This window comes from Cyprinodon tularosa, unplaced genomic scaffold, assembly GCF_016077235.1.
Source record: "Cyprinodon tularosa strain WSP-4 unplaced genomic scaffold, ASM1607723v1 ctg80, whole genome shotgun sequence".
Lineage (NCBI taxonomy): Eukaryota > Metazoa > Chordata > Actinopteri > Cyprinodontiformes > Cyprinodontidae > Cyprinodon > Cyprinodon tularosa.
Genome location: NW_024039563.1, coordinates 1,040,642 through 1,293,615, shown reverse-complemented (window position 1 = coordinate 1,293,615; position 252,974 = coordinate 1,040,642). Strand labels below are relative to the sequence as shown.

General features: G+C 39.1%; 6 protein-coding genes across 13 annotated transcripts; 2 read left to right on the top strand and 4 right to left on the bottom strand.

The window, feature by feature from the left end:
- Positions 1–8,594: 8,594 nt before the first annotated feature.
- On the top strand, positions 8,595–11,344 carry gjb3 (gap junction protein beta 3). Its single transcript, XM_038271589.1, has 2 exons — positions 8,595–8,763; positions 9,417–11,344. Exon 2 carries the CDS (start codon positions 9,487–9,489, stop codon positions 10,345–10,347), a length of 861 nt encoding a protein of 286 aa, XP_038127517.1. The 5' UTR covers positions 8,595–8,763; positions 9,417–9,486; the 3' UTR covers positions 10,348–11,344.
- Positions 11,345–13,115: 1,771 nt separating this feature from the next.
- On the bottom strand, positions 13,116–21,267 carry hmgcl (3-hydroxy-3-methylglutaryl-CoA lyase). Its single transcript, XM_038271587.1, has 9 exons — positions 21,111–21,267; positions 20,814–20,897; positions 19,058–19,165; positions 18,849–18,944; positions 18,578–18,726; positions 18,416–18,479; positions 18,116–18,304; positions 17,896–18,021; positions 13,116–13,841 (listed from the first exon to the last, which is right to left on the bottom strand). The coding sequence occupies exons 1-9, from the start codon at positions 21,207–21,209 to the stop codon at positions 13,740–13,742; spliced, it is 1,017 nt and encodes a 338-aa protein (XP_038127515.1). The 5' UTR covers positions 21,210–21,267; the 3' UTR covers positions 13,116–13,739.
- A 1,067-nt stretch (positions 21,268–22,334) lies between these two features.
- Positions 22,335–34,003, bottom strand: zbtb8a (zinc finger and BTB domain containing 8A). The gene is made up of 4 exons (XM_038271603.1): positions 33,835–34,003; positions 27,859–28,727; positions 27,590–27,759; positions 22,335–23,155 (listed from the first exon to the last, which is right to left on the bottom strand). The coding sequence occupies exons 1-4, from the start codon at positions 33,897–33,899 to the stop codon at positions 22,838–22,840; spliced, it is 1,422 nt and encodes a 473-aa protein (XP_038127531.1). The 5' UTR covers positions 33,900–34,003; the 3' UTR covers positions 22,335–22,837.
- Positions 34,004–34,194: 191 nt separating this feature from the next.
- On the bottom strand, positions 34,195–40,203 carry gale (UDP-galactose-4-epimerase). 3 transcript variants are annotated; one of them, XM_038271605.1, is made up of 11 exons: positions 40,044–40,203; positions 38,959–39,095; positions 38,766–38,887; positions 37,897–38,010; positions 36,095–36,271; positions 35,900–36,013; positions 35,737–35,803; positions 35,578–35,663; positions 35,401–35,478; positions 35,088–35,202; positions 34,195–34,509 (listed from the first exon to the last, which is right to left on the bottom strand). In XM_038271605.1, exons 2-11 carry the CDS (start codon positions 39,077–39,079, stop codon positions 34,445–34,447), a joined length of 1,059 nt encoding a protein of 352 aa, XP_038127533.1. In that variant the 5' UTR covers positions 39,080–39,095; positions 40,044–40,203; the 3' UTR covers positions 34,195–34,444. The 3 variants fall into 3 exon arrangements, with proteins under 3 accessions (XP_038127533.1, XP_038127535.1, XP_038127534.1); XM_038271607.1 differs by having other exon boundaries at positions 38,766–38,878; XM_038271606.1 differs by having other exon boundaries at positions 38,766–38,881; positions 40,044–40,202.
- A 29,588-nt stretch (positions 40,204–69,791) lies between these two features.
- Positions 69,792–71,450, top strand: insm1b (insulinoma-associated 1b). Its single transcript, XM_038271591.1, has one exon. The coding sequence runs from the start codon at positions 69,974–69,976 to the stop codon at positions 71,438–71,440; it is 1,467 nt and encodes a 488-aa protein (XP_038127519.1). The 5' UTR covers positions 69,792–69,973; the 3' UTR covers positions 71,441–71,450.
- A 4,281-nt stretch (positions 71,451–75,731) lies between these two features.
- ralgapa2 (Ral GTPase activating protein catalytic subunit alpha 2) lies at positions 75,732–230,283 on the bottom strand. Of its 6 annotated transcripts, XM_038271577.1 has the most exons (43): positions 229,906–230,283; positions 203,180–203,290; positions 203,018–203,067; positions 192,284–192,341; positions 184,878–184,921; positions 184,562–184,742; positions 184,357–184,472; positions 183,455–183,593; positions 181,240–181,448; positions 180,746–180,991; positions 180,435–180,611; positions 180,143–180,277; positions 178,541–178,689; positions 178,344–178,455; positions 177,995–178,232; positions 175,815–175,994; positions 169,781–169,927; positions 168,274–168,396; positions 167,161–167,246; positions 166,985–167,075; positions 166,697–166,870; positions 166,192–166,359; positions 164,521–164,714; positions 164,252–164,350; positions 162,920–163,075; positions 157,253–157,381; positions 152,384–152,512; positions 151,020–151,078; positions 148,728–148,836; positions 141,181–141,291; positions 140,815–140,883; positions 138,201–138,338; positions 135,877–136,054; positions 129,382–130,213; positions 126,485–126,556; positions 125,735–125,858; positions 124,393–124,548; positions 118,596–118,754; positions 114,303–114,430; positions 88,517–88,638; positions 85,533–85,592; positions 82,169–82,212; positions 79,050–79,186 (listed from the first exon to the last, which is right to left on the bottom strand). In XM_038271577.1, exons 1-42 carry the CDS (start codon positions 230,009–230,011, stop codon positions 82,208–82,210), a joined length of 6,069 nt encoding a protein of 2,022 aa, XP_038127505.1. In that variant the 5' UTR covers positions 230,012–230,283; the 3' UTR covers positions 79,050–79,186; positions 82,169–82,207. The 6 variants fall into 6 exon arrangements, with proteins under 6 accessions (XP_038127504.1, XP_038127509.1, XP_038127508.1 ...); XM_038271578.1 differs by lacking the exon at positions 82,169–82,212; XM_038271579.1 differs by lacking the exon at positions 85,533–85,592.
- Between the last annotated feature and the right edge of the window lie 22,691 nt (positions 230,284–252,974).

The window sequence follows — 252,974 nt, the reverse complement described above, 5'->3', positions numbered from 1 at the left end:
GCCATCATCTGTATTAGAGGGAAGAAAATGGTAGGGTTGGCCACCCCTGGCTCTGCCATCTAGCTCTGCCCCTGCACAGAGGCACTCATCATGGCTGCACAGGAGCAGGCAATAGGCACCAGAGCAATAGAGGCCCAGATCTACCACACCAGACAAGACTGTAAAGAGGCCCCTGAGACAATCCAGCACATAACTGTAGGATGCAAGATGCTGGCAGAGAAAGCTTACATGTTGCGCCATAACCAAGTGTCTGGAATAGTACACAGGAGCATCTGTGCGGAGTATGGGCTGGAAACCTTAAGGTCAAAGTGGTAAATACTTCCAAAGACAGTAGAGAATGACCAAGCCAAGATCCTGTGGAACTTCCAGATACAGATGGACCGAATGGTAATGACAAACACACCAGACATTATGGTGGTGGACAAAAAGCAGAGGAAAGCAGTTGTGGTTAACATAGCAATACCAAGTGACTGCAAGGATCAGGATAAAGGAACATGAGAAACTAAAAAAATACCAGGGGCTCAGAGAAGAGCTGGAGAAAACCTGGAAGGTCAAGGCATCAGTGGTAGCCGAGGTGCTGGGTCCATCTGGGGGCATTGACCCCTAAACTGGAGGAGTGGTTTAGGGGTCAGACATCTTGGTCCAGAAGAGTGCAGCAAAGATACTGTGCAGAACCCTCAAGCTCTCAGGCCTCTAGAGGACCTGAGCTGGGAGGAAAAAAGGGGGGAAGACTGTCATTTGACCAGAGGTTTGGGATCTTGAGGGTTCTTCTAAGTATTTTAGCTCTCTCTAGAACTGTCCATTGCTGAACTGAGATCTCTGTTGTTTCTCCAGGGATATGTTGGAGCCACTTTTCCAGCGTAGGAGTTACAGCCCTTTGTGCTCCCATGACCGCAAGACTTATGACTGCTTTCCCCTTCCAGAATCTCTGTAGTTCTTTCCTGAGGGCTTGGTATCTTTTTCAATTTCTCATGCTCTTTTTTCCTGATGTTTCCATCACTAAATAAATCACTACAGCTGTCATCATCCTCTGCTGTTTATAAATCATAATAATGTTCATCTGGTTGGCCATTACCATTTTGTCTGTTTGTATCTGGAAGTCCCACAGGATCTGAGCTCTGTTATTCTCCGCCACCTTGGGAGGTGGCTCCCATTTTGACCTGCAGATCTCCAGTTTGTATTCTGCATGGTTGTTTTTATTCTCTAAACCAGCCACTTGGTCATTAAGTTCTATGTATCCCCTTCCTGCCAGAAGCTTACGCCCTGCTATAAGTTGGATTGTTTCTGGGGCCTCTTCCCACTGCCTTCACCTGGAATCTTGTCTGATTTGGTAAATCAGGGTCTCTATTACTTTGGTCCTCAAGGCCTGCTCCTGTTCTGCCATGATCAGTACTTCTGTGGTGTCCTTCAGCCCCGCTCTCTAGCTATTGGTAGGATTTAGTCATATCAGCCAATGTTTGTCAGTGGTGCATCCAATGCAGGGGTATTTCCTCCCATGATGGTTCCTTTTCTTCCATCTTCCCATTACATTCAGTGACGCTTAATCCCTTGGGGCCATCATCCTGATGTATTCTCAGAGCTTTGATGTTTCATCTTCAATGGTGGCTCTGATATTCACTAGGCTTCTGACTCCTTCTTTTGGCTTAGTGTATAGTTTGTGGATACTGGATTTGGGCTGGAATTTATGCATGGTGAGTAGCTTTCGTGTTTTAACATCAGCGGCCTGAATTTCCTCCTTAGGAAAACTTGTTATTCATCTGATTACTGGCAAGACAAAGCTGTTGATTGGACCTTGTACTCAGCATTGAACTGGCTTCTCAGAACTTGTCTTACTTGTTGAAGGTAATTGGCTGTTGCTGATTTCCTTGTAGCCCCTAATTTTAGTTCAGGAGCTGCATTAGGCTTGTTCTCTTTGCTTATTTTTATATACTTTTGTTTAAATGTACATTTTTTCAAAATCAGTATCCTGATTTCCATTTTTTATAAGTAGATTTTATTATTTATTTTTATACATTTTTATGTATTTTATGGGCAGCTGATTTTTTTTTTTAATCTCTAAATGACATAAATATACATATTTATAAAATGGTGTGAAACTGTCTGATTGGCATATATAATTTGATGTGTGTGTACAAGGTTGTTAGTTCCTAAATATAGAAATAAACAAAAAGTTAAAAGCCTAAAATTTCCTGCTCTTCAACAAAGGACATCTTCTAACCTAAGCGGTTGTAGCTCATTCAGCTGATTCATCTTTACTCACACCTTAGTTTCTCCGTGGGAGTTTACCTGATCCACCTGTCTGTCAAGACGGCCAGTTGGTCCTTTTTTTATCCAGGAGATGTTTCTATGTTCAAATAATGTGTTTCAGATCTGAATCAGAATGACTAATGGAGGCCATCGTTGCAAACTGATTAGGCTGGTGATTTTTTCCCCTCTCTGTCACTCCGTCTCGCTCCTTAGTCCTAGTAGACCCCCTCTCTCATGTTTGGCCATAGAGATACTTACTGGTTGAACAGTCTTAATCCTACTGCCTTAATTTCAACATTTACATCTCTTTTTTGCTTTTAGGATACATTCTAGATATATTTGGAGATATTTATAGAGAAATGAGAACAACCTTAAAGCTTCTAAATAATTTTAATTTAAATCTACTTTAATAATAAGACCTTATTAGTACTTGGTTGGAGCCTCTTTTGTCTTTTGGACTGCATGATATGTCATGCTGCAAATGAAAAAAAAAGTTATTGAAAACCTTCCTTACAAATATGGTCCGTAATGAAATGGTACTTCACAAAGTTGCTTTATATTTGTTGGTTCCATCCATTATAAAACAACATAAACCACAACCTAAAGCTGCTTTGTTGGACTGGGGTCTGGATGCTATAGAGGCCAATAAACACTTTAATGTGCCAGAAAGGATTTAAAGATTTTATGCTTTGTGACATGATAGATGGCCTGGATGCATTTATTTAGAGTTTGAATACTTATTGGGGACATTATATATATATATATAAACTATTTATATAAAAAACTATTTCATTCCCTGTTTAAAAAGAGACTACCTTTATGTTCTTCTAGTAGCCCATTTGACTACAAGGTGCTCTGGTTCCCCAACACCTGACGCAGACCTTGTTTGGCCGGACGACGTCATAGCATTCATTTTATTGTCTGTCATCATTGTATGAGGGTCTTGAAGGGTGAAGGGTCATGCCTAAAAAACCACAAGGACATTTCTCCTCAAACGCCGGCCTACCAGGTGACTTGCCACTTGAGCTATCCATCCCCAATAGGCAGTAGCACCTCTTGCCTAAGGACCCACACTGGCAACTTATTTTTCTCCTCCCCAGTGGGGATTCATACCCGGGCCTCCCGCCTCTTGTCTGTTGAGCTAACCAGCTGCTTTGAGAAGCCCCCCAAAGTTGAAGAGTGGTTACAGCAGATCCCTGGAAATTCATTAGACATCTTGGTCCAGAAAAGAGAAGTCTTAGGAACAGCAAAAATACTGCGCAGAACCCTCAAGGGGGGAAGTATTAATATATATACCGGTATGTGGACGTACTGTTTAAACCCCATGCACCTTTTACTCTTTTTGGCACCCTCTTTTTGACTTTTAAGATGATGTGACAAGGGAATTTCTCCACTGTGAGATCAGTAAAGTCTATCTTCTCTTATCTTTTGCAACTTGGTACTCTGGTTTCCTCCTGATGTCATTGCATATTAAATGCATTGACCAGGGTAGAAAATATCCTATTATAGGTTTGTATGTGAATGGCTTCAGGTCTTGTTTACATTTATGATGCTTTCCAAGCAGCCTATTTAAGGTGTACCCTGCTGCAGACAGACACCTGACCTTTGCTTTGGAGGTCATTATTTGAGCTACAGTTTCCATTTTATTATTTCAAATATGCAACCCATATGATTTTTCTCTCTTTTTTTGCACATTTTCTGTACAACCAACACATAAAGTATCTTTAATCTAATCCCCTAACATATAACCCATATTTATGCACCAATAAGCTGAATTTAAAATGACTTTAATCCCATATCTATATATTTTTTTTCTTATTTAGGACTTTAGCAAGTTCTGAAGTACTCTGTAGGACTGGCTTATGTTCTTACTGTGATTCAGTTTTCAGGTTCTTCAGTCAGAGTTTGCGTCTCTAAACAATCCTGCCCTCTTAGTCAGTGCGAACTTCCCTAATGGAAAGTTCTTCTCACATCATTTTTTTAAGCTTCCTTCCTCTTACTGAGCCATTGGTTGAAAGTTGTTCGTTTTTGCTTGTTTTGCAGGTCTATTTTGTTTACTTCTCCCTGGCAGTGGATGAGTCACACTTTGCATTCCTTTGGGCGTGTCGTATCCAGACTGTCAGAACCAGTTCTTTGTATGTGGCCTAGAAGAATCGTTTTCACCCATCCCCCTCTGTGTCTGGATGGAAGTCTTGCCCACTGTAATGTTGGAAAAGCAGATGTTGAACTTGCCCAGTAAAAATCTGTGGAAAACCTGAGTTTCCTGAAAAGCACAACAGCAGCTGAAATGAACAACATTTGCAGGATTTGGAAGAACATAATAGCGATTTGTTCATCATTTCTAATACATGAGTTAATTGTTTCAGAAAAACAAAACAAAAAACATGTTGATTACACAGTCTTGTGCCACACCTCGGTTTGTTCCTTTTGATTACTGAGAACTTTTTCTAAAACACCAAGAACTAAATCTGCAGCCTTTATTCTTATGAGTGTCAAACTTTTTAGTTGATTTACTCAAACTTTAATAGACTTAGGAGTCAAACTAAATACTCTGGGGGATTTTTTTTTATCTTTAAAATGTAAACACAGGATTTCATTGTTTCTGAATAGAAAAAGTTTGCAAGTCGGGGCATGCGCCAGCCCAAGCCTTTTAGCAAGCACACTGAAGAAAAGATACAAAAGCTCCACCTTACATAATTTTAGAAGAACAATACTGAGACCCCATGGGAGAAGGTGAACTGTGAGACTGTTATCTGAGCAGATTAAGGCTTCAACACGCACAATATGCTTTTCTAAAAGAGTATCCTTAAATAAAGAGCTCCCTTTCTGTAAAAGAGGATGTAAAAAGTTTTTTTTAAAATTACATTAGTAATCCCAGAGCACATCCTGTGCCTCAAATAACAGCGTCTTCCCGTTTAAAACATGTCTCATGTCAACAAAAAGTCACAACAAAAGAAGCAAAATATGTCTGCACGGTAAAGCATGTCCTCCCTTTGCGTGCATAGTCGATCAAGAATGTTGGGACACATAGGCTAAGGCTATCCTGTTCCTGGAAATCTAAACCGTCAAACCATTATTCTGAGTGACGGCTTTTAGATAACAGAAACAGAAACAGCTTGAAATCTTGCTTACATCCAAATGTGAAAGTCAGATAAAACGTTAAGTGTCAATTTATATTTTATTTTCCCTTCTTACAAATAGAACCTGTTTCGTAAGTTCAAACAGTAATGAATAAAACATACAGATCATGTCAATAACCATCAAACCAAATGTTTGTTTTGATTATGCCCATTTTTTTAATTAACAGAATATAAAAAAACTGCTTTAAAACATACTTATTATTTCACATACATTTCTGTATCAGTTTTTATTTATATATTCTTATAACTCATGTTTTTCTTAATATTAAGAAAATAATTCTATTTAACGGCTATGAAGGGGCACAAAACATCAGTGTGTGTGTGTAATTAATCTATGAAATGTTGCACTTGATGATTGGTGATTCGAGTTAGTGAAATGAATTAACTTCTCAGCAATGTTCTAGTTTATATAACTTCATAAAACAAAGAAGACATAGGAAACTTTCTCTCTCATTGGGAATTGTGACTCTGCTTCATCTTGTCTTCCATTTTTACTAAGATGTTTGTATCTCCTACGTTTAATGGTGAAAAGGGAGAAATAACCTGAGGACTTCTCAGGTCTTTTGGTTTAAATCGACCCTACATCCCTTGAGCCAAACAATGAGAGGCAGCTTTAATTTCTTATGCTTCATTATTTGGAACAAACTCCAAGAAAAGTGCAAACATGCTGAAGACCTAAAGGTTGATAAATCAAGATTAAACCCTATTTGATGTGTCATTTGAACTGTTCTGGAATGATCTCCCTAGACCTGCACCTTTACTTTCACTTTTATAACTTCTTTAAAAACGAGTTTTTTTATTCTTGGGTTTATCTTAGTTAGTTAAAGCTACAGTGTGTAATAATTACAGGGATATACAGTCAGAAATGTTATATATTATACATAACTATGTTATTTATCATCATCTACGAGCTCAGCCTCTTAACCTTAATATTTGCGCTGCCTTAGAATTCGTTATTTATAATTACATAGGAGCGGGTCTCGCAGCCATGGAGGCAGACATCTTTGCACTACGGCAGCGCAGAGCCAACAAACTAGCGATTGCGAGATCGCGAAAGTAACTACGGCAAGTTGAGACAGATGAACTGAGACGGTACTGAACAATAGATGGCAGTATTATGCCTGAGAATACTATCTGTAAATTTATCTATGTAAACAAACCTCATCACTTGAGAAGGTAGGTGATGCGGACGTCGTGGAAGACATTTTGTCCCGTAACGCCCGCCGTACTGTTGGGGGGGAGAAGCGGTGGGGGGGAGATGTTCATGTTGCTGCGGTCTGCAGTCTGGACGTTAGATGTCGCTAAAAATTACACACTGTAGCTTTAAATAACATGATGCTGTAATTTTGCAAATCTCTAATGTTGCTGCTATTTTCAAATATCCATTACTGTAGAAATGTCCATAGCTGTATATTGGTTATTTATTCTCCACAGTTGCACAGGAGCACGGTTATATATTGTTAAAATATATTATTGTTTATCTTTTAACTCTTCACTATTATGTTATTCTTATACATTTTTCTAAGGTCCATATTTGTGTGACCATTTTTCTATAATCTTTTTGCTGCTGTAAAAAACAGAATTTCCCCATTGTGGGACAATAAAGGGATTTCCTATTCTATTCTATTCTATTATCTTATTGTTTTTCTAATGTGCAGTTTTTATAGTTTATTTTCTTTGCCTTTTTATGTTGCATGAGGTTTTTTTCCTACTGCCAATTACGCGCATTGATTATGCAGTTGAATGCTTTCTTTTGCATGTAAAGCTCTGAATGTCCTGTTACTGAAATGCCCTTTGATCAAACCTTCTAGTAATTGAATAAAAAGGAATACTAACTTTATGGGATTTGTCATCTGAGTTAAAAATCCAAAATGCATTAATATATTTAAAAAAAGTTTATTTGGACTTCTGGTCATTTCTATCTCCGCAACATCATGTCACTTAATCATGCCACAAACTCTGCATCACACTGAGAACCAAAAATACTGCATATTTGCACCATATATATTTGATGCTCTGAACTTCCATATCAATGTGTTTTTTTTGTACCGTGTTTTTTTTCTCCCACACTGTTTACATTTGATCACTGCTGCACTTTATGGAATGGAAATGTTAATTTAATTCAATTCAATTCAGTTTATTGATTCAGCACCAACTCACAACACATGTCATCTCAAGGCACGTTACAGTTCACCGGATCATACAAATTGATTAAAAGTTTTCTATCTAAGAAAAACCAGTTGATTGCATCGACTCATTGACTCGACTAGTGACTAGTGACAGTGGAGAGGAAAAACTCAGTTTTAACAGGAAGAAACCTCTAGCAGAACCAGGAACCAGTGAGTGGCCATCTGCTGAGGCCGACTGGGGTTCAAGGAGACAGAAGCAGAGATATAAAAAGCAACTGCAGAAGGCGGCCCCATCCAGGAAACACACAGCCAGGCAGAAGAGAGCACATCCAGCCAGTCAAAGTCAGAGAAGCAGGACTACACTGAAAAACTGGCCGATCTCGAACATCTATAAACAAAGGTTATGAAAGCAGCAGCAAAGCTGATATTTCTCTCCAGGATGGAGTCACAGCCAAACAGGAAAATACGAGGCAAAGATACTATGAGAAAAAGAAAAGAGCATAAAGTTAGAGATTGAACTAACAGATTTTGCAGAGTGGGAGAATAGAGATAGAATGAAACAGAATGATGAAAAAGGGGTCCCTATGTCCTCCAGAAGTCTAAGCATAGCAGCATAACTATAGAGATAGCTCAGGATAACCTGACCCTCTCTAACTATAAGCTTTATCAAAAAGGAAAGTTTTAAAACTAGCCTTAAAATAGAGTGTCTGCCTCATGGACTAAAACTGGTTGTTGATTCCACAGGAGAGGAGCCTGATAACTAAAATATCTGCCTCTTATTCTACTTTTAGAAATTCTAGGAAACAATTTTACCAGTTTACTGTCCGAAAAGCTGTACTAAACGAAATATCGTTTTGTATACCCTACAGCATACAAAAGTTGTCTAAGAAAACCACACATGCTCCTCAGGTAAACCTGATGCTAAAAGTAAATAATGATGCAGATTGTATTTTTTATAATAAAACAATATTATAAAAAGGAACATATGAAGTTGCGTTTTTCTTTGAGGGTGGTGAGGAGGAGGCTCTTTCAGAGAGGGAGGGAGGAGAGGAACATCTGGGGTAGCACAAGTCTTTCTCCTTAACCACACCCACGGGAACATTTCTGCGCTCTGCGCTCCTTTACCTGTCCACGGGAGCCAAATCTGTGCGCCAAGAGATCGAAACGAATTGGAAGTAAGAGGGAATAAAAGCGGAATAAATAAACTGCTGACCCTGTTGATAAAATATGGATTAAAATATCTGAAAGTAAGTAAGACATGTCTTTGCTGCTTTAAAATGGGGGTTTGGTAATGTTCCAGTTTGCGTTTCAGCTTGAGAGATGAAATCTTGGGGTTCTTAGGTCGAAATTAACCAGCTGTAAGGAGATGAGAGGGATTATTTATGATAAAGAAAATAAAACTAATGTTTCAGAACGATCCGTCCTTATAAAGTATGTCACCATAACGCGGAACATTTGTGCGTAAAAGCGACTTCTTCAAATGTCCATTTTTTCTTTTTCACATTGTTTCATGATTCGATAATAGTGTTTTTCAACTTTAAAATGATTAAGAAAAGAAGAGTTGCATGTTTTGGTCTTATTGTGAAAGCTTTGTGTAAAATGTCTAAAAGAATGAGGACTAAGCAGTGAACAAACAGTTTGTGGGTGTGTTAAAAAAGTTGGTTTAACTCGTTTCCCTTTGTTAGCTGTTAGGTCACAGGCCTTCACATGACTGTGATTTTAGAAACAGTCTGTTTTAATCCGATTAACACAACAGTAGTTAGAGATGTTTATGTTTTCTGTAAATGTTTTAATTATGACTTATTGATATATTTTCACCCCATTTGAAAGATTTAAATGTGAAATCTCCACTGACTCCAGACACATGGTCACTTTTTTTGTTGTAATTTTTCCTTTCCAGGTCTGAGGAAAAACTGTAACCATCAAGAGAAGATTCAACATCAAAAGATATTTGATTTCTAATCAGCAGCATGGACTGGAAGACCTTCCAAGCCCTCCTCAGCGGAGTGAACAAGTACTCCACTGCGTTTGGACGGATATGGCTGTCTGTGGTGTTCGTGTTCAGGGTGATGGTGTACGTGGTGGCAGCTGAGCGTGTTTGGGGCGACGACCAAAAGGACTTTGACTGCAACACCAAGCAGCCTGGCTGTGCCAACGTCTGCTACGATCACTTCTTCCCCATTTCCCACATCCGCCTCTGGGCCCTGCAGCTCATCTTCATCTCCTGCCCTTCCTTCATGGTGGTCATGCATGTGGCGTACCGTGATGACCGAGAGCGAAAACACAGGGCCAAATTTGGAGAAGACTGCAAGCTGTATGGAAACACTGGCAAGAAACATGGCGGGCTGTGGTGGACCTATCTGATCAGCCTTTTTGCCAAAACAACCATCGAGATCGCCTTCCTCTACATCCTGCACCACATCTATGACAGCTTCTACCTGCCAAGGCTGGTCAAGTGCAAAGTGGTGCCCTGTCCCAACGTGGTGGACTGCTACATCGGTCACCCCACAGAGAAGAAGGTCTTCACCTACTTCATGGTAGGGGCCTCCGCCCTCTGCATCATCCTGAACATATGTGAGATCATCTATCTCATCGCCAAGAGAATCGCACGGATCGCAAACAAGATGAAAAGGCGCAATCGCCACCTGGCGGTACTTCATGAAGACTACACGGACGACAACTTTAACAATTACAACAGGGCCGTACCTAAAAACAATCTGGAGGACAAACCTCCGTCCTTCAGGAATGTCTGCCAGCAGCCGTACCGCGTACAGGCACTCAGGACAGATCCAAAAATACGGGCCTCTGCTCCAAACTTGTCCCTTACATGATCACGACTAAAGTCAAGATGAAAGCACAGGAGCTGGGAATGACTCGGGAAAGTGTCTTGATTGCAGGTCCACAAACTTCAAAAAGACTCAGACCTGTGAGTCAAACTGCAGAATGTCTCACAGCCTGGAAGCTGAGTCATCGGTACTGGATTCATTGTGATATTGTGTGCACATCTAAATCTCTCATGGAAACTTTTGAACTTTGGTTTCCAAGTCAACCTCCACAATATTTACAAGTCAGCTGTAAAATTTAAGTTTGATTTTTGGTATGTGGTCGTCCTTTTCGGATACAGTAAATATCTGAGTATCATTTCTACTGACATACTTAAAAAAAAAAACATAAAATAAGCAGTGAAGCTGTTCTTCTGATCTGAATTCTAATATAGGGCGCAGGAATGCGTCACAAAAAGAGCAGACACACCTGGTAGAGATACTCCCCAGACCTGCTGGTATCTCCAATGGTGTGTTGGAGCAGGATAATAAAGGGTTTATTTATCCATTAAGAATATATATTTTTGTAAATTCAGTTTACAGTCAAGTTATAGATTTAGTTTCCAAACTTCATTTAAAAAGTGGAAAACTAAACCTCATAAGTGTTGCTGCCTCAGAGCTCCTATATAAAGTATCTGAAAGTGTCCAGAGATTAGTTCTTCTTTTTCTCTACAGTAAAAAATCAAACACTCAAACAAGGTGCATCATTTTTTTGTTTGTAATTTATCTTCTTGCTGTCTCTCAGGTTGTGTCGCTTAGACTCCTTGTGTTTTGACATGCTTGTACACAATGTTCTCTGATCCAAGACTTCTGTTGGTTGAAATCAATCCAAAGGAATGTTGCTGTTTAATTCTGTGGGTTGTACTGAATCACTTTGGGACTAAAACTGGACAGACCTGGATGCAACTCGTGGAACCGTAACGGTCCAACCGGGACGACATGTGGAAATCTATCACTGCAGCTGTTGATATTTCTCATTTTCTATAAAATTGGAAATACATGAAAAGAATGTGTCTTTGCTGTGTTTGATTTAAGATTCATTGTTAAATACAAGAAGAGAAAATATAAGAAAACATTTTGGTTCTCCCAGAGCTGCATAATATTAATTTAAGGAGCTGCTCATGTTTTATGATGAATCCTGACATCCCCAACAGTATCAGAGCCAAACATTCAGTTCGCTGTGATCTATTATGAGCCATTCTACATTGTTTTTTAACAGCTGTTATGCACTTCGACAGGTGTTGCAAGAACCTATTGGACTCGACAATCAGGTTTTGAAGCAGTTGAAACATCAACTGAACTTTTTAAGATGTCTTCTTGAAATGGAAAACTTTCCATAGAGATAATAAAGCTGCTCACAATAGTCCCTCAACATATTTTTCCCACTATGATTTCCTTACAAGCATGAGCACATAATACCATCTGCTGTTATTGGTGCCCCTATAAAGCGGGAGATAGTTTTTTTGTTTTTAAACAGATGCATAAGCTCACCCTGGCAAATTATGAAACACCTTAACCCTTTAAAGCCCGATCCAAGAATAAAACAAAACAGAAAATTACTTTTTTTTTTTTTTTTTAAGTCCTTATTTGGCCTTTTAACAAAATATGTAAAAAGAAAAAACAGAAATACATTTTTGATGTTAATAATTTCTTACTATGGGATAAGTCAAGATTATTTTTTGTGTAGTCTTCTGCCCTCTGTTATCAGGTATATCTGATTGTGTACAATAGGATTTTGAGCAAAGTTTTTACCATTAAATTATGCAAAAGGTGTCAGACGCAAAACATTTCAGAAACCGTATGTATCAAATATGATACATTTGGCATTACAGGGTTAAGTTAATTTGCTTTCACAAGCTGGGGGAAAAAAAATCCAACGTTTAGGAAGAATGTTTTATAATCCCTCCTGCCATAATTTCAATTTTTATGAAGAGATAAAATAAAAACCCAAGATCACCTTCGTTATCTTAAAAAAAAAAAAATCTCTATTTTACTTTTTAACTGAAGTAAAATTTACTTTTTACAAAGTCTTATTTTTTTAAGCTTCCTTTAAGTTAATCAAACTTTTACCAAAGTGGATTTAATGTATTCCTAAAGCCGAACTATGTAACATTTTTAATTTTGATAAAGGTGAGTTTTGTTAGGATCTAAAACGTTTTTTTTTATTACTTATTCTGAATCGAAGTTTGAGATCAGAAACACCTTCATTTTGTGACATTGAAGTCATTGCGGCATCATGCATGTAAGAAACATTTAGAGAATTAAAAGGATTTACGTGACAAAAAAAAAAGTAAAAGTTGTGCAATGACTCCTCAGGCGACAGAAACCCTTCATTGTTTTAACTGTAGAGTTGCATTCATTCCAATGCATGCCCATAGTTGGCGCTTGAGGGCCGCTGTCCTGCAGGTATTCCTATTCCTATTAACAGGCTTTTGCTGAACTGCAATCATCAGAATCAGCTGTGCTAAAGCAGAGAAACCTCTAAAACCTGAAGGACAGCAGCGGTCAAGGACTGACTTTGGGCATGCCTGAACTTTGCAGCAGCAGGGGAGGAACCTGAAGTTAAACTTACAGCTTTCACCAGCCACAATTTTTGTTAAATATGCTTTTATATGTAAGGAAGGGAAGAACTAAACCTGTGGAGTGAAAATTCAAATCTAAAGGTATTCATTTAAATTGGCGTAAAATTCTAATTATCTTGTTTAGATTAATGGAATTTTTTTTCTTTTGGAGAATCTACAAAGTGTAAAAGACAACATTTATTTAAAAGCAGGAAATGTGTGTTGCTCTTTATAATTAACAATTACCGGTAGATACAACAGAAAAAGAATTAGATGAATGTGAGGAAAACCTTCAAATGCCAACAGGCCCTTGGGGACCTTGGTTAGTGCATGTCATCTTCATCTTCCATTCATAAAACTTACAACATTTATATCAATATAAATTTACTTTTAATTAAGATAATTCAAATAAATAAGCTAAAACACAAAAAAAAAAAAAAAAAAAGAACGATTACATGCCCCAAACTTCAGACATGACTGTTTCCACTCAGACTTCTTCATCAAATACTATCTGTTCTGACAGTTATTCTAGACTGTTTCTTTCATCATGTATTAAGAAAAAGTCAAATCCTCAATCTTCATATACTGACCATGAAGTAACAGAAGCATAACATGAAAACACATCTGATCATAGGTGAAAGCTTAAAACACAGATTTTGTACAAAGGCACTAATATCTTAGCTTTATCACAGCGCAGAACAACCAAGCTCAGTGAAGTTTAGTGTTAAACAAAAACCTACAGGAGACGTTAAATCAAACTGTGTATTAATAATGTTTAATTTAACAAACGGAGGATCATATGAACTTTAGCTTGTGGAAAAAGGTCCATTTTTTTATTCTCTATAGTTTGCATGTGGCCTGCGCCACCTTAGAGCTGGTCTTCCTGTTGAGGGTTCGGCAGATAAATGCACCGGCATCCATCAGCTTTGAGAGATCCACTCCCTGAGGGGGGAACACAGTCACATGATAAATGAATTGATTAAAAAGTGTGGAAAAGTTCCTTTTTTTTTAAAAAGCCTACATGCAGATTAACAGTTTAAGCAGACTGGGTCAAGACAGCACCAAACGAGAGCAGAGTTCATTCATTGGCAGAAAGTGAAAATGATTTAACTGCAAAACAATAAACAATAATAAGGATAATTTTTGTTTCCCAAAACATATATATCAGGGTTGTTTTTCTAATGTCCATCGATACCAATAAGAAAACTACCAGGAAAATAATACAGGTCACATGAAGAGTTAATGAAATGTTTATCTTAATTTACTCTGATCTGTGATTGGCCGATCAAATATTGAAAACTCTATTGAAAATATTTTCTCCTGTTCATACAGGATAAAAGAATAAATAAGATCAAGTTTTTGGGATTGTGAATGCAAAAATCAAACAAAAATCAAACTAAAAGAAAATCTGTTAAAAACAGTCTAAGCCTATACCTCTATTTAAGGAACCTGAAGAATAAGCAAGGTTTGCAATTTTGCATTTAATCATTATAGAAAAGTCAATTTCACCCTGGAAGATGCAGGGACATCAGTATGTTCAGAGTAAAGTGAATGTTACAACAATCTGAACTGCCAACTAAAAAAGAAGAGTTTTTTCCAAAACTGAAACCTTTAAGATTATTTTAATCTTTAGTTTAAGATGCTGAGAATCCAAACGTCTTCAGGAAAAAAGCTTTAAGGTTGGATGAGACAAAGACTAAACCCTTTAACCACAATTACAAAAACTACGCTTTGAGAAAGCAAGGTAAGAATGTGACTTACAGGTGCTGGTCATAAAATTAGAATATCATGAAAAAATAGATTGATTTCAGTAATTCCATTTAAAAAGTGAAACTTGTATATTATATTCATACATTACATACAAACTCATATATTTCAGATGTTTATTTTGTTTAATTTTGATGATTACAAATGACAACAAATGAAAATCTCAAATTCATCATATCAGAAAATTAGAATATTACTGAAGACCAATAAAAACAAAGGATTTATAGAAATGTTGGCCAACTGAAAAGTATGAACATGAAAAGTATGAGCATGTACAGCACTCAGTATTTAGTTGGGCCTCCTTTGGCCTGTATTACTGCAGCAATGCGGCGTGGCATGGAGTCGATCAGTCTGTGGCACTGCTCAGGTGTTATGATAGCCCAGGTTGCTCTAATAGTGGCTTTTAGCTCTTCTGAATTGTTGGGTCTGGGGTATTGCATCTTCTTCTTCACAATACCCCATAGATTTTCTATGGGGTTTAGGTCAGGAGAGTTTGCTGGCCAATTAAGAACAGGGATACCATGGTCCTTCAACCAGGTACTGGTAGCTTTGGCACTGTGTGCAGGTGCCAAGTCCTGTTGGAAAATGAAATCTGCATCTCCAAAAAGTTGGTCAGCTGCAGGAAGCATGAAGTGCTCTAAAACTTCCTGGTATGTGGCTGCGTTGACCCTGGACCTCAGAAAACACAATGGACCAACACCAGCAGATGACATGGCACCCCAAACCATCACTGACTGTGGAAACTTTACACTGGACTTCAAGCAACTTGGATGAAGTGCCTCTCTTCTTTTCCTCCAGACTCTGGGACCTTGATTTCCAAAGGAAATGCAAAATTTACTTTCATCAGAGAACATGACTTTGGACCACTCACCAGCAGTCCAGTCCTGTTTCTCTTTAGCCCAGGCAAGACGCTTCTGACGCTGTCTGTGGTTCAAGAGTGGCTTGACACAAGGAATGCGACAGCAGAAACCCATGTCTTTCATACGTCTGTGTGTGGTGGTTCTTGAAGCACTCACTCCAGCTGCAGTCCACTCTTTGTGAATCTCCCCCACATTTTTGAAGGGGTTTTGTTTCACAATCCTCTCCAGGGTGCGGTTATCTCTCTTGCTTGTACACTTTTTTCGACCACATCTTTTCCTCCCCTTCGCCTCTCTATTAATGTGCTTGGACACTGAGCTCTGTGAACAGCCAGCCTCTTTAGCGATGACCTTTTGTGTCTTTCCCTCCTTGTGCAAGGTGTCGATGGTCGTCTTTTGGACAACTGTCAAGTCAGCAGTCTTCCCCATGATTGTGTAGCCTATAGAACTAGACTGAAAGACCATTTAAAGGCTTTTGCAGGTGGTTTGAGTTAATTAGCTGATTAGAGTGTGGCACCAGGGGCCATCAATTTTGAACCTTTTCACAATATTCTAATTTTCTGATATGATGAATTTGAGATTTTCATTTGTTGTCATTTGTAATCATCAAAATTAAACAAAATAAACATCTGAAATATATGAGTTTGTATGTAATGTATGAATATAATATACAAGTTTCACTTTTTAAATGGAATTACTGAAATCAATCTACTTTTTCATGATATTCTAATTTTATGACCAGCACCTGTATGTTAATCCAAGCTGTATCAGGGATTACGACCTGTTGATTGCTCAGATTACATACCATCTCCACGTAAAGTGTGAAACTGTAATTCAACAAATTAGGCCAGATTATAATGACTGTAATGAAATATCGCAATTAAGCTGGTCTGACGACCTGAACAGAAAGCTGACACTTGGTCTGAGCAGAATTGTAATCAACCTCTGTGGTATTAGGATCACATCGACAAAACAGGCTTAAATCAGAGGCGACTGCAGTTTTACTCCGTTTTTTTGAAAATGTTTCAAAACTTCATCATATTTGTCAGTTCTTTCATTCGTTTAATTAGTTGTTGTTTGGTTTCCTTCAATGTAGGAATCCGAGCACTCCGAGCTATATTAGGCCAGATAAAATTAACCATGTCGGCATCTAACTTGGAATGTGCTTAGGAGGATGTGCCTCCAGGTGATTGAAAACATCATACTTCAACTGCAGGTTGCTCTACTGACAGCTGACAGAGCTAATGAAGACTTCTGGATAAGTGTCAAAATGTGTGAAAGTCTGTCTGCCGCTTTGTGGTCGACATGACCTGGATGACAGAGAATTTACACAAGCACAAAGGAATGTTTCAATGTGCGATTAAAGCTAATGGAGAGTGGTTGGGAGACTGGAAATATCCTTTCCTCAATCTAGCTTGATATTTATGGACTACAATTTAAAAAATCTGCATCAAAAATCCAACCAATCAAATAGACTATACATTTTTTATATAGAAAGAGTGATCAAACACATGTTTATTAATGGCAACAGAAATGTGTAGGGAGGTGAAACTTCCTATAGAACATTTATCCAAATATATTAACACTTTCAAACCTGTGAAACAAAATCTAGTAAAAAATAAATAAATAAATAAATAAAATCGGTTAAAAGCTATCCTGAGCTATCTCTATAGTTATGCTGCTATAGGCTTAGACTGCTGGAGGACATAGGGACCCCTATTTCATCCTTTTGCTGCATTCTATCTCATTTCTCCAACTCTGCAGAATCTGTTAGTTCAATCTCTAGCATTCTGCTCTCTCTGTTTTTTCTCATAGTATCTTCGCCTCGTCTGTTCCGGTTTGGCTGTGACTCCATCCTGGAGAGAAATATCAGCTGTGCTGCTGCCATCAACACCTTTGTTTGTAGATGTTGGAGATCAGCCTGTTTTTCAGTGTAGTCCTGTTTCTCTTACTGTGACTAACTGGATGTGCTCTCTTCATCTTCTGACATGGGAGCTGGCAACAGTTACTTTTTGTATCTCTGCTTCTGTCTCCTTGAAACCCTGTTAAAAGGGATTTTTCCTCTCCACTGTTGCTACAAGCATGCTTAGTGTGAGCGATTGCATTCGAATCAATGAGTCGATGCAATCAACTGGTTTTCCTTAGATAGAAAACTTTGAATCAATTCTTATGGTTTGGTGAACAGTAAAGTGCCTTGAGATGACGTGTTGTGAATTGGTGCTATATAAATAAACTGAATTGAATTAAAAGATGTGAATATACTTGATATAAGCCTTAGAAAATAACAAAACAACAACAAAAGTGGTTTTAGTTGTGCCCTATTAATCAACTCCAAAGAAAATACACAGTATATTTAGAAATTGGTTTCTCACGGTTTGAATCCCAAGTCCATGCAGCATATAAACAACATCCTCAGTAGCTACATTTCCAGAGGCCCCCTGAGCGTATGGACAGCCACCAAGTCCAGCTACTGAAGAGTCCACCACGCTGATCCCCATCTGAAAAAAAACACAGAATTACCCCACAGTTAACTCTGCAGTCACTTTTATAAAAACTCTCTTTGCAGGTTCAGACACATGAACTTAACCTGACCTGTAAGGCAATGAGGATGTTAGCCAGCGCCTGGCCATAAGTGTCGTGGCAGTGCACAGCCAAAGCACTGACTGGCACCTCTTTGGTTACAGCTTCTAACATTTTAGTCATACTTCCAGGAGTCCCCACTCCAATAGTGTCACCCAAAGAGATCTCGTAACAACCCATTGAGTACAAGCGCTTGGCTACCTGCAGGACAGGAAAAACAAACATCCTAAATGCTCTGCATCTGATTGTTTTGCAAACAATGATGAATTACTTATTGACTAAAATAATTTCATGTTATAATCCAGGACTTACATGTGCAACTTTTTCAGGTGCCACATGTCCTTCATACGGACATCCAACAACACACGAGACATAACTGTAATGACAAAAAAAAATGGATGAAAGAGTTTAAGAACAGGCCCAAATTATTTAAAGGTTACTGGAGGAGAGTGAAGAGGAGGCTGTGAGTCATACCCTCGAACTGGCACAGCAGCTTCCTTCGCTGCCTTCATGACCTCCTTGAAGCGTTGTAAACTCTCTTCCACAGAGCAGTTTATGTTCTTCTTACTAAACAGTTCAGACGCAGCACCAAATATGGCTACCTCTGAAGCTCCTGCCTTTAGCTACAACGGAAGAGCACAAAAAAAACAACAACATTTTGAACCCCCACTTGCAGCATTTAAGCTTCAACAATAGTAACATATTTTAAGGTAGAGGAGGAACTACAAGAATGTGGAGCACTCACAGCAGCTTGGAAACCTTTCAGGTTGGGGGTGAGGACTGGATAGGACACTCCTGGTTTCTTACTGATACAATTCATCACTTCCACCTGATCTGCCATCTTATGAACAAAAAAAAGAAAAAAAAGAAACGCCAGTTAACATTTAAGAAACGAAGCCCAAATCATTCCTACGATCTACAGTTTCAGAGCACAGCGTATCACAAAACACGTACCTGAGGAACCCATTTAGGAGACACAAAGCTGGTTGCCTCAATGACTGGGAGTCCAGATTCAGTCAACATGTTAATTAAATGAATTTTTGCCTCTGTTGGAACGATGGTCTGAAAGACAAAACAACAAAACAAGTAAATGACAAATAGTTGATAAATAATGCTGACTACACCGCAAAAAACGATGTAGAAATAAGTCAAAATGTCTTAAATAAGTGTATTTACCCTTAATTTGAGGAGGTATAAAAGATGATTTGACAACGGAATTAGGATTTTTACTTTTAAAAAATACGGTAATTAGATAATATACACTTGCAATAAGACAATTAAATCGTTTTTTTTTTTTATTTTAAATGTAAATTGTCTTGTTCCACTGGCAAAGTATCTCACTTTCCTCCTCAATTCCAGAAAAAAATGCCCTTATTTTAAGAAAAAATTACTTTTCTAGATTTCAAATGTTTTCTCAAATGGATAGAATGTTGTTAGAAATAAAATCCTATGTGGTTTCATGGAAACAAAGTTTGTTTTTAAGTCAAAAGGTCAGATTAAAATAAAGAATAAAAACATAAAGACAGAAACAATAAAAATAACCTGCATGTATTTGTAAAACAAAATCTGAGACATAACTCATAACCGTGGTAGGATTGCACTACTTTTTTATAAAACTAAATGGAGCCTGAAGAAACTGATTGCTCTCCTACATCCACCTACGACACAGCCAATCAGGTTTGAACCAAACTTCCATGAAAGCCCATCAGCATCCAAAGTTCATCTTAAAAGGCTTCCAATCCTTAACTGGTCTGCTCCTGTGCGCAGGCGGAGGATGCTCTGTGTGACTTAATTCAGATGACCCCGTTTCATCCCACCTCCAGACCCTCCTCCAAAATTGTTGCTAAAACTTTATCAGAATTTCATTCCTCCCAGACTCTTAATGCATTCCTCGTCTCATTTCAACCGTTCCGGCAGAAGAACGCCATGTTGAGCCTGGATCTGCCAAAGGTGTCTTCCCAACGGGGAGTTTTTCCTCTTCCATGTCGCTTTATGATTGCTCATCATGGAAAGGTTCTCTCAACCTGTGTTATCCAAACTGGACTTCCATCTTCCAGGTCCCTGAGTGAAGCTCTAGTGTATCAGCTCACACAATCCACTGGATCTCCCCATAAAGCTCAGCAGACCGTCTCACTAACCAGCAGTCTACAGACTGACCAACTTAATCCATCACCACTCTACCACCAGTTTCAGGCCTGGGGGGGGAAACGTCCCTATTCTTTACTCCTGTTAATGCATATCTATCAAAATTCAGCACTGTGTTTCCTGCCGAGGTCTGAGCACCAAAGACTAAAGTAATTGTATCAATATATTTCTTCTAATTGTCTTTTCTCTTCGTGTGAGTTTTTCAGATTGTAATACATATGAAACATCAAATATGAAAAAAAAAACTAACAGAGGTGCCCACTAAAGCTCAGAATAGACAGACTATGTATGTATGTAATTACACAAAGGTTTTAAGGAAATCATAATGATCCAGCTTGTGTAAAGTCATAGTTGTTGTTTTGTTGTCATTTCTATTTAAAGCCAAAAATACATAAATGTGTCTGTATTCGTTTCTTTATATTAAGCTCCTGAAAGAAGTAAACCAATCAGAAAGCACCTGCTTCACCTAAACTTTGATGGTTAAAAATATATTTCAAATTGTAATTATTATTACATAACATAGTTTTATTTATACTGGATGTTGAATAAATCATGTTATATTCACCTTTTCATTTTGAAGACCATCTCTCGGGCCCACCTCCACGATTTTCACCTTTCCTGGTAGAGAGTGAGCAGCTCTAACGGAAGCCTAAAAACAAGGAAACACACATAAAACCACCAAGCAACAGCTGGTAAAAAGAAAAACTACCGAATGGTGGAGTTTCTTTTAGGTTTACTGGACAAAATTAGCTTAAAGTTGAAAGCTAACAGAAACATTTAGCTCATTTTTTTTTTTTTTTTGTGGCGCTAAATACAAACGTTCATTTCAACCTACGACAAGATAAAACACAAAATAACTCACCGTTTTCTCCTTTGCCACGGAGCTGAACCCTAAATACTGTTGGCCCATTCCTAATCTTAAAGTGCATCTGTTTACAAATCTCACAACAACAGCAGCCATTATTAGCTGGCTAGCAACAGCAGCACTTCTTACTTCCTGGTCGCTTCTCTAACGGAGAATGCGCGGGCGACACCTACTGGTAAAACCTGGAAGTGGAAAAAAATAGCAGCTTGGAGATACAGTTTTAAGAAGTCAAGTTTTCTGTGTATAAGGAAGAAGATTAGGGCCACTGAAAAAAAAATGAAAAAAGATAACAGATTTTTTTTTTTATTTCAGTAAAATATGAGAAAAAGACAGAATTCTGACTTTTTTCTCAGAATTCTTATTTTAATCTCAGAATTATCTTCCTTTATGGTACCCATCTACATTAAGATCCAAAATTCTGGGATTAAAGTCAGAATTCTGAGATTAAATTCAGAGATCTGACTCTTTTCCCATATTAAATTGAAATAATATTTAAAAATCAGTTAACTTTTTTTCAGTGGCCCTAATCCTCTTCCGTATGTGTAAATATATACAAAACAGTCTATTCTTTTTTTTGCTGTTGTTAAAGTATAGATGTTTAAGTAAAAAAAAAAAATTCATATCTTCCCCAAATCCTTAACCCTTTACAGGGCACTCAGTGAAATATTTTGAAAAACTAAATTTCAAGCCAACAGCCAATTTCCTTTGTAACATTAAAAAAATATGGATATTTTGATGGCAAAAATGAATGTCAGTGTAATAACCAGAAACGGCAACTTGCCCAAATATATTAAGAAAAAAAGCAAATGTGCTTCTGTAAGAAATTCATGAAAAACACTCTGAGAGTGAAAGAAACACTTTTTTTTGGGTACAACATAACCTTAGACGCATTAATGCTGACACTGGCACTTAAATTTTTTAGTTTATAAACCTAGATACAATTGTTAACAAGGCTTATTAACTTTTTAACTTTTCAATTAGCTTTTGACCTTTTTTTCTTGACTTTTTTTTAACTTAATTTACAGTAGGTAATTTATCACTCAATGGCTCATCTAATTAGTCGAATGCCAAAATAAGATGTACAGCCATGTAGCAGGATCTTTGCTGAATGGCTGGATATAGATCTTGTGCTTCTAGATCTCACTGAGGGATGGGGGACAGGAGGATGGGGAATCCCTTTGTAAGGGGTATGCAAGTGACTTATGAACAACCAGACACGGGTGTATAAAAATATCTTTAATGTGTGAGATAGTAGAAATAGAAAGTAATAAATAAATAAATCTTAAAGGATTATGCCATAGTGCATATCATAAAAATGAAATTAAAACATGGCAGACAAAGAATCCAAATGAAATATGTCTTAAACTCATAATTCTTTAGTAAGACCCCTAAAAGCTGCCATTTTGTCTGCATCACCATTTCAGCTTTATGGCCAGGAAACTTCCCAAAGGGCTGCAAAGACAAAGTGTGTTTTCATGCATTCCAATGAAGAATACTCACAGGAACTATTATAATTACAACACCAAAAACCAAAAACAATAGAGATTAACATGCATGCTTTGGAGAGTGCATAACTTTAGCAACATTTACAAAAAAAAATGTTCTGCAGAGTTGAATAAAACCTGCACAGTCTAGTATTTACATATCCAGGCCCCAGTTATTTTTCATGGCTTTAGGAACAGATAAAACATTGTCAATATATCTGCACAGAGTTTGGTCCTCCTTCACTGCAGTTCCTCGTCGCTGTCATCCACTTGCTGGATGATAAGGTCGGCACCTGAGTCTTCAGCGAGATCATCTTCATCATTCACCATCCAGTTCCTCTTGGCATCCCCCTCCTCCTCACCATCCACGCCTAGTAACAAGGCCGGCTCTTCGTTGGGTGTCTGCAGACCATCCATAGGTATGTCGTCGCAGCCCACCTCCTGAATACAGTTGGTGCACATGCGGTAGCGCCGTGTACCCTCACACACCACATGTCCAGTCTCCTCTGTCACCTGACACTTACACTTCCTGCACACCAGCTTCCTGGCTTGATGGATCTGTAGAAAGCCCCACAAAATATTTAAAGCAGATTTCAATTACTTTACATTTTCATAATCCTGGTTGATATATGTTGCTTAATCTGAAGTTTAGACTCCATACTCAAAATAACTGAATGTATGCCTCTGTGAGCCCCTATAGGCTTTAGCACTAGAGATTGCCCACATAGGCGGTGTGAAGGAACAGACTTGTCCAAATCATCTCATACATGCCTGATACCCTGTGCATAATTACATCTTTCCTCTTCAGGCAGGTGCAAAGGATGTTTAAAGGACCTACCCCACAAACCACTCACATAGGCCCCAGTTCAAGCTGAGTGGCAAATACAACAGTCATCCCTCGAAGGATGCCTGTTTTGACCAAACATTAGGACCAATACTCCTGCTGAATAACCAACTCTATAGGTGGTTCACTTGAATAGGTAAAAAAGCATTTTCTATTGTCCAATGACTTATATGCTTAGGTCACAAAGGCAAGACCTTCTACAGGTCGCATGTTGAAGGCAATCAGACCATGATCGTCACACCTCTTTTAGGCAATAGTGCCATGCAGGAATTCAAAGCTCTGCGGCGAGTTATCAGGGCATTTCAGGGCTGTATCAGATCTGATTTGTACTCTTGGGAAATATCTACACTGACTGAGTAGAGCTATTAAAATCATAAAGGCCTTCTCTCACCCAGTAACTGTAATTATTAGGCCCCTGTCACACTTTGACGATTTAGCCAGTGTATGCCTGACATCCCAGAATCTTATAAAACTCTGGCATACGCTGAACTTTCTATGAATTTTTTAAATTTTGGGCGTATACATAGCATATTCATAACGAGTCCAGAACTAATGTCCAACGACAGCCTAACTTATGCATAAAGCACGGCAGTGTAATGCCAATGAAATGTCCCAAGACAGTGTCCTGAGGGGGGCAGTGATGTGCCTGGAGGAGCCCTGCCTGAATAAAGAGATTTATTTGATTGCGGTATTAACGTAACTGCTATTTACCGCCCACCAAAAAGAAAGGTTTGCAGTTGCAGCAAATTTAGCATCATGTCTGCTAGGAAGATTGTTGGCCATGGGCGTGAAAGCAGGGAGGATCCATCACACTCACCTTCTGGCTCACCCTATGATGGGAATCAAGTCTGGAGGAGTACTGACGCTTTCCTCCTGTGAACCCCTCTTATACTAAAATGCTGCCAATACGCCATTAAACAGAACAAGAAGTTAGAAACATGTTCAGCAGTCATCTAGAACACGTCAAATGCGTTGCTACACATTGGAGATACGTTCTGGATAAGTTATGAACAGGTTAATCATAGGTTTTGGATAAGCTAGACACCACGACTTATGGGAAACTTACACTTAAAGTGTGTCAATGATCACATAACTTACCTGTAACATATGGCCCACACATGAGCATATACTGGCATACGTCAAGAAATTTCTTGTCGTGTTTCAGCAGGCTTCAGCTTTCTGAAATGCGACCCATAGCTTCTCCAACGTATGCCAGCACTTTTGCCAGATTTATCGTACGTCAGGCATACGCTGTCTAAATCGTTAAGGTGTGACAGGGGCTTTAAAGGAATAGTACACCCAAAACATGATTAGCCATCATTTTCTACTCACCCCCATGCTGAACAACACTCTGGAGTACTTTTTTGATATCTCAAATGCATCTGGAGATCTGGGAGGCTTCTTGCTGTCTGCTGACATTCAAATAATGGAGGTCTATGGTGCCCGAGATAGAAAGGTCCATAAAAGTCCACAAAAAACGTGTCAATATTCCTCCATACTGCTCGTCCAATGTATTCCAAGTGTCCTGAGTGGGTAGCATCCAGAATTTACTCGAAACGAAGTCATTTAGAATGTTTTTAGAGCATAAACAGTAGTGTATAGGATTTCCTGAAAGCGCGAGCCTGCGCGGTCACGAGTCTACGGAAGCCGGCAGACCAAACCAGATGAAAGTGCGCATTCAGCGTCTGTTCTGCCGATAATGCAAGCGTAGAAGAAGAAATGTGCTGTTTACCTGTGCAAAGAAAGAAACAACGAAAGAAAAATGTCCGAGGACTTCAGTGTTGAGGAAGAGCATGAGTTCTTTGCCGAGCTGAATGCGCACTTTCATCTGGTTTGGTCTGCCGCGGTTTCCGTAGACTCCTGAACGCGCAGGCTCGCGCTTTCAGGAAATCCTATACACTACTGTTTATGCTCTAAAAACATTCTAAATGACTTCGTTTTGGGTAAATTCTGGATGCTACCCACTCAGGACACTTGGAATACATTGGACGAGCAGTATGGAGGAATATTGACACGTTTTTGTGGACTTTTATGGACCTTTCTGTCTCGGGCGCCATAGACCTCCATTATTTGAATGTCAGAAGACAGCAAGAAGCCTCCCAGATCTCCAGATGCATTTGAGATATCAAAAAAGTACTCCAGAGTGTTGTTCAGCATGGGGGTGAGTAGAAAATGAAGGCTAATCATGTTTTGGGTGTACTATTCCTTTAACAAATGCTGCTCCTCACAGTTTACTACTTTTTATTCGTTTTGCATAAAACTAGAATAATTATATATTACTTTTTAAGATCCTCAATATGTAGTAAAAATACTTTTGGTAGATCAAAAACTTTAACAGCCAATAAAGAGTTACACTAGAAATCATGACATCCTGAAATAAATCTCAGGAAAACATTTGGACATGGTTGTCAGGGTGGGAACTTTCATGTCGTGTGTGGTGGACACAGTGGGGTCTGGAGATGCTCCCACAGAGAGTGGGTTGCCCACTCTTAGCAGTGGGTCACATTTCCCCCGCTTTTTTGTTAAATAGGGCCCATCGGAGTAAAAAATGTTGAGATATGTCTGTTCTTACCCTCACAGGCTCCAAATGAAGGTTATGAGAGATAAGAATGAGTTACACAGCTTTCTTCAATGTTGTTGGAGGAGATCCGTCTGGCCAGTGAAAGATATATTAACCTAACAGAGAATGGCCCTGATGAACTGAAGTTGTTTTTCCTCCAAATGTTCAAGTGTGAGAAAGTTCTTTATGCAGGGGGTGGGCTGGTTCCCCTGGTTGGAGTGTGTGTGTGTGTGTTGGGATTTTTGTAAGTTTGAACCATTTTTCTTGCTAGAAATGCCTCTGTCTCAGCTTCCTAACTCCACAGCACCCTTTAGTATATTACCTTAACCCAGTGCTTCTCAAATAGTGGGGCGGGCCCCCTCTTCGGGGCGCGGTGCGATACCTGGGGGGGCGTGTGTGACCCTGGGGAACAGGCTTCTTTTTTTTTTGGCCGTACTAGTATAAAGTGTAATTGCGCATCCACTACAGTAGGCGGAAGTGGTGCTCTTATTGTTACTTCTATCACGTTTGGGACAGTGCAACATTTTACGACTTACAAGACAACAGCTTTGCCTTGGTTGCCAGTGTTGAGTCAACAGAAAGCTCCGACTGCGTTCTGTCTATAGCCTCCATTATTCAACATAACAATCCCCAAAATGAAAAAGTTTTTAACAGGGATGAAAAGACAAGCGGAGAGAGACAAAGATAATGAGACAAAAGAGTCACCCGACAGCTAAGACGAGGAAATACGACGAAGCGTATTTAGCGCTTGGCTTCACGGTGAACACAGTTGGAGAAGAGGAAAGACCGGTGTGTTTGGTGTGTCTAAAAATGCTCGCAGCGGACAGCATGAAGCCAAATAAATTAGCGCGTCACTTAAATATGTTACACCCTAATCACGGCGATAAGCCGCTAGAGTTTTTTCAGCAAAGCGTGCTGAATATATGCACCATATGTCTTTCTTTTTTTTGTTAATGCTAATAAGGATAAAATGTTATGCAGAGATGGATAGTCACGGTGGGGAGTGGGGGGCCCAAAAAGTTTTCTTCTTGCTAGGGGTGGGGCGTAACAGAATAATTGAGAAGCACTGCCGTAACCAAAAAATGTTAGTCTTCACACAGCCAATAGTTTTATACCAGTAGTTGAAGGTTCCACTGGTGTTCCACACTGAGGACACACTGCTTGCTTCAAAATGGCTTAGCTCTAGGTCTGGTACTGAACCTTAATGTCCCATAATCTGCAGAAATAGAGCATTGTATCCCAAGGTTGCTAGCTAAAAAAAAGGTCACGGTTTTTTAGCTTTAGTTGAGCAGAGATGTAATGTACATTACATGGTCGTTTTAAGGAAGACTCCTCATGCAGACGATGTGCAATAAAGGAGTGTAAAATTATGCTCAATCTGCTGACTGAAGTCTTCTTAAAATGGATTTTAATGTGTGAACCGGCAATACTGAAATAAGCTGAGCGACGGCATCATGGGTTAAAAAAAACAATCTACACTGAACGGTATGTAGCTTGATTTAAAAATTTTCCCCCTAACTTTTTCTGTGTAGATCTCTGACGCTGCTACATGAAAAAGCTCAATGTTTCCAACTGTGAGAGGACCTACCGTCTCGAAGTGGCTACGTAGATGTTCCAGGCGGGTAAAGCGCTTGTTGCAGGCCTGACACGGATACGGTCTCTCCCCAGTATGACAGCGCAGGTGGCGTTTCAGGTCCGCCTTCCTCTTTACAGTGTGTGTACAAAAAGGGCATTTAAAGCGCATAACAGGGTTAGAATCTGCAAAGATGATCAGATAAGACAGAGACGTTTGTCTTTTCAAACTTATTCAAGTCTGCTCATCAATAGCTTTATGAGGGTGTGTCCAGTGAAACACACCTTTATTGAAGTGGCCAATAACACCAACAATTGGAGGTAGCGTGGCATAAAGCTCCTCTGCTTTTTCAGCCTTCATGGTTCTTGCCTCTTGAATATCCAGGTCTTCATGCTGGCTTGAACGAGTGCTGTTGGATGCTCTCCTTTTGGTCCCGCCTTTCCCGCGCCGGCGCTCTAATCCAGGTAGTGTGTAAAGCGGGTCTTGTGGATCATTCAGATCATCTGTCTCTGCAGTGAGCTCATTAGCAGGACTACTTGGGTCAGTCTTTATGGCTGAACCTTCCTGCTCTGAATCCTTCCCCATAAAACTGGACTGGGATCTGGAGTTGTCACGCGTCCAGAGCGCTGGCGGTGGGCTGACGGAGCGGGGATCCTGCTGCTGATGCTCTGCTGACTCTTCTCCTGCTCCACTCGTGAAAGAACAGGTCTCAGACATGCTGTGGCACCGATCACTGTCTTCGTCCTTTACACTAATGTCCAGAGAGGACTTGATGAAGTTTTTGCAGTAGGTGATGACGCTGTTCATCTGCAAGTAACTAGCTGCAGACATGACCTCAATCACATTGTGACTGGAGAGGTCCAGTTGCCCAGAGTAGATGAAATCCAGGATGACGGTGAAAATCTCTGGGCTGAAGACGTCGAAGGTGGCGTTGACAGTTTCTGGCACCCCGTCCGGCCCCTGGGACAGCAGCATGCGAAAGTAGCCACTGCTGGCGAACAAGACATTGCGGTGGGCCCTAAAGAGCTGGCCCTCCACTAGCACACTGCAGTCACAGAAAAGCTCCCGGCGGCGCTGCTCGTTTAGCTGCTTCAGTAGGTTGTTCTGGTGAGATGCTGTGATGTCGGCCGTGTTGAACCACCTCTGAGGTTGCCTGCAGGAGACAAAACAACAGCAGCATCCCTGTTTGTCAACACAAAATACAAACTGGATGCTTACATCACAACAGGGAGCTTGTGCACAAAATTTACTGAGAAATCAGATGTTTTTAATCTTGTTTACATGTCGTCATGATGAAAAAACGCATCATTTATTTAAATAGGAATGAAATTAGGGCGGAAACAACTAATCTGATAGTTTAATGATTATTCGATTATTAAAATAATCATCAGCTAATTTAGTAATTGATTAATCGTTAACTTGAATATAGAGACTGCAAAACATGCCTTAAGCTGACAGAGTCACCCACTTAGAGCAGTAATTATATCAAAATTGTAAAAAAATATATATAAACATTTTGCATTTAAGATATAAAAATTTTTTCATCTCTCAATATGCTCTATCCAGAACTACTTAAGAAGAAAAGTTTTAGTTTCGCCTGGTTTAATTTCATTAAAAAATCTTCTTTAAGGATCCTTTTGCTACCTTGTTATTAATCTGTTAATCGGGAAAAATAATAAATAGATTTGATAAATATTGATTAGTTGCATCCCTAAATTAAATTAAACTAAGTAGGACAATTCATTTTTAACACCATTCACAAACACAAATATGTTTGTGTGGTATATGTTGGCAGCACTACAAACTATTTAAATCACTGTCATAAATTTCAGCATCAAAGATTAAACTTTTTCCCATTTTATTTGCAAAAAAGATTATGCTGAACAGTGAGTTTTCACATTTTTCCTTCTCTTTGCACTTTTCCTGGAATCTTCAATATGATTTGATCTAAACTATTCCTTTAGTTCTGGAAGTTTAAACTCTATTTCTCAACTCTTTGTGGCTTCTGACAGATTTTGCATAAAACTGTACTGTATTTAGCTACTTTATTTTCATCAACTCTGAATAGTTTCACCGACTTTACTGAAGAAATACAGTATCATACAGCCACCACCGTGAACTACTATGTGTAGGTTAAGCTGGTCTCTATAGAAAGGTGTTTTGCATGTTGGCCAGCAATGTTCATTTAGGTGTCTGACTGAGCACCTTCTTTCAGAGGGTTGATAAGTCTCAAGGCTTGTAGGAAAATGCAAACATGACTAAATCCTTCTTTTATTAAAGAGTGACTGTTATCTTTCCAATCTTCCATCAACACCAGAAAAAATTTGTAGGGCAAATAATAATTGTTCTATTCACAGATTCTCCTGTGGATCTTTGCAGCCACTAAAAAGTCACTTTTGGCTTCCCTGATTACTGCTCACTTTATCTGAGCTGTCAGGTTAGGGATCTGGACATGTATTTGTAGCTTTGCACATGTGCTATTTTCTTTTTATTCTCCTACAATGAGCAACAACCAGTGTTCAGTGTTCTTAAGCCCTGAATAAAACTATTCAAACTATCCCTAATATTTCTACCATCTGTTTTGATCTTCATGATTTTTTTCTTAATAATGTTTTCCTAAAAGTCTCTTCAAAGAAGATATGAATTTATACTGAAATTTAATTACACTCAACACACAATTACACAACTATTTATTACAGTAATTATTTGATCGTAATGGAGATTAATCACATTGTATATCCTGATTAGGGTTATTAGGCTAAAATGGGCTGATTAAATATGCAATGCATACTTTTAGCAAATAGACTTTTAAAAACAACATTTATTATTTTACTTCTGCTATACGCCCATGTAATGGCACCCTGGGTGAGTCTGTCCCTCTACTTCCCCAAACCCCTGCTGCCGGGTGCAACGCAATTTTTTTGAAACCTCCTTGTTTTACGTGAAGCTAAATGTACAGGTGCTGGTCATAAAATTAGAATATCATGAAAAAGTAGATTGATTTCAGTAATTCCATTTAAAAAGTGAAACTTGTATATTATATTCATACATTACATACAAACTCATATATTTCAGATGTTTATTTTGTTTAATTTTGATGATTACAAATGACAACAAATGAAAATCTCAAATTCATCATATCAGAAAATTAGAATATTACTGAAGACCAATAAAAACAAAGGATTTATAGAAATGTTGGCCAACTGAAAAGTATGAACATGAAAAGTATGAGCATGTACAGCACTCAGTATTTAGTTGGGCCTCCTTTGGCCTGTATTACTGCAGCAATGCGGCGTGGCATGGAGTCGATCAGTCTGTGGCACTGCTCAGGTGTTATGATAGCCCAGGTTGCTCTAATAGTGGCTTTTAGCTCTTCTGAATTGTTGGGTCTGGTGTATTGCATCTTCTTCTTCACAATACCCCATAGATTTTCTATTGGGTTAAGGTCAGGAGAGTTTGCTGGCCAATTAAGAACAGGGATACCATGGTCCTTCAACCAGGTACTGGTAGCTTTGGCACTGTGTGCAGGTGCCAAGTCCTGTTGGAAAATGAAATCTGCATCTCCAAAAAGTTGGTCAGCTGCAGGAAGCATGAAGTGCTCTAAAACTTCCTGGTATGTGGCTGCGTTGACCCTGGACCTCAGAAAACACAATGGACCAACACCAGCAGATGACATGGCACCCCAAACCATCACTGACTGTGGAAACTTTACACTGGACTTCAAGCAACGTGGATGAAGTGCCTCTCTTCTTTTCCTCCAGACTCTGGGACCTTGATTTCCAAAGGAAATGCAAAATTTACTTTCATCAGAGAACATGACTTTGGACCACTCACCAGCAGTCCAGTCCTGTTTCTCTTTAGCCCAGGCAAGACGCTTCTGACGCTGTCTGTGGTTCAAGAGTGGCTTGACACAAGGAATGCGACAGCAGAAACCCATGTCTTTCATACGTCTGTGTGTGGTGGTTCTTGAAGCACTCACTCCAGCTGCAGTCCACTCTTTGTGAATCTCCCCCACATTTTTGAATGGGTTTTGTTTCACAATCCTCTCCAGGGTGCGGTTATCTCTCTTGCTTGTACACTTTTTTCGACCACATCTTTTCCTTCCCTTCGCCTCTCTATTAATGTGCTTGGACACTGAGCTCTGTGAACAGCCAGCCTCTTTAGCGATGACCTTTTGTGTCTTGCCCTCCTTGTGCAAGGTGTCGATGGTCGTCTTTTGGACAACTGTCAAGTCAGCAGTCTTCCCCATGATTGTGTAGCCTATAGAACTAGACTGAAAGACCATTTAAAGGCTTTTGCAGGTGGTTTGAGTTAATTAGCTGATTAGAGTGTGGCACCAGGGGCCATCAATTTTGAACCTTTTCACAATATTCTAATTTTCTGATATGATGAATTTGAGATTTTCATTTGTTGTCATTTGTAATCATCAAAATTAAACAAAATAAACATCTGAAATATATGAGTTTGTATGTAATGTATGAATATAATATACAAGTTTCACTTTTTAAATGGAATTACTGAAATCAATCTACTTTTTCATGATATTCTAATTTTATGACCAGCACCTGTAGTGATCAGGTAACCTGAAACTTGAGCCTCCCTCAACATAAGGTCAGCTTATTTGACAGCAAACACAGCCTGATTTCTCCTCTCATAGCAGCATTTTCTTCTACACACAGGGTGGTTCTACATGGATGAATAAAATATATAGAATTTTGTTTAGAGAGCACACTGCAAAGAAATTGAAATTTAAATAAGTCATTTTTTTTTCTTAAAATAAGTGGCGGTTTTTTCTTGAATTGAGGAGCGAAGTGGTTCAATTTGTCAATGAAACAAGACAATTTACCTTTAAAATAAGAAAAATCAATTGTATTGTTCTATTTAAATTGCATATTATCTAATTATCTTATTTTAAGAGTAAAAATACGCAAATAATCTTATTTGCCTAGTCAAATTAAGGATAAATATACTATTTAAGATTTTTTTTCTTGTTATTTCTAGATCCTTTTTGCAATGCAGATAAAAAACACATCCAAGGTCCATTTCATCACACACAACTTTGCACACTTTTCTCCATGTGCAATTTTGAGAGACCGATTTTTACATTTTTTTCTATAGGAGGAAAGGGAATTTTGTAAGGTATTTTGCCTAAATAGATAGCTTTTGTTGTTGCAAAAAAAATATATAAAAATAAATAAATAAAGAACATCCCAAGTCAAGTACAATGAACCATCTAAAGATGACCTCTTTTAGTTTTCCCAAATAACCGAAACTTCATCTTCATATTAATTATAACATTAGAGTTTAGGCTATGTAAAAAATAAAAATAAACATAGGCAGGACAGGCCAGTCTGTGTCTGTACTGGAACACCCCGCCCACTTTACTATTTGCTGCACTGTGATTGGCCGAGAGAGACTTCAATCAAAGAACGCCTTTTTTTAATGGGTTACGCCCGGCTCTAGTAAGGTGAGCTTCGGGTGACAAACCCTATAATCATTCCTGTGTGCTTGATTCACAGAGGTTGGGAATTTTATAAGCGAGATTCTCACTGATGAATGAAACGCATCATGCGTCTGTTAAATTATACAATGACTATCTGAACCTGCAGCTTAAACAAAAAGACATTTCTCTCAACCTCATTTGAATTACAGGATCTAGAGTCCAGGATGAATCTGATTGGAAAGCTTCCTGCGTAAATGAGCAGGCCGTGAAATGCTCCGCAGCGCCCGATAAAGTCACGCTGAAACACCCGCCTGCCATACTATGCAGCCCCCCTTCCTCCTCTGGAAACAGATCAAAGCTAAACTAAGCTGGTATTTTTTTAAAAGAGGCATCATTCGACCTACAAAACGACACGATCCCCGCTGCAGTCCTGCAAGAGAAAAGCGGGCAGCGCCGCACCGGAGCAGCCCTGGCTGTCCTGGAGCGACGCCCACTTCAGGCTCCGGCAGCACAATGGAGAAAACAGCCGCTCAGATAAATAAACACACTGATGAGACATGACGCGTTTAAACACCCGTTTTTTGTTTTTTTATTGTTTTTTTTTATATCTCCTTAAAGCCACCCCTCCTCATCCCACCCTCCTCCCCTCGCTGGAGGTCCGGAGCGCGTCGAGCAGCGGGGGGAGGATTTGCCTGCTGCCCAGATCGAGCGGCTCTTTCTCAGGCGAGACGCGCCGCAGAGACCCGCTTACGCCCCATTTCCTCATCTCCCCCCCTCCTCACCCACCCCGCTTTACAAAAACGCCGTTAATACTCACTGGTGGCTGGGTTCACCCGGCGCCCGGTAGAGCCTGCTCACCCCTAAATCTCCCACCATATCCATTTTATCGCAGATTCACCCCCCCTCTGCTCCAGGGTCCACAGCCACTCACTTCCTGCTCAGCCCTAAAGACCGAAACCCGGTCGGAGCGACTGGAGCTCTCTGCTGACGTGGGTGTTTATTAACTGGGTGCCCGAAGGTTCAAGGAGCCATTTAAAGCCCCAGCGCCCCTTTTAAAATGAGCAAGTGAATAGCCCAGTGATTAGGACTCTGCCATCAACTGAGCTCCTTTTAACCTTAAAATAAATGCAATGTGTTCATTTATGAAGAAAAGAATTAAGTGAAACGGTGCAACTGATTTAGTCTGTAGGAAAATGTGTTTATTCTCCCATTAGTATGTACACTTATAAAGAATATTTCCCTTATTATACCTGAAATATAAGCAGAGCAATTATATATAATTATGCTTCCTCTGGTACAAAATCTCTTGAAACAGTTTATAAAGAAGAACACATGTTGCAGCTTTATTCAAAGGCAAAATCTGTAAAGAGAGAGAGAAAAAAAAATCTGTTTTTGAGGTGATTTCTAAAGAAGTAGCTGCAGTTGCATCAAGACGATGTGCCATTGGTAAATCCGGTGGGATTCATGGATTGCCAGCGCCACAGATCCTCACCTGAAAAATTCAAAAATATGTATAGAAAGTATAGGAATATCAGAAATGCTTTGTTGCAGTAAAAAGCATATCTATAAATATATACGCATTTTTTAACATTTAATGATATGAAAACCAAAGGCTTTAATGTTTTTATTTTGGGGTTCTTTGCAATTGACAAACATATCAGTTACAAAAGAAAATACATTTCAATAAAATAACTATTTTTACTATTTAAAACCGGAAAGGCTTGCCCTCTATACTCTGATGACTCTAAATCAAATTCAGTGTAACCCACCTTTTCTGAAGTATAAGTACATATATATACATATACACACACATATACATGTGTATATATATATATATATATATATATATATATACACACACACATATATATATATATATACACACACACACATATATACACATACACATTTTATTCTCATCAAATCCCAAATAAAATATATTGAAAGTTGAGGCTTTAGCGTGATGAACTAACACAGCTTCAATGACTCTTTTGCAAAACAACAAATAAATCAATATTGCATAACGCTATGAAGAGATGTCATAATGAGACTGATGGGCGCTCCACTTACACATCCTTTCCAAGTCAAATGCAGCCTTCCAGCCAAGCTCTTTCTCAGCTAGGCTGGGGTCAGCATAGCAGGACGCTATATCACCTTCACGACGAGGTGCAATCTTGTAATTTATCTACAACAGAAAAAGCAATAACATCAATAAATGAAGGAAGAAATTATGCCATTTATTCTAAAAGAATTAAAAGAGACACAGAGGACATATTTCTCTATTACTTATTGGATAACATACTGTATGTTAAATCATTCAAAACATGATAGAAAAAAACATTATTCTGTTTTTAGAGAGAGAAGAAGCAGTTTTATAACTAACCTCTTTTCCTGAAGCTTTCTCCATCGCTTTGACCATCTGGAGAACAGAGTAGCCTCTTCCTGTTCCAAGATTGTATGCCTAAACAATAAAGAAGAAAACATGTTAAACACAGATACTGGAAAAATAAACTATATAAGATGAGCAAATAAATGGAAAATAAATAATTCTGAAAATCACCTTGCATCCAAAGTTGTCCTTTAGCTTTTTCAAAGCTGCTATATGTCCCTTTGCCAGATCTACAACATGGATATAATCCCGAACACCTACAAAAGAGGAAGGAAAAGTTGCATGATTCTGAATACTTAATTATAAATGCCTAATAAATATATACTTTACCGGTCCCATCGACTGTATCGTAGTCATTTCCAAATACACTGAGAAATGGTCTCCTCCCAACTGCTACCTACATGGATAAAAAACCAAAAACAAATATGTATATATATATCAGTAAGATGCGATGATTGAATTCAACCCAAAGAGCTAGTTGTTTTGCATTTACCTGAGCAACATAAGGCATCAAGTTGTTGGGGATGCCCTGGGGGTCCTCTCCAATCACACCTGAGGAATGAGCTCCGATGGGGTTGAAATAACGCAGAAGCACAGCATTCCATCCCTGCACACATAGCAGCAACATTCAAACATCCTGTGAGGAGCAACCTGCTCTTTTTCTGAAAGGCTTTCAACCCACGACTACCTTTTCAGCTTTACAGTGATCTTTGATCATCTCTTCGATGAAGTACTTGGTCTTGCCATAGGGATTGGTGCACGTTCCAACAGGGTGCAGCTCATCTATGGGGAGGTGCTGGGGGTCACCATAGACTGTGGCAGAGCTGCTGAAGACCAGATTGTTCACGTTGTGAGCCTGCATCACCTGAGACAGATGATGATGCACAGAAAAAGAAAAATGGCACATGCTTACAGTTAGCAGGCTGGTACAAAAGCACATAAACAGCGAATGAGCAGAAAGGCTGACTTAGCAGATATGCGAAAACGCTTTTATTTTATATTCCAAACCAAAATGTCAATAATCTCTTGTTGTGATAATTGCATAAATGTGAATTTTATTCACATTGAGTCCAACCTAAACTTGTCCTTTGCAGAAACTGCTTAATTTTTAATTACTGCTGAAATTTTTTTTGGAAAGAAAAGCATTCAGCTTTGTAAATCTACAATAATAAACACTTTACTATGATCCCTACCTTCCTGCTTTCTAATCTTTTGTAGTCCTTCTTTTAACGTTTTTTTGGGGGGTGTGCGGCTCTAGTGGCTTGTATTTTCGACTGTAGGCTTACAGGAGACGGGATATGAGAGACATTGAGAGACATGCGGCAAAGGACCTAGTCCGGCCAGGTCAAGATACGGTTTGTCAAATAAAAATATAATAACGATGGATTGACAACTATAAATTAGAGCATAATCCTTATAAATTCCCCAAAACTAAGGCCGTTTAATTAAATGATTGGATGCAAACTATTGGTACTTCAACATACCAGGAAGCAAATTTCTCATCTAAATCAAAATATTTATTTTATACCCAGAGGCTTAAACGTATAATCAAATCCAGTTAAAAGAAATCCCTTATTGCAGGCATGGATGAAGACATGCTGAGTTTGGAAATAGAGAACAGACATAGTTCATAAAAAAAAAAAAACAGTTTTGTATGATCCTAGTTATCCCTGTTACAAAAATCCACCACAAAAAGAAAATATTTGGGCAGAAATTGAACATATGCTGGATGCTGATGGGGATTTCTTTAATATGTCATATTAAATTCATTGTTCGTTTCCACATGTTTTGCTCCTATGAATTTAACAGTAATATCGCGCATGCTTTCCTCGAGCTCCGAGGAAGTCTGAGCTGAGCAAGACAGGAGGAAAAGCGGAGGCTATAGGCTTGGCTTTGCTTTGCACAGGCGGTCTGGAGCGCAGGGAGGTGGAGCGGAGGCGGAGGATGTGGAATTTCGGGGTCAGGCTGCTGCTGTTGCTGGGCGGCTCCCGCTGCATCTCTTTGGCATTACATCGGGTGGATCCTGCCTTACTCTAAGAGGATGGACTGAAGTGCTCAAACCAGGTAAGTGACTCACATTAATAATCATCTTCTGTCAAATTATCGTGGTCACTTACCTGCGTTTTTCCCAAACCAGAATGCCAGTGATGGATGGTGCCTGCCTCCCCCCGCAGCTGCTAACAGTTCACTTCTGTTCTGTTTTTTTTTATTAAACTTTTTGAACTATACCACTATCTCTCACGCCTCGAAGTCTGGGCCCTACATTCTGAGTCTATTACAATGCACGGCTTTGTGTTGACAACGTTTGGATAAGTTCAGGGGTAAGAATAGCTTTGCAAGGAGCTGAGCATAGAATAGCGGATGTCGTGCACTCGGCAAACAAAGGTGAGGATTAGTGCAAATGATGTTGCGAGTAGAGCAGGATGAAGAAGGTTGCAGGGTGAAAGGAGGCTGGCTGTGTGACATGAAATGACAAAAGATGAAACCAACCTCGAGCAGGTTCATGGAAGCCGTGAGGTTGACTCTGTAGTAACGCAGAGGCTGTTCCACCGACTCCCCGACTGCTTTCAGTCCAGCAAAGTGCATCACAGCACTGAAGGAGTGCTGCACACAGGATTCACACTTACAGTTAAGAATCAAACATCCAAATAAGAATATCATCTAAATATTTCAAGCAGATACTGGGAATTTATAGCACTTTTACTGATGGAATCTTCATTTTAGATTTTAATTTTAAGCAAATGCAGCTGAGTGATTGTAACAACTATTATAAAATAAATGTGTATATATGTAAAATATATCATTTGTATGGAAGTTATTACAATAATCATGCTTATTAAAGTTTAGCTTGACTCCCAAATCTCCGACAAGAGAAAGCTTAGATGTAGAGCCTGGGAAAATTATAATATTCAGGTTTGAAGACGTTTTGCTTCCCATCCAGAAAGCTTTGTCAGTTCAAAATATTCAATTCAATAAAAATAAAAAAAATTGATGGGAGAGAGACGTCTTCAATCTTGGAAAACAAGTCCATTGGGCGTTTTATTTTTGCTTTTTTGGAATGACTATGACCTCGATGACTGAGAATCTTCCCCGGCATATAATATTCATTTGTTGGGCTTTAATGATCTGCTTATATTAATGGAAACACTTTAGAATGTCAGAGTTTTAATAAACTATACTGACCAAAAATTGTAGTTTAGTCGTAATCATGATCTTTTATGCAATTTGTAGCAATAGTAATGCAATCAAATATCCCTCAGCTTTAAAAAACAAATAAAAAAATCCCTGCCAATTATACAGATCCTGACATGTCTTCTGTAAACTAATCCTCTGAGTTTCATCACTGACAAACTTCCGACCTTTTTGAAGAGCTCTTCAAGTGCAGGTCGATCCAGAAGGTCTAGCTCATGAAATTCAATGCTGGTTTTAAGGATCTTCTCTATCCTTCGGATGCTCTCTGCCACATTCCCCTCTCCTCCATCAACACACAAAGACAACAGACCTTAGATCACTGAAATGTTTTCAATATTCCCTAAAAGAAGTGGAGCTCACCTCGGACAGCATTGCTGTAGTTATCCACCACCACTGGCTGGTATCCCGCTTCGATCAGCTCCACCACACAGTGACTCCCTATGTAACCAGCTCCACCTGTGACCAGCACCTTCTCCGGCATCCTGAGGGTCTGCAACCTACCAAAAGGTAATCAAGGTCACTCAGTAGATGGATGTCAAAGATTACAATCTGTCTTTTCTTCTAAACACACCCCTTTAATAGGAGTTAAATAGCAGTGGGACACACCTGTATTGTTCCACGTCAAGAACCTGTCCAACTGCAGGACACAGCAGTAAACTATACAAAGCAATACGTCAGCAGTAGGTATTGTATTATAAAAAAGGGAGCCTGTTTATCTTATTCCCTGATCAAAAAATACATTTCATTAGTAAATCTCTTATTTTGTAATTATCCATTTATTCATTTGCTCACAAATAATGCATCCAACAGTTTCCTTTTTTCTTTTTTGTATCATTTTCTTCAGGAAACTGAAAAAATAAAACTAAAATCATTTAAAAAAGATGTTTATTTATTTGCATTAGCAGTTACTCTTACAGTTCATACCGAAGATCGACTTCCAAATTGAACAAAGATAAACAAAAGGCTGACAGATCAAACCCTATACTGCTTTAGTATTCAAATGATAACTTAATCTGCCAAATATTGAACTATATTCCAAAACATTGTTAAATCTGCTTGTAAAATAGGCTGGTTACCTGTTTATCTTATTCCCCCAACAAAAACTGCATATTGTTAGTACATCTCTTATTTTGTAATTATCCATTTATTCATTTGCTCACAAATAATGCATCCAACAGTTTCCCTTTTTCTTTTTTGTATAATTTTCATCAGGAAACTGAAAAAATAAAACTAAAATTGATGAAAAAAATATGTTTATTAATTTGCATTAGCAGTTACTCTTACAGTTAATACCGAAGATCTACTTCGAAATTGAACAAAGATAAACAAAAGGCTGAAAGATCAAACCCTAAACAGCTTAAGCATTCAAATGTTAACTTAATCTGCCAAATATTGAACTATATTTCAAAACATTGTTAAATCTGCTTGTAAAATAGGCTACTTACTGAGTGTTTCAGTATAAATGCGGCGAAATGTTGCTGCAGGTAAAGTATTTTCGTGAATCTGGTCAACAGAGACTTAAAACGAGGCGTTTATCAGTCTGCTCATTTGAAAAAAGGATTTATTTGAGACATAAAGTCTTTACTTCCTGGTAAACGTGGAGGAGAATAAAGTAACCCATTAGTAGACAATTTACTGGATGCATATCTTCAGAATAAAAGAATGAAACTGCAAAAATTAGATAATTAAGACAGCATATTACCATAAAAATACTTAAATACTAACTAGTTTAATAGTAAAATAAATTGCTTCAATTATGACTGAAACAAAAATGGTTTATTATTTGTTTGAGTCCACTTTAAGCTTTAATTTTGAAGTGCAATACGGATTTTGATCATCCAAAAGTGAAAGCCTTATTTCCCAGGGTACGTGAACGTACCCTCGTACGCACTGGTACGTCAAAGAGTAGCGTGATTGATACCCCGCCTCATGACTGTGACACAGGGACGCGTTTGTGTTTAACTTCAAGTTAAAGAGTGCCACGTTAGTGGAAGGCCTGGCAGATAAACTGGCTCAGCAGCAAATAAAAATCTTCAGTCACAGGAAGTTTCCACACATCCAACCATTTTATTTGATCCAATGCTATTGTTAACTTCGACCCACAACATATATAAGAAATATTCATTAGATTTTAAATTTCTATGTATTATATTTTGTTGTTAGTTCTTTAGGGTGGGTGTTTTAGAAAAAAACATAATTTATTCCCATCCCCTGAGCTGCAAGTCAAAAACTGGACTTGATGTCTGCATTAATTAGATTATGATCAATTTAACGTTGTTTTCTCTTTGGAAAATATTTTTTTAATAATTCACTCTGCCTGGGTGCCTTTCACCCAAAAAGGGTATGTTTTTTTGTTTTTTCTTCAAGAGTAATGATCATCATTAGCTTTAGTCTCTCTTATAAGTAGATTATTTTAGTGTAATCTAAAACTGTGTCCTTAACATGAGCAAATAACCCGGAAGAGTCGAGGGGACTTCTACATTGTTCTGTTAGGTCTAAAACACATACGTGTTGAAGAAAGAGAAAATAATATGCACATATTTTCTTACAAACTACATCAGAAAAAAATTGTTACACATTTATAGTCAGACTATTTGAAATGACTTAAAAATGTGAAAGGACCCAGCCTTTGATTCAAGACACTAGACAGAAAATGTGTCTAAAATGTACTCAAATTTAAGAAAAGCTTACTTACTAAAATGACATTTAGCCCCTGTCTGGAAACTGAAAAAATGTACTCTTTTAATAAGCCTTTTTTTTTTTTTTTTTTTTTTTTAAAGAGTCAAATTTCTTCAATTCAGATCAGTGAGAGGTCACCAAATAATGCCTTTTCAGGAGTCCAGTTTGTTATTTTTGGCACTGTTGGCCTTTATATGAAAGTAGGAAGTCCAGCCAGTCCAGCTCATTTAAAACAAACGTAACTTTAAATTATGCTGCATCCTCTATATGGCTCTGAAATCCTACTCTCACCCAAGTTGGACTTTTCCTACTCCAATTTGAGCAAAGAAAGCAGCTTTTTTAGGAAAATGCTTTGAACGAGCAACAAAATGTTGCATTAATATATTCTCCTAGGAGGGTCATTAGGGTTGCAGATAATCTCCTTCAATTTACAAATCTTCCTTTGCAAGTTTTCTGCAGTTCAATAGCAGTTACCAGAACAGATTTTATCTGCTTGTTGAGCTTTCTTAACATCCTGCTTCTGATGCTGCTACCACGGCAGACGATGACTTAGGAGATCTGCAGCATCTCTCTGCAAACTGAAGCTTTTTAAGAAATGCAGCATGCTGACTCTGTTCTTGTGGCTTCACCTTTACCATTCACACCTCATGGTAAAGACTGAGGTATTTATACTGCTGCAACACCCCATCCTGTTCTACCATGATGGGAATGATGGTTGATCTTTTTCTGTTTCACCCTGAAATAAACATACTCAGCATCTTGTGCATCCTTAATACATCTGAGTCATAAGAGTAGGTCTGCAGATTACAGAACTCTGAATATAACTAAAACTCTGAAATATAAAGATTAAAAATGTAGTCCCATCTAGTGCTCCTTAAGTACCTGTTTAAACATGGTTGGTCTGTTTCTCTGGTTATCGTCCATCCAGGTAATATTTAAGGCCTCCCCTTGTATCTTTTGGAGTTTTCAACGTAATAAAATTGAGCTGAATTGTGTTAAATGTCATTGAGGCATCAGTGAACAGGAGTTTTGCTGAAATGTCTGCTTTGTTTGTGACAGTGGGTTTGACTTATCAGATGTATAATGGCCTTCAATTTCAGCTCCACTGAAATAAGCTTAGGTGAGGCAGCAGAAACCTTTCCATGACGTTTATGTTTTCGGATGTCAGGGCAACAAATCTATAGTCATTGAGGACTGACTGATTAGTTTTTGTTTGTACTGAGACAAGGCAGGATGTCTTCCGTGGTAATGGAACCTTCTCTTAGCTCAATTGACAAAGTGCTGCATAATCCTACATAGCTGATCTGCACAGGCCTTAAGGGCTGTAGCAGGATGATGAGATAATGTCATGTACTTCCATGCATGTGTTTTTGATAAGGACGTGAAAACATCCATCCCACCGCTTCTAAACATCAGCTTCACAGAAACTAATACATAATATTCAAACTTGGTTTAATACACTGAATGATATAATGGAAGTGTATTACTTGCTATGAACCAACTGAAAACCATAATTTATGATCTTATTATTTTAATGAGATAAAATCTGTTTCTTATTGTTACTTAACAAACATTTGCTGTTGAAATATTTGGCCCGATAAAGATATTTTGATTCCTAGACTTAATAAAAATTACTTTGATTTTTTGTTTTCCTCAGGCCCAAAAAGGGGGAAACAACTGAAATAAAAAATGTTCAGTGCTTTTCAACATCCCCTTTTCGCATGCATGACAAAATACTATTTTTTCAAGCTGTGTCTTTCAGTCCTTACTTGGCTGATGGTTGGAATATATTAGAGTCACTTGACTATGAGAATCTTCAAACTTGTGATTCGTGAAGTCACACTGATTTCTCTCTAGATTTTTTATTACATTACTACTGATCAATATAATTTGCTTCTGGGTCATACGAGGCTTTGATTGTGCAACATGCAAACTTGAAGAATTTCACATCGATCATTCAGCGACTGTTAAACTGTATATATCCATTATTATTATCAAAAAAATAATTAATTATTCAAAAAAAAAAATTTTCTGAGGGAAAACATGCATTGTTTGATATGTTCCTATTGTCTAAAAACACATAATAAAAGAGCAAAAACTAATGTAGACACCAGTAAAAGTTCTCTGAATTCTCTTAAACCACCTTGTTCCTGAGTTGAAACAGTGTTCCCACAGCATGATGCTGCCATCATCACAGTTTTTCATATGAAAGGTAGATTTAGGGTGGAGTTTTAGTTTTCCTCTCAATACAGCATTTTGTATGTTGACCATTAATACGCCGTCCTCTGACCAGAACCCCATTTCCTTGCGTGTCAATTTCTCATGTTGCTACAAAGTAAAAACGAACAGACCTCTAAACCAGGGATGTCAAAGTCAAATACACAAAGGGCCAAAAAAAAAACAAATGTGCTACAAGCTAAGAGACGTACTCGTTAAATGTTTATTAAAACATATTGAAATTAACATAGCCTATTGAACCTAACACTTAAAAAAATATATTTATATGAATAATATTAATAAACATTTATTATATTAATAAACTTACTAAGATAAAAACATAAATGAAAGTGCATGCATTATAAATTATGTTTGGATTGGTTTGGTTTTTTATTTTCACCCTTTAACAATCCAAACACTCTGCGCTGCGCTGAAGTTTGTTGTCTAAGAAGGTGGAGTGCCCTAACTGCGCTAAGCAAATTCTGCGCGCAGGTGTCAGCAGAGGCTGATTGAAGCCAAAATAAAAGAAGCTTGATGGAAGGAGAGGGGAGCTGATCCTGCAGGTGATAAAGAGCAGGGGCAGAGCTAGATGGAGGGCCAGGGGTGCCCATGGCCACCCTTAGCCAATCATTGGCCACCCCTACCTCTAATACAGACGGTGGCAGCAGTAATACTCTGAAGGGGAATGTTCAAACTTATTAAACATTGAAATTTTTCATATATTAACAACTACTTGAAAACAGAATTATAATGATAAAATTAATTATGCACATGAATATACAAACATCAAAGATGATGGTTGCTAAAACATTGTATGCAAAGGTTATGGTTTTAACCTACGCTCTGGATTACGCATAATTCCAAGTCCTAGTGTAAAAAATAAAATACTGAAATACATTGTTCTTTTAAAATCTTTACTGCGGTTTGAAACATATTATATGAGTGTATTTTTTACCAGGCGTCTAATGAACTATACACAGTTATTAACATAGTTATTGAAAGTTCCACTGTCTGCTTTGCTATTGGCGTCGTGTTTAAACAGCTCACCATCATGTTGAAATCTGGCATGTGTTGTGGTATAAATAAGGTCCGGTCAGTTATATTAGTGTCAGGTGGGTTTAAGAAGAATTTTTCGCACATTACATCTGCAAAGATATGTCGTAATCCACAATTGTGTAGGGGGCTTCCACTGTTGTGCTCGTTCCTGTTGGAACAGTGTAGATTGACCCCGAGGTTCTGATGCCTTTCAGCCACTCCTCAATGTAAATTGGTAATCGACTGGCCCCCCCATTAGGGGCTCCGCCACTGATAAAGACGGACACATTGCCAAGCGAGGGGCATCCGCACGCCAGGCACAGAATACCAGGAGGTTAACAGACGGCAGGGGCAGAGGTCCACGCCTGTAAGTAGCGTTCTGTCTCGGTCAGAGTATCGTGCTGATCCCACCTGCCCCTCGCTCAGCAGCGTGTCCTTCTCTATCACCTGCAGGATCAGCTCCGCCCCTCCCTCCATCCAGGCTCCTTTTATTTTGGCTTCAATCAGCCTCTGCTGACACATGCATGCAGCAGTTGCCTAGCGCAGTTAGTGCACTCTGCCGCCTTAGACAACCAACTTCAGCCCAGCTTGGATTTTTAAAGGGAGAAAAGCAAACACCCCAAAAAAATCCAAACATGCAAAGCACAACAAAAAAATTCAAATAAAAGTAAAGCACAATCATGGGAATGTAGTGGTGGTGCGTGCAACACAACCGCACCAACACTACATTCCCCACAATGCAATGGTAGCCCGCAAAGTCACAGCAACACGCACAAATGGCAGTGGCGTGTGGGCTGGTTCTAATGGTAATCTAATATCATCCAGGGGGCCATGGATAAACAATTCATGCTTATTTCAAGTTGTGGTCAAGGCCTTGACTCTGACATATGTGCTCTAAACTATTATTTCTTTTTGGAAAAAAAAACTCTTAAGCAGAAATTCAGAAGACTGTGCATATTTTCCACACTGTGTGTCATTTATGAAACCATGGTGATGCCAAATATACTGGAAACTTCTTATAGGCAGAGAGAGTTGGAAGAAAGAAAAACGAAGAGCAAACAAATGACTAAAAGGGAAAGTAAGTTCCTAACAAATGGCTTTTCTTTGTTGGGAGGAATGTGGGGTAGATGGGAAAAGCTAAAAGGGGTAAACAACATATTATGATTGAGTACAGTGTTACCGAGGAGAAAGGACATAAACACAATATTGCAGGCCATGAGCAGAAACTCTGCTTTATTGTAAATTCTATTATATGTACAAGACGTATAGAGGGTTGACATATGAGTCTTTTTACACCCTTTGTGCAGACAGTAAACATACACATTGTAGATTAACAGATTTTTCTTCAAGCATCACACGACAACTATCACCAAGACATCTATAATGCGGTTTTACTGGCTTTAGTTATTAACACGGATGCGACAGTGACTGCTGCTGCATAACGTCCACACTCACCACATCAGCAGGGTTGCCAGATGTCACTGACTCACGTTTTCCAGCCCAAACATTTTTCATAAATCCCCTGGATATACAAAATCTCGCCCAGTTTGAACCAAAGTCTATTGATCTCTTATATGAAGAAGAAAATGTTTACCCATAGACGGCCATCCAAAACTGACATTGGGAAACATCCCAACCTGGCAAATATGCATGTAAGACAGGACACATTAGCCTTTAGATGCAAAACCCCATCATGCACCGCTACATGCACCGCCATGGGTGCTGGAGCCTATCTCCAGCTCTTTACTGGTGAGAGACGGGGTCACCCTGGACAGGTCGCCAGTCCATTGCAGGCACCGCAACATATTTTTGTAAAATATTCGAACATAAATTTGCCACATACAAGAGAAACATCATAGTTTGGTTTAAAGAAAGCATTTTAGTTTTATTCTAAATTAGTTTGTTGCAAGGATTTTACAGTTAGAAGAAATAAAAAAATTACACCATATGCCAACCGTCACAAGGATGTGCATGACAAGGAAGGGCTTTATATACTGCATGCATCATCCAGGTAGTTAACATTGTATTACTTCTTGAACTCCTTGAGTTATATACTGTCACAGGTAGGTGCTTCAGCCGGAGAGTAAATGCTGGGGCAGGTATGATTTAAGGAGGGCCTGCCCTCGCACGCTGAAATTAGGCCCGGCCCACCAGTCTCAGATTACCAGTCCGATCCTGGAGTCTGACTACCCTGGTCTGCATGATCAGGAGCAGAGCTGCTCAGCTTGCAAAGGAAATACAGGCATTGATGGGCTTCTTCATCGTTGATGCAGTGTTGTTTGTCCAGGACAAGTTCTCTGTAATGTACAAACTCAGAGGCTTGGTGCTGATCAAGCTTTCGTGTTCAGTGCCAGATGTAAACTCAAACAGGACTGAGAAGTTTTATAGTCATTTGGTAAAGTAGAGAATAAGAGGCGTTTTGGTATAAAATGGAGAATACTTTCTTTTTCTCTATCTCTATCTCATTATTATGTGTTAAAAGATCCTATCCTAAGTCTACATGTAGCTTTTATAATATTAAGTCGTGTTGGTACATATTGCATATACATATGGGGTAAGATTGTAACATTAAAACGTAAAAATCTGGTTAAATTTAACCTTTATAGGCCGCTCAAAAAAGTGCTTTCTTATTAAATGAAGGCATTTGATTTAATTTAAAATCATTTCCATCATCGCTGTGTTCATTGAACACCCTTTTTTTTTAAGACTTTCTGAAAAGTTACCATAATCCATGCTTACATGATAATGAACAATTGTTTACAGCAGCTTTAAACTGTCTATACATTTAGGTAACTTTCTAACCATTGTTCACGAGGGCTGGCACTAGTATTGGACAAGAAAACCTGAATTCCAAACATTTTCTATGGGGTCAAGCTGCAGGGGCCTCATCTATATCTTTATCCATGTTTGTCAAAAAGGCTCCCATGCTCTTTAGTTTCTGTTGAAGGGATGACATCTAGAAAGGTAGACTTCCAAAGAACTGCCATACCTTAATCCCCTTTATACAAAATTTATCATTTAATGCAGTCAGGGAAGTGCTATGATAAAGGTAACATCCAAACCATCCATTGCTTTTTCAGACAATGACTGATTTGTAGTTCCACACCTAAAGCATGACACGGTTCAACTAATTTATCCAATGCTGCATTGTGCTTGAGGATGTAAGACTTTGATGCTGTGCTCGCCATGGAAACCAGCTTCTGCTGACAACTATATATGTTTGTTTTTTTACTTTGTGGGTGAGTCTTTGTCATTACCTGCTTCTAATAGTGTATGAAATATTTATTATCACGGAAATTTTCTTGATGTAGCTTTTGTACATTTGGCATCCTGATAATGGAACAACCTGCAGTTCCCTGACCTCCTGAGAGCCGCACATTCTATCACTAATGTAGAAAAAGTCTGTGTGCTAGGTGCTGGGTTTGACACCAGTGGACATGGAAGTGACTGGAGAAACCAAACTGGTTTAAGGGGGGGAGAAATAGTTTTACAGTTAATCTGTGAAATTAGTAGTGATGAAGACGTGCTGGGTTATGATGTTTCCTGAAAACAATGTGATCTATGTTCGACCTTTGATTAAAGTTGTAAGCCCTAACTACTGTTACCTTTTTTTAACAGGATAATGCACAATGCTAAACAAATATGACAAAGAGAAGCAGAACAATTAATTCAAGGCGTTGATTTGGTCTCTATAATCTCCAGAAGTTATACACACAGGGCTTAAAGAATGTCCCACTATCATTTAATCAAAGATGTCAAGTAACAAAGTACAAATACTTTGTTACATTAAGTAAAACATTTGACTATCCATACTTTACTGGGGTAATTATTTTTTAGATAACTGTTTACTTCTCTTACATTCTTACATTTTTTGCAGTTATCTCCATTTTCTACTTCTTACATTTCAAAAATAACCATCATCCATCAAAATAATTTGTTCCATCCTGATAATTAATTTATCTGTGATTAGACTCGGTGTTGCACCATTTTGTTGTTGGTCATGTACCAAATCAAATTGTTGCTTGTCATAACTTAGAAAACTGAGAAAATTAAGTACCGGTATAAGAAAGTTATCATCCAGAATTGTAGAAAATGTTTCTTAAATAGAGTAGGGCAGTGACCAGAGTAAAGTTTAAAGTAAGTTTTTATTCATTAGTTTTACTTTTATACTTAAAGTAGTTGTAGAAATTTTGCTTTTACACTTTTATTTGGGGAAAAAGCTTAAGTTGATATTCTAACTTCTACAAAAGTGTTTTACACTGTAGGATTTATCCTTCTACTTGAGTAATAAACATAAATACTTTTGACTCTTCTGCATTTAATATCAGTGATGTTTAGATAAAAGCAATAATATTGTGCTCCATTGGTGTTTTTATTTTTCCTCATTTTAAATATTTTGACCTTTACAGTGTTATTTATCCTCTGGTATTCTATAATGGACATTACTCCATACAAAATGTTATGATGGTTATTATCTTTAGCACAGGCTGGTTGCCACCATGTACGTAACTCTGATTGAGGCAGAAATTCATGCAAAATGAGGCAAACTTAGTATTTAGTGAATTTACTGTTCAGTGCATGGACATACTGTTTATTAGTCCGTCATTTCTGTAGTAAAAGTGAGGTTTATGTGCTAAAAAGACTATAAACCGTTTAAAAAATAATAATAATCAGGCTATATCAAGAGGCTGCTACTGAATTGGATTTGTTTCATTTAGATCAGAGATCTTCTTTTTTTTAAATCTTTGGTGCAAAAGGTTATTTACCGAGGATAAAGACCCATTTTTGGCTTATTTTGAGGTGTGGTGGGGCAGAGGGAGCTCAGCTGGCATTTGGAGATTAGCTTCCTTTAATTAAACAGTTTCATAAGAGCCCTTAGTAAGACTGGATCAAAACATAATGCTTCACAACCAAGAGAAATAACTCAGAGGTTTTAATTAAAGGGTATAAATCACAAAATTACTGTTTATGTAAAGAAAACAAATAGCTGTTCAACTGCATCATGATTGTTAGAATTAGAGTTTTGTCTTCTTGTCACTGAGTTGTTGCTTTGTTATCTACAATCAGACAAATACTTGAAACTTTGTTTTCTTAAATCTTTTCAGTGATATTATTGTTTTATTGATTTTCAATATAGATGTCTACTGTTTTCGTCTCTCTTTGAAAAAGCGTCAGTTTGTTCAGAATTGGATTTTATTTTCCAGGTTGCTCAGAAAGGATTCTTGACCATTTATGTTGTGGAATAGTTTTAAAATAATTATAATACACACAAACTGCCATAAATCATAAAAACAATATCAGGTTGCACAAGCTTAAAATCACTCATTTTCTTCTAATTCATTCAGATAAGGAGGGCGTATACATAAAGACTTTAATATGAAGCACATCCATTAATTGAATGCTTGAATAAATGGTACTACAGCTTTAAGTTATTATGTCTTAACTTTTAAACAGTTTACACAGGCCTGAATATAAATATGTAATTACGAAAATGCATTTATTTTAAGAAATCTGTAGCACATCTTAAAAATAGTTTTTATTTAAAAAAGGAAGAAAAGGTTGAATTGGTGTAAATGACATATAGTTAAGTATTTTGATTGATGTTTTATTAGATTGACAAGTTTGACCAGAAGAGCCAAACCAAACAGTGATGAGTGCACGCAGGATAGACCGACTAATAGTGGCGTAGAAGCCAACCAGCAGCTCCTGTGTGAGTATTCTTGTATTCTTGAGTTGCTGAAGCTGTTACAGTATCTACCAGGCCTTCTTTTCAACAGTGTCCTATGAGGATGGATCATCTCAGGCCCCAAGAAAGGCTGGTTGCTAGGAAATTGGAGTGATCCACAGCAGACCGTGTTGCCAAGAATACGAACTCATCGTCTGCAATTTATTGCAGTAAACAACAACAATAGTAGAGCAAACCGCCGCAGATGACAACAAATCACTTCTGTCAGCATAAAAATATTTAGTTTGACTCAAAAGAAATCAAAGTCCACAGCTCTTGGTTGTTGAAAAAATGGAGATTTGCACTTCATGGGGAGTCAATATGAGGTCGATCTAGATAACAGCTGATTTCAAGATAATTTGTTCAATTTGTGGGAAACTGAACGTTTTTGTGAGAGTCTGTAAGAATAGGCAACAATCCCCCTAAAATGAAAGGTAATTATTGTTCAAGAACGAACTATGAACTTCTGAGGCTCAGGTTTGCCATAAAGCAAAGCCTGTGGGATGCTAGTGGTAATGTAAAAGTGAAGCACAAATAGTAAGAAGTGTCCTGTCTGGCAATGTGGCAATATGAATAATTGTCTCGATGCCAAAAGGAGCCCAACAGATTTTACTTTCACAAGTGGAGCAGTACACCATAGTGTTCCGCTTGATTTTTGCATATAAAAAGCTTTATTATAATTCATGCAAGGATTATTACAGATTATATGGACCCTGCAGTGGAAAAGTAGAACAGGAAAGGAAAAACAAGAAAAAGGAGAAAAGATGAAAGAAAGAGAAGATAAAAAGAAGACAGTTTCCTCTGTCTTCCCCCCCCCCCCCCCCCCCAGGGCACCGAGGCAAGCGCTGGATGATCCAAGATGCCCACAAGGATCCCCAGAGCAAAGGCGCCCAAGAGGGGCCAACCCAGGAAATCCACACCCACCACCAAGAGAAGAAAAAAATAAAAGAAAGGAAGAAAACACATTCGGGGGTCAAAGGATGAAGAAGGGATGATGAAAGGATATCAGTTCAAGATCCAATATTATTGCAACATCAGCTATATTGGATAGAACATTTAATGCAAACTATTTTCAAATCCCTTATACCAGGGGTATGATGGTGAGATGGAGTGGGGACCCCCTAATTATATATATTGTATGAAATTGTGTTATATTAAACTGGTCCTATATTCACTCTGTTACAGATGGAGAAATGTAACGAAAGTAATGTCTCCCTGGGATTATTAAAGTATTTCTGATTCTGATTCCTCATTGATGGGACAGGTGTTGTGAACGAAACGGTGCCGAGCTTGAAAGAGCTCCTGTGTGTCGCTGAATGTGTGCATTGATGATTGAAAGACATCTTCTGCCTCCACTTATCTGTTTACTACAGTGTGTTGAATTCATGTTAATGTGGATTTAAAGACAAATCAAAAATTGCAGAGGGGAATATAAAAAAAAGGCCGATCAACCAAAACTTTCGCGACGCCCATGCAGTACCTCTGCGGACCCCCTAGGGGTCGCGGACCCCCTGTTGAAGACCTCCGCTTTATACTGTATCAGTCTCACTTTAGGGCAGGCTTTGGATAGATTGCTGACACATTGTGAATCAGAAAATTAAAAGACAGAATTTGATAATTAGGTTATCTATGTCTTATATTCAAACTTAGCTGAAAACAGGACAAAAAATGCAAAGACAAGAAATCTGTTAGAAGAAAATCAGCATATTTGGACCACTGATATGCTTCAGCCAAGAGAATCAAATTTCCATGAGTGACACAACCAGAAATAAAAAAACTGATGAGTTGTAGGAAGTAAAATATGAGATGTTTTACAACAGCTGAGTTCAACACCTGATTCAGTGAAAAAGTAAAAACAAATGCAGCTAAGGCAAATGAATAAATAAAAAAAATCACTGCAATGAAATGGGGCTATATTTTTATCTTCACACCTTAAAAATATTTTTTTGTGCAAGAAAAATGTAATTCCTCAAATTATAGTAAATTTCTAGATCTGCTGGCCTGTTAATCTGATGGAAAAATAAAAACAAAAAGTAGCTTAGTCAGAACTACACTCAATGGTTTTCTTTTTATTTGAGTAAAATTATGTTTTTCTCTTTATAACATGTGTCATAAAATAATTCAAAAGAAAACAGAAACTCTTGGTTTATATCCAAGACTGATAAAAGCCACAATCAGATTTTAGACAACCCCCCCTCCGAATTAACCCTCCATCATTTCCTCCTGCTGTCACTACTCCACCCAGAAAATACAGCGAAGTAAATTTGTTCTTTGAGAGGGAAAAAAAACCCCGTGATGGATGGAGTGAAAGAGGGTGTGACCATCCACAGGGTCTCCATCTGATTCTCTTTATCTCTCTCCACCTGAGTGCCAGTTAATCCCCCTTCCCCATCCCTCGGACTCCCAGCTGGATACATCAGCTTTTTCCGAGTGGCAGCCTGCATTAACACTGAGGAACTTTCCCCCGCTGTCTGTTAGTAAAAGCTGATCGGAGATTATGGCCTGCTGCAAAAACACAGCCCTCAATCTCATCTCAAATCTCTTTTCTCAGGTCTACCTCTCCCACCTCTACTCCTTTCTTTATCTTTTTAATCCTAGCCCTCCTTCTTTTCAGTGTCATCAACTTTAGCTCACATTTTTAGCTCTTTCTCGGCAGCTGAATGGAAAGGAGGATGAAGATTAGTAAATGGGGAAAAAAGAAGGAGAGAAAAATCTTCCCCTCCTGACTGGAGCCAGAATGATGTCATGGGGGCATTTGTCCTCCTGGTGTGGAGGCTTCCCTTCCTCTGCTAATTACCTTGTACAAACTCGAATCTGATATGGCGGATATGAGGCCCAAATACAATTACTGTGGGCTAACAAAGAGATATTGAGATTCAGGGAATGAGGAGAGACCACAAGTGAGATAGAAGGCGAGCCATGTGCACGGTCCAATCGCGCACACCCACCCACACACACGCAAACATAACCACTTGTCCTTCCCCTCCATTCCCTCAGATAGGCTAATGTTATTACACGGGTAATTATCCTCATTAGTGCCAGCAGCTGTAGAGAGACCATTGCTCGCTGTTCAAACTCCACCCCAAACCTTTCTGTCTTCAAAACCAGTCTTTGTACTCTCCAGATCTCATTTAGAGACTTTCTCTTTATCTTTCCTATTCTAGTTATATAAATAGAATGTATTGACTATCTACAGGTGCATCTAAATAAGTTAAAACATCATGAATAGGCTCATTTATTTTAGTAATTCAAACAGAGACTTATATATATAAGAAACAGGTTTATTGCACTTAGAGTGATTAATGTTGGAACATTTAAATCGTTATGGGTCAAAGTTGAGAATCTTCCATCTAGTTTCTCAGAAAATAAAATAAAAAAGTACATCAGATCTAGAATGAATCAATTTTAATAAAATATATATATATAAGTATTGTGCTTGCTATTTAGAGAGCTGTCACAAACCAGGCTAAAGAAAAGTTTATTGTAAGGAAAAAAATAGCTATAAAAGGACAAACAAGTCAAAAGGATATATGGCTTGCAGGCTCCACAAGTGTGCACAGCCACAGTGTAATTTCCACCTAAATTGCTCCTAAATGACAAATTTAAAAGCATCTAACCTGAGCAAAGCAGTAAAAGGTTGAGATAGAAGTAGAACCCACATTACCTGGAGTCTAGCCTGAAGCTTCCATAGTTAGTAGTAGTTTAGGATGCCATGTCAGCTGTTGGTGTTAGTCTAAAGGCAACTCAACCAGGACATTTTAGACCACTTCTTGATTTCTCTGCTGATAACCCCTATGGAGAGGCTAAAGAAAATTCAACTAAGACAGGGTGTCTGAGTGGCTGCCTGTCCAGTGTGTACCACACCGTTTGCTCTCCATGGTCCTGACAGAAGATGGATAAGTAGAAGGATGGTCTTAATGTCTGCTAACAATGCCAAAAGTATTAATTATATGCTTTAATAACACAGTGCCAATGTGCCTAATGATTCAACAGACCTGTCTGACCCAGAGCCCATGGAGAATCCATGAAGAATTGTCCAAAGGAAGGTGACAGGCACCAAATCCAACCGAACAGATGAGCTGGAAACAGCTATCAAAGCAACCTTGTTTACCTTATTACCTCACATTTAGCACAGACCGATCGCTTCCATGTCACTCTGCATTGATGCAGTACCTCATGCAAAAGGAGGCAAACTTAGTTCTTAGTGAATTTACTGTACAGTGCTTCGACATACTGTTTATGAGTCTGTCATTTCTGCAGTAAAAATGAGTTTTTTTATACATCAGATATGATTGAAATTTGGCTATTCATTTGCAATGAGTGATACTCAAACTTCACAAGATTAAATATTTTAAATAATTAAGAAGACTATAATTAATCTATATTATTGAAACTTTATGAAATGAATGGTTAAAAGGATTTAGTTACTTTAAGTTACTAAGAAGCAACTGCATAACAATCCTAATCCAGGTCATTCATAAAGGAGTGACTAAATGATTCCAATGGTTCTTAAAAACTGGTTAAAATAAATCAAGTTAGGAGGAAAACTCCTTCAATCCGAGGAGTCTTCAACACAAGGTGGCACTGTTTAGTTTCCTCTGGCTCTTCCTCATCTCATCTATCTCATGTTTTCCTGCTTTTACAGGCCATTCTTCTCCAGAGTAAATTAGCTGTCAGAGTCCTTCCTCCTCCTGCATAATGACACTCTCTAAATTTGATGTCCGGCAAAATGGAAAACAACTGTATGTGGATGGCTTGGAGACTCTGGCTGTCTCCTTCTTGCATTTTAACTTTATAGAGAAATTATGGAATCATCAACTGAGGCAGGCAGCTTTATGCACAGCATCCCTCTCACTCTGTGAGATTGCCTTTTTGTTTTTATTGCCTAGGGCTGCTGCAGCAAAGACAGACAGTGAGTAACCTGTGTGCCTCTAAGCCCGGCGTCAGGCGCTAAATGTCACGCATAGTCTGTTTTTATTGGCTAATGTGCCCTGTTGTGCCCTTCTCCTTTTTTTTTTATCTGCCTTTGTTAAAGAGATGGTTGTTAATGCTGCTGACCAGATGGGCTCCTTCCCCCCACAGGTCTCACTCAGGGTGTTTACCATGCACTGTGCTGTGGATAACAGGTGAGACCGCTGCTAGGCCTCTCAGCCAATCAGAGAGCAGCAGCTGCCTGGCCTCTGTAAACCTTTATTTGGCATTTGAGTCCATCCTCACAGGGAGTGGGGTTGATAATAACACTGAATCAAAGTGATTTCTGGTTTATGTGTTTTTCTTTTTTCCGTATATAAGGTTTTTATGTGGCACTGTCATGCAGGCTGCCTCACTCTATCCTCCCTTGGGTGTCATTATTTTCCCAGAGAGCAGCTTGGGCTGAGTGAAGCTTGAGTATCATCACGGGTATCTAACACTGAAAACCCACTCAGTCATTTAATTTTCATTTCATGAAGTTTAGAGATAAATTGCCCACCCCCAGCAAATGTTCCCTCATGTCTTGTGTGACAAAATGTTTCCATCGCTATCGCTGCACAAACAGCGGACATTCCTTTCCCTTTTTTCCCTCCAATCCAGGCCAACCTGAATTACTGCAATTTGGTATCATGGCAACAGCAAGGGTAAGGCCAGGCCGGGGATTGTTGAGGAACGGCCTCTTAAAGCTTTGAATCAATCTGCCTTAATGGATGACCTGTGTCGAGCATGCATATGTGGATTAGTTTAGCCAGGAGCACCTGTCCCTGTTCTGTCAACAGCAGATCAGGTTACAGCCCCTTCTCCACCTGGCCGACACCACTTCCTGTGACTGCCGACACCAAGACCCACACTCTTCACCTTTGTCACACGTCAAATTAGAACATAAACAGGAGATTTGAAGATAGGTTTGGGTACAAAATGTTCTCCAGGTGAAAAACCTTTGGATACATTATGATAAGAAAAATGCAGCTAACAGCAAGGAGGTCAGCAGAGGGCTTTGTGTATGTGGATCTCAGCTCCCTCCCCATCCTACGACCCTCTAAAAGGATAAGCGAGCACAGCTAATGGATAGCTGGTTGGGAATATAGAGTAAACAGACGATAACCAACTGATTATAGAAAAATGCCTTGGAACAAGGTACATTTTCTAACAGCTCTGTTCTTATGTTGATGGAGTTAGACTGACAGAGCCACCCTGTTAGGCGAGACCTTCTGAACTTATGCCAACTGGAAACTGAAGAACAAAATGAAGATCTTCCAAACTTTGTAATTTTGAATTTTCTAGGAACTAAAAAATGAACTCAATTCAGTTTATTTCTATAGCGCCAATTCACAACAAGTGTCATCTCAAGGCACTTTACAGTTCAACCAGATTATACAGTCAAATTGATTCAAAGTTTTCTATCTAAGGAAAACCAGTTGATGCAACGACTCATTGACTCTAATGCAATTCCTCAGATGAAGCATGCTTGTAGCGACAGTGGAGAGGAAAAACTCCCTTTGAAAAGGAAGAAACCTCCAGCAAAACCAGGCTCAGTGTGAGCGGCCATCTGATGAGACCGACTGGGGTACCATGTGAACATATTCAGCTTGATAATTTTCACAATTTGTACATCACAACTCCCAACCCAAATGCAAAATGCAGAGTCAGTTCTCCATGTGGTTACTGGTGGCTTCAGTTCAAAAAGGGCAGTTATATCCTGCCAATTCTTCCATGCAAGCTTTCGATCTTTGTAGTTTTCTAAAGATTTACCATGAACCTCCGAGGTGCTTCTTTAATTGCTGTTCTTCTTTAATGAATCTGTTTCCCTGGACCATCATGGTCCGGTTAGATTTGTAGTTGGTCCATTCTATGTATCTGTTTGAGGAAGATTTTCTAAAAAGGCTCTCTTTTATTATCAAAGCTTCTAAAGTTGTGTTTTAACTAAAATCTGTTTAAACCTTCTCAACAACTTGGTCTGTCTAATGTGTTAATGGGTCTTCAGAATGTTGTGATTTCTAGAGTTCACTTACTGATTCTAAAGGTAACTGGCTGCACTGGATTTTATTCAGCAATATCATGATAAGGAGTGGTACAAAAATTCAAGTCCCTTATATTGTAAAGAGGTTTTCAGCCATCCCTCATTTTTATACATCTGATCCTGGCTCCTTTGTAACATAAAGTGGTTTTAAATGGCCTTTTATAGTTGTTTATACATACTTGCAGAGCTTCTTCATGCTTTTTTCAGCCCAGTCAATATCTGTTTAGTTTGTGCTTTAAAAGGTCTGAGTTGCACTGACTTTCAATGCCCATTAGTCATTTGCATGTATACAGCAAATTGGAGCCACTTTTTTTTATTCTTTACAAATAAAGTTAGTATAGTATTTTATAGTAGCAAACTAAACATGGGATCAAAAGGTTGTCAAAGTTTCCAAAAAAAACCCCGGAAATGCTGAGAATAATAGTGACCAAACAAAAGAATAAAAAATAAAAACATGGATGCTTGGTACCCTAATACAAAAAAAATTAAAGGTTGACTTAAACTTTTAAAGTGGTAAAGTGTTTCTCTTTCCTTCTTTTCATCTTGGAAGTCGATACCCTTATGGCTGCCCTATGGGCTGCAATGCTTCGGTATTAAATGTTTGATTTAATGCGACATGTTGAATGCAAATGTTCTTAATCATCTTTTTGGAAATCTACCAGGACAAAGGCAGCCTTATTTACTCCAGCTGGAGTAAACTCCCCCATAGAAGCCCTTTTACTGGTGGCACACTGTCATCTTTCCTGATGATGGATCCCCTGATGATGAAACAATTAGCTAGCAACCGTTGTGCTAACCACAAAGTTGGGTGGATGATAGATGGGATACCTGATAGACTCTGCTGCATGGTTTGGGGGCTTTGTTCCACATCTCTGACACTTTCTATCTTGTGATCAATGCAACCCCCACATTGTTTCCTTCTAGTCCCCAGATCCCCCCCCACCAGCTGCTTCTGACCCCTCATCATAGCCCTGCCTCTGCTTGCCATGTGCTGGGAGTCAAAGGGTTCCCACCTATCGTTCATCAGAATGGAACCCCGCCATCTCCTGCTCCTGTGCGCTAAATCACAATCAATCGCTTGGCAGACAGAGATGGATCGGGATGTCCGCGACCCCGTACCTTCTAGGGAACCCACCCACCCTTCAAAGAGCTGCTGTCACTGACGAATAATAGAGGTGAGAACCAGGAGGAGTGTACGGGTCAAGTCTGCTAGCCCTACAAGGAAGTTACCACAAAGGAATAGGGGGACATTTTTTTCTCTTTAGTAACAATGTCTAACAGCATGTCTGATTAAAAAGAGAGAAATAGTAGCTTTGCTACAACAAAAAAATCACATTTCTTTCAATCTGTCTAAATGACTCAGCTGAAAACACAGGTTGAAAGTCAGGTTTGGTAAAAGCCTTCATGGATCAATGAAGAAAATGTTTAGTTTCCCCAAAGCAGGAAGCATTTTCCTATTGTTTTTGGTTCTTATTTTGGGCAATTTAATGAACAAGGATCCAGTAATAAATTATCAAGTTACAGTGTTTTTTAATCACTCTATTGTTGAAGCAAAATTGTACAGAATGCACAGAAATGCTCTTAACATTTTGGCAAAAATAGATTTTCTTTTCCTTTAACAATTTAAATATTTTCTTTCAGATTTCAACAGCAATATATAGTTTTAAAAAACGTTTTATAAAAGCTGGATTGATGTTTAAACACATCACAGAAAAGGTGATTAAAGTTCTTGGTCTAATTAAAACCAAATTATTAAAAGTATTTTGGGCAATTCTGATAGTGATTTATTTTTATGTTTATCCTTTTTATATAAAGATATTACGTGTTTAGCCCTCATTTACAATTATATTACAGTATAGTTGGAGGCTATCCCTTGTATTGTTGGAAGAGGTAAGATTATTCTCTAATCAACCTCTAATTTTTCAACCAGCAGGCTTTTAATGAGTCCAACTCTGCAGCAAGTCGTTTAAATGTGTTATTGAAGAAGATGTCCTCTGTGATGATCAATTACTAAACAACTGCTAAGGCTGTTACTGTTTGTTAAAAATCAAACCCTCCGTTTTTCTCTGTATAATTAACAATGCTGCTAATTGTGATATATATCTACCTTAGTTAGACTATTGAACATAAGCTGTAAACAAAATATCGTTCAAGTTCAGATTTTGTATGCAAAGGTGTGATTGACTTTACACAAGTAGGACTGTTACTTTACAGCAAGAAGATCCAGGGTTTGAGTCCCAACATGTCTCTTTCTGCAGAGACTTTCAGCATTCTCTTGGTGGGTGTGTGGCTTTCCTGTGCAACATCCTACCACAGCACAAAACCGTAAAAGTACAAAAACACATCAATTATTTGTTCTCTCAAAACTTGCATGGATGGATTTTTATGTATTATGTGTTTATCTTTGATTTATTATTCATTTTTTATGTAATTTCTGTCTCCTTGAACCCCAGTCGGCCTCGGCAGTTGGCCGCATAAACTGAGCCTGGTTCTGCTGGAGGTTTCTTCCTGTTAAAAGGGAGCTTTTCCTCTCCACTGTCGCTACAAGCATGCTTAGTGTGAGGGATTGCCTTCGAGTAAATGAGTCGATGCAATCAACTGGTTTTCCTTAGATAGAAAACTTTGAATTAATTTCTGTTTAAGTTGTCTCTGTAAATTGCTTTGAGATGACATGTGTTTTGCATTGGCGCTATAGAAATGAACTGAATTGAACTGAATTTATTATTTGAATATGATAAATATCAGTTCATCAGAAAATTACAATATTTCTTAGGACTGAAAAAGAAAAGGATTGTTTTCTAGAGGCAGGTTACAGCTCTTTTAAGGCCTGCACAGTTATGGATCACTCTTTGACACCATTTGCAAACAAGTCATAAAGTCATGTCTAAACAACCTGGCTGTTAAAAAAAGTAGGCCATCTAAGCATTTAAAAGTGGAAATAAGCTGTGGAAAAGGGTGTACAGACAATAGGAATAACTACAGCCCTTAGAGAATTGTAAAGCAAACTCCATTCAAGAGTTTTAGAGAGATTAACGGCTTAGATTGGTACGACAGTCAGTGCTGTGAGAGCCTCTCTACACCCATATGCCTCCTGGGTAACGGTTGCATCTGTACTCCTGAGCTAAAGACAACATCAGACATCTAATAAAATGTGCAAAGGAGAACAGGACTGGGCTGTTATACAGTGGTACAATATAACCTCTAAAGATTAAGGCATTTTTTTAATTATTAGAAATCAGCGTCCTGATATGGAGGAAGAGAGAAAAAACACAGAACCTTTTGGTCTTATGTGACTTCCAGTTTTCTAAGGAACAAAACGATTATGACTGTTCATTAAACATTTAAATTAACACGAGGAACCCAAGAAGTATATATCGCTATGTTTTTCATTTTTCTTTTCACAGCCTTCCATTGAGTGGTGTTACTAAAATGAAATAATGTCTAATTTATTGAGATGCCCCCTCAGGTGAGTGATGATAAATATGCTAATACTAAAAATAAAATACAAATAAAATGCAAATTTAACGAGCAAAGTGCCCCCTTTCATTTGAACAGCTTTTAATGGTGTTATAATCTATTCTAACTTGAACCCACAAAAAAAGCAGAAAATCACATTTGAACTAAGATACAAACACTGCCTCTATTTCTTTTTTTAAAATCTTTTTTGCATATTGTATCTGTCTGCTGTGATCCATCATGGAGCTCTTTTCTGCTCTTTCAGAATAATACAATCTTGACATTGTTCTGCAGACCATTGTGCCCATTTGAAGAGTTGCAGCCTGGTGCCTCCTGATTTACTCCACAACAGGCCGAGTGATTGCATCATTCACATAAGCACTGACAACAAATATCATTCAGACATGCAAAAGTCTCCACAATGCCATAACACCATGATTGGAAGCGAAAGATCCCATTTGGTATTCACCGCCAGCCTCAAGGAGGATCATTCACATGTAGATGTGTCCTTCTGGAAGTACCTCGGATATACAATTTCCATTTAGATAAGGTTTATACACAAATAAAGAAAGGACATTGGGTTCTTCATTTGATTAACTAATCATAGTCTTTGTAATTCCACTCTGGGACCTTTAAGGGCAGTGCAGGGCCGCGTATCCTGATTAACCAATGAATGATTGCTGCAGTTACTATGGCACAAATCAGTTCAAGTAACTCAGCTCCAAAGATGATACAGTGGCAATGATTAAATAGGTGATAAGGCAGAGAAAGTTTCTGTCTGCTTAATCCCTTTTCCCTGCTGTTTAACCTGAGAGCCAGAGAGTAGTCCCAGTTCTACAATAACTGGACACCATAAGAACTGGAGTGGGAGGTGATTAGGGCCTTTTCAAAGCTCCCTGGAGTGTGGAGTCAGGTTGTTGGTGATTAGCCTCAACTTAAAGGTGCATTGTGTCCTTATTGGCTCTTGCTGGACAGGGGAATTCATTATCTGATTCTTAAACTGAGAGGAAAAATATATCCTTGGGTCTCTAGGTTGATGAGGAATGGACTAATTCACGTTTGAGGAACCAGCAAGGGGGGGGGGGGGGGGGGGGGGGCTGCATGTTCACAAACCAACAAAAACACTCCTCAAAGTGCTTTAACCCTCTTCCCACTTCTCTGCCAGCCCTCTTGCAGTGGTGCCCGTGCGTCGTCTGAAGGCTGTATAGAAACTCTACAGCTCCTCTCTATGACTGATCTCTTTTGATAGGCCTCATTATGCAAACTGCTCCCAACTCCCGCCGCATAATTAGTGCTTAATTAATTTGAGTGAAATCTTTCATCTGTCTGTGTCCGGCCAGCTCCTTCCTTCCATTTACAACATGATATTAATTTCAGAGCGGGGGGAGGAGTGGGAGCTCAGCGTATGAAAAGGCTGATATAATTAATCAAGTACTGTATCTCTTCCCTTCATTTTTTTCAGGAATAATAATAAGTGTGATGAGCTGAGTCTGATTAACCCTATTATGCTCCCTAATTAGGGTGATCATTTAATAATCAAGGAAGCAGCACAATTATAAGAGAATGCAAATCATGCCATCTAATGAAGGAGTCTGCCAATTTTGGGGAATTCTTTGTTTGGGAAATGTAGCATTCCCAAACCAAATGTCAAGAGAAGGTCTCCCCTTTGTGTGCATATGTTATGGTTGTACTTAAAAAGCCTAAATCCTTGTGCATTTGGCAAATGAAATTAATGACTAGAAAAGACACAGTGACACAAATCGAAGCGTAGCTGAAAGCCAAAAGTAGAAAATATTAAACAACCAGAAATCCAGATCACCAGATCATGGCATTAGAGTAAGATCCAGATTAAGATCTTTGCCAAGTGTGTGAGCAAGTTGTAATGACATGTTTTTGTAGCTCCTTCATATGGGAGCAGCTGAAAGGACACAAACCCACTGAGACTGTATAAATTAAGTGATCAACTGGCTGGGATTTTATTTATTGAGGAAGCAGCCAGGAGGCCAACTATAACTCTGAATGAGCTGTGGTGGAGGTTTACCTTCCCGCAAGGCAAATTTATGCTGAACTTCAGATATTTTCAGAGAATTTAAAATAACCCTGTAAAATAATCTAAATATATCAAAAGGGTAAAAGCACTACTTAAGACTGGGTTTTCAGTCTTTCTATTCTTTCCACAGTGCTTCATGCAAAGTATAACAAACCATTTAAAGTCAAAGTTTGGTGCTGAACCTGTTTTGTAACAAGCTCCAAACATTTTTTTTTTTATAAATATTTTAGTCTAGAAAATAGGAGCATTCACTCTTCTGTCTTATTGAAGAATTTACAATCAGCTCCTTAAAAAGGATTCATTTCAGAAAACAATTAGGCATGCAGTCTGCAAACCAAAACAGAAACATTTATATTCCTGTAAAGTTAAATTCATCTGTTTAATTTGGACACATTTCTTAAAACGATTAAGACTTATATAAATAAAACATGATGATATATGCATGTAAAAAAAAAAAAAAAACCTCTGGAAAAACTACCAGGATAAGCTGAGAAGAACTTCAGCACCATGGACAGCAGCCAGGCTACACAAACACATTTCGCGGCTTTGTTTAACATATAACTTCATGAATAATTCAAGAGGTGATAGTCATGAATTCAACAGAGGTTTTCACATGAGCCTAATGCATCTTTAGATGAACGGATACTAGTCAACAGATAAAGGATAAGGCCCATTAGGTCTGCCAGAGTCCATCTTTCATGCTCCTCAATGATCCAGCTGCTGTCCACACTTTCATCACGATAATGGCAACCTCATATATGGAGCCAATGAGCAATGGGCTTGATTTCATTTCTCTTACCAGCCACAGAGAAACAGAAGATGGACCTTCTTTTTTGTTGTTTACTTGTGTGAGAAGTGTATTGACTACTAGGCAAATGCCTGTCAGTGAGATCCTTTATATGCAGGCTGCTCTTGATCCAGTGTGCATGCCTCCTCCATGTCTTTGTATCTGGGAGGTGTGTAGTGTGTGTGTCTACATGAATGTACCTCAATTTGCTCCTCTTTACCCCCATAGTGCAGCTGTGCCTCGGAGAACTCTTGTGAAGTAATTGAATGAGCCGAGGCCGGGTGGGGAGAGGAGGAGGAGGAGGGGAGGGGGACCTGTGGCAGTGAATGCGGTGCCCGCTGGCCTTATTATCTGTAATACGGCGGCCGCTCTGCCTGTGCTTTCTCATCCACTTATGAATACAGAAATGAATGTGATGGACGTCAGAGGTGAACGTGGCGGGGGGAGATGGGCCAGAGCCTGTTTTAATCAGCTCCCAGATAGAACAATCACTTTATCCACCTCCACAGCTCAGAGGTGAATTAGCGTTTAACATTCCAGGGCATGCCTTCTGACAGGGGACTCCACCCCAAACAACCAATGGACTGCAGCGATTACTGAGAGACACTCTGCTGTTTCTGATGAGGAAATTAGGGCTAAACATGCCCCTGGGACTCAAGAGACTGATATGTCCGTTCTGCAGGAAGTTCTGTTTTTTTCCCCTTCTTTTCATTCAAAGAAGATGTTCTTTAGAATGAAGGGTAATCTGATGCCTGTTTAAAGCTTTTGCTCAGAATGATGTGCTTACACATTTTCCACTTTCTGTTTGTCTAGAAAACCACTTCAGTTTATAGTTATGATGTTGCTCATTTTTTTAAAAGGCCACCTTACAAAAACTACTGCCGAACTACCCTAAAAAAAACAAAAAAACATACGTCCTTGTCTAAAGTGAGTGATCTGCATAATTTTCAAAAGTACGAACGACATCAGGGACATTCCCAGTCAAGTGAAGTCCATGTGGTCCATTAGCCTTAAGCTCTGAGGTGTAGCACTTTGTAGAGCTTTTCACAGCAACCGGGTCTCATGGGCAACCTTCTAAAGTACACTTTAAAGTCTAGACAGTGACCTCTGAGTTTCTCTGATGGCCAAACAGGCAATTTTCCTATTGATCTTCTTTGGTGCTGCAGCTCTTCTCTAACTACCTACAGCCAACCTTTCACCGCAGCTGACTTTTCTTTTATTTACAGTTGGAGTTAGACAGTGTTTTATTACTTTGGAATCCCTCTGTTTGCCCTCAGATGGCTTCGAAGGCTTCAGACGATGAGAAATATAGCTGAGAAAAATTTTGATCTAAATTTCTGGTTGAATAATGTGCTACAAAGATTAACAGTGGGTGAAATGGGAGGTCATCCTCTGTAGAGGTTCAAGTAAGAGAAAAGCAGGAATCTGTTTTATGCCACTAAGTAAAATCCATAATCATTATTATTCAATAAATCATTCATAGAAAACGCCAATGAATTTTCATGTTTTGTTCTACAGTTCTTCAGTTCAAAGGAAAAAAAACATATGTGGCTGTTATAAATTTCAGTTTGTTTAGATATTTTTAAAAGAAAAGCCACAAGAATAAATACAAATAAGAAAAGAGTTTGAAATTTACCGAAACTATTAGAAGTACATAAAGTATTAAGATAATTTATAGTGTCCTGCTGGAGTATAGATTTCTTAATTATTCAGTATTTCGTTCCAACCAAACTTTATTTAGTTTGAAATGTTTCATCGCGACTAAACAAAGTGGCACATACCTGTGTAGTGAAATGTAATGTATGGATTTATTTCAAAGATCTTACTCAGGATACTGCCATGATCTGGTGATCTGGATTTTTGGTTGTGTTCAGTTTGCTACTTTTGGTTTTCAGTTAAACTTTGATTTATGTCACTGTGTGTTTTCTAATCACTAGTTTAATTTGCTAAATGTGCAAGGATTTAGACTTTTTAAGTACAACCATAACACATGCACACAAGGGGGAAACCTTGTCTTGACATTTAGTTTGTGAATGCTGCATTTTCCAAACAAAGAATTCCCCAAATATAAATCTAAAAAGTGGGAGTTTTTAAATTCCTTTAGTCATTACGACCTCAATTTGCTCAAACTTCATGCACAAAATTTTAGACTGACACTTTTGTCAATTCATCCAGGCAACTTTGACCAGCTTCTCCATGCTGCCACATCAATGTTTCGCGAGGTATAACTGTGGGGCTTTCTACCTGTGAAGCTGAGGATGTCTGCAGCTTGTCCCGTGTTACCAAAGATGATTCAATTTCTCATTCTTCAGTTCATCAGTTTTTTTGGCAAAATCTTGGTAGGTTTTCAATTGAGCCATATTGTTTATATTTTAATGTGATAAATTGAATGAATGGGATTTTTAAAGCTTGGGATACACTAATATGCTGCAAAAGGGATCTATAAAAGGGATCTAATAAAGAAAAAACTAAACAAAACAAACAGCAGGAATGTTTGAAAACCCTGCATAATTTTTATTCCGCTGAACAGTACCACTGCAGTTTATGTTAATTATTCCTATTAAATTCCAATAAAATTTTAAAAGGTTTGCTGTTGTAACGTGACAGCATGTCAAAATCTTCAGAGGGTGTGAATACTTTTGCATAGCTTTGTAAATGAACATGTCATTTAGGAAAAAGAGTTAAGACAAATATCTATTGATCACAGCTACAGAACGTAAATTGATTTTGTCTTCATAATCATATTAGAGCAGTTGGAGGTGTTGTTCATAGATACAACCCACTAATTTTGTTTTTAAACTATACTCAAAAACCAATCAGTTCATTAAACTGTCGCTTTTGTTCTACGCGTCTATTGTTTCTCCTTAGATTAGTTTTTAAGGGGACAAAAGCTAAAGCTGAGTCTGTGCTGTGTCCAATGCCAGCGTGATTAAATCTGGATCCCTCACTGGCTCTCTCCATGGTGCTGAAAAAGCCCTATATCAGATTACGAGCAGCAAGAATAGGACCTTAGATAATCCATTACAATAATTGATTGACGGAGCATTGAAAGTGGTCCTGTAGTGAGCACCAATTACAGTCATGTCCTGTTGCACTTTTTAAATTGTCCCAGTTTGGCACAACACATGGAGGCAATCATTCATGTGGGAAGTCGAGGGTGCTTTAGTAAGAACACACATCCCTGCTGCACTCAAAGTTAATGTTTAACAGAAAAACAGCACAGAACTCGTGTAAATGCTCCTGGTGAAAACCTCAGTAACTAGAGGTGAGGATTACTATTGTCTCCAGGATTAATTCTTCCTCCTGTAGGTGGTGCAATGAAATAACTTCTGAGCTTTACCATTTCTGTATGTCCAAGTATCACCCCAATACAGTTTAAGCACCTAGGGAGGTAAAAAGTCGGTTTGGTGTTTAGAAATACACGTTTTTTTAATCATTACTTATTTCAAGAATGCAGTTAAAAATGTGAAATCCATTTAAGAGTTTCTCACTGTTCAATTTAAAGTGTATGACTTTCAGATGAAAAAAAAAAGAGTTTTTCAGAAAGTGGGAATACGACAGAATACTTATTGTACAAATAAAGAGATTTTTAGTAGAGATATGTTTTTAAAAGTTGATTGTTGTGTATGTACTCAATATTTGGGTGGGGCTCCTTTTACAATAATGAATCCATGGAATCAGGATGACATGGAGGCCTTTGGTAATGCTGAGGGAAACAAAGTGAACTAGGTGCTGGGTGTACCGAGCAACTAAAGTAGCTCTGTGTTCCTCCTGGCTCTGGAACCTTAATTATCCTGCTGAAATGCAAAAAAAATTACTTTTATTTCAAAAAAGCAGCGGATCTTACTATACTTTCTAAACCAGAGACACTGGGTGTCTTTTTGTTTGTTTGTTTTATCTACTTAGAAATGATTTGACACAATAAATCCAGCACTTAGGAGTATAATCTGGATATTTCTTTGGTCTTACAGTACTATGCTTTAGATTGGTTTCAAAGTTCTCTGTGGGCTCTGATAATCTATTTTACTTCCATACTTCCATTACTTCTTTCACTTAACTTTCAATGAATATGCTAGCACTATGAACAAGGAAGCTTCCTCTGACCTTTTCTAGCTTACCCTCCATGTGGGGGCTGTCTTTAACTATTTGGTAGACAACTGTAACTCAGCTGTTTTTCTCATGTAGACATTTCTGGATTAAAACTTAACTAGCATTTTAATTCACTGAGAGCATAAATGTTTGTCTTCCATTAACAAGAAGTCCTAATCTAATAAAAATTGAAATAAACACTTAAAATACGTCACTCCTTTTCACTTTATAGGTAAGTTTTACTTTTTGAATTGAATTACTGAGAAAAAAATTAATTAAAATGTACCAGAACGCGTTCAAATAACATAAACATAAAGTTAGAATAAAACGAGATTTAAATAATAGTTTCAAAAAACAATAGTAAAGCAAGTGAAGAGGTTTTGGAGGATATGGCCCAGTCTGCAGAGAGAACAAACGGCTGCAGCTGTATGCTAATGAGGCGCCTATGCTTCCAGTCCGCGCGGGGCAGCACGCGCCACTGAGCAAACACGCTCATGCGAGGCCGGCAACGCAGGCCCACGCGCCCCACAGAAATGATCGAGGGAAAGAGGAACTCGTTAAAATGCCATCAAAGCTTGTAGTCCCAACAAACCAAGACTAATAGAGGCGCAAAGGAGAAGAATCAGAGAAGTCAAAGAAAGTATAACTTAATATTTAAGTTGTATTTTAAATGTATATATAACGGCTAAACAGCAACATTTAACTATTTAAAAGCCTTTTATAAAATGGTTATTATCTTTAAACTTTAAAGAATAAATTATCTTTCATCAGATCAATAGCCTACATGATAAACTTTAATAAGCGTATTCTCCATATAAGATGTTTAAGTTTTTATTTTTGAAAACAATTCTTTAACCTGTCTGAGGTTAAATGGAGAATTTCACTCTAACATAACGGTGTGTTTTCAAGCAGGTGAGAGACGGATCCAGGACACAGAGGCCTATTGAAAGGAGGCTGCAGGCCTGCGGCTCAGCTTCGATTGTGTAATTATTTGACTTGGTCATACTGCAGCTTTATGCAAATGAGGGAAACAATGAACGACGATGGAGATTAATTCCTCCCTGGTCTCAGCACTGAAAGAGGGGGAAAGAATGCGCTCTGTGCCAAGAGGCGCACTGTCGCTTATAGCCTACGCCTGCTTTATCAGGAAACTCGGGCAAATGTATGAAATATTAGAAAAACAAATAAGGGATATGAAGAAAGTTTCATTAAAAGAAGGATTGGATTCGATCACGTTTGAAAACTTTTTTTTTAAAAGCTATTTAGTGAAAACTTAACATACTGAAAACAAAACATATATCTTCTCCAAGCAGAAGGAACAGCCGCTCTAAATATCTGCTGAAAATGTCCCATCAGAAGCTCTGCTCTTTGTGTGCAGCTCCCAGCACGCGTCTTGCTGTGGTCCAGATTGGCTGCGAGTCCTTTTTCCCAGTTAAGGGGTCAATTTCCCTTTGAAACGGTGAAAAAAAATAATAATATATCCACGCACACGCAGACGTGGCTATTGTGCGCAAAGACCAGAGGGCTTATTACTTATGTATGCAGCGAGATGTCTGATTTATATGTCGAGTTAAACTACCGAGGCAGACGCGTGTCCTCAAAAATAAAGAAATACTAGCCTAAACCCCTTTTTCAGGCTATAAAATAAAATAAAACCAAATGAAAGTTTCTACATGATGCTCTGGGCAGGTTTCCTGCGTAAAGGTGCGTAAAGATGGAGGAAAACTCTACAGATGTCGTTTCAAACATGCTTATTTCACCAACATGTTTTGAGTAATTGAAAAGGAAAAACAGCTTTTTAACTATTTTTCTCTTAATTCTAAATCGTGATGATTTTTAGCAGTGATGGACATTTCCATTTGGCGTCTCAGAGGCCCCCCAGAGGAGAGCCACAAAGCAACGGCACGTGTGCATTTGTGTAGGGGCCCATCAGACCGTAAAAAGAGGAGGGTCCCGGCGTGTGCCTCGGCCGGTGAGGGGTGGGGAGGTGGGGAGCATTAATGTAATAAACCGCCAGTACATCTGCTGAGCTATCTGCACATCCTCCAACGAAATCCACCGAACCCAGGCTTAGAGCCCTCCCACAATAAAATCCACTGGGATCTTGGTTTCATCCCATTGGTCGGGGATGCTGCAACAGGGGGGGGCGAGAACAATAGCATCATTCCGGCATAAAAAGAGTGGAGCTATGCCTTGGAGACGAAAACATTTCAGCAACAGAAGGATCGATAAAGAGGGGAGAAAAAGGTCCCTTAAAATTCTGGTGTTGCCATATTTTTTAACCAATCTGGATCCTCCAGACTTCAGCCACAGATCCGAAGTGCCTTTCCGCCGTTACTCGCCAAGATGCCCAAAGGATTCCTGGTGAAAAGGAACAAGAAATCCGCACATGTTTCCTACAGGACTCGAACTGATGAGGATGATCTCCAGGAGCTACACACCCCAGCTGCCTTGCCAAGTCACAGGGACCCATCCCCGCCGATGTCCGTGGCGTCCAGCCCCGACCGCGCCTCGGTGTCACCAGATTTCGTTGCTTCCGACGCGCTGGTGCCAAGACTGGAAAAGCCGGAGCAGTTCGGCAATCCAGAAACGGTGTGCCAAGCCATCTACAGCCCCACCCGACCCATCAGCAAGGAGCACGACAGGGGATATTTTGAGCGAAGTTTCAACCTGGGCTCGCCCGTTTCTGCAGAGTCATTCCCCGCAGCAGCCTCTCTCTCTGGCCTGGATCACCTCCTGTACGCTCCGGTAGATCTGAAAATCGGCACCAGCAACAGCAGCCGCGGCGGCGCAGCAATCGCCACTACAAGCAGCACCAGCAGCAACAGCCTATCAGCACCAAACAACCGGGGCGCAACCAAGCGACCCGCCACAGATGGAGCAGAGCGCAAACCGAAAGCCGCCTCAAAAAAACCCAAAGCCATCAGGAAGCTCAACTTTGAAGACGAGGTGACCACGTCTCCGGTGCTCGGGCTGAAAATCAAAGAGGGGCCGGTGGAGATAAAACCCAGAGCGCAGTCCTCCGGGGGAACCAAACCTTTAGGAGAGTTTGTGTGCCAGTTGTGCAAAGAGGCGTACGCGGATCCATTCTCCCTGGCACAGCACAAATGCTCCCGCATAGTCAGGGTCGAGTACCGGTGTCCCGAATGTGACAAGATGTTCAGCTGCCCCGCTAACCTCGCCTCTCACCGCCGCTGGCACAAACCGCGGACCAGCGGTGGCGCGCCGGCGGCGGCGCCCGCGCAGGGCGTCAAGCCAGAAGTGGCCAAAATGCAGCCGCTGGGCGTCAAGTCGGTCTCCGATGAAGCCAAAGACACGAGTGACAGAGACACCCCGAGTCCCGGGTGTTCCGAATCGGGATCAGAAGACGGCTCATACGACTGCCAGTTCTGCGGGAAAAGGTTCAAGCGGCAGGCGTACCTGAGGAAACACATCCTGGCTCACCAGGCCCTGCAGAAGAAGGTGCTGGAGGAGCACGGGTTTCAAACCAGCGAGCGATCAGCGCCCGAGCAGCCTCCGGTGTCCGCCCCCTCCTCTTCCTCAGCATCATCAGAGGAAGCCTCAAACCAAAGCCCCCTGAATCTGAGCCCGGTGGACTGCCTGCTGTGCCCGGTGTGCGGGGAGAGTTTCACCAGCAGGGCCGGCCAGGAGAGACACCTGCGCCTCATGCACTCCTCCCAGATCTACCCGTGCAAGTACTGCCCCGCCACCCTCTACAGCTCACCGGGGCTCACCAGGCACATAAACAAGTGCCACCCCTCGGAGAACAGGCAGGTGATCCTGCTGCAAATGCCGGTGCGCCCCGCCTGCTGAAGAAAAAAAACAGAACTTGTGCCTTTGATGGGGGAAAATGAAAATCAAAAAAATCAAAAAAGTGGCTTTAGGTTGAAAAAATAAAAGCCCACTGCCATAACTTTAGACCAATGAAAGGCAGGGCTGTTTGATGTTTAAGTGGTGTCTTTTCCATGCCAATCAGTGACTTTTGAATGCTTGTCTCTATATTTGAACTACATATAGGCCTATTTTAAAATTTTATTTCTCAAATTAGTTTATCAAGAGGGGGAGAAGGAATACAAAGCGTTAGTTTGACTGTTAAAGGGTATTTTTCTAGCACAGAACATGCTCAATGATAGCTTCTAGACCTAAGAAATGTCTTAAATCTCAGCAATCTTTCTTCTCCCCATCAAAGTGTCTTGAATTCACCGACCGTGATTGCTCTATCACTGTAGCTTTACGCCTGTTTGTGAAGGACAGAACTTTATCAACTTTGTCTTGGTGGAAAAAACAAAAAAGTGTGACTGAGAATTTTTCCCTGTTTAGTAGAACCACAAATGCCTTTAGTAAACAGAAAAGCCTAGTCTTAAATAGCCTGCATACACATCCAAATCCTGCTGTAAAACTGCCTTAAAAAGTCAACATAGATTGTTTTAATTTTGATTGCTGGCACATATTTTATTCCTATTATTATTGAAGATTGTTGCAATATTTTTTCCATCATATTTATTTATTTATTCTAATTATTTTATGTAACTTATTGTGATTTCTTTTCTCTTGTGAATTGTTCTGGCAGTTTACATGTCGTATAGCCAAATGTCTTTTAATTTTTTCTTTTTTAATTTATTAGTTGTGATAATTGTCGTGGGTCGGGTTTTAATCAACAAATCTTCACAGCTCTTGTGTTTTAAAAAAAAATAAAGAAAAACGTAAAGCTCTTACCTTAGATGCAATCTTTTTTAAGGACAAGTTATTTTTCTTAAATGTTGGCTTTTATAGCGCTTTGATTGTATGTGTATATCGTTTGGTGTCTATTGAAATAAAAATATTTTCAAAAAGACGCGCGGGCTGGGAGTGCTTCAACTTTTTCCACTTTAATTACTTCATTTATGAAGAGTTTAATGCACATATTTATGCATAAATTGCATTTTAATGTTTTTTCTCTCATTAAAACATAAAATCTTCAAAAAAATCCTATAAAAAACAATCCAAATGTCGCATAAACTTTTTTTTTTAAAGTTGCAAATGGATTAATTTATAATGCATTTTAAGATCAAGAAAAATGAGCCCATATTTTAAACTTGTGCGCTGATTTCTTTAAAATAACCCGACTATACAATCCCATTTATTTAACCAGTTAAAACAAATTACAAGTTAAGATTCTAAATGTTTGAAAGTTTGGAAAACCTTTTAATTCGCAGCACCATCTGCCATCAGGAGTCTCTCTTTGTGAATTACTGTCGGATCCAGTTTATCAGAGCCATTTTCCAGTAAATCATCAGCAAAGGCTCAAGAGAGGAGAGAAGCACTTAGAGCCTTATCATAAATCCCCTGCTGCCTTTAATACCATGTCAGGACATGACAGCGGGACAAAGGAGGTGGTGGATCAGAGCTCACCTCTGGAGCAGTAAAACATCTGTCTGCTTCATGGAAAGAAAGAGAAACTCTTTTTTTTTTTTTTTCTGGGTTGCAAGATTATTAAGGAAACATCAGCTCCACTGACTTTAGATCTAACCAGCAGGAGCTTTAAAGCTTAAAGTAAGGTGAGAAAACTCAAACAAGTCAGAGATGCAGTGAGGAGAGTGTTTGACAACAACTTTAAAGATTTTAAAACTACTCAGAGTTGCCAACCCAGACTTTCATGACTGTAAATGATCCCTGTCCAATACAGTAGCTGTCACTCACATCTCTGGGTGTTTTCAGATTGGGTGATGTTGCAACCAGATACTTTCAGTGGAAGCTTGGATGAAAAAGTAGCTTCTAGATGTAAGGGGGAAGAAAAAAAAAGAGTAGGATCTGAAAAGTGTGCATGCATTTGTTTCCATGCTCCTGTTGTGTCCGTACTTTACACAAGCACCTGCAGTGGCAGCTGCAAATATTGCATGTCTTTGTTTTTGGATGAATAGAGACAGATTTAAAGTAAATTCTTTATGTATAACAAATCAAGCTTATTCAGATTGATGGAGACAATCTGCTATTTATTTGCTTAATCTTACATCAGGATCTTAAAGCCCATTCAATACCTGAGTTGGGGCAGTGAGACCTAAACAGGAGGAGTGGTTGCAGAAGATCCCTGGAAATACATCAAACATCTCGGTCCAGAAGAGTGCAGCTCTAGGAACATAAAAGATGCTGCGCAGAACCCTCAAGCTCCCAGGTCTCTGGTAGAGGACCCGAGCTTGGAGGAAAAAAGGGGGGAGACCGCCCTCGGTGGGTGAGGAAGAGTTTTCATATAGTTCAGTTTTGATTTCAGCTGAGCAGAACTTTCTTCCATGTTTGTGGTGTTCCCTAAATGATCTAAAACAAACTGTAAATGGGACTCACTGTGGCTTTCTGGGTGCTACTCTTCCACAAAAGCCACTAGGAGTCGGTGAATGTAGATCTCTGCAGAGTTACTAGATGCCTAATGACTCCTACTCTGAATACTGCTCTCCTCAACTGGCCTGGGAAGTTTGCAGACTCCTGCATTCTTGATGATATATTGAAAGGAGCTCTGTGGGATACAAATATCTGGATTTCATAAAGCAAACTCACCTTTAACCCTTTATAGGGCAAGTTACCATTTTTGATCATTTGCATACCCCTTACAAATGGAGTGGCATTTCTTTTACTCTGTTTTTCAGGAATTTCTCATAGAAGCACTTTTGTTATTTTTCTTAATATATACGGGCAAGTTGACGTTTGGTGTAATTACTTTCACATTCATTTATGCCATCAAAATATACATATTTTTTGAAGGTTACAAAGGTAATAAGGTCTTGTCCTGGATTCCAATACCACACTACAAAAACAATCTTTAAATTTGTGAAAATGTCTTAAAATAAGTGTATTTACCCTTAATTTGAGCAGGTAAATAAGAAAATCTCCGCCCTGAAGGAGCATTTTTATCCTTAAAATCAGATTATTTGATATTATGCTCTTGAAATAGGAGACTGCATTCCCCCCCCCCCTTATTTTAAATGTAAAATTTCTTATTCCATTTGCAAAGTATCTCACTTACCTGCTTAGTTCAAGAAAAAAATGCACATACTTTAAGAAAAACTGACTTGCTTAGATTTCAGTTTTTTGCATTTTACTCTTTGGTTGAAATTTAGATGATTAAAGTCTTTCACTGAATGCCCTATAAAGGGTTAAACTTACCATGACTGTCAGCTGTGTTCCTTGGTCTTTCACCAATGTTCTCCAACATGCCTACATAACACTGAGGTTAAATCACACACTGTTGGGCATTTATCAATCACTAGTTGTCCAATTCTAATGACAACCAGTTGCAATAGATTTTTTTAGGGGTTTTAAAAGAGAATTTTTTTTTTTTTTTTAATTAGCCCACTTTGCAGAACTTGTCATTAGTAAAAAAGGGTTTTAGCGGTTTACAGAAAAGCACATAAATGCAAACTTAAAATAAATATACTAATCAATCAAAATATTAAGGTGAATATTATACAATATAAAGACTTTTGCCACACAGTCTATCAACTGAAAATAAAATACTGTTACTCCAACTCAACCTTTCACCCTCATTTATGTTGTTTAGCCCAGTTTTATTAATATTCTGGACCTTTTTAAAGGAAAAAAAATAATAAAATAGCTTTTTAAAAATCACCCATCTGCCTCAGCAACACTAAGATGTTCGAAATGTGAAAATGGGCCCTAAAGACATGAAATAATACAATATGGAATCACAGTGTCAGCCTGTTCTGTTGTAACATATCTAGTCAATGACTGAAGAAGACAGCGCTGAGCTGGGTGAAAATGAGGTAACATTAGGATTATTTCTCACACACACAGTTTCAGGGCTCCAATTATGGTCAAGTGCTTTTTCTTGTGCCTTTATGTGGCCCAGGAGAGGTAGGGGGACCTGTAGGTGCTGCAGCGGCTGCACCTGTACCTCCTGGTGAGGTTCCATTACGCAGGCCTCCTCTAAGTAGGTCTGAGCAGCAGGGGAGACAGATGGGAGGAGGGTCAGGTTACCCCCGATGCTGCTGGCACAGCCGGGCCGGGGTCAGAGAGCCCACAGAGACAGCAGCATCACAGATTCAAACCCACACTAACAAACTTTAAATCAGCACGTTGCATAAAATAAATTCAATATAAAATGATAAACAAAATGCAGAATTTCAAAATGATTTAATGAAATGCTTCAATTTTCACGTTTCCAGTGAAGATAGCAGGACTTCGGTCATTAAAAACAGTTTGATATGTTGACAAATGATGAAAATTTCAAGCTTTTTTTGCTCTCTCATACAAAGATTATATTACAGGCATTATTATATATTTATATTAAGAGGGCAATGGTGGCCCTGGAAATTGAAACAATGTACAAGGATTTCTAAAACGAGAAGAGAAAAATAACAAGTCTAAGACTCAACTCATTTTCTTCACAAATATAAGATGCAGAATCTTGGTCCAGACACTTTCAGCTACTAAGCCACTAAAAGAGGAGTAAAATATCTCTTCAAAAGACGTTATTCTACAAGCTACAATCTTTAGATCAACATAGTGGGTATATCCTTTGAGAAACTTTTGGGAAAAACAAAAGCCACAGCTTGGATGCAGGCTTATATATTCATACATTCTTAAAAACAAAACCAAAGAGGGGAAAAAAAAAGCACAAAAACATTTCTGTGGACCTCTTGCTGTTTCGACTCCACATATTCTGCTGTAGGAATGAGCAAAACAAAAGGTGGTGAGATGCTGGAGAAAGACAGTAAGGCATAGAGGTGCAACAGATGGGGATAGTGTTGCAGCTTGGGTGGAGCTCTCAGAGTGAGTGCATTGGGGTGGAGGGAAATCAAGGGAGGGGAGGACACCTGGCTACCATGGCAACCTGAGCATGCAGGTTAAGAGCGGTGCTGGGCTAGCTGTTGCCAAGAGGTGTGGTGAGAGTTTAGCTCTGGCACTACACCTAAAGCTGAAGTCAGCTCCTCCCAAGGAGCCTGGGCCTCAGGAGGACACCAGGAAAAAGAGAGAGAGGATCATGGGAAAGAGAAGGAGTTGGTTACACTCAACTACTTCCTGAGATGAGGACGGAGTAGCTTTCTATAAATGATCCTTGATCCACCTGTTTTTATGGGAGGCACAAGATACTGATCGTTAGAGATGCAGAGGGAAAAGAGCACTTGGCCAAAGAGGTGAAATATTTAATAAATGCTCAATATGGTGAAAAAGGAGCCTTTTATTAAAAGATGCACCAAGAAATCAGCTGGTGACCAGCCATTCAAATACCAGCTTTATCCCCCCCAAAAAAATTACTGAGCAACCATACTTCAGTCTGTCACCATAGGAACGCCAACCTTTGGTGTGGACGCTGTAACTGATGAAGACTCGAAGTTTGCTAATGTTTAGTATCAGTATTCTCTATTACGTAGCTGCAGTTAATATGGGCAGTGGAGAGAGCAAATCTCTTAGCAGAAACCAGGAAGGCTAAATGTTCTATTTTATCCTGCTGAGCTTTAAACCACCATCTGTTACGGATGTGAAGGCTCTGCAAGTATTGGCAGCAGGGTTACGATTTTCTACTTTTACTAAATAGGAATAGAGCAGCTCTGTTTAGATGAGTGCAAAACTTACTATAAAAATAAAAAGGAGGTTATTTAGTTGTTAAAAAAATTCTGCCGGCAACAATAGCAGCGAGGAAGCCTCCTCATTTACATCATTGTTTATGAGCCAGAGAGGAAAGACCTGATTGCTAAAATAAAGAGCTATTTGAATCTCCACTCTACCATATCTGGTTTCAAATGTGAAATGAAGTGTGACACTTTAAAAAAACTAAAACTAATTAAATGAGGAGGGGGTGGGAGGGCATTTCCCACCCGAAAATAGCTTAAATATTGTCACTGAGTCATGTATCGTCTTGCCTCATGCTGCATTCCCAGAGTTTAGGCATTTAAAGTCCTTAATATAAATGAAAGCTGCTGTTTTAGTAATTCTAGGTTCAACAACTGCGCTAATTGCCAATTTAAAAGTCAGTTTTAAATGTCATCTCAATCTCTTGGCCTTTTTAAGAAGATTATAGTTAACCTTGTTCAACAGCAAACCACCATGGCTGCATAAAAAAAAAAAAAAATTTTAATTTATGATTCTTAAAGAAGAATCAGATTGGTGTAAGATCGGCGTTGGCCACAAAGCTCAGATTGGTGCATCTCTAGTTCAATTAGTCCTTGTTTTTAAACAGGCACTGTGAGAAGCTCCATCACAGAATAATGTACATGAGGACACTCTAAAGGGTTGCATACATCACATATATACATACATACATAAACCAGTGCATGAAATAAAGTTTCACCTGAGGGTCTGACGGTTTTTTCCTCTAAACAGCAAACGATTCATATAACTACACAATAAAACAACTCATCAAATCATTGAACTTAGCAAACATGGAGGCAAAACATTAAAGCAAATTGAATCCCAAACAAACTTCAAAAGAGGAGCATTCAATGCGAATGATGAGCGAGTGCAAAAAGGTCGGTAGGTTGGGAACGTCGGAATGTCTGTGTCATCATAGGACAGGAGAAAGTGATGGCAGAGGAAAGAGACAGGAGGAAACTTATCCAATTACCGGACATGAGCCCAAGTTAATGTCATCATAGAACAATTACAAATGCAGTCTTTTCTCATTCCAGCAGAGATGCATAAATCAAATAGTGACAGAATCTATTGGAATTCATTTAAAGTGGAAAATGAGAGCAGTAAAAAAATACAAAAGCAAATTTCATTTTAGTTGGAAGGAAGCCATCGATTGTCCGATGGAGAAAAACAAACAAGAAAGAAAAAACTGGACGCTGCAGCGACAGGTGTGGTAGTGCTTGGCGTACATATACACCTAGAAAGTTTTAAAAAAAATGCATGTCTGCCTTAAATGTTGAGCAAACTGCTGCTACAGAGCAGGAAAAAGCGCTTCAGTCACAACCTAATGTGGCACCATGGACACAGGAAGGCAGAGGCGGATGCAAAAAGAGGTAAAAAGACATATTTAAAAGGACACCAATCTCCTGTGCAAGTTTAGCACCAACTGTATCATTCAGTGCTTTACATAAAGTGTTGAATTAACTGCTCCCCGTTTCCTTACTATAGTAAGAACATCAGTTTTTCTAGCGCTTTCAGCGAGCTCTAGAATCTTAGAAAGAAATCCCACTTGGATCAGTTTGCATTAAGACAGAAGTCTTCCTATGATTCCACCGCAATAAACAGAGTTTAGTTTCAATTAAGCTAGTTAAACTGAAATGCAGAGACAAAGATCATCGATAGCCACTTTAAATAAAAAATTACAACACGCTCAAGTTAATGTTTATATCATACACACACACAAAAAAAAAGAAAAAAAGACAACGATAAACAATCTTGCAGTCCCGGCAGGGTGTGTGAGGTTCTTCCACAGCAGATTAAAGGCTTCGCTCTTGGGAATGGGTTGAAGAGCTCAGTTTGAAGATTTGCTTATAGCGCTCGCTGATCTGCGGAGTTTTCCCGAAACTCTTTGTTTGGTGGAGCGGGGCAGGGTGGGAGACACCTGCTCCACCGAGTCCATCGTATTTCCTGCTTCGGGGCTCAGGCTGCCAGTGAGGGATCCTAACAGAGAGATGGAGGGAGAGTTTGCAGAAAGAGAAGTTTAACAGTTAAACCCAGAGCGTCTGCTTCATGTTCATCCCAGCATGCTGTGACTCCTCATTAGGCCAAGGTCAGAGGATTTTCACCAACATTCACAAAGCTATAACAGAAGCTGCAAATAAATCAGAACCCGGTTAGGATCTGAATGATTTCAGCTCAAATTAATTAGACGGCCCATTATAAAAGGTACATGCTCCCCCCCCACATACTGTAGAAAAGCAAAGCTTGTAAAAAGAGAAGCCCATGTTTTCCCATTTTCTTATATGATGCAAAAAGAAAGAGCCATCTTTCCAGCTGAAATGAAAACATCCAGGTCACAGCGTGATAGCAGAATGCTCTGAATGAAAACAAGATTACAAAATACACTCCCGTTGTAAATATTAGAGGTTTCCCGTTGGAACACCTTGTTCTTTTTTACAGAAAGAAAGTTCCCATCAGTGATTATGGGACGACTAACAGTAATAATGCCGCTGTGGACAATCAAGCATTGTGAACGCTGACATCCTCGCTGTGCCCACCGACCAAATCCGAAATACAGGGGCCCCCCCCCGCCCGTTTAAACAACTTTTCTGCTTTGTTGAGATAGCATCTGCTTGCCTATTTTCTTTCCTATCCTTTTATTTCCTGCCATTTTTCCGAGGCATCTCAAGTTGCAGCGGCTAAAAGGAATGGCAGATGGCAGGAATAACAGACGCAGGCAGCACAGTGGACACCAGCAGCTTCCAGTGCTGAGCCTCGCTGGGAGAGGAGGCCGGGCTGAGGATGAAACGCTGGGTGGGTGTGGGCATTGTGCAGGGCTACAGGAGGGCATGTGAAAATGCATTTAAATATTTCTGCATTCAAATGTAAAAGAGGGACAAGCTTGGCTAAAAAAGCAGGGGGGAATTTTGCATTCCCATATTCTTCACCGGTGAACGTTCATTCCAGCAGTAACAGTAAAAAATGCTGACTGACCAAATAAAGGAGTGCATATATCTATTAAAGGTAGAAAATACACAACAGGCTTCTCTTCATGAAATGAAACAGCAATCTCTCTAGATGGGGCTCTTGGTTAATAAAGCATTAATTACCTATCAAGCTTCTAGAAAGTTCTCAAAGCTGTTGCATTTTTTTTTTTCCATAAGTCGTTCCTTCGACTTGAAGTCATGTTACTTAGATGGTAGAGAAAGTGCTTGGAGTGGGGAGTTTTCTCTGGTTCTATGAAGCAAAGAGTAAGGCTGCTCCTCCCCCACCTGTTGCTTTGAACTGCCAGTCAGCTGACAGAAAAAACCCAAAAGAAATTAAAGTTTTCCCTCTGTTCATCGGAACAATAAGGGAAAAAATAAGCACTGATTTTATTATAAATAATAACTTTGCTTTAAAAAAGCAAAGTTTTACCAAATTTTACCAAAAATGTGTCACATAATATGATTAAGTTTATGTTAAATAAACCAATGCTAAACTAACTTAACATAATGTTATGTTTAGCATTTATTCTATTATTTTTGGTTTAATACACATATTTCAGTAATTTCAGTAAACTTTTTAATCACATTTTTCTTCTTCGAAAGGAAAAATTCACAAGAAGCTTTAGAACAAGAATGAACAATTATCTGTTGGTTTTAACATACAGGCCTGGAGGAATTTCTTTTATCTGGCAAAAAATAAATCACTAAAATCAATGTAAAGACGTGGATTAGAATTGCTCACTTTAACACCCCACCAATATAGAATAAAAATGACAAAATATCTGTGTTTCATCCAGTCTGAAATATGGATTATAAATATATTTGTATACATATGTTCTTTTACTTGTGTTTAAAACAACAAACTGCTTTTTTTAGTAGAAGACAGACAAAACAAAAAACAGACAAAAATTGGCAATTATTTAAAAAGTTCACAGTTAAAAAAAAAGTTTTTTTTTTTTTTTTTCTGTAAGAAAGGCATAACCTTTCAGGCAGCTGACTGGCAGTCCCCAGCAAGAAATGCCTCATATAGTAAACTTTCTGCAGTGTTAAAAGCACTTTAACCCTTTGAAACAAACAGAAAATTATGTTATCGTCTAAAAAAAAAAATAAATAAATCATCTTATTTTAATGTTATAACATGATATATATTATTATTTTTTATTTTTATTTATCTCCTGTGCGGCTCCAACGAATTGTGCATGGTGGGATTAATTAATTTGCTAAGTTTACTTTAGCATCCACCTTTAGGAACTCCAACCAGCCATGCCAAGGACTGCATTTGTTTTATTACTGCTTTACAGTATATGGCCTATTATTGTTAAATATACTACACAAAGAAGTACCAACATATTCATCTAAATGTGTATATTTATGTTATAAATCTGCACATTCAAAACTTCCTTACAGTCCCTTTAGCTATAGATGGAAAGAAGAAGAAAAAATTGAAAGAGGTAAATAAAGGGACCCTTTAAATGACCCTGCACTCTCATTGGTCCCCAATGCAGCAGTTCAAACACGGCTTTAGATGACAAAGACGTCTTCCAGTGCGGCAGGTGTTAGTCTCAGAGTCTGCCCCAGGCAAACAGGCACACTCCAACAGGAGGAAATGAGAAGGAGGGGGGAGTTTAAAAAAGGGGGAAAGAAAGAAAAGAGAGAAGTGTTTGCGGGGGAAAGAGATAAAGGTGCACCACATGCAGAAGCGAGAGCCAGAAGTGTAGCTTTATTGTTCATGCTGCTACTTAGTCAGGTGCTAATTGTCGCCACCGTACATCGCTCTCAATTACCAGTCTGGCCTAAACACCACGACACCCCCCAATAAACAGCCCGGTTTCTCTTTCCTTTCCATTTGTAAGAGCATTCAGTAAATAAAGCTTGGTTAGTAGTTAATAAAAAAAAAAAAAAGGAGTGACGTGGGAGAAAACAGGGTGAGTGGAACGAGTAAAGGGTAGGTTAGGCGGTCGGACCAAAACAAGCTTCCAGTCTGACTTGGGCTTACCTTCACCACATCTAGTATTTGGACCTTTAACATTTGTTTTTAATCTAAAAGGGAAAAACAGAGTAGATTTTCATTTGTGAGGAAAAAAAAAAAAGGTGGAAGCACCAGAAAAGCAGAACACAACACATCTTTGCTGAAAAAGAACAAAAACTTGGATCGTTTCAGAGAGCTGGATGGATGGAGCTTCAGCAAGCATGTGTGGTGTTGTGGTTAATTGGATCTCAAAGCTTTAAAGAAAAATTGGGTTAACTGGTTTTGGGTGATGACTTCATGAACAAGTGGTATTTCTCTGAAGGTACCGTCATGTTTAATGGTGCCCAATAACAGTTTAGAAAAGAAGAAGACAATTTAGAAAGCCAGAGCACAAACATTACACAGTTCAAATGGAAACAACAGGCTTAGAAACATTTAGAGCCAATATTACGAGTAAAAAAGCAGCTGGGAGTGAAGGAGCGAAAGATGGTGGGGCGCCTCAAAGGGTCACAGAGCTTTCATGTAGTTTTATCCTGAGTGAACCTTTATTTCTCCTGTGCTAATAGTCATTTTAAGAAGTACAGCAGATGACTAGAAAAACAACAACAAAAGCACTGAAGAGGGGTGAAAAGCAGTGTGGTGTAACACAGCAACTGAAGAGCACTGATGGTGAAGGGTTTAATGGAAAGATGGTACAGTTCATGCACAAAGTCATGATGTTGCACAAAAGCTGCACAATGACAATGAAAGATAACAGCTGCTGCAATAAAACAAAAAAAGAATGACATGAGTGGCCTAGAATCTAAAAAAGATATTCATCCCCCTTTGTCTTTTTTACATTTTGTCACATTTCTAAACCCTCATACAGTATTATACTGAGCCCCTAAAGGGACACTGAAGAGAAAAAAGAAACATTCTTGTGCGAGCTAGATACTTTCTCGCATGATCATATGAGTATTTTGGACAACCGTCTTCATTAAGATTGATGTACATTAACTAATTAGGCTTTTTTTCCAGTTCGGGCTACCATACAAAGAAATTGCTATTATGTTCTGTCTGAACGTCACTTAAACCGTATCCTTATGTCCTGTGGTCTATTTCGACGAAAATGATGCACAAACCATGATATTGTTGTGACATTCATTTAAACACAACTGCAAACGACTGGTCAACTGAACGGATATAGATGGGTGTTTACAAAATTTCTGGAAAAATTTAAAGTAAAAAAAGAGGTCCCTCTGATGTTAGAAAGTATGTGGTTTGCACTGGAAAGTTTTTTTTTTTATTCTTTCTTTCTCTTCAGTGTCCCTTTAGGGCAGTGGTTCTCAAACTTTTTCTGTCATTCCCCACTTTGGACAAGGGGGAATTTTCAAGCCCCGCCTGTCCCCATCGCCCCAACACAATGCTAATGAAATATGCAACAATCTTAAAATTTTCCAATTTTATTGAAGTAACAAGTAGTATCTAAATACAAACTATCTACATCAAATAACAGCAAGCTCAAAAATAAAGAAAATAAAAATGCAGCTGTGTCAAAATTTGTATCAAGCTCAAAGATAGAAAAAATTAAAGTGCCACTCTGCAATCTGTTAATAAAAGAAAAGAAGTGAAATCCATCTGGCAATACAGGTCTATTTATCCCTGCATTAGTGGCTGCAATGAGCCTGTTTTGCATTGCACAGTTTCTCAAAACGGGGTTGCAGGCTTGATACTGCCACTCTCAAGTCATGCTCAATGTTCAGCTGAGATCTGTATTTTGTTTTCAGTGAAGCAACAGTTGAAAAGCCCATCTCACAGAGATATGATGTGGCAAAGGGAAGAAGAATGCACACAGCTCTCTGCCCGATGAGTGGATACTCCCTCTCCACTCCAAACCAGAATTCACTATTAGTCTGAGCATTAAACCTGAGCCTCAGGGTGGAGTCAGACGTCATTTCAATAAACTGGTCCTATTTATTTAAGATAAAATATTTCAAATTCAGTTATTTATGATCAACCTGCGCCGTCAATCCCGGCGCATGTGCGCTTTATTTGCAGTCTGGACGCTGAGGGTAAACATGCTGTGTCTCTGCAGCGCTGAGAGGGACTCCTGCGATAGCGGGGGAGAACGGGGTTGGGACGGGAGAGGCGCCCCACGGCAGCACCTGCCGCTGGAGGACAAGAAAAGGAACGATACGTGCTTTCACGTAAGAGTCTCCAAAAGTCGCTAATTTGTCGCTAGTCCCTTTTTAAAAAAAGAGTCGCTGGAGGGGTCTAAAATATAGCGACAAAGTCGCTGAGTTGGCAACACTGGGGCGCGAAAGTTTATTCCGTTACAAATAATATGCCGACGTCACGTCAATCATTATTTTGGCACTTCAGTTCCAGGTGAAATTTTTCTCATATCTAATGTTCTTTTAATTAGACTGCATGTAGGCTATTAATGATTACTTTGTGGGTTTGATTGGTCTAAAAAGCGGCAACATACAGCTATAAGGACAGTTTGCTCTCACACATTCTACATTTATAGTCACACACACACACACACACACACACACACACACACACACACACACACACACACACACACACACACACACACACACACACACACACCGGAACTTGGCACGCCCCACCTGTCACGTCTCAATTCCCCACCAGTGGGTCGCGCCACACACTTTGAGAAACGCGGCTTTAGGGGCTCAGTACTATTAAGAGCTTAAGCAAAAAACCCTGTAACTAGCTCCCTCCTTATAAAATCTAATGCAACTGACAGCAGAATCTGCCACTCACACATCATTGCTGCACAACCTATGAAACCGAGACAGAAGTTCACCTTAGAGCAGGTAAATTATACTAAATGTACAATTATCAAATCATTTTCACATATGGCCGGAAGTCCAGTCCTGATTCTAATTGAGAACTTGCAAGACTTTAAACACTGATGAAAAAAAAAGAAAATCTATGTGCAACCAGAGCGATACGTCTGCAGAGCTGACAGAGACGTATCCTACATGAACCTGCAGCTGAAGTTGCAGCAAACAGGGATTTTACGAAGTAGAACTTACGGTTGAAATGTAACACTTTTCTTCCATAGTCACACAAACCCTCAATAAAATGCATTAAGCTTTGTAGCTGAAATGTGAAAAAACATAAAAAAGTTTCAAGGGGTATGAATAGTTCTGCATGTCACCATGTATATGCCATATTCTCCTGTTAAGGGTATTATTCACGGTGCCCAATTCAGCATGCAGGACCTGTGGCTGGATTCAAAACCTGGATGCATTAACATGAATTAAGCGCAGGCTGTAGTGATCTGATGATATCAGGATCGGAGTAAAACTAAGTGCTGAGTGGTGGATGTTAATGGGCTGATCGCCATGCCAAATATGAAGGAAACAGGCAGTCTTACAGTCCAGCTTGGCCCAGGGGTACTCCATGTCCCAAGCCATCCCCGGCCAACGCCTGCACGCTGTCATGGAGGATGGATGACATGTTAGTGGCAGCAATGGCAGCCAAAGCAGAATGGACAGAAAGCAGATGGGGAGGACAAAGTTGCGTATAAACACAGCCCTGCCTGATTAAAAGTAACTGAGAGCTGTAGCACTGGTGGGTAGTGGGAAACGAAGCAGTCAGCCAGCAAACACAGTTCAATTAAATTATATACAATCTTATAAGGCTGGAATAGTGTAGAGAGTTCTGTAGATTAAGAAGTCAACATCTCAAGCTGGTCAACTTTTGTTCCCATGTGTATTTTGTACTTGGATATACATCGACAGCAAGGAATTACACTGTTCTTCTAAAGATGTTTTTCTTATCCTTGTCCTTTTATTGTCAAAATATTCTGATCATTAAAAAAAAATTAATAACCCAAAAAAAGAGACATTGAGTAAATAAAAATGCTATTTTAAAATGATGATTTAATTATTAAAGGAAAAAACTTTGCCAAAATATGTCCCTACACGAACAATCACAGATCAACGGTGAATAACTCCTTTTTCCTAGTTAATCAAGAGCTTCAGAGAACCCAGCGATCAGTTAATTAGAGCCTGTCTGATATCATGAGAAAGGCTAACAGATCTAAATAATCAACAGATTATGTCTGGATCAAAAGAAATTCATCAAGAAAGGCCCAGGAAAGGTCGGCATTCCACAGAATGAACCAAGAAGCTGTCCGCTAATAAAGCCGGGAGGTCACAAAACACAAAACAGCACATTAAGCACGGAAGACCTCAGTTTAGCTCAGGTTTATAATTGAAAATTAAGAAAGAGGCTGGGCAGAAATGGAATCTATGGAAGATTTCAAAGGTTAAAACCACTGCAGACAAAAAAAAGACCCAATTCTAAAGATTTTGGAAAAATATTCCATTAACTGAGAAAATGGTTAAACTTTAAGGATGAAGTGCATCTAATGCAAAACTACCAGCATTAAACAAAGTAAAAAAAACAAAAAACACAAAAATAACCTCATATCCACAGTTAAAGGTGGTAGAGGTAGAGTAAAAGTCTTAGGCTGAACTGGAAAACCCAGAAAATCTGGCCTCAACCAGAAAACCATGAAGGAGAATTTCCTCTCATCAGTATGTGAGATGAGCAACACATCCTAAAAAAAGGAGAAAAAAAAGGAGATTTTGAAGCGGCCTAGTCAAAGTTGAAAACTAGAATCCCACTGAGATGTAAAAAACGATGTTAATCTGACTGTAAAATAAAATATTTCAAAGGGAAGAGAAACAAAATCCTTCAACAACTACAAAAACCCCACAGTTTCTCTAAACGCCTGGTGGCAGCTGCTTTTCTACAAAGAGTGAGTCATGCCAGCACTTTTACATTAATAAAGGAAATCATCATTTATCATCTATATTTAGAAACTCACTTGTTTGCTTCATATAACAAAGACTCTTCAGGTATTACCAAGAGCTAATCATTGACAGCATTTATAGCCTGAGGACATACAAACACAGACTCACAGAGTTTTTCTTCAAATTGCATCTTTGGATGTCTAGCTTGGGAGACCCAGTGATCCACCCATGTGGTCAAGATATTTTGGTTCTTGCCAAAGTGGCTCTGCTCTTAGCCCTTTCTTCTTTTTTCTTCTTTACTTTAAGAGAATATCTCCTTAGTGTTAACAAGATTACTGTTGTTTCCTTACAGTGATCAAAACGGTAGGGCATAGATTTGCATTGCTTATTAAATTAAACACGAGGAAAAAGAAATGGGATAATTCAACATTCTTATTTTATAAGAATAAAGTAATTTAGGAAAAAAAAGGATTTTAAAAATGCATGATAACCCCTCATTTTTTGAAGTATAAAAAGAAGAGACTTAAGAAGAATATTTCTAACACTGACATAAGCAGCATTTTAACTATTATTAAAATGTTTTTACGTAAAAGAACATCATTTGTGTCTAAGTATTGGAACGTAAACATAAAAGCAATTTAAAATACAGCAATAAATAAATCTAACAGTGTAGAGAAATGTGTTTTAGCTTTAATGTGTGGGTATTTTTTTCTCTCTTGTTGCCGAAGGAGATTTGACACCTCTGCAGGAAGGAGCGGGCAGCGGTATGGAAATGTGAATGACAACTTCTTGCCTGCCTGAATGTCACACCTGCTCCTATCTAAAGTCCGACACACAGATGGAAACGCTGGAAAATAGGCCGCAGTTAATTTTCACTTGTCCACACTCACAGTAAACACACCGCATGCACGCTAAAGCACCGTTAATAAGTATAAGCCCTGACATATCTGGAAACGACAAGGCATCTGTGGTGTGGTATTGTGAAGTGCTTTCCTTGTCAAAACAGAATGTGTGTTGGGATCCAATAGAGTAGAAAAGTGCAATCTAGTATTGATTTCAGTGCTGCTGCAGATCGATCAGAGCTGCTACAAGGAGGAAGAACAAGATAAGACACGTTTTCCATTCTATTCATCATGGACTGATAAGAGGGCTGTGCTGACATCCGCGGGCTGCTGTTTGTCGGTCAGATCTTTTAAGTGTTAGTGACTGAGCTCATGAGGAAACACACACACAGACAAACACAAACAGGCACTCTGCAACTGGCATTTAAGAGGCTGCTTATATTCATGGGGCAAGTAATTGCATGGAAAGATGCAGATTGGAAAAAAAAAGGATGAACAAAGTAGTGTGAGTGGGGCTTGAGGAAGTGGAGAAAGCAGTGTGTTTGAAGTCAGTCGGAGCGCATGAAGAGCCAGGGCTTGTTGTTTGATATTCATCAGTGGCGTAGGCGTTGAAGAAGAGAGGAGGGGAGGGAGAAAGGGGGCAAACAGGTGTGTTGTGAAGGAGGGGAGACTAATGTGGAGAGGGAGGTAAGAAAACAAATGAAGAAAGAAAAGAGGACAAATGATGCAGCAGCAATGAGATGTTTATTTCTCACCTGTCCCGCTCGCTGAATAGGCAGGGGAGGGGGAGAAGACCTGCGAAGCGAAGTCTTCAAAGGTCATGACCTCTCTGTGGTTCTGGACAATGGCTTCCAAGTAGAGTGCTCTCTCCTCGTAGCTGGCGATGCCTCGTTAAAGGAGCAAACGTGACGAGTAGGAGAAGAAAACAAAAGCACCTGGTGCACACTTTGAGCTTTTTACAAAACAGTTCTTAGAGACTAAAAATATATATATATTTTTTGTAAAAGGACAATAAAAAAGGTTTATTTCAGTTTTTGACAAAGCAAAATGAATATAACCTACACCAGCACCATAACTTAAAAACATTTTCTATCCAAACTATATTTGAAGGCTGTTTGGATGCAATATCGGTGCCTCCTGTTCCCCCCTCTATAAAATAACCGCAGCCCTAGTTATTAGTTAAAAAATCGTAAAAAAAGTGATGTATGACTTAAAATATGTTTTTGTTTGCCCGAAGTCTTTGCCTTAATGTTAATCACATGTAAAACAAGTAATTAATGACCAGAATGTATATTTTCTGCAATATATGACCCAAAGATTATGAAGATATATATATTGTTTTACCTTTATTCTTACCAGAAATTAAATCCACTGTGATTTGGAATCTCTTTTACAAGGATTTAAAAGAAATATTACTGTAATTGCACCATTTTATAAAATTGTATCAACCAAATTTTTACGACCTTTAAGTTGTTCAAACAAACCTTTAAACATTACACAACCGTTTTTAAAGAATTTAATTTTAAAAGCCCGAACTATCTCCCCGATTTCTTCCATGTTGCCTGAGGTCTCCCACTGGCACAAATGACTTTCACAGACCATCCATGTTCTCTGTGTTACACCTCATAGGTTTTGGTTTGTGCAATGGAGAACTTTAGCCTGTTGTTACATTTGTGTCATCCATGTTTGTTTTCTGCCATATAAAAACCTCCAGAAAGCAGCTCAGAATCAGCACAGCCCTCCAGAGGTTCTTTGGAACAAACATACTTCTTGCTCTTGACCTCATGAAGGAACAAAAGCTAGGGGCTACAATGTGATGAATCCTGAGATTCTCTTAAAAAAGATAGAAAATTTCACTTCCACTTTTCTTCCATCATACTCTCTCCCTTCTCATACAATACCAAGAGTCTAATATGTTTCATTTAGATGGTGAAAAAGATAAGTGTCATGTTTTTAATTACCTCAATTGTTACTGGAAAAACAGTCAAGTTACATTTTAACTCAGTCAAACACAGTGTATTGTTTACATTTGTGTCATATTTCTTATTTGCTCTTGCTTATTAATAAACTAGGCTTGGTCTGCAATGGCTTAATTTGGCCCATTAACAGAAGGCAAACACTCGTCCATTAATATCAGAAGTGATCAGTCCCTATGACAACAGTTAAACCTTTAGTGTCCATTAAGATATACAGTTCCTTTTTAGTTTCAGGAAAGGTTAGAAATTCCTCCTCAGAAATAATAAACTTTACTGACATGTTTTCTTATTTTAAACATTAGTTGGACTATCTGACTTATGGTTATTTAAGTCATTTAAGCTGTCCAATAGTTGCTAAATAAAACCACTGAGAGTGTGAGGTAGCTTTGCTGGACCGGACAGCTCCACTATCATCATCCCAGCCAGGAGCAAAAATGGAACAATCAGCCATGCCACACAGCCACAGATGAGAATGCAGTCTCCAAAATAATCATAAAAAAAGAATACATCAATGCTGGCGGGATGCTGAAAAGCTCTCCTCTCCCTACTCGCATCCCTTGCCTCTCCCTAATAGAACCCCTGCTGCAGGCAGCATGTCTAGGACCACCCTCCCCGATGTGCTGCCTGCCACTTCTCCGTGCCATCAGGGGGAAAATTGGAGCCATTTGAAATTCAGAGTGACAAGCAGTGACTGAGGCCTGGGCAGCCAGCATGCAGAATGGATGGCTGGATTTGGAATTGGGAAACTCCAATAAATAAATAGATAAATAAGCCTGCAAAATGGCCTCTGGGTGAGGGTGGAAAAACATTCTGATAGCCATTATCATATGATTATCATGGATACATCCTACTAGGTCTGTTGTGGAATGGAGGAAAGTGTGGGATAAAATATGGTGTGGGAAATCATTGGGGTAAAAAGGACTATTTGATGCCATGATGACTGTAAGTACCCTGAGATTTAACAATGTGTGGGTGAGCAAAATCCGAGAATGAGTCGGACTATTCTCTGTGACCGTGTTTTCTACTCAAACAATGCCTGACAAATTGCTTGACGAACGCATGAACTCTCAAACACACAAAGCTATTTATCGAACGCTGATGCCCTCCTCCCCCGTCTCATTATGATTGCCTGGGTTGAGTGAAACTCGGCTGGAGCGAACGCCAAGGATGAAGCAGGGTAAGCTGAGATAGGCTGGACTGGGCCGAGAGGCGCTGGTCTGGGTTAGATAGATAGGACAAGACAGTCACTGGGCAAGAAGCCTGCGGTGGGCACATGCCGCCACAGCAGGGGCCAATAAAGCCATGACCAATGGCTTTGAGGGGAACCGTGGCGGAGCAGGGATGACAGACACCTGTGCAGAGACACACCAGCGGGTACGATAGCCAAGCTGTTCAGGGTAACCGACAGAATCTGGACGCAGGGTCGAATGTGACAAAGGAGTCTCCACTCTGCTTTTAACTGACACTATTAAAAAAAACATACACAGCCAGGAATATTCATCCATCTACATGAATATTATGAAACAACAACTCTGCATCATGAAGAAGCAAGAAGGTGCAGTCATTCAGCATTTTACTAATTTAAATCCATAAAATTGAGCCAAAAACATTTTTATGCAGCTCAATTAACAATCAAATGTCACCAGTGGAATCAGACTAATAACCAAAGGTTTTACCAGGAGGCTAAGTAAAAAAGTTACTTATTAGTTTAAAGCTGGGTAAAGATTTCAAAGAAACAGCAAACCTACTAACACTTATCTGTCCATTATTTTTCAGGGAATCTGCTGAGAAGTAAATCTGAACCTTGGAGTAACGACCCACGTCTTAGATTTAGGATTTGGATAACAGGGCAGCTGCTAGCCATTAGCTCTACTTATCTGACCTTCGCAAAATGTTGATAAAAAAATATTAATGTGAAGGAAATCAAAAGAAAAATCAATGGGTTAAATCAGGTGGTGCCATGGTAATCACCTAAAAAAATAAATTACCTTATTATGCTGCAGCATGTGGTTGTAGTATGAATGCTTTAAAAGTACAAAGCATGGTAAGAATGTCAAAAGTGAAAGTCAAATATCTACATAGAGAAAGCCTTTAAAGGCTTTTTAGATCATAAAAAGATGTTTGAGAAAAATATACAATTTGAAGATCAAGACAACAAAGATAAGCTCATATTTTACCCTTCAAAGAACAAAGCAGAAGAATGACAATACTAAAAAGTATATATCCTTTATATGAAAGGTCTAAAAGCTGCCAAACAATATGGTGTGACTAATTGATTGTTCCTCACAGGAGAGCAGCATGACTTTAAGCATGTAAAAGCACTTCCTAATGTGCTCTTTATCCTTCTTGCAGACATGCAACGTCACTGTTTTCTGTCACTTGCTGGAAACTGTGCTGGACAAAGAGTGGGCATCCCAGGCCCTGCTGCTATGGTAACACGGGTCACAGCTCAGTGTGGTGGGTCATGTCCAGGGTTTAGTGGATGATGGGCGGACAGAAAAGGAGTTAGTAGGAAAAATAACAAAATGTACCTAGAGAGGTGATAAGTAAAGGCAAAAAAATAAAAAATACAGAAGAAATGGTTTTGATGAAACAACTTGCAAGAAAGCCAATAAATGAAAAACAAGAAGGGATGGGGACAGAGAGAGAGAGCCCCAGCACAGCGTGGGTCAACAGAGCCATATGGCGGTCCATTATCAGAGATGCAGATGACTGTGGGCCTGTTATTGAGATTCCTAAAGCAAATATTGACTCCAGCTGGAGCAGACGCTCTCTGACTCTGACACACGCCTCTCCTCCACTACTTCCTTCCGCTGCCCTCTTTGTAAGTTAGACAAATGGATTACAGACAGCAAGGGAGAGAGAGAGAGAGAAACTAAAATAATAAGAACAAAATGAAGATAATAGAGTAATCAAGAAATGGGAGAAAATAGATGCCCACTGGAGGAGAAAGCTTGGTAAGAAATGAAAAATAATACAAGGTATTTTTCAGATGGGTGAAAGCACAGGGAATAATCATGTTCACTCAAGTTAATGTTCAATGATATGTGCTGGTAAAAAAAAATAGCTGCAAAGAAATTTGACCTGATGCTCATCAAGTAGTAATCATGCCGTCTCTCTCCCACTCCTTTTATTTTGTCCTAATTACTAATCCATGGGCACAGCTTGTTCTACTGCAAATGCACAGCTGCTGCCGTCTCCTCGCAGTAACCGAATCAAGGGGCACATCCAGAGCAATGACGCAGAGGCTATGTCCAAGCTACAGTATGGACACCAGGTCTGCTCATTCTGACCTCCTTTTCCATTAAAATATGAATGTGTACATGAGCGGTGGGACCAAACAGGTAAATCTCAAATAACCAGAGTTCAGTGTAAATATCTCCATTTCATTTTTGGAAAAATTGCTTTTTCCCGATGAAATCCTCAACAAGGACTCATTTGTCTACATTCCCACAGATGGACTGCAACTCAAGTCACCTGTGACATAACTGCCATTAACAGCTGGACTGGATGGAAGATTGTTGCACCACTTTGGGAATTTCCAAGGAACCCTGATGTTCCAAGTGGCTGCATTCCTATTAGGGGGAGGAGAGAGAAACCAACTTGATGTCTATGTAGTGTGGGAACCACCAGCACAGTAACAAGGAAAAAAATACTCCCAGGTTTGAGTTGTAGAGAAAGTTGGTTTATGACACCTGCATTTAAAAATGGGGTGAAAACGGCTCCCTATAAGGTTACGTACTGGGATGAAAGATGTAGCAATAAAAAGATGGGTGGGGCTAAACAAGGCCTGGGTTCAGCTGGGATTTGAATAATGACCAGGGGAATAGTGGAGGGACCAGGCTAATCTGGAAGATCGTGCTATGGGTGCTGCTGGATTTGGGCTTGCCTCATTTATATTCCCAGGTTCTCCAGGAATGGGTTCATCTGTGGGGACTCCATTCTGGTGTCCCAGGCATCTATACACTACCAACACTGACACATTGTTGGTGGCGTGCATACTTAAAAACATCTGTTTTGTACATAATCACCTTCTGGGTGTAGCTTTTGTGTTCTTGGTAGGTTTGGCAGAAAGTGTCAGTTTCACTAAGCCTACCTGTGAAGCCATATGTGTGTGTGAGGGTGAATCTGGAACAATGTACGTGTACATAAATATGCATCTAGGGGAGTGTGCACGTTCTGTATACATATGCATTTGTGCTGTCCAGATGGCAGGGAGGTAGCTCTGGGGGAATGGTGGGGGTCAAGCGTCTTTGTGGATCAAAGCCAAGGTCAGGGCAGCTGCAGTGGCCCATGTTCAAGGTGAATAGAAGCCTCACATGGCTCTTCATTAGAAGGCTGCTCCATCCCTGCTGGATCCCATCAGCCAATCACTACCATTCTACATGATCTCAGTTTTCTCACCTTGTTCTCTTACCTTCCACAGATCCCTGTTCTGAAAGCACTCTATATTTTCGAGTCTTTTTGCGCTGTAAATAACTGAGCAAAGGCAGAAACCAAGAAATGCTCACACACAAGCGTAAGTATGTAAACAGACACGACCGAGAGACACACAAACATCCCATTTACACAAACAGTTTGGGGGGGAAAAAAGGGGCCTGGGTTGACCTCTGAACTACTGTCTCTCTGGAGAGAAGCATCCTGACAATCAGACCAGCCTGAGTCTTTGTGCTCCTCTGTCTCCCTGCTGACAAAAGTCCTCACACCATCATTGGCCTCTGACACACACTCAACACATTTAAAACAAATTGAACCTTCATGCACACATGCACAGCCAGCAGGGATGATTATGCACCATGGCTTTAAAACAAAGACCAGTGTGAGGGCTCAAAACCAAAACATGTTTGTTTAAACACTAAATTTCATTCACACCAAACAGATGAGGGTGTTAGTAAGAAGATGGCCAGAGAACCCACGGATCACTGTAACTTATGCTAATTTTACAATTCTAAGGGTATGAGGAGCTGCAGAAACCTTGCTTTTTTCAGAACTATTGGTGGAAGGATCCTTGTTTTTGTTCTCACATTCCGATCACTTTGGGCACCATAGCAGTAGAAAAATTGTAGAAAATAGTAGTAAAAAAACTAAAATATTATGTGTATTATGACTTGTAAATATAAATAATTGTTTACTAGTTGCAAATCTGTTGTAGCAATTATCTAACTTAACTGTACCCATTAGTTGCAAGACAGTTCAGATTAAAGCACAAATTTGTCGACCAGTAATGAAAATAAAGTAGTGTTGCCTTAAGCAAGTGTCAGATCCTAAACTAAATTATCCAAGACAGAAGCAAAGAGGAGAGGTGGAAATCCAGATTAGATTAAGCAGTACTGGGTCTCTATATCCTCCACATTGATATCTAAACACTTTCTCTCTGCTTCCCTTCAACAGAAATCGGATGATGGGTACAAGGAGAGTGACTGCTTCCTCTTCTTAAATCTCAAATGTCTTGTGCTAAGTTCAGACTGCAAGTGCTGGAAGCAGCAAAAAAGCTTTTGCTATTTCATTTTTGATGCTTGTAAACATTAGGGACAGACGCACCTCAAGAGCAGCTTTGACACTCCTAAAGCGCGTCCAGTAGTTTTAATATGTTTTTAGGTGAGAAAGTCAACCTGAAATCTCTGAAGTCAGTTCATCAAGGTAACGATCCTGCCTTCAAATATTATTTCGATGTCCGAGCTGCTCGGAGCGCTGTCACGGGGAATCCCCTACAACGGCAGCCTCTGGCCCGGTCACCTCTTCTAGGTTTTCTGCTAATGTTCGCAGTGGCTGGAAGGGGTTTTACATGTACGTAATTAAAATTGCAGGCACTAGAATAATAAAAGCGTACATCTTTTTCTGGCAGGTTTCAACATTTAAAGTTATTTTGAGCATTAATAAACTGTTTCAGTTGAGTGATCAAAGCGATTTGCATCAGCTGTGCTGTGTCTGTCTCCTGCCACCTCCCAGATCAGCTTATCTGATTGGTTAATGTGGCACGTTAAGCAGCAAAAGTTACATTTTTCCAACTCCAGCAGCTGCTTGTGCAACGCGTCCCGCACCTCAGATGCTCATGAGGCGCTGCTTCGGCTGCTTCAATGCGTCAAGATGCGTTGCTCCTGCTGCTTGAAATGTGGTGCAGGACCGCTGATGAGGGTGAACCATAGACTTTGCATGTAAACTAGCTGCTTCTGCTACCTCTATCGCTTGCGGCCTGATTGTATTATCAATCATGCTAAATTTTAAAAGAGCACTCCGTAATGCTAAGAATATTTGGCTTGATTAGAAAAAATGTTGTTGAAAAGAAAGTGAGGAAATTGAAGGGTGGCCAAGACTGCAGATTAATTCTTGATTGCTGACACTGCTTTAGGCAACAGAACTCAAAAAATAGACTGGTCTATTTAATCAGTGAACTTAACATGAAAATGACCTAGCCAAGAAAACCAAACTAGGACTTATACACATGGACAAAGCCTGTGGATGGCCCTCCTGCCTCCGCAGCACAGCCAAGGTTAATGCTGTTTGTTGATGCGCTTCTAGGAGAAGGGGCTCTTGTTGTGGAGAGGGACAGATGAGAGATGATGGGGAGGATTCCTCTGTGCGGCTGACCCCCCCACTGTCAGTCTCCACATCTGCCCATTAACCTGGGCCAATCAGCTTGACCTTGGTAAGGAGAGGGCCTCAGGAGTAGCTCATAGTGCCATCGACTCCAAGTGGTCATGTAATTGGCCTGTTAAGAGGAAGAGATGTGGAGGTGGTGGTGGGCTGCTTGGTTACTTTGGGGTGCCAGTGCAAACTGACTGAAACACAGAAGTGTTTCTCTCTTAATAAGCGTATTATCTACAGTCTCTGTGTGAAACAAAAACTTAGAACTTACCCGCCAACCTAGATATCAGACAAAAACTATTTAGCTTTAAAATTATAATTGCAAAGGACTTCATGCAGTAATGCATGAGATACGCGCAGTGGCCTGCAGAAAGTACTCTGAGCCACTTGAACCTTTTCATATTTTGTAAGGCTATAACACAAACACAAAGTAGTAAATAATCATAAAATAGAAGGAAAATAATACACAGAGCTGCAAAATGCTTTCCAGAAAAGAACCTGAACTGCAGCATGCATTCTGTGAACCCATATTTGAATTCCCCTTTTGCCAGCTGGGAGTTTTTTTAGGAATTAGCTAATCTGGTTATTATGAATTTTCAAATCTTACCACATTCTCAACAGAATTCAGGTCTAGACTCTGACTGGGTCGTCCTAACAAACAACTATGCTTAGATTTAAATAATCCGACTGTAACTCTTGGTGTAGGGGTTATGTTTTTCCCTGCTGGACGGTGGACCTCAAAACATGAAAATCTAAAGTCTTCTGCAGCCTTTGAAAGTTTTCCTTTCTTTTGCACTTTATTTCTCTGCTGAAGAAAGAAAAATATCCCAAGAGCATGATACTGCAACCACAAAGCTTAACTTAAAGACTATGTAAAGTAGAAACGTAACAAAAAAAAATAGGTGGAAGCTTCTCGCATGTGTGAATCATGTTCAATGGGCAAAAAGAGAAGAGTCACTCTGCTCTCTGACTGCAGACGCAGGCTGCAGCTGCTGCATCGGAGTCCCTATGCTTTGATGGAGGGATGGGCTCCTTTACTAACTGTTCACTGAAGACAAAAAATTCAGAGCAATTGGTGCTCTACCTGTTGTCACCGATGTCTCCAACAAAACAGGAAAAAGTCACGGGATATGTCACTATTGTTCTTTTTTATTGGGAAAAAAGTAGATAAAGAGTCCTGAAAAGGTGCTAAATACAGTAACAAAGTCTCTAAACTAGCAAAAATACCGATCGTAAAACAGGAATATTGAAACCCAAATTTGATTCTAGTCTCACATCAAATTCATAAAAGGTTGGGAGAATTTTTCCATGTATAGAACAATACATTTATGACATTTATAATATGTTAGAAGAAAATTGGGCAATTCTATTTCTCCATGTCTTTCAACATGGTCTTTTCAGAGTGATGGCCAATGCCACATTAATTGTTTTGTAAATAAGAAAAAAATTATTTTGGTTTCACCCAAACATGGGATGAATAGTTACACATGTTTTTACATCCTCTACATGGTTTGCAAAACTACAGATACAACTGGGTTGGGATTTTATTTCAACAATTGTTTTTTTTTTTTTTTGCTACTCTTCCATAAAACCCCAGACTTGTGCACTCTTTGAACAATAGTTGTTCCGTCAAAAGATTTTACCACCTGACTTGTAGATCTCTGCAGTAGTAGGTGGATGGCAGTGCCTCAGTAGATTTGCAGTTAAGCTTTCGGTTTAAGTCATGATGGACCGCAGAGAACTTTGTGAGATGTTTAGAGCTTGGGACACTTTTATCACCTAACGTTCCTTTAAATTTTATGATACAGCTGAATTAATAGAGCTTAAATTAGACACTGATGAAGTATCTTTACCAATAGGCTCTATGCACAGCTCCACTACTTCCTGAATTTAAGGCAGCTCCTTTGTTTCCTGTCTTTCATGATTGGATGCACTGATTAATCCAGGTGTGTATGACCTAAGTAACTGGCCAGACACACCTGGATTAATCAGTTCGTCCAGTAATGAAAGACAGGAAACAAAGGAGCAGCCCTAAATTCAGGAAGTAGTGGAGCTGTGCATAGAGCCCATTAGCTGAACTAACTGGTTTAACAAAATTTCATTTAGGGTTCTCACCATAAAGGGGCAACAAATAATTTGCAAATCATGCATGGGCTTTCTTTGTTGTAGGATACTACTTAGTGTTTGTCTGATCAATAAATTCTCAGTTAACCATTTAAAGTATGTGTAATAAATACAAAAAATAGAAAAAGTTTTAGAGGTAGCAACATTGCAAGGGACCGTATGCACCGATAGTGTAGTGGGAATGTACAGCAAATAATAGGAAACTGGAGTTACAGAAGAGGTGGGGGGCACTGGTCAAGCCATAAAAACAAGGGATTTAACTGAAGGGGAAATAGGGAGGAGACATAAAATGAGGGAGGGGGAAAGATGGAAAAGAGGAAGGAAAGAAAAAGAGATAAAGCCAAGCAGGTGTTGATTGGAGAGAGGCCGAGCAGTGAGTGCCACCGGTACCTGTTGTCACAGCGAGGGCTGAGGTGTGAAGCTCGTCTCAGCAGAGGCCCTCGGAGGTGTGAGGTGATTATGGGCAAGAACAGAGAGAAATTTAGATGGAGAGACACAGGGAGAAAGATAGACACGGCCAGAGAGTGAATGTGGCAATAAAGCTGGCTGGAGGAATAATGGCAGAGTGGTAAGGAACAGCAGATTGAGATGGATAAAGTGAGAGCATGTATGACAGAAACCAGCAACTAGGGTGATTGTGCAGTGCGTGTGTGTGTGTGTCCCATTTTATATAGCAGCTACTCAGCCCTTGGTGTCTCATTAAACAGCTTTTTTGGGGGGGGCACAGACAGCTTTAGCAGTAGCACAGAAAATGTATGAATGTGTCACAAATGCATTATGATGAATGGAGGTGTCTGCGTGTCCATTTTCAGGGTAAGTGTAGACTTGGATGACAGCGGAGGTTTCAAAGAAATAGCTGCTTTCAGAAAGTTTGAACAAGTAGGCTAATTAGTGGAGCTGGGATAACTGGAGCTGCAGGAGACCCAAAGGAGTCAGGTCAAACAGTAATCCCAGGTTAATGACACCTCCTGAGGGCTCAGTTTCCCGCTACAAGAGCTTTCTACGCTCGAACCTCCACACCTTACCGCCGTCCATCTGGCATTCAGACAGAAAGACGGGGAGTTATGGTCGTGACATCACTCTCAACCAGTGACATCATCACTGCCCATCAGTGATTTCACATGGGCTGGCCTCAGCTGAAGATCAAACCTGATGTCTGCGAGCTAGCCTGCTGGATAAATTATGGGCTCCACCGAAAAAGTAGTTACCCATTTTCTGAAGTCTCTGGCAGTTTACCGTTTCTCAGGGGGACAGTAAAAATTGATTTTTTGCCAAACAACAAATCACCTACACAGAGGTCAGTGGTATTACCTGATAGTTGAGGATAAGGCTTGAAGCAACAAACCACTGTTTTTTACCAGACACTATGGACAGCCATAAGATTCACGGTGACCTCATATGGTCTGTCCAACACGGCAACTATCAAAGCCTACTGGTCTTATGTATTTAGATGAACCAAGTCTGTAACCAATCTCATTTTCAAAGGACCTGGTGTCCATTGATGAGTCCTAATACAGCAGGCTCAGATGTGAAACACAAAGGGTCGACGTGATTAATCAAACACAGACCCATTATGGCCAGACAGTCACACCAGCCTCTGCGGTGCGCTAACAGAAAGTCATAATAAGATGAGCTACAAAAAGGCTGATAGGGATGAAGATTAACAGATACAGCACAGTGAGTGGCTGGGTGAGAGTTGTCTCTGACGGTCTCTTTTGTTAGTGATGATCACCAGAGTGACATGGACGTCGGTGCCCGATGGAAACATTATTAGGTCGTGACAAAGGTGGGAATGATATGAGCTATCTTGGGTGAATGCGAGTAATTTCTTCTCTTCGGCTCCTGACATTTGACTTGTTTGGAGTCGAGTCAGGACAACAGCATCTATCTGATCTCAATTTGAACTTTTAATAAAAATTCACAGATGAAACACAGGGGGGCATGATGAACCCAGATAGTGACTGAAATCATACTGAATGCTCACGAACCAATTCAATTTCTTTAATCTCATTTGTGGAATAGCACTCCTTATCAGGTAACAAACTAACTCTCAGCCTTTTGAGTCTCCTGCATAGCACAGCAACAATCAAAGTCCCCTGGTGTTCTTCAATCTATTTGACACATCCAGAAAACAGGTCAGACACTGCCAACTTCGGGTCATGGCAAATGATTCTGATTTGAACCATACAATAACACTGCTCAGACAAGCACTAATGAAATATTAAAAACTAAATGAACAAGCTTCTGAAATTTTAATGATGCTTGTGGCATGTGCAGCAGCACAACTGCCAAGCATTAATGCCTCACATCTCTGCTGACATAAAACCTCCTGTTCTCCCACTGCCCTGTCTACCAAAGGTTTATCGTGCCAATTAGGCTGCCTGGCCTTATGCAAAATGACAAGCATTTAGCAGGAATGATAATGATCAGTACCATGTTGCACATGATCAGATTTGGGGTAAATATAAATGCTTAGAGGATCAGATCCCTGAGGGGTTGAGTAATCTTAAAAGGTTTTAAAACTTCTAGATTTATGGGGAAATTATTGTTAAAAACTAAAAATATATACGTTTACATTTTATGTGCATCTGTGAGCATTTTATGTCCATCTTAATATGTTGCAATTGGACAGTAAAGCTATTTAAATTGTTTAATCAAGGGGGCAAAACTCACGAAAAGTGTAGATCAGGGGTAACCAATTAAAAATCAGCGGGGTCTGGATAACAAAAAAAAAAATCATCAACCAGTAAAGGTCCAGAGACATTTTTTCTTATATTCCATTGCTTTAAACAGCATTCAACACTGAGATAAAAAGCAGGTGTTTATGCATCCATGTTATTATCGAAATTTTAAGTTAAAAAATATATGTTTTTTTAAATTAAAATCTAAATTGTTTTTGAAGTAGAGAACAAATATTTTAGTTTGGTATGTAGAGAATTTCCTGACTCATTTTTTCTACAAAACACCTAAACTGACAGTTTATTTTTTCCTTTCTTTTTTCTTGCTTAATGAGAGCAGTGGGATTTAGGCTGCCCTGCAAGGCTTTAAACTTGGGTTTGAATGGCGACAAAGCCATTCTCAAGCACACATCAAGGTGCTCATTTTGAGTCTGGATCGATATTTATTTTTTTATTGTGTTCATGGTGGAGAATCCTGCTTCACAACAGTAGGTTGAGCCAAACATACTCAAAATATGCAGGGTCATCTTTGAGGACACCATTTCTTTCACTAGTTCACCACACTTCCTCCAGCAATCCACACTTTCTCTGCTCTCTTTTTCTCATTGTAATCTCGTCTCTTTTAATCATTGTAATCTTCTTTCCCACCGCCCGGCTTGCCACAGGTTTGCCTGCTGTGTCTAAAAGTAGCTAGTAAAAAAAAAAATAAAATAAAAATATATATAAATAAAATAACTGTAGCTAGTAGCAGCAACCCAGACTGACACAGCTCATTGGCTAATTTGTATCACGTTTAGCCGGGTCCCGGAAGCTCCAGATGGCTTTACCATGTTAACAGCAGAAGCAGCGCAAGTAAAGTTAGACAACTTTTATAAATGTTTTAAATCAGGTTGGGTCCGGATTAGCCACCAGGTGTGTCCGGATCCAGACCGCGGTCCACAAATCCTTGAACTCTGGTGTAGATTGTTTAAAAAAGTGATGCAATTAAGATATAAATGTCTTGTTAGCTGTTATTATTGCTGCTTTCACAGAAAATTCAAAAAAATATCCTAAATTAATAGATTAAAACAATTCTAATATATTTCAGCCTTGTGAAAGTATATCCATGTACTGTACAGTAGATGCATTCAATAGTTGGGTGGGGCCCTATTGCATGATTTACTGCACCCCTGCTTTTCTTTTAAATACTGTCACTGTTGTGCTTTGTTCTGTTAAAAAGCTTTACTTAACTATAGTTTTTCCTTTAGATATTGGCCTTTAATATTAACGAATACAGTATAAACAGACAGTGTCTTTACCAATAAACTAGAATGTCTTAGCTCCTTTATGGATACTTTTTGTGACTTGATGCTGGACAAAATTTCTATAATCTGTCTTTCTTATGATTTTTATTTCATATATATATATATATATATATATATATATATATATATATATATATATATATATATATATATATATATATATACTTTCATTTATATGAAATTACTCCAGAATTATGAGAAATTAAAACTTATTTTGAGAAAAACGGTAATAGAAACACCTTTTATTAGCTGTATGAAGAATCGCTCAATGTCCAAATAATTAGGATATATTAACTTCTGTAAGATATTCTATCCGAGATGCACCTGTCTTCTGTACAGAGACACATTTTGTAGACTATGTCTTGATGATAAAGGGCTGGAACTGAGGCAGGAGAAGGACCAAGCCTTCTCATTGTCTGCATTTCAACGGATAAGAAGGACAGTCATGGAAGATGCATATTTGTATGCACACAGAAAGAAACTCACACAAAAAACCTTGGGCAAAGAAGAAAATAGACTTCTGTGTTGGCAACAGCTTTTCCCTAATCCTCGCCCTTGGGCTATATTGTGCAGTCAAGCAGGCTATTACATGGCAACAATTAGGGGGGCTGCAGCCCAACACCTGGTCGTCCCCTATTCTGGCCCTTCAGTGGCAGCTGACTGTACAGTCTCACAGCCAGGTGGCCCTCCTTCAATGACATTAGCTAGTCACTCCAGGGTTAATCAGGAGCCAGCCATCATCCAGTGGGCAAGCATTGAGGCCCATTCAGACTGGAGGCTTTTATAGTCAAAATGGATGGAGACAATGTCCGTTATAAAAACTTCTTCAACTGAAGATCTTGGATAGAAATCCAACATAATCGAAATGGATTTGGGGGAGGGGGACAGAGCCGGCGGCCCCCATAGATTCTCAGCATAAGTTCGTTGCACTGTCTTGATTGGGTGAAGCATAGCTTAGAGCATGTCAACTGTGCATCCTGCAGCTTATAAAGGACCTTTTCATGGGTCGACAAAAACAGATGGAGGAGCGGGAAGTACTATACATACAAGCAGACGGGCGATGATATGGGGGGAGGGACACTGGATTTTCGTCAGGCTCCTGATACAAAAACAAGTGGGTGTAGCTAGAGCAGCTCCAGATATTTCAGCCTTTACAGGGAAAATAAATTCCAAAGCCCCCTGGCTTGGAGATCTGAGGGTAAATAACAATCATTAGAATAACAAAAAGCCATAGATTTGTACCCAAATGAACTAGAATCTCATCAATAATAATTAGAAGCTATACATAACTAATGAAGATGCGCATGTTACATTAAACAACATTATGGAGTCTTTCCATTGTACAAGATCAAGTCATTAAATAAAGTAAAACCTTTATTACATTTAAACCATTAGTTTAGTTAGGCAGTGTTAATGGAAATGCTAAATAACTCAATACTAAAAGTCCTGAGTTATAAAAATCTGATCCCCACCTTCTCATTATTTGACAGCAAATAGCAACGTTGGGACGGCCTATATGCTGCATTGGATTCACCTCTGAAATTGAAACTTGGAGCTGGTAGTCACATTACAACAGAGATGGGACCATGTCTTTTGTTGCTAACTTCCATTTTGAGTTTAAAACACAACAACTATGTTCACTAGTAAATATTTTTTAGCTTTGGGTGCAAACATAGGACAATATATATATATATATATATATATATATATATATATATATATATATATATATATATATATATATATATATATATTAGGGGTGGAACAGTTCACAAAATCCACGGTTCGGTTCGATTCACGGTTTCGTGGTCACGGTTTTCAGTTCGGTTCGGTATATGTTGATTGTTACACCGAAATCCCATAAAAATTTATGAAATTAATGAAAAAATCCCCCCAAAAATAAGGGATTGTAATTATTTTAAGTGATCCGCGGAAACCCTGGATCATTTCCGTATGTTTTGCTGCTTTGAATTTAATCATCTCGCGCTGCTCTCTACCATCTCCAAGGGACTCAGAGGGGAGCGGACGGGAGCCACAGTGGGGGCTGTAGGCTTTGCTTTGAGCAGCCGGTCTGGAGCGCAGCGGGGCGGAGCGGGGGTTGCTGATGGAATATGAGGGATTTCGGGGTTAGCATGACATGTTGCTGTTAGCATAAACAAAACGTGTTGCACAATGCTTGCACACTGTTGCGCTTTTATCCACAACTTTCTTTCCGCCGTCATCGTAGGTCACTCTAAATGCAAAGTGGTCCCATACAGCAGACCTATAAAGTGCTGCTGGCGCGTCTTCCAACTCCTGTTCTTTCCCTCGCCATTCCGACACAATTCTCCACAACAACTGATTTTTTCCCCTGCTACACCCGGCTAAGCTGCTTCGCTTCTTCTTCTTCTTGTTTACTACTGGTTGTTGGCTTTGGTCGCACTACCGCCACCTTCTGCTCTGGAGTGTAAACGCTTCGCCTATGAGAAAAAGGAGCAGTGCATGAACCGAACGAAACACACGCGAATCGAACCGAGACAGTCGAACCGAACGGTTCTGACGGTTTTCATAAATCGTCCCATCCCTAATATATATATATATATATATATATATATATATTATTATATTTTTTTTTTTTTAGTTTTTACGGCACTAGTGGCTAATTTTTTCGACAGTAGTCTGACAGGAAAGGGGGTAGGAAAGGGAGATGACATGCGGCGAAGGATCACAGGCCGGATTCGAGGACTAAGGCCTCCGTACATGGGTTATGCGCACTAACCGCTGTGCCACCTGGAGGCCCAAAGAAAGGACAATATTAAAGATGCAGATAAATGATTAATCTGGATATGTTTTCTTTAAATACAACATGCATGCAAAAAAAATCTGATTCCTGGGTGCGTTCCAACTTTCTCTGTTCAAGTAATGACTTCTGGGTACATATGTGTAGTTAATGCAAGTGGGTGCTAAGAATATTTGACTTTTGATCAAAAATAACACCAGATTATTTTATTTTTTTATTGTATTCAAATATTCTCCAAGTATAGTGGGAAAATGACAAGTCTGTGTGGAGCGGTACACAACAGATTGAAAATAACTCTGCAGCCTCTTGCTTAAAGATGTTCCTTAACTTTTAATTACATTTCTTTACAAAAGATTATAGGTAGAATACAGAAACAGACTTTTAAATGTCCTCCTGCCGGACATAAACAGACCACATGGTTGGTATTAAAAGACTAAAACGGCTAAATGACCAGCACCCCATTAAACTTAGTATTATTACAGCCTGCTGCAGTAGAGAGGCGTCAGAAGATTCAGCCAGCGTCTCTCAGTAGCTTCTCTTTAGCTACAGACACCACTTGACAATAAAAGACGGGCTATCAGAATTAACACATCAAAGGCTGCTCTATGTAAGAAGAGGCAAACAATGCACAGCGATGCACACTTAAATGTTTTGTTTTTGTTATTGCTTTGTCCGCTGTGCTTGTATATCAATACGAAAAAAAAAAATTCCATTTAGTGCAAAAATGCAAATGCTGAGACGGACAAGGACGTCCTCTGAAAGAATACAATAGCCAGAGGCCAGCCGAGAAGCACACAGTGCCTTTGAAGTATTTAAAGAGGCATTAATGTGGAACTTATAAATAATCAACTAATTCCTTCTTAACACCACGGACTAAAGTCTGCAACAAAAAGCAGCGCACTCTTATAATAAAAAGCAGCTCGGGAGACTGAGAGGAAAAAGAGGAATTGAAAATGAAATGGATCATTTATAAAAAAAAAAAAAAGAAACGGTGGATGATGTAACACGTTTAAAAAAAAAGCGTTTACAAAATCCTGGTGCTAGATCAGAGACGTAGAGATTCCAGCGGAGCGAGATGAGTGACATTTCGCTGACATTTCCCAGCAGCATTCAATGTGTGACTGCCTCACGACAGCGTCAGGAATATCTATGGATATGCCTGAATGTGACACAGGCATTAAGGGATGTGGGTTCTTTCAGAGGCCGGCCTCAGCTCTGAGGCCAGTGATGAGGAGCCTGGACCCTGTGAGATTGAATAGTAATCACTGGAGCACAGATAATGGATGATTGAAGGCTCTTTCTACTCCGCTGCTGGATTTCAATATCAGAGAGGCCCTAGAATTGGGATTCTTATCAGGGGTGGTGTGTCAAACAAAGGAGAGCCGAGCGTGAAATATGGGGTCCAACTCAGGCACACGACCACGGCGATTAGCACAAGGATAAAAAGTGCCGCACAAACAAAAGAGGGCTGCTTTAGCTGGACAACGAGCTGCTCCAGGCCTTGTAGAGGGAGATACGCAAGGAAGACGGGACATAAAGGGGAAAAAAAGACAGACTACTTGCTGGTAACAAGAGAATGGGACATGCTTTTTTTTTCTGGGATGGTCTGGCGATGAATAGTGACACAGTTGACTGTTTAAGAGTCTTCCAGAGGAACAACAGAGAGATGAAATACAATGCACTTCAAAGCTATTTGCGCACAAACACACATCTTTCCCATTTGCACAAACGGGCATGAAGGCACGAGGCTTCACATCGATGCCAAATCTATTACAAAAAAAGCATATTATTCGCATTTATCCCCCCCCCCATTCCAAGCACCACCGCTTGCCAGTAAAGCTCATTAACCCTCCCTTCAAGAACCCTGAGACAAAAGACAGGCAAAACAAAACATAACTAATCAATGGGAATGCACCGAGTTGGGGGTGTGTGGGAAGGGGGATAACATGATAACCTGAGAGGACTAACAGCTTTTGCCTTAGTGCTGCACTCACTGGGTGTGGGGTGGAAAAAGAAAGTTCATTAATTAAACAGGGCTAAGGGTAACAGATGGAATGGCTAGCTGGATGCTAATCACTTAAAGCGGAGGGACAGGTTTTTACACTTCAGCTGGAAACGGCAACAACAAACCAATCACACTGGACATGGAGGCGTCTAGTGGGGACTCTGGGATTACAGGATCTCAGCTAGGGGCTTTGAATTTTTTATTTTGTTTTGCTGATATTAATATATACATAAAAAATAGTTGTGAAAATAGATATCTTCAATCTGTATTTATTAAATTTATTTATATTGGCAACTACTTCAGGGGGTTGTCATTTAAAGAGCATATAACAGCATATTCACATGTGTTACAAAACCTGCCATAAAACTGTTTTTAAATAAAATATCATAATAGTTTACATGTAATTATTTATTCTAGAGATGCAGCTAAAACACATGAACTGATAAGTTTTTTTCCCCACAATTTCCAAATAGCTAACAGCCTTCACAGTTTGACACCAGCAGTCTATGTATGGTTCACTTTGGCGGGGCTCAGGGACCCTGCTGTTGGCCGTCTGGTTCTACGCCTGCCCTACCTGTGTTTTTTGAAAGGGGCGGTCCCCCGTGAAGCCCAGACTCCAAAGTACGGGATGGGGCCAGGGCCTCCGGGGCCTTTCAGGGTGTGGGTGCCATGCAGTGGACGCCTTTTGTTGTGAGATGGGTGGCGAGAGGAGGAGGAACTCATGTTTGGGGGGGGGGGTTAAAAAACGAGTAATGCTATGAGTCATTTTGCATTAGCAGCAGGAGTGGGAGACACGGAGAGGGGGGTGAGAGGGGACGTAGGGCGAGAATACTTTTGCATGTTGTATGAAGCTAGACGCCATATGCCATCCGAGCTGGACTGCCTCCTGAGTCAGGGCTCTTGGTTTGACAGGCCTGTGCTTGCCCCCTCCACACACCCAAAGCTACCCCCCACACCCCACCCAACCCTAACTAACACCCTCCTCCTTCTAGGCCTTTCTACGCTCCAGCAATGGGCTTGGCAATTGCTTTGGTTGTGCATGGTCTACACTCTGTTCATCTGTGTGTGAGTGTGCATTGGAAGCAGAGTGTGTGTGTGTGTGTGTGTGTGTTTGTGGAGTGGGGGCTTACTCAGTGATCTGAACACATCGGACATTGTCGTGAGTCCCGGCAGGAACAGCTGGTCAGCTGGAGAGAGGGGCGGGAGGGGGCAGGGATAAGGAGGGGAAGAGATGGGAGGCAGTGCGCAACACTGATAATGGGATTAGGTTAAAACATTCAGGGGGGGAGAGAGACCCCTTCTCTTTTAGTAGCCCTCCAAATAATGCATAAACTCCCAACTAGCCTATCAAAGCCAATGCCAGCCACCGCCCAAAGAAGAACAGGCCAAGTCCAAACTGGGCCTCCACCCATCTACTCAGCCTGCAATAATTCAGCTTTAATAAACTTATTCAATAAGTCCAGGTGATGAAATCGACTTGAATTTCAAAATGACTCGCTGGTAGTCAGCTCTGTTTCCTACAAACAGGAAGTTGGCGAATTACACTCACATGAATCCTCTATATAATGACTTGCATTGGCGGCTCACTGCGCCCAGTCAAGCATTGTGCGCCACAGCGATCCAGACTGCTGAGTATTATCTATGAGGCTGGTGACAGTTATGGCACAACAGCTGGCAAATTAGACCGATCAGAAATGCTAAATAATTCATGCGAGACAACACTAACATGGCAGATCCTATTCATGACACCCCATCATGCATATGGGAGCACTTTCATCTCTGCTAGGTGAAGAGTTTTACAGTATACGAAAGAAAAAAAAGCAGGGCTGTGGTCCGACGGTGGGACAATAACTCGGAGGAAGGGCTGTGAGGATATGTCACTGTAATAATTGCAATGTGAGTCTGCAACACACAAAGGACTGTAGATAAAAGATACCACATCCTTTATGTTTTCACTTTAAATCCTTTGAAATTAAGTCCAGATGTTAATGTGAGCCTGTTGGCGGGGAAGGGTGGGGGGCATGACAGACTCTAACAGCTTTCTGGGTTCTAATGAAAGAATCAAACCTTCTCTCTGCTTCACTCACACATACACGCCACCTAAAAGCCTGGCTCGCATGACTGGCGATGGGCAGAAACAGATTATGGTTAATGATCGCTGCCTGGAGATGGATCTTTGTGTGTGTGTGTTTTTTCCTTGTGTGTCAGAGCAGAGGATGGGAACTGAGAGCAGTGTGCAAAAGCTATCGATTCTGTTCAGCAGGGAGGATATGTCTCCGAATCAAGGTCAGTTTTGCATTGTCTCACCTATTAGTAACCTGCCAACTCAACACACAAACACACAATCCATTTCTACCTTTAACAAAGGCCCAATCATGAAGTGAGAGATGGATCATCAAACTCAATTGCTTTTTGAAGAGAGAAATGATTCGCGACTTCTGGGTGAGGAGACTCCTCTATGATGACAGCAGGAACGACCTTCATCACCAGTAAACGGAACTGGACAGCGAGACCATCCGGTGACCAGCTGCTTTCTGGTGAAACAAACTTATCAGCTCTTTACTCCAACTATGGTGTATGCTCTGGCTGAATGAAAAGGAACTGATCAGAATTAAAAGATCATTTTCAATCTAAACTATGGAGATTCTCCAGATTTTGGGAACAGCTTTCAAAGTTTACTTTTAAACTTTAAATGTATGCATAGAAAAAAAAAGGAATTTCAAAAATCCAATAGAGCTGATAAAAGTATTTGTTTCTCTTCATTCTATTTTGGACCCCAAGCATAATTAAAAACTTAATAATTCAGCTTTGCAGAAAATTCATGTGGAAACAGAACTTATGGCCTAAATAATTATGTGAGAAACAGCTGACTGAGGAACGCTGGCTGTGAAAGAGAAGCTGGATGTGAACGCAGCTCTGTTTATGAGGATATTTATGGAAAGTTGTCAGGAAGGAAAAACTGCATTAGATAAATGTGCACTAACAACTGTAACACCAGCAGCTATGCAAAGTTATAATAGAAAAAAAGAGTGTTGACTGATGCTGGAATATTGACTCCAAGGGATCCGAGATAAAGACTGGTCAGAGGTTCAGGATGAAGTTTCTACAGTCAGAGATTATCTGTAGAGCTATGCCAAGTGTATCAAGTACAAAGTCAGTCTAGCTGTCAACCAGTTTTAGTTTTAGTTTAAAAGTTAAATTCAGTTAATCTATATGGCGCTTAACACATGTATCTAAAGGTACTGTCACTACCCGATCCGTCCCAGAAGCATGATCAGGCCAGCGCATGCGTGCACAGAATAATAAGATCCGGGTCGCCGAAAACTATGCAATAGCAGTGCTGAAAATATTTATTTATATACTTAAAACATCAAAGAATGCTGAACTACATTGCATTGAAAAAAATGAAGACTTTTCTGAAAGAAATTGATACATTTTACATTCTCTCCATTTTATTGCATGACGGCATCATTGGACATCCTCAGAGCAGTCACTGCAACGTTCGAAATGCCATTTGTTTTTTTTTATGTATTGTGTTTAGAATATGCAATATTTACACAAATATTCAAAGTAACCTCACACCTGAAAAAATGACAAAAGAATAAAAAAGTATGAAAAAAAAAAAGTATTGCCTACATGGAAGTTATTCTATTCCCACATGCACAGGACGGATCGCGCTTCCAGGACGGATCGGGTAATGACGGGTACTTTACAAACTGTTTACTCTGCTGAGATAGAAGTCGAATACATTTACCAGCAGAACTTTTCTCAAGCAGACACTGATAAAAATTCTGCTTTAATGACTATTTTAACACTGTGCTGGCATCTGATTGGCTGGAAAACTATCCTGACCTACACCTCATGGACAATCTGTGGAATATTGTGATGCGGAAAAAAGAAACTTAAAGCCACCACTGAAGAAACCGGGCCTTTCTTCAGTTCTTAGCTAATCGCCTCTATGCCACATTGCATTAATAACTAGTAATTAATGCAGAAACGGTCCTGACAATGTATTGAGTGCATATAAGATGCAATACATTGAGTCACTTCTCAATAAGCAGACATTTCTGAGCAAAATTGCGCCCAAAAATTGATGGTTCTATATTGTTATGAGCTATTCCATAACCATAGTAAAATCCATGAAACGGATCCATAGATATGCCTATTATGAACTTTAAAGCTTACTATTTATTGGTTTTGCTATAAATTTAAGAGAAAAAATATAATTTCAACATAAATTAGTGATAATTGTCTATATTTTCAAATAAAGTAGCAGCAAAAGTAGCACCAGTTTTTCAAGCACACTGCTTGAGGGTGTTACACAAAAAAAGCAACAAAAAATGCTTAATATAGGGTTTATACAGGAATGAGTAACTCTAATTTAATGCTCTTTTAATGCTCTTAGAAATAATTTTAATGCCATCAAGAAGTACCCATCAGTCAAGCTTCTTTTCCAAACATACGGCTTTACAATCAACTGCAAGCAATTCCGCACACACAGGTGGAATCATTTATATCTGATATATCTGCTCAATTTGTTTGTATAAACATTTTTATTTTTTAATTCAAGCATTTCAAATGCCACTATAATCACATATAAACAATGTTTATGCCAAATAAGGACTTAATTTAAAAAATAATAATTTAATTTATACTGCATCTGTTAAGTTTAGTACACTTTATAAAAGAAAATGCACCTTTAAGTAATTCATGAAACAGGTCAAAATATTTATATTTAAGGAGAGTGTAAGTAAGGAATAAAGTGAGGAAATATAATGATTTTACTTTCTACTTTCTAAGTTAATTCAGCACTTACAAACACTACATGTATATGTTATACCTTTTCAAGACTTTTGACCATAAAGAAACCAGTGCAGAAAAACTAGGGCTAACTGGTCTTGAAAAAGCCACTGTGAAAGATGGACAAATTAAAAACAAGATGTTATTACCTCAAAGCCAGACTGTTTTTTTCTTTCAGCCATATATCAATAATAAATGATCTATGATGGGTTGTTTTTAAAAACCTTGTGATGAGGTTCTTATTAATTTTAGACCTATGTTGTCCTGACAGGGGAAACTGGGACAAATTGTGTAGCAAAGTGCAACTAAAAGCCGGAAAAAAAAAAAAATGCATCGAACAGCTCCGATTTAACAAATCAGCAGGAGAAGGGAAAAAAAGGAGATGGATGAAAACAGGACATAATAGGGAAAGATATTACGAGGCAGTATCCTACTGAAAAACACTGTTACCCATCTGTGTGAATTTTCCTGCAATGTTGCTGGTGGACATTTTTTAATATCAAATCCTATTAGCTTGAGAGATTCTGGGAGCGTTGCAGCAGACTGCTGGAGTCCTCTTGAGCCTTGTGACGGAGCGAGAGAGGGGGCTGCAAAGCCACACTGGCCTTTTATCTGGACACACAGGGGTCATATAGCTCCTCTTTGAAGAAATATTCTCTAATTACCTTGGAGAGTGGCCTCACAGGCAGAGAGCAGGCTGTGGATTGTTAAGGTATTGTGGAGGGGTAAACTAAGGATGAGGATTTTCTTCTTGCACAGAAAAAGGAAACACACACATCCTTGAAAAAAAAAGCACACTGGTTGTTGTTGCTCTGACCTGTTAAAGATAAAGAGCTGCATATCTGAAGAAGCAAACAAAACAATGCAAAAGGGACGTTTGAAAAAGACTGGTTGTGTTAAAGGTAACTAACACAACATTGAAGGTTTTGATTATTCACCATCTCTTATTGCTTTCTTATTCAACATCCAAACATCAGAACAACAAAGACTGATATTGGCACACTGCTTTACGTGCCGCACTTGTTCATCTCTCTGTTGAAGTGTGTGAGGCCTGGCTGCATATCAGTGCCAGACCTCCAGAGGCAGCGCTTATCTCCTGCCATAGATCGTGCCTTTCTGCTCATTGCTTCCCTGCTAAGGAATGCCAGGTGAAGCTGTGCAGCTCAACACAAGCCTGTTACTCTCCACCCTCTCTGCACCAAACCCCCCGCCAGCACCTCACTAAGGCTCACACAGGAAGGCAGAGGCCCCACCACCTCTGCTCCCCCCACAGCTCTGGCACAGACAGTCACACTGAGCTAATTCACTTGGCGTTGGGTAACAGACATCTGTCACTCAGGATGCCACAGGGGACATGCAGACACAGCCTGATACTGGGTTGGGGGTAGCCAGGCGATGCGATGCATTGTGAAGCACACACAGACGGATGCATACTTACACACAGACCACAGCGTGTGAGTTGCAGCTTGATTTGGGTCCAACAGTGTCTACTGAGTGAGTACGAAAAAAATAAACTTTTAAAAACAAGTTTTTAGATAAACAGGAATACGAGACTGCCTCCCAAACTGAGGTTTCTATAGTAACCACCAGGGGGGCTGAGGAGTTTCAGGGAGAAGATGATGTAAAAGCAGTCTGGGCGTAAGAGGAGATCAGGTTTCTCCCTCAAGGGGCCATCCCGGTTCGTTCCCCCAGCTCACCCCCCACAACTCCATGCTGCTGGCATTCACATGCTAATTGATCTCCACTGGTAATTACACTCTCTTTAAACCAACTGACAACTACAGCTGGAGTCAGGCTCGGCTCTTAACGGCACACTGTTGGATGGGCGGAGGGATGCAGGCGTGTGCGCGCCCAAATGCATTTACATGTTTTTGCTCATGGCGCTTCTGTTTCTTCTGTTTTTCGCCCACACTTTCTTTTTTTTTTTTTACTCGGCCATAACATGCTAGAAATTGATGATGAAACATTATCTGTGCCCAAACCCAAAAAACAGCCCAACAAACCTGCTTTTTTTTTTTGCTCCAGGCTGCGAACCAGCCCCGCCTAACAGTTATATGTAAATAAGACAGCTCATAAAGATCACTGTCAGCACTCAGCTGTGTACACCCACTACCATGACATGCACGCCACATCTGAATGAACTCACCCAGGCAGGTTGGTGGTCTCCTTACCAGCTGAAGCTTAGGAAAGTTTTACCTCGGCTGCTGGCCTTTTATTTCTGTTACTGCATTCCAATGATGAGCTGTTCTTTGAACGGATGGTGAGAAAGGCAAATGGATGTAAAGGATACAAGCTCTGGTAGAGAGTCAGCCGGGACTTGACAGCTCTGCTGGCGTTGATACATGTGGCTCGTACCAGACTTGGCAATAGCGCCCCAGTGACAATGGCGCCATTAAACAGAGGTCCGAAGAAAGGAACCTAAACAAGTTCAAACGGGAAGAGAAAGTTGCAAGGGTTTGAAAATGAAAAATATAAACCAGAAATCAACATTTATTTGAATATAAAATTTTGTACAGTGTGGCCGGTTTGCACAACATATTTTTGTTATTGTTCTTTTGGTCAAATGTACACGTTTCAGAGGGACTTATTTTGTAGATCAGAGAGAAAATAAAAATACAAGGAGCATTTTTTGTTTTACTCTAATCTTGTTTATTTAGGACAAAAAAAATTACAAATGTAAGAACACCTTTTTCTTACCCAGTGGGAAGTCATTTCCCCTTGGCTAACTTGCAAATAGTGTTAAGACCATGTCCCACCATGTTTTGTCCCACTCTTCTCTGTAGAACTATGTTAATTCATTGATATGTTTCTAGCCTAATCCCATTCTTAAATTCGTGTCAGTCCATAGCCCTTTTTCCACTATCCTTTTGAAAGAGAGATAGCTTGAGAGTAAAATGCAGGCAAAACTGAACTGGACCGTGCAAGACACAACCAAACTAGTTCATCAGTAGGGCTCGGCGTGGCTGAGTTCTCAGATAAAGAGCGCATGAGCAGGGCGCGTCATCTCCATACAGTCAGTCTCCATAATCATGACATTTCAGACATTCATAAAAGTACTAGCTTCCCTACCATGCCACACGATTTCCAGTGCTGATTCTGCTTAGCAGTGTGATGAACCTCTACTCCTGTCATTGTTTCCTGTGTCTGTAAGCCCTGATTAGACTATCATTTGTTTCCACTTCCATAAAGCCGACTCTGTCAAGTAAATTTATCAAAGGCTGCCTTCTTTGCCCTACTGTCCGCTAACTTCCTGAATGTTACGGACGCTGCCATGTTGATTATCTTGTTTACCTCTAGAGAGCATCAGTACCGTAGATCGCCAGGAGGAGGCGAGGAACCGTGCTAGAGTGGTGTGTAAATGGTTGTAAGGAACCAAGCTTGGCACTGTTAACTGATCCAAACTCGGTACAGATCGGTTTTCAGAGGGTAGTGTAAATGGGGCTTTTCTCAGTCTGATTTAGGTTTGGACTTTGACTAGGCCCCTGCAAGACATTTTTTTTACATTTTCTGTGTTCTAGACTTTCAGTCTTTGAATACTTCGAAAAACAAAAAATAGCCCCACTTACGCTAGCCTTTTGAAACCGTGCTGAAAACGGTCTGAGCACGTTAACCGACTGGACCGTGACAGACCCAACCAAACCGCATTAAATCTAGTACTAGTGCAACAGTAGGGCTTGGAACGGTTATTCTGAGGCTCAGTTCTCTGATAACAAAGAGCCCATCTCCTATTTACAGTCAGCTGACTAATTTCAGCCTTTTAACATTAATTGGCATCAAAAGAGCCTGGTGCGACCTGGGAGGCTGCTAAAACAGAGGCTCTCATAAAAGTTTTGGCGGAGGACGCTATCCGGTCCCATAAGTTCATGAATGTTATGGGCGCCTCCATTTTGGTTGTGTAATCCCCACATTAGGAACTGCAGTATCGTGGACGAACGATAGGAGGCGAGGAACCGTGCTAGGGTGATGTGCAAATGGTTGTAAGAACCAAGCTTGGCGCGGTTAACTGATCCAAGCTTGGTCCGAACTTGGCATGGATCAGTTTCACAGGGTATTGCAAATGGGGCAAATATCTCCTGTATGCCATTGGGTTCAAGTTTAGTTAATTCCTGACTCTATTAGTTTGGTAGAATAGATGCATGGGTGTGGTTAGGTATATTCAACCCAGCTAGGGAAAAATTGTTAAACTTCGTTAATGATATATAACCAGGTGGGAGATCCATTATTTAAATGGGGCCAGAGGGGTCTATATCTTTTAGTCCTTTACAGATTTAATTAGTTTTAAGGTTGGCAAATAATAATATAGAAATCTGTATGGAGTAGCATAGTTTTTCACAGCACTCAAATAACTAAATAGCTTGGATAAAAAATCCTATTTCTTCCAAACGGTTGCTCCATCTGCTTAGGGCAAGGGTTCAAGTTGAAATTGAATTTTTCCTAACTTTGCATGACAACTACACATATCTAATGTGAATCAATGTTATGGGTAAATGAAATTAAAATGACAATCAATGCTATACAATGCCCTCATATTGAGCTGCTGAACAAATACAAAAGGACCAATATGAATTTTAGCAACAGCCTGAGCGAGTGTGTGCGTGTGTTTGTGTGGGTACACGTGTCTGTTCATGCATATTGGAAGGGGCCCTTAATCACCAGAGCTCAATAGTCATTGACCTGGAAGTTGATGTGGATGTCAAAGGGTTCCCGAAAGGTTCAACTTGGCAGTTCCGACAGTTTAAGAATCCAGTCAAATTAAACAAGTTTTTTATGGGGATATTACTTAAAAGCAAACACATAGAAGAATTCTTACAATAACAAATTTCTAATATTAGTAAAACAAAATACTGCAAATATGTTTTTTATTCCTTGTTTTTTAATTTGATGCCACAGGAGTGGCATCCAAAATTTGTCATCACTGGCTTCAAGAGTTTAGACATTTCACTGCCCTCTTTGAGGCCACACATCGAGCGCAGCACTGCAAAGTAACCAAGATGAAAGCTAACCAACAAAGGGCAGTAACCACCTCTGAGAGCACATACCCACAGTGTGGGTAATAATGCACTGCTGGAGTAGAGGAGCACTGAAAGCCTTCAGACAGAAAACAGAAAGCAGAAACATCTTTTCAAATTTTACAGGAAAATGAAACAGGAAATGCAGAGATATGACTGCATTACCACACAAACAGGGTCAATAAATTAAATCAGCACTATGCTGTCTAAAGTCAGTTAAATAGAACTAGACTTGGTCTTTGTGAATCCCTTAACTTTAAGTGCTTATCATGTTTTAGTTAAATTTATTTCATAGGGGAAAAAAAACTTTATGATAAAAAAGATTTATATCCTACAGAAATTATAAATCTTACAATTAATACATAATAGAATTAGTTTGATTGCTTTTATTCTAGTAGGAAGAAACTTTAAAAATAAAGTTTGTTAAACCAACGCTGTTCTCTTACTATCATTGCACTCTTGCTGTTGCCCTTCATTTTGTTGATACAACCCTAATGCTCCATTTACACTAGCTCTCTGAAACCGATCCGTGCCGAGTTCGGACCGAGCTTGGATCAGTTAACCTTGCCGAGCTTGGTTCTTATGACCATTTACACATCACCCCAACACTGTTCCTCGCCCCCTATGGGCGGTCCACGATACCACAGCTCTCAATGCAGGAATTACGCAAACAAAAATGGCAGCGCCCATAACATTCAGGAACTTATGTTTGTTATAATAATGATATTTCGTTGTTTGCACAATGCAAGGTGAAGAAGGCCTCCTTCTCGCTCTCGGCATCATCCCAGGTCTCACCACGATCTTTATTCTCAATAAGCTATCTGCTGACATGCTTTTTGTTATCATAGAACCGCACCACAGATTAACTGTGCCGAGCCTTCCGTTTACACTCAACAGTTATCTTGGTTACCATGCTCGGACCGTTCTCTGCATGGTTTCATAAGGGTAGTGTAAATGGGGCTAAAAAATGCATTGTGTGGGCGATGCAAACAGCAACTTTTAAATAGAGCGTGCACAAGGAGAAATGGGCTCGTGCATGCTCTTGCAAGTGTTTAATAGGCGTTCCCTATCGGTAGCGGGTACAGAGTTGCAACAGTGCATTTCTTTTTTTAAAGTGGAGATGGTGGGTCTTTTCAAAAATTAATGAAAATCCTCCACTATACCTTTCACTAAGTATTTCTGTTTCATTTTAAAGGGATTGCTTGAAGTACTAAAAAAAATCATTTTTTTCTTAAAAACTATTGTTTTTTTTAAAGATGCAACTACTTCACTCAATGACTAGATTATGGTTTAGTTTTAACTGAACAGTTTAATGCAGAAGATCTTGCCATCCCTGAAATATTTTTATTACCTCTGGTGTCACACTGCCCTCCTAGAGGGCCAGTGTTCTTCCACCTGTAAAAGTGTTGCTGTACCCAACACACTGAATCAAAGGCTTAAATCATAAGCAGGACTCTGGAGGTTTTGAACCATTAAACACGTAAAAGTTACAAGACACCACCCGTCAGGAGCTGGAGTGCAACAGCTAGGTTTACGTAGGAAAAAGGTAGAAAATGCTGTACATAAATATTTACCTGAGGCTTCTTCATGATCTGTATGAAATACATGTGATTCTTCATCGGGTAGATGATAATGAGCACATCTCCAAAGTCAGTTGGGATGATGCCACGGCGGTAGTCCCTGGTGTGCTCGGACCACACGATGTGCACCTCATCGTTGCCCAAGTGACGCAGCTGCCAGTAAACACAAAAATCATTGTAATTGAGGGCCTTGCATGTGAATTTTATTTCCACTGTTATGTAGATGAGGAAAATAAGACAATGTTAGGATAATTATCATTGATAATGTGTCACTTTATTACACCTTAATATTACTGCCTGTTTTGTGTCAGAACTGATGTTTTCCCCAGTAGATTATCTAATTAGGACAGTCCCTCCGTCCGGCGTTATATGGTTATCATCTTTATTCTGTGAGGGGCAAATATTTGGGAATGGAATGAGAGTGGTGTCCTTCAGCAAAGAACAAAGTGTAATATTTTTATAAGGCTGGAGCCATGGATGTCTCCTCATCTACAAATGTGTATGATAAATGTGATGATGCGGTAGACTGGAGTTGTATAAAATGCTTCTTTAACTGTTAATTGTGGCCGCTTCATGAAAAGTGAGCCCAGTTGGTAAGCAGCTGCCTTCTGTACCGTCTAAGCAACTTGTCTGATCTGAGTAAGATTACAATTTCTATCAGAATCTGTTGTCAAGACTCATGGTTATTTAATACATATAGTTATGAAGTGTTATTTAAAGAGTTTGTCCCGAGTGATCTCTTTTCAGGAAAACAAACCGGAGAGATAGAGCTTTAAGGTGCACACACAGAACTTGCCTTTAGCAAGAAATTTAGAAGGATTATTTCAAAAACTGTTTTATCCAAACCTGTCTTCTACAGACCGGAAGCGAAAACTGAAGGTAGCCCAAAGGTTTCTCCAAAAAAGCTGAAACTATTTTCCTGTTACTACAAGGATCAGGTGTAAGAAAAATCACAAAGTTTGTTAGAATAAACAATGGTTAGCACTGGGGTTGAAGGCCTGGATTTGCCTCTTTTTATAGGTTTTTCATTACAAATTCAAATAGCAAACACAAAACAGCCAAAATTGCACTTTTAAAAAACCAAGTAATTCAAATCCAATTAACCCTCCGCAGCAGAGCTTAAATTGCTTCCCATTTCCACTCTATTCATGAACACAAATGAAAGTGGGCTGGACAAGAAGACACACTTAAATGACAGGAAATAGGTTGACAGTAGTTTGTAAAAGGTAAACAGGTCCCCTGTTTTTGAAAGCAAACAGGTGAACAAAGTTACAGTATATTCTCTTCCAGGTTAAGATCAGCCCATTTGCTTTAGTATTCTCCTCCCTTGACCTACTCCACATTTTGTCACGTTACAATCAGAACAAGTTGAAGGGTTTGATTTGAATTTTATGTAATAGGCTCAGACAAAGCAGTGCATGATTGTGAAGCTGAAAGAAACATACAGAATTATTTAAAGCTTTAAGCAAAAAATGGAAAACTGTAACCCTTGAATCTGATATCTCTAAATAAAATCCAGTGGAAACAACTGGGTTCAAATTAGGATTCATAAATACATTCAATCCAAATCTCCCAGTAAAAACAGCCATTCTTTGAAGGTATCAGAGGTTTGTAAGTGAGGAAACACACCAAACAAGCCAAGGAGAAAGTTGTGGAGAAATTAAACACTGGATTAGGTTACAAAACATGATCCCAATCTTTAAAGCTTCTCATGGGATTCTGATCAATAAATCACCTGTAAATGAGAAAAAGTTGAACCGACTAAAACATGGAAGTCCACCTAAGAGCTAATAAGAAAGGGCTCACAGTAACTTTGAAGAAGCTACAGAGCTTTAAAGCTCAGGTGGGACAATTTCTCAACATTAAAGCATGCAACTGTTTGCAAACAACATGGCAAACCATTGGGAGAGCCTTTTCTGAATAGATGAGATCAAGACCTAACTTTTGGTTTTTATACAAAATCCTGTTAGAAACTAAAGCCGTGCATACACTGTTATGTTTTTGCCCATTACGTCACATATGGACCCGACTGGGATACACCTTTCATTAGACTGAAGCAAAAACTTACGACCAATGCCATCTGTCGGCGCTGAGAAACACAGTGATTGTAGCTGACAGCTTAGTTAATATTATTATTATTATTATAGTAATTTCAGCTCATTTGCGCACGCTCAAACATACATCTAGGGTTGGGAATTGAAAAGATTTTCAAGATTTCGTTTCCCTTATCGATCGATTCTGTGAAACAATGAACTTGGAAAGTGCACGGTGACATTCGTCGACCTTCGCCTGGGATATTCTATTTCTGCCTGCCTCCGCGAAAACAGAAGGCAGTGAACGGGAGCTGCCAACCTCTGATCCATCCAGGCTACCCGTCTCGTCACAGTCATCTTAATCTAATGGAGAAGGCATCCGTTTAATGAAAAAGCATTACTGTACAATTTCGGAAAATAAACTCATCTCCCCCTGATTTAAATAAATGAGAGTCACCTTTCTCTCGATCCCTGAACTGCGGTGCTACATCTTAGCATGTTTAATAACCCCAAAGAGAGGTAGGAAATTGGTTTATTTCCAAAAATGCCGTATTATTTACTAGGATCAGCACAGGCAGTGATACAAAACTAGCTACTTACCACCAGAGTTGCCTTCCATGCTGGTTGTAACTTTAGCTTCTGTCCAGAAGGTATCGAAAACAAGGCATTCGTTAAAATGTATGTCATGTTGTATGGGCAGGTGTTTCTGCATGTTGGATTTATTTCCTGCCCCGGATGTTATTGTCACTTTGTAATGATTGCCTTGTTGCCATCTTTCTCTTCCCTAAAATGAAGCCAAACTTTCAATCGCTTTGACTGCTTTTGTTTTGCTTCTCTAGACTTATGCCTGGTCACGTCGTACTTGCTTACTGAATGCCGTGTGCGTAACTTGTGTAAAAAACTTGACATAAGTCGTGCTGCCCAGTGCTAGACTCTGGTGCTGCCTGGAATCATTAAGAAAACCATTAGGCGAGCTACAAAATGGTGCCATGGAACACACAGAACCAGTTCTGAACAGGAACCGGTTTTCAATCCCCATCCCCAAACAGATCCGATTTTCCATAAATAATGTAACTATGGTACTAAAATATCCTTAACTCACTAATGAATGCTAATACACATCTTTAAAAAAGTTTTTTTTATGACTTTTCTGAGACAATTTTGATGCTTTTTACATTTTCTCAGCTAAACTACTCAGACATCATCACCAGGAATGCTCAGACCAGTCCAGCAAAATATGATTAAACCAAGTTTATCTGCATTTTAGTTATTTTCTTTTTAGGGTACGCACTATATACCACAATGTTAACACGAAAGGAAAACATAAAACTCAAAAAGACTATATTTATGTTTAAACCCAAAGCCGAAAAAGTTATATCCCTGAAGTAGCGTAGGATCCCATTATGTGCTCCGACGAGTGATAAAACAGAAAGAAAAATGTAATTTAGGTATTTTTTACAAAATAAAATTGAAGGCGTCCTGGATTGCCAAATGAGTTGATGGTAGGGATCGTGCTTCCAGGACAGATCAGGTAGTGAAAGTAGCATAACAGCATGGGAGGTTTTTTTTCTGTCACAAAACTGAAAGTTGGCAGTTGACAGGAATGGCGATGAACTTGAGACTGGGGGCAGAGTTTCACCTTCTGCCTTTCCGGCTACAAAAAATAAAATTGAAAATCCCGGTTTTCTTCAATTTGATGAATTTACTACTTTGTATTGGTCTATTACAACAAATCCCAAAGAAATACAATTAATTTATACTACATAGGTGACAAAATTGGAAAAGGTCCAGTGATGTTGAACAAGCAACCCTTCGGATTTCTATCAAGGACACTGAAAAGTGAGCCTCCACTCAGAAGAAAACATCTGCCAATGTACTGTTGGCCTAATGAGCCATTAAGAAACATGCCCTTGCCAACAAAAAATGCAATTAGCACATTCTATTATAAGCCCTTAATTATGGTAATACGGTAATCTTAAACAAATCCATGGCATGCTGATTACTGAAGCTCGCCGGTTCAGTCTGTCTGTCCAAGGATCAGCAGGTACCAGCCGGGTCAGTCACTGGGACAATTTCAGAGAAAATGTTGAATATGCATTTGCAGGAGACAATTAACACTGGGATGTTAATTTGGGTTAAGATATTAGCATTTGGATGAGCTGAATGACAAGTTTAATGAGGATGCTTATGCTCTAGTAAATCATCTTCTACACAAATCTATTTAACCCCCCCCATTAATCACATCCAAATGTTTGAGACTTCTTTAATAAAATGTGATTTGAGTCAAAGGCTCTTGTCCAATTATCCCTCTTTGACCTCCCATCCAGCCACTGGGCTTTACAGATGTGGAAACAGAAAACCAGAGGACTCCAGAACAAAAGAGGCTCCTTATAAAAACAACCTGCAGCAGCCCAGTTAAGCTGTAGTGCCTGGGGGTGAGTGTGATAGCTGAGGCACCCGTCTATCTCACTCTCTTTCACACACATGCACTAAGAACTACATGGCCTGACCCCAACCCTGCAGGTCGTTTCCATAACCCCATTACTGGAGCCAGCTGCTACTGCTGCAGCTTGCCCTGCCCCTAAAACCCACAATTGGATTCAGGAATTTGTGGTTCTCTCTGTGTTCTTATCGGGGTTTGTTGTGCTCTTGTCTTCAAAAAGACAGATCTGCACGGCAAGAAGTGCCCCATCCGTACCTCCCCCCGGTCTGCTTCTATGGTTACAGCCAGTAAAGTGGGTGACTGCTGGACAAAGTGTTATTTTTAAATTGACATAGGAGCATCCTAGTCGGACAAAGACAAAGCCTGTTTCTCATTCCAGTTCTCCTCCCTCCCATCTTCCTTTTCAAAAGCATTTGCAGCAACAGTCAGCTGCCAATTTTTGTCAGACCTGTGGCTGGTGTGGGGATCTGAGCAAGGTGAGCCAGAGCAATTACAGAAGTTACTAGTGAAATGTATGGTGATGGAGTAGCATCACACTACTTCAACACCACACTTTGGAAAAGATCAAAGAAACTCTTCCCTCTAACTCTAATTTTAGGGAGCAGAAACTTCAGCATTTGTTTGGAATGAGTCGAGTACCATTCTATAAAACAAGAGGGAGAAAGTCTGCTGAGAGCAGTATTGTGGTTGGATATGAGGAGAGCCTGATGAATTTCCCTTCCCAGCAGGGTACTGTATGAGAAGATTGGCATTGCGGGCAGGGGCCTTGCGGCTCATTTCTCTGTGCTAACTGCTACCGCTGCACTAGAGCTCAGAATCCCACAGCAGAACCCAATCGATTGCTCCTGTGGCGGCAGCAGGAATTGGATAAAAGGATCCTGCCGGCATCCGGCCGGCGCCTGCCCTAGCGGGGAGAGCTAATGGCTGAATCCAGGCCCTGGTCACAGCGCACAGGGAGGGGGGCAGAAGCTGGCCGAATCATAGTCATTACCACAGCAGCACATGCCCTCTCTTCACACACGCGCCTGCGATTCTCTACTCCTCAGGCCTTCCTGACCAGGGTCACTAATCAATGCCCGTACTTTGGAGTCACACCTCCTGATCTCAGCTTAACAGAGAAGTGGAGGCTACACAACACACGGCTCTATGCAGGCATTACTACAGAGCCGTTTTACCGCCTCTAATGTCTGGAAGAAGCTGTACTCTGGTATCTTTATAAACACAGGTATGTAAAACTTTTTATTACGATGATATCCACATTTCTACCAGGAGTTAGAAAAGTTAAGACGACTTCTTTTTTTTTTTTTTTTTTTACCTTTTTGGTGAGGCTGTCATCAGAGTCAGATGGCATCCTCGTGGATACGTGGAAAATGACTTCTACGGTGGAGGTAGCATAGTAGGGAGCTGTTAGGCCTGTGCTTCCATTCCTTTGGAGTCCTCCCATAAAGCCACAGTGTGTGGCCAGGTCCACCTAAAGGAATTCAGCAAAGTGTACAACGTTATTTAGTCTGGAGATATACAGCTAAGTTTAGTGGAGACAGTCAAAAAGGTCTGGTGATTGCAATCAGACGGTCTCAGGTTGATCAGCAGTGGCTGCAAAATCCAAAATCTTATCTGTCACTGATCGTTGAACGCAACTTTCTGACTGCAACAACATTGTACTTCTTAGCACTGAAGCTGATGCTGAGTTATTAGGTTATTTCTAGCATCATAAAGAGGTTTAGGAATTAAAGGAATTACCACGACACTAAGAAGCCAAAACCCATCAATATAAACATTTAATTCTGTGGTAATATGGTAAAATAATAAGTCTTAAAGATTTAGGAAATAAATGGTGAGTGTTTGCACCTTCCTTGTAACAACAGGTCCAAATACAGATCTGGTACCATTAAAAGACAACTGAGTGTACAGTTGGACATAATATTCAAAGTTATATAACTAGAGCATCTAGGGGCATTTAAATTATTACATTTATTAAATAATAAGACAATAGTGTAATGTGTAGGTGGATATCTGTGTTTCTTTTAGACAGTGGAGCTCCTGCAGCAGGAGGACCCACTGGTCATCGTGCGACATTTTAGAGACGAGTGACCCATTTTAGTGGTACCACAATGGAAATACAGACAAAATATGCCAAAAAGGATAAAAAGGTCTTAAAAAGTTAACTTATGAAGGAAAATTAAGATTTAGGAACCAGTTGAGGCAATGAGTCTCAAATTTCGTCTATCATGCAGCATTTAAAATATTCTGAGGCTAAATAAAACCCACTTTGACAGTGAACACTCTCTAATATGTGACGTGATCCTGCCTCTTAATCAGCAGTCATTGCAGAAAGGGTAAAGTAAAATATTTTTTCAATTTAGATTTTAGGAGAAACCTGAAGGGGGGTATAAATATCTATTTGCATATGAAAGCTTTACAACAAACAAGTTTCAGATCAGTGCATCTCATGTTTTTGGACTGTGGGAGGAAGCAGGAGTACCCGGAGAAAACCCATCCATGCTCAGGGAGAAAATGCAAACTCTATGCAGAAAGAAACCAGTCCGGGAATCGAACCCGGAACCTTCTTGCTGCAAGGCATTGCATCACCGAGCAGCATCTCTTTAATTCATACTTCAAAAATATCCAATTTGATTAAAGGCTGTAGCTCTTCTTACCTCCCATCCCAGTCCAGATACAAAGTCCTCATAGGCCTGGCTGCCTGCGCTGTTCGACAAGATAGAGCACTTGTCTTCTTGGCCTTCTCCGATGTAGAACACAGCAATTTTGTGAGTCTCTCGGCTACACACACACAAAATATAGAGAAAATAAGAGGTCAGAAAATCCTGTAGTCAAACTGATAAATTGAACAAAACTTTACAATAAGAATAATAAAAAAAACATTTGCAAAAAATTCCTACAAAATTTCTCCTCTTAACAAAGGATATCTGAAAAGCTCTGCCCAAACCATTTTCCCCTGTTGCCATGGCAGTACGTTGCACTACTGTGGGTTTTGGGGCACTTTGCATGCTTGTGCACAAACTGTTATTGTCCTAACAATCTGCTCCATCGGAGAGAATAAACTTCCATCCTGAGAGCATTCTTCAACACTCTCATGTCATCGGCAGTGTGGGAAGTACGTATTGATTGGGAGAAGAGAGACAACGTAATAGAGAGACAAGAGTGATGGTAAGAGATTTTCAGAGTTGTGGTTAGTAAGGAAAATGATGGTGTTAGGAAAAAAAGGGAAGGGTGTTGCTGCTTTCGCTCAGGATAAAACAGGTACGGCAGAAAGCTGCAGCTGTAGTTGGATGATTGAAAAAAAGGGCACTGAATTACAGACAATTGTGTTTTCAGTGGTATCTCCAGCAAGTCTGACGAAAATTAATCTAATTTCTACTGGAGGCTGCGAATAAAAAACAACTTACCACTGCCTGGAGTCCAAGTTCTTCAATTCCCTTAAAAGTTTGGAGTTTTTCTTCAGTAAGTGGAAGCTTTTTCTGTGCAACAAAAACAAGTAAGGTCAAACTAAGTACAGAGAAAAAAAATATTCATCTATCATCATCTATCTATCAGGTTACCAGTGAAAAAAAGCCACTGCCTATATGCAAACACATTGTTCGCCAAAGTTGAGGTGCTGCGTTAGTTACTAAAGTGAAAAAAAAAAAGAAAAGAAAAAAGACACAGGTGCAAAATACAATCTCCTATTTGCTATGTGCCTGTTGCACCATCACTATTAAGAGGTGTAAGCTTTTAATTTACAGGGCAGCAGCACAAAGATGTGGCTTTGTAGACGTTGATGAAAACAGCTGGGCACTTTTACCCTGTGGAGAGGAGATTAAGACCCAACAGACTCCAGTGTGCCCTTAGTTTTCACCCTCTTTAACCAACAAGCAAACAGCTGAGTTTCTACAGTTGCGTCTCACATGTGCAAATATTTCAGATATATTCTCTTAGCCACAAAACTATATTCTGCAATGTTCCATGACTAAGCAGATGCCCATAAGATAAAAGGGAATGCATTAAAAGACCTGAGTTAAATAGTATTTACAAAGAAACTCCAAGGGATAATGTATAAACTTCAGCACTGGACAGCGCCTTGCAAAGCACTAAAGCCTGTCACACCTTGACGATTTAGACCGTTAAGGTTATCTGATCGTTGACATACATTAAGTGTATCAGACATGACGCTGAATCTGCTGTGACTGCAAATCTTCTTTCTTTCCTTTTTTTCCTTCTTTCTTTTTGTGTCTTCTTTATTTTTATTTTTTTGGGGGGGTTAAACCGCAGCTAGGTTACTACCACGATTAAAGACATCTTTTTATGTAGACTGGGTGTTATGCATACGTTAGGCTGTCGTGGGACCTAAGTTTTGGACACATAATGAATACTCTATGTATACGCCCAAAATTAATAGATAAAATATGCCCCAAAAAAAAATACATAGAAAGTTCAGGATATGCCAGCATTTAGGAGATTCTGGGACTTCAGGCATGCGCTGTCTAAATTGGCATGGTGTGACAGGGCCCCGACTAAAAATAAAGTTAACAAGAATATCCTTTAATGAGACCTTCTTTAGATGCACTCTAAAACTCTTTCAGTCTGCAGATGGAGAGACTATGGCACAATCTGGCCTCAGCTAATCTGACATATGGAGGAGAGGAATGGAGAAAGTCATTCTTAAAAAGGAAGCCAAAGGGAATCCAGTTTACAGTTTGTAGCAAGTCATATTAGGGACACATAAAATAAAAAGGCTAAGAAGATGCTTCAGTCAGGTGAGACCAAACGGTGGAAATGTAGTGGAAATTCTCAAAATATTTTAAGGTTGTAAAAGCTCTTCATCAAAAGTTTTTGTAATTAGGAACTAAAGTCGTGGCACAGCTTTTAGTGCTGTTAATAAATGTAGGTATTTAATAAAAATAAAAATAAGGCTATTGATTCCTAATAAGTAAGAACCACCTGGTAAGTCCTGCAGCATAATTTTATTGCAAAATCACAGGAACTTCATATCACGTCATCAACATTTTTAACACAGAATCAACTTTTTATACCACTGAGTGGCTACTCTAAATCTCAATTTGCAGATTTAGAAACAAAATCACTCAGAATATATTTTTTTTTACTGTTATTTCTCAGATTATGCTCCACCAACCTATTCCTACTTCTGATGGTGCATCACATTTTTTTCTTTTAGTAATCTCTGTAGGACCATCTAAACTTTAAAACTCCCAAATGCATTTCACTGTTTTTTTTTTAATATAGATTGTATTTTGGTCTTCTGAATGTTGGGTTGAATGTTGAAAAGGTTCTTGTCAGTTCATAAAAGTTATTCGATAGTAGAAGTTCAAACGATTGATTTCTTGATGATGATAAAAATGGGAAATCAAATACCTTTATTTGAAATGTAAAAAAACAAACCCAACAAAGCAGAGGAACCAAAAAGGTAAAAAAAAAACCTCTAAACAGCTGGGTTTTTTTTTAATCTATTGTTTCCAATTTCAATCTACATTTAACAATTTACCTATAAAAAGGAGAGGCACACCTATCTAATCACAGTTGATACAGGTTCTTTCTTGGGTTTAAAAGTTCAGATTTCTTTTCTCCCAAGGACTTGCAAACATAAAGTTGGAATTAAACATAATTGAGGGTTTTTAATAGATCTGGTAGTTTTGAAAGTTATAGAAAATTATCCACATTTTCCCATCCTTTTCTTTATTTTATTTAAATTAATAAATTGCATTGAAAGCACATGCTGTTGGTTGTATTTATTTAAAATAGTGGAATTTCCTTATTTCGATGAACATCCTCAATAAACAATATTAGGCCAGAGAGCCGCCTATCTGTCTATTAAAGCCGTGCATACACTGTACGATTTTTTTCAATCGTTGCATGCAGCTACAGCTCACACTGTACGACGAAACTGCAGGGTTTAAAAGTTCAGAGCTTACGATGTTTGTTCTCATACTGTCTGTACATCTAAAAACCACGTTGGACTCAGCTCCGCAGTGATGGCCTCACTAGAGTGAGACGCGCTGTCTTGCTAACTTCTGCAATTATGTGTGCTGAAAGCCCTAAAATTCAGATTCCTGATCTGAAGATGGTCGTGAGAGGCTGATTGCCCCATGTTACCCCCCGTACCCTATACGACGCACGATCAGGCTGAAATTCAGTCTGATCGAAAAATACTCACACGACTGGAGAATCGGCCCGCAAGGGGCAAAAATCATACAGTGCATGCCTGGCTGAAGGGAAAACTAAATTTGATTTCCGACTGATGAATTGTTTGCTCTCTGTATAAAACTGTAGTGTGTTAATTAGTTAATACCTGCGATCCCATGAGTTCATGCCCAGATCGTTAAGAAGCAGTCTGCAGAAGTAGAAAGGAGATTTGGGTTCCTGGTGCGAGGGTTCTCTCTGACAGGCCGCCCGAAAGCTCAAATCAGCATCCCACTTCTTAACTTGCTCCTCCTCCTGCTGAGTCTGATGGAGAATGGCCTCCAATATAGCGTTCTCTTGTTCCAAGTTCATGCCATGAGGCGAAGGCGCTGGCTGATTGAGCCTGAGCTGTGGTTGAGGGAGGCATTCTGGGCTGCTGTGGCTGAGCTCCTCCAAAAGCTTGTCCAGCACATCAACCTCATCTTCTTCACAGAAGGAAGAGAGGGATTCTGAGGCTGAGCAGGGAGTTTTGAAATGTCCTTTAAGCGGAGAGGCTGGCTGGCTTCTGCTGTGTGCACTGGGGGTTTTTGAAATAGGTGGATCAACTGGATGGAAAACCCCCACATTAACGGAGTCCTCCTGCGTGGTGCAGTACAAGATCGTTCCATCCCAAGAGTACTTTCCCGAAATGTCTCGGACAATTATGCGAACTTGGGAGGAAGGGTGCGGGGGCTGACCTGCAGTGGGGATCTCTGCTGGGATCTGCAGGTAGGACACCAATGTGCTGTCGTTGAAGACAAACAGCTGTAGGTTGGGGCTTTTAAAGACCTCGGAGGACAACTCAGACGACTCCACGTACGGGTTGTCGTGGTTTTCGCTCACAAGGCTGTGAAGGAGAGCCGGACCGCCACTAAGGGGATGGTGGCCAAGATGGTTCACCAGATGAGTCATGACTACCCGCGCCGTCAGAGGGATGAGCTCCATGTTTCGCCGACGCTTTTCTGTGAGGAGCAAAAAGAAAAGGGATATGGTTTAAAATAATGAGATAATAGCAGAGGGAAAACACATTAGAGTACCCAGATCGAACATTGGCTGCTTTAGAACATATTCTACTCAACACAGAATTTAAAAAGCTCGATATTTGTGTGCAGACATGCCATCATCTCTATTAGCTCCTTTTACAAAAAGCTAAATCTCATTTATGTTCACTAAAAGGTGGTGTTTTATTTATTTCTCACAATAGCTTGTGAGAAATAAATAAAATGTGCACACCTCTAAGTAGGTAGAGTCTAATCATAAGAGACAAGTCTAAAAAGCCCTTTGAGTCTTCCTACAATAGAGAAGCATTGAGAGCAGCCAGGTGCTAATGAGAACGAGCGTCTTTACAGGCTGCTGAATAGGACTCTGCACTGTGGATTGCATTTATGTAAATACGCAGGGTTTTGCTCCCCATGTGAACGGCATGCAGCGCTTTATTCTGCAGTGATGCGGGAAAAAACAAGAAGATGCACTTTTGCATTGTGACAGTGCCATCAATACCATCATCCCTCATCAAAGTGAAGAAAGCTCTTTAGAGAGCAGGCCAAGCTGCATTAGGGATGTGCTGGTCCTTTGATGCGACTTGATCAATATGAGGTGAGGGCATGAATATAACTAGGCCGGCACTCTTTGGTTTGCCCTTTTGATAGTGTTTTGTTATTTCTACCTAAACTCTGTGTTGCAACGCACCAAAAAGCAGAGGTGTGGTGAAATTTTTGCAGAAAAGAAAATACTTTTATTACTACAATACATTGTTTCAGAGGACGTCGGCACTCTGTTTTCGGGCTTTGATGACTTTTTGATGTTGAGGACATGAGGCAGAGGGATGACGATGTTGCCTAATGGAATCACAAGGTCATAAAAAAGAAAAAAAAAAAAATCAACTTTTTTTATCTAAATCCAATAATGGGTTTTTCTTTACGGCTGAGCACTAATGCAAAAATTCCATTTCCTCTGATGGCTGGTTTTCTTTTCATACTTTTAATAAGATATTGACATCTAATGGAGAGCCTCCAAATGGACGGACTCCTTAGAGTTTGCTTTTACCTGTAACCATTTTTGGATCTTTTTTTTTTTCCCCAAGGGGAACGTTAGAGTAGAGAGGATGGCATTCATTCTCATTTGCTGCAGACCAGAACGACTAAATGCTAGTTTGCACCCTCTGTAGCATATACACTAACATTTATGGTTATGCAAAAGTTTTTTCCAACTGTACGAAGGAGTAGGGATTACTATAGTTCCTTCCCAAGCTGTTTATGTAACATGGCAATTAAAAGGCTTGAAGAAGACCCCCCAAAAAGGCTGTTTTAAAACATCTCCGGATTTCTCTTCTACTTTACTCTTATAATATGGAGTCTAAAATGGTAAATGGCCTGTACTTATATAGCACTTTTTCAAGTCAGGAGACTTCAAAGTGCTTTACACTACATTCAGTCATTCACCCATTCACGCACACACTCAAACTCTGATGGTGGCAAGCTACATTGTAGCCACAGCTGCCCTGGAGCTAACTGACAGAAGCGAGGCTGCCGTACAGTGGCGCCACCGGGCGCTCTGACCACCATCAGTAGGCATTTCAGGGCAAACTCCTACACCCAACGCCACTGTCGCCCCACTGTCTACTATAGCCCCATTTGCACAACCCTCTGAAAACCAATCCGTGCCAAGCTTGGATCAGTTAACAGTGCTGAGCTCTGTTCCTTAAGACAGATTTATACACCACGCTAGCTTTAAGAAGAGAACAACAATTGTTCAGTTTGGTATATAGACAATTTCCTGATTCACATAATTTACAATACACCTAAACTGACCGTTTGATATATTTTTTTATGGCTTAATGAGCGAAGTGGGCTTTAGGCTGCATTGCTTGGCTTTAAACTTGGGCTTGAATGGCAACAAAGTCATTCTAAAGCACATAGGTGCTCATTTTGAGTCTGGATGGATATTTATTTTTAATTATGTTCACGGTGGAGAATTCTGCTTCACAGTAGTAGGTTGAGCCAAACATACTCAAAATGTGCAGGGTCATCTTTGAGCACGCCATTTTACTTTTCTGTCACCAGTTCACCGCAGTTCTTCCAGCAGTCCACACTTTCTTTCACTTTTTCTCATCATCATCTCCTTCTTTCCCATCACCCGGCTTACCACAGCTTTGCCTGCTGTGTCTAAAAGTAGCTGGCAGCAGCAACCCAGACTGACAGCTCATTGGCTAATTTGTATCACTTGTAGCCTGGTCTCAGACACTCCAGAAGGCATTACTATACAAACAGGAGAAATGGCGCAAGTCAAATTAGAAACTGCCATCAGACAACATGTGGTAATTTATAAATGTTTTAAATCAGGTCGAGTCCAGATTAGCCAGCCGGTGGGTCCGGATTCAGACTGTGGTCAGCTAATCCCTGACGTCTGTAATAGAATAACAAAGCAAAGATACCGGACAGTGTGGATGTAGAGTGGATATACTTTATCAGGGATTCATTTCTTGTCATTCACTTTTTTTTTTTTTTAATCTCACTTTTTAAAAAAGGCATTCTGTATCACCAAGCTATTTCCAATAATTCCAGCAATTCCCTCTTTTTAAATCAATTTTCATGTTTATTATATTAGAATAAATTCCCTCTCAATATTTGTAGACATCCTTTAAAGAAGTAGATTGAAACACTTATCGACAACGTGATGACAATATTAATGTTATCAGCTAAACTGCAACTCGCTGTTGCAACACCTACAGACATTTTGCTTTATTGTTGGCAGAAAGGTATGAAAATCATGAATATCCCAGGTTTGGTCTATTGGTGACCCCATTAAAATCCTTTGAATTCCTTTATATGGACAGATAAGGCAGATTACAGAGTCTACATGACTGCTGAACGCCATGAAAATTCAGAATTTTGTTTAAAAGAAATGTAAAGATGGTCTTTAGTATGGGATGTAGAATGGCCATTACTTTGGAAGAAATCAAAGAAAGTTTTGCATTAACCTACCAATCAGAATCTGGAGGAAAAAACAAAACAAAAAATAACAGAAAATCAGACAAGTTGTGACTCCAGAGACAGCTGAGGACACAGCTGATGCCAATGGGCATTCCAGGTAGAACGCAGCGCATTCCCTGTGTTTTGAAACCCAGACTTGCAAGCGAAGTAAAGTAAGTCAAAGGCTAACATACGTCTCACTTTAATACTTAGGCTGGCAATTGTCCAAACATCCAGATCACAGTTATAACAGTTGTCTGCACCTAGGTCACCTTATATCACCCGCTCTGATCAGCTCATTCCATCTGGTGGCAGTGATCGTTATAATATTTTAATGCTGTAGCGCCAAGAAGGGAAACATCTTATTGAAACTGTGGCTCCCTTCAGGTGCAAACATGTTCTCAGCTCACTCTCTGGTGTAAGAAAAGTCATAAACCTATTTGCAGGATGACTCCATGATCCTATCCCACCTCCTACTTTTTTCTCCAGTCAGATATGATTCACCTAAGGGGCCAATTTGGGATTTTAAATGTCAAATTGCGATTCTGTTTCTAAATATTAACCCTTGACAGACTCAGAGCAACCAGAACCCCTTGTTTTAAAGAGCTGATAACAGTTTTTCATAGCACTGAATACAGAGTTACACTAAAAACAGACAACCATATAACAGTGTGACATACACTTCATTTGGCAAATGGTTTGACAGCATGTCAGAGCGACATATCCTGTCTATTAGTTTTATGTCTCTTTATATCACATATTTTATTCATTTTTTATTCAGTAACCATCCCATAAATAAGTCTTATAATGTGTAAGAAAGACTGTTTTTGTTTATTCTGTCAGTAATTAATACAGTTGACATGGATAATCGTTAAAATATAACTATGTTCTTTCTTACCAATTCAGCATATTAAAAAAAATATCATGATACAACAGAAAATTCAGGTTTTTATGAAAATGTCAGCTTTTCAATTAACTATTATTAATGATTGACAAGATCAATCGACTTTAGATAAATTAATTGATAAGTTGCGTTCCTAATTACAACCTTTTGGTGGACTGCACATTCGAATAATGCAGCTAGTGTTAAGACCTTGACTTCAAAAAGTTGTAGGATGCGCCTAAGCAGCTTTGCTTAAATGCTGTAACTTTTTCAGGTGCATTCTCCTAAAGAATTTCTTTCCTCCATCTCTAAAAAACGATCCCTCTAAAAAAATGTATGGATTTAAAAATAGTAGCATTCATTTTTCAAGAAACTTAACTAATGTAGACATAACAAAATATACTGTCACTGTAATTTCAGCATCTATTATAAAATTCACAAACTGATTTTTTTTTTAGTATTAAAATTATTGAACATGACTTTCCTGAGTCTAGGAAGCTGGAAGTAAATAGTCTGATGAAAATGATTTAATTATAGTTAGAGTGGCTCAGGTTATCCTGAACTATCTCTATAGTTATGCTGCTATAGGCTTAGACTGCTGGAGGACATAGGAACCCTATTTCATCATTCTATCTCCATTCCCCCACTCTGCAGAATCTGTTAGTTCAATCTCTAACGTTATGCTCTCTCTGTTTTTTCTCATAGTAGCTTCGCCTCGTCTGTTCCTGTTTGGTTGTGACACCATTCTGGAAAGAAATATCAGCTGTGCTGCTGCCATCAACACCTTTTTTTGTAGATGTTGAGATCGGCCTGTTTTTCAGTGTAGTCCTGTTTCGCTCACTGTGACTGGCTGGATGTGCTCCCTTCATCCTCTGACATGGGAGCTGGCTCGGAGCTCGTCTGCCTGGCTAAATGTTTGCTGGACGGGGCTGCTTGTGGAGCTGGTTTACAGTTGCCGTTTGTATCTCTACTTCTGTCTCCTTGAACCCCAGTCGGTCTCGGCAGATGGCCGCTCACACTGAGCCTGGTTCTGCTGGAGGTTTCTTCCTGTTAAAAGGGAGTTTTTCCTCTCCATGGTCACTACAAGCATGCTTAGTGTGAGGGATTGCCTTCAAGTTAATTAGTGCAATCAACTGGTTTTCTTTAGATAGAAAACTTTGAATCAGTTTGAACTGTAAAGTGCCTTGAGATGACATGTGATGTGAATTAGCGCTATATAAATAAACTTAATTTAATATAATTGAATTTCTTACCTACCTGAACATGTCATGGCTTCAGAATCAGGATGCTTTTAGTTTTGTCAGAAATAAAATTAATACAGAAACAATCACAACCATTCAAACATAAAGAGAAGGTTGAAAAATTTAACAAACTAAGGGTCAGACTAGACCAAAATCAGATCCAAGATCTAATGTTAAAATGTTTAGCCTCTTAAAACCTTTCTCAGGATTACTTAATATTATTATGAACTTCAAACCTTTTCTTGCAAAAACTACAGTTAATCAAAATATAAAGAATTTAATCTAAAAGGCCTTCCTAATAGGCTAGATGAATTGTCAATATATTATAGTTATTCATTATATAAATTATAATGATAATTTCTAAATTAATTAGCAGCAGTAGCAATAGCAGTAGCTGTGTCTTTTTTAAATTAAATCTATTAACTCATGTCATGTTATTCTGTTATACACTTATTTTCAGTGCTGCAAAGCTGTTGTATTTTTCATCGATGTTGTGGGTTTTTATTCTGGCTCTTGACCTGTATCCTTACCCTCAGCTACCGTCAACAGGTTTCCAAAGTCTGCTGTGGTCGTTTGCGAGGGTGTGGGCTCGACGCTCTTAACCTGACCCAGCATCAGGTCGTAATCGCTGGACAAGTCCGACAGACTGAGGAGGTAGTGGCTCTGCTGGGTGTGCAGGTTGGAGCCGGACACGCAGCAGTGAAGAACCTGATTAATGGAACACAGAGAAAAAAGAGAGGTTAAAGACGACCAGAAGAGGTGCGCTTGTTGGGTTTTCTTTACCAAGCTTCACTTTGATCTCTTAAATTCAACATCAGTGCACAGATAGCATCTGTGCAGAGATGCTTCTGCAGACCTTTTTTTGGATAGAGAAGATCCTGAAGTGGGTGGATGTGTTTGTTGTTTGGGAGGGGGGGCATAGTCTATTTACATCATAAGGCGATGTAGAGTTGGGGGGTGGGGGGTGGATTGTGGAGAAAACAGGGTCTTTATTGCCAGTAATCCATTTCTCCTCTGATGTGTGAGTGTATCGATCTACATAACAGATGGCAGAGCATCCGTTGGCAGCACTAGATAAGGCGCACTGGGGCAGTTGATTACAGCCATTGGACAGGTTTACACTGTTTGATTTAATTAAGACATTATCCCTGTGCTCTGTGCTCACCACAAACATACACGCACAAACACCTGTATGGAGCTGAAGCTGCTGAGAGATTAAAAAGACGCAGTAAAACGTATGCTAAATGTATGCAGATGAGGGCGCCTTTTATTCGGACCTGAACATTTTGAGTAAAGCCATGCACAAAAAGAAAAAAAAAAGAGACTAATCCCATTCAGAGACAGCCTGCTCCTGCCATGTGAAACAGTATTGTGTAGGGCAATGTAGACAGTATGTGGATGCTTCTACCAAGCTGAGTGCATGGGGGAGGGATTGGCGGCTTGATGCTGAAAAGACCTGAACCAAACAGCTGCTACACCAAAGCCCCAAAGAGCTTCCTCAGTCGAGAGGTAAAAAAAAAAAAAAAAAAGAGGGGGGTGGGGGGCACGGCTGTGCCTGACAAGTAAGTGAGTGCACCTCGCATAGCAACAGTTCCTGGAAGGTAATACAGAATAAACAAGCATAGCTCACAGTTACAGGGGCGTATATATTACCCATAGATGTGAGTACACTATGTACACACAAAAATCAAATAACGAGAAGGCAGATGTATGTAAACAAATATGCAGATATGATATTCTTTCCGTCTACTTAGGAGCACACATGTACACACACAGGGTAGTGCAGCTGGCTGCTGAGGCAGGGAGAGAGCGAGCAGATGGAGAACAACTCCAGTGAAGCGACAAGGTCTAGTACAGTTTTGCATTTTACGGCCACCACCATCCTGCTAGTCACCGATATTAACTTTTTTACGCCCATTTTTTTCCCCACATGTGAAACTGAACCAGCAACTTTTTTTTTTTTTACCTTTTTGGAAAATATATAAAGCGGTATTTACAGCAGTATAAAACACCCTGTTACTGACAAAAGCCAATAATGGAATGAAATAAGCTGTCTCAGATTAGGGTGGCCATTCTCTGCTTGGTAAACAGAATAATTAAATCCGACGAGCCCATAGAAATGTAGAGAGATTTTGGTTGCTGATACTGCATTAATATTGTCACACCTCTGATGGAAACCCAGAGGGGCCGTGCCTTTTGTGCGCCGATGGACGACCAATCATGCCTAATTGTATTGCTTTCATAGCAGCTGCAGTCTCTCTCATATTAAGACATATTCCATTCAAATCTCCAGGACAAGCGTTTAGAGCCTGAGCTTATCAATTGGACAAAAGGTCCTGTTTGAATAATTGGACCATTTCTTATCAGGGGTGACATCCTTACAAAGATCTGCCGTTGACCGCATCTGCCCAGACAGGAGGGAATGAATAATACCTCATTCATTTGTGCCTGAAGCCAAGCCCTCATCCTCAGGGTCAGACCATAAATTTAAAAAAGGTTAGTTGGATAAAAACATATATGTAGATGAAATGCAGAATATTTAGCATATTTTTAAGCAATCAACTCTAGATCAGAGTGGGCTTGTAAAGGCGTTCTGCATATGATAAATGCCAATCATTTGTGTCAGCTGACACTATACGGTTACTCTGCTAAAATGTTAAATGAGGCATAATTATAAGGTCATGGTGGAGGTGAGTGTAATTAAAGCTGCAGTTCCATGTGTCCCAGTGGGGTTTGGGGGGGGGGGGGGGGGGGGGGGGGGGTCTATAGCTGAGGCTGCTGGATCTGAGGGCAGGGGTTGAGAAACTTCCAGAAAACCCCCCCCCAAAAAAAGTGTCATAATTTGTGTGCCTACCCTGTAGATATAGTCCAAAAGCGGGGCCTTGCTGGGTGAGTGCGGCTCCAGAGAAGACATGGTGATTGGCTCTAGCAGCAGACTTAGGGGGACGGCCATACACCAGTCCAGCAGGCAAAGCAGCAGTGAAACAATTAGCTTCAAGAGAGAGAGAGACATCATAAGATACAGAACACAGATCTATAGGCGCATCTCTACACGTTTCTACTATTTAACTTACAAAATAACAAAAACAAACCTTTTTTAAGACTGCCTATGCATAACATTCTAAACCTTCAAGGTGTTAACCTTTAAATACTGGAATAGTCACATCATGTTGGCAGCAAACTAACAAACCCAGGGTGGCAGTCTATGACAGTGGGGCTTGAACTCAGAACCTCAGGTTTCCAAGCTCTATACCCTAACCACTAGGGCGCCACTCCCAGATGCAAATAATTGTTAAAACTGATCCCTAGTTTTAAAACTTAAGTGCAATGTAATTCCTCTGTTTATATTCAGTCTAGAACTAATATCACCTCTCAGGTAAGTCCTGTGTGTAGATTGAAGATTTTTAGAGCACAGTTTATAGTTTGGTATCTTTGTTTGCAAAACTCCCCAAAAATTTCTGCATTAATTTCACATTAAAGATCCCATTCAAGAACAGTGTGTCCTGTTCAACCTCTAGTTAGTGCCATCTAAAAACCAAACAGAAAGTAAAATGGCCCATTTTTACTTTTTTTTTTTTTATGAGAGCTTTCAATTTCTGAAGAAAAATAAAAAGAAGTGATGCAAAACATGTCAAACTATTTGCATCATTTGGTAAATCAAAGATTAAGGATGTCATATTAATTTTATTTAACTGGAAATCTACTGCATCAATTAGGAGTCATGAGACATTTGCCCTTTAGAAAATGGAAGAAGGAGAAGTCTGGATAATTAAACATTTGTTCATTGTTATTTTTTATCCATACTTAATTTTAGAAAAAGAAAAAGGAAAAAAAATCAATGATTATATTCCTGATTTGCTAGAACACAGTATGGTCTACTGCAGGGTTGGGCAATTCCAGTCCCTGGCAGCCTGCAACTTTTAGATCCATTCTTGGTCCAACGCACCTGAATCAAAGGGGTGAGTTACCTACTCAGTATACAGTCAGTGGGTGTGTTTGGACCCGGTCTGCCTGGACTGGGTTCTTCAAGGTCCATGCATTCACTATCCATACGCTTTTTCGCCTAGCAACCATGACAGTTGACACACAAAGTAGGCAAGGAATGGATACCAAACTTGTTGTGCTAATAACATTTTGAGGAGCTCCAACAGGGGTGCCGTCATCTTAAATAACAGATTTATACTCCCACAGAGATAAAGTTATAAGAATCTGAGGTTTGATGTCAGCCATATACACAGGGAGAGATAAAACCTTTCAATAAACCAAACATTACTTGCCACATATCTGACTCAATAACCACTTAAAAACAAGTTTTTTCTTTCACTTTGGATGGAACTGTTCTCGCACTTTTATTATAATAAACTGCACTTCCAATATTCACCCCTGTTTGGAAACATTTACCTTTTTCATCGGAGCACAGAGTTTGCTTGGACTCGCAATGAATCATCGGACACCCAAGGCTGCGTAGGATACACCGGACCCGTCCTTCAAAACGGGCAAAAAGAAGGCTGCATTTTTCGGCAGCATAACGAGGAGTCTTCCCATCTGAAAAGGCCTTGTTGCTGCACTATGACCAATAAATCTGGCCTTCTGAGGACGCAGCCGCTGGATTCGAACTTAGCAAGTTCCTCCAAAGTCCACCCAGTCATCTAATTACTTGATTCAGGTGTGTTGAACCAAACACACATCTAAAAGCGACAGGATAATGGCCCTCAGGAACTGGAATTGCCCACCCCTGGCCTACACTTTATAGCTTAAAATCTTCATATAATAATAGGTTTCTTTTGCATGTATTTGTTTAACAAACCTCACAAAGTAATTTGTACCAGTGCTGTTTGTGTATTTTTTTTTTAATCAGACTTTTCCCTTCACTGAACTCTCCTTTCCCACACTTGGAAACAGCACTCTAAACAACCTCCTCCTTCATAAAGGACCTTCTGTAGATTACCCTTGTTCAAAATCAGAATCAGAAATACTTTAATAATCCCAGAGGGAAATTACTTTTGTTACACGCTCCAGTTACAGTTATATATATATATATATATATATATATACACATCCAACTACACAAGACAATAAAGATAAAAAAAAAAGATAAAAATATATACACATATAGCTCTACATTTGTAAAACTAAATCCATATTTGTTGTGGAATATGTCAATAGCAGTTTTCCAGCATGGTTGTTTTAGGCCACATTGTTGCCTTTCTGCGTTTAAAATACACTCTTTTCTGTTTTTCATTATTCCAGTTTTTAATTTGAATCGAAATATACACACATTTTTAAGATATTCTAATAAACTAAAATGCACCTATACTCGTGTCCAATAATACTACAAAGAAGAAATATGACTGGAGTGCTCTAGGGAGATAAAGGAGAAGCAAAACAAACACTTCAGTAAAAACATTCCTCTGCAAACAGCCCATTCCAATAGGATAGATCAAGGGCCTTTAGATCTATAGATGTACCTTTTTTTCTGCTTCCACAGTTGAGTGCTCTGCGCTTGGCAACAAAAAGGCTATTGTCGCCACAAAGATCTGCATTGGGACAAAACAAGGTGAAAAATAATTGGATGACACATCCATTGTTATACTCTCCTGTTCAGAGGCAGATTCATAGCTGCCCACAAAAATGAAAGTAAATAGTTCAATTAGGAGTATTTAAATGCCAAAATATAAATGACTGATTAAGCCAAGTTAATTTTATTTACATAGCACACTTCAGTAGCAAGAAATTTCAAAGTGGACTATATGAAATCAAAACAAAACAAAACACATGAACTACTTTCATTAAAAAGCAGTATTTTCTAATCCTTATAGATCTACGTGTGATACCTCAATGATTTCCTTTGGAAGAGCAGGGTCCAGCCTCTGGAGATGTTCCCAGTGAGAGATCAGCAGCTGAAACACGTCACAGGCGACTTGGGCCACTGTTTTGTTCCCGAACTGGAAAAAGTGTGAGCAATATTAATAAATAAGAGGATAACTTGAATTGCTTTTCAAATTTCAAAGTGGAAATATATCTTCCTTTATCAAAGTACTATATAGCTGAAAAGGTTCTTGAAATTTTAAAGATGGTGGAAGTAAGCCAAATATATCCTAAAAAACAAATCTGAGCATGTCAATTCAACCACTTAGAGACATGGATGCATTCAGAAGTATGCTGGTCAAGATTCTCAGACATCCAGTTCATAGTTGGACTTAGTTTCCAAGTTTGAAGATGTTTCGCTTTCCATCCAGGAATCTTTTTCAATGTATGGCATTCAGAAGTCTATTTCCTTTTTAAAATAGATGGGTTCTAATGCTTTGGGAAAACTCACCCTTCCTTTGATGAAGCAGGGTTACACAAAAGTAATAAAAAATTTTAAGCAACAAGAATTAGGCTCACGTGTTTTTTTTAAATGAGCTTTTTTAAAATGAAAACAACTCAAACGTTCACCTAAATTGTTTAAAAAGTGGTATGAAGGACAAAGGAGAAATAAATACAAATCTTAACAATTTTTTATTAGAAGACTACAATTTGGTAAAACATTCCAGGAACCAATTTTATAGTGGAGGATTTTGGCGAATTTTTGAAAAGACCCGTGCGCTTTTTTTTACATTGGCCCCTTGATTTTAAGCTATTACATCATGTTCTACTCACCCACATTAGTTCTGTATCATTTGAAGCTGTTCTGAAGATATTTGCTTGTGTTATATCCAAGTAACGTCTTCCTATGGGCAACGAGTTGAAGTCACAAGCTTAGCTGTTGATAATTTATTCTTTATGGTACGCCAGCATTCATACATGTAGGTGAATCACTGTCCCCTAGACATCTGCGGTTATATTTGATATATTTATATATTTTTTTAAACAAAGCAGAGTGTGTATGACGTCATCTGCATGCGCCGGACTAGAGTTGTGACAGGCAGCGCGGGCCACAGGCGGCTACGCTCTACCCCTTATATTCGTTCGGCTAGCTAATCTGAATCGTTCAAGTCCATTTTGAGAGCGAGATCATCTGTGGTAGTAGCACTAGACATCTTCCAGTCATGTGAGTAAAACTAGCAGCAGTTCAGTGGACAGGATGAATGAACGGTAGCCGGGCAAAAATAACAAAAATATATACACTTTTTTGTTAAGTATATAATTCCACATGTGTCAATTCAAAGTTTTGATGCCTCTAGTTTCGATCTTAAATATTTTCATAGTCATGAAAATAAAAAACACTCTTTGAATGAGTAGGTGTGTCCAAACTTTCGGTCTATACCATATATATATATATATATATATATATATATATATATATATATATATATATATATATATATATATATATATATATATATATATAGTGTGTGTTTTAGGTGTCTAGGAGGCTGACGGCATAGGATTTAAATACTTGGCTAACATTGCCAATAGAGTCTTGCTGCAGAAATCTCCCGGCTTACTGTCGGTTGCTTCCCATTGCAGCCTCCGAGCTTGACTGTGTCTTCCCTTTGCTTCCCCTTCCCCTTTTTTCTATGTTGTCATGGAAACACATCTTTAAGCATGTTTTAAAATATGCATTTGTTTAGAATTTTTATCCAATTAAACATATTTGAAGTAAATCTTATGAAACTCACGACAATTCATGTGTTTAGGTTCAGGTTTGTTTCAAATTATCGATTTAATTTCTTACAAAAAAGAAATACACAGCCCTCCCAACATAGTGAGAAACAGTGATATTAAAAGAGTAATTGCTCCAAATATTCTTACAGCAGGCTACTCATGCGGTGAGTAGCACTTCAAAATCAGATTGTAATAGGAGGAAAATGTTATCCTTCAATTTATCGGTAACCCCTACCATTTTATATCAGTATGGGGTAGTGATTATAAGTACTTGTGTAATGTAAGGTTAATCTTTAGTGAAAACACATGATTATAAATAGTGACAGATTCTGCCATCCATTTGCACTATGGTAGCATTTCGAATCAGTCTCCAGTATAGGATTTGTGTTTATTTTATTAAATACACTTTTACTTACAAATATTAAAAAAGGGCAATAATTTGTTCTCTTGCACATTAAAGAAATAAAAGATAAATACTGAAAATAAAACAAATTAATAATGATGAGAGCCAACAGATGTTGGAGAAGAAATATGTACCTTGTCACGCTTGGATATGGGCTGCTTTTTAATTATAATTAAGGCTGGGCAATTCATTGTTTTTGCAATATAATCACAATTTAACAAAACACAATTATTAAATAGCAGAGGCACTGATTTTAAATCAAACTATTTTTAGCAGGGGTAAGAGACTAAATTTCGCTCTACAGTCCTTTAGGTGGAGGTAAAACGCTTAAAGTGGGTTTGATACCACACAGAAAGGTAGAGAGAGTAGCAGCTAGCATGCAGATCCATGCATGCAAGCAGAAATCAATGCTTTTTAACACAATGGTTACAGTGAAGTCCTGTACCAATTGACTGTGTTTAAGCAAGTTTTCAAAAACTGAAAGCTTGGGTTGAAACATCTATAAGCTTAAGGGCAGATTATACTTCTGCAACCGCACAGATCAAATGTTGCCTGGGTCTGGTCGTGAACAAGCTTTGCTGGTATGCTTCTGCACCATCGGCCTGGAATTTCTAGGGAAGCACAGCAGTTTCCCGCTAAAGCGCTAGGGGGAGCCTAGTCAAGAACTTGCGTGCCGGTGCGTGTGTTTATCTTCCGAAACAACAATGGCGTGGGGACTGTGGTCGCGCACAGAGACAGATTTGATGGTTGCAGAGGCTATGCGTCAGAAATCGAAATACAATTGCAATTTTTGTTGAAAATAATTGCAATTTTAATTTTTGGGAGAATCGTTCAGCCCTAATTATAATTCACATGCTCATGTGCGCAGTGGGTAGCACTGCTGCCTTGCAGCAAGAATGTTCTGGGTTCGATTCCCGGCCCGGGGTCTTTCTGCATGGAGTTTGCATGTTCTCCCTGTGTATGTATGGGATCTCTCCGGGTACTCCGGCTTCCTCCCACAGTCCAAAAACATGACTGTTAGGTTAATTGGTTTCTCTAAATTCTCCTTAGGTGTGAGTGTGTGTGTGTGTGAATGGTTGTTTGTCCTGTTTGTCTCTGTGTTGCCCTGCTATAGACTGGTGACCTGGACAGGGTGGACCCCGCCTCTCGCCCGTAGACAGCTGGAGATAGGCACCAGCACCCCTCACGACCCCGGCAGGGATAAGCATGACAGAAAATAGAGGTTCAAGGTGCATTTAATAGCATACTATTTGTTTTTTTTTTTACATGTATATTTATTCTTCATTCTGACAGACCAAAGTCGCACGAAGTTGTAGATGTTCCGTTTTAAAAAAGAAATAAAAGAAGCATAAAAGGTTAGAATAAACTAGGCGGACCAAATCTATATAACAATATAAATATCTATATCTATATAAAATATGGGACATTATCAGGGACATGCACGACTTTTACAAGTTTCTTGTGCAACTCACTTGTACAGCATTTCTTTACATTGCGCTCCACTCCATATACAAAAAAAAACTTGGGCTAACTTTAATGGTTTAAGTTAAGGCTTGTTATTCTGGGAGTTTTTTTACACATTTACTAATGTAGTTGCAATTTTTTCCTTGAACCTTTTTCTTAACATTTGGGGTATATTAAAATTGTTAGGCATTTCCATTCTATTTAAAGAAGCTGGTCATGTCGTGTGGCGTAGCATTTATATTTTGACTGACAGCCAGTGGTGCTTTGTGACAATGATGGCAGCTCTGCTTTCTTTACATCTAAGAAAATAAAAATACATTTGTATTTATTTCTTTATTTTATGATTTTTTTTCTACTTTTCACAATATAATCCAGTGAAATGCAGGGTATTTTTTTAATTTGAGAGACATGGGGACGAAAGTAAAAGATGTGGCACAGTCCTGCAAACATCTGGTCATTCTAGAATAAACAAAGCAAATTGGCCACTTACATTTTAAACAGCATGTGAACATACAGACACCTCGACATCGCAGTACCAGCAGGTCTTTGGACAATAATAAAAGTGGAACACAGTGAGCAGACCAAACTGGAATTTGGTGAGAGTGTAAAAAGTTTTGTGAAGATACAAATTAAAACTGGTTTGATTAATTTTTAGCCTATGAAAAATAAGAAAACTTAATATACAATTTGTTAGGTAAAGAATGTATTTAATATTCTTACTGAGACATAAAATAGATATTGACTGACACTAATTTCTCAAACAATCCAGGATAACTGAAAAAGCAAGGGTTTTTCAATGTCATATCATGAACAGACTGGTTATTTACAAGGAAGGAAAGCGCTAGGAGGAAGCTGAGTGAGTGGCATCCAAAGCACCATCAGACATACTAAATGTGACTACACTTTATCGGAAGATCAATGAAAAAATCTTTAGACTCTGAGATAAAGACACAACCTCATCACAGACAAAGAGACTACTTGGGAGTTTAATAATCAAACGTCATGACAGAAGAAGTCTTTTCTCATCCATGCCTCAGAGGATAAGCTATAGGGTCTCTAAACAACTTTTAGGACTGGAGTATGGGGCCAAATGCAAATAGTTGCTGTATGCTTCCTTCTGATCAGCTACAACACACCTAAAGAATCTGAAAGCAAAAAAACCCCAAACTGATAATCTGTTTTAAAATGTAAACTGTCAAAAACTGCATAAGAGGGACTAGAGAGCAGGGATAGGAAGTCTCAAAACTGGCCATGACCTGTTTTCTCCCTGTCTTATGCCTCTGTCTTGGTTTCTTTTTCTCTAATTGCTTCCAGGCCAATTTGAGACTTTGCAGTTTTGTATAAAAATAACAAACCAATAAAACAAAATACCAATTATAATAAAAAGAAACATAACTATCTTTAATCTATAGTTGCAGATGCACATAGCACTGAATGGCGATGTGAACACTTTATGATCTGAGCACAGCTGGATCCCATCATCTCAGACTAAATGCAAAGTTCTTGAGGAGGGATTAAGGACATCGGCGAAAAAATATAACAAATTACATGCGCAACACCCAATATACCCAATTTAATACTAAGTAAATAATAGTTAATAATAAATAAAAAAATCTAACAGATGTGGAAAACAAAAACCAAACAATTTCAACATTGTTCTGGTAATTCAAACCAAACTCTGCTGTTTCCAGTGGTTTCAAAATGGCCCTTTCCAGACAAACGCCAGCCGAATGGCAGCGTACTCCCCTGTGGCTCCCAGCAAAATCCCTTCCAACTTCCAGCCACTGGCCTTCTCCTGGGTGTGCTTTTTTTACTCTGACTCCACCCTTTCTCTGAATTACAGGGTCTGACCAGAAGATGATGCTTCTCTTTAGATCTTAATGTCCACAAATAATGACAGAAAGAACATTTTAGTACAAAGATTGATGTTTAAAAAAGGAATTGCAGGGGACCAGCCAAGGGTCCAACAAGGAAAGTGGGGAATTTTTGAATAGCTACTACTGCAGCATTAAAGCGATACGTTCTTCTAGATCACAATACCTAGCCAACAACGGTGCGTCATCTCCCAACTTACATACTGTAGTCGATATTTCAAGAGGGCAGCCCCGCTCGTGGCATTGATAGTGAGAAGCGGTGTATATTAGCCTGAAGAATCATTTAAAATAAGTCATACGCGTCAACTCTTTAGGTCACAAAGTCTGTGGCGCGCCTTTAATTAATAGATAACAATAATAATAATAAAAAAAAAAAAAAAAAAGATTTACTTTGTTTTTTTTTTTTTACCAATTTGAGTTGTAGCAAAAATCACTCTGAAGGGCAGAAAACAAGTAGGATAAACAAGTTTTTGCTCTTACAGCTGGCTTTAAATCAGATATTATTTATGAGTAAGCGTGGCAATAATTAGCTCTTTTAGGGTTTGTAATCATGTAAAATAAATGAAATGATTTTTGTTCAAAGACACTTTCTAACACACTCTTTGGAGCTTTTATTCCAAAATACTCCACATAACTATTGTGCAATGTAAACCAGTGAATTAAGTTTATAGAATATGTATCTATATGCTGCTGCATTTATCAGCTTTAATATTAGATTACCCTGATATTATTAGTTTAATAGCAATAAGTAAGTTTGGTAAATCAATTAACAATTATTGCATTAACTGATGCATTTATGGTGTACAAAAAAATTATATTCTTTTATATTTGTCGAAATTGTAAACATTCAATGAATCCATTACAGCTGGGGAGCACTTAAGTGCTCTAGTTTTATCTTTGACGTGTTTGCACTCCAAACAATTATTCACAAATTTGATCATTTGTAATCATAACCTCATAATAAAATAGAATTTCTTCTTATTATATGTCTCACTGAGATACCTGAATTTTATAGAAGCAGGACGCCTCTGCTTATTGTAGATGGTGAATTAAAGTTTAGACCCAAGATGCACTTTCTGAGGGCCATTTCTTCGTAATTTCCCTTAAATTTAGTTTTCGCTTAACTGTGCAGATGATCAGCATAATTTCATTTCACTTCAGAACCCTGCCTCATTTTCTCCAGACTCATTGGAGGAAAGAATTGAGCTGTTGACAATTTTCCTTCAAATGTGGATTTCTTCAGTGATTTGAAATTCTTTGTGGAGAAATAGAATTTCCCATTTCTTCCAGCTGAATGCCTCTCAACATGTAACAAGGGCAGACAATGTGGGGAGTACAGAAATGGCCAAACACAAAAAGGGGCCCTGAGAGTTCAGCACCTGCTTTTAGAAAAGAGACTCTCAGTGCCACTCTTCCCCCTAGTTCCCCCACCCAGCATATACCCTCTATTTTGGGGCTGGTTGAGTCTGTGTGTCAAGTTGTACAGGGGAGTGATTACTGCTCCATTAGAGAAGGGGTGGGGTGGGGGAGGCGGGGGTGCTCAAGCAGGAAGCTGGGAGATGTAGCTGCTTAAATTGGCCCACATCTACAGAGAGCGAGCAGACTGGAAATTACGCCACCGCCCAAAATCCTTTTTCGTGGGGGGAAAAAAAAAAAGTCACAGCCTCCTTTGGTTCTCTGCATCTCTTCACTCAGAGAAAAAAAAAGAGGGTTCTTTAAAAATATACCTATGAGTCATATCACATCAGGGAGATGTTTTATTCCAACTTTTTCTCGGTCTTCCACTATGTCAAAATTGTTCTGCAGTCCTTTTATGCAATCAACTCCAATTACTGTTGAAGCTAAACCCAAATAGGGATAGTAGAATAAAAACAGCTATTATGTACACATTTATTTTAAGACACAGTAATTCACTCGATATGTTTTTTTCCCCCTACTACAACTATGGTGTATAAAATAATAAAAATGAGGCTAGTAATTTAAAAAAAAAGCATTTCTATGCTTTACATTTACAAAAAAGTACAAACAAGCTCTTTTTAAAGTTACAGACCTTTAGTGTTACTCCCAGAACATTGATGGCATCTTTTACTTGGTGGTGAATGGTCTTTTGCATGAGCTCCTCACATACCCACAGGCCCAGGCTGCATACAGCAATGCACCTGAAAGGCAGAACCAGAATACATCAGTTCACAAAGAAACAACAGCATCTAAACAAAAAATCTATACAAAGAATAATCCTGTAGTTAGATAGAAAGATATTAGTCTCATAGTCTTGATCCGTTTTGCTTTTGTCAGATTCGAACATCTTAGATCATAAAAACTAACGTTAATGTCAAAAACGATAAATTGAATAAATAGAAAGCGATAATTCTATCTATCAAGGGAAGATATGCCCAAACTAACATGTATAAAAGTGTTCACTCCTTCAACATAAGTAGTTGTGCCTCCCTTTGCAGCAACAACTTTCACCAAGCACTACAATTGCAGAAACTCATCTTCATATTGTATTATTCATCAAAATAGGGTGTTTTCATGCCTGAATGGGCCATTTAAGTTCTGCCAAAACATCCCTACTTGAAATACATTTTTGACCAGAGCACCGAAAACAATAGTTTGTTTTGTTTGAGCCCATCAGTAGTGCCCTTGCTTTCCTTCTCCTGCTGCTTACCCAAATCTTACGTTAGCTTCTAGCAATGAACTGATGATCAGACACTCTTCACTAAGATTTCCTTTAACGCTACGTTCACATCGAACGCAATCTGATCAGCAAAAAACGCAGGTTTACATGCAGCACGTCCCGAGCAGCAGGAGCAGCGCATCTTGAAGCATGTGAGCAGGTGAAGCAGCGCCTCATTAACTTCAGAGCATCTAAAGCGAGTGACCTGCTTCACAAGCAACTGATGCAGAAGTTTGAAAATTTGAACTTTTGCTGGTCAACGCGACACATCAACCAATCAGAGAAGCTGATCTGGAAGCTGGCAAAGAGAACACAGCACTGCTCATGCAGAGCTCTCAGAATAAAGCCATCAGAAATATACAAAAAAATATATATCTATATATATATATCTATATATCTATATATATAGATATATATATAAATAACAAGGTAAAACTCTTGTAGCTTTACATAAAAGGCAAGGAGAATTTTTTTTCATGAACAAAGACAAGCGAAGTGTATGACCACTCGAGCAAAATAGTTTATTAAAGCCAAGCGTACACTGTGCAATTTTTTTCAATCGTTGCACGCAGCTGCAGCTCACACCGTAAGACGAAACTGCAGGGTGTCATACAGTGTGAGTTCACAGCTCAAAATGTTTGTTTTCAGACAGTGTGGGGGACGCTCTGATGCGATCCACCTGCTCACATTGTACGTCTAAAAACCACGTCAGGCTCAGCTCCGCAGTGAGATGGCGCTACTCGGACTCATCAATCTGGAAGCCAAACGAGTAAGAGAGGAATATGAAGCTCACAAGAGTGAAACGTGCTGCCTTGGCAATTTGTGCAATTTTGTGTTGAAAGCCCTAAAAAGAAAAGGCAACAACGTATTTGGTCAAAGACATAGCTGAGCAAACTTGGCTACTACTGTCTGTCAATTATGCAGAAAGAACTCCATTTCACTCGCACCCCCGCCATGCTTCTGTGTTTTTAACTGAGAGGAAGAAGAAGAGGAATCCTCGTTTGCCCACTGAGCGATTTGCCCACGATGGCCAACTGAATTTCAAACATGTTTCATTTTCTCTACCCCTGACGATTCCTGATCAGGAGTTGGTTGTGAGAGGCTGATCGCCCCTCGTTACCCACTGTACACTACACAATGCACGATCAGGCTGAAAGTCGGGCCGATCAACAAATTATCACACGAATGGAAAGTCCCCCGAAAAATAGCACAGTGTAAGCCAGGCTTAAGGCCTGTTTTACTCAGATTATTAATGGAAAGTTGAGTGGAACAATATGCACAAGCTAGGATGATCGCGGCCTTAATGGAAATAACCTAGAACTGAATTAAATATATGAGTCACTGACCTTATGAAGTACTCTAGTTTCTGAGAAACTGAATTTGGGATTTTGACTAACTGAAGATGATTATCCATGACAGACCTGTCATGGATTTGAAGCTTTGAATATTTCACTCTGTGTGATTGTTTTATATATTTTTGATTCTATCAGTTTACAATTTAGGACAGAGTACACGGACATAAAAAAAAAATGCATTTTTTTTCTAAAACATTTTAATATATTAAGGGGAACCCAGAAACATGAAAAGAAAACTGCTGTTCATCAAACTAAAGAATAATACAGGTGTGTTCCAGCAGATAACCAGAACCAGTACAGGTAATCATACCTTGCTCCTTCACAATGCTCCTTAGTAGCTGCACCCAGAAGAATCCCAACCAGATTATTCTGAAAAAAAAAAAAAAATAAACAGAACAGAATCAGTAATCCATTCATTCTCAAATAATCATTTCAGGTGTATGTCCGATTAATCTGGAGCACAGATTATCAGAACATTTTAGATTTAAGACCCAAAGTATTGGCAGAGAATTTCAACATTTCTATAAAATCAATCAATATTTGGTATTATAATAACACAAACAGCATCAGTAACCAGTGTTTTAGGGTCATCATTGTCGTTTTTAATGGTTTCTTGAATTTCTGCGGAGGATCTCGAGATCCCATACCTGCTCACCTTAAACACCAGGTGGGCTCCCCAACTTTGGGAGTCAGACAGCTAGAGACCTTTAGAGTCTAAATAAGCTGAAAATTTGTATTGGCAGATTATAAATTTATTAAATCCAAGGCTGGGAATGAGTCAAATGTATGAATGATCTGTATCTAATGTAATTATCATTACAGCAACAGAAGAAATGCGATAATCTTTAAAAACAATACAACAGAAAGAAGTAACAAAACATCTTATTAAAATTATTTAAGACATATTTTTAGTGATTAAAAAATGTGGGACTGAAGTGGTTAACAAAACCTAAAGGGTTCCACCTCAGAATCAGTTAACAATTAGTTCTAACAGTAAGATTTGTTAGGGAATATAACCCTTATTTGTTTTTCATTAACGTATTACAACAAAACACAATTTTTCAGTTTGATATAGACATTTATGATAATTCTAACTTCATAAAACTATAATTTAAGGGAAAAAATGAATCAACAAACTGATGACACATTTGAAGTTGTTTTCCTCTTATCTTTTAAGTTAGTTTGAGAAGGACATTTTTTTAATCAAGTGCATCCTCTCCAACATTTATGGAATTAATTTCCTACTTTGTCCTCCACTTGCTCAGATTTCTACTTTTTAAGGATACTCAAAATCTCTTGCGAAGAGACTTGTAAGATTTGCAGTAATAGCTTTTAAGAAGTCACCTTGTTTTAAAAATGTTTTTGATTCGTCAGTCTTTCTCATTTTAAAACAAACTTAAGAAAAAGAATAAAAATTCCAACTTTTTTGCTCCGATCTAAAACTAAAATATCCTCAGAAAAAAAAACATGAAAACACTTGTAAAAACATACAAAAACCTAACAGGTATGTTTACTGTTTGCAGGTATTGTATGATATATAAAGTTTTTTTAATGAAATCCTCTTGATAGTGAAATAGTTAAAAGTAATCTATACAGCTCAACATTTGTTAGAATAGAAGACAAATTAATTCAGAGGATGAATAATCCATCACCTAATCCTTCCTAACTACTCACCTTGAGATTGTCATTGCCTACGCTGACGTCATTAGAGCCAGGCACACTTTTGAGTATAGCAATCTGCTGGTACAGGTTGGGAAAACAGACGAGTGAACCCAAGATCGTCTGAGCCTCTATCCTGGGAGCCTGGAGGAGACGAACATAAAGAAACAGAAAAAAAAAAAAGGAGCATGAATGCACACAATTGTAAAAAACAACAAAAGGAGCTTTGCATTAGTTACAATGTCCATAGATCCACTATAATAAACTTGATCATCATCAGTGATCTTTCAGATATTCTACATGAAGTTATGACCCTGGAAAGCCCTGGAAAACCAAATAACTGATGGCAGGTTAAACTCAAACTCAAAAAAAAAAAGATGTAATTGTTAGCATGTTCTTTTAGCATTGCAGGCTAACAAAAGAAGTCAAATGACTCCCATTCCAAAGTGGTGGATCCCTTCGTCTGTTTCAATTTACATGTTTTCAAAACAAAAACAAGGTTTTGTTGGGCTAATGTATAAAACCTCGAACTCAACTCCATTCCTGACATTTTGAATTGAAAAAGCTTCCTGGATGGGAAACAAAACGTCCTCAACCTCTAAGACAAAGTCCAGTGGATTGTTTTTCATATCTTTTTTCGTAATAAACATGTAAGTAAACCATAACATTTCTTTTTAAATCATTTGAAAATGAAAACAAGGGTTAAAAGTTATAGTAATATTTGGAATAACAATGTCTCTCGATTCTGAAAATTCTTTAGGAAAATAAATCTGTATCTTTGCCTGTCTAATGTGGTGCATTTCTCATTTAACCACAAGTACGCTAATGAATGGTTTAATCCGAGCATTGAAGTGCATTGATTTAGGAAGAATTAAAGTTGACTTTTAAGATAAGGTTAAAAAAGACTCAATCTTTTAAGAGCCAGTTGCGATAAATCACATTGTTTGAATCGCACAGTGCCATATCCATCTACTATTGAAAGACAAGTTCTTCCTCCAAACTAATTATCACATCATCATAAGTCACTGCAACTTCGTACATCCCAATGGAAACGTTCCTCTGCGTTTCACCTATCACTTACAGAGCTGCATCTGTGCAGCACCAAGGAAGCATTGTGGGGATCTGGGATCAAGAGTGTTAATCTTTGGGATTCGAACCAGGGAACATGCATATAGCATCACCTTTATTTTCTTTCAGTGAGCCACCCGGATCCAGCTGTGATCCAAAAACACCCAAATGATCCAAAGATCCTAATGCAGCACTCCCAACAGCCTCAAAAGCAGCCTTTTTTTTACTTTAAAGTAGGTCATATAATATAGGACAAGGCTACTGAGGGACCTTCCCTAAGATAAGACTATGGTATCACAGCTATGATATAAATTAGGGAAGAAAGGCTCCATTCAACTGGAAAACATACAATAAGTATTTAATATGTAAATGCAGAACATCTGAAATGATATTCTACTATTAAATGGCTCAAAGAAGACAGTTTGATTGTGAAATCACACACTGATGTCACTAAAACAATCATGCTTTGATACGTGGTCTAAAACATCTATATTTATTGGCTAGTTTATTGCTTTTATTTTCAGAATTGCTCTCATTGTTCTAGTTCTACCTTTGTTGGATAATCTTTAGATTTGTTTTTTGTGTATTTCTTTATCCAATTAAATTCATAGTTTAAATAGAAATTGGCTGATTTAATGATTCAACATTCCATTGGCTCTTCATATAATCTTTACTCAAAGTTATAAGTGGGATTTCGCAGTATTACTAACATTGAAATACATACAGACATTTCAATAGAGCTTCTTTTAAATGTAACAGAGCTAAGGAAAAAAACAAAGAAAAAATGTAATTATACATTTATTTTACAGACTATTAGACAAATTTAAAAATGTCAATTTAACTTCACGAATATTATCATAACTACAACATAGTATTGCTTTTCCTGCTTTGTCTGATAATTTTTAAAATCATATCAAGCTTGAGCTAACAAAATGTAAATATGGACACAGGAATTAAGAGTTAAGATTTTGGGTGTTATTTTGTATTATTTTTCCAAAAAACAGAGGAACAACCTTGTTCCATTTTTTTTAGTAAATCACAGGAAAGTAATTTGTGGTTATAAATTCTGTCATTGTTGCTCACTCCAACATTCTAGCACAATAAGGAAAGAATGCTGGAAGGTTTTTTTTTTTTCCAAATTACATTCTTGAGTTTTGGACAAGTCATACAAATGACAGGCATTTCAAGCATTTCTGTTTTTTGCTCCTTGGATTTTTTTTTAGGCTTATCTGTGGATTTTTAAAAGCCCAACCAAAACACAAAAAAACAACAAAGGAAAAAAAGAATAAAACAGTATACACACTTATAAGAGTGATGTTTACTGTTGGAGTTAGGATAATAAGAGACTATGTTTTAATGTTCTTAAGATGACAAGATTGTTATGTACTGGAAGTCGGAGTTGTACAGAGTGAATAGGAATAGTGCCAGCCCCAGTGGTGCTCTGATGCTGTCGATTAGGGCTGACCGATTAATTGCATTTGCAATATAATCGCAATTTAACAAAACGCAATTTCCAAACAATTCAATCAATTTTGATCACATTACATTTAACAGGAGAAATACGCAATACTGGCCTTTAGATGGCAGTAATGCACTTGCTGCCACACAGAAAGGTAGAGAGAGCTGCAGCTAGCCCACAATTCCATGCGTAAGAGTAGAAGTAAGAACTTTTTCACACAAAGGTTACATTAGTTTTACAACAATGGAATCTGGAAGAGCAAGATTTTGAGGTCACGAAAAATCCTTAAACCCTCAAAGAAAACATTTATGAGTTCGTCGTCAGTGCAAAGGAAAAGATCTAAATAAAATCGCGATCGCAAAATTGGTAAAATAAATTAATAAATAAATATATATATATATATATTAGGGTTGTCAAAAGTATCGATACTCAAAAAAGTATTGATACTGAAACGTTGTATCCGGATACAATACTCGTTTTTAAAAGTATCGATACAGTTCCACCACCAGTGGCACCTAAGCAGTCATTCATCTAAAGAATAGAGGACAATGCACTTTCAGAACACTGTGTGATTGAATAATTCTCTGCACCTTTCAGTTTTAGACTTTTTTTTGGTAAGAGGTGCAGCTGCTGAGAATTATTTTTTGTTTCTTAACCGGTTTGGCTAGTGTCATTGTTATGTGTGCAAAGCATAGCCAAGGAAGGAACACTTAATTTTAATTTTATAAGTTTTTTATCAAGCTTGCTTAATATTGTGCACAATATACAACCTTTATTGTATTTATTTATTGTATTTTATTTTTTAATGAAAATATTTCTGTAGAATTTTGGGGTCTTTGTTTTTATCCTTGTGGTATCGAAAATGGTATCGAGTATGGAATATTTTCCTTAGTATCGGTATCGAGTTGAAAAGTTTAGTATCGCGACAACCCTAATATATATGTATGTATTAGGGCTGGGACTTTAACGCATCAATTTATATTAATTAATTAGAAACATTTTAACATGTTACAATTACATGATTAATTGCGGTTTCTTATTTACATTAAGTCCCAGGCTTTACTCGTCGTTTCTTGTACAGCTGTATCTGTAGCTGAATCAGGCTGAATCTGGTAACCAAGTGGCATCACAGGTGTTGGTCCACTGGGGGCATATAAAAAATGGATCAAACCAAGTACAAGTATTGCAGCAAGGTGTACTTGCTAAATACTTGAATACGGTATGGACATCTAAGCTAAGGCAGAGGGTCCTTGGTGCTCGCCATAATAAGCATTATATATCTGAATAGCTCTGGCAGTTGGAAAGGAACTAAGACCTTGAAAATTGAATATTTGTAAATGAGAAACAGTAGCCTCAGTGGATAATGTTTTAACAGCACTAAATGATGCACAATGGATAGCAATAATCAAGTATAAATTATCAAGCAAAGCTAACTGTGGTAGTTGTGTCTGTATTAGAAAAGAAACTCTTCTGTTTACAGGCAATAATTTATGCCTTGTGGCTCAACATACTGTATTTTTGTACCACATTTGGTTGAAGAATTTGGGCTAAATTAATGAACATGAACTATTCACACACACATAGAAGTCATTTTTTCAAAGAGGTTGCATAAAAAAATAAAAAGCATAACTTAAAACTTAACTTAAAACTAAATCGTAATAACATTTAACCAATCCAATGATTGTCTAACCCAAATATTTGGATTCAAAACGACATATAATTGTGTGTTTGTGCATAAGTTGTTGTGATATATTTCTTAATTAGACAATTAATTAGACAAAACACCTTTTTTAATCAAAAAGGTGTTTTTAGATTGTAATTTTAATCCAATTTAATCTCATTACTGATATGTAAAGATATCTATATATAGATATCTATATTTAGTAATATAATACCAGTTTAAATCAAGAATGTTGAAACCTACTGAGCGGGTCAAATTTACACCTGGTTAAACAATAAACACTGCAATAACTCAGCAAATTAAGAAAACTGAAAGGAAACCACAGGTTAAGAGGAACATTATAGAGTGGAAATGTAAAATAGACAACATATTTTATATATGCTTAGAAATAAAATTATGTTCTAGACATGAACAACAATAATGATTTAAGCTTCGGTAATAGGCTGTTGGGTGAATTAAACATAAATGGATACTGATGAATTTGGTGGATGGATGGATATTTCTGATTGATTTATTTATTCATGAAGTTTTCAACTTAAAACACCAGACAGACGATCATTGAGAGGCCCATCAAAGGCTATTTTACGTGCATGAAAGTACTTTTCTTTTGACTGAAATGAATACCAGTTTCTTTCTTACACACAAAATTATCGATGAGCATAAAAGTTGTTGGTACCTCTCTGGAGTCAGAGGAGAGGACGCGTTCAGCAGCAGTGATGAAATCTCCAAGCAGCATCGTGAAGCCCGGGAGGCCGAGGAAGAAGAAGCGGGGCGAGCAGGAGCGGACCATGTTATTCAAAACATCCTAATGAAGTGAAAGAAAACAAACACAACTTAGAATTACATTCACAGTAACTAAGGCCAGGTTTTTGACTGCAATTAAGGAACAAACTAACATTTTTACTCAATTCCAAGATTTCTGCACACTTCTAGTAAAGCAGAAGCAAAATTTCATAAATGGGCCAGTAGAAATATTATGCTGCAACAGGTAGTTAGGCTCATCATTTAAAGCACGTCTATAGTGTAAAGAAAAAAACCTCAAGAGTAAATTACAATAAAGGAGAGGAGGAAAGGAAGGAGAGAGGCAGCAGATGGATTGTTTAAACTGAATAAGAGGGACGACAAAAGACCTCAACTTTCATGAGTCATATGTAGGTACACACACACCAGCAAACCTGTAATTAAAGCCAGAGACAACGTATTGTTTTGCAGAGTTACAGCGGCTCAGTGGCAGATGTGTACTCTTTCAACACCGACATATGCTGTACAGCAGAGGGTCACACACACACTGTTTAAATGTGTACAGTATAACCCCACACACACTTAAAAGTGTTCTTCCAAACCAAGGCAGAAGGAAATGCTTAAAATATCCCTAAACATAAATAAAATATATAAAACTGGTATGAGAATGCTACATCTCAACAACAACAGAATTGCTCTCTCTTATCTGTGGCGTGTATGTGAGTATTTGTGTACAAAGCCAAGGTCCAGCTCAGAAACACCTGCCTTCATGGCTATAAACCTGAGTAAATCCGACAGTTCAAACATCAGCCTGTTTGTGCCTGAATCCAGGCTCATGTTAACAAACATGCGTACAATTTCTCCAGCAGAGACACATAAACACACCGTGCCACCTATGTATTTGTGACATAAGCAACCCCCAAACCTTTGGTAAACAGCTACTGTATGCAGGTGAACAAAAGGAAAATAGACTAAACAGAGGCATAAAAAGCAGGAAGTCAAAGCAACATCAGCGCTGCATGTGGAAAATTGATGGGAAGAGCTTTAGAGCTGAGGGTCCAATTTTACCCTCATTTTGTTGGTAATTGACCTCTGAAGCATAATGTGCAGTGCAGTCAGAGGTAATTAGCAGGCAACAAACTGTTTCTTGATTGCCTGAAATAAGCATTTTAGAGGAAGCCACAAATGCAAGCAGCAGAGTGCTTTCGATTGGGCGCATGAGCAGAGGGGACCTGATTTCAGGTGTGAGTAAAGAAATCAGGACTGAGAGAAGCAGAGCTGTTGGCAGGAGGAATGGCGCGCTGCATCAACAAAAGGTGCATTAACGTTAACTCTGAATAGAGCCACTGCAGGCCTTTTTCCATTCTTCTTTTTTTTCCCCCAAAACAAACGTGGCCTCATCTTCAGGGAAGAATGCAATCCGCCCGGCGACAGGTGACAGGGTTCATTCTGGCATTTCATCACACCACACAGTATTGGATACATTTCATCAAAAAGATTTAATAAAGAAATATGAGTAAAGTTCACCAGTCAGAGATCAACAGTAGATTTAGCGGCAAAGTTGGGTTTAATCTCACTGAACACACAATATAAGAAATATAAAATAGCTCAGTTATTCACAAACAAACATGTGAGCTTATCGTGGTGTTTATTTACCCTTGCATGACAGGAAATCTTAATAAAATGGCTAAACTTAAACACATTTTGTGAAGAAAACAATAGAGTATCATAGAGGTTGCTTACATCAGGTTTTATCCAACAAGGGAAATCTAAATAAAAATATTATAAGGTCTAAAAATCTAGATTATATAAGGCTTCAAAAATGTGTTAGAATTGTCCCCCAGATGACAAATTGACTGAATTTGCTGATAACATAATTTTAAATGATTAAAGATGACTGATTGCTGCTTGTTGCTATTTAATCCAATTTATAGCTTATTTTTGTGTTTAAGCATTCAATCTGCTAAGTTACTTAAGTTTAAAACAAAATGTGTTATTTTGTAAGAGAAGAAAAGATATTGTTAATGTCATAGTTTACATGTTCGTTTTATTTTTTTTCTTCCAGGACATTGATTGGTTGTTACCATGGTGACAAATCAAGCTAATAAGCAAACCAGCTTTGCATCAGGTAAATTCTCAAACTAATTACAAAGGTATCTCAACAAGATCAGAGTTTCTGTTACATGCAGTTGATCAAAGTAACACTAAAAAAAACTAAAAGAACTTTATTAATTTAAATATCGTGAAATTCTTAAAATTTATTTTATTTTGAAATACCAACATCTGGCTGTGAAACGGCTACTGTTCAATTCGCAGCTCTCAGGAAAACAAGAGATGAGTCCAACACTGCTTCCAAATTGGTCACTTTGTCCTTCTATTTAGGGACATTTCAGACCTCTTTTTCTTTCTTTTTTTAAAGACACGCAAGAAATCTACCAACTTTTTTCTCTCTTAGAGATTTTGGCCATAAGCTCCGATCACGTTATCCATCTCCAGTGAGCAGCGAGGGCTGCTACACTGGAAAAAATCGAAATCTAGATAAGTCAATTTTTTCTTAAGTGCATTTGTTCTTGAATTTAGGAGGTAAGTGAGACTCTTTGCCAATGGAACAAGACATTTTACATTCAAAATAAAAAAAACAATTGCATTGCCTTATTTCAATGAATATTATCAAATCATCTTATTTTAAGAGTAAAAATACTAATTCCATTGACAAATCACCTTATTTATCTACTCAAATAAAGGGTAAATACACTTATATTTGTACTTATTTCTATACTGTTTTGCAGTGTACCAGCTCCTCCCACTTTCAAAGCACCAGCAGGTGGTCAATCTCAGCTAAAAACCACGCCTGCAGTCAGAGCAGAGACAAAACCAACTCCTCTGCTTACCCATTAAAAATCAGTCACACATGCGAAAAGCTTCCACTAACTACTCAAAGTTATTCAGTTGAGTTTTAAAGTGTAGAGTTTTAAGAAATTTTTGGACTATTTACATTGACATTCCTCTCTCCTGTGGGCTCGATCAAAGCATGGATCATTGTAGGCCAAAGTAGAGGTAGAGTAAAGGCAAGAAGAAAGAGTTTATTTTATATTTGAACAGTAGTTATTGTATAGTGGATGTCCATAGTTCATGTTTAACCTTAAAGTCGTAGGGAAGCCGTTGTTCCAACCGTTCAATTTCCGAATTCTCCCGAGTGGTGCACGACTTTACACAAGTGAATAAAGTGAATGGGATTGGTTGTTTATCAAGGGGGCGGGACTGTTGTGGTGGAAGGATCGGAAGCAAATGGCCAGTTTTTGGTTTGGTGTTGAAGACTTACAGCCGTACATGTTTGAGCCCTTGCCTCCCAACGCTGCCAGTTCTGTTAGCTCTACGCCTGCTGAAGACACAGATGTCCATCACCGTGAACACCGGGACGGAACTCAATGCAAAAGGAAATTATTCTGATTTCTTATTTCAATCGTTACATATGTTAGCTGCAACATATGAATCAAGATGCTATGACCAAAATATTTGATTGACAGATGACAGTTAATATATATTTGGCCGAATTTAGGTTTTCAGGCTGGCGTATAACTAACTGGCCTGCATAACGGGAAAAACCCCCCACAGATTTTAAGACAGGATTTGTTTGTTTTTTAAATAGAAATTTTCTACATTAAGGGACAATATAGTCTAATAAAGAGTACATTTACACACATGTTTAAGCAAGAATGATTTGGCAATTTTAATATGACTTCCTTAAAACTTTAAAGACTTGACCTTCAGAAATGAATGATTTTATGCACGTTTAAGGCTGTGTCCTGTCAGCATGTTGCATATCTTTTTATTGAGATAACCTATTGTTGGAGCAGCATATCAAGGTGGTTATGGAGAAACTCCAGTCGTGAGAGGTAAAGAAGGGGTAGGAGAGATTTCTGCATCCTGAGCACCATTAGGGAAGTTAAGTGCAACACCAATGAAATGTAATGAGTTACATTTAAGTGTTTTAATGTTAAGGATAATCCAACCATTCCACCATGTCACAGATTCTGACCTGCGTCAGTAAACGTGACAAAAAAGACTGATTGAGGACACCACTGTGTTTCCATCACTAAACTTCACAAACATAGGCTGATAACTGTTTAACTCTAGATTACGTAGCTTTTAGAAAGACTTTTATTGATCGATTACTGCTATTGTGCTGCCATCTTGCCTTTGAGACCACAAACCAGTAAGTGACAGAAAAACTAGGACAATAGCCCTGACCTTGGCCTGCTGTCAGCTGGAGGAGGAATCGAAGAGTAGCTGATTTAATCAACCAGAAATTTCTATAAAAATCCTCAATAATGAAAAAAAAAAAGTTAAGATTTAGATAAACAACTGACTAGAGAATGGAAATACTTTATGAGATATCTCGCTTTATTTGAATCAGAAGAAGAAAACTTTTGTTCATCAGGCTGCTTGATCTTATTTTGTGCAAAAATATTTGTGATAAAATTCTCTTTTTTGACTTGAAAAAGGTAGAATTTTTTTTAATATATTTTTGGGATTGCAGCGGGTGGTGGGGGAGGAGGCGGAAAGGAAGGAGGTGGGGGAGAATAAGAGCCACTTTCTTATGTTAAGCAGGCGTGCGGCTGTCCTCTATTGTGTGGCGTGAGGACTCTTTTCTCTGGCCAATTTGAGCATGCTTCAGTGGCCAGCCTGGCTCTGGCCCCCTAACGCATTATACAGAGCCACAACAAAAGCTGGAGAATGCTGCCTGGTCTCGCGGTGTGCCGAGCCCCCCTCATTGCTCTACTCTACACTGCGTTCCCCAGGCTCCCCTCCCGCTCCTTCACACAAGCAGGCAGGCAGGGCCGCTCTAACTCTGGGCCCCCGGCCGATGTGTCACTCTAACGGAGCGCGGCAGACGTCAATCCTTAATTAATCACGTATACACTGCAGGGGCTCAAAACATTATTTAACGACATGGAAAACATTCTAATAAGCTTGTCGCACTGCCAAGGCGCAACAGAAACCCAGCCAAGAGGCCATATATATGCATATATATTCACACACACATTCGTAGCACAAACACCCCTTGCTCACCCAGACTTTTTTATCTTTCTCCTTTTGTTTTTGGGAACTCTATTCATCTCCACTCATCTTTGTCTAGGAGCAAAGGCGCTACGCCAGAACTGAATGCTAGAGAGGGTGTGGCGAAAAAGAGAAGGAAGATGCCAAAACAGAGCTGTTCTTCTAAGCACCACAGGTTGGCATGTCGGTTTGATTGTTTAGCTTTTTTTTTCCATCAAGACTGATTACAATTATAAAACTAATGTAAATCTATGCTCCTTAATTTATCCAGGTTGAGTCTAAATACTTCTAATTGGAAAAGGCTAATTTTAAAGCTGACATATAAGGACCAAATAATAAACAGAATTATCTCAGAAACCACTGAATAAAAATTAAACAGGAGACATATTAACAGGTAAGCAAAAGCAAAGATTTACTTTAAAAGTTATTAAGCGCATCTTAGTTTGACTGATGCGCCATCTAGAGGCAATAAAAGAATAAAAATGATTTAAGAAAAGAGAAACCTGAGGATCTTATTCAAGGAGCCACCTTGTGGCTGTACCTGGTCATCGCTGGTGAAGCCCTTGTGCATGACGTGGTACAGGTGCACCAAGAAGTCACTGTTTGGGAGCACATCCTGGTGTCTGGTCATCATCTCACAGATTAGCTTGTATGCCTGCAGTTTACCAGCCTTGTACTCTGCTGGGAGCATGGTTGCCTGAGGAAAACAGGAAGAAACAGAAAATAAGAACAAAGATAAGAAGCTGCATAAAACTTTCCCTCAAATAATCAAAGAACATGTAAACTCTAAAATAATATATATATGAAACCTGTTTAGTTTTTGTTTATTGATCACGTTAAGTAAATATGCTCTTAGATCAATATGGTCCAGGATAGAATTGTGACTGGTGCCACACGTACAATCATCAAAGATATGTAAAGATAATATTTATATTTCAAGTGGTAGTAAATGTGTTCTAATAACTTTGTAATAACAGTGTAACTTTAGAGAAAACATAATTACAAAAACTAAGAAATATTATTGGTTTGTTTCAAGGAGAAATTAAAGAGTCAAAAAAAAATAATTAACCACAATTTGAATTATTCTACCAGTCTCTGCTAATAAAAGCCTCTTGTTTGCTGCATCTCCTACATGACTTGTAACAAACAGCAACTTGTGAACTGTGAATAGAAATGTTCTAAATTTTGAGACAATATATTCTGATAAAGAGTACATTTATATACATGTTTAAGCCAGAATTATTTGACATTTAAATAAGATTTCCCTATGACTTTAAAACAAGCAATAAATAAAAACAGTAACCAATGAACCTTCAGCCTTTCTCTAACAACTTTAACCTGATTTACTTTTTGTTAGGTCCGTTTTATAACTGTTTTTAACGCTATATTAAAAATAAATATATAAACACTTCAGCAGCACATATCAATAGTTTGATCCTTTAATAGGATTTTATTTGCTCTTTAGCTGTTAGAGGAGAAGTAGCTGTCTTTGCTGTTTTAGCCACACTTTAAATTCAATGAGAAATACTCCTGACATTATTTCTGATAATAAACATCCATCTTTCTGAAAACAAATATTTATCTAGATTTACACCAGACAGTTATTGATACACAGTACAGGACTGCTAAGTGATGGGGGCCTATCCAGACTGCCATAGACATAACCAACTGTCAGAGGCGCTTTCAGTGCGCTAAAATTAAATAACAGAAGACACAGAAAACACTTCTTAAGAAATGGAACACATTCGACTTGTTAGACCCGATAACTAGCAATAAAACTCAGTGAAATGATGCCACCCCGCTTCATCTATAGCGGTGTTTGATGCATGTGAGTGTCTGCATGATGCTTGCTGTGCTGATGTGGTGTTCATACCCTGAAGAGCCATGATGCAAGCATTCGAAGAGGAGGGATGAACATAGGCTGGGGTGGTGAGGACTGGTTATCCACGCTTATCCCAAGATTGTCCCGGATCTGAGAAAATACATTTAAATTTAGACACTTAAAGCAATCTGTCAGCATCTTATTCATTAAAGCATTGTCACAAAACTCAATGAAGAAGTTTATATTTTCACATAAAGTTTGGTGAAATCTTTATAACAGTTGTGTTCATGTATGTAGGTGGCTTGTTTTTTTTTTTGTACCTTGGCCAGCTTGTGCCAGAGGTCGTAGAGATAAGAGAAAACCTTGGCATGGATCTTGGGGCAGCGGATGTTATTGACATCTCCCAGGATGCCCAAAATCCTCCTCCAGAGAACGAAAGCAGAATCAGGATGCCAACCCGTTAGCGTCCCCCCAGCGATGATGCTGACATCATCGGCCAGACACTCACTGCTGTCTGCAGGATCAGAAACAGTTTTGGTTTGAGAAAAGAAAAAGATGACGAAATCAAACAAGGTTATGCTTATTAAGGAGATTGGATTTAGTCAACATAGATAATTAACTATTGCAAATAAGAAAAATGAAGACAGGATTAGTAGGACAGAAATTAAATATTTTTTTCCTTAGCAGCTGTTGACTAAATCTTAGATTGTCTGTGCTTTTTCCCCTATATGCAACTGACCTGGAAGATTTTTTTTTTTTATCTTACATAATAAAGAAATAGTTTTTTTGGGGGAAAGGCACAGAAGTGCATGCTTCATTTCAATGAACAATGAGGGAACGGTGCCACCTAGTGGACAGAAAAAGAACTGCAAAAGAAAATGAGCAAAGAAATAAGAACATCTTACAGCATACCTTTATCTAAACATTTAGGTTTCAATTTAAAAACATAAACAGGTTGTGAAAGAGCCAGATAAAACATAAAAGAGCAGATAAAATAACAACATGCTAAATAAGCTAATACCCAGCAAAGTCGACGGGAACAAAGTGGGTACAAAAAAGATAGATGTAACTTCAATGCCTTGCAAAAGTTTTCATACTGATAGTTTTGGTTTCACATGTTACAACCACATAATTCTGTGTATTTTACAAGCATTTCAATAGATTTCCACAAACTGGTGTATAAATCTGAATTTTGAGTCCCAGTCAGCCTCTAGTAGATGGCCGCTCACGCTGAGCCTGGTTCTGCTGGAGGTTTCTTCCTGTTATAAGGGAGTTTTTCCTCTCCACTGTTGCTACAAGCATGCTTAGTGCAAGGGATTGCTAAATGGTAGATGAGTCAATGCAATTAATTGGTTTTCTTTAGAAAGAAAACTTTTAATCAATTTAACTGAATGATCTGGTGAACTATAAAGTGCATTGAAATGACAACTGTTGTGAATTGGCTCTATATAAATAAACTGAACCGAATTGAAGAGGAATAAATAAGACAAATTTCACACAAAACATATCTTAAAAGTGTGGCAAACATTTTTTTTTCATTGCTATTCTAACACCCTAAAAATAAAAGCCAGTGCATGACATTTACTCCAGCAATACCAGTTCATCATCAAGCTTGAAATATCTCAATGGAGAAAAAGGGCCCCATTTCCCAGCTTTTTGAAAACCTGGTGTAGTAAACCGCTTACAACAAGAACCCCAGTGCAGCCTTTAATAACTCCAGAAACATTTTCTTTCAAGCTCCATTCTGTATTACTTGGGTTGCTTTATCACAAACATCCAAATAAAATACACTCAAGCTAAGGTTGTAACTTTTAACTAAATTTAGAAACTTTTGAATACTTTTGCAAGTCACTGAGATGAATAAACAGGCTTTATCTTAAGAGAGGAAAGATGAACACAGATAACAGCGTAGTTTGATGCAAAATATCAAGGTGGAAACAATGAGAGGAAAGCTATGATTCATATGATAAATAACAGCTAGGCAGCTGTACCCAAGCGGTGCGGCATGTGTAAGACAGACTGATGTATGGTGTCATCCAGGGGACAGTCCCGCGGGCACTCTGTGTGCACCACCAGGGCTGGTGAAGAGGGGGGGTTCTGGGGGTAGTGGTAATTGTGGTAGGGAGGAGCAGAGGGGGGGAGGAGGGCACACTCGGGACCTAAAAAGAACAATGGAAAAGGGATCAAACTGATATTGGAGTTGAGGGAGAACAGAGACACACGGATCACAATGCAGGGAACCAAGAGGTTAACTTCAAAGGGTGGGATGTGAGGGAACAACAACACTTATCCTCATAAAACATAAAGTTAGGAGTACAATCAAATCTGAGTAAGATGAAGTGCATTAAGTTATTGCTAGTCTTTAGGAGCATAACTATCCTCTATTTAACATTCCATATCAGTTTGTAAAGTGTTTAACTTAATGCTTGAATCATATAAAGACAAACAAGCTCATATCAGACACATTAAAAGAGTAAATTTGTTTGCCACCAATACCTGCTAGAGCGTCATTGTGGCTGAGCAGCAGACTGCCTTGGTTCTGGGGGTCGGCTGTAACATCCATGTGAGCCGACTGTGTGGACTGATTGTCGGCCTCCTCGTCGAATGTATGCCAGGTGACTTCAGCTTCATTGAAGTAGCCGTTAGATGTCTCACTACTCACGCTTTCACCTATTTAAGGAGGATAAAAGGTTCCTTTTATACCAGAGAATAGCAGCACATTGTTACATACTCTATGCTAAATGCTATGGCCATAATCATCGATGATAGTATGCGATCGCTCACTTTTATCTCTGATTTTCTGTCGTGTGTAACTCAGGGGTCCGTCAGTGCTGCTCTCCGTCTCAGTCGGACTGCTGCTCCGTCGGATTAATATCTGGATGCACAGTAAGTATAAATGACAAATCCAGCTCAAACAAGAAGCATTTTATGACCTTAACACAGTAAATATTGTTGCATACCACTGGTGGCTCATTGCTCTCAGCCCTGCCCTCAGACATCCTGCTGTCAGAACCACAGGAGGTAGGGGAGTAGTCTCTCTTCTCGGCTGCAAGAAACAAAAATATCTTTAAAAGCTCAAAAAACTGAGAATATGTGAATATTCTTTAACATTTAAACTAGTGTTGTGCCGATGCCATTAAACTTTAAAATGGTATCGGTGCCTTATTTGTTGGTACGCACCGATACCAATACCACCATTTTAGTGCTGGATCGGGGCCCCGCCCGATACTGGTATCGGTGCAACACTAATTTAAACATAACTTTTCTAAAAACAACAAAAAACTGAGGAGGACTTTGTTTTTGTGACTTCAGTTAAAACAAAGTGTAAACCATATGCTTAGAGGTCGGGGGATCCCATTTAATGTACAGAAGATAAAGACAATTTTCAGTACGTGAACTTTAAAAAAAAAAAAATTTCCCTGTCATGATCAGCATTATGGCAAAAGAATTGGAATCTGTGTGCCGAGCTCTACCCAACAGTTTTGCTTTGCCAAGTGAGGCTTCTCAGGATGAAAAACCTCCCTTGATCATTTAATACTGCTTTACTATTTATTTAAGATTTATTTTTAATTACAGAAGTAAGATCAGTAAAGCTAAACATGACCGGTGGACAGGGGGAGAGTACGTGAACATTTTCATAGAATTATTTGCTAGAAATCATCATCTAATTTCCTAAAAAATGGAAATGTGTTATTTTTTACTAGATACATTATGAACTGTTCCTGTTCATAATGTTGAATATTGTAGCAAAGTCATTACATTTAAAATTTATTCTAATAGAAAAGCAGAATAGAGCTAAAAAGAAGCCAATCTATTACAGTGCATCTTCCAGTAATATTGTTCACTACCAGCCACAAACCACTAATAATTGCCTTGTGAAAATATGACTATCATCAGTATCATAATAAATGGAAAACATAAACATAAATGGATCTATAACTGAGCATCAGATTGTTTTTTATAAAATAAAAAAACACAGAATCATGCCCTTAAAGGCCAATTTAAGTGTTGGAATGAGGGCAGAAAGGAGATTTAGACTGATGAAGGCCTGTTTTTTTTTTGTTGGTGAATACCTGGTAACGTGTCAGACAGCTGCTGGGTGATGTCTGAGGTGCTACTGCTCCGCTGCAGAGGACTCTCCCTGCCTCCCATCTCCTCCTCTCCTCCACATTCTGAGAGCTGACACTCCTCTACATCTGGAGAAAAAAAATAAAAGAAACGGTTATTTTCTGACAAGACAAACAAAAAAAAATTAGACACATAATCTGAAACATGCTTTGAGTTTCGTTTAGGGAACGGAATAAATGCATATGATGAAAAACAGACTTTTATGAAGATGTGGAGAGAAGCATCATGGGCAGACATGCATTAGTAAAGGACTATATTCCATTGTTACAGACAAGACTGTGTTTTCTTTTCCATAGAAGTTGATTCCATAAATAATATAATTTTGTCTAAAACTTAAAGTCGTAGGGAAGCAGCTGTTCCAATCGTTGCATTTCTGAATTCTCCCGAGTGGTGCCCGACTTTACACGAGTGAATAAAGTGAATGCGATTGGTCGTTTATTAAAGGGGCGGGATTGTTGTGGTGGAAGGTTGTGGCCGGTTTCTTGGAAGCATCTTGCTAACCAGTTAGCAACTTGGTGCTAGTAGGCTCCCAATGAGAAATTCCATTGGGACCAAGTAGCACTAAATTGGTGATTTAGCATCGACACTGTCAAGGAACACTATGGACAGGGGAAACATGCAAGAGGAGGAGAGTTTTCCTGTCGGAGGTCCTGCATGATTCTCTTATACATTTTTTATTTAGAGGAGGAAAGCAGGGATGAAGTTGTTGTGGAAGAGGACGCCAGGAGCTTGGTTTGGTGTAGAAGGCTTACAGCCGTACATGTTTGAGCCCTTGCCTCGCAACGCTGCCAGTTCTGTTAGCTCTACGCCTGCCGAAGGCACAGACGTCCATCCCTGTGAACACTGGGACGGAACTCAATGGGAAAGTAAATGTTTCTTAATTCTTATTTCAACCGTTGCATATATCAGCTGCGACATGAATCAAGATGCTCTGACTGAAAAAAATGTGATTGACAGATGACCATTGATATATGATTGGCCGAATTTACGTGTTCAGGCTGACATCTAACTAACTGGCCTGCGTAAGATAAAGAAAAAAACCCACAGATTTTTAGATAGGATTTTTCTTTTTTAAATAGAAATTTTCTACATTTTGAGAAGATATAGTTTGATAAAGAATACATTTATATACATGTTTTAAGCCAGAATGGTTTGACATTTAAATATGATTTCCCTGCGACTTTAAATAAGGATTCATACAGATTTCTCCCTTTGAAGATCTTTGAAGTGTAAGTGTAAAAGATATTTCTACACAAAAAAAAACTATGGGATGGACGATATGGAAGGATGGATGGATAGATATTCTAAATTAAAATCAGATTCTATACTGTAATAGAACCCTTTTAATAGAGACAAACAGTTCAAATGTATAAGAGATTATTGAAAATGGATGAGAAATGCAGGACGGAGGTCACAAACACACATACATGCAGCTCTCACAGTGCACTTTACCTGAGAGTCTATGAGAGCAAGCAGAATTACCAGAAGAGATACCAGGCAAGAAAGAGCTCACAGTGTGGAGCAGCATAGGGACACTTTTAGCAGTGGGCAAAGCCTCGTAAAGATGGACACAGTTGCTGATGGACTGGCTTCGCTTAGCTTCCATCAGGCAGATAGAGATAGAGAGGGAAGAAAGAGACAGTGGAAACAGTAGAGAGGCAAAAGGAAGAAGACAGAATTCAATGCAAGAGGAGTAAAAATAGCCTCTAATGATAAAAGCATTTATTTTAATAAAATAAGTCATTCGGAATAAGTAGAGTAACTGCATCTAGCTTTGATACAGTTAAGTTAGAACCCATAAAAACAATGTGCTGTTCAGAGTTAAAACGGTTATTAAACCAAAAAAAAATTAAAAATGGAAACAAACAAAAAATGAAAGCTACTAAATGTCAGAATATTTGCATAAAAAAAAACAGCTACTAAAACATTTCACTGGCTCGTCAGTCTTGCACAAAACATTTAGAGGCCAAATTCTCTCACAAAAAGCACTAAAGCTCTTTGAGGGGAAAAAAAATAATAAATAAATATCATAAAATGAACAGGTAAACTTGACTAGCCAAAGGTTTTAAAAAGGAAAACAAAACAAAAATTACATAAAACCAAAGTATAAATCAGTAAATCAAATAAATTAAGCTACTGGGATTGTAAAAACAAACTGCATGATTAAAAAAAACTGCAAAACTCACAAAATAGAAAATATACATATTCTCCAATTCTATATTTAGCATCAGGTTTGTTTCCTTTGGGCAGTTCCTTTGTGCAGGGGTCACACAGCAAGTCAATAGAACATGTTTACAGACTTGGCAAAAGTCCATAAAGTTGTAATACATATATCTCCATAAATCTATATATATAAAGTGCATAACTATACAAAGCTTTCACATATATTCTAACAATAAATTCAACTTTTAAGGATAACAAAAAAAAAAGTCAACTCATAAAAATCTCCTAAAGGCCTAAGCCAAGATAAATATTTTCTCTACAAACAAACAAACAAAAAAAACAACTAGGTTTTCTGATTTCCTTTAAATGTAAGGATCTTAGTTGTTTAAAGCCTTAAAGGCCACCAACAGACGAGGCCGCTATTGCGCATTTAGATACCACTCAAAATGATTAAAACTCAAACTAAAAGTCCTGTAAGGAGTACTTCTCAGAATCACCTTGGATGATGGAAAAAACCAAAACATTAGTCATTCAGTTATCACAGGAAGTAATTTATTACCGTATTAAACCACAGAGAAATGTCACTGCAGGCAGTTCTTGGCTTGTCTGACTTTCTTCTGCCTATATATTCTCTCTGATGGCCTACATCTGACACCACAGGATTTACTGTCATTCATGCAAACATGGTCCCAACTATAAACTCCCATTTTGATTTATTGACAGAGAAAATAATAAAAATGATTAAACCTAATAGTAATAAACACAGGATAAAACACTGCGTGGTTTAAACCTATTCTAGAATCTCACCTTATTTATTAAATTACAGAAATACAGGTGCTGGTCATAAAATTAGAATATCATGAAAAAGTAGATTGATTTCAGTAATTCCATTTAAAAAGTGAAACTTGTATATTATATTCATACATTACATACAAACTCATATATTTCAGATGTTTATTTTGTTTAATTTTGATGATTACAAATGACAACAAATGAAAATCTCAAATTCATCATATCAGAAAATTAGAATATTGTGAAAAGGTTCAAAATTGATGGCCCCTGGTGCCACACTCTAATCAGCTAATTAACTCAAACCACCTGCAAAAGCCTTTAAATGGTCTTTCAGTCTAGTTCTATAGGCTACACAATCATGGGAAGACTGCTGACTTGACAGTTGTCCAAAAGACGACCATCGACACCTTGCACAAGGAGGGCAAGACACAAAAGGTCATCGCTAAAGAGGCTGGCTGTTCACAGAGCTCAGTGTCCAAGCACATTAATAGAGAGGCGAAGGGAAGGAAAAGATGTGGTCGAAAAAAGTGTACAAGCAAGAGAGATAACCGCACCCTGGAGAGGATTGTGAAACAAAACCCATTCAAAAATGTGGGGGAGATTCACAAAGAGTGGACTGCAGCTGGAGTGAGTGCTTCAAGAACCACCACACACAGACGTATGAAAGACATGGGTTTCTGCTGTCGCATTCCTTGTGTCAAGCCACTCTTGAACCACAGACAGCGTCAGAAGCGTCTTGCCTGGGCTAAAGAGAAACAGGACTGGACTGCTGGTGAGTGGTCCAAAGTCATGTTCTCTGATGAAAGTAAATTTTGCATTTCCTTTGGAAATCAAGGTCCCAGAGTCTGGAGGAAAAGAAGAGAGGCACTTCATCCACGTTGCTTGAAGTCCAGTGTAAAGTTTCCACAGTCAGTGATGGTTTGGGGTGCCATGTCATCTGCTGGTGTTGGTCCATTGTGTTTTCTGAGGTCCAGGGTCAACGCAGCCACATACCAGGAAGTTTTAGAGCACTTCATGCTTCCTGCAGCTGACCAACTTTTTGGAGATGCAGATTTCATTTTCCAACAGGACTTGGCACCTGCACACAGTGCCAAAGCTACCAGTACCTGGTTGAAGGACCATGGTATCCCTGTTCTTAATTGGCCAGCAAACTCTCCTGACCTTAACCCCATAGAAAATCTATGGGGTATTGTGAAGAAGAAGATGCAATACACCAGACCCAACAATTCAGAAGAGCTAAAAGCCACTATTAGAGCAACCTGGGCTATCATAACACCTGAGCAGTGCCACAGACTGATCGACTCCATGCCACGCCGCATTGCTGCAGTAATACAGGCCAAAGGAGGCCCAACTAAATACTGAGTGCTGTACATGCTCATACTTTTCATGTTCATACTTTTCAGTTGGCCAACATTTCTATAAATCCTTTGTTTTTATTGGTCTTCAGTAATATTCTAATTTTCTGATATGATGAATTTGAGATTTTCATTTGTTGTCATTTGTAATCATCAAAATTAAACAAAATAAACATCTGAAATATATGAGTTTGTATGTAATGTATGAATATAATATACAAGTTTCACTTTTTAAATGGAATTACTGAAATCAATCTACTTTTTCATGATATTCTAATTTTATGACCAGCACCTGTAAATTTACTATTCAATAATATAATACTGTAATGAATATGCATTTAATTAACTTTCTAAAAATATATATAGTAGCTTAAATCACCACATATTTAAAAGGTTTCCATGTAAATAATTAGCGCTATTGTACATTTTGTTCTAGATATAAAAACGTTATTAGAACCAATTAGTAACTGAGCTTTCAAAGACTTAGGGAGAGTTTGTTCACCTGGATCAGTGTGGCTGCAGACCCCTAATGAGCCCAATAATTAAATATAGAGTCTTTTTCCTTCGTTTTTAAAGACAAGATCTCACAAAAGTGACGTTGTATATTTGCATGCAGAAGAGCAACCAAGTTTTGACAGTTTTCAATGCTGATGCATTTCCTTTGTGTGTGTGGATAACACTTCAGGGTTGTTCTCATATTGAGCTTCTCTCCTCTGCTTTCAGCACACTTTAATTACGTCTTTCAGTTAAGAGCGATACATCCTATCTGCTTACAGCCCGCCACTGCTTCCCGCCTGTGCATATTAATGAGCATTAATTACACCCTTAATGAAACAATCAAAAAGTGCCGTGCAATTGATGTGTGGGGCTTTCTCTTGAGGAGTAGGGAGGAGGGTTGTTGCTCCTTTGAAGATCAATGTGAGAGAAATCCAATTAGGCTGAAGAAAGGAGGAGAATCTGAAGCGGTTGCATTTAACGTCCATCTTTGCTGGCATTGAGATACAAATAAACAGGCTGAAAGAATATATGTGTAAACTTCTACGTAAGGGATATAATGGGTGGTTTAACACATGCATGTAAAAACACTCAAGACACTTTATGCTTCTTGCATAAAAACATTTTCCCTTTACACAACAGGCCTGTCATTTCAGAGCGCAGTTGGTGAATGAAGTGGATGGAGGTCAGAAAAAGAGAAAGATGTTCCCTTTTATTATCTAGATTATGATTCTACACATACATATACAGGTAAAATATGCAGCTGCTGACTGATTTTTATCAACTGTCTAGTTAAAATTGTAATCCAGCCTCCACATGTCTATCAAATAAAAGCATCAACCTTTGTTTTTGGAAAACTCTGTCTGGGGAATATACTGTCAGCCTGCAGTCAAGCTGACATGGAATATGCTGACACTGGCCAGCGACATGTCAGAGAAACAATGAAGACCATCTGTTGGCCTCTTTGTCTATAGATTAGGCGTCTCAGTGACACCTGGCCCCTTTTCAAAGGTTTTCAGATGAAATAATGATGTCCGACATACTCTATGAGTTGTTTTTGGTGGTCTGATGAGAAGGAAAACAAAAAGGCAAACAGAAAACCAAGCAGAAGTTTATACACACTTCTCTTAAATATAAATGGTTTTAAATTTGTGTTTTTGGAATGTTTTCTTTTTTCTTTTTTTTTTGTGGACAAAAATATACCAAGAATGTTAAAAACAGGCATGTAGTGCTCAATTTATTTATTTTTTAATCAAAATAGATTACATGGTTTCAAATATAAATGTTCACTACAAGCAGCAAAAAAAAGACATGCTTTAAGGAGGCATTAATGTTTTCTAATGAAAGTCTGGTCAGATTTATGACTAACCATATCAGAAAGATAAGATGGGTGTGCACTCTTAAAGGGCCAGTATCGAGTAAATAATAATATCCCCTCATCAAACTCACACCCAAAGTATTAATGTAAGTGATTAATTATTCAAATTTCTTCAAAAAAAAGAAAATTAAAAACAATCCACTGGTTTGAACCTCAAACTCAACGCCATTCCTGACATTTTGAATTGAAAAAGCTTCCTGGATGGGAAGCGAAACGTTTTCAAACTTGGAAACAAAGTCCATTGGATTGTTTTTACTTTTCTCTTTTTTTTTTTATGACTATGACCTGGATGACTGAGAATCTTCACAAGCATATTTAAAGTTCTGTGGCAGACAGTCAGAAGAAGAAAAACAGCTAGCTCCACCTGATGAAACAAGCTTCTACTGAGTTTTTAATAATAACCACTTCTTAATCCAACACTTTTCTGATTTTTAAATAATGTTGATGAAATGTACTTTTGGATCCCAAGGAGATTATTCTATCTTTAAGCATCCTAAAGGATGACACAGTTCTTAAAAAATGCTTTTATTTTTGAAAGTGACCCTTCCCACGAAAAAAATCTGTTATATTTCTGCAAGCTGCTTTATGGCGTTGTGGCCAAAATGGAGTTTGACGGTGGACTAATAGTTATTTTAATTATCACTCAAACAATCAAAAGAAGTCAACACCATCTGCTCAGGTAAACATCAGCTGTTTTATACTCAATGTCGTAGCACAGAGTAGTTTAACTTTGACAGATGTGTATTAGAGGATGAGTGGATGATATATTACCAAGGTGAAACGTCTATAGAGCCTCTGTACTCGCTCAGGTTCTTCAGAAAACGTACTTTCCGAGTCTGACGTGGGATCATTCCCTTAAGGTTCAATTGTATCCTGAGTTGCCATTTTCCACAACCGATATTTATTGAGCGTGTAGAATTGTCGTGACCATATGCCAAGACGGGAGTGATGGGAACAGTAGAGGGCTCTTAAAGGAGGAGGAGGCTAATTTCAAAGTGTTTGGAAAAAAAATCATGAAGCAAAGTTTGATGTTTTTTTTTTGTTTTTTTTCATTACAGACAGTATTTTTCTAACAACCGAAGGTGACAGTTAACTGAGCTCTTGGAGTTCTACATTTGTTGATTTTTGGTGAAGTTAGAGGATTTGAAGGTAGTTTACTCTCACTTTTTTCTTTTCTAAATGAATCTAAGGTGCATGGTGCAAAAAGGATAATTGAAAAAACAACATAATTTGGATTTAATCCAGCTGTTTATTTACAGCCACAATGTTTTGAGGCTGCTACCAAATGTAGGATGACACTGACCGGAGGCCTTCTGGCGGACACTGTTTCGGGCTTTCTCCACACCGGGCGCTCCTGAGGTAGTGGCAGAGCGAATCCTCATGGGCTCCTGGGCTCCAGGCCCACCCTGCTCTCCATGGTTTCTCCAGCTCAGTGAGAATGAGCGTGCAACTGCAGCTGCCTTCTGGGATTCCTGGATTACTCCTAGCATGCAAAGGAAGAGTTTTAAAGAGTTAAAATACAAAAAGGCAATATTAACTGTCATAGATTTAGATTACCCTGGAAATATAAAAAGAGATAGCAGTTTATTACTTGTTGTTTATATTACTGTTTTTATATATTTTATTACTATTTTTCAAGGCTGCACTTTCTTTTTGTTTTACACTTGTGTAAACAAAATGACAAATAAATCTGTCTAAGTCTAGGTCTATTAATACTTTACAATTCAAAGAAATGATGCAGGATGTGTTATTAGTAAAATCTGTTTCACATTTAAAAATTAGCAAAGGAAAAACTAAATTAGGATGATAAAACAAAAATAAACCTTAAGAAAAAGCAAATGCTTGATGTGTTTTTCAACCCTTTAAACTTTTCCTTTACATTCAGTGACATTAAAATCATAAATTTCATTGTTTTCATTGTAATAGAACAATAAAAAAGTAATTCATGTGTGAAGTGGAAGGAAAACTGAACATTTACTGGTATCTTGGATCTGTGTTTTTTGGGGGCATATTTCTACAAGCTCTATCAGACCTCTTGATGCTCTTCCAGTCAGTTCTGACAAGGACCTTTAAAGTTTAAAGATTTGATTCCTGTTCTCAAAAATAAAGAGTGTTCTTTAAAAGGGGTAGTTCTAGTCATACTTATTTATTGTCCTGCATGATATAAAAAAAGGGAATATTTTTTGTTACCATTTTCTGCATGTTTTTCCATCAGTACTGCACATAACATAAAAAAAATCTTTTCTTCTTTTAAAAGGGCCTATACAATGCAAAATCCACTTTTTTGTGACTTTTAACTCTGTCATATTTTGATTCATTCATCAAAGGGAGGAAGAAATAGGATAACAAAGTGGAGTTTTGTTTGATTCAGGCCTCTCTGAGTAATCCTCATTAGCTCTGCTGTCCCCATCCTGTTCTGTTGAAAACAGGGAATGGAAAATATCTACTAAAGAGACCACCTCCAGGAAACACCTAGCCTAGCTGGGATGTGCTTGCACTGTAAACAAACCCATATTTTCTCCAACCATGGAGGGGTGATGTGAGGAGAGTGTGAGGAATCTGGCCAAAAGTTCAAATGAAGTGGCTCTTTCAGCAGCTAATCCGCTCAGGGAAAGCACCTATTCTTTTTTAGTTTATGTGTCACAAAATTTTGCTTTTTGGTCTTTAGAGGTGTCAGAGTTTAACCTGATAAACCAGACTAAATGTGAGGTTAAATGTATAATTTAGTCAGGCTCCGATGAATGAGACATCGGAACATTGTTGATGAGAACAACCCGTGGTCATTCAAACCATGACTGCGCCTACTGGCCAACGCTCACCAATGAGCACAACTGACTGTGACGTAGTAAGCGCGACAGAAAGCTGGTGGGGGAGTGTAAACAAACAGCCTGTTGATAAAACGGTGAATACGTCCTTCTTAAAAACTAATGAGCGTAGAGACTCTTCCTGCTCAAGTTTCAACGAAAATCTAATTCTTCCAAAACTGATTTCAAAGCTAAGTCAAACGAGAACTGTTCAACAGTTGTTGCCATCTTCTTTGTTTTGCTTTCTCCAGGGTCCTGCAGTTTTGTCGTCACGCCCTCAAAATCCCGCCCGCTTTGCATCCAGAAATTCAAAAGGCATCTCTGTGTTGTGATTGGCCCATCAGTTCTAGGGCCTGGGGCTTTGATCGAGGTTAAACCACTCACAGGAAAAACAAGTGTTTTATTTTTTTTTTTTTAGGGTTTGAAGAAAAGTACTTCATTATATATTTGCCAATAGGTTAGTTTTTATCTTAAAACTGTACTTCTTAAACCACAAAAACAACCCAACTAAATACAATGGGTAAATAGATATACTGTTTTGATATGTGGCTCTTTTTTTAATGGTAATGGGATAGAATAAAGAGAAATAAAAAGTGGTATTGAAGCATTTTACAGACTTTGTACACTTATCAAGAATGCTGCCCCTCCCCATCTCTGTTTTCCCTTTAAATCTCCTCACCACGTCCTCGCTGTTTTTTCTCCTTCTGTTCACTGAGTTTGTCTAAAGGCAAGTTGGCCATGTCCAGGCCATAAACGGAGCGTGCCAACACAGCCGTCAGCGAGTCCATGATGCCGGCCCACTCTGTCACCAGCTCCTCCCAGCAGGTAAGAGAGGACAGCACTGCCAGCAGCTCATCCCACAGCTCCCGAGAGATAAATACGTTGAGGTTTGCTCGGACCCAAGCCACAATAATAGTCTGAGTTCATGTAGAGAGAAAAAAAATCCTTTTAGATGAACAGCATTATATTTAGTCAGAACCATTAAAGTAGGACACCGTAGAAATAAAAGCGTATAGATTGGCCTTTACCCTAAAAACTAAAGACGCTAAACTTTCAGCAAAGCTGTCTTTTCTTTGGTTTTCTTGTGGCCTCTTCATTATTGCTTCTGTGATCTTCAGTAGCACCTGCAGCATCTGCTCCCTGAGGAAAGAGCAAATGTAAAAGAAGAAGGCATCAACCAAAGAGGGCTGCAAAGAAACCCCACATGTACCCGAACATCACTGACCACGTCTGCGTAGTCATGCTGTGCTCCATGATCATGTGCCGGTAGATGCTGAGAACATTCTTGCAAACCTCAACCTGGTTTTCCAGGAGTTTTGGCACATCCTGACACGGCTCCAACAGGAACACATTGGATGAGTTGGTCAGGAATACCTACACAATCACAAAAAGTGGTGAAAGTCACTGAAAAACTATTTTTTTCATACTCCTGAAAAAAAGGTAAAAATATATACTTATTGCAGTAGAAATAAAAGATACAAACAATCTGGAAAAAGCCAGCTTTTAATAAGTCTATGAATTTAGAGGAAAATTTAGATTACAAAACAAATGTTTGACTAGTCTTAACTAAAAATAAAAATTTAAATAAAGTTACACTTAAAGGTTAATCAGGGTTCCGTTAGTAATCCACGCCTTTCTAAGTCTCTGGATTAAAAATATTGTCTCCTATTCCTTTATCACACACAGATAGTGAGACAGGCATGAAAAAATCTTCAAAAACACTCATTTTGACAACAGCAGCAGATCATGGCATCTGATCTACATAGCCTCCATTAGACGGCGTCTATTTACCAATGGGTTGTTTACTTATTTTATTTTATTTATACAATGGAGATAATGCAAAGTAATGCAACATAAATCCTTTAAAGCAGGGGTCTTCAAGGTTTTAGACAGGGTTCCTACAGCATAAGGCAAGTTAAATTCAAGACTTTTTAAGACTTTTTAATGCCACTTGAAATAAAAATTTAAGACCAAATTCACAAGAAACACAAGAAAAACCTGCTTGCGACAACTTAACCCAAAGGTTTATTATAACATAAACCACTGCACTAATGTTTCAAATTTTGAAAAGCTTCCCATACAGGAAGAAAGCTAGAAACAGACAAATGACAGATATGTTTTAACAATTATTTAACTGAATTCACAAACATTATTTTAGCAGGGAACAAACAAATCAGTTTTAAAGCCACAACAAAACCAGTGCAGTCTTTTTTGCATCAATTTTTCTTTGTATCGTTTTGATTTGGTGATAAGTTGAAGACCTACTGAAGTCCCTGTTGAAGACCTATGCTTTAAGATAAAAATTTGACAGATTTAGCCACACAAATTAGTTTCAATCTGCAGTTATTGACAGATTGAATGTATAAAATAAAAAATTAAAATGAATAATTATAGCTATCAAACATGAAAACTTTAAAAATGTGCTTATACCAAATGGTCAATAATCTAGAATCATTTCCAAGCATAGTAGGGAATCCTTTATGCTGTAGGCAATTCTCTCTTTTAAGAGAGAAAAATTAGGAAACATGTAAAAGTGCATGACATGAATTCTGTATAATACTAGTCTTAAATAAAAATAAGGAAGTCTCTTCCTTTAAATGAAAAATGAAGTCCTCACTGGTTCATTAAGTAGAATAATGATCCAAATGAAATAGCGCCCTAAAATCAAAACCAAACTTCTCATGTTTCTCTACTTCTACAAACATAATCTTATAAAATAAAATTGTACAATCACCAGAAGGGAATAGAGCACAGGAGATTACCCAGCTAATATTATTAACTACAGGGTTCCAGTATTGTTCTTCTTCGTCTAAACACAAAGACTGACCTGTAGTGTGGGCTGCATGCCAGCTTTGACGTCTCTGTTCTCTTCCTCGGTGAGAAAACCCCGATTGATGGCACTGCTGAACGAATAGGTCCTCCCCCAGCTTGACGATCGTTTGTGACCATGACTCTCAAAGGCCTTGCAGAGGAGAAAAAGTTTACTACTCTTCGCATTGAAGGCAGAAGCAACACTTCACTATGTGTGTTTTACTTTGCTTTACAATGCACACAAAGACTAGTCTTATGAGTGTAGAATTACTATCAGCTTTGTAACTTTATGTGAATTTCGCTTTTACATGCATGCAGTTTGCATCCGCTCTTAGAATGCGCTCAGTGTTTTCATCCACTTCATCCTCCTGTGTAGTTGGGTCAGGCTCGTTCATAAAGATGGGCCTCTCCTGCAGGATCCACTTTCTGTACACTTTAATCACCTTCCTGGTTGCCGAGGCTTCACAGGATGGCAATAAGAAAGCCTGTGGGGTCAGAAGAATGCAAGCAGCGAGTCAGAATATGACCAGCAGAGGGAGACAGAGTACATTAAATGAGAAGAGGGAGACAGAGTACGTTAAATGAGAAGAGCTCTTATGATTATAGATGTGCGTTTTACCTGATGGAAGACTTCATTGACAAAGTTCACATTGTCCCTTGTGGACAGCAGAATGGAGTGCACCATGTCGTAGACATGCTTGTGCTCCTCCTCGATGCTACACAAGCTGGAATCACTGGGCCGTCGGTCAGACAGCGTGCTGCTGTTGGAGTGGCTCTTTTCCGTATCCCCTTGTGGTCCGTTAGAATCCCCATCAGAGGTCTTATCTTTCTCCTTCTCCTGGCTGCTACTGCCTGCAGTAACAGTCTGACAGAAAAAAAATAAATAAACAATTAGGAGAGGAATTACAACTCCAACATACATTAAATAGAGAGGTTTCTTTGATTATGTATTATTGTATAACGTATGGTAGAGGTGCCTCTACAATACATAATACCATTACCTGTTTTTCGTATATTCTGCCTGGTTCTAGTGCATAGGTTTAGACTTTGCTGCAGCAATCTTCTATTTTGATGACAGAGTGAGGAAAGAACAGAGAGTTCTATAATGTTTACCTGGATGAGTTTAGGAATGACCTCAGTTCCATTCCTGGCGCTCTGCGCTGCAGCAGTACTGTTGACATACTTCTTCTCCAGGAAGAAGGTGACCAGCCAGGTGATGAAGGCAACTCTGGGTGCCAAGTACTGATCCCTCGTGCAGAAGGTGCTCTCATTGTTCCGCGTCACCGGTACATATAGGGGTTTGGATCTGAGCGGAGGAAGTTCTTAACAAGACAGAATGAGGTGGGTAATGTAAACGTTTAAAAAGTTGCAGAAAATGCAGATTTTCAGCAAACGCTCCATATTAAGGGCTGCAATTATGGATACCACAGTAACTGGTTCTGCTGGATGTTTCTTCCTGTTAAAAGGGAGTTTTCCTCTCCACTGTCGCTACAAACATGCTTAGGGTGAGGGATTGCATCCGAGTCAATGAATCGATGCAATCAACTGGTTTTCCTTAGAACACTTTGAAATAATTTGACTGTATGATCTGGTGAACTGTAAAGTACCTTGAGATGACATGTGTTGTGAACTGGCGCTATAAAAATAAACTGAATTGAATTGAAACTGATGCACAAAAAAATAGCAGCTGACCTTCATTTTTTTGGATCAACAACCAGGAAAGAATCAAAAACCATATGTTGGCTCAAACCAGAAATCTTAAGAATGAAAGTGAACTTTATTAATCTCACATTTGAGAAATGTACCTCTGCATTTAACCCACCCCCTTGGGGAGCAGTGGGCTGCCATCGTGGGGCGCCCGGGGAGCAATTGGGAAAAAGGGTCTTGCTCAGAGACCCAGAGTGGCAGTGGGTTTCGAATTCTTCTTAGGTCATTCATTGAAATGATTTTAAAACTAAATCCAAAGGATTCCCCACTGAATGGTCTGCTCTAAGCCGAACCAGTCAGTGATCATGCAGTCGAATTTTGGCCATAGGGGATACAGTGGAATATCAGACTGGGGGCTTTATTATTTTATTAAATAAAGACGGATACAAACAGCTTCTCCCGATTTTAAAGAGAAAGTACATGTAGCATGTTAAAAAGATTGGGGCAAGAGATGGATGGGGAGGAGAACTTGGAAAAAATGAAAGTTTGTGTAAGATGTACTACATTAACATTGACATTTTCAGTAATGAGGGTTTCCAAGGTTACCATGACCAGAGTCAGCCAAGCCCAAGACGATATGAGGCCGGGCATCATGGCTACAGCAGGTTTTAGGATGGGAATCGAAAACCTGTGTGTTTCAATTCCATGGCACCGTTTTGCAGCTCGCCTAACGGTTCTTTTAACGATTCCAGGCAGGACCAGAGCCTAGCACTGGGCAGCACGACTTACGTCACGTTTTTTACGCAAGTTTCGCACACAGCGTTCAGTAATTACAGGCAAATAAATGATAGGGTAGCTCCACCCAACGTGCATCAGAACCACTTTTCGACCGCGCAGCCGGAGCAGCAAAAAGATGCTTCAGCCACGTGTCAGAAATAAACTTGTACAAACATCGAAAATGAAGCAGCAGACGGGTTTCTGCGGTCTTCTGCGGCTTGCGGTGTGAATGTAGCCTTTGGCTTTGACAACAAAGAGACACACAAGCTACGTTTACACAGCAGCCTGAAGTGACCCAAATCCGATTTTTTTTGCCCTTTTTTGCTCTGTATCTGAACTTTTCATGACAGTCTGAACAACACAGATCCAATTTTTTCCAATGCGACCCAGACCACTTGGCTATGTGGTCCTGGATCCGATACGAATCTGATCTTTTCAAATGCGAACCAAGTCTGAACAGCCAGTTCGCATTCATCCGACCTGAATGCCATTAGTAACCAACATAGGTCACTATTCTGCTTCTTGCTACACAGAAGCAGCAAGAAAAACAACAACCATGGTGGATGATGATGCAGAGAGTTGTATTTATGTTTAACCATCTTGAAAATAATGAGTTTTTAAGGTTGGGAAAGATCGCTAGATGCATTCCAGCTCTACCATCCATGTTTACTTCCATAAACACAGAGCATGCTTGCTTGTGACGTCATTGCGTCCTCTCCTGCGCATGCGGGACACTTGCGTTTTATGAATGCAGTTCACACAGGAGAGCACAAACAAGTCCCATATATTTGTAAATGTGAACGGCAACAAAAAACAAAATCAGATTTCACAAAAGAATGGGAATTGAGCATTAAGGCCTGCAGTGTGAACGTAGCCACAGACTACATTGAGTGAATAAACCTACCTAACAAAGGCTTATAAAGATTGGTGAGTTTGGTGAAGGAGGGGAACAGATGTGGAAGGTAGTACTTCTTGAAAAGGCTGAAGAGAAACCTGAAGCCTGTGTCTTCGTTCTCTTTGTTCTTCCATTCTAAGCTGGATGCCTGAAGCAGACAAACGGCAGACAAAGCAGACAAGGTCAGAATGTCGCTCAAACCGTGTTTATTGTCTGTATGACATGGCTCCTCTATGATAAGAAACAAAACAGACTAAAGCTTTACTGCAGTGAAAATTACCAACATTCTAAGCAGCAGTTTTTCACAACACAATGAGAAGAAATACTGTTTAAGAATGTTTCATTATAACAAATCACTCAGAGAGATGCCTATCAAGCCGACGAAAGCAGAAAATTTGTTAGTGGGAAATATTTTATTGATTAAATCTAGAATAATTCCCCCCAATGATGGATAAAGATCTGCTTTTAAATCACAGATTTGTAGTCATAAAGTTTTACAGTACAAGTGATTCATGCAGTGATATTTGGGAAAAGGATTTAAACAAACACCAATCATTTTAAATCATACAACTTTGAATAAACAAATCAAATCAAACTTTTTTTGTTTTTCAACAACACAGAAACCTTAATGGATTATAAATATTTTTCCGGAGCTTAATGTCTTTGCAGCAGTAATGCTATATATCACAATGCACCGCATTTTAACTCCAGAATATAACTAATTTCTGCATGTTTTAAACTAAACATTTCAGAAATATGCTACAGAAGCATCTCAGTGCATTAGCATGAACTAAGTAGGACCTCAATAAATCTAAGCCCTAAAAAATCTTCTAAAACCTTCATCCCCAGATTGTAATAAAACACATTTTTCTGCAAGAGTGAATTATTTTACATCAAAAGTTGATTTTTACCTGAATGACCATGTACTTGAGTAGTGTTTCAAGAAAGTAACAGGTCAGGTCTTCTACAACTTTCTCTCCAGACACAGTGGGAAGCAACGGCGTTATCTCCTCAGGCACTACCTTGGCTGTATGGGTTAAGATAAAAAAAATATACTATAAATCCCCCAAATAATTATATGAAAAGGATAAATAAATCTGTGCTGTTATAACTCACCATCTAGGGGGTTAGAGGATGGGTTGTTGATGATGGTGTCAAGCGTGCAGGGTCCTCTGGAGGAGGGAACAGCAGGGAATCCTGGGACCAGACAGGCAAAGATAAGGAACTGCTCCTCGGCACAGTTGTCCCTTAGGGCCTGGAGCCACAGCAGGAAGAGACGGATGCCCTCACAGCGGATCTGGAGAGAAGATATTTTATATCATATACACAGAGTTTATAACAATTCAGCTGAGAACCTCTTGAAAACCTGATCCAGCATGGAAGAATGATTCTGGACATTTACATTAGAATTAGAGACAAACAGAGGACTCACTTTAAATGAATTTCCAGTATGCAGAAGTTTTTTCAGAATAGAACCTGGATGAGAGAAAAAAATTATATATACAGATATTCCTAAAAACCAATTATTCAAAGACACAACGGCCAAACAAGCTGTCAGTTTCACTAAGATCAATTAGTTTTTTGAAGGGGCTTCTTGAAAAACAAATGAGCATTCCGTTCTCTTTCATAGCATTCTTTTCGTGTCTCACATTGGGAACGCCTCCAGCGTGACCTCATCAGAAGCTCCTTTTACATTACGCCAGCCAGGATTGGCTGGAAAATAAGCCTGTCAGTGTCAGAGAGGGCAAGGTCCCTCCCCCTATAAATAGGGCTGACACTGTGCTGCTTGTTATTCAAAAGAATGACCACCTCTTCCTCGCAATGTTAGAGCAAGGAGGGTGGTTTGGTGAGACACTCACTCATGCTACTCAGAGAACCGGGGTTACGAAAGTAACCTAAAGTTCTCTTTCATAGCATTCGTTTCGTGTCTCACATTGGGAACGAAAGATATTCTGACTCCCGTATTGCTCAGCAGATCCCACATTATGCGCCTGCTGTCATCATCATCATTTATTTATATGAATTTAAATATATATATATATTTATATATATATTATTTTTGCTCCGTGCTTGGTGTTACGCTTAGAACTGAATGCGCCAGTGATGACCCGGCCCCGGCGCCCTCGGTACGGATTGCAAAACCCGCACCCCCGGGCTCGGAGCAATCCGGTCAGGAAGGTTCCCCGTCGGAGCTGGATTTTGACTTGCACGACGTGTGTAAACGCGCTGCTGCAAAGCTCGAGATTCAGTGGCCAGAGGTCCAGGCAGAAGCTGCCCGCTCCCGCTTTGACGGAAAAAGGCTGCCTAAGACCCGCAAGACGTCCAGACAGCTCCTATCAATTTTCCCGGAGCTGCTGGAAGAATTGGCCGTCTCCTGGCGCAACAAGCCGTTTAAGGAGAAGCACCCAGTAGCCGGCAGTTCGGTACTGGATTGTGATGGGATGGAAAATTACGGCCTTCGCCAAATGCCACCTGTCGAGCCGGCCGTTGCAACACACCTGCACCCGAAGACTTCCATGTCAGCGGGAGGTCCCGCCCTTCCATCGAGAGCGGACCGCTTTCAGTCAAGCCTGACTGATAAGTGCTACAGAGCAGCCGCGCTCTCAGTCCGCGCTCTAAATGCCTCCTCTATGCTGATGGCCTATCAAGCAGAGCTGGAAGAGCAAATGACTGCCGCACCAGATACTGCGCTCTGGGAGGAGGTGTGCGTCATTACCGACCATTGCCTGCACCTCCATAAGGTGGCGATCCAAGCGATGGGCAGATCTATGGGACTAATGGTTTTGCAGGAGAGAGCCAGGTGGCTGAATCTCACTACCCTGGCAACTAAGGAGAAGGAGGACCTCCTGGACACACCCATATCAGCTCAAGGGCTGTTTGGGGAAGCATTAATCTCCATGCAAAAGAGATGGGAGGAGAAGAAGAGGGATGATGAAGCCCTAAAGCTGTGCCTTCCCAGACGTACGTTTGCCGCTGCGTCTGCGACCCCCGCACCCCAGCGCCAAACCTTCGCCCAGGCAGCAGCCCGCTTCCCTCCTGCCTTCAGGATCCCAAAACTGCAGAAGACCCAAGCAGCACCGCAAGGTGCGCAGAAAACATCTGCCCCCAAAGCTAACTGGCAGAAAAAGCCTGAAGGCCCTCGCACGGACCAACCACACCCCACCTCCACACCGGCGGTGAGGAGAAGGAAGCGGTTGGCCTAACACCGTTCCAGAGAGGAGGAAGCGAGCTGGGTTCGCCCTCCTCCATGGCTCCGTTCCTGAGCCTGTTCAGAGAGTTCAGCCAAACACAGCGTGTGACCGACAGGATGTTCCGGCCTGCTCACCACGCCAAAAAGTCGAAAGACTCTGTTCAATGCGGGGATATCCAGAGCGAACCCCGAACATGTTTCACAAGCACTTCTTTGTGTTCAACTGTAATAAATGCTTCCAGACTGACGCATCCAGGTCGAGAACCAAGGGCGCAGTCAAAAATGTTGAAAAACATAAACATTTCACTCGGGGAGCCGGTACCTTCTTTTTCAAAAGAAGTGAGACCTCTCCCCAACATGAGCAGCTCTGTAGCGCACCAGACGCTACGCGCATGCGCAATGCAGCACGGAGCTGTTTACGTCCCTCCACCCATAGAGGGTGCTCGCAGCTCGCTGTCAGACTGGCCAGTCAGCCAGCTGACAGTGAACATCCACCTTTGGGAAAAATGCACAGACTCAGAGTGGGTGTTAAGAACGCTCAGGAGGGGATACAGACTGCAGTTCACTGCAGTTCCTCCAAGCTTCAGAGGAATAATCCAGTCACACGCGGAGGGACAAGCCGCTCTCTTCCTAAAGGAAGAGATTTCCTCTTTGCTGGAAAAGAAAGCGATACGGCTGATTCAACCAGAGCACAGCAGCGAGGGTTTTTATTCACGTTATTTCCTTGTGCCAAAGAAAGGCGGCCGAGGAATGCGTGCAATTCTAGACCTCAGAGCGCTGAACAGGCATCTAAGAAAATACAGATTCAAGATGCTGACAAATGCGTCCCTGCTGCGCTTCCTGCGTCCAGGCGATTGGTTTACATCAATCGACCTCAAGGATGCTTATTTTCACATCCCAATTTACCCCCCACACAGAAAATACCTCAGATTCTCTTTTCACGGGAACTGTTACGAATACCTTGTCCTCCCTTTCGGACTCTCTCTGAGCCCGAGGGTGTTTGTGAAATGCACAGAGGCAGCGGTGGGTCCGCTCAGGAGGCGGGGAATACGTGTGGCAACGTATATAGACGATTGGCTGATCGCCTCGTCCTCCCACCAGGAAGCCTCACTTCACACAGCTATGATAAAAGAGCACCTGATGGATCTGGGTTTCAAAATAAACCTGGAAAAGAGTTCCCTGTTTCCCTCTCAGAGAATAGCTTTCATAGGTCTCTCTCTGGACTCAATCCATGCCAGAGTGAGCCTAACGGAGGACAGAGTGAAAACAATGCTCAATTGTTTGTCCAGGTTTCAAAGAGGGAACCTGGTATCATTCAGCCTCTGCAGGAGGCTGCTGGGGCTGATGGCCGCAGCATTAGTGGTGATCCCTCTGGGACGTCTCCACATGAGAGGAATCCAACGATGGGTAGCCTCTCACAGGTTAAAGTCACATACCCCCCATCATATGCTAAGAGTCACGGCAGCCTGCATGGCTGCACTGCGCCCATGGCGGAGCAAAGAGACACTGGCACAGGGTGTCCCAATGGGAGTGGTGCAGAGCAGAAAGGTTGTCACAACAGATGCCTCTCTGTCAGGCTGGGGGGCTATATGCGAACGGAAAATGGTGAACGGAACCTGGGGTCCAGAAATGCAGTCCAAGCACATAAATTACTTGGAGCTGAAGGCTGTTCACCTAGCATTAAAGCATTTCCTTCTCATCCTGAGAGCTCACCATGTGCTGATCAGAACAGACAACACAACAGTGGTGGCTTATATCAACAGGCAGGGGGGGCTGAGATCGCTGAGGCTCCACATGCTTGCTCACAAACTAATCATTTGGAGCAGCAGACACTTCCTGTCTTTGAGGGCCACCCATGTACAGGGAGTGTTGAACTGTGGAGCAGATCTTCTCTCCAGGGGGAATCCCATATATGCAGAGTGGAAACTCCACCCAGATGTGGTGAGGATGGTCTGGCAGCGGTTCGGTCAACCATCCGTGGACCTTTTTGCTTCTCAAGAGAACAATCAGTGTCCCCTGTTCTTCTCCCTGCACGATCGGAACCCACCTCTGGGGGTAGATGCGCTAGCCCACCACTGGCCTCACACTCTGCTTTATGCGTTTCCCCCAATAGCTCTCATTTCACCTACACTAGCCAGGGTACGAGCAGAGGGTCATACAATGATCCTCATCGCACCCAATTGGCCAGCGAAGCATTGGTTAGCAGAGATAACACAGCTCCTCTGGCAGGAACCATGGTCACTCCCTGTACGCAGGGATCTGCTGTCTCAGGCACGAGGACAGATTTTTCACCCCCACCCAGAAAGACTGGCTCTATGGGCCTGGCCCGTGAGTGGTTTAACCTACAGTCGGTAGGGCTTCCACAAAATATTATTGAGACGATACAGGATGCTAGGGCTCCTGCAACACGATCTCTGTATGGGTATAAATGGTCCGTTTTTGAAAAATGGTGCTCAGAGATGAAAGATGTTCCTTTTCAGTGTTCTCTGGGGGTAATTTTAGCTTTCCTACAGAGCCTGATTGATAAAGGGAAAGCTTTTTCCACTATTAAGGTCTACTTGGCTGCAATTTCGGCCTGCCACATAGGCTTTGAGGGGAAAACTGTGGGCCAGCATCCCTTGGTGTGCCGCTTCATGCGGGGAGCTCGAAGGAAGCTCCCTGTTTCAAGACCAATTGCTCCATCCTGGGATCTACCCCTGGTGTTGGATGCTCTTACTACCACACCCTTTGAACCTCTGGATCAGGTGGAATTAAAGGTAGTAGCTCTAAAAACAGCGCTCCTATTGGCACTGGTTTCTGCAAAGCGCGTGGGTGAAATTCACGCTTTATCAGTGCATCCATCTTGCATGAAATTTTCTTTAGATGGGACCAGAGTGGTTTTGCTTCCCAACCCAGCTTTTGAGCCTAAAGTGTTGGGGTCATATTCTCCCATTGAGTTGATGGCCTTCCATCCTCCCCCTTTTTCATCACAGGAACAGGAAAGACTACACAGTCTCTGTCCTGTGCGCGCTTTACGGATTTATGTGAGGAGGACAATTCAGGTCAGGAAGAGTGACCAGTTGTTTGTCTCCTGGGCTAAAAATCATAATGGAAAAGCTGTTTCCAAACAGCGGCTTGCACATTGGATAACTGATGCAATTTCTTTGGCTTATAGTTCAAAGGGACATCAGCCTCCGGAGGGCCTGCGGGCCCACTCTACTAGGGGCTTAAGCTCTTCATGGGCTCTACTCAGAGGAGTATCCCTGCAAGTAATATGTGCGGCAGCAAGCTGGGCATCATCTCACACGTTTACTCGGTTTTACAAACTGGATGTCACAGCTCCATCACTGGCGCATTCAGTTCTAAGCGTAACACCAAGCACGGAGCAAAAATAATATATATATATAAATATATATATATATTTAAATTCATATAAATAAATGATGATGATGACAGCAGGCGCATAATGTGGGATCTGCTGAGCAATACGGGAGTCAGAATATCTTTCGTTCCCAATGTGAGACACGAAACGAATGCTATGAAAGAGAACTTTAGGTTACTTTCGTAACCCCGGTTCTCTGAGTAGCATGAGTGAGTGTCTCACCAAACCACCCTCCTTGCTCTAACATTGCGAGGAAGAGGTGGTCATTCTTTTGAATAACAAGCAGCACAGTGTCAGCCCTATTTATAGGGGGAGGGACCTTGCCCTCTCTGACACTGACAGGCTTATTTTCCAGCCAATCCTGGCTGGCGTAATGTAAAAGGAGCTTCTGATGAGGTCACGCTGGAGGCGTTCCCAATGTGAGACACTCACTCATGCTACTCAGAGAACCAGGGTTACGAAAGTAACCTAAAGTTTTCAAGATGCTAATTCAGACTAGCTGATGCATTCAGATTGCTGGTAAGATGCATCCATGAAGTAAATTTGTTTCTGTTGTAATCAAATGAGACGGTGCTTATAACCCAGAAGGGGTTTGTGTGAAGGAGGGGAGACTCTCAACAGACAGCCTTGTTACCATGAGGACAACAGGATGGTCCACATCACAATTGGTCCCCGTCACAACTGCTTCACATTAAACTGGTCCCTGTCATAATTGGCCCACGTCCGAACCGGTCCCCCTCAAAAATTGGTCCACGTCACAACTGGTCCCCCTAACCACTGGCGTCACAACTGGTCCCAGTCACAACGGGCCCATGTCCCAACCAGTCCCTGTCCCAACTGGCCCCAGTCACGACTGGTTGATGTCCCAATTGGTCCAGGTCCCAAATGGTTCCCCTCCAAACTGCTCCATGTCATAATTGGTCCACGTCCCAAACGGTCCCCCTCAAAACTGGTCACAAATTGACAACATCAAAGTTTTTAGGCCTGGGATTAGAAAACATATTTCATATTTTCTAAAGTATATGACTAATCTGAAAGCCACAGGAAGCAAAAAATAAAATATTAAGAATCTGAATATCTGTGGTTTGAGTATTTTTCACAATAATATGCATGGGGTTTATTTAGTCATTGTAATCAGTTTGTGCTCCATCTACGTCTAGCGCTTTGCAAATAAATGATGTACTTTGACCTTTATTTGCATTAAGGCAAATGGCTACAAATGCTTGTCCAAAATTACATCTTTGGAGCTCTCGTGTACCAATGGTTTGGTGATTAGTCTGAGAACAGACCTGACATTTTCAAGCCCATCCAATGAGACTTCTTTCATTGTACCATGACTTAAGAGCAATCTATGTCTAATTCACAACCATATACAGGTTCTATATACTTGGAACTTGGTATCGCCATAAACTGCCAATGAAATGCAAAATGCTTAAGAAACACCTTCAACAAGTTGCAACAGGTGTTTTAAAGATCAAACTGATTCCTCTCATTCTTAGCCTGTTTGCAATACCGTTATAAAAGAAACACACACATAGAGAGAAAAGATGTTGGTGTATTTGTACTTTTTCCTCTGGCGCTCCCATCAGAATGCTGAATTCACAATGGCATAAATTCCTCTTTTCATATTCATGGTTTGAGGACAGAAGCATCTTAATAGCTGTGTGAAATCCCTGTGACCTTGCAATTCTCAGTTTGAAAAGCACTAAACAACCATGTCATTAATGTCATTCCATGCACCCGGGGGAATTTACCACAAGACAGAGATTCTCTACCAGTAATGGAATTGGATGTAAAATGTGATAAGAAAAAAAATTGACAGTTATCTTGCCTCAAGTGTGTAAATAACAGCAGCCCATCTTGACCAGTGACACATGAACTGATGAGTGAAGGAGAAAATTCTTTGTGAGTGCAAGCTGGAATAAGGGCCGTCTTTAAACCCATCACAATTTCTTGTTCAGCGACTGACAAAATGGAGAATTTATCAGGGGCATCCACCTAGAGATGAGCCCTGATTCGAAATTATACGCCTCCAGGAAAGGCCAGTCTGCAACACTGATCTGGACCTAAACTATTTCAGCTGCCAGGCGGGAGGGTTATTGCTTCTCGCTTAAGTTTCTTTAGGCAACAGCAGTATACCTCAATTCATAAGGATCTTTCTCCTTCCTTGTATGCTTTGATTTCTTTCTACCTCAGAAGTAAGTAAAGATTAAAAGAATAAAGACAACATAAACTGTAAAACCGAGTTATTAGGTGGGGATTTACATTTAGATAATCAAGTACGTACCTATGCTGTGAAACTGCCATCTGTTGTAGATTTTCTCAGGCAGATGTTGAAGAATTTTCTGATGAAAAGAAGCAGAATTTGATTAGTTCCATGATGGGTTTCATCAGTCCTGGCATGAAAACAATAGAGTGAAAAATAAAACAAAATGTCCCTTATTGATGAACTATTTGTAGAGTAGAAGACAAATATTTGTGAGGCAAGCTAATCTACTGAGTGAAAAATCTGCAAAGAAAGCAAAGACATTTGTAAAGCTAAAACTACATAACTGTGTCACCTTTAGCAATAAGAGCTCTAAAGAAAGCCAACTTTTAGAGTAGAAAACAGGCTCCAACAATAGTTAAAGTAATGCAACTACACTGTAACTGGACCAGAAAAGTACATTTTTCTTTATATTCTCAATTTTACTGATATTCATTATGATTTTATAGAATTCCAAAAACGTTAGAAAAACAATCCACTGGACTTTGTTACCAAGGTTGAAGATGTTTCGCTTCCCATCTAGTAGCTTTTTCAATTCAAAATTTCAAAATTAGCAAATTAGCTTGAATTGGAAGCTTTATATAGTAGCTGAAAAACTTGATTAGGCTTAGAAAACATGCAAATTGCAACAGAAGAACGGGTCCGCCCCTTAGTAAGGGGAAGTCGTTTTGAGTTCTTTGTTAAACTGCAATACGCCAATACTTGGTTATGCCTTTGAAAGGGTGATCATTAGGGGCAATTTATGGAAGAAAAAAAACAAAATAGAGCAAGTAACAATCCCAATGATGCTATAGTTTACAACTATAACAATAACGTTTCTCCCTAAATCACGATAAAAGACACCATATCTTCCATTAGTAAATCGTTGAATTAAGCATGTAATTTAATCAGTACATTGGATTCAATAGTATTTGAGAATAGAAGCAACACTGAAAAAATGTAAACTTAAATAAGTCATATTTTCTTAAAATAGGTGCATTTTTGCTTGAACTGAGGAGGTAAGTTAGACTCTTTGTCAATGAAACAAGACAATTTACATTTAAAATAAGAAAAAAATAATTGCATTGTCTTATTTCAAGTACATATTGTGTAAACATCTTATTTTAAGATTAAAAATCCTCATTCCATTGGCAGACCATCTTATTTTCCTACTCAAATTTAAGGTAAATACACATATTTTACGTAATTTTTACTTATTTCTAGATCGTTTTTGCAGTGTAATTGCGTGAGTGCAACTCCTGAGTTTGCACTGCAGTGTCGCTTCTCAGTTCAGTCAGGATAAAAAAACAAACTACTAGCTCCATTTCCAAACAGCCAGACAGCTGAACTATTTAAGAGAAGAATCTGCAAACCCATTGGCACCATCAGTGAGCCTGCAGCTGTTTTCTAAAAACGCTATAAAAAAAAAAAAAAAGAAAAGTGGGGGATGTGATGATGACTGTTTTTTTTTCCTCTGGTAAGTGTTTGCTCTTCACCAAAACGGTACATAGTTGTGGAATATGATGCATTCGCCCTTTGCCTCATCTTTGCCTAGTGTCTGAAAGACCTGAAGACACAAGAGAGCACTCAAGACCTCAGGAGTAACTGTGTTATAACTCAATTAAAGCTCCATAACCTTACAGCAACCGATCATTATACCCGAGTCAGGCGACAGGTTAGCTGGGTCCCGCTGGAGAGATTGAACGAAGACAAAAGCTTTGTGTGTGGGGGTGGGGTGGGGTGGGGGGGAATGGGCACATCTACAGCCAAGACGCTTTATTCACTGGGATCAGCCCATGCACCTGATGGTTCAATTCTTATCGGGGCTAATCACTGACCCAATAAGTCATCATGATTGCAATGTTGAGATCAAGCGTGCCTTTTTTACCACTTTTCCAATTCAGTTCTGACCCACTTAAACAGACAAGCATTGCTGGCCAGCATAGTAAAAAGCTCATGTGGACCAGAGAGGAAGAAACACAGATAGTGAAGCATTTAGAGCACAGCAGCAAGAGGAAAAATGTGAGAGCCTTGAGAGCATAAAGGTTAAGTCACCTGCAGCCACCCAGTGCTGGAGGAGCATCACACAGAGAGAGCCATCGCAATAAAGGAAATACAGCAAAACATGTTCAGTAAGTTTTATTAATGAAATTGTAAGTTGTTAAATTAGCAAAGTCTTGCCACATGTGCATTGTTTCAACTAGAGAGAATATTTTTTTCTATCATGTCTTTCTTTACATCAGCTTCTCTGTATATTTCTCTGTACATTCAGCATCTACTTTATACGAAAAAAAAACTTTATTGCAAAGTAGCATTTTACACAAGGACATACAATCGAAAAATTCAAGAATATAAAGTTTAGATTAAACAAAGGCAAGCTGTATGGGGATGTTATGATAATAGGGATGTATAATACAACTTTATGCAGAGGGAGATATTCAAAACAGCTATAAAACTACAATGACAATAATTACACAAATAAATGGGATTAAAATTTTTTTATTTAATTTTTTTTTTCTTCCTTCAACTAGAAAATTTTCAGTAGGGGACCCAGTCAGACGACTCCAAATTGAACTTTATTGATATAATATTGGAGGAATTTACCTGTGCATTTAACCCATCCCTTTGGGGAGCCGTAGGCTGCCATCGTGGGGTGCCAGGGGAGCAATCAGGGGTTAAGGGTCTTTGCTCAGAGACCCAGAGTGGCAGTCTGTGGGAGTGGGGCTCAAACTGAGAACCTCAAGATTCCAAACTCTGTGCCCAAACCCCTAAGTCGCCACTCCCCACACTAAAGCGATTTACCCAACATTTTAATCATTCACACACACTGGTGGTGTGTCCTGGGTCACACTGACAGAAACAAGGATCCACCACAAATAACCATCACCGTCACCAGACTGCAGTCCCACAGAACCGCTTAACCAACATGTGGTGGAATGGGAGTTTTTGCGTCATTAATATGCAGCTGACAAACCGGCAGGAAAAGCTCCATGCTTCCAGGTTAATACAGACCAAAATCTATGGGTAATATCTGAAGCACATTGTTAAATTAATGAGAAAGAAAATTAAAGCAGCTCCGATGGAACGACAGATTTAAAGTGGTACCGGTTAGTGAACCTAGTTAGTATAAAAAATGTGTTGAGTGCGTTTGATATACAATCTGGCTACCAGCTATGAAGCGCCTGTTGCATTTCACTTGTTTCTTTTTCCTTAGAGACTAAATCCTTGTCTTTATCTGTGACAGTAGAAAATGTGATGCACGCATTAGTTTAACGGGGAATATGATAAATCTGCTGTTTAACTTTTCTCTGATCCACAGACGTGACAACGTATACCTATAGACAGGTAGCTGTACCTTATTATTGATTCCACATGGGATCATTAGATCTCTCAACAGGAACTGTACTGCTCTCCATCACTCTGTCTCCTTGGGCCAGCAGAGATATTATGCTAGGCTTCTGCACAACAGGGTAGCCTACTTAAGCCTTTCCTATGTGTGAGTGTGTGTGCATGTAGAGAGACAATAACCTTGTCTTTTATGTCTCAAGAGCACCACAGAAGGAATGCAGAGGAGACAGACAGCTAACTCAGAAGAACTCCCTGTAGTGCTGGAATAGAAGCTCCAACAATGATGAATTTAGTGGCTGATATGAGGCAAATACAGTGTCTGCAGGACTAGAGGTTGGAGGAGTTACTCTAATCTGCAGCCATACTCCAGCATAAAGATGGAGGAATTATTGTGGTACAACTGCAGCCTGGATGCATTTACATGATCCACACTTAGGTTTCCAGTGGCAGAGCAAGAAAATGACGCAGATTCTAGGTAATCTATGAGGGCTTTTCGAAGGGAAGCTTAAGACATGCGTTGTTCTCTGAGGAATGTTTGCAATTTACACAGTGCTAAAGATTTATGACAACATGAAGAGAAGCACAACATCTAAGGATAAAAAAATAAAAATAACACAAAAACTTTGCAAACCTTAAAGGAGAAGTTGGGTCATATTCAGAATTCAAACTTCTGAAAGAACTTTAAGTATGAAATTATTACATCTTGTTCAATAAATGATATGTTTTTTTAATTAAGACAAAATTTATTTTGAATGTGCTTTACTGGAGACATCCATGTTTGTCAAAGAGCACTTCTGAGTGACTACTGTGACGTCACAGTGCGGTATCTGGTATTTATCCAAGTCATCTTGAAAACATTCTTCTTCCAAATGTTAGCTACATGTTTTTTCTCTGGCAAGAAGTTCGATGGCAAATCCTCCCTCTTCAAGTTGGCAATCCAATGATGACCCCGTCAGTGGAGGATCATGAAATAACTAATTTATTTTTCGTTTTTACCCTATGTATTAGGGTTGTCAAAAGTATCGATACTCAAAAAAGTATCGATACTGAAACGTTGTATCCGGATACAATACTCATTTTCAAAAGTATCGATACAGTGGCACCTAAGCAGTCATTCATCTAAAGTGCAGATTAGAGGAAATGCACTTTCAGAACACTGTGTGATTGAATAATTCTGTGCACTTTTCAGTTTCAGACTTTTTTTTTTGTAAGAGGTGAGGCTGCTGAGAATTATTTTTGTTTCTTAACCGGTTTGGCTAGTGTCATTGTTATGTGTGCAAAGCATAACCAAGTAAGGAAAACTTCATTTTAATTTTGTATGTTTTTTTACCAAGCTTGCTTAATATTGTGCATAGCAAACAACCTCAAAATATTCTTCTTATTGTTTACTGTATTTATTTATTGTATTTTTATTATTAATGAAAAGTTCTGTTGAATTTTGGAGTCTTTGTTTTTATCCTTGTGGTATCGAAAATGGTATCAAGTATCGAATATTTTCCTTAGTATCGGTATCGAGTTGAAAAGTTTAGTATCGTGACAACCCTACTATGTATTCCAACATCCAACTGCCATGCACATGGATATTGTGAGATTAACTATAGCTCTGGTGATTGTCAATGGTGAAGTTCTCTGGAAATCTTCAATAATTGTTGTTGATTGCAGATGTGTCTAGTAGTTCCCATTGATTTTGCTTGTAAAGCGGGGAGAATGGCACTAGGCTTACCGCGACGTGACGTCACTACTGAAAGATGTCAGGAGTGAGGTGTTACTATATTTGGGCAAAAATGGCCGCTCCCAGACTCAGTGAAAATTATTGTTTTTATTTTTTTTACTGATTAATGCTAAATTCAGTAAATCCCCACAAACGTATTAGATTTAGGTATAAATAATGACCTATTGGTTATTCCTTGCTGACAAGACTTTGCCTTTAAACTACAATCACAGTGAAACAAAGCATCCAACAGAGAAACAAGCGTTATAACGTTGGCTTCATTCTCTTCAACGGCCAGCAGGTGGCAGCAGTAGACTACAAGTATACTAATTAATGTTCATCTGAATTACACTGCTCACACAAAAGGTAATTTAATCAGCTTTAGCAGAAACTATGAGGGAAGAGGTAAAAAAACAAAACAAAAAGATAGATTTAAAACAAGACATAAAAAATAAAAAGCCTGCTGCAAATGAACTGATGAAATAATCCTTAACCTTATGTGGAAGTTTTATCAAAATATAAAGACATTTTTAGCCCTGATGTAATGAGCAAAAAGTTTCTTCACATTTCAAATTTTCAGAAAGTTAAGTAGAAGTACAGGACCCAGACGCTGCAACCACTCGATTAGATGTGATCCTGGGAACCCTGAGAAAACAGCTCTCTCAAGAACTCTAAATTATCCATGCATTCTGTTACAAAAATAAATATATGGCAACCTGATTCACAGAACAAAACAAAAGTAAATCCTGCATACATTTAGGCCAAAGACCAATGGATAAAACTCTAGCAGCAGCAGCACTTTGGATGAGCTGAAGCCCCCCGCCGATGTTGTTTTATTTTGTTTACAGAGACCCATTGACGCACCAACTTATATTCTAACAGGATGAAAATCAAAGCATACACTTTGTGTCCTGTTTCTTAAACATAGCAGCAGGCTGGTTTAGTAATACACTGTACCCAGTTGTTTAGGTTTACTGCATGTTTTGTCACCTTTATCTTTACTTGTTTCTGATCTCTAAAGTCGAAAATATAACCTTAGTGATTCAAGAGTAATAAATAATTATACCACCTTTCAGAGCAATAAGCTTTTGACTCGTTTTAAAATGTTTCGTAAAAACAAAGCTGCAGCTACAAGCAACAGATGTTCAGCAGCATTTAAAATGACTAATATAATAAAAAAAGGATTTAATTATTCAAACTACATCTTTAACCTCCAGTGTGCATTTGTTAACTGCCATTGTATGTCCCTTTAAAAAAAACAACCTAAGGGATAAAGCAAATATATACCAATATATATCTTTTAAATAGGGATGGGAAAATTGAAAGAAAGGATGAGAGGGGGAATTTGAAATGCTGATTCAGGTCCGGCTGATAGATGAGGTCACAGCAAGGCTGTATCCTGGAGAGAAAGGGGTCCTGGCACAGGCTTCCTTCTGAATTTTGCTGCTTCCAAAGCTTTCCCTTAACTGGTCTCACAACTTTACTGGCACCAGGATAAAAATGCTCTGACGGTGAAGGGTCATGTTGGAGCATAAACAAGTCAGGAGTCCATGAAGGGCTGAGGAACTCACTCTGGTCTTATGACCAGAAAAAAAAGGGCCTTATAAAACAGACGCTCTGTTGTTTATTCTCTGTCCTTCTTAAAGCATTTCTAAATTTTTCTTTTCATATGTATAAGATAGTTGATCCTAAGGTAATATCCAAAATAAGATCCACAATCCACAAATTATTGATCTAAGAATGAAACCTTCACCTGCATCTACTGTTTTATGGCTTCACATGACTACAATCATTTTATTATTTTGTGTATGGAGCCTGGGTCAAAGGTCTTTGTCCAAATGTTCTATAAAACCTGCTGCAAAAACATAAAATATACATCACAATAAATGAGATATATCCATCTATTCAAAAATCCTGTCACATTCTGAACTTAATTCATAATAAAAACATTTATTTGCCTTTTATTTTATGTTCAGCTGCCTGGACTAGTTCTTAGCAGTGACCATCTGATTGCAAACTCTGAAAAACATGCTGTAAACAAGAGCTGCTAGGTCAGGCTAACAGGATTTTCTGCTATGGATGTTTATATAATAAGAATGACTCAAACATCCAGTGTGAAAAATAAAGTCAGAGGAGAAACAAAGCAGCCAGAAGCCATCAAAAATCCATTAAGATAAAAACATTAGTGACAGATTAGAGGAATATCATAAAGGAGGCAGTGAAGCTGAAATGTCGCTGTTTTTGTCTTGAGTTCAGTACTTATAATAAGTAAATCAATTTTTAGTATTTTATATTGCTACCATGCTACCATGTCCATGTTTTCATTTTTATGTTAAGAGTCCAGCTCTTTATAAAATCTGGAGCTTGTAAAGCACTTTTGGTGTCATTCTGGGTACAACAGAGAGCAATACTAACAGCACACAAACAAGGCTAATTGGTGAAGACTAGAGACAGTTTAAATGTGAAATCTGTAAATCTTTCAGTATTTAGTCAAAGCCCTACAGCCACTAATACTAATATTTTCTAAAAATGGGTTTCTTCAGCAGACCATTGTGATTAAACACATTAAAAGCTCATTTTAATCACAACTCAATTGTTATCAAATCTATTAATACTCATAGATCAAGGACATTAAATTTGGAAGAAATAAAACTATCAATCTTAACCATATGCATAATGTTTTCTGTTTGATCCGATTAAGTTTACCATCCGCATTAACTCCCAGTTTAGATCTCTGGCATAATAAAAACCAACAAAAGTAAAATTTAAAAATATGTGGCAATAACCTGTTCAATATTAATTGCTGAATTATATTAAACTATTTTGCTTCCTAAATTATTTTGTTTTAAATCCTTTGTCACCTTTACCATCGACAGGCTGCAGCCATGTCCGGAATTCCTTGCTTTCCATAGCCTAGCCTCCATAGACTAGCCCCACCCGCCAGCGGCCAAAATCATTTTTGCCTGCGAGTTTGGTCTAGCCTCGACCAATGCCCCGGGTCCTAGAACTAGCGGGCCAATCACAACACAGAGATGTGTTTTTAATTTTTGGATGCAAAGCGGGCAGGGTTTTGAGGGCGTGACGACAAAGCTGTGCGACGCTGGAGAAAGCACAACAATGAAGATGGCAACAACTATTGAACAGTAGCATGCACTGCGGGAGCAGCAGCTTTCAATGCAGAGCTCCATTGAAAGTTGAAAGTTCTCTTTTCTGTTGCTGTTGTTCCATAAAAGTACGTTTTAATATAATTTGAGATAAGAATATTATACTTTAAAGCATCACTACATGTATGGTCCATTTACTGATTTAATGCGTAATTTAAAAAACCATTTCCGAAGTTGAGAGGACCGCGGCAACCAATAGACCTCCGAGGTTAAAGTCAGCCAGAGCTAACCGCAGCCCGTCTGCAGAGGCCCTATCTCGGGATAGTCGTGTGTGAAGGGCTGCTGGCTCTGATGCCGATTTTTGACTCATATTTGGAATCAGTTTTGGAAGGATTAGACTTGGGGTTTTTGTTGAAAGAGGAAGAAAGAGGCTCTACGCTCATTCATTTTTAAGAAGGACGTATTCACAGTTTTACTGACAGGCTGTTTGTTTACACTCCCCCACCAGCTTTCTGTCTATTACGTTACAGTCAGTTCCTCTTATTGGTCAGAGCATTGGCCAATAGGCACAGACATGGTTTGAAAGACAACATCAGGCCCCGATGAATGAGACATCGGAAGATGTCTCATTCATCGGGGCCTGACTAAATTACACATTTAATCTCATATTTAATCTGGTTAATCTGGCTACGTTTTCCAGCTGCTTTTGTTGAAATTAGCATTTTCCCATTCTCTAGCCTTTTCTACACCTCAAGCTTCTTTTCCGAACATACGGCTTTACGATCAACCACAATCATTTAAGCGCAAATAAATTGAGAAATAATATATCTGACAACCTTTTTTTTTTTTATAATTTTTTTGTTTGCTTTTTAAATTCTTAAATGCCACAATAATCACATTGAATAAATCTCAATGCCAATTAAGGCCTTAATTAAAAAAATAATAATTTAATGACTTTTAATGACCCACAGAATCCCTGTGCTGCATTTTAGATCTGACCAACCAAACCCTGGATGAGAACAGTGATGGCTGCTGGTAGAAGGGGGATTGTAAAGCTTCAAATGAGCTTATGGACAGGGACAAAGGGGTATCCCCTCAAGATATCAGGGATCAGCATGGGAGCTTTAACTCCCTCCCTCTGCAAGTCAGAGAAAAGGGGGTCACATGCCTGATCATGGCTGTAATGTAATCCCCATGGAATAAACTAAGAAAACATGCAAACAAGCTGATGAACCGCATTTTGTTTGGTCTGCTGGTCAGGGAAGGGCAAAATAAACATTGTTCTAAGTGTGTCACAAAGAAATAAGCAATGAATAAAAAGAAAATATTTGAGAAAATGTCCAACTGGTTTAGAATCTAACTGGACTTACTCTTAGGCAACAATGGCCGTTCATGTCATGTTTTGCTGTTTAAATGAAGAAATATAGAACTGTGGCTACAATCTCATGTAACTATCCTCTAAATTATCTTTTATCATCCAAATAGAACAAAATCAATCAAATAATTTAACCGGACACAATAAAAAACGTTCACCTATGGTCAGAAATGACTAATATAACAATGAGCAACTTAATGCAGTGTACCAGAGCTCAGGATCAAAGCAACCCCGTATCTGTCCCGTCCACAGCGCTCAAAGCAAGCTTATCTACTCAGCGCACGGGTGAGAGCACACGTCGTCACAGACAGGGGCTAAAAGGGGACAAATGAGGGTTAAGCTGCTTTCAATATTGACTCCATAAATATGGAAAAGGACTGAATCCAGGATATATTTACAGCTCTGATGAGTGGATGTGCACTGACACTAAAGGCGGGTTTAAGGTGACAGAAAATGTTGAAAACTAACTTAACAAAAAAGAAAAAAAGAGAACACCTTCCATTTTGTTCTGCTGCCATCTTTACAGACCTGCCCATGGCAAATGTAACCAGAGAGCTGAATGTACTTGAAACTTGATCTGGCTTTGCAGGGAGGTAAAAAAAAACAAAAAAAAACAAGTAACCTGCAAGCCCATCGTCTCACACACACAGAGGACACACTCCTTTAGATCTCCCTGCATGCTAGTCTTTTTAAACAGACACAAAAATACACATTTTACACACTAAACAATCCCTTCTTGCCATTCATGTTCTTCAGCAGAGCTAGCATTCGGTTCCACAGATTTTGAGACAATTACAATCATGATCCAATGCCAGAGTTGAGCTGAAAACCAGTGGTGTGGCGTGCTGGTGGTGCAGTGGTTAGCGCGCACAACCAATGTACAGAGGACATAGTCTTCGATGCGGCTGACCCAGGTTCGAATCTGGCCTGTGGTGCTTTGCATTGGATGGTGCACATGACGTGAAATAAATATTTATAAACATTAAACCGAAGCCACGAGTAACGTTTGTTTTAAAAATGTAAGGAATAGAAAGTACAGATACTTGTGTAAAAATGTAATGAGTAGAAGTCAGAAGTAGGAAGAAAAATAAGTAATGGAGTAAAGTATAGGAACCTAAAAAGTGTACTTAAGTAGAGTAACAAAGTATTTGTACTTTGTTACTTGACACCTCTGCTGAAAACAGACTATAGGAGGTTATAGGTGGATCTGAGACATCAGCAGATGATAACTGACTTACTTCGAAAATAAAGAGGATAGAGTCCAGCTCCTCCCTGTGAGATTTATTTCCTGGAACACAAAAGGAAGAATATGGAGTGGAAATGAATTTAATTAGGAAGTAAAAGCTCAGACTGAACAGACAAGGGGTGAAATCAGTGGGGTTCAGTTGAAAGTGACTTACCTTTTTGTTTCAAGCTGCTTTCCAGTGTTATGAAATTTTCATAGAAGATAAAATAAATCTGCGAGCAGTTGCCTTCAAAGAATGCCTTCAGTTCACTCTTGTCCACAATATCTGTCATAAGAAACAAAAATAAAAAAATTAGAAAAGGGTGTGAAAAAATTAAGAGTTTATTAAAAAAGTTTAGCAAAAAAACATCTCAATAGTTCCTCCAAGATAACAGAAATACAAGATTTTATACTGAAAAATTAGATTTGTTTTTTTTTAACAATTTAAATAGTTTTACCTTCAATCTATTAAAAGAAATGTTTTAAGATTGATAAATAAAAGAAACAAACATGGCGGTTTTTGACCTGCAGACATCAACTCAAGTTTTAAGTGCTTACAGTCGGTTCCCATTTTCCTTTCTATATAGATGAAGTCTATTCAGTCGAAATGTGTTTTGTGAAATGGTGAATTTGTACAATAAACATTACCAAAATCCAAAGCAAAAATTACAAAGAAAATACATAACCCCCCGATTAAAAAAAAAAAACGACAAGAAGAATAATGAAAAAACAAAAGGTAAAAAGGCAGTTACAGAGAGCAACTAATGATTTGCAACGCCTTCATTTTAAATCACCATGTAAATAAGGAATAGGTGTGCACAGAAACAAAACGCCCAGGTTTAATCACTCTGAGAATCACCAAAACAAGAAGAGCAAACAAAGATGTCTGACTTTTCAAATTCAACTAGCTCCAAATCATCCGTACATTTAAATGAAAACCAGACGTTTTTGAATCTTTGGTGGTAAGGAAGATACATCAAGAAGAGATTTTAAAGCTGGCAGTAGATTTAGCGAGTGATCAAACTGAATAAAAAAAAAAAAAGGATTACTAAAAGACATCAGGACTTTTCACTAAAAGGCGTAGTTGAGCTTTTTTGTTTGCAGAGTCAACATTTAGAGCAAAGGAGGAGCAAGTCAGTGCTGAGGTATCTGAAGGACTGAACCGGCTCCACCAGATGGGCCTGTAAACAGAACGGTGTTAATGGTTCAACAAACCAGGAGATGTTTGGTTTCTGCTTCTTCAACTCAACTCCTTGATCTTATAGTTTATAAGTGATTAGCAACTGTCTTAAGGAGATCATTAGCGGACAGCAGTGTGTCACAAAAAGGTGACAGGAGTGATGTTAGTAATGAGGATGGACCGATTCATCGGCTGGCTCATATTTTCACTTTTTCTTGTATCACAATCACCCGATGTGCACATATATTCATTAAGCAGCCATGCCCTGAGATCGAATGAAATGCAGATGGGCCTGTAAACAGAACGGTGTTAATGGTTCAACAAACCAGGAGATGTTTGGTTTCTGCTTCTTCAACTCAACTCCTTGATCTTATAGTTTATAAGTGATTAGCAACTGTCTTAAGGAGATCATTAGCGGACAGCAGTGTGTCACAAAAAGGTGACAGGAGTGATGTTAGTAATGAGGATGGACCGATTCATCGGCTGGCTCATATTTTCACTTTTTCTTGTATCACAATCACCCGATGTGCACATATATTCATTAAGCAGCCATGCCCTGAGATCGAATGAAATGCATTTATTGATATTCCCTCCATTTGCTATGCGCTGTCAGTGTTTTTTTTACAGGTAAAATTGAGACTTTGTGTAAATTTTGTTATCATTGCTCCATTTTATTCGTGTAAACAGGAAAAGAAAGCCACACTGCCCTAAAAAATCTGCCTGACATATCAGTGGATCGGCTAAACCGATGTCAGATTCAACAAGACCAAAGCCTTTAAAAGGTTTCCTTAATATATCCAAAAAACATCTGTGGAGTCGGCAAAGCGATTACATCACAACCACAGACTTTGAAGGTGGGCCATCATGGACTGGTTTGTGAATTGAAGGAAAACTAAACAACAAAACAAATCTGTAACCAAAGAGAAGTTTTCTGCCTCCTGGGACATTTAGAAGGACTTTTCCCTGCAATAACAGCATCAGTATCTCTGTGTCACTTCTCGACCCGTTTTGCACATCTAGAGTCTAAATTCTTTCCATCCTTCTTTGAAAAGAGGTGAAGCTCAGTCACTTTGGATGGTGGGTCTGAGAACATCACTTCTGAAGATTATCAACAACTTTTGATTTGCATTTCAACCTAGTAGGGCTGCAACTAATGATAATTTTGCAAATTGATTAATCTGTTGATTATTTTTCCAATTAATCGACTAATAATGAGATAGCCAAAGGTTCCTTAAAGAAGATTTTTTTTACTAAATTAAACCAGTGAAACTAAAAACTTTTCCACTAGAGGAGTTCTGGATAGAGCATATTGACAGAAGAAAACATTTTTTTCATCTTAAATGCAACATACTAATATATATTTTCCTACAATTTTGATATAATAACTGCTCTAAGTTATTATTTTAAAGTCTCTATACTTCAGTTAATGATTAATTGATTACTAAATTAGTTCCCATTAATAGATTCAGCCCTAAAACCTGGACTTTAATCTGGCTTCTCAGCCGCCCTGCTAGAAGGAAACACCCACCCTTCCCAATTTCAAGTCAGCCATCATTTTCCTTTACTTGGCTCCCCCTGTCCTCCATCAACATTGATCTGGAATGAATGAATGTTGAGGAGAACCATCATTTTTTTTATATATATATAGTCAAATAATAATTACTTCTCTGCAGTTAACCCATTCCCTTGGGGAGCAGTGGGCTGGCATTGTGCGGCGCCCGGGGACCAGTGTGGGGGTTAAGGGTCTTGCTCAGGGAGCCAGAGTCTGTGGGTGTGGGGGATTTAACTCCCAATCTCATGAATTCAAAGCCCTATGCCCTAACCACTGATACTGCCACCCTTTCAATTTTAGATGCAACCCTTCACCAACACCACTGAATCAAATAAATGGCTCATCACCAGACCTCTTGAGAGCTGAATGACGTGCAGAAGAGGGAATTCCACCATTTATTCACATGCCGGGAGCAAGGATGTATTTAAAAGCTGCAGGAAGTTTTCAGTGACTGAATTAGGAAAACACATAGAAGGACACGTGGGCTATTAGCCACTTTGCAAATGGTTTCACTGGATTTTATTCAGGATCATACATTTAAAGTGGGCTGAATATACCTGCAACATGCACAATTTTAAAAGTTTAATTCTAAAAACTATTTTGAAACCAAATTTTCTTTCTGTTCTGAATTATGGTTTGTTTTCTGATGGTTTATGAAGAAACAAATGTGTAAAGATTAGCAGCGTTTTAACATTTTTGGATGGCAGCATATGCATTGATCGTAGGAGTGAAACATTAAACATTACTTTTATTTAAAGGTTGAGTATAACTTAACTAACTTAAACAGGTAGGTGACATGTTAAAATCATGATACGTCTTGAATACCCATCTGCAGCCTTTAAAGAGGTCTTTAATTATTAATATTTCTGTGTGATTGCTTTAGAAAACTGTTTTTTAGATCACAACAACAAAAAAAGCCCTTGCTAAATAACAAGAAGCCGTTAGAAATAAATAACTTATTTGTGGCTTAAAGAAGGTCAATCAGTTGCTTTACTTGCAGAAGATGGAACAGGCATTTTTTTTTTGTGTGCCTTTTTTTAAATATTTAATATAGGCCAGAAGGAGTCCTGGCAAAATAACAGCAATTAAGGTTCACCTTCTGTTGCAATGTCTCCTGTACCACATGGTTAACTGGAAATCTTCCAGAAGCTGTCCAGCTCCTGCGGAGTGCTGGAATGATGTACAATGTGAGAGAGACCCGGACCACTTATCTATGTTTAAAGATTAAAGGCGAAATAATGAGGACACATGATGAGAAAGCAGAGTCGCAGACAAAATTGCAGTTAGAGTTCAGCCTTGATGTGAAAGGCCAATTTGCAGGGCTTCATTACGGAAATTACAACATCCAACTCTAGTAATAGGCATGAATATAGAACAAAATCACCACACTCCCACCAGTTTAAGGTATTATACCAGTAAATTGAGCAACTAAAGTTGTTATGCACAGACTGACAGAGCTGAACGGATCCCTTTATGTCTCACAGCAGGTTAAGTATGCATCTAAATTTTAAACCAACCTACAATAATTTAAGTGACAAACAGGCAGTTTCTCCATGTAAGCAGGCAGCCTTGTGGGTTAATGTTCTGACACACAGATGCAGTTGGTGAGGGGCACCTTGAGTCACTGCTGGCAGCGAAACGTTTGGAGCTACATTATGATTAACTGAGGAAGAACTCAAGCTTTCAGTCAGGTAAATGAGTAAAAGCCAAAAACAAAGGGGAAAAAAAGTATAGGAATCTACAATCTAACATTATTTAGATTATAGATTATTTAGGTTTGCAGCCATTTCGGATAGATTTGACTCAATCCATGAACTGTCAGATTAGCTATTTAAATTATTCTTTAAAGGATAAATTGTGGGCACAAAATATAAAGACTGCTTAAATCCTCAATAAAAAGAAGCCAGATCTATTTATGGCTATGCTGATTCCTGTATATTTCAAATTTTAAAGTCGTTGAGAAGTCATATTTTAATGTTAAATCATTCTGGCTTAAACACGTATATAAATGTGCTGTTCATCAGAACCCATTGTCCTAAAAGTAAAAAATTGTGTATCTAAAAAAAAAAATCCTGTCTTAAAATCTGTGTTGTTTTTCATTATTTTATGCAGGCCAGTGAGTTATACATCAGCCTGTACACCTAAATTCGGCGAATCATATATCAAAGGTCATTTGTCAATCAATTTTTTCGTTCATAGCATCATGATTCATATTTCGCAGTTGAAATAAGAATAATTGACTTTACGATTGAGTTACGTCGCAGTGTTCACGGGGACACGTCTGTGTCTTCAGCAGGCGTAGAGCTAACAAAACTGGCAGCGTTGCGAGGCAAGAGCTCAAACATGTGCGGCTGTAAGCCTTCTACACCAAACCAAGCTTCTGCCGCCCTGGCGTCCTCTTCAACAACAACTACGTCCCCGCTTTCCTCCTCTAAATAAAAAATGTATGACGGAGGAGACTCATCCACGAGCTCCGACACAAAACTCTACTCCTCTAGCATGTTTCCCCTGTCCATAGCGTTCCTTGACAGTGTCGTTGCTAAGTCACCAATTTGGTGCTACTTGGTCCCAATGTAATTTGGGTTTAAGCAGCACTAAGTTGCTAACTGGTTAGCAAGAGGCTGCCGACAAACCACAATCAAACTTGCTTGTGAACTTTCCGCCACAACAATCCCGCCCCCTTGATAATCGACCAATCACATTCACTTTATTCACTCGTGTAAAGTCGGGCACCACTCGGGAGGATTCAGAAATGCAACGGTTGGAACCGCCGCTTCCCTACGACTTTAAGATTATGTACTATAGGGTAAAGAAGTGACTGGTACAATAATAATAAAATTATTGTAATAATTTAATAAAAGTGTCTGTACCATAACCAAAATAATAAACCCAAATGCTTCCTGTCTTTATACATAGAAATAGCTTTCATGTAAGTCTAACACCGCCTGGTATGTCATTTATTCCTGCTTTTTTTCAGGTAAACTTATCTTTCCCTGCTTGTTCAAAGTTGTTAGATGTAATTTACGTAATTGTGCAAGTAACGTTGTACGTTCCCTGAAAGTAACTACTACTGTATTTTAATGCTCTCACAAAATAAAGATAAAAAATGTCAACAACAAAAAAATCGTAATTTTATTTAATCGAATTGCTGATAAGTAGCCACCTCATAAACATTCTTTTCAGGAGAAAATGAAATAAATATCCCGGCCTGACAGTGCCCTCATAGGACTATACTGTGCTCTAGCAATGTGTTGACATACTGTCTATTAATATTGAAAGGACACAGCAGCTCTGCAGTGGATAGTGATTGGAGCTGAAAGCATCACTGGAGCATCATCACAGTCCGTTCTGATCTGCAGTACCTATAGGCCTTTAAACGCCTTCAGAGTTTCCTCACACCCTTATCGGGCAGAACATCAAGAGCAGAACCAGCAGACCTAGACAGCTTCCTGCTTCAAGCTGACAAAATGCAGGATATGCACTCTTCGATATTGCAACTGTCTATCTTATTAAACAGCATAAAATAACATGCAATTATTGAATTGAGATTGAATTAATAAAGTGTCTTGTAAATACATAGCACAGGGTTTTTAGACCAGCTACTGCTGAGCAACACACTAGCAGCTGCTGCTTGGAGCAAAGTCTGCAGAACAGCAAATATTGTGTTTAATGTTTTACTATGCTTACCAAACATGTGTTTTGCTCCTGGACCAAATAGGAATTATTAGCACAAAGGGCATTTTTATTCTTCTATTCTGGATTATTTTTCTTAATTATTAAGCTGGCAACTATTCTTGCTGATATTTACCAGAAATTTGAAATGTTGATATATCAGAAAACATACGGATATTTTAGGATAAAAGGATATACTTTTATCAGTGCTATTAAGCTTAAAGGCCACTCAAATATTGTAAGTTTGATCCCATCCATTAGATATATTAATCTGGTCTTAAACAAAAGGGGAACCATTTCTGCTGCTCTTAAATAATTCAAATAAAACCATAGTGAACAGAAAAGCAGCTCAAACTATGCGCACACTTTAAATCCAGTATCTCTGATGTTTAATCTTTGAGTCACAAAGTCCAGAACCCAGAATCCTTTATCCAAGCTGCATAGAGCTGCAGAAGATATAACTGGTAATGAGATTTCTGTAAAACTTTAATCTCTCTATTTCAGCAACATATTATGGCAGTAATGAGTTTCAGAGAGTGCAAAAGTGATCAATATTTCTGAGTCTCTCTTTTTTATAAGGATTCTGGCTGCAAAGAAGTTGTAGTATAGTGAGTGTACACGAGTAGAGATACTAGTGAGCCTGCCACAAACTTCTCAGGTGTCTCAGCATGAGGACTTAAAGATACAGAACCCATTTTCTGAGCCTGGAAATCCTAAGGATGACACTATATCCTCTGAGCCCAACAAAGTAACCATTTTCCTTAAATAAAACCCCTTCGTCTGCAAAACTCTCATGTTAAAGACAAGAGGGCCAGAGCAGAAAGCAGCTGGGGAAAACAGCCAGAACAGAGAGCTTTTATGGGAGGAAACCTTAACCTAAATCCAAGATTAAATAAGCTATAAGTCTGGTTTACCTTCCCTCACCCACATTTAATGGACTTCTGAGTAGCAGGTACTCACTTTGCAACCCCTTTTGTTAAATTTGTAATTTTACCTGATCGTCTGGTATGAAATTATTCATTCAAGAAGGAGCAAACCTAATTCTGAAATTTAAATATTAATAAAAACAACAAACACCTTTTAAAAAAAAACCTTAAAGCATCAACAGTTAAGCCAGGCATACACTGTGTGATATTTTCGATCGTTGCGAAGAAGAAGAATGTAAATCAACATAATTGATGTTTTTTCCAAGAACCAAATCATTTAACTTTTATAGAATTCATGAAATCGGGTTAAAAATAAACAATAATTTTAGGTGCCTGATCCAAGTATTCCATCAAATTTCTGATCTTCTGAGATTATTTTGCCTGAGACATTTAAAAGACAGTTTGAGATTTCAAAGTGTTTTTTTTGGTAAAAGAGAATGTTTTATTACTAATCCCATAATCTCATAATAAGAACAAGGCAAAAGTTCAAAGCATGCAAACTGAACGTCAAGGACTGAAGATTAAACGTTAATATATTCTAGTCTGTTAAGGTCACCAGCTGATGTTAGAGCAGTCAACCTGGTGCTTCTTGTAAAACCTACACAGTAAAGGAGGAAAAGCGATCAAGGGTGAAAGAGAAGTCCTTTAAAGTTCTCAGCTGGTGCCCCTCGACCATTAAGCAATGCAGTAAAAAACTGACAACTCAGCAAGGTTTTACTTCAGCGTTTTTATTACAAACTAAATGCTGTCTAAGCAGCCTTGCAGACTGCAGAGTCGGGCAAATTATTGATTTACTGTCCTAAAATCTCCTGTTCATGCCAAAAAGCAAGAAAAAATAAAAACAACTACAGGTTTGGTTTTCCATTATGATGTATTTCCTGTTGGCCGCCCGAGAATGGCAGCACTTCTATGCCTACATCAGAGGAACAGCTGGAAGATGATCCTGTGCAGTCAGAGCCGACTGTCACTACCCAATCCGTCCCAGAAGCACGATCCTATCTGCGCATGGGCAAACAGATATACATCCGGGTGTCCATAAATAATGTAATTATGGTACTAAAACTACTTACTTATATCCTTAACTCACTAAATAATGCTAATACACATCTTTAAAAAATGTTCTATGAATTTTGTGAGACAATTTTTATGCTGACGTCATCATCAGACGTGTTCAGAGCAGTCCGGCAAAATATGATTAAACCATTTTTATCTGCATTTTAGTTGTTTCTGTCTTTAAATTACGTACTATGTAGCATAAGGTTAAAACAAAACGAAAACATAAAACTCAAAAAGATTAGATTTATGTTTAAATCCAAAGCTGTTTACTATATTTGGAGAGGGAAAAAATCATTTAGGTATTTTTAACAGAATAAAATCGAGGAATAATCTGGATGCGGATGCTCAAATGAGCTGATAGCGCATGCGCAGAACAGATCGTACTTCCGGGACGGATCGGGGAATGACACCGACTTTTACTATGGAGAGCAGGAAACCACATCCATGTAATCTTCTAAGAGAATCAGTTCACTATGATTTAAAAAAAAAAAACAAAAGAAATGAATATCCTGTGTAGGGCTGTAACTAATGATTATTTTACCATCCGATTAATCTGTCGATTATTTTTTCTATTAATCGGTTATTAATATCATAATGAAAAGGTTCCTTAAATTAAACTTTTTACAAAACTAAACCAGGTGAAAGTAAAACTTTCTAGATAGAGCATATCGACAGACAAAAAAGTTATTTTTTTAAATTACATGCAAAATGTTTCTACATTTCTTTTTACAATTTTAGCATCATTGCTACTCTAAGTGGGTCGTTCTGTCAATTAAAGGCATGTTTCACAGTCTTTATACTCTATTCTATTAATTGATTAGTAAATTAGTTGACAATTTGTTCAATAATCGATTAATCATGATTAATCCCATTAAGTGTTTCAGCCCTAATTCTATGTTTAAGATTGATGGGATTGTTTGCATGAAGAAAAAGCTCTTTCTGTGTTTCACTGTGACTTTTGAGGAATACGATCAGTGCAAAACAACATAGTAAAGCAGGGAAAAATTAAGCACTCAAAGCTATTATTGTAGTTTTAGACGAACAACTCATGTGCCTCTGTTATTTTCTTATGTAAACTCGGCTACCAAGCTGTGTGCGACTGTGCTGTGTTCACTCTAATTGCTTGCTGAGGAAACAAGTAGGTGAAGGTCATTGAGCCAACTGAAGCCTATGGCAAATTTAAACATTTAAAACCCAGCATTCCCCGCCCACCACCCTTAGTTCAAACCTAGCCAGCACACGGTACATAAAATAGGAGCTCAGCTGGAATCAGATCATATTTGACTCTCTGGGTAACGTCCAATATATGCCATATAATTTACCACTTGAAGCAGAGTAATTAATATGCCAGGTCACACACAAAACCAGCCCAATCAAGTCTTTCATAAGACAGGCTCATTTGCATCAACACTGCAGGTGCCCCATCTTCATGCCAGAGAGGAGATAAGAGAGAAAAGACTGGTGTGTCTTTTTGGCAGCATCGTCAGGAAGAAAGAGGAAAAAAAGTGCTCTTTTAGAAACCCACAGAGGAATGTCTAAAGGTTACTACTGATGGTGAAACAGTGAAAACAAGAACAGTTCACTGGAAGAAGCAAAATAACTCCCAGTCAAAGATAACAGATTTCTCTCATTGTATATAGATTTATGTAATAAGTATAATAAAAAAGTAATTCTTATGTAGTCCATATGTATTTAAAAAATCTAATTTACCAACCTCACAAACCTGGGAGGATGTAAAAGAATATCTGCAAAAGGCCTGACTGACATTCCTCGGGTATTATGACATTAAAGGTATAAAGGAGGATTTTTGCAAATTTTTTAAAAGACCCGCTGTGTCCACATAAAAAAAATGAACATGCACAACCCTGTACCTGTTCCTGAAAAGCATGGAAAAGCGTGCACAAGCCCATTTCTCCTCGTGCACACTCTGTTTAAAAGTTGCTGCTCTTATAGCTCATACAAGCTTACTGTGCCTGAACGTCCGCCTTAACCCCTAAATAGATCAGGGACTATATAGTGGACTTTATAGCAAAATGAGTTAACTAACCGTTCGGACAGATGATCATTGCTTTTTGCTCCCCGATGGTCACGAAACTCCTCCTTCACCGCGCAGTGCCTGCGCCGTCTTTGTTATTAGTCGCCACTGTCGGGTAGGTGGCGACAGCAGGCTGCTGTGACTGTAAATCCCATAATGCCTTGTGAGGAGAGCTCTCCGCACAAAGCATTCTGGGAAATATTTGCCTCTTGTGAGGCCTTTCTTTTCTTCACTTTTTCTTTTACGATCCTCAGCCATTTTCAAAGAGCCGTTGTGAGACAGGTGAGCTTCGATGACTTTCTGAAACTGTAACTTATCACACATATACGTCTGAAAGTGCGCACGCGCAGAAAAAGATAGCTAACCAGATGAGCACGTATGATGGCCTTACGTAAACATATCACCAAAATGATTGACAATTAGGAGGGCCACTCATTTAGATTATCCACCCGGAAATAAAAGATCATCCTCTATACCTATAAGGGAGAGACTGGCTGCTAAACAAAGTCAATTTTCATAATTTTTTGAAAAAGCTCCAGGGAACCGCAAGGGGCATGCTAAAGAGCCGCATGCGGCTCCGGAGCCGTGGGGTGCTGACCCCCGTGCTAAATGAATGAGCCATGTGAGAGAAGGCATCAGGCTTGAAACAAATGTTATTTTAAAAAACGGTAACAAACTTACACAGCTATTAATCACCACCGGCTGCTGCATGTACTCTGGATGCTAATGGTAAAAGAAACAAATGAATGGATACCCTATCCATCCAATTAGTCAATATCAGAGTCGACATCTGTTACCGGTATTGGATCGGTGCAGCTCTACCTGGTATACATGAACTAATTAAAATTCACGCTGTTAACCACAACATGCATTTCTTTTCCTCTCATTTGCACCCACACAGGTGGTTTTTAGCATACCAGCATACCTAGTAAGAGTGCAAACATTGGGACAGCACCTTTATGGTAGAGGTAAAGGGTGTGCCAACTCTTCAGGGAAACCACAAACAGAACAATGTTTACATTGACTTTTGCTAACTATTAGTCTTAAGGTGCATTCAGACTGAATGTGGTGTCCGGGGTGAGGGTGGTGGATTTACATTGTATTCCTATGCAAATTGCGTGGGGAATGTGGTGAAACAACCAGCAGTGAAGCCCACTGCACCACTCTCACCTTGTAGCGAACAGAGGTTATAAAGTCATAGGGAAGCGGCTGTTCCAACCGTTGCATTTCTAAATTCTCCTGAGTGGAGCCCGGGGAGTGAATAAAGTAAATGTGATTGGTCGTTTATCAAGGGGGCAGGATTGTTGTGGTTTGTAGGAAGCATCTTGGTAACCAGTTAGCAACTTAGCTCTAGTAGGTTCCCAATGGGAAATTCCATTGGGACCAAGTAGCACCAAATTGGTAATTTAGAAACAACACTGTCAGGGAATGCTATGGACAGAGGAAACATGCAAGAAGAGGATAGTTTTGTGTCGGAGGTCGTGGATGAGTTTCCTCTGTCATACAGTTTTTATTTAGAGGAAGAAAGTGGGGATGAAGTTGTTGTGTAAGAGGACGCCAGGGCGGCAGAAGCTTGGTTTGGTGTAGAAGGCTTACAGCCGTACATTTTTGAGCCCTTGCCTCGCAACGCTGCCAGTTCTGTTAGCTCTACGCCTGCTGAAGACACAGACGTCCATCCTCATAAACACTGCTACGTAACTCAATGGTAAAGTCAATGATTCTTATTTCAACTGCGAAATATGAATCAAGATGCTATGACAGAAAAAAATTGATTGACAGATGACCGTTGATATATGATTGGCCGAATTTAGGTGTTCAGGCTGACGTATAACTAAATGGCCTGATAATATAATAAAATATAATATATATATGATAATATATAATAAAATAACCACAGATTTTAAGACAGGTTTTAGAAATTATCTACATTTTGGGACAATATCATCTGATGAAGAGTACATTTTTAAACATGTTTAAGCAAGAATGTATTGACATTTAAATATGATTTCCCTACGACTTTAAACAGCAGCACTGTATGGAGCAAGTGGAGCGGTGGAAACCTTAACTTTTCATTTAAATCGCACCATGGCAACCAGTCGGGGAAAACTGATTCGGACTCGTAGTGTGGGATATCAAAATAACTGAATGATCAATATATTCTGCTGAACATATACAGCACTTGCTTTTTATTTACACATTTAATTTTGATGGCTGGGAAAAATATCACTACATATAGTAATATTGCAATATTGTGACAACCTCGTATCATGACCCAAGTATTGTGATACGTATCGTATCGCAACACAGAGACCAATACTCCCCACTAATTCCAGATGCAGCTCTGCTGAGCCAAAGTGATCTACTATTTCAGCTCTTCTGGGGCTTTTCCAAAATTGATGGTCTCTCCAAGCCGATTCAAAAGTAGGGCATAGTAGCAGCAGTCTGTCATGTTACATTTCACCTATGGTTTGAATGTCAAATGCTGACGGTGAGACCTTGACAGGAAATGCTATAGGGTTGTTAGGGGTAACAGCAGATCCAAATTGAAGAATCGAGGAGGATGAAAAGGTACTGAATATAATGAAACAATCATTCCAGCCACTAAATAAGGTCAGCGCTGGTGACGTCATCAGATGAAATTAAAACTATTATAAAATCTTAAAAACCAAAGGAACACAAATCAAGTCGAATTGAAAAGGTAGATAATTTTGATTCAATTTGGAGCTCAATGGGGGGGGATAGTGAACCTATCAATTACCTAAAAAAAGTAAAAAAGTTTGTTAAAAATTACGATTAACATCTCTGAAACAAAAGTAGCACACAAAAAAAAAAATGCACAAACAAAGCAATAACCATTCAGTCTATTTGCTGAGTTTTTCATGTGGGTGGGGTGTCAGCTTCATGCAGCTGAAGCTCCTCCTATATAATGACGCAGCCCAGGGTGTAAACACTGAATATCCTGCGGGGCTCATGGAAATCACTGCTTACACTTTATGTTTCTGGGAAATCCAATAAACTCCAGATATGAAAAATTGACTGATCTTGACAATAAACAATGGGGAGAAAAAAATAAGAAAGAGAAAAATCATAAGAGAAAAATCAGTATTTGAACGCCCTGCTATTTCGTAAGTTCTCCCACTTCATAAAATCATAAGAGAAAAATCAGTATTTGAACGCCCTGCTATTTCGTAAGTTCTCCCACTTCAGCAACCCCCGTCCTCGGATATCTTATGCAAAACATTACCAATTGTCACTCGTACAATATTCCTTTCTCTCACTGTGCAATAAAACATGTCAACTAGTGCATACACTGTGTAATTTTTGTAAACTTAGTTATGTCAGTACATCTCTGCAGTACAAGGGCAATAATCCAAGTCAACTACTATGTAACTCTCTATTGTGCAGATATTCTTATATCTAAAGGAAACATATTACAGGACATTACAACCTTTTCTTTTTATAAATGTTTTTTTTGGTACTATATACACTCTTTTTTGTTGTGTGTCGTATTTTTATCTTAAATGGAAATTTGCATTAACTCTTTGTACTACTTGAACAAATTTTTGAGGTTGTTAACTGCATAAAGACACCTGTCTACCCCATACAATCAGTAAGAGTCAAACTACTAACATGGCCAAGACCAAAGGGTTGTCCAAAGACTCTAGAGACAAAATTGTAAATCTTCACAAGGCTGGAAAGGGCTACGGGAAAATTGCCAAGCAGCTTGGTAAAAAAAGGTTGACTGTTGGAGCAATCATTAGAAAATGGAAAAAAGCTAAACATGACTGTCAGTCTCCCTCGGACTGGGGCTCCGTGCAAGGTCTCACCTTATGGGGTCTCAATTATCCTAAGAAAGGTGAGAAATCAGCCCAGAACGGACGGTCAATGACCTGAAAAGAGCTGGGACCACTGTATCTAAGGTTACTGTTGGTAATACACTAAGACGTCAATGGTCTGAAATAATGCATGCCAAGAAAGGTTCCCCTGCTTAAAGCAGTACACATCAAGGCCATCTTCAGTTTGCCAATGACCATTTGGATGATCCAGAGGAGTCATGGGAGAAAGTCATGAGACCAAAATAGAACTTTATGGTCATAATTCCACACAGGAAGGAAGAAAAATGATGAGTACCATTTCAACACCATCCCTACAGTGAAGCATGGGAGTGGTAGCATCAGCGTTTGGGGTGTTTTTCTGCATATGGGACAGGGCGACAGCCCTGTATTAAGGAGAGGATGACAGCGTCCATGTATTGCGAGATTCTGGGGAAAAACCTTCTTCCCTTAGTTAGAGCATTGAAGATGGGTCGAGGCTGAGTCTTCCAACATGACGACGACCCAAAGCACACAGCCAGGATAACCAAGGAGTGGCTCTGTAAGAAGCACATCAAGGTCCTGGCATGGCCTAGCCAGTCTCCAGACCTAAACCCAATAGAAAATCTTTCAAGGGAGCTCAAGCTCTGTGTTTCTCAGTGACAGGCCAGAAACCCGACTGATCTAGAAGATCTGTATGGAGGAGTGGGCAAAAATTCCTCCTGCAGTGTGTGCAAACCTGGTGAAAACTACAGGAAACATTTGACCTCTGTAATTTGCAAACATAGGCTACTGTGCCAAATATTAACATTGATTTTCTCAGGTCTTCAAATACTTATTTGCAGCTGTACCATACAAATAAATAGTTTAAAAATATATATATATTGTGATTTCTGGATTTTTTTTCTTTTTTTATATTATGTCTCTCACAGTGGAAGTGCACCTACGATGACAATTTCAGACCCCTCCATGATTCTAGAGGGAGAACTTGCAAAATGGCAGGGTGCAGATAGTTATTTTCCTCACTGTACTTGCTTCAGTAGAGCTCTTCGCTGAAAAAAAAGCCTTCTTTGGAAACTAGTGGTCAATTTTTTGAAAATATGACAGAATGATGGATAAGACCTGCTGTAAGGGTAAAAACCCCTGATGCACCTCTAAATCAATTCTAAAAAAGCATTTTCTGGCATTAGCTGCACTTTGAGTCAAAAGCCTTTTCAACTCACTCGTGTTGCATATAATTTCATTATGATACAACTGTCCCCAGCTCTGCATGGGTGTGTCTTGAACTGCGCTCAGTGTCTGGCTGTGTAACAGATTGGGATCTAAAGAGCTGCATAGAGCCCAGTGTGAAACTCTCACAGCAGAGCTCTTTACAGACGGGAATTTCTCAGCGGCTGATCATAGAAGACCTGGCAACTTTCACTCTGCCACTTCAAGCAGAACCATTTAGGAAGAATTAAGTCCCACAACTGTTCTAGGAGCAGCTATTTTTAGATTTCACTAACCAGCGTTACAATTGGCTCCAAGCTAAAGTACAAAAAGCCGAAGCGAAGTGTTTATTTTTGTCTGGCTTTTAAAACCTGTGAAGATTAGTAGGAGTTTGACCGCTCAGAGCTGCAGCATAAACGTAAACCCACTTCATGATCGAGCCCTGATAGGAGCTGCTGCCAAAGCAAACCACAGCCTCTCTTTATGTCTGACTATTCAAAAAACAGTATAGGTAAACAGCGCAACTAGGCAAACCGGTTTTAAACTGGACACTACAGATACCATTCACCTGGAAGCAAATGGATAAAAAGGCGTTTATTATCTGTAGCTGGCTAGTCAGGAGAATAAAAAAGCCATTCATTCAAATCATGTGATTTCTGTCATATTTGAGTCCTGGCTTGTTGCAGGAGCTGTAAAAACACATGACATGACAATAATGCTTCAGAGGGAAAACAGTAAAAAGCAAAGACAGCTGCAGTCAGAAGTTTACAGACACTCAATACAGGAAATTATTTTTATCCTTTGTTTTTTTTTTTTTTGTAGATCTTTTTCTGGGTCATAAAATGCATAAATATTTGAGCCGAGTGATTCTGAATTTGTTTTAAATCATTCTAATAAACAAATTGGCTGACCTTCCAAAAAGAACTGATCATGCAGACCGTGACAAACAATGCCCTCCCTGCAAAAGTTACAAAGTCCCCATGGTACAAATGGACTCCAGTCACTAAAAAAATCCCCACAGGATCAGCCTAGTCACTTTGTATAGAGCTGATCCTGCACCAACGATTCGACTCAACAGCCTCCATGTATTTCCATGTCTAAATTTGCTATTCTAATTACTGAGGGAAAGCTGGACAGGACTACTTTGTGCTGCTAAAAGGCGTATCTTAACAATACCACCATTGCTTCCACAGTTGAACCATCCCTACTTCTTCTTCTTCTTTAGGATTAGATAAGATAGATTCTAAACAGATTTTTTCTTCTTTAACAAGAAATACATAACATGTACAACTCTTGAAATAACATTTACCTGAGGTTCATAATGATGCCCCTTTAAAAAGATCTAAACCATCAGTTTAGGGATAGAAGATACAACTAAAACTTCTATCAGTGTATATTTATATGAAAATTTACAATATAATTCTGAAATCAGTATTGACATAAAAGCCTTGGTACAGCCAAGAAGGTCCACTTGTGTGCAAACTTTTGAAAAAATTATGCCAAGTCATTTTAATGCCTCCAATACAGCATTTTAAAAGCATTTGTTTTGTTTTTGCACAAGAAATGCACGTTTCTCTGAGAGGGGGGGGGGGGGGGGGGGGGGGGGGGGGGGGGGGGGGGGGGGGCAGGTCTTTGGCTCTTCACAACCACTATTGAGCATTTTTCTTTTGGACGAACTTTACATGCATAAGTGCACTCTCACAAACAACTACACTTGGTTTTAGGTACTTAGAGATTCACTTCCATACAGAAAGCCCATATTCTTATCTTCAGCTACCACAGTATACATTTCAGATTAAATTATACTACTTATACTTCAGTGATAGTATCAAGGTGCTACTTTATCTCTTACACTACATGTGTTGGTTGTGCTGTTTTTTTTTTTTTACATGTCTCTATTTGCAGGTGATGAAGCAGACTGAAGATGTTTTATCATTGTCTCCCTTTTATCTCCTCTTTCTTTCATCTTTTCTCCTTTTTCCTGTTTATATATATATATATATATATATATATATATATATATATATATATATATATAATCTGGAATACTCCCTACATGAATTATAGTTAATTAGCAGAATATGATAGCAATAGCAAAATCTGTCGATACAATTATTCTAATGTCCACATTGCCAGACAGGACATTGGGGAAAAAAAAAAAAAGAAATTCACATTTAGCCAGTTGATTATCTTATATTTCTCAGCTTTTGACCCATTTAATTTTCCTTGTCACTGACTATTTCTTTTATCTGCAAGAAAACAAATACACTTAAGCCTGAAAGTTGATGTTCACAGATTACTAGAATACATTTTTAGGATGCATGATACTATGGTATGTTGTCTGTATTTACTAATATTAGCTTTAAATCTACATATCCGACTCAAAGACTAGAAAACGCTGTTTTTGTGACAAACAAGAGGCGCCTGCAGCACCAGCAGGTCATGTCAGTGTACCATCATGAAAGTTGTGCAGCCCTTTTAAAAGTTTCAGAAACAGATCACCAAACTGGACTTTGAAATGACTGCACAGGACCAGAGGGAGAAAATTACATATATTCACCGGTCAATTCTTCGTTGACACAAGGGTTAATCTAAATGAACACTGCTTTATATTTAACTTTTAATAAAAATAACTCATACCAAACCTATCCCTCTGCTCTAGCCTTATGTTATTCCATTTCTTAACAAAAGCTTCATTAATTTTGCACTTCTTACCTTCAGTAAAACAAAACAAATCCCAGCACCATTTTTTAATGGTGTTAAATCCAACTACTAACATCACTTTTTTAACCACAGTAAAGATTGACAACATCAGTAATGTCTGTACCACAAACCAATCCTTGATCAAAGCAAAAAAAAAAAAAAATGATAAAGTAGGAATCTACATAGACCATAATATCACAGTCTCTGTCTGCGCTGACACTCTGCTTGTCTTTTTTTAAAGGTTGCTCACTACATTCTGCCCTTCTTCTACTGTGACTGTAACATTAAGAACGGTGCTACTAGCTGTTGCTTATGAACAATATGTTCTCTACATGGTTACCATAATAATGGTCTAAACAAAGCATTTTTATGTAACTTATCCAAACTTTAAATCAGGGACATCCCTGTGCACAGCTTTTGCTGGGGACAGGCTGTCCCACATGGGGACTGTCCCCAGGTTTTGTCCCCTTGCTTAAAGGGCAGATTATACTTCTGCAACCGCACAAATTAAATGTCACTTGGGTCTGGTCGTGAACCAGTTTTGCTGGTATGCTTCTGCACCATCGGTCTGGAATTTCTAGGGATGCACAGCAGTTTCCCGCCAAAGCGCAAGGGGGAGCCTATTCGAGAACTCGCTAGAACTTCAGAGGATGGTCACCAGAACTTCTTCGGCGGCGCCAGCGGGACTGTTTATTTTCCAAAACAACATGTCTGAGGCATCGTACTAGTGATTGTACTTGCGAACCTCCTCGATCAACCTTTCGTCATGGTTATCCATTGTTGTTATTACTCTTCGGTTTTTAAAAATGGTGCGCCCTTGCACTCCAGGACGACCCGTCCTCCAGGACTACCACACAGACAGCCGGAAAGACATCTCAAGGAACAATCACAGCTGCTTTTTGTCTGCGCACTTCCGCTTGACGTCTGCGCGGGTTTGCGACCGTCAGGATTTTTTTGAGGTGCGCGACATCGACTGCAGAACCTCTGCGTGGGGGGCATGGTTGCGTCAGAAGCATAAATTGGCCTTAATGGAGCCCAGAACAGCCTACTGCTGCTGGGTATGGACGTTGTGTCTGTACCAATGTGATGCAGCATGTTTCTGTCAGTCAGTAATATATAGCTGTAATCACAGACCTTAATTAATATACATTTAGATGAATATTTATACTGAATTTCTACATTAGCTTTTTTTTAGTTTGCATCCAGCTACGAATCTAGAACTCTATATTGTTGAAAATATTTCTTTCAATGCCGATGACAGCTTCAACTTTTCTGCAGAGGCTGACCACGGGGTTTAGGAGTGTTTTTCTAATGGGAATTTTTGTGCCAATAGATTGATTCTAGTTAGAAGGCTTGGCTCTCAATCTCCACGGCTGAGGTCAGGACTCTGCAGGCCGGGCAAACTAATCCACAACAAACTCTTTCCTACAAAGTTGCAAACAGGGCACTGTCCAAAATCTCTCGGTATGCTGAAGCATTCAGAGGTAATTTCACTGGAATTAAGGGGGCTCCAGTAATCAACTCCAAATGTAAAATTCAATTAAAATCCATCCATAACTTTTCATGTTATTCTTTATACAGACAGACAGAGAAAGAAACTCTCCTGTAAACATAACCTGCAGATGCCATAATGTCAGATGTTAACAGATATCAGGAAGCTGAACTTATTACAGCACAGTTGCCCAGCTTTATCCTCCTAAAAGGCTCTGCAGAGTCTTAACATTAAACTTTTTTTTTATATGACTGAGCTGCAGGAATATAGCAAATACAGGAAATTGGTAGACTCCACCTTAAAATCTCAAACATCCGCATACAAGCACACGAACGTAGGAGCCTTTAGTGATGGTAACTGTACTAAATCGCTGAAATCATATTTTAAAAGTCAGTTTATAATGTCAAGTAGGTCATCATTTTTTTCATAGCCTTGAATAATTAAGGAAGATTAGCTGTGGAGTTGTGTAACAGCGAAGCCTGTCTGGTGAAAATTTCATTTTTTTATGATCAAACATAAAAGTAAGGCATCTAAAGACTCATTTACAAGTACAATAAATAAATAAATGACTGCATGGTCTAACACAACATCAAATTAACTTCTTAGATGGAAGTCGCTGTAAAATTGTTCTGTTCATTTTTTTATTTGTACAAAAAAGCGCTATAACAACAAGCTGTATTTTTATTTTATTTTATTTTTAAGGAGATATATTAACTAATACATCTATTTTCTGACCTGGAGATATTCTCTCACTTTGAAGAGTTTCCGTGAAACAGTGATCTGTAACTTTTTCACCGTTTTTCAGAAATCATTCTATTTTCCTATAAAAAAAAGAAAACACTTGATAAAACTTCATTTTATCCTACAGGTAAAAAGAAGGCTCATCTTATATGTATAGCTCTCAAAGAGAAATAAGACTTGCAGAAATTACTATAGTTAATTAAGATCTTTAGAAATATTAGGGATTCCAAATCAGCACTAAAGTTAATGATAAGTGCCTCTCCAGCAGACACCATTTACGCTTTTATTTATAGAGATTTTATATTTATATATTTTTTATTTATATATTTTATAGAGATTATAAGTGCAATCTGGAAAAAAAATACTTTACCAACTAGTGCTTAATATTATATGTATATAAAATGAACAAAAAAAGGAAAAATGTAAATGATTGCAAAGTTTTAAAGAATCCTCTAATAGCTGCTGAGTATTATTGAAAGTGAGCTGCTCCATAGCATTTAAGTGTTGATTTTACACCTATATGGTGTCAGATAAAAGATTATAAGAGGTGCTCCGCTTCACAAGCCTAAATCAAGTGTTTAACTAAAAAGGGAAGATTTGCAAAACAAGAGATAAACCGTTTACTTCAGCAACAAAGAGGGCCTTCTCTAGGGCTATTCATAGCTTCTCTTTAGCTTTTGATTTCCTCCTCTAAAAGCAGCACTTTCAATTGACCCTGACAGTACTTATGGCACGCGACAAACAAAGCTGGATTACACTTTTTTTATTGCAAATAACAGCTATTTTTCAGGGGGGAAAAAATAAACATCTGAATGCAAACTTAAACTACAGCACCCCTATTATCACTAGCAACACTGGTGCACAGTGCTTTGTTTTTCCCAAGCAGCTCACAGCATCAGATGCCACCTGAGCTTCTTTACACCAGCAGAAAAGACCAGAGGAGAGCAAACAGATGCTATTTGGACATGGAAGATGAAATAGAGAACAAGTTTTGACATCATCAACAAAATAAGAGCTGGAAAGAATTTGCAGGAGAGCCCCAGTGTCTGAGTGGAGCAGGGAGCGATCAGGTGGTTGGTTGGCTGCTGTAATTAACAACCTCAGCCAAATGCAGCCAGGCATGACCAGTGAATTAAAATGCAGCAGCTTTCACACACTACCCCAAAGATCCGTTCAGCGAGCAAAGAAACCCTGAAAACAGCCAAGCCCAGGGATACTACAGTCTGATTACGAAACAACAGAGACACATTTAGAGCGTAACAGAGAAACTGTAGCAGTGATCATCTGTGTTTTACTACAGTAGCTACTCGTGAAATACCTGACATTGTTGGTTTATTTATGTTTTCAACGTAAGACATGCTTGCTCCGATTAGCAAGTCAATCATGCGGGATTTTAATTGACTAGTATCAAAAACAGTATTTTTAAAAGGCTTATTTGAAAACATGTGTTCAGTTTCCTTCTAGGTAAACACCAAAGACAATAAATAATTGAAAATGCACTAATCACTTATTCAGATATCAAACCATATTATTTTCTGTTGGCTCAAATTACTTATGTGGTCAGATACAAATGGAAATTGATTTATTTTCCCAATTTAGTTAAGTAGTTCCCAATTTGATTTCAAACTACGAACTCTCGTCAATTTTAACTCCATCATTACATTAACTCAAAAACAAGCACGTATAACTACTGGGTGATCTCTATATTATATTAGCCTTATTTTTACTTCATGTATGTAGCAAAGATGCACTGATCGTGGTTCACCTGGTGGATAGGATTTTCTTTTAAAGTCGTAAGGAAGCGGCTGTTCCAACCGTTGCATTTCCGAATTCTCCCGATTGGTGCCCGCTTTACACGAGTGAATAAAGTGAATGTGATTGGTCATTTTTCAAGGGGATGGGGTTGTTGTGTAAGAGGACGCCAGGGCGGCAGAAGCTTGGTTTGGTGTAGAAGGCTTACAGCCGTACATGTTTTAGCCCTTGCCTCGCAAAGCTGCCAGTTCTGTTAGCTCTACGCCTGCCGAAGACAGACGTCCATCCCTGTGAACACTGGGATGGAACTGAATGGGAAAGGAAATTATTCTTATTTCTTATTTCAGCCGTTGCGTATATTAGCTGCGAGATATGAATTAAGATGTTATGAGCAAAAAAATGTGATTGACAGATGACCGTTGATATATGATTGGCCAAATTTAGGTGTACAAGCTGACGTATCACTAACTGGCCTGCATAAGATAACGAAAAAACCCACAGATTTTAAGACAGGATTTTTTTCAAAAAGAAATTTTCAAAATTTTAGTACATTATCGTCTGATAAAGAGTACATTTATATACAAGTTTAAGCCAGAATGATTTGACATTTAAATTTGACTTCCCTACGACTTTAAAACTGACCTAATCATACTCATTTTAATGTGCTACACATGTTTTTAAAGAACTAGCAACATGTTTCCTCTTTAAGATGTTAAAGAATTTAGAAACTTAAAAAAAAACAGAAAACATTCAAATCAGCATAAGGTCAGACTTAAAACTAAAAATCGTATCAGCCAGGTGAACCATGATCAGTGCATCTTTGCTAAATACACAAAATGAAAATCAAGCCAATATAATATAAAGGTGTCCCTTTTTTTTCTGCCAAGTCAAAACACTATTATATCCGCAACTTCCAGTGTTCGATTCAAATTATGATTTTGTTTGACAGCAAACTTTTCATTAAGAGATTTAGATTCCTAATAGAATCATGCTTTTATGTAAATATCAGTTAAACTCAAGACTCGTAGCTGCTTTAAAGGTACACTGGAGTTTTAAAGTTACAGTTTCCAGTTTCCAGACCTTAACTATGATGAAGTGATACAGCTTTTCTCTTACTGTATGGACAAAGGAGCATTGCCCTCCCCCACATGTTGCTGGTCAGCTGAGTGAAGTAAAACGGAAACAGTTTCCCCTTGTTTTACAAGACAGATTAATGTAGGTAACGGAAAACATGGTCACTGCATGGAAAGAGCTCCTGCTCAATACAGCATGAAGAATAATCGAAATAAAAGCACAAAATTGTCTAAACCTTCAGGCAGATTTAGATTATAAATAAACTCTCGGTTTAACCAAAATGTTTCTTCTGATGAGAAGTGATAACGTTTTTAAAAGAACCAAAGTCGGAATCTATATTTTGAAATCTAATTTGCATTCTGTGGAGGAAACTATGGAGGGTAAGGAGATACTGAGCCTATTACCAAAGATTATCACCAAAGGCCAGTGGAAATATTCAAAACAGTGGTCAGCAATTATTAAAGAAGTAACTTCAACAAGAAAATGTTTTTAATTCAAAATAAAATCATATTATCATCTATTAAATTGCTTTATCACTTTTTCGAAAGATGTTTTCTTGGTTAAATGAATAAAAATAAAAATCTATCTAAATTGGCCAGATATATATATATAAAAATCTATCTAAATTGGCCAGAGATATATATATATATATATATATATATATATATATATATATATATATATATATATATATATATATATATATATATATATATATATATATAATTTTTGGCTTCCTTTCATATTCTAATTTCATGCCTAAAAATATTTCTATTTCTTATCCAAGGATTTAAACCATAGAACTTATTTTCATTTTATTTGGAAATGTAATTTTCATAAAAATGTATCATTTAGATCGAGATTGGTGTCTGATCAATTGTGTTAAGCTCCTAAGACCCAATAGGCTATTCAACCAAGTCAGGTCGGACTACTATGATTTGTTAACTATATATATGAAAACATCCAAATAGTATAATATTGAAGGTTTTTTTTTTTTTTTTTTGGGGGGGGGGGGGGGGGGGGGGGGGGTTTGTTGTGAATAAATCTAGTTAATGTCATTTTTTTGGTTTAAATATTTGTCATTATCAAATTTCAAGGGCCACAAACTCTGGTGATACAGCGTCAGTCATGCTTCTACCATTGCTCTTCTCTAACCACTTTGATGAAAATAGTTATCTTTAAAAGACAAAACACTGAGGAATGAACAGCCAGCATTTTTTTCTGCCCTTTACCCTTCCTCTCCAAGTCCCTGTCCTCTCCACCATAACACCCCATCTCTAATCACCGTTTCCTGGCCACACAGGATCTTACAGAACCAGGAGGAAATCCTTCCTTAGCTGAAAGCACAGTGAAATCAGCAAGTTTGGGACAAATCAACATGTACAATCATCAACTGAAAGGGTTGCATTTTTTATCTTAGGCCACATGTGGAGGGGAACAAAAACACAGTTGGACAAGCAGTTATCTGTGCAGAACTGGAACTAGTTTTGGACAAGACCATACATACTTCTTTAGCTAATGAATCCCATTAAATCAACTATCCAAAAACATATTTCAAGTACTGTAGGACTCCAAATGATTATTTTGCAAATCGTTTAATCCTATAATTAAACCAGGTGAAATTAAGAATTTTCCACTTGAGGAGTTCTGGATAGAGCATAGTGACAGCCGAAAAGTTTTGATATTTTTACATTCTTGGTATAATTGCTGCTCAAGGTGGGTTGCTCTGTCAGCTAAAGACACACTTCAGAGTCACTATGATCCAGTTAAAGATTAAACGATTACTAAATTAAATGACAATTATTCCAATAATCGATTAATCACAATCCGTTTTATTGCTAAAATTTCAGGCTTTAAAAGCACCTTAAAAACAAGATCTGGTTGTTAATGTTTCGCTGCACAATAAAAAAAAGAAGAAGAAAAAAGATCAGCCAAACGGAGGACATGTCAACCTGTATTGGTATCGGAAAGTACCAACAAATAGGGCACCTATACCATCTTGAGAGCCAAAAGTTTACTCAACTATTGTCATCCATTCCAGGTAGGCAATAAAAATAATCTACTGGATTCACTTTGTTTTAGTCTTTTTCCTGCCTCACAAAAGTAGGCAGCAGCTATGATGGCAATTATTTTACATCCAAGTACTATGTATTAGTATATATATATATATAAAAACAGCAGAAGAAGGCAGTAGTGATAGATGTGGCAACCCCAAGCGACAGCAACGTCAAGAAGAAAGAACACGAGAAGCTTGAGAAATACCAAGGACTGAAAGAGGAGCTAGAAAAGATGTGGAAAGTAAGAGCAGCAGTGGTGCCAATGGTAATTGGAGCACTGGGGGCTGTGACCCCCAAACTGGGAGAGTGGCTACAGCAGATTCCAGGTAAAACATCAGAGGTCTCTGTCCAGAAGAGCGCAGTCCTAGGAACAGCTAAGATACTGCGCAAAACCCTCAAACTCCCAGGCCTCTGGTAGAGGATCCGAGCTTGAGGATGACACATACCACCCCACGAGGGGTGAAAAAACAGTTGTTGTTTTTTTGTTTATATATATATATATATATATATATATATATATATATATATATATATATATATATATATATATATATATATATATATATATATATATAAAAATAAACATATAAATGTGTGTGTGTGTGTGTGTGTGTGTGTATGTGTGTGTGTATGTATAAACACCACAGCCTACCTGAATAGTGTACCCGACTACAATATTATAATGCACACATAATCAAATAATCTATTACATGTATTGCACTTTGATAACCTCCAAACACCAGATCTCAATTCAAAAGAGCAAATTTGGGCTTCGGTTGAATCACTAGTAGAATTAGTTGACATTATGGATGTAAAGCAACTGTATGATATTATCATTTTAATATGGACAAATATAAGAAATGTTTCAGTCACCCTGCTGACTAAGGCAAATGGAGCACTTAATTATCAGTATACCTAAAAAGATACCAAGTGAATTAGGTTTATTCAGGAATATGGTATAAATAGATACAATTATGTCAACATAATAGCTTCTTAAAGTGATCATATTGCAGGGAGAGGAGGATGGCACCACAACTGCTATTATGACCATCATAAAACCTGCACTTCCTTGTTCATAAAGAGAAACAACACACTGCTCAAAGACGATACACGTTTTCTTTCGTTATTTCAGAATAACTGATAAGAGATTTTATAAATATTTTTCTAAAGATTAAAGTGAATCCAAAATAGTATCATTTTACATTCGAAGCAGCTCTCATTTAAAGGACCTGGCTTCATTTTATATAGTTTCCATTATGTTTTAAATTGTATCAATGACTGGGGAATAAACGATGACAAAGTGCGGCGGTGGCAGTGATCCTATGTGTTGATGCTCCATCAGCTAGCAATATCCTCTGGCTAGTTAGCAGCCAGGGAGCTAGCTCATATTAGCTAGCATCCATCCCCATCATATTAACACTTTTTATTTAAAAACAACAAACACACAAAATAAAAACGCTAACATTTTTGAAGGGGTGAAATTCAGAGTATTCTCATTTCATTGCGTGTGTTACTAGTCAGGTTGTTGTATTTATTATCCGCACCGGGAGGCAGACAGCTAACCTGTTAGACGTTAGCCGAGTCAAGCTAAGCCTCGCGCGTGCAGCATCCAAAAGCAGCGCCGGTGACATTTCACTCACCTATCAGCGCCCGCAGGTGCTTCAGCCGGGTCAGGACATCCTTCTTTGGGTCCAGAACTTTCTGTGTAGATTTCTTGACGTCCCCATGCCCCCTTCGAGTGAACATTCCGCTGTAAAATGCAACCGTGGAAGCAGAAATCACCTGTGTTCACCATACAGCACGGCTCCAGTGTGACTGTCACTTTCTACACCACCACTCTATGCTTGTTAGGTAAACATTCACCCCCCGGCGGCGGCCGCTGGTGAGCCCTGTGTGTGTGCCTCTGTTTTCTTTTTCCTTTTTTTTTAAGGGGGTGGGTGTGTAAATACGGAAGCACAGTCTGATAGAAAGGACTGGTTTGATCGCCTGGATATGCGCCTCTCTGTTTATTGTGCAGTGCCACCTTGCACTTCCAGTCTTACAAATAACCTTTTGTTTTTTTCCTGAATTATGATACCGTCTAATTTAAAATGATTACGAAAACAGGAAATGAAATTGTTGCCTGTTTCAAAATGTATGAGATATAAAAATATAAATAAAATGTTCGATTTAAGTTTAAATTTAATTTTCTAGGGCAGATTGTTTACTAAAGGGTTTGCCATTAAATGGCTCATGAACGCCCTCTGGTGTAGGCTTTTGTATCTGCACTTCACAGATATGAACAAACTGGATTTTAAAAAAAAATCTATGCTCCCTGTTAAATCAACAAAGTTAATGATTTGTAGACTTTTTTAACTAATTTTAAACATTTTACTAAATTGAAAACAATAAAAAACGAATGACTGTATTTGAACTGTGAGTGAACTGATATTAGACTATATGACTGAGATGAGTTTGCAATAACTGCCAACCAGCCTTTTAAATCAGCATAAAGGGATTTTTCACTCACTTTCATTCACTGAAATGTTTTAATTGGGCCCCATTACTGGGTGTTTGAGCTGTAATGGTGTGCCGAATGTAATACTACAGTATATGAATCGGTTGTAGGTGCAAGCTTTGGCTGGGTTATGCAAAAACTTTTTTCTGTTCGTTTTAATCAATTTGCGTTGTATTGGTCCTGCTGCAATTCAAAGTGTGACTGGGCTTCAGGCAATGTTCTGCCGACCATTCGCTTTCAGTTTTTCTAATAGAGAGAAAAATTATTGAAGTCCAGATCTCAAAGAAGTAAAGTAGTCCCAAACCGACATACTGCCACCATCACCATGTTTGACTGACAGTAAAAGGTCAGAGGTGCTATAGGCTACATTTAGTTTTCTCAGTTAATAGCTATTTTCCAGAAAGTCTTTGTATTTCCTAAAATCATGTTGATGATTTACGACGAATGTGTTTTGGTACAGCAGTGGTTTAGACCTTGCAGTTTTACCCGGCCATTTTAACTATTATTTTATTTTTTTTACAGGTAAATCTTTAGCTCTGACCTGGAGTAAAACTTTAAAGTTGGAACTCTAGGTGTCATTATAGGTTGTTCCGTTACCCGGTGTTTGAATCGTTGATGAGTTCTTGGAGCAGGCCTTGTTTTGGTTATCTGGCCTTTCTAAGGAAGGTTCACCACCAGTGTTTGTTTAAATCCTGTTTCAATACATTATTGGCTGGCTGTGCCACAGTAAAGAAATGGCTTGGTAACACTCTCCAGAACCTTAAACATCAGTGAACTTGGGTTTTTTTTTATATTTTCTTTCTGTGCAAACTAGCTAAATAATGTTTTATGATATAAACCTTTTATGTCAGTTGATATAGATATTTATTGATAATTTTTTTTAAATTTACCTATTTGAAATGAGGGCTACGGGAAAACGTGGTTGAATTTAAATAATCACCCAAACCATATTTTGAAGCTTTTAACCTTTAGAAATAGGTCAGCCCTATTACCAACCTAATTTAATTTGGCTGTGATATCCCCTATATCCTATATTCCCCAGAATGCAATGTGGTTTTGGGTTGAAGTTCACTAAATGAAGACATATTTTTATATTAATTATGTGTCTACAGTAATATATATTGATTTATTGCCCAAACCTATTAAATTATTGATTAATTCTGCAGGTCAGATTATAAATGGGTCTGGGTCAGGCTGATGACAGTAAGCTTAGTTTTCTAACAAAACCAGTTTTATTAAAGACAATTCATGATTTAACAAAGGAGGAAATAACCTTTTTACATAGGGCCAGGTTGATTTGGAAAGACTTTTTCCCTTCACAAATGAAATGATCATTTAAAAACGTTTTTTTTTGCAGTTTTTCCCATTCTTTTTTGGAGCACTTTTTTTTTATCAGATCTCCAAAAATATTTAATCCTATGTTCAAAAGACTCCTGTAATGAGTACAGGGCTAGGTTCAAGAGCAGTTGATAAAGAGAAAGAAGTGGGATACATCAAACTCGCAGCACAAATAAAGAAACGCAGTCGTGAAAATTTTTATTACTGGCTTTTAAGAAAAAGCCCTCTTCATTGCCACCCTGTTAAGTCCATAATAGAGTTTAAAATTTTTCTCTTAACATATAAAGCCTTACATAATCAAACTCTTTCTCGTATCAGAGAGCAAACCGCTAACTGTGCTGTCTCTCACGCAGACTCCGGTCAACCAGTATCCAGGCCCCGAACCAGAATCAGTACATTCTGTGTGTTTGTGCTTTAATAAACTGTTGAACTCTTCATCCTTGTGTCCGTCAGTGGTGTTCTGCATAACTGGGTCGCCTTCAGTGAACCCATCATGACAGAACACTGCGGCCAAACTCAAGGCCCAGCAGATCACCTCACCCGTCGACTGGAGGAGCAGGATGCCCAAATTCAGGGACAAACCCAAATGCTCCGTGAGTTATATCGTCTAGTTGGCACTCATAACCAAATGCTACAGAGCTGTGCTAATTTCCTGAACAGCGCTAATGCTCCACCACAACCATTTCCGGGTCCAGTTCCTCCTCCGAGGTCACCGGCGGTGACGTCATCAGAGTTCCGTCCTAGTCTCCCAGAAAGATTTTCTGGTAACATGAAGGATTGCAAAGGATTTTTATTTCAATGTCGGTTGATTTTCCAGAACTCCCCTGGCTGTTTTTCCTCGGATCACAAGAAGATAACTTTCATTCTCTCTCAGTTAACAGGAAGAGCCTTGGAATGGGCTCAGGCAAGATTTGCCGCTGACGATAGTTTAAATTGCTACTACTCTGATTTCATTTCTGAATTTACCCAGGTCTTCAACCAGGAAACTGACCAAACTATTGATTCTAGAGCTCTTTTCAACCTTAAACAGGGAAACTCTTCGGTGGCTGAATTTTCTATTAACTTCCGGGTTAAAGCGGCAGCTTCCGGATGGAACCAAAGCGCCTTGAAAGGAGCCTTTTTCATGGCATTAAACGAGCACATTAAAGATGAACTCGCAACCCTCGACGAACCTGCTACCCTCGAAGATTTAATTCGCCTCTCCATCAGATTAGATAATAGAATTCGAGCCAGAAACAGTTCTAAGAAGCAGGGTACAATTTCTTCTGCCTCTCATAACGTGACTGTTTGTTCTCCCTCTACAGAGCAGTTGCCCATTCTGAGGTCTAAGCCCCAGTCTCTACCGTTGCCTGTTCAGGCCTCACATTCGGGCAAAAGGGATGTCGAACCCATGCAGGTGGGACACACCAGGCTCACTCCAGAGGAGAGACAAAGGCGTTTTCTAAGCAAACTATGTATCTACTGTGGTGAGAGTGGACACTTCATCGCTTCCTGCCCGGCAAAATCAAAAGCCGAGGCCCGCCAGAGGATCTGAGACAAAGAAATCTCCTCGACTGTTACTGCCTGCCACGCTTTTCTGTGCTAATCAAAGCCTCTCTTTTTCTGCTTTCATCGACTCAGGCTGTGAACGTAACCTAATCGACTCTAACCTCGTCCAGCAACTCCAGATTAAAACCATTCCCCTTTCTCAGCCTCTCAGTGTATCCGCAATAGACGGAAAAAGACTCCATCGAGTTACCCACCAAACTCAGCCCCTCGAGCTACTTCTGTCAGGTAACCACCGAGAGACAATAACATTTTTTGTTTTTCCCTCTGCATGTTCCCCGCTGGTGCTCGGGTTCGAATGGTTGGAGAAGCATAATCCTCACATAAACTGGACTGAACGTCATCTGGAATCATGGTCCACTTCATGCCACGAAACATGCCTTCGTTCTGCTGCCCCCGTGGTGGGGTCTCCTAGAGGTGGGGGGGAGATGGACTCTCCTGACCTTTCTTCAGTTCCCCCTGAGTACCATGACTTAGCCCCTGTTTTCAGTAAGGTCAGTGCGACGTCCCTACCTCCACACAGACCATACGATTGCGCCATTGAACTTTTACCTGGTGCTCCTCTTCCTAGCAGCAGATTGTATAACATTTCCAAGCCCGAAAGAGAAACGATGGAAAAATACATCAATGAATCATTAGCTGCTGGAATAATTCGCCCATCATCCTCTCCATTGGGCGCCGGGTTCTTCTTTGTGGGTAAGAAGGATGGTTCCCTGAGACCTTGTATTGACTATCGAGGTTTGAACCAGATTACAATTAAAAAACAAATACCCACTGCCTCTTCTCGCCTCTGCTTTTGAACCTGTACAGGGAGCAACAGTGTTTTCTAAGTTGGATTTAAGAAACGCTTATCATCTCCTTAGGATCCGTGAGGGCGATGAATGGAAAACTGCCTTCAAAACACCCTTGGGCCAATTCGAATACCTTGTAATGCCCTTTGGTCTAACTAACGCCCCAGCCTGCTTCCAGGCCCTAGTAAATGATGTTCTCAGAGACTTTCTCAACGTGTTTGTTTTCGTGTACATTGATGACATTCTCATTTACTCCAAGGACCTCGATGAACACAAGAAACATGTCCGTCTTGTCTTACAGAGACTACTGGAGAATAAGCTGTTCGTGAAAGCCGAGAAGTGCGAATTTCATCAATCTTCAGTCACCTTTTTGGGGTTTGTGCTCGAGGGCGGCCAGGTAAAACCTTCAGAGGACAAGATCAAAGCAGTCTTAGACTGGCCAGTTCCAGAGAACCGCAAACAATTACTGAGGTTTCTAGGGTTCGCTAACTTCTATCGTCGGTTTATTAGAAACTACAGCCAGACCGCCCTTCCATTAACCTCCCTGACTTCTGTTAAACGCACTTTTCAGTGGACTCCCGAGGCTCAAGCAGCATTTGAGAAACTAAAATCCTTGTTTTCCAGAGCTCCTGTCCTCATGCAACCTGATCCTGCTAAACAGTTTATCCTAGAGGTGGACGCTTCAGATTCTGGTGTTGGAGCTGTCCTGTCCCAGAGGCTCGATTCTGACCAAAAGATACACCCTTGTGCTTTCTTCTCCCGGAGACTTTCTTCCGCTGAACAAAATTATGATGTGGGTGACCGAGAGCTCCTGGCTATCAAACTGCCGTTGGAAGAATGGAGGCACTGGCTGGAGGGAGCTGAGCACCCGGTTCTTGTATGGACAGACCACAAGAACCTGGCTTACATCCAGTCCACTAAACAGGCTAATCCTCGCCAATCCAGGTGGTCAATCTTCTTTTCTCGGTTCAACCTAATTATCTCCTACAGACCCGGATCCAAGAACGTGAAGCCCAATTCTCTCTCTCGTCTCTACTCCGTCGATCATCCCGAGACACCTGAACCTGTCCTTCCAGCTTCATGTACAGTGGGAGTGGTCAACTGGGAGATAACTGACCTCATCAACTCAGCCCTGGCCACTGAACCCGATCCAGGTAACGGTCCATCTAACCGTACATATGTTCCGTCTTCTGTCAGGTCCCGTCTTATCCAGTGGATGCATGCCGCCAAATTCTCTGCTCATCCTGGAGTCAGTAGAACAGTAGCTCTCATCTCCAGACGCTTCTGGTGGCCCTCTCTCCACAAGGACGTAAAGGAGTATGTGTTGGCTTGCCCCACATGTGCCCGTAACAAAGCCTCACACCAACCTCCTTCTGGCCTGCTTCAACCACTTCCTGTTCCCTCGCGTCCCTGGTCCCATATCGCCATTGATTTTGTCACCGGTCTCCCTGTCTCTCGAGGTATGTCCACTATACTCACCATTGTTGACCGCTTCTCGAAGTCCTGCCACCTTGTTCCCCTCAGAAAGCTTCTCACGGCCTTCCAGACAGCTCAGCTCCTCATTAAACATGTTTTCCGACTTCACGGCATCCCCCAAGAGATCCTCTCGGACAGAGGTCCTCAATTCATCTCCCAGGTATGGAAGGCATTCTGCTCTGCGCTCGGCTGCAAACCCTCTCTCACCTCAGGTTACCACCCCCAATCGAATGGTCAGACCGAGCGCATGAACCAACAGTTGGAATCCACCCTTCGCTGCCTCACATCGAACAACCCCGTGGATTGGAGCCAATTTCTCCCATGGATTGAATATGCCCATAACTCCCTCAGATCTGCATCCACAGGACAATCCCCATTCCAGGTCAGTCTCGGGTATCAACCACCTCTTTTTCCCGCAGATGAGAGAGAGATATCGGTGCTGTCCATCAATCAACACATCCGCCGTTGCCAGAGGATTTAGAGGGAGACCATCGCCACACTCAACCAGTCATCAGTGTCTGTTAAACGCTTCGCTGACGCCAGGAGACGTCCCGCCCCCGAGTACTCTGAGGGCCAGGAGGTATGGCTCTTCACTCGAGACATCCCCCTCAAAGGGATGTCTCGAAAACTCTCCCCAAGATTCATCGGACCCTATAGGATCACTCGAGTCATCAACCCCTCAGCTGTTCGTCTCCAACTACCTCAGTCCCTCCGAATCCACCCCACATTCCACGTGTCCCAGATCAAGCCTGTTTCTTCGAGCCCTTTGTGCCCACCGTCCGACTCCCCACCACCCGCCCATGAGGTCGATGGCCATCCGGCCTTCACAGTGCGCCGCATCGTGGACTCCCGTCGACGAGGTCGCGGATGGCAGTACCTCGTCGACTGGGAGGGCTACGGACCGGAGGATCGCCAGTGGGTCCCAGGCTCGTACATCCTCGATCCTGCACTCATCGAGGAGTACGAGCGTTCCCGCCCATCTACCTCTTCCGGACCGCCAAGGGGCGGTCGTTGAGGGGGGGGGGTACTGTTGGGAGCTGGAGAAATCCCATCTTTCTCCAGCAGAGTCCGCCGTGGATCCTCTAAGGGAGCTCCCTGCACAGCTGCAGCTCGTCAAGATCATCAGAGGATCCACTACTTAAGCTGTCTTCAGACCTTGCCTCAACGCCGCAGTGTTGTTCCAGTTGGTCAGCGCTAAAGCCTAGATCCTCTGAGTATCTCCATGACTTTGAATCCAGTCTGGATTCTAACTATTATCTCTGTCTTCCAGGAAACCTGTGCCTCCTCTGAGAAAGCTCTGGAAGAGCTAACCTGCCGAGCCGACCCTCTGAGCCAAACCCTGAAGATCCCTCTGAGAAACCTCAAGCAGCTCAGGACTGAGCTGGGACTTCCAAGCCAAGGTCTGTTCTAACAAGACGTGAGACGCTGAAGCAGCTAACGGACTCTGCTGATGAACCCTTCTCCAAAACCAACAGTGACTCTCCCAAAGTTAACCTCAAGAACCCTCAAGGTACAATCAGTGAACTTCTGGAAGTAAAACCCTGCCAGCAAACCGCTAACTGTGCTATCTCTCACGCAGACTCCGGTGAACCAGTATCCAGGCCCCGAACCAGAATCAGTACATTCTGTGTGTTTGTGCTTTAATAAACTGTTGAACTCTTCATCCTTGTGTCCGTCAGTGGTGTTCTGCATAACTGGGTCGCCTTCAGTGAACCCATCATGACACATGCATGCTCAGTGTAAAAGATTGCTACAAAATAAGCACTATAGAAGGGAATGTTGCTACATGCTCATCAAGGACAGAGTTCTGCAACTTCAATGACTTGTTGCAACTTGCTGGGGGGTTTTTTTTATGGAAAATGTTTAACCAATCTGTCTATATGATATGGCTGATATTTCTCTGTCAAGTCCCTTGAGGTTAAAATTGTTGTAAACTGATGCTATACTGAATTTAATGTAATTAAATAGAAGAAAATCCTCCTTAGACTGTAAGTGTCTGATAGGATGAACATACAGTGGTAGTTTTTGGTTAAATTTGTACATCTTTATTCCATTTTGACCATGAAAAAAAATAACTTAGAATCAGACTTGGACAACTTTTGTTTGTATAACACAGCTAAACTTTAGCTGTATAGCTAAAGTTTCCCACCAAAATCTGAAATATTTTGGCAGTTTGAAGACCGCAGCCAGATGTTCCTGATGTTACTTCAGTTTAATATGTTTTCATCTACAGGATTTTTCCTTCTCAAGCCATTTAGCAGTAAAATATTATCATGCCAACATTATATGTTGTAATGTAATTAACTGCAATGTGCCGGAAGCTTTTCACGTAATTTGCATCACTAAGTGAATCCATTATTACAACAAGTAATGAATACAAGATGGCATTTTACTCATTTAGTGAGGCACAATTATACTTTATTTTATTCACATTCACCAAAATATTACTCTGCTACCAAAGAAACAATAATTAAATTCCTGCAGCTAGTGGTTAAACATCCACAACCTCTGGTCTTCTGAGAAGAATTTCTAGAAACAGCTGCTTAAGTTCTCAGATGAGTTTAAAATTTCAGATGCTATTATATCACTTATCCATATAATTTAGGGCAGTTAATATGACTTATTTCTAAGCAATGATTTCATCTGTACTTTGTATGAAAATATGATAGAAGAAAGCAAATTAAGTTTAGCTTAAATGACATTTATTTTTGAAAGTTAGAAACCTCTCAGGGTTGGTACTAACCAGAGCGTCTTCCTGTCTGCATCACTTTGCCTCTACATATCAATTAGCTTGACAAAGGATTATTTGTTATGAGTTATGACTTTGGGTTTGAATCCAATCATGGCAACTCTGATTAGAGTTCTATACATGCTCTTGCATGTGCATGTTAATGTGCATGCGTCTGTTCTCTCCAAGTGCTCCCACTTCCTCCAATATCTAAAAAAATATACCTATTAATAAATTGGTCTCTGCATTTACATTAGTTTGAGATTGTTTGACTTGGGTTCCCATAGCTTGCACAGTAACCCTATGTAAGTGTTCCCGACTCTTAATGCCTGTCCCTAAATGAGCACTGGTCCCTCCAAGACCAACCAGCAATAAGAAAGTTTTCAAATTCGATGGATTCCGTTCAATTCAGTTTAATTATATAGCACCAATTCACAGCTGCCACCTCAAGGCACTTTACAGTTCACCAGATCATACAGTTAAATTGTGTCAAAGTTTTCTATCTAAGGAAAACCAGTTGATTGCATCGACTCATTGACTCAAATGCAATCCCTCACACTAAGCATGCTTGTAGTGACAGTGGAGAGGAAAAACTCCCTTTTAACAGGAAGAAACCTCCAGCAGAATTAGACTCAGTGTGAGCGGCCATCTGCCGAGGCTGACTGGGGTTCAAGGAGACAGAAGCAGAGATAGAAAAAGCGTTAGACACTGGCTCCACCAAGACCCTGGAAAGGTCTAAGCGGATGGAGGGATTAGCATATCTGGACAAGACACTTCTATAATGTCTCTTGTTCAGGAATAGCTAATCACAAAATATACAACAATAATAGTTTTTCTCCTCAATACATCTGGGTTTCGTGGCTTTTAAAGCTCTGATCTAAAGGCTTTGCTTTACAAACCCTGCAAAGTTAATAATATTAACATTATAATATTATCATAAGTGATTCATAGGTGATTATCATTTGTGATTAACAATTATCTTTAAGGAAAATGCTGAATATTTTCCCCATGATTTTATGACAGATCATGGCAATAACACCCTGTTACATTTCTTCATCAGAAACAAAGAAACAACAACGTATTTTCTCTGATTCTATTCAAATATTAACATTTTCTTGGGAAATAAATGTAGATTTTTCAATAGCAGTTAGCTAAAAGTTTCAAAAATAGGCAATTGAGAAAATTCATTCTGTGTATAATGAACCTATTTAAAATGTAGTTAACTTTAGGTTGAATAATTGAAAGACTTTTTGACCGTTCTTCAAATTAATATGATAATAAATTCAAATTTTTTATGAATTAAAATGTATCAAATTTACCAGAAGAGGGCGCCTAAACCATTAGTGTGAACATGCAAACAAAGAAACATAACTTTAGCTTGTTTAAAACAAACAAAAAAATTATATCTGTGTTTTGCACCTTAAGGGTTTAATTTTGCTGGTGAAAATTCTCGATCATCCAGGTCATAGATATAAAAAAAAAAAGAAAAAAAAACTAAAGAAAAGAAAATTAAAAACAATCCAATGATATTGAAAACAAAGTCCAGTGAATTGTTTTACATTTTTTTTAATTAGTTCATAAAACTAGTGAAAAAGGATTCTGCAGGGTAAATTAACAGAAGAGCCTAATAAATCTCACAAGAAAACAAAGATGTCCTCTTTAACATTTCTGTTTTCCAACTAAATGCATTAAAGCCTCTTTCCTCAATTAGCAGAGAAGAAAGTATCACATTTCATCTATCGTCCCCCATGTTTTTAGCACAGACAATTATGGGAGAGCATTCCTCTCCTTTTATCAGGATCTTCACAATGACTGCATTGGATGATAGGAGAGAGAACCAGGGGAGGTGAGAACTGAGGCCGTAGAGGAAGAGGAGAGAGAAGCAAAATCAGCCTTTGCCCTGCAGTTTGGTATGACACTCATTATCTGAAGTGGGCCATTCTGAGGAAGGAGGAGGCTGTCTGTCACAACAGATGTTGATTACACAAAACAGGGTTATTTGGAAGGATGTCTGAATGAACCAGAAGCTCCCTCTCTCTCTCTCACTAACACACAGAGTTTTCAGCTGGGTTATTGTTGATGCTGTGTCATCACTCCTAATTGATTGTAATCACCATTCCTTCTTGGCAAAGCTACTCTGTTCTTTAAATGCAAGTTACTGCTCATTATCCAAGGTGGCAAGGACATAGAAAAATCCATCACTAATAACGGAATCCCTGGATGATTTCCTCTGTCCCTAATTCTACACCTAAAACATTTTTGCATCTCTGAAACTAAAATATTTCATTTAAATTTTTTGATTTTACAGCTTCCTACTGATGTGTTGGTGATAATTACAAGGTTGGTTTTAGGTGAAAACATTTATTTCTAAAATGTATATTTGTGGCTTCCCGGCTTTTTATGAGGGTATTTCAAATCACTATGTAGAATGATCTCAGCCACACCCAGTATGCAGAACACCTCGGATCGTGTGCATAAAGTTGGAAAGTATGGACATTTGTAGATTAATTTTGTAGCTTTTATAGCTTAATTTATTTTCTCAATAAATAACTTTTGAGCTTGAAAAAGCAAATCTATAAATCACACTTCATTAGGTTTACATAAAAACCCAGAGGAATGTTTTATTTCAGGTACAAAGGAAAGAAAAATGGCTTTGATTACTCTACTTAAAATATTTTGTTACTGAGCAGTGGTAAAACAGTTGATAAACACCAACAATGACTTAAAATATTAAACATACCAGTGAAATTATGTTCTATGTTATATTCTGGTGCTTGCAGTTTTTACCAGCTAAAAACATTTGTATTCACTTTCAGCTGCAACGTAACAGCAGCAGTAAATCCCCGAGAGTCTGACCGGCTTGACGGAGCTATTGCTGGGGATCCTCAGTAACAACTATCCCCTCGCCTACCTCGTGTGTTGGGGTCTGCTGCCTGGGAAACCTACTGAATATTTAAAAGTAGGATCATGATCATGATTCCACTTTTTTTCCACTCACAACAGCAACAGCAAACTTGTCTTAAAAACAGGGAAGTTTTAAAACATCTGCTGTGAGCTCTGACTACCCCAGTCAAACTCCAGTATCCATTAAGCTTTAAGACATGTGCACAAGAAACCTAAAATAAACACTTGTCAACCAATTACAAACTACAATAAGGCAATCAGATTTTGACAGCTCCGTTTGGAAAGGCATATCAATATTTTTCATATGTATAATTCTATGTAACATTAATACAGGAAAGTTATGGGAGACTGCTAATACGGGAGGAATGCGGGAAAGAAAAATAAAATACAGTAGTTTCTTGGCCAAAATGGGAGACTTGACAGGTATGCAGATGCGTCTGTCCATACCTATGTTATTCATATACCCAATCATCCTTTTCTATGCAAACACCTCCCACTGGGGTCTGAGTGCCTCATATTATATTTCTTATTTAAGGAAAACTTTCTAATTGATAAAATGTTGTTGAATACAATTGAATTATTGCTTGTCTTTGTAAAGATAGGCTCTGTGTCTGCAGCTTGAAGCTCTATCTCTCCGGTTTGTTTTCCTGAAAAGAGATCATTTGGGACAAACTCTTTAAATAACACTTCATAACTTATATGTATTGAATAACCAGGAGACACGACAACAGATTCTGATATAAATTGTAATCTTACTCAGATCAGGGAAGTTGCTTAGAGTTTACAGAAGGCAGCTGCTCACCTCCGGGCTCACCTCTCAGGAAGGGGCCCCAATTAGCAGTTAAAAAGGCATTTTATACATTTCCAGTCTGCAACATCATCACATCATACACGTTAGCAGATGAGAAGACATCCATGGCTCCAGCCTTATCAAAATATTACACTTTGTTCTTAGCTGAAGAAAACCGCTTTCATTCCATTCCGTTCTTCCTGGAGATATTCCAGAAGAAGAAGATTCTGTTGTAAGCCCGACAGCAGGGTGAGTAGCATTAGCAGCAACGGCGCCATTGTTGTTGTGATACTGTGTCGCGCATGCGTGTTTAGAGGCGACGCTATGACGCATGCGTGTAAAAAAAATATGCGGTTAGAGCGTAAAGATGGAAACGCAAAAAGGGCGTTTCGAAATCTTCCCACTCTGAAGGTTGAATAAAAAAAAGATCTTTTACAGACCCCCGAAACGCCGGCTTCGTGTGGATGAGAGGCTGGTTTGGTGAAAAAATTGTGCGTTTAGGCCAGGGTTCGTCTTCGTGTGGACGGGGCCTAAGACCATCTCCTCTGTTGGGTGATGGCTTTTCCAGGTTGATAAAGATTGCTTCCTTTACCCCTCTGTCAAAACATCTGTATTCCTTGTCCATAGCATGGATGTTTTTGTCCTCAAACAACCCAATATTTAGACAGGCAGCTGAAGATGGTTTTCAACAAGCTTTATTTAGAACAAATAACTCAGTGAGCAGCTCATCTTCAGTGGGGTGGATACCTCTGGATTCACTGCAGAGGTAGAAAACACAGGTCAGTGACTGGAATGTCGGGCTAATTGTGACTAGGAGCAAAAAGTCACTGACCTGGTTCAAAGAAGGAGTTAAAGATGCTTATTTAGGGTATACACAGATATGAATAGCTCACTTAGTGAGCTGCAGGCAAGGTTTGGAACATCAGAGTTAGGAGCACTGTGGGAGGAAAGAGGAAACTGATTAACACTAGTAGAGTAAGGGAGATTAACGCTGATGCTGCTTCGATTACGGCCAGGAACAGATAACCCATCTTGGGAGGGTGAGTGGAAGAAAGGATTCTGTGGCTCACTGCATTCCGATGGGAGGAGATGGCTGAGCGACAGGTGGGCTAGCGGATGGAACATAGGCGGTAGCCCGAGCAGCACCATAGCGGAGACAGGTTTGAGGAGCAGCTAAAGGAACCCGGGTGAATCCAGGAAAGGGGTCTCTTTTCCGGCTTGGTAACACCAAGGGGGCTTGAGGGGAACACCAGTGCAGAATGTGAGCAGCTGGGATTCAGGAACCAGTCCTCAGCGCACAGAGACACGACGGGTGAGAAATCCAAAGCATAACAAACTGAGAGAGACAGGAGACAGATTTAGAATTAGGAATCTGAAATGTTTAACTCACAGGAACGAAGAACTGTCGACTGGACAGTGGCCTAAGCGTAACACAACAGTCTAACAACTGACAACTCCTTTTAAGCTCCAGCCAGAGCAGCCCCAACGAGGCGCAGGTAAGGGGCCACGTCCACCTGTCAACAACGGCCACATGTGAAAGAGAATCAGCAGAGGACAGAACACAGAATCCTGACACATGCATGTGTTGGTCCTCTCCAAGTACGCCGGCTTCTGCCCATAGTCTGAATTGCCCTTAAGTATGTGTACATGCCTCTGTTCTGCAGCAGATTGGTGACCTGTCCAAGCTGTACCTTGTTTTCATAGGGTGCTGGAGATCGGTGTTCCACAGTGATCCTGATAGATAAGTGGAAGAAAAACGGATGGCATTTTCTTAGAGCTGTTTTGTTGATAACTGACACACAGAAACCATCAAATTAAACCAATTTATAACATCGCTTTGAGCACCAATGAGATCAGTGTAAACCACTAGAAAGAATGGAAATCACAAAGTATTACACTCACCGACAGTTTGTAGGTAATCATTTTTGTTATACTCATTCACTCAGCACACACAAAACAGTATATCTTTTAAACTTTCCTGTGTATTTTATTTTTCCAACAACAAGTTTAATCCAACCAACACAAAACTGAACATCTTGATACTAATAAAAAAATAATTTTTACCATCCATCTGGTAACAGCAAAACCCAAGCAAACTATGCTGTTTATAATTTTCTCCATGCATTCCAATGTTTGGCTCAATTGGACAAAAACAGAAAGTTTTACCTTTGGTCATTTCCTGCTCAAGCTCTGATTGCTAAAAGTAAAACTGTTTGACGAGTCATGTGTAAAGTCAGGCAAATTGCTTTTTTTTAATGACAGTGCATAGCTTGGGAAAACAGGATATTTTCCTCATAAAAAAATGGCCTAAAGTTATGAGAGTTATGTCTAGTGTTTTTGAAAAAATTGTTTTACAACTACATCTAGAGAGTAAAACAGGAATTTATGTTTGTTCTGCTGATCTAGTTCAATGGGTTGGTGCATGAGTCACATGCTGCGGTCATTGTGCTTCAAGTGGCAGCATTTGTGTGTAAAAAACAATGAAAAACTGTAATACTAGAATCTTTTAGATAATAATAGTAATAAATATTTGTTATTGTACATTACAACAAGTTTTATCTGTGGATTTACGCCATGCCACTGGATGCAATACAAGCAAGTTGGGGCTAAGGGGCCTTGGTCAGAGACTAATCATGGCCTCCAAGTTTTGAACCAGCAACCCTGCTGCTTCCCTAAGATGCATACACCTGCTCTTGACTACTGCTTCCCAACGCCACCATGCCTTAAAGAAGAATAGTAGAGGACGTACAAACACGGTAACGTTTCAAAAACATATAAAAAAGTCAAAAATCTATCAAGAATCCTTCAAATCAAAACTCAATATTTTGCACTTGTGTGTAAGATGTAAAAAAAAATAGGTAATTATTCTATTCTATTTCTTTGTGTTCATGCAATCAGAATAAACTGTAATTTTACTGCTAATGGCCAGGATGCAGCAGGGAATGAAAGTTCTCATTAAGACCAAATGGTGGCGCTGCAGGCCCACGAATGAAGAGCACCCTCCCCCCTGACCAGACCAGACTGATTTCCAGCCAAGGTTTGAAAAGCACTTGTCTGCTCTAAATTGTTCTTATAAAGAGCTTGGAAATACTTGACTTTTCTCCTTATGTGGTCATGGATTTCCTTTTTGGACAATTAAGTGCCATTAAAAGCTAATGTGTCCTGTTAAACTACATTAAGTTGACAAGAATGTACATTTGACCAGCTTACCCAGGACCACAGCCTTCTTTTTTTTGGTACTTTTCAAAATCTGTTTATAAAAAATTTGACAAAAATCATTTGAAAAATGAAATAAATGTTTGGATACATGCAGCTGATTCAGGTGTTGACGAATGACCATTTCAGAAAAACAGCTTGTAAAATTGTAAGTGATTTAAAATACCTTTTAAGAGTTTTTAAATAACAAAACCAAATGAGTTCAATACATAAAAAGACAATGTTATCTAGGTAAATTAAATTGCATATCAGAAATGTTGGTCGAATTTAGATGTAAAGGTATAATATCCTATTAATTTAAGTTTTTTATTCCACCAGGGGTCATCACGGAGCAAACAGGTTTTTCTCTGAATTCACAAAATCTATGGGCTAAAACTGACGTTTTTATTTATTATAAAAATCAATTTCTAGAATGATATTTTTTTACAGTTTCAACACTATAGGAATTCATTTAGAATAATAATAGAACAATTTCCTGGGATCCAGTATTTTATAAAGCAATCCACAAATAACTTGGAGTTAATGGCTCTACATAGTAAGTACAATAAAACAGGAGCATTTTAAAACATGCCCAACATATCATCTCTTTGCAGTGACTCTGAAACACAGATTCTAGCTGCAGTTCATGTCTTCTGAGTCTCACCACAAACTTTATAATATGTTTTGTTACACAATCTTTTTTTTCTCCTACAGTTCTCCTTTCCATTAGCCTACATTGTATGAACATAATACTCTGTAAACAACCATCTTCTATGTCAGTGACATTTACTCCTTCTTAGAAAGTGTCAGAGAGTGATTTTTTTGCCTATTAATATATGTCCACACAACAAAATTGCTTTAAAACAACATTGTGTTGATCATGTTAACTATTTCATTGATAAAATAAACATTTTCTGAGGATCTGAACTTTAGGCTTTAATTTAACGCACACTCAAATTAAAACATAACTTTTATGTCTTCTTTTACCTGATGAGAAATCATGAGTTTTAGGCTTAATATTAAAGGATATAAATGTTAGCATCCTGCTAGGTGTAGTGTTTAAAAGCATGCTGGAGTTTTTGGAGCACATTTCCATAAAAAGGTTAATCAGGGGCACTTTGAAGTAATTAAAACAAGAGCATTATAAGGCAGCAGTTTCACATAAGGTACTCATGGCAACATACCCCACACTTAATTAAAACTCGTTGCTGACAGCATTTGGTATCTTCTCAGGTAATCTGCTGTGAAATTAATAAGGAGAGAGAATTAAATGAAAAATGTTGGCAAAGATATTTCTTACGCTCCTACTGCAGTATGCATGACAGGGGTCCTCCATCAGGAATGCATGATCCTTATTGCGATGTAAAAATACTTCTTCAGATTGCCTCCGTAATCTGATTCCAATTTCACTTGTGTTGTGACACTGTAGCGACGAGCCAGGGGGAGGTTTAATTGAAATGCCAGTGCTTTTAATTGGATTCTGTTAAGATGTGAAATTACCTCCTGAATTGCAGCCTTGTACCTTTAAATGCTGATACTGACTGGTTTCCAGCGGTGATCAGTTAAGGAGCTATATTAGCTCTTCTGTAGGCGGAGGCAAACATATTTTTGAATTTATAGACAAAATACTCAGTTTGGTGAGGCCTTCGATTTCAAAGAGGTGCAGTTTATCTTGCTAAATGAATTCTTTCTATTGAGGGTAGTGCATGAGAGACAATTAAAAACTGAATCTGAGGCACAACCTTAAGTCATGATAGTCTTGATCACAATGCACTGCGGTTTGATTGGATTTTTCTATTAAAATTCAATAATGGAGAACAAAAACAATTGTTTATTACAGCTGGTTTTGAAAATGAAAATGATGACTTAAAAAATAATTTATTTTTCTCATATGTGGACCTTCACCTGTTGACATCAATGCCAGGTCTGTGAACTTAAAAAAAATGATGTTCTCATCAAAACAATTATTAAAATACAAACACAAAATAACTTATTTCCAATATGGTCTTAAAAAAAATCTAAATTGGTCAAAAACTGATAAGCAAAAGCAAAAATTAGATTAGATTTTTTTATTTTTTTATTGAAAGGAAATAATACATTCACCAGCAAATACAGATAAAAAATTAAACCTTATTTTTTAATACTCAGACACCCTTCACACTTAAGTTTTCTGATTTGGAATATAAAAATAAGAATGTTTGCTTTCAATCTATTTCATTTCCTTTTTTTTATTTAAAACGTGAAAAAAAAACAAGAAAAACAGCATATCATTTAATTTAAAATTAAACAACTGAAAATGAACGCATACAGACATAAAAATAACACAATAGTCTTCAATTATAAATTGTTTTGATAACATCCAAGCTCCTATGATGTCAATGGAGTGCATTACTTCTTTATAGCTCCGTTATGCTTTGTTACTAGGACAGAAAGTCCTAGATTAATGCTTTTACATCCAATAAAGTGTCTCAGATTTAAATGTGTGGAGGTTAAGATCTGAGCATTAACTGAAACAAGTTAGATACCAACTCGAATGATATAAAACACCATAGCATTGTGCAGAATAAACAGCACCTCCTGCAGTCTCAGTGGAAAAAATAATTATTTTGATTATGGGATGGTAATATCGGGAACCAGCGCTAAAATAAAAGCATGTTTTGCTCATGTTTTAGTTTTAAGATACTAAATAGTAGGGTGAAATACTGGACATTTTTCTTTTTTTAATGGTAATAAAAATTTGAATATCTATATAATCACTCTGCCATTGAACTTGCCTTTATGTCATGAAATCCTGACAATTTTCATGTATGGTAAAGTCCAGAATTTTCTAAACCTGCCTCTCATGCAATTGAAATATCCATCCATATGTCCATTTTCTGACATGCTTAATCCCAGGTGGGGTCGCGAGGGGTGCTGGTGCCTATCCCCAGTCCATCGCGGGGCAACACAAAGACAAACAACCATTCATGCACACACTCCCACCAAAGGAGAATTTAGAGAAGTTAATTAACCTAACAGTCATGTTTTTGGACTGTGGGAGGAAGCCGGAGTACCCAGAGAGAACCCACGCATGCTCAGGTAGAAGATGTAAACTCCATGCAGAAAGACCGCGGGCTGGGAATCGAACCCGTAACAGCCTGCAATTGAAATACTAAAAAGGAAGACAAAAAAAAAAAACAACATGTCATAACTATGAGTTTATTTTATGTATTCTACAGATATTTTAGAGGAGATTGAGTTTCTTCTACACATCTCACTGGTACTAACCGGCATATTATTTACTTATAAAAACAAAATGTATAAAAAGAATTTAATAAAAACATTTTTAAATTTACATTAGTTTATTTATATTATTAGACTTTATTTTAAAGACTTCCATTTAGAGAAGCTGGATGCTCTATATCAACAGTAATGTTGCATGGTGAAGGCTTTATTGTTGATGCTGTATTTTCTCATTTTTAGATATTTGTTTCTAATGAGTAAATCCAATTACCGATGGACCCCGATGTGTACCCCACAAATGTCCATCAGCAGATATCCATTTACGAGCATGAACCCGGTTCCCACAGCCCGGCTGAAGGTGCTCGCCTGAGACCGCCACACATTCAGGTAACGTGTGGGCAGCAAGCAGCACAGCTTCCTTCACCTCCTTGAGGGTTACGCTCTTCCAACCTCCCACACTGGGAGATTTGAGAATTTTTCTTCCCATTCTTCAAGCCGTGTCACTCCGCTGTGGCTTGTGTTGCGCCACCTCCTCCACCTACATCTGCGACCCCTTCTGACAAGCTGGGAGTTCATCCCTTTCACTGATTAGTTTGCTGGCAAACTGAACGCCCGCTTCTGTGGCCCCGAGTCACCCCAGCTGGCTCTACCTGTGTGTGGTTGGATTAGCAGGTGACTGGCATGCTGTCTGGTGTGATAGTGAAACCATTATTTATTCACAGCAGTTATCCGTGAGCTAAAAAATTGGTTTCTGGAGGATTGTTTTGGTTTATAATTTAAAGAATTATACATATATATATGGAGCTTGTTCTATATGATATAGGGTGCTGGAAATGCTAGAGGATTTACAGATATTCTTTGTGAGAAGTCAGAAAATTTGAGGTCATTAGTAAGTTCCTGTATCTTTTTTAGTACACTGTGCACGTCTGAGTGTGGTCTGTGTGATTTCACATGTATTTGTTTGTTTACTGTGCCACAGCCGGCCCAAGCTGGAGCCACAGGAGTGTGAAATAACAAGCACAAGAGGGATTTCATGCCTTTGCAGATTTAAAAAAGATATGTTTTGGACAACTTAGTCCATTTCCATCCTCAACTAACATTGTTTACTCCTAGCTAGGGGCATTACCACCTATTTTCTGAAAACCTGCCTACAATTAAAATGCATCATTACAATAAATGTGTTCCCACGGGTGCAGTATTCTTTGCTCTAGCTGCAAACGCTGCCCTGACCTGTTTTTATCGCTGTTATTAATGGCACAAGGTGCATTGAAAGAAAAAGACAAACAGGCCAGTTTGCTTTATCGTGCAGAGACCCTGACAGAAAATCAATGCTCGGTTTCCCATGAGCACCTAATTAGCAGGACACTTGTGCACGGTTGAAACGAGGGGAACCATCTCTTTGTCTGCCAAGTCGATCGAGCGAAATGCAAGAGAGACACCTTCTGAGCTGATAAAGTGTCAGAGAGGTGAGGAGTAAACACATAAGTGACACTCAGGTCTAGCACATCTCACATCCACTACATGCTTTTGGCAGACTTGATTTGAACTTCATCACCCATGTCACATAGGGCATCTATAAGATTTTTATTTTATTATTCTTCTAGAGATTTTTAATGCATATTAAAATACCAACATTGAAGATAATATTGTTTCAATAATTTCATTAAAAAAAGGAAAGTATTGTACATATATTACAGAAGACACTACTAGATGTTGCTTTAAGCCTTTAGCCATTTTGCTAATGGATCTGGTGTCTCATTTAACTCTAGGCAATACTAAACAGATGATCTTTATGGTTTTGGTCAGACAACTTTGCTGGCTAATCAGGCAGTTACATATCCCCATTAAACCAGGTATTGATACTTTTGGTACTTCGGGCCATCACCAATTCTTTGTTGTAAAGGAAATAATTTCTTTCAAGCTCTGAAACTGTTTATAATATCACTGACTCTCGAAATGTCATTCTACACCTTAAGAAACTTAAATTGGATGCCTCTCTACTAGTGTTGCACCGATACCAGTATCGGGCGGGGCCCCGATCCAGCACTAAAATGGTGGTATCAGTATCGGCGAGTACTAACAAATAGGGCACCGATACCATTTTGAGAGCCAAAAGTTTATTCAACTATTGCCACCCATTCCAGGTAGGCACTAAAAAAGTTCTACTGGATTCACTTTGTATTAGTCTTTTGTTTCCAGATTCACAAAGCTTGAAAAAAGCCATGATGGCAATTACTTTACATCCAAGTAGTATGCAGTTCTTCATATTTACACACACACATCAGTTTCAAACAGATGGTATTGGTATCTGCCGATACTGCACAGCAAGGTATCGAGTATCGGTACTGGGGGCCAAAAAAATGGCATTGGCACAACACTGCTCTCTACTGTCCCTCCAAAATCTGGGATCTTTGTTTGCACATAGATTAAAACATTTCTGAAAGAGGAATATGGACATGTGAGCCACTGTTCTGTTCCGTATACCAATAAGCCCAAATAAAACTAGACTTGCACCGAAACGCATGGAATTAGGATAATTTTCAGTGCGTGAACACCGGTTGAGAGACCACCAGAACCGGGACCAGTGGTCAGCCGTGTTGTGTTTGTTACCTCAGATCCTTATGGGTAAGATTCTTCAAACTTGTTAGGTTAAGAATTATAATGTTAAATGTTTCCACTTTTTACAATCAAATCATACAGATCGGGTGTGTAGCGTGTCCTAGAAGAACAGACAAATATTTATCAATCCACTTGTCTTTTAATCCCTGTTTTCATAGTCCTCCTTCCTGGTTTTTGAACAAGCCATATGAAATGCTTCAAGGTTCAACAGCAGGGCTAGCTTCTGTCTCATCTACTTTTCATCTTGGAGTACAAACACATCATGGGTCCAACGTGATTAGAAGTGGTTGTGGAGAGCGCCTGAAGAGGTGCAAGCTGGGCTGTCAAAGCTGTGATGAAAATTCCTGATTGAGTGAAACTTCCATTAATCATGTTATTACATAAAATGTCCAGCATTCCGGGTAAAAGCTTCTCAGAAACCAGACCGGGATTAACCAGTTGGTGACCCCCGCCCTGAAGGCTAACTACAGGAGATGGAAGAAGTACTGCTGAGGATCGGAGGAGTTGACAGGGCAGACAGAGCAGGCAGGGTGGATTAGAGAAATTCCCTGCTAACTGGTTTCTGTGCTGGAGGTAGGACGAAAAAACTGTCTTTATAGGGCTAAATTAAAAAAAGCTTTTTTAAAAGCAACTCAAAAACCGCTGAAGAGTATTCCTCACTTCATTTCAATTCAGTTTATTTATATTGCGCCAATTCACAACACATGTCATCTCAAGGCACTTTACAGAGACAATTCAACCACATCAATTCAACTTCACTCTTTGTCACCATTATTTTATCTTCGAGCTTGACTCAGCTGCCTCTGTCCCCCCACAGAAGTTACTTCATGGTACTTTCTCATCTTCTAATTTTTATACTTAATAAAACAATATCAATGTATACAGAAAGCAGTACTGAAGAATTGATTGATTGGATGCTGTGATCTGAGATCAGCAAATATGGATTTTGTGATCTCTAATTGGTGATCGGCTCCCAATATCCTCTTTAAATAAAACTAAGGAGAGCAGATAAGATCCAGATCAAAATATTAAAAGGACTTGGACCTTTTCAGGTGCCACCCACAAATTATCACAGTTTACAGATTCATATAATCTGTGTGTATGGGCATTTTTTAATCAAAGTTTGAAATGGTACCTCTTTGAAATAATGGCTATAAAAAAATACAATAATAGCTATGTATCAAAAGTATCTTGTTTAATATATTATCTATAACTTTGCAGAAAGAAGAACACACAAAACACAGTTTTTTAATAACTGATATTTATTTAGAATTATTTATTTTTTCGTTTTATTTGACATGAATTACACAAAAGATTAATATTTTTTTTTTTTTTTTTTTTTTTATTATTTATTTTTATAGAATTTTCTACAGGTATATAACGAAAACATGACAATGATTAATGTCCTTTAGTGAATCCTTTAGCATTTGTCACAAAAAAAAAACAAACAAAAAGAAAAAAAAAAAAAAAAAAAAAAAAAAAAAAAAAAAAAAAAAAAAAACGACAACAAAAAAAAGCATTAGACACACAATAAATAATATTATATAAAAATTATTTGTTCATTTACACTTTGGACATACTGAAAGTAAAAAAACACACTTTAT

Bases quoted from the DNA above. Each gene is read 5' to 3' on its own strand.
- insm1b (XM_038271591.1), top strand. From the start codon at position 69,974: ATGCCCAAAGGATTCCTGGTGAAAAGGAACAAGAAATCCGCACATGTT.
- zbtb8a (XM_038271603.1), bottom strand. From the start codon at position 33,899: ATGGATATGGTGGGAGATTTAGGGGTGAGCAGGCTCTACCGGGCGCCG. The intron at 27,760-27,858 runs GTGTGTTTCACT...TCATCTTTGCAG, and splicing joins TATTGGCCACTTCAATAAAG to ATTCTAACCCTGTTATGCGC. The intron at 23,156-27,589 runs GTAGGTCCTCTC...GGCTTTCTACAG, and splicing joins TACGTAGCCACTTCGAGACG to ATCCATCAAGCCAGGAAGCT.
- ralgapa2 (XM_038271576.1), bottom strand. From the start codon at position 230,011: ATGTTCACTCGAAGGGGGCATGGGGACGTCAAGAAATCTACACAGAAA. The intron at 175,995-177,994 runs GTGAGGAGATTT...TTTGCATGCTAG, and splicing joins GAAAAAACAGCGAGGACGTG to GAGTAATCCAGGAATCCCAG. The intron at 126,557-129,381 runs GTATTAACTAAT...TTTGTTGCACAG, and splicing joins ATGAACTCATGGGATCGCAG to AAAAAGCTTCCACTTACTGA.
- gale (XM_038271605.1), bottom strand. From the start codon at position 39,079: ATGCCGGAGAAGGTGCTGGTCACAGGTGGAGCTGGTTACATAGGGAGT. The intron at 38,888-38,958 runs GTGAGCTCCACT...CTTTGTGTGTTG, and splicing joins CTACAGCAATGCTGTCCGAG to ATGGAGGAGAGGGGAATGTG. The intron at 36,014-36,094 runs GTAGTCGTGGGT...CTATGTGTGCAG, and splicing joins ATCACTGTAAAGCTGAAAAG to GGATGGAATGCTGTGCTTCT.
- hmgcl (XM_038271587.1), bottom strand. From the start codon at position 21,209: ATGGCTGCTGTTGTTGTGAGATTTGTAAACAGATGCACTTTAAGATTA. The intron at 19,166-20,813 runs GTGAATATAACA...TTTGTCTTTCAG, and splicing joins ATGGTCTTCAAAATGAAAAG to ACCATCGTTCCAACAGAGGC. The intron at 18,022-18,115 runs GTCAGGTTAAGT...GTTTTTTTTCAG, and splicing joins ACATCCTCATTGCCTTACAG to ATGGGGATCAGCGTGGTGGA.
- gjb3 (XM_038271589.1), top strand. From the start codon at position 9,487: ATGGACTGGAAGACCTTCCAAGCCCTCCTCAGCGGAGTGAACAAGTAC.